This window comes from Lithobates pipiens, unplaced genomic scaffold (assembly GCF_037356315.1).
Source record: "Lithobates pipiens isolate NorthernLeopardFrog02 unplaced genomic scaffold, aLitPip1_a1.2 Scaffold_16, whole genome shotgun sequence".
Classification (NCBI taxonomy): domain Eukaryota; kingdom Metazoa; phylum Chordata; class Amphibia; order Anura; family Ranidae; genus Lithobates; species Lithobates pipiens.
The window spans coordinates 98,992,950-99,260,165 of record NW_027507748.1 but is presented as its reverse complement, the minus strand read 5'-3'; the positions used below and the strand labels follow the sequence as shown (position 1 = coordinate 99,260,165).

Here is a 267,216-nt window from a genome sequence, read left to right as displayed (position 1 = left end):
AGCTTGACGTGGACTGCAAAGAATCACACAAACAGCATGAGATATGACCACTGATTTTATGGCTGGAAGTAGTTTAATTTTTACATAACAATACATCTTTTACATTTTTATAGTCACATGTTTATAAACATTAACAATATATATAATACCGATTTTAACTAAAGTATTTTAAAACGTAGTTATAACAATGAACATTACTAAATTTAATAACATATATATCCCTGTTATTCAGTGTTATAGATAATTATCTTTATCTCTCTGGTACATTTTAAGTGTGCAATAATCATACTAGCAATGCATTGCTTTAATACAAATATTTTCATGGTAGTACTCTTTTTTAACCACTAGATGGTGCACATTGCATGTCTGTATGATGCAATACATAAGCTTTACATACAATAGGTTTTTTTCTATATTAAATAACAGAAAACATGTGCTTCTATAAATCTATGCAATTTTCAATAAATCAGGTTTAAATATACCTATTTAGAAAGGTTTAGTGTTTATCATAAACATTTGTTCTGACTAATGCAGTATTTTCATGTTCTTATGCACTTTTCACTTGTTTCTGACACATGCTGTTCTAAACTTCTAATTACAGCAAAACTATAGCATAAAATCTGCTGAGACCTTTTCTGCATCTGCTCAAGATGTTTAGGAATTTTTCTATCACAGGTTAATACAGATTAGGAACAATTTAGAGTACATACCTGCAAAGAATCACACAAACAGCATGAGATATGACCACTGACTTTATGGCTGGAAGTAGTTTAATTTCCAGTCACATGGTGTGTGGCCTTATATAGACTCTGTTTGTGTACCTTCTCTGCCATCTACTGGTTATTAATAGAATAGAAGGGAGATGTTTAGAAATATAAAAAAAAATGAATATGTACTTTGCTTTGGGGTGTCTGTTTTGTGACCATATAAACCCCAGTCCGTCACACAGACATCCTAAGACGCACTTTTCAAGAACCAAACCACCAGCCTGCACACATAAAAGATACAAACATTACTTTCTTTCCAACAACAACAAAAATAAATGTGGTGTAATGATAGCGATTAGTGCCACAATCTTATTTGTCCTTCAACATGTAGACACAGACGATGAAGGAAGATTCATAATTCTATCCTCCACCATTGATAATCATCTCGTGACAAAAATGTTTTTACAAAAAAACTCAAAACTAAATTGGAACCATATAGAAAACAGAGCACTAATCATCTGTGGTGATTTCAATGACACACCAGACCCCACGCTGGACTCCACCAACTTAGACAGAAGGAGGGCATCAGCTCTCTCTTAATTCATAGATAATGAAGACCTATACCAGTGATATGCAATAAGCGGACCTCCAGCTGTTGCCAAACTACAAGTCCCATGAGGCACAGTAAGACTCTGACAGACACAAGCATGACACCCAGAGGCAGAGGCATGATGGGACTTGTAGTTTTGCAACAGCTGGAGGTCCACTAATTGCATATCCCTGATCTATACGATCCCTGGAGGTGCTTGCATGATGTTGAGCGCGACTATACTTTCTATTGTCACTCTGGGTATTCTTACTCTCGGGTTGACCTTTTTCTCACTAACAAAAAAGCTTTACTAACCACCTCAGAATTGTATATAGGTCTCATCACATGGTCAAACCACGCCCCAATATCACTGAAAATATTCCCCCAATCTTGTCCACTCAATCACTCCCTATAGAGTCTGAACTCATCCCTCATAATCAACACAAGATCTAAAGGGGACATTAAATCTGAGATTGAGAGTTTCTTTAAGACTAATAGTGCGTCTATCAGCGATCAATCTATGGTATGGTTAGCCCACAAAGCTTTTCTGTGAGGTCTCCTCATCAAATTTGGTGCCCAAGAATGTAAAAGATGAAATAGATTCAATGCTGCAACAACTCATGCAACAACAAATAAAAACTCACCTAGTCAAGCATCATTTACAGCGATCAGGGACCACAGACACAAATTAATTGAACTCTTGCACCATAAATATGACTATTATGTCAAACTCTTAAAATTAAAATCCTACTCCTTTAGCAACAAATCTGGAGCCTTCCTGGCCAAGCAAGTCAAACGTCAGCAGATACACGCAAAAATTCCCTGTCCCAATCCACTGGACAGCCAATACTTTTGTGTCCTTCTACACCAAATTATACAACCTTTAAAAAGCATTGTACACACCACTAGAGATGGACGAACTTCCGACGGGACGCTTTGCGAACGCGAACCATGAATGCGGCCAAAAGTTTGCGAACCGCAAAGTTCACGGCGGGCCCCATTGACTTCAATGGCAGGCGAACCTCAAAAACCTACAGATCATATTTTCAGCCACAAAATACTTACTAGCTGTGCACACATAGTCCCACCACATGGCCACTTACATAACAAAAGTATGAAGTGAATCTGGGATTGACAACGACAAGCATTCTTTTTTTATCTGTGAAATTTTGACAATTCAGGACTCAGGAGCGCATGAAGGCAATGGAGGAGAGGAAAGGTCAGAGTAGGCTATGAAAAGGGTGCAGGAGATGATCACCAGCACCGTGATAGAGAGCACGGACATCAGCACCATGATAGAGAGCACTGACACCAGCACCGTGATAGAGAGCACTGACACCAACACCGAGATAGAGAGAGAGAGCACTGACACCAGCACCATGATAGAGAGCACTGACACCAGCACCGTGATAGAGAGCACTGACACCAGCACCGAGATAGAGAGAGAGAGCACTGACACCAGCACCGAGATAGAGAGCACTGACACCAACACTGTGATAGAGAGCACTGACACCAGCATCGTGATAGAGAGCACTGACACCAGCACCGAGATAGAGAGCACTGACACCACAGCAGCACCGAGATAGAGAGCACTGACACCACACCAGCACCGAGATTGAGAACACTGACACCAGCACCGAGATAGAGAGCACTGACACCACACCAGCACAGAGATAGAGAGCACTGACACCACACCAGTACCGAGATAGAGAGCACTGACACCACACCAGCACCGTGATAGAGAGCACTGACACCAGCACCGAGATAGAGAGAGAGCACTGACACCAGCAGCAGCACCGAGATAGAGAGAGAGCACTGACACCAGCACTGATATAGAGAGCCCTGACACCAGCACTCTGATAGAGAGCAATGACACCAGCACCGAGATAGAGAGAGAGCACTGACACCAGCACCAAGATAGAGAGCACTGACACCAGCACAGAGATAGAGAGCACTGACACCACACCAGCACCGAGATAGAGGGCACTGACACCACACCAGCACCGAGATAGAGAGCACTGACACCACACCAGCACTGAGATAGAGAGCACTGACACCACACTAGCACCATGATAGAGAGCACTGTCACCAGCACCAAGATAGAGAGAGAGCACTGACACCAGCACCGTGATAGAGAGCACTGACACCAGCACCGAGATAGAGAGCACTGACACCAGCACCGAGATAGAGAGCACTGACACCAGCACTGTGATAGAGAGCACTGACACCAGCACCGGGATAGAGAGAGAGCACTGACACCAACACCGAGATAGAGAGCACTGACACCAGCACCGAGATAGAGAGAGAGTACTGACACCAGCATCAAGATAGAGAGCACTGACACCAGCACTGTGATAGAGAGCACTGACACCAGCACCATGATAGAGAGCACTGACACCAGCACCGTGATAGAGAGCACTGACACCAGCACCGTGATAGAGAGCACTGACACCAGCACGGAGATTGAGAGCACTGACACCACACCAGCACCGAGATAGAGAGAGAGCACTGACACCAGCACCAAGATAGACAGCACTGACACCAGCACCGTGATAGAGAGCACTGACACCAGCACCATGATACAGAGCACTGACACCAGCACCGTGATAGAGAGCACTGACACCAGCACGGAGATAGAGAGCACTGACACCACACCAGCACCGAGATAGAGAGCACTGACACCACACCAGCACTGTGATAGAGAGCACTGACACCAGCATCAGCACCAAGATAGAGAGCACTGACACCAGCACCGAGATAGAGAGCACTGACACCAGCACTGTGATAGAGAGCACTGACACCAGCACCGAGATAGAGAGAGAGCACTGACACCAGCACCAAGATAGAGAGCACTGACACCAGCACCATGATAGAGAGCACTGACACCAGCACCAAGATAGAGAGAGAGCACTGACACCAGCCCCGACATAAAGAGCACTGACAGCAGCACTGATACCAGCAACTCGCTGCGGGACCCAAAAATATGACACCGCTCAACCTCTTCAAACAGGAGGGTACGGGCATTTAGTACGGTGTGCTTTTTTTGTACAAGGAAGTGAGCCAAAGGTAGAAAAAAGGTCTATGTGCTCGATTAAATAAATAGTTTATAGAGTTATGCATATACATGGTATACTGGTCACATGTGTTGGATTCCTCCTAGATCCAGGCCTCATTCCTTTTTAGAAATGTGAGGTAGTCAACACTGACGTGAGCGTTAAAAAAAGCCCACACTGCGGAGCCATGTGCCGGCGTCCTGGGAGCGCCAGATGTGACCATACATGGTTGATGCCTCGCTCCTGATACATTAGCAGTCTGCTTTGTCCCTCCTTTTCAATGTAAGTTCTTCCTGCTTCTCCTCCCTATCTGCTGGTCCATATCTCCCTTTGAACTCCCCTCCTCTTCCTCTCTTGTGGGCACCCATGTGGCATCACTAAACACGTCATCATCGATGTCACCTCCCCCTCCGCTATAATTAGAGATCTCGGAGTAGGCAGCAACACTGGGGACCAACCTCCTCCTTGGGCTGATCTGGGTACTGCTGAGTGGCGGTTGTTGCTACCTCCTCTTCCTGATCCAATGCCAAGAGTGGCTGCGCATTGGAAATGTCTTGATATAGACCGGAAAATAATTCCTGTGACTCAAGCGGAAGGTATATGATGGTGGTGGTGGTGTTGGTGGTAGTGTCTTTGGGGGTGCACACAGCAGAGAGTGAAGAACAGGGTGCAGATCGAGAGGATGAGGAGGGTGCAGAAGAGTAAGGCTGAGTGAGCCACTCAACCAAGTCTGGTGCATCCTTTGACGTAATCGCACGCACCTTCTGCAATTTGCCACTTTGGCTCAAGCCTGTTGCTCCTGCCCTACCCCTACCACCCCTGCGGAAGGGCCTGCCTCTTCCTCTGCCTGTCATTTTTTAAATGACCCTGTGACAAAAATCTCTAGAGAAGCACAGTATGTATGTGGAAGAAGGTATATAACACCCGGCTTCAATCTGTCATTTTTGGGGGCCACTGGTCTATCACACCAGTTATAATACTTTTTTTTATTGCGTTTGTCACTCTTTGTAGTATCGCTGCAGAACCGCTCAGGAGTCACAATGCTGCACAGTGGAAATGCACTATACCATGGGTCTTCAAACTATGGCCCTCCAGTTGTTCAGGAACTACAATTCCCATCATGCCTAGTCATGTCTGTGAATTTCAGAGTTTTACAATGCCTCATGGGATGTGTAGTTTCGCAACAGCTGGAGGGCCGTAGTTTGAGGATCCCTGCACTATACTATGCTTTCTATATGTGCAAGTATTTTATACGTGTATTACACACCTATATACTGCACACCAAATAGTACACCTATACCAGTCTTTAAAATGACCTTTGTGGACCTAGTAGCTAGTGATTTGCAGACTGTCCCTCAGTCCCTACACTGATAAAAGACTGCTGCAGAAACGAGCGGTAATCTGCAGCACAGCAGTGCACCACAACCCTATATATTGTACACCTATACCAGTCCTTAAAAGGACCTTTGTGGACCTAGTAGCTAGTGATTTGCAGACTGTCCCTCAGTCCCTACACTGATAAAAGACAGCTGCAGAAACTAGCAGTAATCTGCAGCACAGCAGTGCACCACAACCCTATATATTGTACACCTATACCAGTCCTTAAAAGGACCTTTGTGGACCTAGTAGCTAGTGATTTGCAGACTGTCCCTCAGTCCCTACACTGATAAAAGACAGCTGCAGAATCGGGCAGCAGTCAGCAGCAGTGCACCAGCACCCTACATACTGTACACCTATACCAGTCCTTAAAAGGACCTTTGTGGACCTAATAGTAATAGCTAGTGATTAAACTGACTGTCTCTGCTCCACACAGCATCCTGTCCCTACACTGACAAAAGACAGCTGCAAACACCAGCACAGCAGTGCACTGAGCCCTATATACTGTATTACACCTATACCTGTCCTTAAAAGGATTTTTGTGGACCTAATAGCTAGTGATTTGTGTCACTACAATCTCTCCCTGCTCCACACAGCGTCCTGTCCCTACACTGACATAAGACAGAATATAAAATGGCCGCCAGATCAGGTCTATTTATAAGGTAGGGGGAATGTCCAATTGTCCATGTGCTGAAATGTCTCAATTGGCTGTCCTGTACCCCATGATGGATGTGTCATCATGGGTCAAAGTTCTTTCACACTGTAAACACATATGTCCGCCGGGGCGAACAGCGCCAATAGTCCGCCGGTTTGGCGAATTGCCAACATGCAAAATTTGCCCGCGAACCGACCACCAGGCGAACCGCGAGGGCATCCCTACACACCACCTCACCAATCCCAGAAGACATAGAAGCCTTTCTCTCGACCATACAACTTCCCTCACTGACCCCCACACAAGTAGCCACACTTTCTGCCCCATTCATGACAGATGAAATTTGTAATGCCACCAAATCCCTCCCACTGCATAAGGCACCAGGACCAGATGGGTTCTCTAATGAATATTACAAACATTTCAACAACATATTATCACCCCATTTATGCACTACATTTAACCACTTTACTTCCACAGGAAAATTACCTAACAAATGTCTTGAAGCACTGATAGTGACCATTCCCAAACCAGGCAAACCAACAGATGCTCCAGAGAACTTTGGACCCATCTTCCTACTAAACACGGACACTAAACTGTATGCAAAACAACTTGCTCTCTGGCTCTCCACAGTCATGAACCAACTGATACATGTAGACCAAGTCGGCTTTATACAGGCAAACATCAGATGGGACCTGACGGTTCATATCGCTACCTGGAGGCAGTCCTACGTAAGTTTGGCATATCGGGCACACTCCTAAATGCCATACTCAGCCTATACACGCCTCCAAGCGCAAAAGTGTGGACCTCTGGCGTAACATCTGACCCTTTCAATATCACAAACAGCACAAGACAGGGCTGCCCATTGTCACCTTTATTCTTTGCTATGATTATGGAACCCCTAGCTCAACGGATTCACTTTCAAGTTAAAGCTCTCAAGTTAAAGGAATAGTCATTGGGGCCACTGAACACAAAATCGGGCTACACGCATTACCAACCCAAAACAATCCATAACCGAGATTCAACATATTTTTGACCAGTTCATTGCAGTATTCCTATAGAAGGTAAACCATAGCAAATCATTTATGCTAGCGATAGGTCTAGATAAACCAACCATACAACATATTTCTAGACACTCCTCATTTTTGTGGTCAAAAGATTCATCCCTCACCTATCTAGGAATCCGCTTGATCTCACCTAGTAAAAACATCTTGCGCACCAATTTGGCAGACCTTGTAGAAAAGCTTAAAAGAATGTCTAATGAACTGCACCACCCCTTTGTGTTGGTAGAATTGATTTAGTTAAAATGTTCCTACTTCCACACATTCTATATATGTTCCGCACAATTCTTTGACCATTTCTTTCAACACAACTATGGACTCTCCAATCCATTGTCAACTCCTTTATCTGGCAACAAAAACGCGCCAGGCTAAAAAAAGCACAACCTAACAACCCCAACACGAATAAGGGGATTGGGAGCCCCCAATATTACAAGGCAGTTACATTGGATCAACTTAAACACTGGTGGACCACACTTACTCCTTCTAACTGGACACAAATAGAGTCAATAGTACTGGCTAAAGACCCGAAATTGTACCTTTGTGCCTCACTTCTTGTCCCATTCCCAAACACTTCTTGGTGGACTCAATAACAGCCTCCCTAAGAGTTTGAATGTCTATCCCTCAAATGTGGAAAGGTGTACCCCACAGCATATTACAATATATACCGCTCCAAGCCATCTTTCTCATGCTCACAGACCTCCAATTAAACTCATGGATTGATGCAGGCATTCAAACCATTGGAAACCTCTTCCCTGAGTCCTGCCTGATATCATTTGAACACCTTCAAACCAAATTTGGTCTTTCACCAAGAACTTTCTATATATATATATATATATATATATATATATATATATATATATATATATATATATATATATCAGGATCAGGTCTCTACTCAACAAGGTAATCTGGATTAAACAAGACAAGATTCTATCTCCGGCGCTAAAATATCTCAATTCAAATAAAGATACTCCCAAGAGTTTCTCATATTTTTATGGTCTACTCTCTCAATCGGCAGAGAAATCCACTCAGATACAAATCTTGCAGTGGTCCAAGCACATCCCCTCTGCCCTGCCACCACCCCAATGGTACAGAGCACTATCATTGCCTTCAAAACTCTCTCACTGCTCCGCGCACTGGGAATCCCTACAAAAGCTTTTCAAACACTGGTACTACACCCCCAGCAGAATTAACAAAATTTACCCCAATGCATCTCACCTTTGTGGAGAAATTGTGGCCTGCCAGGAACTCTCCTCCACATCTGGTGGGAATGCCAAGCTCTCAAAGAATTTTGGAACCAAACACTAAAATTACTCCAATCAAGCGTTCCCGCAGCAAATAATCTATCTGGTGTTGATCTCCTTCTGGGTCTGATGATCCCCACGTGGCCCAGAAAATCCCAAACCAAGGCTACCCACATCCTTATTGCCGCAAGACTGGCACTAGCAAGAAAATGGAAAAATACTCTCCCTCCTGACATTCAAGAAGCAATCAAAATTTTAAACAGTATTTTCAAACTGGAACTAACCACTGAGAAATTTTACAGAAATTGGGAACTATGGGTCTAGAAGTATACAGCTGGACTGACCTCCCATTCATAAAGGACTCATAATACTCTAAGTCCCCATTTCACCCCTCAATAACAGACAGGCATCACATGTGCCTCTGCATTGTGCACTTAGTAGCAATAAGTATTAGGCCGCGTACACACGCGGGGACTGTTCGCCCAACTTTGTCCGCTGAACAGTGTTTCGGCGGACAGTCCGCCCGTGTGTGGGATTTCAGCGGACAGTTTCAGCGAACAGTCTGGTGAACAAAGTTTTTCGGAAATTCCGAAAAACTGTCCGCTGAAACTTGGTTTCAGCGAACAGTCCCCTCGTGTGTAGGCTTGTTCGTCAAACTAAGTTCCGCGCATGCTCAGAAAGGATTTACACGCCGAAAGTTGTAATGCAGTGTATGGGACGTCGTATTTTCCGTCCCGTCGTACGTGCCGTTCACGTCATCGCGCACGGTTTCAGCAAACTGTTCGTTCGTCGTGTGTGGGCAAGTCCGTCCATGCTAATTTTGAGCGGACTGTTCGCTGAAACTGTTTGACGGACAAAGTTGAGCGAACAGTCCCCGCGTGTGTACGCGGCCTTAGATTAAACAACATGTGTGATTGCCTACTGGTTCTACTACCTATAGATAATGTGGTTAAGTTTAAAGTTAAATCTAAATCTCATAAAGAATTTGTTACTACCTATTCAAGACAATGTACATGCATACTATAGCTTGGTTATAAGCACTCTTGTAAAAGGTATACCTGAATATCATAGATACACTCCAATGTGTACACTTTCAATATACTGAGAATGTCTCACTGTATTCTTTATGTTGCTTTTTGTACCTTTTGAAAAATGAATAAACTTTGAAGTAAAAAAAATAAAAATAAATTGCGTGTGATTGATGACAGTGGCAGCTGGTGCTCAAACATTTTGGGGGGTGCAAACAAACTGATAAATACCGAACCCCCCCATCAATTGCAACCTCACTGTGCTCATCAAATGCAGCCATTGTGCCCATCAAATGCAGCCACTGTGCCCATCAATTGCAGCCATTGTGACCATCAAACGCAGCCACTGTGCCCATCATATGCAGCCACGTGTGCCCATCATATGCAGCCATGTGTGCCCATCATGTGCAGCCACTTGTGACCATCAAATGCAGCCACTTGTGCCTATCATATGCAGCCACTGTGCCCACCGACCCCCCACTCGAGGGACTTGTGGCTCTGGCAGCACCCCCAACCCCCCCACGCGCAGCTCTGACAGACCCCCTGACACTTACCGTCAGGCAGCAGCTCCTCTCCAAGTGCACCAGAGCAGAGTCTCCTCCACTCCTCTTCCTAAAGCGCCTGGTGCTTTGGCCAATCAGGAAACAGGTCTGACGCCGTGCCTCCTGATTAGTGGGGAGGAAGGTTGGTGTGAAAATAGCAAAAATTAATTTGCTATCATCACACAATTGGGCAGGATCAGGGTGCACTCTCTGCGCCCCAAGCCCACCCTATTTTGAAGCCTATTAGAGCCTCTGGCTCTAATCAGGTGCTTCAAAATGCACCACCCCATCCCACCCCCGCCATAGGAATCCATGCATCCAGGCATCCTAAAAGGGGCCAGGCACATGGATGGGGGGGGGGCGGTGCCGTGCGCCCACAATGCACGGGCTGCCACTGATTAATGACCAAACCCTAAAACAAAGGGTCAGTCTGAAGGAGCCAGTGGTCAGCAGCCAGACGGATTTCCAGATCACTCCCCTACGCCCTCCTGCTAAAAGGGCCAAGAAGAGCAGGAATCTACAGGAGGCCACAGCTGCCGGCCTCGACCAGGCTGCTACTGCCATCCGGACAGACCCAGATGAGGCTGAGGGATTTGCTGTGGCAACAGCCAATAAATTAAGGGAGATGGACGGTGAGCAAAGGAGCAGGTGTGAGGAACTTATCCTGCAGCTACTCAACAAAGGGGCGAGGGGCCAAATTTCATAAAACACACACCTGTGTGATTTTGTGGCCCCACATCCACCACCTCCACAGTCACCCCACCCACCACAGCAGCATGGCGGTCAGTGGCAATACCAGCCACAAGACCCCAACAAGGCTGCTCGACTGGGGATTTTCCCCCCTTCACCAATTACTACTTTACTTTTTTTTGCTTTGGAATAATGATTTTATTTTCTATATTTTCGTATGCATAGATTGCACGTTTTGGTTAAGTACTTTGTTTTTGGGTGACAGATAGCATCTCTAATTTAATTTGCTGTATTTTTTTGATGCACAATAAAAAAATTGTGTAGAATAATACTTGGCACCACTGGCAACCCACTCCCACTGCCACTGTGATTATACACAGCGGTAAACCCAAAAGTGGGTACAGCAAAATCGATGTCCACCAGCACCCGCCGATTACACAGGGCACAGGCAGAACAACAATCTCCCTATGCAAACAAGGCAGATTGTCGTTCTGTCAGAAGGGAAGGCACAGATCATGAGTTTCTGCTAAGCAGGAACATGGATCTTTGCCTTCTACTAGTCAAAACACCTCCCCCACAGTGAGTAAGCACAACCTAGGTACACAGTTAATCCTTTGATCACCCCTGATGTTGACCCCTTCCCAGCCAGTATCATTAGTGACAGTGCATATTTTTTAGCATTGATCGCCGTATTGGTGTCACTGGTCCAGTAAAATGTCAAAAGTATCAGTTAGATGTCCAATTTGTCCAACACAATATCACAGTTCCTCTAAAAGTCACTGATCGCTGCCAATACTTGTAAAAAAAATAATAAAACTCCCATAGTTTGTAGACACTATACCTTTTGCACAAACCAATCAATATACACTTATTGGGATTTTTTACCAAAAATATTGAGCAAAATACACATTGGCCTAAATTGATGAAGAAATTATATTTCTTTACATTTTTTATTGGGTATGTTTTATAGCAGACAGTAAGAAATATTGTTTTGTTTTTTGTTTTTTTTCAAAATTGTCTGTGTTTTTTTGTTTATAGTGAAGAAGATAAAAATCAGTAGTGATCAAATATCACCAAAAGAAAGCTCTATTTGTGGAAAAAAAAGGACAAAAATGTTATCTGGGTACAGAGTCGCGCGATTGCGCAATTGTCAGTTAAAATAACGCAATGCCGTATTGCAAAAAATGGCCTGGTCATGAAGGAGGTAAAACCTTCCAGTGCTGAAGTGGTTAATGAAATACAAGGAATGTGACTGATTGCAATAGGCAGTACCCACAATTCTACCTCATTATGCTCCATCCTAGGATTTTCAAATTGTTGCAGTGTTCTTGCCTAAGAAATAAAATACGAATAATTAAATTGTATTTTTTTTTTACCTACTCCAAGCCAGGTGTTGCATACAAAAGGAGGTTCCCTGTTCAAAGTTATACGTTGGTAGGACAAATTGTCCCCTTAAGGTCAGGATAGAACTTAAAGTAAGAAGAGTACATTAGCAGATACCATTTACCAATACAATGCGGGACAATGTGAAGGGACATCAATAAATTGAATATATAAATTGATGTTGAAAGCAAGAAGGGGGGGCATAGAAAATAAATTTCTCCAGACAAAGGACCACTGCAGGATACAGTAGTGATGTAGGGGCCAGCCAGGAGGAACTACAGAATGCAATAGGGGATCAAGCATCCAACATACTTCCAAAAGTTTGTCGGATGCTTCAGTGAGTATAGCTCCTTAAAACAAATTTAGTATTCACCTCCCAAAAACTTAAGTAGTTTTATTTTTCCTTGAAACAGTAATGTTTAAAAAAAAACTGTTTGCATCTGTGCTTTGTATTAGTGGTTTAACTCATGATCACAGTGCAATAAAACACCATGAACAGATTTGTACCATCCCTTCTCGCTCACATTCCTTTGCATAAGAGTAAGCTGGTTGGCTATGATCCATTGGTCTTTACCACAAACCACAACTTGTAAATCTGTGGTATTAACATACTATGGGGCTGACAACAAGACTGTACACTTTGCAAGTGTAGTTGCTCCACAGCTTAGTAAATGAGAGAAAGCTGAGCTGGCTTCCATCATCCAATCATATGGAAGCAAAAATTCCTTTTTTTTTTTTCTTGCATGTGATTGGGTATTCTTTGTAAAGTGATGCTTTACCTCATTTACCAAGCTCTGGAGCAACAGCACTCACAGAGTGCAACTGCACAGTCTATTTGCCTTTAGTAAATCAACTCCTATGTGTACTGCATAAGGTAATTATTACAATTAAATCTCAAACTACACTTAAGTCAAAAGAAAGTCCGGAGGTCTGGTAATTTTCTTGCAGTTCTTCAATTGCAATTTAACGATGAATGATCCAATAAACCTCTGGACTGGTGAGACTGACCCAAAAAATGAAGGGTCGCTGTCCAGGAGATGCCAATGAATTTAGATTAGAACCCTCTGGTACATGCTCCTTCAACCTATCAAATTGGTAATTGCTGTGTCAAGGTTAAAATGATGTATGTGTCTCTAGAACTATACCTCTCCAGGAGCGACAAAATGTATTTTACAAGTATTTATTGAAAATGATTCACGGTAACATTGTTAATGATGTGGTTCATGTTAATCTGGATATATACAGATAGTCAGCGGCATACAAGTAGTAATGAGGCAGTAACAATAACTTGTAATACAGTTTAGAATATATTGAATAAGGGCTCCTTGTAAAGTTCACTAGTATAGTATTAAAAATATGCAGCTGCATGTGCAGCTCAATGTGCATTCTAAAGAAGACTGCAAGCAGGCAGGCAGGTTTATTGCAAGACTGCACACAGGCAGGCAGGCAGGCACGCAGGCAGGCAAAGCACACAGTTTTTATTTTGGAAACTTTCGTTTATTTTTAAGAATATATGCCTAAATAGATTTGTTTTAAACTAGAGTTTACTATCACTTAAAGTGCAGCTTTCCATCAGGTTTGGTATGCCTTTGTAAGCAGGGGTCAGTGCCCTTTTAGTGAGGTCCCTCCTTTTGGTGGGTATGGTGAGTGGGGCTAGTATGTCTTATGTATTTCAGACCAAAAGAGCACTTGGCAGAGGATGATGGGAAAAAAGCGTACCCCTTGCATACTGATATGGAACAAAATATATATATATAAAAATACTGATATGTAAGCTTTAAGAAGTGACCCCTTTGGGGTAGGCCCATGACAGCCTGGTTGGAGAACCCAGCTATGGTGGACCTACAGTGAGGACAGTGGAAGAGTTAGGCAGTTACCTTGTGTTTATGTTGGATATGTACTGTGTGAAAAGCTGGGTTGTAAAGAACTGCACATTATACTTCTACTACAGTAAAATTATTGAAAGGCCGAACATTTAGACATTCCTTATTTCCATAGGTGGGCTTCAAGCCTGAATAATGTAAGTAACCAAAGATGGTGGAGTTTCTCCTTTTTACAAATGGATGTGTTCCTGTTGCAGGAGGATGGTAGGAGGTGCCCTTAGCCAGCATGGCCATTGCTGGCAGTAAATCAGGGTCACTTTCACCCTAGCAATAATTTCTTTAGATGACACAACAGAAGCACAAATCAAAGAGATTATTTGTGGAGCATGTGGAACAGAGTGGCATTTATTTTCAAAGGGAGCAAGCACAAAAGTAGAAGTAATTGTGAAGGATGGAGAGTATAAAGTGACTAAGTTGGACATAGCAAAAGTAGTCCTGTAGTGAAATATTGTGCAATGTGCAGAGGTGCTGAAATGTAACTTCTGTTAGAGCGAGCAGGGAAAAAATATCATGAAATTGCAATCATGTTACCACCAGTACTGGGCAATCCTTGCCAGGGAGAAACAGAACAGTGAAGGAGTCTAAGCAAAAGGAAGTATTGAGAAATAAGGGCTCCAGAGTATACAACCACGTCCGAGAGCTGCAGTATGTGAGTTAGAATGGGGTTTAGAGGAATTAATGGGGATGGGAGGAGCCGTGGACACGTAGCGGCCGTCAGCTCGCATCCTTTCCCCCCGCCGCCTCCGCCCATGCCTCCTGATCCACCCGCCCCGCCCACCCGCCATCAGCTGTTCGCTTCCACGAGGCGAGCGGACACCCCGGATCAAGCCAGGAGAGAGAGCGAGCGGAGAATGCTTCCTGTGAAGCGGAGACACAGCGGTGGGAAGGTGGCTCTGTAGGAAGCCTTACGCCCCCCCCTCCTTTCAGCGGAGCAGGCTTGACGGCACGGACCTTCTCTACCCTCCATAGGTCGGTAAGGCAAGAATTAGAGGGTCATTGACAGAGTGGAGGAGCAGTGAGAGGTGAGCAACCGTATGGATGAGTGGAGGGGAGATGGCCCGCTGGAGATTTGGTCATCATTAGTGATCAGAAGTTATCATTCTAAAGACCTCTCTTTGAAAGCGGTAAGGTACATACATGTATAAGCTGGCTAACGATTGCTGCTAATGTGACACCTACTACCCGTCTATCAGTGTACTACCAATATCGCCTGATTAGCTGGACACGGACCTTTCCACCCCTGCACAGGCCGGCAAGGTTATGAATGAGATAATCAGCGACAGAGTGGAGGAGCAATGATAGCTGAGCAATCTGTGTGAATGAAAGGAGGGGTGATGGTCGGCTGCATATCTTGTCATCATCATTGACTAGAAGCTGTTATGGTAATAACTTCTCCTGGAAAGTGGTAAGGCGGATATATATATAAACACGCTAACAACTGCTCTTAATGTGACTCCTTCTCTGGGACTATCAGATTGTTACCAACACTGCTTGATTAGCTGGATATAAACCCTGCAGGGGGAGGAATGATGAGAGGTGAACAGATGGACATTTGAAGGATTAATAATCAGTAATGCTATGCAGAGTTTTTTTTCTTTTTCCTCTATTCACAATTTTAGATAGAGACATAAAATAGCGGTCGGGTTGGGGGCTCATTTCACAAATTGTCGGCCCTTCGCCCATTGTGCACCCAGCACTCCCTGACAGCAATCTTGTCTTGTAGTTGCCTGCAGGCATACAGGTACAAGGGAGTGAGGTATCCCGCCCCCAGAAAGTGACCTGAGCAACCCGGACCCCATAAGAGTTATAGGGAAAGGGACAGGGCCTGGATCTGGGTGTCAACCTGTAACAAAGGAGAATGCCGGGGAGGATGAATAAAAGGGGGGGTACGGGACCCGTTAGCCCGGGGGGGATACAACGATACTTAGTGGGGGAGATAAGTGTGTTGGAAAGCAGCCAGGAAACCCCTAGCCAGAAGACATCAAGAAAATCAGATGCAGGCACGAGTAAAACTATAGACACGGGAGAAGTGCGGGGAGCAGGAAAGCCTAAGGACGTAGGCCCAACTCGTACCAGGACGGGGGGGGTAAGCTCCCGAGATGAAGATAAAGGGAAAAAAAGGGAAGAACTGGGGAGAAAAGGAGAGGCTACCCCCCTACCCGAAATTCAACCTGAAATCCAACCCGAATTAGAAGGAGCCCTGGTGCTGGCAGACCCACAAGTGAGCCTGAGCATGCTGAGAGAGGTTTTTACAGAGGCATTGACCAAGGTTGAAACATCACTTAAATCTGATATAGCCGGGATTAAGACAGATATTGGCCGAGTGCTAGGAAGGGTGGAAGAGTTGGAGGAAAGAATGAATGGATACGAACAAAATATGAGGGATCTAAAAGAACAAGTGAAATTAGCCCAAAAAACAAACAGATCGATCCTATATAAAATCGAGGGCCAAGAAAATCGCGGAAGAAGGAAAAATTTAAGGATAAAAGGCCTAGAAGAAAAATTTAGGAATGAAGAGCTCCCCAGGGTGATGCAGGACTTGTTCAATCCCATTCTAGGTAGGGCGGAGACGGACAAATTAAAAATAGACAGAGTACATCGAGTCATGGGATACCGCGCCCAAGCCACAGAAAAACCAAGAGACGTAATAATTAGATTCCTTTTTTTTGAGGATAAAGCGTTAGTGTTGGAGAATATCCGAAGGTTGGACAAAATTTTGTTTCAGGAGGCGGAGATACAGATATTCTCGGACCTAGCAGGGGAAACATTGAGGAGAAGAAGGCTCCTTAAACCTCTGACAGATCTGATGAGGTCACTAAATGTCCCCTATCAATGGGGGTTCCCAGCATGCCTTAGGGGGAGGAGAGATGGCCGCTCCGCAGTACTAAGGTTCCCAGAGGACTTAACGGACTTTTGTAATAAGTTAGGAATCCCCCCACCAGCACTACCAGGATGGGAGGAGGTGTTGGGGAACGAAGGAATTAGTAGGGTGGTGCAATGGTCTCGGGTTCAGGACGGGGGGGGGAGGGAGGGGATATAATTACCATCATTGGTGGGTGAGGGGGGGAGTTGGGGGGGGAGGCGAGGGCACGTGTATAGGCCGTGAATGAGGCGGCCCTCCCCAAGAAGGCTAGGTGGGCAAAAGATGACCTGTGGGTCACCGGGACACCTAAGCGAGGAACAAATGTGGAAATTGTTCACTCCTCCGAATGGAGGAGGGGGAAGGGGGGAGGGGGGATGGGAGGGGGGTGGAGGGGGGGGTGGGTTAGGGGGTAATCTCTCTCTCAAACAGGGTTTAGGTGCTCTCTCTCCCGCTCTCTCGCCCCCCCCTTCTCTCTTCCCCCGCGTCGACCTCCGGTGGGGGGGGGATGTTTCCCTCCCGGAGGGGCGGGGGAGGAGAGGAGGGGGAGGGGATCAGTGAGACATGACAAGACTGAAATTGATAACATATAATGTAAGGGGTATAAGTACTCCCCAAAAAAAGTTCAGAGTTAATAGGGAGTTGGAATTGTATGGAGCGAATGTGGTCTGCTTGCAGGAAACACATTTATCACACGAGGCTACAGGGAGATTGACGTCCCGGGGGTTCCCAACATGGTTCTACGGTGACTCTACAACATGTAACGCCAGGGGGGTAGCAATAGGCTTTGAGAGAAGTGTTAGGTTTGAAGTCGAGAAACAGATGGCCGACCCGGAAGGGAGATTCTTGTTTATAAGAGGGAAACTATCGGATGGAATATACACCTTTGCGAATATATACTCCCCAAACAGGGACCCAGATAAATTTTTAAGGAAGGTTTTGGAACTATTAGCGGAGTTTAAAAAAGGTAAACTGATAGTAGCGGGAGATCTGAATATGAGCATCGACCCTCGAGTGGACTCCTCAGTAGTGATGGCCGAACGGTTCGCCCGGCGGTCGTTTCGCGGCGAATTTCCGACATTCGCGGTCCGCACGTTCGAACGCCTTTTTCCGTCGTTCGCCGCGGCGGACTTACGTGTTTAATGTATACAAGAACTTTAACCTTTGGTGACACGTTTATCATGTGATACAGGACAGCCAATTGAGACATGACAGCACATGGACACTTGTACATTCCCCCTAACCTATAAATACACCCGATCCGGTGGCCATTTTACATTCTTTCTTCTGTTAAGATAGGGACAGGTTCCTGTGTGGAGTAGGGAGAGATAAACCACTAGCTATTTGGTACACAAAAGTTCTTTTCAGGACTGGTATAGGTGTTAGGTGTTGATAGGTTTGCTGTGCTGCTGATTCTTGCAGCAGCCTGAGTGTCTTTTGTTAGTTTAGAGAAAGGGAAAGGACGGTGTATGCTACAGGGACAGCCAGATTAGTCTTTCATCATCATCATCATCATCATCATCATTAGCTGTTACTATCAAGGTCCACAAAAGAGCTGTTCCAGTAACCACTAATCGTTCTCTTTTTTTGCCAATTTGTATAGGGACAGGAAGGAAGCAGTGTTGTCAGGCAGTGAGGGTAATTTTAAAGACTTGCTGTTATTATTAGTTCCACAAAGGTTCTTTTCAGGACTGGTATCAGTGGTACAGTAATAGGCTTGTACATGTATAATATTCTTTCTTCCAAATATAGAAAGGATATTATACTTGACTGCTGCCCTTCTGCTGCAGTCTGCTAAACATTCACAACTCACTTGTTCCACAAAAGTTCTTATAAGGACTGGTAACTTGGTATAGGGTGCTACGGTACATAGGCTTGAGTGCGGTACAGTCTGCTGTTCTGTAAGGACCGCTATCGGTCCACAATAGATAGGGTTGACGTGCACCACTGCTGACCGCTGCCCTATACTGCAGCAGTCCTTCAGCGGTATAGGGACTGACGTACAGTCTGCTAAACACTAATACACAACCTGCTTGGTCCACAAAAGTTCTTATAAGGACTGGTAACTTGGTATAGGGTGCTACGGTACATAGGCTTGAGTGCGGTACAGTCTGCTGTTCTGTAAGGACCGCTATCGGTCCACAATAGATAGGGTTGACGTGCACCACTGCTGACCGCTGCCCTATACTGCAGCAGTCCTTCAGCGGTATAGGGACTGACGTACAGTCTGCTAAACACTAATACACAACCTGCTTGGTCCACAAAAGTTCTTATAAGGACTGGTAACTTGGTATAGGGTGCTACGGTACATAGGCTTGAGTGCGGTACAGTCTGCTGTTCTGTAAGGACCGCTATCGGTCCACAATAGATAGGGTTGACGTGCACCACTGCTGACCGCTCACCTATACTGCAGCAGTCCTTCAGCGGTATAGGGACTGACGTACAGTCTGCTAATCACTAACACACAACCTGCTTGTTCCACAAAAGTTCTTATAAGGACTGGTAACTTGGTATAGGGTGCTACGGTACATAGGCTTGAGTGCGGTACAGTCTGCTGTTCTGTAAGGACCGCTATCGGTCCACAATAGATAGGGTTGACGTGCACCACTGCTGACCGCTCACCTATACTGCAGCAGTCCTTCAGCGGTATAGGGACTGACGTACAGTCTGCTAAACACTAATACACAACCTGCTTGGTCCACAAAAGTTCTTATAAGGACTGGTAACTTGGTATAGGGTGCTACGGTACATAGGCTTGAGTGCGGTACAGTCTGCTGTTCTGTAAGGACCGCTATCGGTCCACAATAGATAGGGTTGACGTGCACCACTGCTGACCGCTGCCCTATACTGCAGCAGTCCTTCAGCGGTATAGGGACTGACGTACAGTCTGCTAAACACTAATACACAACCTGCTTGGTCCACAAAAGTTCTTATAAGGACTGGTAACTTGGTATAGGGTGCTACGGTACATAGGCTTGAGTGCGGTACAGTCTGCTGTTCTGTAAGGACCGCTATCGGTCCACAATAGATAGGGTTGACGTGCACCACTGCTGACCGCTCACCTATACTGCAGCAGTCCTTCAGCGGTATAGGGACTGACGTACAGTCTGCTAATCACTAACACACAACCTGCTTGTTCCACAAAAGTTCTTATAAGGACTGGTAACTTGGTATAGGGTGCTACGGTACATAGGCTTGAGTGCGGTACAGTCTGCTGTTCTGTAAGGACCGCTATCGGTCCACAATAGATAGGGTTGACGTGCACCACTGCTGACCGCTGCCCTATACTGCAGCAGTCCTTCAGCGGTATAGGGACTGACGTACAGTCTGCTAATCACTAACACACAACCTGCTTGTTCCACAAAAGTTCTTATAAGGACTGGTAACTTGGTATAGGGTGCTACGGTACATAGGCTTGAGTGCGGTACAGTCTGCTGTTCTGTAAGGACCGCTATCGGTCCACAATAGATAGGGTTGACGTGCACCACTGCTGACCGCTGCCCTATACTGCAGCAGTCCTTCAGCGGTATAGGGACTGACGTACAGTCTGCTAAACACTAATACACAACCTGCTTGGTCCACAAAAGTTCTTATAAGGACTGGTAACTTGGTATAGGGTGCTACGGTACATAGGCTTGAGTGCGGTACAGTCTGCTGTTCTGTAAGGACCGCTATCGGTCCACAATAGATAGGGTTGACGTGCACCACTGCTGACCGCTGCCCTATACTGCAGCAGTCCTTCAGCGGTATAGGGACTGACGTACAGTCTGCTAAACACTAATACACAACCTGCTTGGTCCACAAAAGTTCTTATAAGGACTGGTAACTTGGTATAGGGTGCTACGGTACATAGGCTTGAGTGCGGTACAGTCTGCTGTTCTGTAAGGACCGCTATCGGTCCACAATAGATAGGGTTGACGTGCACCACTGCTGACCGCTCACCTATACTGCAGCAGTCCTTCAGCGGTATAGGGACTGACGTACAGTCTGCTAATCACTAACACACAACCTGCTTGTTCCACAAAAGTTCTTATAAGGACTGGTAACTTGGTATAGGGTGCTACGGTACATAGGCTTGAGTGCGGTACAGTCTGCTGTTCTGTAAGGACCGCTATCGGTCCACAATAGATAGGGTTGACGTGCACCACTGCTGACCGCTCACCTATACTGCAGCAGTCCTTCAGCGGTATAGGGACTGACGTACAGTCTGCTAAACACTAATACACAACCTGCTTGGTCCACAAAAGTTCTTATAAGGACTGGTAACTTGGTATAGGGTGCTACGGTACATAGGCTTGAGTGCGGTACAGTCTGCTGTTCTGTAAGGACCGCTATCGGTCCACAATAGATAGGGTTGACGTGCACCACTGCTGACCGCTGCCCTATACTGCAGCAGTCCTTCAGCGGTATAGGGACTGACGTACAGTCTGCTAAACACTAATACACAACCTGCTTGGTCCACAAAAGTTCTTATAAGGACTGGTAACTTGGTATAGGGTGCTACGGTACATAGGCTTGAGTGCGGTACAGTCTGCTGTTCTGTAAGGACCGCTATCGGTCCACAATAGATAGGGTTGACGTGCACCACTGCTGACCGCTCACCTATACTGCAGCAGTCCTTCAGCGGTATAGGGACTGACGTACAGTCTGCTAATCACTAACACACAACCTGCTTGTTCCACAAAAGTTCTTATAAGGACTGGTAACTTGGTATAGGGTGCTACGGTACATAGGCTTGAGTGCGGTACAGTCTGCTGTTCTGTAAGGACCGCTATCGGTCCACAATAGATAGGGTTGACGTGCACCACTGCTGACCGCTGCCCTATACTGCAGCAGTCCTTCAGCGGTATAGGGACTGACGTACAGTCTGCTAATCACTAACACACAACCTGCTTGTTCCACAAAAGTTCTTATAAGGACTGGTAACTTGGTATAGGGTGCTACGGTACATAGGCTTGAGTGCGGTACAGTCTGCTGTTCTGTAAGGACCGCTATCGGTCCACAATAGATAGGGTTGACGTGCACCACTGCTGACCGCTGCCCTATACTGCAGCAGTCCTTCAGCGGTATAGGGACTGACGTACAGTCTGCTAAACACTAATACACAACCTGCTTGGTCCACAAAAGTTCTTATAAGGACTGGTAACTTGGTATAGGGTGCTACGGTACATAGGCTTGAGTGCGGTACAGTCTGCTGTTCTGTAAGGACCGCTATAGGTCCACAATAGATAGGGTTGACGTGCACCACTGCTGACCGCTCACCTATACTGCAGCAGTCCTTCAGCGGTATAGGGACTAAGAGTTTTGTCACAGGGTCATTTAAAAAATGACATGCAGAGGAAGAGGCAGGCCCTTCCGCAGGGGTGGTAGGGGTAGGGCAGGAGCAACAGGCTTGAGCCAAAGTGGGAAGTTGCAGAAGGTGCGTTCAATTACTTTAAAGGATGCACCAGACTTGGTTGAGTGGCTCGCTCAGCCTTACTCTTCTGCACCCTCCTCATCCTCTCGATCTGCACCCTCTTCTTCACTCTCTGCTATGTGCACCCCCAAAGACACTACCACCAACAACACGACCACCACCACCACCACCACATACCTTCCGCTTGAGTCACTGGAATTATTTTCCGATCCATATCAAGAGGACATTTCTGATGCGCAGCCACTCTTGGTATTGGATCAGGAAGAGGAGGTAGCAACAAGCGCTACTCAGCAGTCTGACGCCAGTACCCAGATCAGCCCAAGGAGGAGGTTGGTCCCCGGTGTTGCTGCCTACTCCGAGATCTCTACTTATAGCGGTGGGGAAGGTGACGTTGATGATGACGTGTCTAGTGATGTCACGTGGGTGCCCACAAGAGAGGAAGAGGAGGGGAGTTCAGAGGGAGATATGGACCAGCAGATAGGGAGGAGAAGCAGCAATGACTTACATTGCACAGCAGGGACAAAGCAGACTGCAAATGTATCAGGAGCGAGTCATCGACCATGTACGGTCACATCTGGCGCTCCCAGGACACCGGCACATGGCTCCGCAGTGTGGGCTTTTTTTAACGTGTCCGCTGCTGACAATAGCGTTGCCATCTGCAATCTTTGCAGTCAACGCGTTAGTCGCGGTAAGCCCAATACTCACCTAGGGACGACCGCCTTAAGAAGGCACATGAGCAGCCATCACCGAGCCCAGTGGGAGCAACGGAACACACAAAGCCACACTGCAGGCTCTCACCGTCCAGCCTCGTCTTCTACTTCTCCTTCTCCTCTCTCCTCACAATTGTCCTCCACTCCACCTTCCATCACGCCAAGCTCACATTTTTCTGCAAAAAGGCAGGCTTCCGTGGGCCTAATGTTTGAGCGTAAAAAAATGATGATGCCGGATAACCCTCTTGCCCAACGGTTGGCGGCTGGCTTGTCAGAACTCATAGCCCGCCAACTACTGCCATATAAACTGGTGGACTCGGAGGCCTTTCGCAAATTTGTGGCCATTGGAACACCACAATGGAAGGTCCCAGGAAGGAAGTATTTCTCAGAGAAGGGCATCCCAGAGCTATATGGCCATGTTCAGCGGCAAGTGAATGTATCTCTGGCACACAGTGTCGGTGCCAAGATACATCTGACCACAGACACGTGGTCTAGCAAACACGGGCAGGGAAGGTATATCAGTTTTACTGCCCACTGGGTGAACCTTCTGACGGCCGTCAAGCATGTAACCCGTGGCACCCGTGTAGATTTGGTTTTACCGCCACGGATTGCATGCAGGCCTGACTCTTCTTCTCCTCCTCCTACTCCATCCTCCTCCCTCTCCTCCTCAGCTGCCTCCTCCTTTTCCGCTGCTAGCGTCTCTTCCACTGCACCGCCCAAGCTCCCCAGAACCTATTCCACATGCCAGGTGAGACGTTGCCATGCCGTGCTGCGTCTGTTGTGCCTGGAAGCAAAGAGCCACACTGGCCCGGCACTCCTTTCAGCTTTGCGTTCACAGGCAGATGAGTGGCTAACACCGCTCAATTTGACAGTTGGTAAAGTGGTGTGTGACAACGGTGCCAATCTGCTTAGCGCATTGAAACAGGGCAAAATCACGCACGTGCCGTGCATGGCACACGTCTTAAACTTGGTCGTGCAGCGATTCCTTGTCAAATACCCTGGGGTCCAGGACATCTTGCGGCAGGCAAGGAAAATCTCGGCCCATTTCAGAAGATCTTACACGGCCATGGCTCGCCTTGCTGACATTCAGCGGCGACACCATCTGCCGGTCAGACGTCTTATTTGCGATTGCCCGACGCGATGGAACTCAACCTTCTATATGCTTGATAGGCTGCTCCAGCAGAAACGTGCAGTTAACGTCTACCTGTATGAACTCTGCGAAAGAAACGGTTCTGGGGAGCTGGGTTTTTTTTCACCGCGCCAGTGGCTGCTCATGCGCGACACATGCAGACTTCTGCGGCCATTTGAGGAGATCACCAAACTGGTCAGTCGCAGCCATGGCGCCATCAGTGACATGGTACCTTATGCCTTCTTTCTGGAGCGTGCATTGCGTCGTGTCATTGATCAGGCTGTGGAGGAGCAGGAGCGGGAAGATGAGGAAGTCGCAATGCTGGATGAATTCCCAGGGGGGGCTACTCTATCTGAGACAAGTCAACAACAGGAGTCTGATGAGGAGTCAGAGGAGGATGGTGCCGGGGCGGATGAGCAGGAGCAAGAAGAGCATGCTTTAAACCTTTCTGGGATCCCTGTTGTGCGAGGATGGGGAGAGGAGAATGAAGAGGACGACATTATCCTGGATGATGAGCAGGAGCCAGGCCACCACACCGCTTCCACTTTAGTGCAAATGGGGGCCTTCATGCTCCAGTGTTTTAATAGGGACCCCCGTATAAAAAGCATGAGGGTCAAGGACCAGTACTGGGTGGCAACGTACTTAGACCCCCGGTACAAACACAAAATGGCGGAAATGTTACCGCCGTCGCAGAGGGCTGTCAGAATGCAGCACTTCCAGGCCTTGCTTCGAGAAATGCTGCATTCTGCTTTTGCGTGCGCTGGCAGAGGAGCAATTCCCACTCCCAGAGAAGGATTTGCGGGTACCAATCCAACAGCGCCTGCAAGAAGAGGCCGGTTTGAAGATGTGTTGGTGACTTCGGATATGAGGTCATTCTTTCAGCCGACCCATCGACAGGTGTCATCCGGATCCAGCATCAGGGAACGCCTAGACCGTCAGGTGTCCGACTACATTGGGTTAACGGCCGATGTGGACGCTCTGAGGAGTGATGAACCCCTAGACTACTGGGTGGGCAGGCTTGACCTCTGGCCAGAGCTTGCCCAATTTGCAATCGAACTGTTGGCTTGCCCCTCATCCAGTGTCCTGTCCGAAAGGACGTTCAGCGCAGCAGGGGGGATTGTGACCGATAAGCGTACTCGCCTAGCTCACCACAGTGTTAACTACCTCACATTTCTAAAAATGAATGAGGCATGGATCTCGGAGGAATTCAACACATGTGACCAGTAGACCATGTATATGTCTATAAACTATTTTTTTAATCAAGCACACAGACCTTCTTAATTCATTTGGCTCACTTCCTTGACCCAAAAAAGCACACCGTACTATATGCCCCTACCCTCCTCTTTGAAGAGGTTGAGCGGTGTCATATTTCTACTGGGGCTGCTTATGATATCCCTGTGCTGTGCTGACTTCCTCCTGGGGGTTCTTATTATGAAGGGATCACACTATCCCTGTGCTGTGCTGACTTCCTCCTGGGGGTTCTTATTATGAGGGGATCACACCATCCCTGTGCTGTGCTGACTTCCTCCTGGGGCTGCTTACGGTGCTGCTGTCAATGCTGTATGTCACGGTGCTGCTGTCAGCGCTGTATGTCACGGTGCTGCTGTCAGCGCTGTATGTCACGGTGCTGCTGTCAGTGCTCTGTATTACGGTGCTGCTGTCAGATGCCTCTATCACGGTGCATGTGTCATTCCGGTATGTCACGCTGCTGGTGATCATCTCCTGCACCCTCTTCTTTGCCTACCCTGGTCCCTGACCTTCCCTCTCCTCCATTGCCTTCATTAGCTCCATAGTCCTGAATTGTTAGAACAATTTCCCAAATAAAATAAAAATGCTTGTAGTTATCGATCCCAAATTCACCTCATACATGTATTATGTCATTGTCCAGATGGTGGGACTACGTTTTACCCCCTAATAATTACCACGTGGCCGCAAATTCGACATGAAGGTTTGCAAAGTTCGCCTCCCATTGAAGTCAATGGGGCCCGCGGCGAACGGTCGGTTTCGCGAACGTTTGGGTCCGTTCGCATTTCGCGTTCGCGAAACGTCCCGTCGGAAGTTCGTCCATCACTACTCCTCAGCCGGGTCCCCGCGATGGCCGGAGCTTAGATATAAAAAAATAAAGGCCCTGCTCTTAGAATTTCAGTTGGTTGACGCTTGGAGGATCAAACATCCGAACAGCAGAGACTATACTTTCTACTCTTCGGTGCATGGCACATTCACCCGAATTGATTATGTTCTGATTGAACATCAAATGCTTCCAGCTCTCAAAGATACAGTAATAAAATCTATCTCCTTATCTGACCACGCTCCAGTCATGGTGCAGCTGGAGCTTGTAATGGATCAGGCTAAAAGAGAGACATGGAGATTAAATGAAGCTTTGATCCAGGACCCAGAAACTAGAAGCAGAATTGAAACAGAACTAGAAGAGTTTTTTATAAGAAATGATTCCCCTGGGGTCACGAGGAGTACGATATGGGAGACCCACAAAGCATATATACGAGGTATCCTAATAAGCATCGGGACAGGGAAAAAAAAGGAAATAGGGAAAAGGTTACAAGATCTAAATAAGGAGATTTGGGAACTGGAGCAACAAACTAGATCAAAGGGGATCCCAGAGAAAGTAGAGCTAAAAGAGAAGAAGCTACAACTAGAAGAACTTATGGAGGAGGAAAGGGTGCGAGTTAACCACTGGGTAGAGAGCATAAGATACCAGGAGGGGAATAAACCTGGGAAATGGTTAGCGAGAGTAGTGCGGGAGAGAAGGAATGCGTCTTTCATACCCAAAATTAAAAATGAAAAGGGGGAAATGAAGCACTCCACCCCTGAAATAGCGACGGTCTTCCATAAATATTATAGTCGGTTATATAAGGTAGGACAGGGAATGGAGAAAAACAGAGCTACTGAGTATTTAAAAGGGATAGATCTTCCTAAAGTCCCAGAGGAAGAGTTGGAAATGTTGGAGACCCCGGTCACGGTAGACGAGGTGGCGAGGGCAATAAGAGGGATGGCAATAGGGAAAAGTCCAGGTCCGGATGGGTTTCCAATTTTATATTATAAAAAGTTTGAAAAGATATTGGCCCCCAAATTATGCGAGTATATGAATGCAGTTGCAGAAGGGGAAGATCTGAGGGAAGAGGCATTGATGGCTTACATAACTTTGATATTAAAGGAGGGGAAGGAGCCAACAACCCCTGGGAGTTATAGACCAATCTCTCTTCTGAACACGGATGTGAAGATATTCTCAAAAGTGATAGCAGAGAGATTGAAACCGTTGCTCCCCCAATGGGTCCATAAGGACCAAACGGGGTTTGTTATGGGCAGGGAGGGGAGGGATAACTGTCTTAAAACCCTAATGTTGATTCATGGGGCGGAGAGCAGTGGACCCCCAGTCGCCCTGTTATCGGTGGATGCTGAAAAAGCATTCGACAGGGTAGACTGGGGCTTCATGTTTGAGACTTTAAGATATTTGGGGTTAAAAGAAAAAATATTACGATGGATAAAAGCATTTTATTCCCGCCCGTCGGCAAAAATTAAAATCAACGGTAACCTCTCCCCGGTAGTGAAGCTATACAATGGAACTAGACAGGGATGCCCCCTGTCTCCAATGCTGTTTGTACTCGCCTTGGAACCCTTGCTGGCTTCAATTAGGAAGAATGGAGACATAAGGGGGGTGAGAATGGGCGGAGAAGAGTATAAGATCTCTGCGTATGCGGATGACATATTATTTTATGTATCGGACCTCAGGGTGACTTTGCCAAATATAATCAGGGAGATCCATAGATATGGGAAGCTGACAAATTTCAAGATTAATATGTCAAAAACTGAGATTCTGAACATAACGGTACCAAAAAAAGAACAAGAGGAACTCCAGAGGTTCTTCCCCTTCATCTGGTGTAGGGAAGATTTGAGGTACCTGGGAGTAAAAATCACACCCACATTGTCATCCGCATACGCAGCTAATTACACAGATATATTGAATAGGGTGAAAGAATGTATTAAACGCATGAGATATAAGCCCCTGTCGCTAATAGGAAGAGTAAACGCGTTGAAAATGTTTATTTTACCAAAACTGATATATGTGTTTCAAATGATCCCAATAAAAGTTCCGCAGGAGTTCTTTAGGAAACTCCAAACCCTAATTTTAAAACATATATGGGGACGTAGGAATCCCAGAATCTCATATGCGACTCTGGAAAGGGGGAAAGTAGAAGGGGGATTAGCCGCCCCGAACTTTAGAAGATATTATCAGGCAGCAGTAATCTCACGGGTGGTGGATTGGGTGTATGACAAAGGCGATAAAGGGTGGGTAAATATAGAGAAAACACAAAGTGGAGTTAATTTAGGAAAAAGGATCTGGATACCTAGGGACTACCGTGACTTGGGGAGAAGCACTAACCCACTAACTATTAATTTGTTTAGAATATGGGATAAAGTGGGCGAATTAAATCACTGGCAGCACAATTCACCTTTAATTTCTTTATTAGACACAAGTTTTTTTAAACCAGGGAAGGAAGAATATGTTTATTTCACAAGATGGGCAAAAAGGGATGATATTTTTTTGAAAGATGTGATGAACGGGGACAGAGTTTGTACTTTAGGAGAAATAAGACAAAAATGGGGATGTAGGAAATTAGACAGTTGGAGATATGCACAAATTAAACATTTTGTTCAGGCGCTACCCCGACCACGCCGCGGGGAAGGAGATCTTAGACCTATGGAGAGAATACTTTCAGACCCGGGCTGTAAAAAAAAAAGTTTGTCCAAAATCTATAAAATTCTGGAGGAGGAAAAGGAACCAGGAGAACCACTGTTTTTAAAAAAATGGGAAGAAGAGTTGGGTACTCTGGGAGATAAGGAACGTAGAAAGAAGATTTTAAGAATAGCAGGTACAATATCTAAGGACAATATGTCAGCGGAAATGTCATTTAAATTAATGGCAAGATGGTATATTGTCCCACAAAGAGCGCATAAGAGAAGGCCGGACATATCAGCACTCTGCTGGAGGGGTTGTGATAAGGTGGGAACTTTTGCACATATCTGGTGGGAGTGTGGTAAGATTGGCCTTTATTGGGAGAAAATAATAGGAAACATCTTCCAGATAACAGGGGAACAGGTAAAGAAGGATCCTTGGACATGTCTATTCCATGACACTGATAAAACAATAGGAGAATATAAAAATTCATTGGTACCTCACTTATTGATTGCTGCAAAAAGCCTGATCCCAAAGAGATGGGGTTCTGTTGAACCCCCATCCATGAGGGAATGGTTAGCTAAAGTAGAGTGGTTAAGATCAATGGAGGAATCAATATTTAAAAGAGGAGATCAAGTGGAAATTTATCATAGCAAATGGGGAAAATGGTTGGAGTATAAGAAACAAGGGAATGTCCCAGAATGAGTGGTCCCGAGGGGAGGGGAGGGAGAGGGCGGGAGAGAGAGACGGAGAGAGAGAGGGGGGGGGTTGGGGAGGGAGATCTGAGGGGGAGGGGACGGGAAAATATAAGTTTATGGAATAGGAAGCATATTTTTGTAATATTCCTACTTTCCCGAATTTCTTTAAAATAAATAAAAATAAAATCGAGGAAGATGTTAAAAAAAAGGAAAAAAGGAAAAAGGATTGCATGTGATGTCAAAGCAGCACTGCCAATAGGCAAAATAGTGGCGATAAGAAGAAGGGCACCCAAAAATCACAAGGGCGTAAAACTTGCCACAAATTTGTTGACGAGAGATTATGGCGTGCTATAAACTGATGCAAAAAAGAAAACAAAAAAAAGAAAAAAAAAAAAAAAAAAAAAGAATGGGGTTTAGAGCTTTGTAATGCCACGTACACACGATCGGAATTCCGTCCAGAAAAAGACCAATTTTTCATTGGAAAATGCAACCGTGAGTATGCTCCATCGAAATTTAGCTGTCCAAATTCCTGGCAGCCAAAAATTGATAGCATGTTCTCAATTTTCCAGACGGAAAAACTTTCTATTGGAAATTCCGATCATGTGTTCTGACACGCCAAAATTCACGCATGCTCAGATTCAACTACGAGATGGAAGCTATTGGCTACTAGCTATTGAACTAACTTTTTCTAGTCCTGTCATGTGTTGTATGTCACCGCTTTCTAAACAATCGGAATTTGGTGTGACCATGTGTAGGCAAGACAGCTTGAGTGGAATTCCATCAGGAAAACCATCAGAGCTTTTTCCGATAAGAATTCCTATTGTGTGTACGCGGCATTACAGTTTCTCAGTAGAAGGCAGGGCAGAGAAGCTATAGCAAGCTATAAGCTATAGCAGTTGGGTAACAATTATGCCCCGTACACACAATCAGAAATTCCGTCAGATAAAACTTGGATGTTTTTTCCGACAGAATTACATACACACGGTCACACAAAGGTTCTCTGAACTTTCGACCGTCAAGAACGTGGTGACGTACAACACTACGACGAGCCAACAAAATGAAGTTCAATGCTTCTGAACATGCCTCAAATAGTTTCCGAGCATGTTGAGGAATTTTGCGCGCCCAAATTTGTACAGACGATTGGAATTTCCCATCTGAACTTTTTCCGACCGAAAAATAGAGAACCTGCTTTCTTTTGCTGGGGGGAATTTGCCCAGCAAAAGTCCGCTGGAGCATACACAAATTTTACAACCAAAAGCTCTCATCGGTCTTTTGCTGGCTGAATTTCCAATCGTGTGTGCAGGGCATTAGATTTAGGGAGGCCCAGAGGGTGAGATTATGAGTGGTGTGGGGTTGGGATAAAGGCACAAGGTTTGCTGCCAGGTACTATTGGTAAATATTGGGTACTGTTGGATAACCTCCAGTTAATTTTGGGGCAAACATAATGTTTATTGATTCTACTGGCTCTGTTGAGCTCTATATAATTTACAGGAGCCTGCATTGTTATATCTGAAAGATATGAGCAGGGATGGGGACCAGAAGAAAGCATACAAAGTGACAGTATTTTATGGCTATGATGTAGGCTGCAGTGTAAGCCCTCCATGACTAGAGATCATTATTGAAGTTTTCCAGAAGCTTCACACTAAATTGGGTTATTTGAGGAAATCTGTAAGACTAATCTGCCTATCCAAATAATTTATATTGTTTTTATAGGACATATGAGGCTTTTATTGGGTGCACTATTTAACCTCCCTAGTGGTAATCCCGAGTCTGGCTCGGGTTGGGAATTTACTAGCAGGAGCGGTAACCCTGAGCCAGACTCGGGATCGCATCGCTGGATGCAGGGAGGAGACAGTGAGAGTTACTTACCTTGTCCCCTGGATCCAGCGATGTCATCCGCGCTGTGTGATCGAGCTATCCTCCGCTCGATTCACAGTGCCGAATGCCGCCGAGCTCCGTTCCCTGCGACGTTACGGCGCACGGGAGCGGAGAACGGCGGCAAATTCAAAAAAGTAAAAAGACACAAAACACACACAGCACTGTAATCTTACAGATTACAGTACTGTATTAAAAATTACACACCCCCTTTGTCCCTAGTGGTCTGTGCAATGCCCTGCATGCACTTTTATATTATAAATACTGTTTTTTCTGCCTGGAATTTGGAGATTGTCCATAGCAACCAAAACGTGTCCCTTTTTCAGTGTTTTAGGATTTGATTACATTATTGAATAATTTTTATTATTCTTTATTATATTATAAACTTTATCATACCCGGGATGTCTGCTAGACTCTGGTTTGAAGAGATTTAAGAGCGTTATTCCTAAGAATTACAGGACTACAAAAAAAAATGCCAAATTTCCATGCAAAATAATTGTACCGCTTTCAGCACCTAAAACCAGACTGAATCATACCGCCAGGGAGGTTAAAAAAAAAATGGAACACGTCAAGAAATTGCGTGGCATCCTTGCACAGGGACCATGCTAAATTTCTCTGTATTATTTCAGTTGTAGTATATGTCCTGCTGAAGCGAGGACATTAACAAACACCCTGCTCATGTTTTTTGTTAAATTCTGACAAAATGATAAAAATGTAAAACATGCATTTATGGTTATTTTACACATAACAAGCTTGTTAGCTTTATTGCATAGGTTTACATGCTTTGGTGCTATCCAGCATTGTATTTCTTCTTCCTGCAGATGGCGTTTCTCTCTCTGTTTTCTCTATGTGAAGAGAAGCACAGTGCCATTTGTATACAAATTTCCATTCACTGTCAGGATGATCACATGATCATCCACATACAGGCAATCTGTTAAAGCAGAACGCTGTGCATTACAAGCAAATTATCCTTGCAGTGCCCCCCTTCCACTAGCACTGCAAGGGCGAATTGCTAATTAACTCTAGGGGTAGAGCAATGAGCTGTTATACTTGCTTTATTATTCCTCACTCCATCTGTGTGACTGATCCCCTTAACCTCCCTAGCAGTATGATTATTTCTGATTTTTGATGCTCAAAGTGGTACAATATTTTGGTTTGGTAGTTTGGAGTCTTCTACCCCTGTCCGGGTCTTCTCTGCTCTCTGCTAATGTCTTCTAGCGCTCTCCAGTTCTTCTCCCTCTGTCTTCTCCCTCACATAGGGTGGGGGGCTGAGACCTGGGGGACTCCTTGTTAAAGGGGGCTCACAGATTCCGATAAGCTCCCCACCCGCAAACCACGACAACCAATGGCCAGGATTTTAGGGAAGAGGCCCTTGTCCTCATCGACATGCTTGCTGCCACTGGGATTGTGTGTAATCTGACAAACAGACTTCTGGCTGAAAAGCAATCCAGTGCCTCTGGTGCACCACCATTTTAGGACTGCATGCAAATTTAAGGTTTGACATGTTGGGTATCTATCTACTTGGTTCAACCTCATCTTCTATATTTTACCACAAATTGGGTAATTTATTGCGATTGTGTGCCCTAAAATTAACTTTATTTACTGAAATTTTGCGTTTAGTAGACCTTTAATATCCCATGACATAAAAATGTGAAACTACCACTATTTTATTCTCTAGGGTGTCTGCTTTCAGAAAATATATACAGTAAAACTTTAGATTGCAAGTAACGCAGTTTATGAATGTTTCGCAATACGAGTTGTTTTTAAAAGAAAAATCCTGACTCGGTTTGCGAGCATTGTCTCGCAAGACGAGCAGGATTCAAGCCCCTGGGGTGTGCAATACCACATTTGGGCAGAGGTGCAGGGGCCCTGGTGCCACTCGGAGACACTCGGAGCTGCTTGGAGATACTTGGAGTCGATCGGAGATACTCTGTTCCTGAGTGTCTCCGAGTGTTTCCATGCGTCTCCAAGCAGTCCTCGAGCTTCTCTGAGTGTTTCCGAGTGTCTCCAGTGCCCCCCCCCCCCCACCGCTGGCCACATACGGTACTGCATAGGCACGTAGTGGCTATGCAACGGATTATCAGAGTTTCCATTGATTCATGTGGGGAAACTTGCTTTGATAGACGAGTGCTTTGGAATAAAAGCATTCTTCTGGAACGGATTATGCTCGTGATCCAAGGTACTACTTTAATATGGTAGGGAGTTTATTCAATCTTTAAGCCTAAAAATAGGATTTTTATATACAGCTTACCTGTAAAATCCTTTTCTTGAGAGTACATCACGGGACACAGGAGCTCATTACATAGTGGGTTATATAGGCACCTCTGGTGATTGGACACTGGTTAACCCCAATTAAGGAGAATTCCTCCCCTATATAACCCCTCCCATATGGGAGGCACCTCAGTTTTGTAGCAAAGCAATAGGAAACCACGTAAAACCCAAGAGGGGCGGGAGCTCTGTGTCCCGTGATGTACTCTCAAGAAAAGGATTTTACAGGTAAGCTGTATATAAAAATCCTATTTTCTTGATCATACATCACGGGACACAGGAGCTCATTACATAGTGGGATGTCCCAAAGCAATGCTCAGATTTAGGGGAGGGAGACACAGATCATAATTATAGACCGCAATGGGCCGGAGGACCTAAACTGCAGCCTGCAGTACACTGCACCCAAATGCGATATCCTCTTGCCCTCTGACATCCACCTGATAGAATCTGGTGAATGTGTGGACTGATGACCAAGTTGCAGCCTTACAGATCTGAGCCAGGGAGGCCTGGTGATGCACTGCCCAAGAAGCACTTACAGCCCTAGTAGAGTGCGCTTTCACTTGAAAAGGAGGGATTTTTCCTCTAACACTATAGGCCTGAGAAATAATCTGTCTGATCCATCTTGAGAGAGTGGATTTTGATGCCGCCTGGCCCTTCCTAGGGCCTTCCGGCAAAATAAATAAGCAATCAGTTTTCCTTATCTGAGCCGTTGCTTGAAGATAGATACTGATTGCCCTAACCACATCCAAAGTGTGCAAAGATTCTTCTTCTGCGGACTGTGGGTCCGGAAAAAAGGATGGTAGGATTACAACTTGATTCAAATGGAATCCTGAAACCACCTTAGGTAGAAAGGACCTGTTGGGGTGCATGACCACCCGGTCCTTATGAACAATTAGATATGGCTCTTTGCTGGAGAGAGCTGCTAGTTCTGACCTTCTTTTAGCCGCGGAAATGGCTACCAGGAAAACCAATTTTTTGGTCAAAAGAACTAATGAAGCCAGATGCAAAGGTTCAAAAGGTTGTCCCTGCAAAGCCGAGAGAACCAAATTTAGATCCCATGGGCATACCGGAGGTTTGACTGGTGGCCTTATCCCCCTGGATGAAAGCCCGCACCAGGGAATGTGATGCAAGTGGCTTCTGAAAAAATACTGACAAGGCCGAAATCTGAACCATTCTGGCATTGACCAGAGTAGAAAGGACTGGCCCCGAAAGCCCACGGTTTCTCAGAATGTGGGTCTCAGCAGCCAAACCGTCAAATTCAGACTGTGTAAAGCAGGATGGTAGATTGGACCCTGTGAGAGCAGATCTGGCCAGAGTGGGAGGATCCATGACCTGCCTACTGCCAACTTCATGATCTCTGCGTACCATGGTCGCCTGGGCCAAGCCGGGGCTACCAAAAGGACCGACTTTGTTTCCCTCTTGACTCTTCCCAGGAACCGCGACAGAAGCGGGCACAGGGGGAAGGCATAAATCAGATTGTACTGATCCCAGGGAACTGTCAGAGCATCTGACCCCTGAGAAAGTGTATCTCTTGTTCTTGACACAAATTTGTCCAGTTTTCTGTTGAACCTGGACGCAAACAGATCTACGTCTGGAGTACCCCACCTGCGACATATGTCCAAAAACACGTCGGGGTGCTGAGCCCATTTTCTTGGGCACAACTGCTGGCGGCTCAGAAAATCCGCCTGCCAATTTTCTACTCCTGGAATGAAGACTGCAGAAAGGCATGGAACATGCTTTTCTGCCCAGACAAGTATGCGATTCACCTCTTTTTGCGCTACCAGACTCCTGGTACCGCCCTGGTGATTGATATAGGCCACTGCTGTGGCATTGTCGGACTGAACCCGAACAGGGAGACCCCGTAGTCTGGAAGACCACCTTATGAGAGCCATATAAACTGCCCGGATCTCCAAGACATTTATGGGCAATAGCTTCTCGATCGCAGACCATTTCCCCCTGCGAGCACGTCTCCTCTAACACTGCTCCCCAGCCTGTCAGGCTGGCATCTGTCGTAATAATCTTCCATGGAAGAGGAAGAAAGGTTTTGCCTTTCAGCAAATTCTCGGTTTGTAACCACCAGACGAGACTCTTGCGTGTCCCTGGGGATAGACGCATAGGAAGATCCAAGGATTGGGGCTTCCTGTTCCAAGCCGCAAGGATGCATCTTTGCAGCGGCCTTGAGTGGAACTGGGCAAAAGGAACGGCCTTGAAGGAGGCGACCATTTTCCCTAACAGTCTCATGCACAACCGAATGGGGGAAGATCTCCTGCCCAGAATTACCAGATCCCGATGGCCAAGGCTTTTGGCCTTGGAAGAAACAGCTTGCCCTGAGCGGTGTCGATAAACATACCCAGGTATTCCAACCTGGTAGCAGGCTGTAGGGACGACTTTTCTAGGTTTATAATCCAACCTAGGCGTTCCAGGTGTTCTAGTGTTCTGGAAACACTGTGGTTCAGGAACGCTGCTGTTTTCTCCATGAGAAGCAAGTCGTCTAGATAAGCCATGACAGCTATACACTGAGCTCTTAGGTTTGCCAAGAGAGGGTCCAGAATCTTTGTGAAGACTCGAGGGGCCGTAGCGAGCCCGAATGGCAAGGCCACAAATTGAAAATGGCGCAGATCTACCGCGAACCTTAGATACCTTTGGTGTGCGGGAAAAATTGGCACATGGAGATATGCATCCTTGATGTCTATTGATGCCAATAACTCTCCCCCTTGCAGGGAGGAGACCACAGTGCGAATTGACTGCATTCGGAAGGACCGGATGCGTAAAAACCGGTTCAGATCCTTCAGATCCAGGATAGGTCTGACACTTCCATTTGGCTTCGGAACGGTGAAGAGATTCGAGTAAAACCCTGAACCCTGTTCTTTTGGGTCCACTGGGGGGCCTTGTCCTTAGAAAGCGAGGAGGTGGAATCTCCTGAAACTCTAGCTTGTAGCCCAGAGATACTGAAGAGATCACCCACTTGTCCCGAATCTCTTCCCGCCAGGCTTCCGCAAACTGCCGAAGCCTTCCCCCCACTCGGCCGAGCGGGGGCGCCCCTTCAAAAGGAAGCTTTTGGGCTCTGCTTGGCAGGCTTCCGAACCCAAGCCTTTTTCTGCCCTTGGGCCCGGCCCTGAGCCTTTTCTGTAGAGGAGGGTTGAGAAGGCCGTCGCCACTGCTTAGAGCTTGATGCTCCGGGAGAGAGAGAACGCCTAAATGACGGACAGATTGACGGACATTTGCTCTTTTTGACTGGAAGGAGAGTAGATTTACCCCCTGAAATTTTTTTGACAAATTTGTCTAATTCTTCTCCAAATGGACGTTCCCCTTTAAACGGGAACCCAATCAAATGCTTCTTGCACGATAGCTCAGCTACCCAATTCTTTAGCCATAGGGCCCTTCACATGTGTACCAACAGGAGAGATAAACGAGATGCTTGTTGGACAGAATCCAAAATCGCATCAATCATGAAACACAGAATTTGAGGTATTTCTGCATAATTCTCCACTTCCCCACTGGGAAGGAGGCCAAGCATCCGCTTAACCTGTTCCTTGAGGAACTGACACAACCCCACGGCTGCGACTGTAGGTTGCACTACAGCGCCAGTCATGGAAAAGGAGGCTTTTAATAATGTTTCCAACCTCTTATCAGTTGGATCTTTAAATACCTGAGCATTATCCAACGGACAGGTCAGGTTTTTATTCACACAAGAAACAGCCGCATCGACAGATTTCTTGGTGAAACTTTCCTCCAGAGGATAATGCATAGAAAACCTTTTAGGAGGAGTAAACAGTTTATCGGGATGTCCCCAATCCTCATACATCAATATATCCATTAAGGGATGAATTGGGAAGGAAAGAGCAGTCTGCGGGACTTTCCTGACTCCTTGGGAAGAAACAGAGGACGTAGCGACTTCAGCAGCAGGCATTCTGAATGTGGTACGCACCAATTCAGTATAATACTGCACCTGTTTTCTGAGCACCTGGGAGGAGGGGACTCTCTCCTCTCCTCTGATTCCTCCGACTGCTCAAGATCCCTGTCCCAAGATAGGGATCTCTCCTCATTGTCAGAAGAATCATCTGAAAGAGGAATCTCAGCAGAGGGAGGGGATCGAAGCAGAAATAAAATTCATGATTCTCCCTTCAAAACCCTCCAATATAGCCCTAAGGGAGTCCTCAGTGGCATATACCGGGGCTGGGACATTAGGAGAGGCTGCAAAACCTGACAGGGGCACTGACTCGTCCTGTGAGGCTGGCTCCAGTCTTGCAGGGGGGGATGGTAACTTACAGGCATTTTTAGAACCTCTGGACCTAGGCGGTGATTTACCAGTGCCCTTGTTACCTCCCCCTGGGACCCTCTTACGAGCTGACATAGTCCTAAGCTACAAGCAGAGGTACTAGTACAAAGTGCAATCACTGTTGTGCTAAAAGTCTCACAATAACATATATATGCTTAATACTGCACAACCTGATGCTGAGTAGGTGTCTAAGGTTTGCCTGGATCCAATCCCCTGGGATGCTTACTGCCCACAGCTCCTGTGTCTCTCACTTACAGTCCCCTGACGCTCTGGGCTTTTAAAACTGCCGCCTGGCGCCTGCGCAGTACAGCGCCATGCACACCAACGTGCACAGCTCACAACCACACTCCCCCCTCCTCCATTAGCCCGGGAGCGCGCTCGGCACGTGGGCATGCGCCTGCGCACGTGCACGAGGACCGCCGGAATCCAGGGGGGGGAAGGAGTCTCATCAGAGCTGCGTGGGACCCCCAGACTACGCGGGACCCCTGTATTACCTTATTGTGGCAGGGACTGCAGTGGAGACGTGAGACCTCTGGAGAACCCGGCTTCACTGAGCGTGTGTACTGAAAGGCATGTAAGTATGCATCAGGCTGCTCTTACTCCCTCTAGTGGTGGAAACCAGGTAAGACATACTACTACTAAATGAAGAAATCCATAATATAATTATATATAGGATTAACTTCCCTTACCTGTCTTCGCCGCAGGAATTGCTGAAACAGACAGATTCCAGCCTTCACCCATCACGGCGGGCAGAGTTAGCCAACCTTCAGGTTTATCTGGGGTTCTTTCTCAGAAGAACCTCCTACCTGGACCTTGTAAAAGACTCTGCCAGAAACTTTTGCGCGCTCTGTGTAAACAGTACACCAAGTCTGGTTTTCCCAGAGCCCAGTCTTCCAATAGGAGAGGACTTAAAGGCCAAACCTCGTTTCTTTGGATGATGAGGCCTGGGTACCATACCATCTTGGGAGTCAAATATCGGCCCGAGATATGGATCCGGTTTGTTGTAGCCCTTAGGCCCCCGCAGGGACCTGCACAGAGCTTTCTTCATAGCACATGTTTTACGTGACCAACCACCATAGACACTGGTGAAAAAACTGAGGTGCCTCCCATATGGGAGGGGTTATATAGGGGAGGAATTCTCCTTAATTGGGGTTAACCAGTGTCCAATCACCAGAGGTGCCTATATAACCCACTATGTAATGTAACTTGTCTCCTCTCGCTCTCTGTCTGGGGCTCAGAGATGCCAGCTGCTATGATGCCCTCCTCTTGACCAGTAGGCAGCACCAAATGTGACAGTGGTGTCCCTACAAACCGAAAGATGTCAGCGACTTTGCCTCTCAGTGTCCCAGATGCTGCAGCAAATCATCCCTTTAAGTATAACTAAAGGCAAATGTTTTTTTTTTTTTCTAGTTTTGGATACTGTAGAATGGAGAGGAATTAGAACACTTGTCAGTTTTTATTGCTATCTATGTCCCTGTTAAGGAGATTCACCCTCTCTTTTTGTTCTGTTTACCATTATCAATGAAAGTGAAAGTAAAAAAAAAAAATCTAAATTTTGGGTTGTCCTCAGAACAGTAATAAAGCGCAAATCTTCCACTGGGGACTGCATTTGATTTGCAATTTGATTTCCTCCCACTGTTTGGCTATGGGACGGGAAGTGAAGGGAAATCTCCCCAGGGGTTATAACCCTCCCTTACCCTATCCAAAATGAAAGAAAAAAGTTTTGCATATAGTTTTACTTTCAGCGGGTTGCCACAATATCCCTTTAATCCAGGACACACATTCATTACATATGTTCTGTGGCTGATTAAGGTGATAATTAAACTCACTTGGTGCCTTATCTCTATTAAATCAGCCTCAGAACCTGTGTTATTAATATGTGTCCTGGATTAAAGGGATGATGTGCAGCCTGCTGTATGGAGTGTGCTCTACAATTTCCTCCCAAAGACTGCCTTGAGCCCAAGAACAGTCTTTCCTTTTCCTTCTCTGCAGAGCTTTAGTAATGCTGGGATATATGTTTCCAAAACACTCCATAACACTAGTTACAGTCTCTCCGGGAACTACATCTTCCACAAGTCCTTGCTCCTCCTAGCATGCTTGGTCCTTTCCCAGGCTGCACAGCAACAACATTACTGCTTCCTTTGTGTTTCTGGGTGGTGGATGTTGCTTTCCTCTGCTCTCTCTGTGTCTGCACATAGTCTTGGAAATATTCAGTGTTCACAGGCAGGCAAGGAAAAGGAGAACAACTGCAGCACTGGCTGTATATGAGTGGTTGCAGCATGTGTGACACTGTCAGTGACAACCTGGTCTGTGCAGCTGTAGCTCAGAGTGTGCCTCTAACCCTTGGCTACATATGTGTTCTACCTGTTGGATCCCTGTAGAAGAAAGAAATCACTGTACTAAACACCGCTACTACAGTAATTGCCGCTAGCTTCCGGAGCCTGTGCAGAGCAGCTGCTAGTGAACACGGGAGGTGTCAAGGGAGCCATTCTGAGAGGCCCCACACCACCCACTGGCCGCTGTCGGGATTGACACAGACAATGACAGGCTCTCTGCAGGGAGAGCATGACTGTTAGTAGCTGCCGGGGAATTCCCCTCCTCCCTCTCCTTACTCAATACAGTGAGTGAGCAGCGCTTGCAAGGACTCAGCCGCCCGCTCTATTCCCTCCCTTCCTCCCTCATTGGCAGGGGGAGGGAACCATTGGAGAGACAAGCACTGCAGTAAAGCATCTTGGGACATGTAGTTCCCAGCTCAAGTGGCCCCATAATAATCCCTGGGGGCAGAACTACACAGCTCAGCATGCCCTGGAGGAAGAGAAGGACACCACAAGGTTGCTTGGGAGTGGGGCAGAGACCACCAGGCAAAAGAGAAGACCAGACCCAGTGGAGAGGTGTTGCCTTTTGGGGTCGGTGTGCCATTCCTCAATCCTCTCACAGATCCTTGGCCGGTCAGGGACACCCTGCCTGAGAGGGGGATCCTGGGGGCATTCTCCAGGCGCACCTGTATAGACGCAGAGAAGAATTCCAGTTGTGGGATAGACCCCCCTCCCCCCCCCCCCAAGGGCCTGCCTGTTCCAAAACACTTCCCTTGGGCCTTGGTCGCAGGATTGGTGAGTGGGCACTTGTCCATCATACAGAGACACTGTACAATAGGCACAATGTTGCCTATTTTCTCCCTACACCGGTAGAACACTGCGCTGCACTCATTCTCAACCAGACAGTAAGAGTGTTCTTTAGCCTTCAGGAGTTCCATAGCACACTTTTTATCACTCCTGCCGAACAGGACACCTAAGTGCACAAACCAAAGTAGCTAGGTGAAGATTCAGGGCCTTTTTTCTCTCCAGGGATTGAAGTTATTGTCCCCATACAGGCACATACATACACACAGGGCTCAGAATATATAGTAAATGAGCGGGGTAATCTGACTGGGAAGTTACATTATTGAACTGAACAAGGTACAGTGTTTGCTGTTCTTTGGGACTGTGGTGTCAGGGGGCAGAAGGGAGTGGTCTGACATAAGAAAGGGTCATTGCTCTGCACTCCTCCTGGCTGGACCCATACAGCTCAATTCATGTAGAGTTGGTGGACAGACTGTTAAAGTGGTTGAAAGGTTGAAAGTCCAATTTGTCCTTGCTATTTCGTGATCTGTCATTGTTAGAGTGTTTGCCTCTGCTATCAGAGTTGTTCGCCTTGAGGAGTCCCCTGAAAGCAGCCAGACAGTATCATTGAGTCCTATTGGTCTTTATTGTCAGTCATTATTACACAGATGATTTACTTGAGATATATTTGTCTACTATTCCATTATACTGTTACTGTTTGTTCCATTCTTAAGAAATTTCACAATAAAGATAATTTCTGTGTTTACTAAAATTTGTGTCCTTTTACTGGGTGTTCGCACTAACATTATTGACAGGTATGCCAGAGGGGCCGAGACTGCTCTTGGAGTTGAGAGGCAGAGTACAGAACCAAATATAGCATGGAAAAGAAGAAAGTTAACGGTGCTCTCTGCAGGGATAACTCAATCCATACACCAGGTCCACTCACAGGTGCCGAGGCTCAATGTGTCCCAATACACTCCAATGCAACAGTAGTAAGAAGAGCCGGCAACACTGTAATCCTTGAAGTATCCTTCATTGGTACATCAGAGTGACAATAAAACAATAAACTGGTGCTTTTCTGCAATAACCTTAGTCGTAGCTGGTTTGAACTCACATACACATATGCAAACTCCATTGTCCTATCAGGTTAGTGTCACAGAAAATTAACATATTTAATTGATACCACCAATTATTCAAGTGGTTGGTGACTACACCTGTTTTTAGCCAGCATAAGAAGGGAAAGAGGAAAGAAGGGCAACATAAAAAGTTATTTTATTGAGCCAAAAAGAAGTGTGTAGAAAAAATGCTACATGAAATATTAGGACCTTATTGCTCCAAGGGAGAAATGTATTCCTTAGAAGAAGGTGAAAATGCAGACTTATGTTCAAGTAAAATATTTAGTGGGAACAACACAAAGTAAAGTCAAAATAAATGGCAGAAAAAAAAGGGGGGGGGGAGGGTGTAATTTATGGCAGGATCAAAAAAGAGGGATTCGATTTATGGCAAAATCTAAATAAAAAAAGAGGCATTCAATTTATGCCAGGATCGAAAAAGAGGAATTTAGTTTATGGCAGGATCAAACCAGCTACGACTATTGCCAAAACACGTCAGCTTTACTGTTTTATTGTCACTCTGATGTACCAATAAACAACACTTCCAGGATTACAGTGTTGCCGGCTCTTCTTACTACAGAACCAAATATACTCAAGCGGCTCTTACGAGGGTAGCGCTGCATCCGTAACTGCAAAATGTTCTCTGGTTGTACAAAGGGGAAACTTTAAGGTCACTGCCCCTCCTCTCCACCTTATCCAGTCTAAGATTGTTTTACATTTGGAAGAAATAGAACGCTGGATAGCCGCACTTCAAAAAAATTCACCTTTATTAAAAAATGGATATCAAAGCATCACAGGGCAATACAGACTAACTGCACACCTGCTGACGCATTTCACACCAGATATGGTGTGAAATGCGTTCTATTTATTCCATTATCTCTGTTGCAAACAGAGTCAGCACTCTGCCTGATTGTGGAGACAGCTGTTCTTAGAAGAGGTGATTACTTTGGAGTGGTGCACTCCCATTGTTTTACATTTAGTGTAAAAACATAAAACGTTCCTTGAATGGCGCCAATGCCGAGCAGCCAACCTCCTGTGTTCAGTGAGCAGCAAGGAGCCACTTGACAAGACGTGGACTCTAGTGTAGATAACTGTAGTAGTGGTGTGTACTACAGTGATTTCCAGCTTGCACGGGGATCTCACAGGTATGGCCCATACATACATACATTGCTCCAAGCTGGACCAATGTAACTAGGTAAAAACTGCCATACCTGGAAATCAGTTGCATATGAAAAGTATAAATCGTGGCCAGAGGTGAAGTTCCAATTGATCTTTATACAAATATCAGAATACCAGTATTTTTCTCTATAGCGGTCCTTTAAATGAACTGGCCTGATTTAGTCCTTTTGTTCCAGATGAAAGTCCATTTTGTCACATAAGCAGTTTCTCTGTAAACAGTCGGCTGCGCGTTGGTGAGCAGGTTTAATGTAAATACCACGCTGTTTTGCAATGCCTCCCATCTGATAAAGCCTAATAATCCATGTGGATACCTGATCCCAGGGTCCTGTGTTTGTGTACTTGTCAGTGGACAGGGGAGGGATGTTTCCTGGAAGTGCCCTGGAATCATTGGGCCTCTCTCCAGTGTGTTTGCAGCTCCCCCCAGCCCAGCATACTGAACAAGAAGCTGAGCTGAGCTCACAAACCCAGCAGTGTGCAGGCCAGGCTGTACCAGCCTCTGCCTCCTCTCTATAACGGAACATGATGTTATTCAGCTCAGTCTGTCTGATCCTGCTGGCTTCCACTCTACTGATGACCACGCTGTCGGAAGGACGAACGTGTAAGTGATCTCTTTTGTTATATCTTTGATTTGAACTTGTTTGCATTTATTGGGGTTGATTTACTAAAACTTGAGAGTGCAAATCTGGTGCAGCTGTGCATGGTAGCCAATCAGCTTCTAACTTCAGCTTGTTCAATGAAGCTTTAACAATAAAAACTGGAAGCTAATTGGTTTCTACGCAGAGCTTCATCAGATTTGGCACTCTCCGGTCTTAGTAAATCAACCCCACAATGCTGCCCACTAGGACCAAAGCCGACCACACACATCATGAGGCTTCCTGGCAATCCAACCAATCTGTTGTAGCTGGAATACGGCAAAATATTCTTCCTTTATTAAAATAGCCAACAGGAACACGTCCTATTTGGACATGTTTTGCAGTAGGCTTAACGCTTTCTCAAAGAATCTTATAATAACTCATGTAGGGGTTAATATATAAGCTATTAACAACTCATGGGCATTGGAAGTGATTACAACTGTTCAGGGATTTTACAATGTAATTCCTTAGAAGAGGGAACAATCCTTTATTTGCAAATGCGCTTAAATGTGCTAATAGTGCGAGTGATGTAATATGTTCTATGTGTATGATTGTATGGCTTTTGGGACATTGATCAGCAGATCTATAAACACAATTAACTATATATGTGTCCATCCATGAGCACTTAAGGCCTCCCTCACATGACCAAATCGGCAAGTATCTTTCAGAAAACCATGGCCAGGAGCCTAGCTGTGTGTAGGCACAGCAGCCAGTTACCCTGTACAAAGCGATGACAGGTAGCAGTCCACTGGTGTTTGGAAGTAATCACACAGAGAGCTATTACCTTTGGTTAGGACAGATGATTGGCTCTGGATGGAAGCTACTCGCTGTGATCACCTTTCCCTAACCGCAGGTTATCCGCGCCCTGTGCCATCACTTCCAATCACCGGTGGACAGCTGAACTCGCTGTTGGTCATAGCTTTGTACAGACATCCCAGAAGTGGGTGTTTGCACACACCTGGGCACCCACCTTTAGTTTTTCTGCAAGATACTGGCTACCCCACAAACGATTTGGCCTTGTAAAAGAAGCCTAAGCCCCTGTACACACGGTCGGACTAAGTTGTCGAAAAATCCGATCTTTCAGAACGTGATGACGTAATTTCGTTATGATGGGACTACATTCAGGCTAGTAGCCAATAACTTTGATGTAGGAATTTGATCTGATCATGCGTGGCACTTGGTCCGATCAAAATTCGCTACACATGATCGGAGTATGTCCGATCAAACCAGTTGGTCGGAAAATATTTCCAACATGTTGGAAAATTGGGTCAGACGGATATTCGGTCGGAATCAGTCCAATGCATACCACACACAGTCGGATTATCCGGCGACACGGTCCGATAGGACACATTCCGACGGATTCTCCGACCGTGTGTACAAGGGCTAAGGCAGGTCATAGATTATGCCATTTTCTTTCCTGCAACCACAGGATTGCTAAATTCCTCCATCAATTCTCCCATCATTGCCATTGGCAATAACTGCATGTAAAAATCCGAAGTGCTGTTTGTACCCACGTCCATCGATGGATGAACCTTCTATGACTTGCATATTAGCACCCATAGACAGCTCAAATTTTGGCAGACTCCTGCTGAATTTGCTGGAAGTGGTCTTGAAAGCAACACCCGGGTTGACAAAACTCAATTTAAAAAATTGACTACGCGTGGGTGGAAAATGATCTGCCAAACAGTAACTGCATCCTATTGCATTGGCAATGCTATTTTATTACCTGAATAAAATAGCTGGCAGGGGAGTCCCTCTATTCATTTTGTTTAGCAAGGACTAATGCCGTGTACACACAATCGGAATTTCCCACGTTCTTGGCGGTCGAAAGTCCAGCAAATTTTTGTGTGACCGTGTATATGCAAGCCAAGCTTGAGCGGAATTCCGTCGGAAAAACCATCCAAGATTTTTCCAACAGAATTCCGCTCAAGTTTGGCTTGCATACACACGGTCACACAAACGTTCGCTGAACTTTCGACCGTTAAGAACATGGTGACGTACAACACTACGACGAGCCAAGAAAATTAAGTATAATGCTTCCAAGCATGCTTCGAACTATTTCCGATCATGCGTAGGAATTTTGCGTGTCGGAATTGGTACAGACGATCGGAATTTCCGATCTGAACTTTTTCCGACCGAAAAATTGAGAACATGCTCCCAATCTTTTGCTGTCGGAAATTCGGCCAGCAAACGTCCGATGGAGCATGCACACGGTCACATTTTTTCCGACAAAAAGCTCTCATCAGTCTTTTGCTGACCAAAATTCAGATTGTGTGTACGCTGCATAAGCCAATTTCCTTTGTTAAGAGAGAAAATTGAGCCATGCACAGTTAGCTTAAGGTTGGCTACATGTGGTACAATTTTTACCAGTGATGTGACCAATTTCGGAAATGCCAGCGATACTTTGGCCTGCTGCTGCATTTATAAAAATTAGATTTCAACCCTTGAAAATTTGTTAACAGTGATTTTAAATTTTGAAATTTTCCCTGAGAAAGGGCAATGATAAGCGTACACTTACCAACTGTTGGGGGAAACTTGAAAATGGAGTGATACCCATTTCACAGAAATCAGTTTGTGGAGTTGCCTGCAAGATTGTCCGGTCAGCAGCCAAAATTAAAAACATCATGACTTGATCCAGGGTAAATATTGTGAGCCGAAAAGAGTTTGAATTTACAGATATTCAGACAGGTCTTAGAATGTTTACAGAAATTCAGGAGCAGCCTCCCGGTGGATTATGGTGATGGAGTGATATATATAAGAGCATTACACTCATCTTACTGTCTAATCCTACATACGATTGTGTATCCAGAGATCTAAGTGGATATCCAGCTGAGAGCTTAGACTATGGCCTGTAAACACTGATCAAGAGTTCGTGCCATGAATCCAGTGTGTTCCCTTATTGTTCACTCACATCCTGTTGTTTGTCACAGCTGCTTCTCAGTCCAAAACATGTGTTTTACCGAGACAGCTTCATTTCCTTTGTATTGTCAATAGCTGGCTTCATAGGAGGCTTTTGTGCTTTCATTTGCTGTTTTACTTTTGCCTGCCATTCATTACTCGACTTTTTGCAAGCATTGCAACAGATCTGAGTGTTACGTGTCCCAGCTGGCTAGAGCATAGAACATTTACCAGTGACAGTGCGTACTGAGAGATGGAACGATAACAGATACAGAATGTATACAGCAGCGGTGTCCAACCTTTTGACCTTCCTGGGCCACATTGGAAGAAGAGAAATTGTCTTTTGCCACAAATAAATAACACTAACAACAGGGATAGATGATGAGCAGAAAAAGTCGGGCAGATCACAAGTTAAAGCTGTAGTAAACCACCATGCTTTTTTTTTTTTAAACCTATGAGGTAAAGTTATAATGTGCTAGTATGTGTCGCATACTAGCACATTATGTGAAATTTACCGTAATCACTTGCCGACCGCTGCACGCCGTTATACGTCAGCACAGTGGCAGAGGTGGGCAAATGGGCGTACCCGTACGTCCCCTTTAAATGGCGGGGTTAGCGGGAGTGCGCGGACTCGATGTCCGCCGGTCTCCTGGCAATTCTGTCATGGAGCCGCAGAACGGGGGAAGTGCCTATATAAACAAGGCATTTCCACATTATGACTTGTGTCATGACAGATATCACTGTTCCCTGTCATCGGGAGCGGTGATCGCTGTCATGTGAGTTGTAGCCCACCACCCCTCCCCCCACAGTTAGAATCACTCCCTAGGACACACTTAACCTCTTGATCGTCCCCTAGTGTTTAACCCCTTCCCTGCCAGTGTCATTTACACACTACACAGTGCATTTTTATAGCACTGATCTCTGTATAATGATCCCAAAATAGTGTCAAAAGTCTCCGATGTGTCCGCCATAATATCGCAGTCATGATAAAAATCACTGCCTCCATCGCCGCCATTACTAATACAAAAAAAAATTATAATAATAATGCCATAAAAATATCCCCTATTTTGTAGACGCTATACCTTTTGTGCAAACCAATCAATATATGCTTATTGCATTTTTTTTTACCAAAAATATGTAGAACAATACATATTGGCCTAAACTGAGGAAAAAAAAAAATTTTTTTATATATTTTTTTGGGGGATATTTATTATAGCAAAAAGTAAAAAATATTGTTTTTTTTCAAAATTGTTGCTCTTTTTTGTTTAAAGCACAAAAAATTAAAATCACAGAAGTAATTAAATACCACCAAAAGAAAGCTCTATTTGTGGCAAAAAAAGGACGTCAATTTTGTTTGAGTGCAACGTCGCACAACCGTGCAATTGTCAGTTAAAGGGATGCAGTGCCGAATCACAAAAAAGTGCTCTGGTCAGGAAGGGGGTAAAATCTTCCGTGGCTGAAGAGGTTAAAGGGGATGTAAACCCCATTCATGAAATCTGAGTGGGGCACATGTATCTGCAGTGTTGACTTATCTCTCTCCAAAGCTCTGAGTCCCATGTCTTTCTGCTGCTCCGTTCCTCTGTTATCAGTATGATAACTTCTGATAAGCTCTCCGACACAGGAGATAAAAGCAGCTAAAAATTTGTGTCAGGGAACAAACTAAGACCCCTTTCACACTGAGGCATTTTTCAGGCGCTAAAGGGCTAAAAATAGTGCCTCTAAAGCACCTGAAAAACGCCTCCCTTGCAGCCCCAGTGTGAAAGCCCAAGTTTTTTCACACTGGAGCGGTGCGCTTGCAGGATGTTAGAAAAAATCCTGCAAGCAGCATCTTTGGAGCGATTTAGGAGCAGTGTTTTCACCGCTCCCCCACTGCCCCTTCCCATTGAAATGAATCAGCAGCACTGCTGAAGCGACTGCAAAGTGCTTCGGCAACGGCGCTTTTCGGGAGCATTTAAAAGTGTACCGCTAACAGCTGAAAAGCGTCAGTAAAACGACAGTAAATCTAGCTGGCCCGCTGGCAGTGTGAAAGGGGTCTTAGCCTTTGCACACACGGTAGGAAATTCCGACAACAAAATCTGTCGGATTTTGTTCGGACGGATTTTGTCCGAAACTTGTGTTGCATACACACGGTCGGACAAAGTTGTCGGAAAATCCGATCGTAAGTAACGTGATGACGTTATTTCGTTACGATAGGACTACGTTCAGGCTAGTAGCCAATAGCTTTGGTCTAGGAATTTGATCTGAGCATGCGTGGCACTTTGTCCGATCGGAATTCTCTACACACAATTGGACAAAGTCCGATCGGATCATGTTGTCGGAAAGTTTTATAGCCCAGCTCTAAAACTTTGTCCGTTGGATATTCCGAGGGAAACAGTCCAATGGAGCCCACACACAGTTGGATTATTCGACAACACGGTCCGATCTGACATTTTCCGTCGGAATGTCCGACCGTGTGTAAAAGGGCTTAGAGATAGATAAGCAGAGAGCTTGTTTTTTCACAATACAGCTCTGCAAGTTTCTTCATTCCTCTGCCTATGTGAAGAGGGGGTGTGTGCCTTTCCTCCAATCAGATCTCACAAAGTGTATGCCCAGACTCCCCTCCCACTGCTGAATGAGGAAGAAAGATCTGTAACATAATATGCACATTCTAAAGAATGTAGAAAGGAAAAACTGCAGATAAACATAAAACATATGTAGGGAGATTTGTTTCATCTCTGTGTATCATCTGAGGCTGTTCACTCCACTGGTATAGGAGAGGGTTTACATCCACTTTACAACAAAGCACTCCAGCAACGCACTCTCACCACTGGCAGGGCTTCCATCTTCACTTGTCTTCCTTCCGGGATTGCATCCTGCGGCCATCTTATTGGCTGTACCACAATGCTGTCACTATCACATATGCGCTCGGGAGCCGCTGTTAACAGCACAGGACTCTGAAGGAGCAGCCCAGGTTACTGTTCCTTCAGTGAGTGTATAGTGTATAGGCTAACCTATAGGTAAATGTCAGCCACTGAAGTTTACTTCCACCTTAACGATCAATGATATGGATAACGTACAATTTTATTTTTATTGTAATATTTTTTTATTGTAAAAGAAGGCAACATACTGCCCACGGGTGTCACCCGTCTGGCAGGTGTCACTCGGGTGCGACCCGCACCCCCTTCTGCCCACTCCCCCCAGAAATGCCACTGTGTTAATCATAACCCCTCCTTAAGCTCCTCTTCTCAAGAGAGAATAAATTCAGTTCCTCTAATCTTTCCTCATAGCTGAGTTCCTCCATGCCTCTTATCAGTTTGGTTGCCCTTCTTTGCACTTTCTTCAGTTCCCTGATATCCTTTTTGAGAACTGGTGCCCAAAACTGAACTGCGTATTCCAGATGAGGTCTTACTAATGATTTGTACATGAGAAAAAATTATATCTCGCTCTCGTCTCTGGAGTCCATACCTCTCTTAATACAAGAAAGGATTTTGCTTGCAGCTTGGCATTACATGTTATTATTAAGCTTATGAGCTACCAAAACCCCAAGATCCTTCTCCACTATGGATTCCCCCAGTTGTACTCCCCCTAGTATGTATGATGCATGCATAGTCTTAGCCCCCAAGTGCACATCTTTACATTTATCAACATTAAACCTCATGTGCTACAATGTTGCCCAATGAAACAGTGCATTGAGGTCGGCTTGTAAATTGGAGACATCCTATAAGGACATTATTCCACTCCAAAGCTTGGTGTCACCTGCAAAGACTGAATGGTACTATTAACCCCAGACCCTATATCATTGATAAATATAAAAAAAAATAAGGGTCCCCCACTGAACCTTGGGGTACACCACTGATAAACTTGTAGGACCATTCAGAGTAAGAATCATTAACCACTACTTTCTGAGTACTCTTAAGCACTCTTTATGTACACTCTACCCTGGCTTCCCAGTACTCTCATGTACTCCTCATGTACACTGTCTACCCTATACTCTTATATTCCCCTCATATATTCTCTACCCAATACTCTTATGTACTCCTTATGTACTCTCTACACAATACTCGTCCAGAGATATAATATACCCCGTGCACTCTTCGTGTACACTCTGCACCCAGCACTATCAGCCTGGTACTCTTATGTACTTATGTACGCTTGCTACCCAGTACCTTGTGTACTCCTATATACTTTGCACCCAGTACTCTTATGTACTAATGTATAAATTGCCCCTGGTACTCTCATGTACTCCTCATATACACTCTTTACCCAGTATTCTTATGAACTCCTCATGTATAATTTGCACCCAGTACTCTTATGTACCCCTCATGTATACTCTACACCTGGTACTCATATATTCTCCTCATGTAAACTTTGTAACTGGTGATACTCTTATACACTCCTCCTGTACACTAAGCACTTGGTACTTTTATGTATAACCTCATGTACGCGTTCTACCTGGTACCCTATGTACTACTCCCGTATACTTTGCACCTAGTACACTTACGTACACATGTATACCTTGTTCCCGGTACCCTTATGTATATTCTGGCCTGATAATCTTGTGCACTCATGTACATGCAACTCTGTGGGGTTAATTTACTAAAGGCCAAAAGACTGTGCACTCTACATGTGCAGTTGCTCCAGAGGTTAGTAAATTAGCAGAAGCTCTGCTCACTTCCATCATCCAATCATGTGCAAGCAAAAATTTTGTTTTTATTTTCCTTGCATGTAATTGGGTATTCTTTGCAAAGTGAAACCTTACCTCATTTATTAAGCTCTGGAGCAACTGCATTTTGCAAAGTGCACAGTCTATTTGCCTTTAGTAAATCAACCCCTGTGTGTCTGATTTAGAAAGGACTAGGGATGAGCCCGGTGTTTGATTCAAACCCATGTTCGAATTGAACATTGGTCGTTCGTTCGTTCGTTGAAAACAGAACTTTGTGGGCCATTCGCATCAAATTTGTGTGATACGAACGGCCCACAATGCACTGCGCCAGTCTCAGTGCATTGCTGGCTGCTGATTGGCCAAGCATGCACTGTGACCCCGCATGCTTGGCCAATCACAGCGCCGGCAGCGAGGAGAGCCATAATTGGCCACAGGTTGGATGCCTGTGGCCAATTATAGCTCAGGGGGTTTAGTACACGCCCCACACTATATAAGGCCGCCAGCGCGGCGGCCTTGTGTAGTGTGTTGCGGCGTTCATAGAAAGAAGGATAGGCAAGGACAGTGTCAGCTTTGCTTTGCTTCTTTAGATACCACTGTTCCAGTGAGTGTAGTGTTCAGGGAGAGAGCAGGATAGGCAGGGACAGTGTCAGCTTTGCTTTGCTTCCTAACCTAGCGCTGTTACAGTGGGAGAAATGTGCCTCCTGCACAGCATACATCTGAATCTACCCCCCCCCCCCCTCATTGCTGGTGTTGTGTAGTTCATTTGTGCAATACAGGCATCTGCCTAATATTCAGTCAGTGTAGTGTGCCTCCTGCACAGCATGCACCTGAATCTACTCCCTCGTTGCTGGTGTTGTGTAGTTCATTTGTGCAATACAGGCATCTGCCTAACATTAACACAACATATTTTGGGTGCGGGGTTCCCCTTAATATCCATACAAGACCGAAAGGGGCTGGTAATGGGCTGGGGTAGGGGGTGATGGGGTAGACATGCCATTTTTCTCAAAGATTTTTCTCCATATTGCCAGGACAAGACATTAATGAATAATTACTTAATTAATGCTTTAATAGCCGCCAGCAGTTTTAAATGGCTTTTTTTCCTTTACAAATGTCATTTTGTGCAGGGACTGTTCTAAACATGGGAAACACATGCCACTTCACAGGCATACTTTAGACACCCCCCATGTATGATATTTAAAGTAATATTTCACTTTTTGTTTCACTTTATGCCTCATTAAAATGATTGCTCCAGAAAAAACGTCAGTTTTTGAAACTTCTTTTTGCATTGATACATGTCCCCTGGGGCAGGTCCCAGGTCCCCAAACCCTTTTTAGGACAATAACATGCATATTGGTCGTTATAATTAGCACTTTAGATTTCAAACGTTCGCGTCTATTGTAATTAATAGGGTTCTAACGTTCGTGCGAACTTTCGGTCCGTTCGCAGGTTCTGGTGGGAACCAAACCGGGGGGTGTTCGGTTCATCCCTAGTAAGGACCCATTCACACTATGATGCACATAAAATAGCATCTCCATTGACCTGCAGTCACATGCATTTGTGCTCATTTTTATGCTTGTTCTTTGTTATGTTGCATTTTAAGGCACATCTCTGGAATACATACAGTATTAGGGTGAATATGTCACATAGAAAACTATTGTTCTCCTTGTGTCATTGCAGTTCACTGCATTCATCCAGTATGGAAAAACTCAGGTAAAATGAGAACACTTTCACCTCAATGAAACTGCATTTACTTCAATCATCAAATCATGTGCAATAGAAATTATGTTTTTAAAATGTTTTTAAAATTTCTCTGATTGGGTGTTCAAACTGAAACCGTTTTACCTGGCTTTGTTACCCAGGTACTTGTTTTTAGTTTGCCTTATTCCACCATGACACTGAAAATCACGGTCTACTCATCTTTTATAAGTCAGGAGCCACTGTATCAGCTTCGGGTGGCTGGGTCAGCATGAACCCACAATATAATGATGGGAACCTATGACATGGTTTCTATCAGCCTTAAGCCTGGTGCACACTATGAGTTGGGTTGAATGAAAAAAACAAACTGCCGGCTCCAGTGGGAGCCACTGTACTAACTATGCAAACTTAGTACAACGATCTGCTGATCTATTGTGTTCTGACAGTGGGATGGCTCCCCTGCCAGAACCCTTCCAATCAGCGCTCTCCACCATTGGTGGAGAGCGCTGATGGGAGTCAGTTGGCTGTTGGTTTTCCAACATGCTGGTCCGTTTGGCCGGCTTCTGACTGACAGAGTGGCATACACACGGACCGAATGTCGGACATTTTTTTTTTTAACCGCCCAAAGTTCCTGGGCATTCAGCCTGTGTGTACCCAGCTTCAACAATGGCAGTATGGTAGCCAACTATAAAGTAATAGTGAGTACCTCCAAGTGTTATGCCCTGTACACACGGTCAGATATTCCGATCACAAAATCTGTCAGTTTTTTTCCAATGGATTTTGTCCGAAACTTGTGTTGCATACACACGGTCAGACAAAGTTGTCGGAAAATCAGATAGTTTGGAACGTGATGGCGTCCGTTCATTTACGACGGGACTATGTTGAGTCTAGTAGCAAATAGCTTTGGTCTCATACTTTGATCTGAGCATGCGTGGCACTTTGTCCGATCGGGATTCTCTACAAAGGATTGGAAAAAGTCAAATCAGATTTTTTTTTTTGGATTTTCCGCCAATATAATCTGATCGGACCTTTTCCGTCTGAATTTCCGACCGTGTACAGGGCATTAGGAATTTTTGTTATTTTATGCAGATTTTGTAAAGTCTCTCTTAATTGATACCATTTTCTCCACATAAGCTTTTACTACCCGCGAACTGCATATGAACAGCAGCCACATGGGTCACAGAGGTGTGGTGATTTGACAAAGGAAGGGTGTTGGATTTCTTATGGCTCATCTTTCTTGGTGAGACATCTGTCAGATCAGAAGCCATTTTTCCAAAACACTGCTATTAATATCCAACACCTTGCAAGAATGGATTGGAAGACCCTTCTTGCATTTTGTTATATAAAGAAAGCCAGTACATGTAAGTTCATTACACTGGACATAATGGAGTTATTAGTAAGTGGGGGAGGAAAGGGATGTATGTAGAAGTAGACAAGCACCAAGATGAATAGGGAGAAGCGTTAACATTCCAGGCTTAGCTAATAACCCCCCCCATGCTCCTGACACCTTCCTCTCCTACACAAGGTCCTTTAGGGTCAGGATCATGTGAGGTTAATGGAACCCTCCACTGTAAATCCTACAGCTATTACTATGTACGTGCAGAAAGTTTTCATGTCTTTTCCTGACGATTGCATATCAAGCTACTTTGTAGCAATGATGTGTGAATAGCTTCTGTTTTATAAAGACATATGTTATTTTTCCGTTTTTTTTTTTTTTTCATTCATTTATTGTAGCTCAACTAGGAAATACTTAATACAGTGTGAAACGATATATAGTACATATCTGTGATAATTTATATATAAACTTATTAAAAAGTGAAATTCCTAATAGTTTGTATATATACATAAATAGATAAAAATGCGTAACCTAAAAGCACATTGGTGATTTGTTTTAGCACACGTTGCTGATGGAGAAGAATATATATATATATATATATATATATATAACAAGATTATATATATATATAGTATCTCACATTTTTTCAAATATTTTTTATATCTTTTCATTGAAATGAAAGAAATGATACTTTGCTACAATGTAAAGTAGTGAGTGTACAGCTTGTATAACAGTGTAAATTTGCGTTGCCCTCAAAATAACTCAGCACACATCCATTAACCTCCCTGGTGGTATGATTATGTCGGATTTTAGGTGCTGAAAGCGGTACAATGTTTTGCATGGAAATTTGGCATTTTATATTGTAGGCTTGTAATTCTTTGTAGGCCTGTAACTCACTTAAATCTGTCCAAACCAGAGTGTAGTAGACATCCCGGGTATGATAAAATTTGAAAAAAATAATTATAAATGAAAATATAATAAATAACTATAAATAATTATACCAAATAATAATATAATAATAATAATAAAAAATATTCAATAATGTAATCAAATCAAAAACACTGAAATTTGCTCAGTTGCAGAATTGTCACTGTCGTTACTTTTCAGTATTTGATGACGGATCTCCCCACAAATCGCTATCCCTCAATTCTACGAGTGATTCTAATTTATTATCACTGTTTTCTAGCTGGTCTAAAACCACTTTTGATGTAAAGTGACAGTTTTGTTTGCTATGGACAATCTCCAGTTTCCAGGCAGAAAGAACAATATTTATAATATAAAACTACATTAAGGGCACTGGGCAGACCACTAGGGACAAAAGGGATGTGAAATAATTTCATAAAGTATAATGTAATCTGTAAGATTGCATTATACTGTATGTAATGTGTGTGTTGCAACGCTCCCAGGGAACGGAGCCCGGCTCCATGATAGATCGAGCAGAGGACGAGCCACTCGCACTGTGGGGGAGAAATCACTGGATCCAGGGGATAAGGTAAGCATACTCATCCTGGATTCTGTGATGCAATCCCGAGTCTGGTTTGGGGGGTTACCGCTAATGGTTATGAATTTTCACCCCCAGCCAGATTCGGGAATACCGCCAGGGAGTTAATGTCTAAACTGCTGGCAACAAAAGTGAGTACACCCCTAAGGGAAAATATCAAAAATTGGGCCCAATTAGCCATTTTCCCTCCCAGTGTCATGTAACTCGTTAGTGTTACAAGGTCTCAGGTGTGAATGGGGAGCAGGTGTGTTAAATTTGGTGTTATTGTTCTCACTGTCTCATACTGGTCACTAGAAGTTCAACATGGCAGCTCATGGCAAAGAACTCTCTGAGGAACTGAAAAAGAATTGTTACTCTACATAAAGATGGCCTAAGCTATAAGAAGATTGCCAAGACCCTAAAACTGAGCTCCAGCACTGTGGCCAAGACCATACAGCAGTTTAACAGGACAGGTTCCACTCAGAACAGGCCTCGCCATGGTCGACCAAAGAAGTTGAGTGCACGTGCTCAGCGTTATATCCAGAGGTTGTCTTTGGGAAGACGTATGAGTGCTGCCAGCATTGCTGCAGAGATTGAAGGGGTGGGGGGGGGGGGGTCAGCATGTCAGTGCTCAGACCATACGCTGCACAAGGCATCAATTTGGTCTGCATGGCTGTCGTCCCAGAAGGAAGCCTCTTTTAAAGAAGATGCACAAGAAAGCCTGCAAACAGTTTGCTGAAGACAAGCAGACTTATACACACGATCAAGCAATCTGGTGGAAAAGTCCGGCGGACTCAAGTCCGCTGGACAATCTGCCCGTGTGTAGGCTCCGGTGGACTTTTTTTTACCCAAAAGTCCGGCAGAATAAGAAAGTAGTTTTGCACACCAATCTGTCCACATTTCGGCGGACAGTACGGCCGTGTGTGTGCCAGTCTGTTGTACTTTTGAAATGAATGGACTTTTCCCGCCCGGAGAAAAGTCCGCTCATTTTGAGCGCGGCTCCAGGTAGCCGGGGCCAGCGAAGGAGGCGTCGCTGGTCCCGTCACCTGGTATGGACTTAAAGGGAAATCCCTATGCTGAAAAATCCAGAGGATGCTGGGACTGTGACATCATAATGGGCAGGGACATCATCCAGTGATGTCCCTATTTAAAGAGGAAGTAAACCCTTCCAAACAACTTGGACCTACAGGTAAGCCTAGATTAAGGCTTACCTGAAGGTCCAAGCAATATCTCCTAAACCTATATGGTTTAGGAGATATTTGCCCGAAAATGGGCACCGAATGGATTTGCCTAATTTGTCGACTCCCGTGCGCATGCGCGGGAGTGACGTCATCGCGGCTTCGCCGAGTGGCAGCGGCGGAGCTGCGAGACGCGACTCCCGTGCGCATGCGCGGGAGTGACGTCATCGCGGCTTCGCCGCTGTGATTCGTCGGAGCTGCGAGACGCCACCAGCAACATGGATGCGGTGGACTACAGGGTTCAGCGGCGACTTCGCTGGCTCCTGTGTCAGGTAAGTGACACATAATGAGCTACTATGCGATGCATAGTAGTCCATTATGCTTTACCTTTGCAGGGAAAAAAAGAGGAAGTAAACCCATCAGGGTTTACTTCCTCTTTAAGTCGCCGCACGCCGTGTGTCCTGTCATAGTGACCGGAGACAGCGACGAGGCAACATCTCCAGAAGAGAAGAACAGAAGACGGCGACAGCGGCAGCAGCGACAGAAGACCGGGCCACCGCTTGCAAAAGAGCTAGAAGAAGGCGCGGTGGCCCGGCAAGAAGAACCGAAGAGGGGGACAAAACCCCCAAAGTCGGAAGAAGAGGACAGCAGCGCAGAAGAAAGCCAGGCTTTTCCGCTAGTGAAAGAGCTAGCAAAAGAGCAGAAGATAGCGGAGGAGTCCGGCAAGAAGACCCACGAAGACGGAAGAAGACCCCCGGAGCTGTGCAATAAACTATTTTAACCCTTGTGTGTTGTGTTTTTTTTTTCTTCTTTTTTTCACAGGTGAATGGGTACATTGTACCCCATACTCATTCACATAGGGTGTGCTAAAAAAAACAACACAAGATACTAGCGCTTTAAAAGATACTGGTGTGTCCTTTTCAGTTCAGTCTGTATTGTTCATTAAAATAAATTCAAAACAGTTTTTATCAAAGCAAGATGTTTTTAAAAAAAGTTATCTGAGAAAACAGTACTTGGAATTTGCTGAAAATCCAGAAAGGTTGCTTGCTGTCCTTAGAGGATAAGGGATGTATGTGCACAATCACCTGCGGCAGCTGCTTCTTTAGAGTGAAGTCATCTCATGAATAGGATACCAATAAAGGAATATATAGAAGAGCGCCAAATCAGTAAAAAGTTCATTTATTTTATACAATTAATAAAAGTCTCACTTACATCCATAATTATTATTGTCCTCCGTTTGATAGTCAAATCACTGTTCCCTTTCGCTGGTGCTGTTACTGGATGAATCCTCCTCCACAGCGCGCTAGGGGAAGTTCTGCTGTGTTCTGTGATGCACAGAGACTCAGACTGGCTCGTAGACAGCGTGTGACGTCAGCCTGGGGGGTACCCAAAAGCACAACGCGTTTCTGAGCTTGCGCAAGCCTCGTTCGGGCATGCGCGCTCCTTTCTCAAGTGCAGGTATAGGCAATGCTGCAGTGGACTGCTCTTAAATAGGAGAGTGAATAGATAATGACAGACAAGATAGCAATTAACCCTATAATCGATGCAAGCTGGTTGAGAGGGTTATACTAATGATAATACTATGGCAAGTGAGTAAAATATATGGTAACGAAGGTGAACTTGAAAAAGGTGAAAAGTTTTAGAGAAGAGTTATATATATAGGGAACAAAGAATGTATGTATAAAAGAGTTGTGGAAAATGAACAGAAATGAAAAAAACAATGAAAATGAAAAAAATTTAAAATAAATAAAAATAAAATACATTTTTGCAAAAATACTAATAAAATTAATAATGATAATAATAATAATAATAACAAAAATAGTGATAATAATGGAAATAAAATAAAAGTAAAAATAAAAATGAAAATAAAGATGAAAATGAAAATGTAAATAATAATAATAATATTAATAATAATAATAGGAATAAAAATTATAATAATAAAAATAAAGATAAATATAAAAATAAAAAAATAAACATGAAAATAACTATAAATATAAAGATGGTAATAGTAAGTATATTTATAGGTGGTAGGTAATTTTGGATCTCAAAAGTATTGATAATAGGCCAAATTGAGGAATGCCTATAGAGACGTTGATAACAACTAAAGGCTTGAATAATGTGGACATGGTAATCATAATGATAACAACAACAATAGTAGTAATAGCAATAATGCTACCACCATTACTCTTACTACTAATCAATATTGACTGGTTGGAGGTATTATAAATGAAGAAATAACTTCATGTTAATAGCATATGATCATGAGCCCAGTTACAGATAAGTACGACTTAGTCGCATTTTTAAACGCACGACAATGATGTTGATGGTGGAGATACAAGATCAATATATCACAATTGTATGTGAAAACTCACGTCAAGATTGATAGAGGTGATGCGATTAAATTATGTTTAAAAGATATGTGTATAAAAAGGTATATGTATAAAGGAGGAAGGAAGGGTAATTGTTTACGAGCCTTCACAGTTAAAATATATACCCAAGTTCTGTGTGTACAGAAACGGAGAGATCAAACATAATTATATAAAAATCATATACATAAAAAGGAGAAATCACATACATAAAAACAAGGTATTCCATATGCATATATATACCAAGGAGAGGAGGGGAAGGGTATTGGCATTGGGATCGCAGTCCTTCCAGGAGAGAAACGAGGAGAGAAATGACAACAACAATAGTAGTAATAGTAATAATGCTACCACTACCACCACTACTACTACTAATAAATCTTGACTGGTTGGAGGTATTATAAATGAAGAATAAACTCATGATGATAACATATAATCATCAGCCCAATTACAGATAGATGGATGTAAGTGAGACTTTTATTAATTGTATAAAATAAATGCACTTTTTACTGATTTGGCGCTCTTCTATATATTCCTTCATTCACATAGGGTGGGGGGCTGGGATCCGGGGCCCCCTTATTAAAGGGGGCTCACGGATTCTGATAAGCCCCCTGCCCGCAGACCCGGACAACCAACGGCCAGGTTTATCGGGCAGAGGCCCTTGTCCTCATCAACATGGGGACGAGGTGCTTCCCCAAGGCACCCCGCATGTTGAGGGCACGTGGCCTGGTAAGGCTCAGGAGGGGGGGTGCTCGCTCGTCTCCACCCCCTTTCCTGGCCGGCCGGGTAGCGTGCTCGGATAAGGGTCTGATATGGACCTGGGGGACCCCCACACCGATTTTTCGGCGTAGGGATTCCCCTTTAATTCCATACCAGGTGACGGGACCAGCGACGCTTACTTCGCTGGTCCCGGCTACTTGGAGCCGTGCTCAAAATGAGCGGACTTTCCTCCATGTGTGGGCGAGTCCGTTCATTTCAAAAGTACGGCGCACGTAGTACGCCGTATTTAGTCCGCTGCAAAAGTACCGTGTGTGGGCAGGTAGCTCGTTTGGAAAATTCGGCGGGCAGTCCGGCGGACAGTCCGGCGGACAGTCCACCAGACTAAGTCCGCCGGATAGTCTGCTACATGTGTACGCGGCATAAGGATATGGATTACTGGAACCATGTCCTGTGGTCTAATGAGACCAAGGTAAACTTATTTGGTTCAGATTGTGTCAAGCGTGTGTGGCGGCAACCAGGTGAGGAGTACAAAGACAAGTGTATCTTGCCTACAGTCAAGCATGGTGGTGGAGTGTTGTGGTCTGGGGCTGCATGAGTTGAGCTGGGGAGCTACAGTTCATTGAGGGAATCATGAATGCCAACATGTAATGTGACATACTGAAGCAGAGCATAATCCCCTTCCTTCTGAGACTGGGCCACAGGGCAGTATTCCAACATGATAATGATCCCAAACACACCTCCAATACAACCACTGCCTTGCTAAAGAACCTGAGGGTAAAGGTGATGGACTGACAAAGCATGTCTCCAGACCTAAACCCTATTAAGTATCTATATAGCATCCTTAAACAAAAGGTGGAGGAGCACAAGATCTCTAACATCCACCAGCTCAGTGATCATCATCATGGAGGAGTGGAAGAGGACTATGGCAACCTATGAAGCTCTGGTGAACTCCATGCCCAAGAGGGTTAAGGCAGTGCTGGGAAGAAATGGTGGCCACACAAAATATTGACACTTTGGGCCTAATTTGGACATTTTCATTTAGGGGTGTACTCACTTTTGTTGCCAGCAGTTTAGACAATAATGACTGTGTGTTGAGTTATTTTGAGGGGACGGCAAATTTACACTGTTATACAAGCTGTAAACTCACTACTTAACAGTGTAGCAAAGTGTAATTTCTTCAGTGCTGCCACATGAAAAGATATGAAATATTTACAAAAATGTGAACTTTTGTGAGATACTGTATATATGTATACAGGCTACGTTCCCTGCGAGCGTCACGACGCACAGGTGAGGAGCCCGTCGACAAATTCAAAAATATTTAAAATCATAATATATACAGTACATTGTAAACTTACAGATTACATTACTGTATGAAATTATTTCACATCCCTTTTGTCCCCAGTGCTTTGTCCAGTGCCCTGCATGCAGTTTTATATGATATATACTGTTCTTTCTTCCTGGAAACTTAAGATTGTCCATAGCAACCAAAAAGTGTCCCTTTACGTCAAAAGTGGTTTTAGACCAGCTATAAAACAGCCATAGTAAATTAGAACACTTGCAGAATTGAGTAAATTTGAATAAATTAATCAATATACGCTTATTGCTATTTTTTTTTACCAAAAAATTGTAGAAGAATAAATATCGACCTAAACTGAGAAAGAAATTTGTTTGTTTTTTTATATATTTTTGGGGGGAATTTATTATAGCAAAAAGTAAAAAATATTGCTTTTCAAAATTGTCGCTCTTTTTTTGTTTATAGCGCAAAAAATAAAAACCCGCAGAGGTGATTAAATACCACCGAAAGAAAGCTCTATTTGTGGGAAAAAAAGGACATCAATTTTGTTTGGGTACAACATTGAATGACCGCGCAATTGTCAGCTAAAGCGACGCAGTGCCGATTCACAAAAAATGTTCTGGTCAGGAAGGGGGTAAAATCTTCTTGGGGCTGATTGGTTAACATGTTTTTCGCCCATTACAAATTGAACTGTTTATACTGCGCATAAGTGACCCAGAAGCACAAAATCGATGAGAAACTGACTAATATATGTCCTATGAATGATTTATCATTCAAAATTTGATCATTACATGATGGCAATACTATTTCCTCTCACGACCGTGTGTTCATTTTTCTATTTTTCAACTGGTGTATGGCAAGCATTAGTTGAACAGTTCTGATTGTGTCCCAGTACTATGCCAAATGCTCAGCTTGTTGTGGGCCTAGGATGGTTTTGCCTCAACACTAGGTTAAAAATTAGGAACCATCATCCTAAAAATTGCATAATGAAGGAGGGGAAGGGGATTGAACAAGGGCTACTCCAAATGTATATTGGCTCTTAATCACCCAGGGGGAGCACCCAGTTCAGGTTGTCTCAGCTATGCCGTCTGTTGCCCCCTCGGGTCCTTGTTGGTGAGTCGCACTGGTTCAACTTAATACTCTAATGCTATCATGTATTTGTTGTTTGAGTTTTTGATTCATTGTTACTATAATCTTGTATTGTATTGCTCTTAGATGTGTGGGTTGACGCCTCCTGAGGAAGCGGCACTGGCCGTGAAACTAGTCAAGGTTTGCGTCAATACCAACACCACTTGTACCTCCAACATATCTGTGGAGGCCTCTACCAATGAATATTTAATGTACTATATTTGTAACAATTATGTTGATGTTTGTGTTGTAATTTATGGATATTGTTGTACAATTTCAAATAAATATTATTTTTATTAATACCTTTCCTTACATCACTGGGTACCGCAATAGTCAAACGTTCTCTGGGTGATTAAGGGCCAGTATACATTTGGAGTAGCCCTTGTTCAATCTCCTTCCCCTCCTTCATTGTTGTGGGCCTAAATGATAAGAGCTAGTGTAGTAAGGTAAGGTATAACATTATAAATATGACTGTGCTCTTGATAAATCTTAATTTACTACTGTTGAGAATGTCTTTAGTGTTCAATCAAGTTTCACATTTCATTTTCTGGGCAAATGAAACATGAAATTAAATTGGCTTATATGGGCAGGGTCTCTGTTTTTGAGTAGAACTTTCTTATATTCAGTTTTTGTAAGTATAGTCAGTAGTGTTGGAAGTGTTACTGATAGCATAAAATGGATGGCAAATGGTTTTTCCCATGCAGACTATGGAAATTAGAGCCAAACTCTGATATGGACACAACACCACACAGTAATAACCCCATGAAAGAAATATGTGTGCTGCCATTTCTTTCCTTCTTCTGCAGGTTACCTTGCTGTTATGCTGTTATGCTGATGATATACAGTACTTTCTGAGCCCCTAACCTGGAACAAGATACGGTAGCAGATCAAGTGTTCTGATTTCACTCTGGATTTATTTGCTATCTAATCGATCCCTGTCAAAGACTCAAAAAACTTAGCCAAATGATTGTTATTTTAGCCAAGCATAAAATAGATTAAAGTATAACTTAAAGCAAATTTTGTTTGTTTGTTTTGGATACAGTGGAGAGGGTTCAGAACAGTCATTATTTATTGCTGACTGTGGCTCCGATAGGAAGATTTAACCTCTCAAATTGGTCCTGTTTACCGTTCTCATCAAAAGTGAAAGTAAAAGAAAATCCTAAATATTGGGTTGTCCCCAGAAAAGTAATAGAGGGTAATTTTTCCAATGGGGGGCAGCAGTTCTGGTGACCCCAAAGCAATTCCCTTAATTTGCAGGGATTTTATCCCACTTCCTGTTTTGGGTATGGGACAGGAAGTGAAGGGAATTCTCCACAATGGCTGGAAAAAATATGACAGGGGTTAACCCTCCCTTACTCTATTCAAAATCGAAAAACAGGTTTTTCTTTCAGTTCAAAGGAAATTAGTACTGGCAACCAATATATTGACCTATGGCTTGTTCTGCTTTCTTCCGTTAGCCAAAAGCATACTGCTTGGTTAGTCAGCTGCCTTAGACCTAGTGTGTGTAAAAAAAGACTGTGATAAAGCTCTTAGACTGTAAGCTCCTTTGGGGCAGGGAATGGGGTAACAAGTTTAAATTTCTCTAGGCCCCTCGCACAGGTGAAGCATCCAGTCCCACTGCAGGCAGCCTGTCAAGGTCTATGGCAGGCTGCAGTTAGATGGGACTAAACACTGTACCCAGTGGTACCGATATGTAGGGCCCTTTCCTTAATGTACTGTTATATTTAGTGGAACTATATTAGTGATTAAAGACATTATCTGGCTTTTTTGCCCTCTGGTATGCAGAAGTACATCCAGTTGGCAGATGACTTGAAGACTGAGACTACAACAGCTCAGTGCACCATGAAGCCCCTATGTGGTCTGGACTGTTATTATGAAACGCCTGCGGTTTTGAAGAACCAGCATCTGCCCTCTGCAGGCTCCTTTGCCTTCCGGCAATGACAGCTGTCTCCATAAAACTCATGTTGTTATTTATCTATTTCTGTATTATGCTTGGCCGTCAAAGCAATTATGTTACAGAGGTTTAAAATGATTAAATTGCTGGATAAACAAGAAGATAAGAGGCACTTGCAGGGGGCAGAAAGTTAAGTCAGCACCAAATCATTTAGCACTTTTTTTTAGTCAGATAAACAGACACCATCATGGTTCATGTATTATGACTAAACTATCAAGGTGACTGAAGCTGAAACAGATTCCTCCACCCACACTCTACAGATCAATGAATCCTCCTGCTTGGCTATCATATGCTGATTGGATGCAGCCGCTGTTTGAACAACAATTTTCCTCTCAGCTCCTTTGAATTTCGAAAGTGAATTTCAGACGGTTCACCAAGAACCGGATAAAATTGGAACAATATATGACAAGCTTAAGACAGGTTCTCTTGACAGGGCATTCCCCTACTATCAATACATACCTCTCCCCTACTCCATTGCCACTCTGTTCATTTGTCAGTCTTCACATATACTCTGTACTTCTGGGTATAAGGGAGAACGTGACCTCCTTTCCTTCTTGGCATGATGCAGTGCAGACCTGAGTGGCCAATCCTCATGCACCATTCCATAGCCGGTGTGCTCCTGCAGGAGAATAAGACCCTGAGAGAGCACAGGAATGGCATTAGTGGATAAGCAGGTGGACCTGTATTTTTACTGTTAATGGGCAAAAGCATTAGATTCCCTTTAGTCCACTCACATGGATGCCTGGCACTGTACAACATCAAAATTGGGTATATTTGCCTGCCAGGGAGCAAAGCCGCTCCCTACAGCTGCCCATAGAAATCAATTACAGGATGTGGCTTTATGTGGTTATACGTTGGTACTTGTGTAAGCCCATGTATGTTGTACAGATATACAGTGCATCTGGAAAGTATTCACAACGCTTCACTTTTTCCACATTTTGTTGTTACAGGCTTATTCAAAAATTGATTAAATTCATTATTTTCTTCAAAATTCTACAAACAATACCCCATAATGACAACGTGAAAGAAGTTTGTTTGAAATCTTTGCCAATTTAGTACAAAAAAAAAAAATCACATGTACATAAGTTTTCTTTGCCTTTGCCATGACACTCAAAATTAAGCTCAGGTGCATCCTGTTTCCACTGATCATCCTTGAGATGTTTCTACAACTTGATTGGAGTCCACCTGTGGTTAATTCAGTTGATTGGACATGATTTAGAAGGGCACCCACCTGTCTATATAACAGGTAACAATGCATGTCAGAGCACAAACCAAGCCATGAAGTCCAAGGGATTGTCTGTAGACCTCCAAGACAGGATTGTGTCAAGGCACAGTACTGGGGAAGGGTACAGAAAAATTTCTGCAGCATTGAAGATCCCAATGATCACAGTGGCCTCCGTCATCCGTAAATAGAAGAAGTTTGGAACCATCAGGACTCTTCTTAGAGCAGGCAGTCTGACCAAACTGAGCGATCGGGGGTGAGGAGCCTTAGTCACGGAGGTGACCAAGAACCCATTGGTTGCTCTGACAGAGCTCAAGTGTTTCTTTGTGGAGAGAACCTTCCAGAAGAACAACCATCTCTGCAGCACTCTAGCAAACAAGCCTGTATAGTAGTAGGCCACACGGAAGCCACTCCTTAGTAAAAGGCATACGGATATGACAGCCTGCCTGGAATTTGCCAAAATGCACCTGAAGAACTCTCAGACCATGAGAAACAAAATTCTCTGGTTTGATGAAACAAAGATTGAACTCATTGGCCTGAATGGCAAGCGACATGTCGGCAGGAAACCAGGCACCACGCATCACCTGTCTAATACCATCCCTACAGTGAAGCATGGTGGTGGCAGCAACAGACTGTGGGGTGTTTTTTAGCAGCAGGAACTGGGAGACTAGTCAGGATCAAGGTAAAGATGAATGCAGCAATATACAGTGGTGTCCTTGATGGACACCTGCGTCAGAGAGCTCTGGGCCTCAGACTGGGGGCTGGGGAGACCCTAAACACACAGCCAAGATAACAAAGGAGTGGCTATGGGACAACTCTGTTAATGTCCTTGAGTGGCTGAAAATGGCCGTGCATCATTCAACCTGATGGAGCTTGAGAGGTCCTGCAAAGAAGAATGGGAGAAACTAATAAGTGTGCTAAAATTGTAGCATCATACTCAAAATTGGTGCCAAAGGTGCTTCAACAAAGTATTGAGCAAAGGCGGCTGTGCATACTTATATACATGTGATTTTTTTTTTCATTTTTTGTTTTTAAATAAATTTGCATAGATTTTAATCCAAACTTCTATAACAATGTCATTATGGGGTATTTTTTGTAGAATTGTGAGGAAAAGAATGAATTGAATTAATTTTGGAATAAGGCTGTAACATAAAAAATGTGGAAAAAGTGAAGCGCTGTGAATACTTTCCGGATGTATTGTATGCCCTTGGACCCAGACATTTTTCCACAGTGTTTGCACCCTGGCTCTTCAGCTGGCTCAGAAGAGTGTATACTGTGGCCTGAAAATGAATCTAAAAAATGTATAGGGAGCTGTCAGAACCTCTAAATATCTCTGGCTATAGGCTGAATCTAATTTTTATGACTTGCTAAGATGAGGAGGTGTTGGGATGGAAGATGCTGGATAGTTCAATGTTCACTTACACTTCTTTTGCTCATTGGTAGTAGAAATTGTAAATATTCAATGCCAATCTTGTCTGAACCCTCTCTTTGAATAATCCAGCATGGGCACCCCCATTTCTGCCCAATTTGGAGCCCCTACTAGTATGCAGGGACTGATAAAAATGAATTTCAAATGACTTGTAATTGCACCTAGTATAGATATTCTGACTCCATTCATTGTAATAGTGTAATATCCCTTCCTGAGACCGCTATGCCTGGCCTGAATACCAAAGACATTCACTGCAGACAACCTTTGCTAAATAAACTTACCAAACACTTGGCGTCCACTAATATTTTTATTGCATGCAATACAATAAGCAAACATTAAGGCTACTTTCACACTCAGACCCCTCACACTCTAGTTGTAGCAGCACTTTACCGGCGATGTGTGGATGGGAGCGGGGCACTTTTAACCCCAGATAAGGGGTTAACAAGGGGTTAAAAGCGCACGCCAAACCGCTTTGCAGGCGCTTCAACAGCGCTGCCCACTGATTTCAATGGGCAGGGCGTAGCGGAAGGAGTGTATACGCTGCTCCCAGACCGCCCCAAATATGCTGCTTGTGGGACTTTACAGACCGACCCGCAAGCACACTGCTCCATTGTGAAAGCACTCTGGCTTTCACACTGGGGTGGCATGACAGGCACTTTACAGGCGCCGTTTCTATCGGTAAAACACCTATAAAGTGCCTCAGTGTGAAAGGGGTCTAAGATGTCGGTCAAAAGGAATATCAGCTTTTCCTAGTCTCCATATGTGCCTAGAGCACTTGTTCTCAACTTCAGTCCTCAGGACCCACTAACAGGCCAGGTTTGCAAGATAACTGAAATACATCACAGCTTATATAATTTGCTGCTCAGTGATTGCAGTATTCCAGTCTACATTTCCCTAAGGTAATACTTAAAATGTGGCCTGTTAGTGGATCCTGAGGACAGGAGTTGAGAACCACTGGCCCTGCGGAAAGTATACAGGGGTTCACACAAGATGAAGAGAAAATTACATTACAAAAAAGGGGCAAAACTACAGAAAAATACATGCAATAAAAAGCATGGGAATGCAGGCTGCATCTACCCTCCCAAAATACCACAAAGTCAAATACTTATTTAAAAAATGACAAAAAACTATTTGTTGGCAAAATGTTGGCCCCCTACAAATATGAAGGGTGACAGACCACATAACGTGCTTAGCGACTAGGGGAGGGAGGGTGGGGAGCTTGTTGCATTGATGCTGACTAGCTGAACACTGGAGGGAATACTCCTGGGAGAGGGTCCTATATATAATAAGCCCCCTTTCCAGAACATTTCCAGGGGTCGCATGACATTCTGGGAAATTCCCAAATGTTTCATAAGGAGAATCAAATTGTATGTCAAGTTCCCTAGCAAAGTTTGTCCACCTGTGCCATGTGGCTGAATATTCAGTCCACGTACTGTCCACAACAGAATGTCTTATTGAATTTGCAAGAATTTCTAAATTAGGCTGCATAGATGTTCTGGACACACGTGACCTTCCTTGTCCACATTGGGCAGAAGTTGATGGAATCTGCATACCTGAAATCGAGACAAATAGTCCGCAATTTGATTCTCCTTCCCTGTAACATGCCTGACTTTTAGCTAAATATTAAATTTAAGCCAAGGAAACAATTGTAAAAACAGGAAAAACAAGTATCTAAGCAATTCGACCACCTGTTTTGATGTAGCTGACAAGCAATTCACGGCATATATAACTCTTTTATAACTTTATTATCTGAATGAATAAAGATTCTTTTATTGGCTCACCCCATATTTCTAGAGCTACTACTAAAGCAAATAGTTCCTATACTACTATACTTTTGGTGGCATTCATTTTTTCACACCTATCTGGCCACTTACCACAGCACCAGTGAGTCTTCCAAATAGCCGAGAATCCACGTGAACCTGCAGCATCTGTATATAATTCAAGGTCAGATAAAGACACAAATTGCTCCTGAAAAAATGATCAAACAATATATATATAGCAAAGAATTTAAACCAAATTATCAGGTCCTCCTTGAGGTTGGCTGTCAATCTGATGTGTGAAAATGGAGATTTCATGCCTGACATGGCAGAATATTCTTGCGTCGCTTGTATTTAGCGAACAGTCATGAATCTTGTCGCAAAGGCCAATAGTCCTAATAATGATTGTAGTTCTTTTATTAAAACTTTTTTAAGCCTAACAAACACAGAAATCAAGGCTTTAATTTTGTTGATTTTTGACTCCGGTAACTGAAATTCAAGTGTCTCTGTGTCTATCTTGATATCTAAGAATTCTATGTATGAGGATGGAAAAACCACTAAAGTGCTGAGCGACTACACTAAACAGATGTATCATAAATTAACAAATAGGGGACTGCGCCAGGCCAATGAATAAGAAGTCGTCAAGATAGTGTAATATACCTTGATAACCAGCTTCGAAAGCAACTACCCGTTGGAGAAAGGATGCAAATTTTTCAAAATAGGCACAGGATATGGAACATCCCATAGGGCGACACATAGCAAAATAATATTTGCCTTCAAAATACATACCTAAGGAATTGAATGCCAATGGATCAATAGGTAGTAGTCTAAAAGCAGCCTTTATGTCCGCTTTTGCAAGCAGCACACCTTTACCAAATCTGATCCGCTGAATAGCACCCCCAAACGTGCAATAAGATATGGATGACATGCTAGCATCTATTTCATCATTTAAGGAGGTATCCTTAGGGAATGATAGGTGGTGTATTAGGCAATTAGGGAATTTGGCTCCTTCTTGGGCATGATGCCTAATGGAGATACTCTAAAATGTGCAAAAGGGGTGGGAGCTAAATGGACCTGCTATTCTACCCTCTTTGATTTCTTTAAATAACTTCTCTTTAACTATATGTGCATAAGTAGCCATCAACTTTAATTTTTTAACCAGTTCGCACCCTTCACCCTGAAATACCAGCAAAGGGAAACCTTTGGAGAAACCTTCAATTAAAAACTTGTCCGTCTCCTGGTCTAGATATATTTGCAAAAATTGCTGTACGCTTGTTAGTTTTACTGGTGTGTCCTGAACAGTGTGAACATTTGTGCTTGTATTTGCAAGAACCCCCCCCATTTACACTGGTTCTTGTTGTATGAGAAACAATATCCTCTTTTATAAGGGGACACTGTAGATTGTGGCTACTGCCTGGTGTAGCCTGTTTTCTGTGGTTAAGCTACAACCCAACGTCTTTATTCCCCCACTTTAGTTATGGATATATTGATAGCTTTTGTCTAAAAGTTTTATCATAGGAACTATACTAGTCCTCCAAAACTCTTAGCCCTTGTACACACGGTCGGACATTCCGACGGAAAAGGTCTGATCGAACCATGTTTTTGGATAATCCGACTGTGTGTGGGCTCCACCGGACTGTTTCCTTCGGAATATCCGACGGACAAAGTTTTAGAGCTGGGCTATAAAACTTTACGAGAACATGATCCAATCGGGCTTTGCCATGCATGCTCAGATCAAATTCCTAGACCAAAGCTATTGGCTACGAGCCTGAACGTAGTCCCATCATAACGAAATAACGTCATCACGTTACTTACGATCAGATTTTCCGACAACTTTGTCCGACCATGTGTATGCAACACAAGTTTTGGACAAAATCCGTCGGACAAAATCCGTCGGACAAAATCCGACGGATTTGGTTGTTGGAATGTCCGACTGTGTGTACAAGGGTTTATAGGCCTCTAGCACATGTTCCACATGTTGAAAAAGCCCACTGCAATATTTGGGGTGTTTTTCACCTAACATGCTAGCTTATATGGCAAATGACTAAAGCCAATTATTAAAAGACCTTGCCACTGGCCTTCTCCTATCATCCTTTTTTTGTCAGCTCTGTTGATATATTCCTTTGCAGATGGAAGTAAGGACAAAATGTCCAAAAATTTTATCTTTGGTCTGAGGAGAAATGTGATATCCTAACGGCGAGATCTCACATGGCAACGTTTCTTTAAAACATGCCTCAGGGACAAATGAGCTAGACATAATAATCTCAGCCAGTAACAACATATTGAGGATTAACATTAGCTGTTGCTGAAGGAAAACTATTACTATTGCCTATACTGACACAATTTCTTCCTTCATTAGACCTGACACTTACAGTGGGGAAAAAAAGTATTTAGTCAGCCACCAATTGTGCAAGTTCTCCCACTTAAAAAGTTGAGAGAGGCCTGTAATTGTCATCATAGGTATACCTGAACTACGAGAGAAAAAATGTGGAAACAAATCCAGACAATCACATTGTCTGATTTTTTTTCAAATATAGTCTTTATAATTTATTTGCAAATTATGGTGGAAAATAAGTATCTGGTCACCTACAAACAAGCAAGATTTCTGTATCTCACAGACCTGTATCTTCTTCTTTAAGAGGCTCCTCTGTCCTCCATTCATTACTTGTATTAATGACACCTGTCCACAACCTCAAACAGTCACACTCCAAACTCCACTATGGTGAAGACCAAAGAGCTGTCGAAGGACACAGAAACAAAACTGTAGACCGGCACCAAGCTAGGAAGACTGAATCTGCAATAGGCAGCAGCTTGGTGTAAAGAAATCAACTGTGGGAGCAATAATTAGAAAATGGAAGACACACAAGACCACTGATAATCTCCCTTGATCTGGGGTTCCACACAAGATCTCACCCCATGGGGTCAAAATGATTACAAGAACGGTGAGCAAAAATCCCAGAACCACACGGGGGGACCTAGTGAATGACTTGCAGAGAGCTGGGACCAACATAACAAAGGCTACCATCAGTAACACACTACGCCACCAGGGACACAGATCTGCAGTGCCAGACGTGTCCCCCTGCTTAAGCCAGTACATGTCCGGGGCCATCTGAGGTTTGCTAGAGAGCATTTGGATGATCCAGAAGAGGATTGGGAGAATGTCATATGGTCAGATGAAACCAAAGTAGAACTGTTTGGTAGAAACGCAACTCTTCGTGTTTGGAGGAGAGAGAATTCTGAGTTGCACCCAAGGAACACCATACCTTCTGTGAAGCCTGGGGGTGGCAACATCACTTTTGATATTGACCAAATACTTATTTTACACCATAATTTGAAAATCAATTCTTTCAAAAATCAGACAATGTGATTGTCTGGATTTGTTTCCACATTTTGTCTCATAGTTGAGGTATACCTATGATGACAATTACAGGCATCTCTCATCTTTTTAAGTGGGAGAACTTGCACAATTGGTGGATGACTAAATACTTTTTTGCTCCACTGTACATAATTACCTCTGTCATTTACTGGTGTATTAATACTGTCAGACAATCTATTTATAGATTCCATAATGTTAAGTGTATTTGCTAACTCACCTATCCCACCAGGTGGCGCTGGAGCAAGGGATAGAGCTGAATCAGCATTATGCTACTCTCTGTTGCCTCCAGCGGACAGCAGCAGGATGTCTGTAACACTTGCACAGCCTGGATGCTGTGCTAGTGAAGCGCTGGGCAGGGCTTGCAGCTCCGAACCTCCTACCTCTGACACCGCCTCTGTCCTTCTCCTTGATGCCACTCCACCCGCCCGTCCACCACATGTTAGTAGCTGTCTCTTACTGCTGTGCCATGTTACCTTCTTCTCTCTCCGGGGGAATGGGCAGCCGTGTTGGTGGGCCGTGTTGGCATGGCTGGTGCTGCAGCGGGCTTCTTGCTGGTCTGCCTCTGCCTCCCTGAGAATTACTGGGCACGCCCACGGCTCTCTGCACCAGCTGCTCCCTTTATTCTCCCTTTCACTCGTTATCCTCTTCATCTAAGGAGAGGAACCTTCTGAGCCAGTCTTCCCCACCGATGTTCCCTGCTCGCTCAAGCACTTGCCTCATTCGAGATTTCATAGTCAGGTCGGCTGCAACTTAAAAGTATTATAGCCCTTCTGAGGAGCTTGGTGCACCAACACTGACTAGCTGAACATGTGCGGGAATACTCCTGTGAGAGGGTCCCTTTCTAGAACATTCCCAGGGGTCATATGACATTTTGGGAAATTTCCAAATGTCATGTGACCCCATTTTCCCAATCCCATTTAACATTTTCTTAAATGGACCTTATCCCTAATACAGTAAAATGTACATATCCCTATTTATTTATTTGTTTAAAGAGGAGGGGCGACCGCATACCCATGCTGTCAGGCTTAAAGCCTTAAGCCTTCTTAATCCAATGGTCACAATTGGCAGCATAATCAAAAATGATAAACTAGAGAAATAACATAAGCTATCCAGTATACGAAGATGCAACTGTGTTCCCGTATACTGCTGGATGCCAGTGTTAATTTCATTGACAAAAATATTTTCGCTGACGAAATGAACACTGTTTTAGTATACTAAAATACAACTAAAACAATTCAAATGACTAAAATACAACTAAAACTAAAATGTAATTTTATTCAAAAGACTATGACTAAAACTAAATCGAAATTAGACGTCAAAATTAACATTGCTGGAGACCGCACTCAAGTTGTTGGGCATTTTTGTTTCATTGGCAGATAAAAAAAAAAAACAAGCAGCGTCCAATTAATTAAAGCTGTGGGAGGAAGGTGGCATGACTCCCTGTCCCTTTTATAAATGCTCAAAGTCTTTCTGCCTTACTACTTAGTGAATGTAACTTAGAACACATTTGTAGGGAATGAATTCAGGAATCTCTGCCTGCAAACTGGTTTACTAAACCCACAACAGTAAAATCTGTCTGTATATGCAGCATAGCATGCTTGTTATACTCACTGTGAAACTTAAGGGGTTAATCTTCTGCATTGTGTAAATAGGCTCTTTGACACTATTTGGACAGATCCTTCCCCCCTGCACTGTCTATCCTGGCAAGGCCATATAATACAGTGAGGGTAGCCGTCCTGCACGTGCTTAGTTTAGTCTCTATTGCTGGAGAGAACATTTCCTGTTTCAGTTAAACTGTTCAAGTCACATGATATTGACATCACACATCACATCACACATGTAGGCAAAACTCAGCACTGGACAAACTGTTTATTTTATCATGTAACCATGGTACACAGATCAGCAAAAAAGGTATATAGTGGCAATATTTGAATGTAAAAAGAAGATTTCTAAGCTGGGGGCACTAGGGGGGGGGGGGGGCAAGGAACTATTTTCATATTACTGGGTTTAGTAACACTTTAAGGACTCACCCAGAAAAAAAGCTGTAGTTTTACTCTTATAAGAATTCAGAATTTTCATGTGAACCTTTAAAGCTGTACTCCAAGAAACCTTAAACTACTGGCCCCACTGCAATAGTTAACCACTTTTTTACTTCTAGGGGACTTGGTATTGCACTTTTACTTACCCAAAGCTTCTCTCCCGCAGGCCCCTTAGCGTTGCTAGTGTATGATAAAGACAGCACTTGATCAGGAACTTGGAGTACAATTAAACTTTATTATAAACAAGGTTGAAGTAATTCCCAAAGGATATTTTTTATTTAAAACATAACATACTATTTTAAAATATGTCACACTCACCTGCTCTGGGCAATTATTTTGCACAGAGCAGCCCCATCCTCTTCTTCTCGGGTTCCCCCCCCCCCCCACCGGTGCTCTTGGCTTATCCACTTCGGTGAGTACCAACCATAGAAACACACTTCCTATGGGGGCACCTGTGCAGGCTCAATCCCGTGCCCCACTTCCTGCATCTATGAACACTTAAATCGACGCTTGTCCCCGACCCCGCTCCCCCATCATAGGATTTGATTGACAGCAGCCAATGACTCCTGTTACTATCAATCTGCCCTGTGAGGAGAGACAGAGCTGAGAGAGCCATTGCTGTCGTGCACAGCACTGGATTGTTATCAGACTCAGGTAAGTGAAGGGGGCAGGGTGGAGCTGCACAGAGGATTTTTTACCTTAATGCAGAGAATGCATTAGGGTAAAAACCTTTAGAACCACTTTATAATCCATGAATAACCCTGCTGATGTAGCCAAACATAGCTTTAATCATAGTTATGATCAAGGTCGTGTTTGATTGAAATGCATCAGCAGGGTTATTCATGGGTCTTGACATGGTTTATAGTAAAGTTTATTTCTATTGCAAGCTCCTGATCGCCTTTTCCGACTTTATCATACCCTTGGGCTTTCATGGCTTACAGTAGCCCTGGTCGCAGCACCAAGTCTGGTCACAGCCTGGATGGGCTGTGTGGGTGTAGTTCCACAACAGGGGAAGGTTGTTAGGTTTCCTAGAGTTGAGGACAAGATTATTGGTGATATCATCACAAAGAAAACTAACACACATAGAATTGAAAATTAACTTTTTTTTTTTCTGTACAGTTTTATCTTCGCAGTCTGCTTCTCAATTTCTTACAAGAAAACGGAGAGCAAATTCATTTTTTGAAGAAAGTAAAGGTGGTGACCTGGAAAGGGAATGTATTGAGGAACTTTGCAATAAGGAAGAAGCTCGGGAAATATTTGAGAACGCCCCTGAAACAGTAAGCAGAGACAATATATTTTGTGTTCAGCACCAACATTTGTTTGACCTTTGCTCGTATTTTACCAACTTTAATCGGAATTTGCATTTTCTTGATTTTAAAGTAGAACTAAAAGGTATTTTTTTATGTTGGATAGAATAAGGGAGGGTTATAACTCCTAACAGTATTTTTCCACCTCCCCCCCCCCCCCCCATTTGTATCTTATTGAGAAGATTTCTCTTCACTTCCTGTCCCATAGCCAAAAAGAGAATGTTAGATGAAATTTCTCCAAAGTGAGAGAATCTCTGTCGCCAGAACTAGATTACCAGTGGACAGATTTCTCCTCTATTCCTGTTCCAGAGGCAACACAAAATTTGGGATTTTTTTCCCTCATTTTAATGGTATGAAAAAATAGACAAATAGGGGTTGATTTACTAAAGCGAAAAATACATTTTTCAAAGTACAGTAGTAGTTGCTCTAGCACTTAGTAAATGAGCAAAAACTCTGCTGACTTCCATCATCCAATCATGTGCAACCAAAAATTCATTTTTATTTTTATTTTCCTTGCACGTGATTGTTTACTCTTTGCAAAGTGAAGCATTACCTCATTTACTATACTCTGGGAAACTGCACTTTGCAAAGTGCAGTATATTTGCCTTTAGTAAATCAACCCCAATGAGAGGGTGAATATGTCCTATCGGACCGTGTTGTCGGATAATCCGACTGTGTGTGGTATGCATCAGACTGATTCCGTCGGAATATCCGTCGGACCCAATTTTCCAACTTGTTGGAAATATTTTCCGACCAACTGGTTCGATCGGACATACTCCGATCATGTGTAGAGAATTTTGATCGGACCAAGTGCCACACATGCTCAGATCAAATTCCTACATCAAAGCTATTGGCTACTAGCCTGAACGTAGTCCCATCGTAACGAAATTACGTCATCACGTTCTGAATGATCGGATTTTTCGACAACTTAGTCCGACCGTGTGTATGCATCAGTTTCGGACAAGATCCGATGGGCAAAATCCTACGGACAAAATCCGACGGATTTGGTTGTCGAAATCTCCAACCGTGTGTACAGGGGCTTACAGAGACACAGAGAGCAATAAAAACCTGACAGATGTTCTAATCCTTTCCACTCTATCCAAATCTAAAAGAAAAAGGTTTCTCTTTAGTTACACTTTAGGTGTCACCAGATTATGCATAGTGAATCTCATTAACCACTTGCTTACTGGGCACTTAAACCCCCCTCAGTCCCAGACCAATTTTCAGCTTTCAGCGCTGATGCACTTTGAATGACAATTGCGCGGGCATACAACACTGTACCCAAATGAAATTTTTATCATTTTTTTCCCACAAATAGAGCTTTCTTTTGGTGGTATTTAGTTACAGCTCGGAGTTTTATTTTTTGCTAAACAAACAAAAAAAGATGCAAAAAAAAAAAAAAAAAAAATCATGTTTTAATAGTTTGTTATAAAATTTTGCAAACGGGTCATTTTTCTCCTTCATTGAAGTGCGCTGATTAGGCGGCACTGATAGGCTGCATTGGTGGGCACTGATGGGCTGCATTGGTGGGCACTGATGGGCTGCATTGGTGGGCACTGATAGGCTGCACCGGTGGGCACTGATAGGCATAGTTAAGGCGGCACTAATAGGCACAGATAAGGCGGCACCGATGGGCACAGATAAGGCGGCACTGATGGGCAAAGATGGGCACAGATAAGATGGCACGGATGGGTGGCACGGATAAGTGGCACGGATGGGTGGCACGGATGGGCACTGATAGGTACCACAGATAGATGGGACTGATGGGCACTGATAGGTGGCACTGATAGGTGGCTCTGATAGGTGGCACTGCTGGGCACTGATGGGCGGCACTGCTGGGCACAGATGGGCGGCACTGCTGGGCACTGATGGGCGGCACTGGGGTGCAGCACCTTTGAGGCAGATTGGGTGGCACTGTGGGTGGCACTGTGGGTGGCACTGTGGGGTGGCACTGTGGGTGGCACTGTGGGTGGCACTGTGGGTGGCACTGTGGGCACTGACGGGGGGCACTGACGGGGGGCACTTACTTTTGCTTTTATTTTACTTCAGGATGGCACTGCGGGAGGCAGGTGGGCACAGGCAGGTGGCAGGTGGTCCCTTGTATTGATGGCCGTGATCGGGACTGATGTCCCGATCACGGCCGCCGGTGAACGGCTTTTTTTTTCTCTCCTCGCGCTGTCAGCGCGAGGAGGAATAATAGCCGATTACCGGCTCCGTTCTATCACATGATCAGCTGTCATTGGCTGACGGATCGGTGATCAGGCGAGTCTCACGGACTCGTCGATCACAGAGCGCGCCGCGCGCGCCCCTCAGGGGGCGCGCAGGCCGCTCGTAACCGGGACGACGTCAATAGACGTCGTCCCGGAAATGTAGGTCCGCGCTAATGCCGTCATTTGGCAATAGCGCGGATCTGTAGTGGTTAAAGTAAATCTCTGACTTGTACTTACCACATATACCTACAGTGCTGTAAAGGTGAGTATAAGTGGATCAGATTTAGGACCCATACACACCAGCAGGTGGGGTTTATGCTTTGTATAATGCTGTGTAAATAGGTGTGCATTGCATAGGGGCAGTGGAATGCACTGTACAACATGTTGTACTGTTTCCTTTTTTCTTTTTTTAACTTTATTGAAATTGCACAAAATTAATTTCATTCAACGTTATAGACCGTTGTACGTTACAAAGCATAGTACACCTATTTTTTCAGCACACACTAATACAAAACATTGGTTTGAACTGAAGCAATAGGACTTAAGGCAAATTTCTATGTCTATGCATTGGGACTACAGGCATACTCCACTTTTAAGTATGCAATGGGGTTTATTTACTAAAGCTGGAAGGTGCAAAATCAGGCTCACTTCTGCATAGAAACCAATGAGCTTCCAGGTTTTATTACCAAAGCTTAATTGAACAAGCTGGGTTTAGAAGCTCATTGGTTTCTGTGCAGAAGGGAGCCTGATTTTGCACTTTCCTTTAGTAAATAAACCCCATTATGTACTTAAAAGTGGGGTATGCCTGTATGCAGTTCAGTGTATGGTGTGAATGGGCTCCTAAAGAAAAAAATCTTTCTGATTCCTGGCAGAAATCTCAATGTTAGCAGTTTTCCCAGATATCTCATGTGAACTAAAAAAACCTATCCTCACTATGTAATAGAGATGAGGGTGGGCTGTTGGTAGTCCAAATCAGGTGAGCAGCTTAGGGTGACAATACTGCTCCTCTATGATACAGTACAGTGAGTGAATGTTATCACTCTAGGACAGGAATTAAGTTACTGGCAGGATCACCAGGTGAAAATACAGGAGAAACTATTATGTCCTGCAGGGGCCGATGGATGGAACCACAGCACACATAGGGTACCAGTTTTCTGCCACTCTCAGTAGTGTTGGATATTGAAGATTCTTCAGCTAGCTAACTCTTAAAATGGTTTTAAAGGCAGAATGTTTTTTTACCCTAATATATTCTCTGCATTAAGGTAAACAACCTTCTTTGATCAGTAACCTCCCCCTAAATACTTACCTGAGCCTGTGCCCAAATGCATTGGCACTGTTCTCTCTCTCTCTCCTCAAAGGACATGGAGGCAGCAGCAGGAGCTATTAGCTCCTGTTGCTGTCAATCATATGCTGTGAGGTGGGAGAGGGGGACAAGGCCAAGCCAAGCTGTGTGTCTGTAGACGCAGAAAGCTCGGCTCAGGATGGAGCCCACACGGGTGCTCCCATAGCAAGTGGCTTCCTATGCAGGAACTCAGAAGAGAGGAGGAGCACCGGTGGGGGGCACCCCAGAAGAAGAGGTTCGGAACTACTCTATACAAAACCGTTGCTCAGCACAGGTAAGTATAACATTATCCTTATTTTAAACATTAATAATAATCAAACCTTTACAATCACTTTAGGAAGAGCCCTCTGCTGTGTAATAGTAATAACTTTCTCCCCACCACAATATATTTGACGTGTACATTCTGTATGCAATCCCCCAAAAAATGCTATATGCAGCCCCTCTAGTGACTTTCTAAGCTTTACTAGCTTGAATGACCATATTTACTATCTCTATAGAACTGGTGAGATTTAGGAAATTTATGATCACGGCAGACACTTTCATTTTCTAACACCAGCATAGTAAAAGTAATACAGACAATAGTTATTATTGCCAATCCAATATAAACTTAATTTAAAAATCTCTGTTCATGTTGTTAGGTTCTGCCTTTTTGCTGGACATCTCTTTCCACAACTTCCAAGACTCCCTGGTTGCGTTGCAGCTTCTCCTTTGTTGATTATTTTCAATTTTTAAGGACTACATATCCCATGTACCTTGCTGCCTGAAAGCAGTGATTCCTGTAGTGGCTCCACCTCCTGAAACTCCTCCTCTCATCATTTCTGTAGTTCAGAAGGCAGGCTCTGTAAAAAGTGTGACACAGCAATGCCTACTTACAGAGCATAGTGAGTACATGTCACGGAATCCAAGGAAGTACATGTGTGGAGAATGGCGATCTTCACAGGTTACAGTTTACAAAATATTACTGGAAATAATTGAAATACAATGTACAAATGAATGATTTTACATTTTGACCATAGATGTTGTTTAATCCTTATGAATAATTCCTTTTTTTTTCTATTTATCTAGGAATTCTTTTACCCAAGATATTTAGGTAAGTGGATATTTCCATATTTGTAGTCAGTTTGGAAATTATGTCTTTGTTATGATTGTTATGGAATATGTGCTCTTAAAGTGGAACTTCACCCAAAAGTGGATGTTTTGTTTTGAGGCCCCCCTCCTCTTTAAAAAATTGTACCCCCCCTCCACAGTCTTTTGGGACACCTCACGGGTCCAGAAGAATGCAGGACCAATCACAATGCCCACAGTTAAGATGTTGGCACCAGGGATCGAAGATGATCCCTGGCACCCCCTCGGGTAAGCACAATGCTGGATCGTGGGACAGGTGAGTGTCTGTTTATTAAAAGTCAGCAGCTACAGTTTTTGTAGCTGCTGACTTTTAATTGTCAGAAAAACGATTGGAGCTCCTCTTTAAGCTTGAAGATTCTAAAGTCTGTTGGGTGGGGCAAAACCTTCAATCCTTTACCAGATGCCTGCAGCGTGTGTAAGTACACAGTTGTGCAGGGTCCTTATGTATTCATTTCTAAAGATAGTTCAGATATCCCATATTGGATACAGAAGGTCTCACCCAGGGGTCATATGTACCCCAGCCTGCAGCCAGGAAACATGAGGTCTTGTTCCAGGATTTAAATGGGCTCCTATCAGGGTATCAGGAGAACCCCTATAACAAGGTCAGGAGTGGGTCATGCAGCAGAATGCTGTGACTAAGGCTAAGTGAGCCAAGTTAATCAGAAGAGCTGGACAATACATTTGTATGGACTGGTAAGGAGTGTAGCGGTGCTGCTGACAAGAGAACCAGGTAGCTCGCCAGTTTGCATTGTCTGTTCATCTTGATGTGGAAACCCCCTGCGTAGGCAACTGATGTTATGTGAACTTTCCGTTCTGTTTAATAAAAGTGGGCTGCAATGCCCTAAAATACAGTTTGTACTGCCAAAACTCATTGGTAAAGCACCTACCTCATGAGCATAATCACCCCAATGCAGTGTTTTAGACTTTTGACTAGGGATGAGCTTCGAGTTCGAGTCGAACATCAGTTTGACTCAAACTCGAAGCTCAGCCCTAGTCAAAAATATTGCCTGTTCGCCTGTTTGCCTGTTCACCAAACAGTGAACAATTTGGGTTGTTTGCGACAAATTCACGGAACACCCTGTACAAGTCTATGGGAGAAATCTAAAGTGCTAATTGTAAAGGCTTATATGCAAGTTGTTGTCATAAAAAGTGTTTGGGGACCTGGGTCCTGCCCCAAGGGACATGTATCAATCCAAAATTATTTTTTTTAAATGGCTGTTTTTTCGGGAGCAGTGATTTTAATAATGCTTGAAGTGAAACAATAAAAGTGTAATATTCCTTTAAATTTTGTACCTGGGGGGTGTCTATAGTATGCCTTTAAAGGGGCGCATGTTTCCCATGCTTAGAACTGTCTCTGCACAAAGTGTCATTTCTGCAGGAAAAAAAGTCATTTAAAATCTCTCACGGCTATAATGAATTGTCGTCTCCCTGTAATACAGATAACAGTCATTAAAAGTCATTGATAAAAAAAAAAAAGCTTGGGGTTCCCCCAAATTCAATTACCAGGCCCTTCAGGTCTGGTATGGATATTAAGGGGAACCCTGTGTCAAATAAAAAAAAAATGACATGGGTTCCCCCCAAATATCCATACCAGAAGGGTCTGCTATGGATTTTAAAGGGAATTCCACACCAATTTTTTTTTTTAAAATGGCATGGAGTTCCCCCCAAAAATCCATACCAGACCCTTTGTCCGAGCACGCAACTTGGCAGGCCACAGGAAAAGAGGGGGGACGAGAGAGCGCCCCCTCTCCTGAACTGTACCAGGCCACATGCCCTCAACATTAGGAGGATGCTTTGGAGTCGATGGCGAAGATATTGAATTTATTTTTCTCCTCAGTCTTCACAACGGAATCGGGGTGCTTCAGTAACCAAAACTGCAGTGTTTATCCTCATGACACATCTCAGGAAGCACCCTCATGGCTAACGGAGGACAAAATGGCTTGCACCCGAGGGTCCTTAGGAATCCAGTCAAATAATTGCCAGACCATTGTTCCTAATTTTTACTGACAGTCTACTGACTGGAATGGTACCAGCTGATTGGAGAAAAGCCAATGAAGCACCAATATTTAAAAAAAGGCCAAAAGACATCCCTGGGAATTAGAGACCAGTTAGCCTAACATCAGGATGCAAGCTCTTGGAGGGCATGACTATATACAAGACTTTAGTAATGAAAACGGTATCATTAGCAGTAATCAGCATGGATTCATTAAGAATCATTCTTGCCAAACCAATCTATTAACCTTCTATGAGGAGGTGAGCTGCCATCTAGATAAAAGAAGGCCCGTAGACGTGGTATATCAGTGTATCTGGATTTTGCAAAGCATTTGACACAGTTCCCCATAAATGTTTATTGTACAAAATAAGGTCCATTGGCATGAACCATAGGGTGAGTACATGGATTAAAAACCAGCTACAAGGGAGAGTTCAGAGGGTGATGATAAGTAGGGAGTACTCAAAAAGGTCAAGCGTGGAAAGGGGGGTCCCCCAGGGTTCTATGCTGGGACCAATCCTATTTAATTTGTTCATAAACGACCTGGAGGATGGGGTAAACAGTTCAAGCTCTGTATTTGCGGATGATACTAAGCTAAGCAGGGTAATAACTTATCTGTAGTATGTGGAAACCGTTCAAGAAGATCTGAACAAATTAATGGGGTGGGCAACTACATGGCAAATGAGGTTAAATGTGGAAAAATATAAAATAATGCATTTGGGTGGCAAAAATATGAATGCAATCTACTCACTGGGGGAAGAACCTCTGGGGGAATCTAGGATGGAAAAGGACCTGGTGGTCCTAGTAGATGATAGGCTCAGCAATGGCATGCAAGCTGCTTCTAACAAAGCAAACAGAATATTGGCATGCATTAAAAAAGGGGATTAACTCAAGAAATAAAGCGATAATTCTCCCACTCTACAAGACTCTGGTCTGGCCTCACCTGTATGCCCAACCAGTTCTGGGCACCAGTCCTCAGGAAGCATGTACTGGAAATGGAGTGAGTAGAAAGAAGGGCAACAAAGCTAATAAAGGGACTGGAGGATATTATTTATGAAGAAAGGTTACGAAAACTGAACTTATTTTCTCTGGAGAAGAGAGGCTTGAGAGGGGATATGATTTCAATTTACAAATACCATACTGGTGACTCACAGTAGGGATAAAACTTTTCCATAGAAGGGAGTTCAAAAAGACACGTGGCTAAATCATTAAAATTAGACAAAAAGAGTTTTAACCTGAAACTGCGTAGAGGGTTCTTTACTGTAAGAGCGGCAAGGATGTGGAATTCCCTTCCACAGGTGGTGGTTTCAGCAGGGGGGCATTGATAGTTTCTAGAAACTATTAGATAAGCACCTGAATGACTGCAACATACAGGGATATACAATGTAATACTGACATATAATCACACACATAGGTTAGACTTGATGGACTTGTGTCTTTTTTTCAACCTCACCTACAATGGAAAAGAGTGGAGTGGGAGCTCTCGTAAAAGTAAAAAAGGAGAAAACGAAGGAGAAACACAGCCCACTGTACAATAGCTGAATAAAGTCATTCAAAACGTGTCAGTCATTCTATATGAAAAAACTCAATGTCCACCATTCATGCCCAAATCCAATGACAGTAAATTGCTGAAGCAAAGGGGTATGAAGACACCATAAAAACTCATTCCTCAAGCAGCGACAATGTAATAAGAAGTGAAAATGGCATGCAGACATTATTGAAAATAATGCTATGTTAGCTCCCAGGTCCTGGCATGGTCAGGCATACAATCCAAAGCATACAAATCCCAAGCTGAGATAAGGTAGAATGGTACTTATCGTATGATGGAAGAAGGATAAGTCCTCAGTACCAGTTGAAGTGCCAATTCCAGGTGGGGCCTGCCAAGCATGAGCAAATGTTCATATTCTCCGATCACAGGGGCGAGGTGGACAAAGAGATTGATCCTGCGTACAAATTCCAGTCCTGGTCCCTAAAAGACCATATACAATCCAAAGCATCTATTGCTTGTAATGCCATTGCACATATTACCTGAATATATTACCAACATTAAATATTAAGAAAATATATAAGAAAAGCATACTTATCCTTATGCGGTAGTACAATACATGTTTAAACTTTAAAGTGCTATTATTACAGGCTCTGGGTGGAATTGTGTTGCCAATTTAGAAATGGCCAGCAGAGTAGTGTTAATTAGTTTCGTTTTAGTCATAGTGTTTTGACAAAAATTCCATTGTAGTTTTAGTCATCTTTTTGTCTTATGGCTAAAATGCCATTTTATTTTAATCATATTTTAGTCATCTGAATTGTTTTGGTTTTAGTCGTATTTTAGTAGACTAAAATTCATTTAGTCCACGAAAATATTTTAGTCGACAAAATGAACACTTCCCCAATGCCACAATGGATATAAACCACTGCTCTACACAGGAATTTAGAATTCATTTTATAAAGAAACGTTGCCATGTACCACCTTTATAACATATGGTCTTTTGCTTTGTCAAACTCCAAAACTTTGGTGTACCACACTCTGTAATACTTGAAGTTTTGTAATTGTCTTGTTGGCATTGTATTATCTTATTGCATCTGTGTAAATATTTTTTTTCACTAAACCACTTTTCATTAAAAAGGTGGCCTTTTCAGCTTCAATCTAGTTAAGACAACCAAAGACAGGCCATGTCTGATTACTGATGCTCAATAGTCAATGGCATCCTTTATAGATCCATGAACAAGTCTAATCATAAAACTTAAATCTTCATTTATAACACACAAAGTCATAATTTTAACCATAACTGCTAATATTAAATTGGGAAACATACCAAAACCTGGACATCACACTGTTGCTGAATAGGTATTTGTACCCAGCTAAGACATTAGACGATTTCTATAAATCAATCTATGAATTATACTTGTATTGCTTGGCTTAACATTAGCAACTGCTGTAAACATGTACAGAATAATAAAACCAAAGGATATAAAGCATTTCTTAATCTAAAGCCCCCCAAAAAATTTAGGCTCGGTTAACACCTCTGCGACCTGAAAGTCACACGACTTACAGTATGACTTCTTGGCAACTTGAGTACCACTTTGATAGAAATATAGAATAGAAGTTGTATACAAGTAGCCAAAGACCTCATACACACTATTAGATTTTCTGCAGATTTTTTTCTTCAGATTTACCAAAACCATATAGTGCAAGGGCCTGCCTGATTGCATACAAATTGAGACTCTAAGCCCTTGTACACATGGTCGGACATTCCGACGGAAAGTGTCCAATCGGACCGTGTTGTCGGATAATCCGACTGTGTGTGGGCTCCATCGGACTGTTTCCATCGGAATATCCGACGGACAAAGTTTTAGAGCTGGGCTATAAAACTTTCCAACAACATGATCCGATCGGACTTTGTCCGATTGTGTGTAGAGAATTCCGATCGGACAAAATGCCACGCATGCTCAGATCAAATTCCTAGACCAAAGCTATTGGCTACTAGCCTGAATGTAGTCCCTTCATAATGAAATAACGTCATCACATTCAGAACGATCGGATTTTCCGACAACTTTGTCCAACCGTGTATATGCAACACCGGTTTCGGCCAAAATCCGATGGATTTTGTTTTTCGGAATGTCCGACCGTATGTTCAAGGGCTTAAGGTTTGACACCATATTATGTGGTTTTGGTAAAGCTGAAGACAAAAATCTGCAGAAAATCTAATAGTGTGTATGGGGCTTTAATAGGGGTTTGCATTACAATTACATGAAGATGCTGCAGTTTACATTTTTGTATGTTATATATAATTCTAACAATAATAATAATAATAATACTGTAATAATAATAATAATAATACTAAACTTTTTTTTCTGTATTTTACAGCCTGCCTTGGCAGCCATCGCAATGGAGATGCAAATAAGCTTAGTTTTTTGGATTATGATGGCCCAGCAGACCTAAGATCATGTGTTACTGGTTTGTATATAAATACATATATTTTTTTTTTTTATACAGGCAAACTAGAATAATGTGAGCATTCAGTAATTCATAGAAACCATAAGGCATCATGCACACTGGGCATAAAAAATGCTGCTTATACAGGCATTTGGTGTTTTTTCTTTCAGCCCGTAGACGCGACTTTATGTTAGTCTATGTGTCCATTCACATTTGGGGGCACTTACAGGAATATTTTAGGAGAAGCCCTTACAGGCTGAAAAAAAAACATCACAAGAGGTGCGTTTGGGTAGAAAAACTGCTTGATGCACATAAACTTGTTTAGGCACATTCGGCATTTTAAATTTTAAATTGATTATAGTTGAAAATGAGCAGAGGGGAATGTTTTGGATAAAACTCTTATAAGCGCAAACGCACATAAGCATGCACATTTAAGTATGCAGGTATAGGGTAAAGCTGACCACATAAACCATCCCCCGCACCGCTGGTTCTCACCACTGTCAGTCTGCAATCTTGACCAAGAAGACTACCCTGCAGTAGAGCGATCTGAAAGCTTGACTTGAACAGCTCGTGGAGCGCAGCATGGAAGGGACGACGTGCTGAGGATGGTCTATGTGGATAGCTGTACCTCGGATGCCTGCATACTTGGATGTGCATGTTTTAATCATCAGTCATGTGATTTTCTAAATGCTGTAACTTCATTAAATGTAACCCTATTGCTACACTTGTGCCGCGTCCCCGTGATCGGACTTGCACACACACGAACGGAGTTTCTTGCCAGACTTTTTGCGGAGGTCCGACTGACTTTTTGAACGTGACTCCAGGTACGACGGCACTAGAGATGAAAGTCAATCTCGCCGATGAAAATGATTGACACCTTGCAAGCCCCGTCGCCTGGTATGGATTTTAAGGGTAACCCCTACCCCGTAAAAACACCGGGCGGGGGCTTATCGGAATCCGGGAGCCCCCTTTAATAAGAGGGCCCCCAGATCCCGGACCCCCAACCTATGTGAATGAGTATGGGGTACATCATACCCCTACCCATTTACCTGGGGGAAAAGTGTCTTCTTCTTCTTCTTCCTTCTTCTGTTCTTCTGATGTTGACACAACACTCTTTCCCACTGTAATGCTGTGGACACGGTGCACTGCGACTTATACAGGCATACGGGGTGGGGTCACTGGGTGATGTCACCTGGTGACCCCGCCCCTTATGACACCACGATCACAGCATGCCCCGCCATCTTCTTCTTTAAGAAGAAGACGGCGACGGTGACGACGAAGGAGAAAGCCGGGCCACTGCTAGCAAAAGAGCGGCAAAATAGCAGAAGATAGAGGAGGAGCCCTATGAGAAGAACTGGAGAGCGTGGAGAAGTCGGAAGAAGACCCCAGATGTACCCCATACTCATTCACATAGGGTGGAGGGCCAGGATCTGGGGGCCCCCTTATTAAAGGGGGCTCCCGGATTCCGATAAGCCCCTCACCCGCAGACCACGACAACCAACGGCCAGGGTTGTCGGGAAGAGGCCCTTGTCCTCATCAACATGGGGACAAGGTGCTTTGGAGTAGGGGGAGCCGCAGGGCGCCCCCCTTCCCCAAATCACCCACCCTCCCATGTTGAGGGCATGCTGCCTGGCATGCTGCCTGGTACAGTTCAGGGGGGGCCATCCCCTTTCCTGACCAGCCGGGCTGCGTGCTTGGATAAGGGTCTGGTATGGATTTTGGGGGGACCCCCACACCGTTTTTTCAGTGTAGGGGGTTCCTCTTAAAATCCATACCAGACCTAAGGGCCTGGTGTACAGTACCCTGTAGCCGAGAACCAGCGCGATGAAACATTCTCGCGGGCAGGTACTGTAGTTGCCGTTGCATCATAGTTGGTCCGTCGGACCAGCATACAGATGAGCGGACTTCCCGACAAGAACTGGGTCCGGCGGACTTTCGGCGGGTAGATTTAAAACATGTTTTATTTCTAGGTCCGCCGGACTTTGGGGAAGAAAAAGTCGGCTGGAGCCCACATACGGTAGAATTGTCCGACGATCTCTGGTCCGCCGGATCAAGTCTGCCGGAAAGTCTGATCGTGTGTACGCGGCATTAGAGGCACCTCTCTTCTCTTTTATACTCAGTTGTGACATGCCGCTACTTGTATATCACGACATCGTTTCTATATCAGGTGAAATATTATTATAAAACATTTTGATGTCTTGCAAAATGCTTTCAAACCAAGTTGCTCTCAAACCAAGGTTTACTGTAACACTCTGACAGGAAGACTCAATGAACTACCACTGTGCCCTGGTAGTTCATGGAAACCTACAAGCCGACAGCTGCAAAGGCTGCTGGGACTTGTAGCTTTCCATTCACAGGGGACTGTGAATGGGTGACGCGGCAGGACTGGCAATCCCTGCTAGCTGTCAGAGTGAGGAATCGGTGGGGAATTAGGGGCTGGTCCGTTGCAACAGACAGGATACAGAAGGTCAGTACTGCAAACTAGAGCAACAGGTGAGTATTGCAGGTAAGTACAGCAGGCTGGGTACAACAGGTAGACACCAAGGGGGAACACAGCAGACAGGGTAAAGCAGAAGGCATAGTCGGGGACAATTCCAGAGGTCAGTAAGCCAGTGGTCAGCAGATGGGAGATCAGAGTAGTGGTCAGGCAAGCCGGGGTCATACACAGGACAGGAGTCAATAGCATATCTGTGGAGAGAAACAAGAGGAATCCAAGAGCAAGCCGAGCCAGTAACGAGTAATTAGAGGCATTAGCAAAACAAGGGAACAGGAAACAAGAAGCTGAAGACCAGTCAGCAAAGTCCATGTGCCACAGTCACTCTTTTAAAGGCCAGAGGGCACGAGGATCTGTTGTATATTATGTGTGTCAGCATGCACATGTGCACCGTGGTGAATGTGCGCTCGCAATACGTGTGCATGCATTCCTGCGCAAACGTGGCATATTGGATATTGTCCACTGTGCCAGGCCTAAGGGCAACGCTCCTCCAGCTAGTCTCCAGGCATAGGGACTTGTAAGCTCTGATATATTACACCTTTGTTCTTGTGTTTAGATATATTTTAAGTTACCTGAACCAATACCTAATTTACCCTAGCTTATTTGCTTTTATGATTAATTAAAAATGACAAGCGTTCAAATTACTGTATATTGCACAATGCTCAGTAACCTATCAACAGCCAAACCAATTTCACAGTATTACAGCCAGATCAATATAAATTAAAGTGGTTGTAAACCCATGGGGGGTGGGGGGGGGGAGCAACCTGCAAGGCAAAGGCATAATGAGCTAGTATGCATAGCATACTATGAATAACTTACCTGAGAACGAAGCCCCTGAAGCGGTCCTCCGTCTTCATGGCTGCCGCTGCCATGGATCCCGGAGTGACTTCCGGGTTTCGCTGCTCTGGCACTGTGATTTGCCGGAGCAGCGATGACGTCACTCCCGCGGGAGCCGACACTCGCGGCATATCGCATGCACCGTAGACAGCGGTGGCTGTCTTTTTGGAAATATCTCCTAAACCGTATAGGTTTAGGAGATATTTCTTGGACCTACAAGTAAGCCTTAATCTAGGTTTACCTGTAGGTCAAAGTGGTTTGTAAGGGTTTACAACCACTTTAAAGTTTGATTGGTTGTTTATTTTGGTGAACTGAAATTAGGGAGGGGAATTAGGAAGATCTGAAAAGGTATGTTCACTTCGGCTCTGGATTACATGGGTGACTTTAAGCCTGTGCTGGGAGTATTTTGCCAGCAGGGGGTCCCACTGCACTGGAGAAAACAGTTTTGATTAGTGTATTCAACATTCACAGCATGAGGCATAGCCTTGTGTACTGAGCCATTTGCCATGTACTATACATGCATTGTAGTCCACTGGTTAGGGGGTATTTATCAGATGTAAAAAAATACACACCCAAGGCTTCTTCCATCTGTGTGAACATATATCCTTGGAGGGGAGCTGTCAGAGGATTACCTGAATAGGAAAGAGAAACCCTTGGGCCTCATTAACATAGGTGCTCAGTCTTGTATAGCGGGAATAGCCCTTTGTTTACTAGCACTGTGTTTCATGCAGGCACCCCATATTAGGGGATGGATAGGCATCAGCTATATGAGCCACAGAGATGGATGCACCAATCTTAATGCACAGGCTCTGCATCGAGATCCATGCAATTCTCCTTGCATGCTTCTCAAACTCAGTTATGCAGGTGAATTTATAGCCGATGAGTGTCCATTCATTAATATGGGCTGCCTGCACTCGGCTCAGTGCTAGTAAACAAAGAACTCTTCACGTTATATGGGGATGAGCACTGTTTGAATGAGCTTTTACATAGAGATTTGTTTTATTTCTTTTCTAGAAATGATTATTTAATTATTAATTAACACATCATTGTTTTCTGAACAGCACTTCCAGATCAGTGCAAGCCTATGCCCTGCCATAAAGAAGGATACAAGGAGTGTAAAGATGGGAAAGGAAACTATACCTGTGTGTGCAAACCTGGATGGCAGGGAGTGCGCTGCAATGAAGGTAAGTGACCAAATGTAGTTTATAAACAGAGCTGTGCTGAACCAGCTAATATTTATCCAACCAGCAGAAAACAAGAGCAGAGCAGCCATCATTTTGTCATCTTCTGGATTTTCTAGAAATGTGATTGCTGTCTCTTGAAGTTTTCCACTGTTTCAATTTATATTAGCTTGTAAAAAAATATTTGTGTCATGCCACAGTTTCTCCAGGCATGGCTATTTTAACTTTCTTTTTCACTTTTGTCCAATGTTAGCCAAAGTGGTGATATAAAGGTCAAAACTATGACTGAGCATGAGCCCGAGCTTCTAATCTACACCAGAGGCGTAACTAGAACCTTCAGGGCCCTTGTGCGAGAAACCATGATGGGCCCCCTGCCCTCCTCCTTCCATCCGAGCTCTGGGCTTCTAATTTTGGGAGGGTGTCCATGGACATCTTTCCAGAAACCCTGCCTCCCATGTGCCTCCTGGGACATGCATCCAGTGCAATCACAGCGGCCCTTTCTTGTGTGATCAGCTGATCACGTGTAAACTTACTTGCCGGTTATCTGCAGCCCTTTCCTCCCATGCTGTGTCTGCGTGAGGAAAGGACTGCTGTTAACCATCAAGAATGTCAAATTGTTTACACTGATATTCAGTGCCCCAATCATCAGTATCACCTACCAGTCCTCATCAATGCCACCTATTAGTTCCCATCAATGCTGCCTATTAGTGCTGCCTATCACTGCCCATCAATTCCGCCTACAAGTGTTACCTATCAGTGCTCGTCAATGCCACCTATTAGTGCCCATCAATTCTGCCTATCAGCACTACCTATTAGTGCTCATCAATGCTGATTAACAGCATCTATCAGTGTTCTTCAATGGTGCCCATCAGTGCCATCTATTATTCACATTTTGTCATGTTGCAACCAAAAACGTAAATGTATTTTATTGGGATTTTATGTGATAGACCAACACAAAGTGGAACATAATCGTGAAGTGGAAGGGAAATGATAAATGGTTTTCAAAAATGTTTACAAATAAATATCTGAAAAGTGTGGCGTGCATTTGTATTCAGCCCCCTCTACTCTGATGCCCCTAACTATATTCTAGTGGAACCAATTGCCTCCAGAAGTCACCTAATTAGTAAATAGTGTCCACCTGTGTGTAATTTAATCTCAGTATGAATAAAGCTGTTCTGCGAAGCCCTCTGAGGTCTGTTAGAGAGCCTTAGCGGACAAACAGCATCATGAAGGCCAATGAACACACCAGACAGGTCAGGGATAAAGCTGAGAAGTTTAAAGCAGAGTTAAGTTTTAAAAAGAAAATCCCAAGTGATGAACATCTCACGAGTGCTGTTCAATCCACTAACCCGAAAATGTAAAGAGTATGGCACAACTGCAAACCTACCAAGACATGACCATCCACCTAAACTGACAGGCCAGGCAAGGAGAGTGATAATCAGAGAAGCAACTGAGAGGCCCATGGTAACTTTGGAGGAGCTGCAGAGATCCACAGCTCAGGTGGGAGAATCTGTCCACAGGACAACTATTAGTCATACACTCCACAAATCTGGCCTTTATGGAAGAGTGGCAAGAAGAAAGCCATTGTTGAAGTCTCTTTTGCAGTTTGTGAGAAGCCATGCGGGGGACACAGCAAACATGTGGAAGAAGGTGCTCTGGTCAGATGAGACCAAAATGTAACTTTTTGGCCTAGAAGCAAATCGCTATGTGTGGTGGAAAACGAACACTGCACATCACCCTGAACACACCATCCCCACCCTGAAACATGATGGTGGCAGAATCATGTTGTAGGGATGCTTTCCTTCAGCAGGGACAGGGAAGCTGGTTAGAGTTGATGGGAAGATGGATAGAGCCTGTGTAGATGCAGTGTACACATGGTTGGACTTTCCGGCAGAAAAAGTCAGACGGAATCATTTCATCGGATATTCCGATCGTGTGTGGGCTTCAACTAACTTTTTTTTCCCGAAAATTCTGACAGATCTAGAAATAGAACATGTTTAAAATCTTTCCTACGGAATCAATTCCTATCGGGAAAAGCGCTCTTCTGTATGCTGTTCCAACGGACCAAAAATGAAGCAAGGGCAGCTATTGGCTACTGGCTATTGAACTTCTTTTTTCTAGTCCCGTCATACGTGTTGTACATCACCGCGTTCTAAACTATTGGACTTTGGTGTGATTGTGTGTAGGCAAGTACGTGTTAGCGGAACTCCATTGGAAAAACCGCCAGAGTTTATTCTGATGGAAAAAACTGTTGTGTGTACGTGGCATTAGAGTCTGCAAAAGACTTGAGACTGGGCCGGGGGATCACCTTGCAGCAGAACAACAACCCTAAACATACAGCCAGAGCTACAATAGAATGGTTTAGATCAAAGCATATTCATGTGTTAGAATGGTCCAGTCAAAGTCCAGACCTAAATCCAATTGAGAATCTTTAGCAAGACTTGAAAATTGTTGTTCACAGACGCTCTCCATCCAGTCTGACAGAGCTTGAGCTATTTTACAAAGAAGAATAGACAAAAATATCACTCTATAGATGTGCTAAGCTGGTAGACACATACCCAAAAAGACTTGGAGCTGTAATTGCAGTGAAAGGTGGTTCTACAAAATATTGACTTGGGCGCTGAATACAAATGCACTCCACACTTTTCACATATATTTGTAAAAGATTTTGAAAACCATTTATAAGTGTCCTTCTACTTCACAATTATGTGCAACTTTGTGTTGATCTATCACATAAAATCCCAACAAAATACATTTACATTTTTGGTTGTAACATGACAAAATGTGGAAAATCTCAAGGGGTATGAATACTTTTTCAAGGCACTGTATGGCCATACATGTAAAGAGTTCCATAGATCTCCATTGATTCCCTCACCCACACTGCCGGCTATTCTATTCTGACAGCCAGAACCTGAAACTGTTCGAACAACCAAACTTACACAATTGCTACACAATCACACACAGCACAAATCATTTTCTATTTTTTTTGCAGACATAAATGAATGTGAGGATCCGGAAAAGGAGAATGCAGGCTGTAGCCAAAGGTGTGTGAACTTTCCTGGTGGATACCGATGTGCGTGTGAAGATGGCTACTACCTGCTGGCAGACAAGCACACCTGTAACGGTAACTGTTCTGAGAAACGTAGTGTCAGCTCTCACAGTTCCAGACGTTCAGTGCCTAAGCCATTGTTTCTCTATTGCACTATAACTAGCTGTTATTGTACATAGATATATAGACTGACATTATACTAAAAGTGTATCAAAACCCAAAACCAAAAAGTAATATATTGCAGCATACTAGTCTTTGGGGTGGTGGCTGCATTCATTTTTATTTGTCAAGCTTCTTTTGCTTTATTTTCTCCTGGTAATCTTGTGTATAAGACACTTCCTGTCTTGGAATGGCTACATACCTTTGCCACTGTATCAACAGAGGAAGTCATGGTTGTCACCCTAGGCTGCTCTCCTGATATGGACTGCAAACATATCTGTATATGCTCATCTCAATTACTTGGAGCAATTGTTAGATTACAGAACATAGCTAGGAAGGAAAATATTCTGTGCAACTCACAGGAAGTGAAAGGGACATACATTTCTGACAGGATCAACAGGTAGTTTCTGTATTTACCATAAAAAAAAGAAAGCTAAAACTGCCAGCACATCTAAGGGCAGTAAGCCACAATATAGCACATTGTCATGAGTTTTTATTCTTTAACTGAATAATTCGGAGCTAGACAGTTGTATGTTTACATGTGGGTGGGTGCAGCATGGTGCTGCAGCAATAATACATACACACTTTTTTGTTTTTTAAAAGCCTGTGGCGTGTGAAACACACCCAAAAACTTCACCCAGTGCCAAAAAAAGTGCACACACAAAGAGTGTTACTTCCCTAGGAAGGACCTTACCCTGATCCCCCAGGCGTTAGGCTCCAGACGGGGACTGAGGTATTTCACTGGGTCCATCTGGTCAAAACCAGATGGACCGCCTTTCCCTGGAAGGTCTGCTGAAACAGACCCACCCAAGTCCTTGGTGGGGCTTCCCTGAAGGAAGACCCCATGAGAGAGTGTGAACCAAGCCAGAAGGCCATGTCCGCCCCCCTCCAAAAACTATAAGGGTAGGCCCGAGCACTCACACCCTACTAATCACACTGTGACAAATGTGTAACACCAAACAAAATGATACAAAAAAATTACAAACAAAAGGTAAATAAATAGAAAGTGGGGGAGAAGGAAGTGGGAGAAGTGAAAAGTGGGCTTTGTGCAATACAATGACCGGCCCTTCGGCCAGGAATAAAAAGTTCCTCTGGTCCTAGCCAAAAGGCTCAGCCCTAGAGGCAGGTGTGAAAAACATATGGTTAAGTGACCATGGTGCCATAAATCAATATTAAATATTAAACCCTTACTCACAGTGATTATACGGCACCTCTGAACTGCCACTTCAGGGGCACATTCACCACAGGCTTTTCGTCCCAACCCTGACCAACAGCCCAGTCAGCACAGCCCCCACCCCCCCAGCATGGCCCAGCCTAGAAGGCCTGAAGTTCTGAGAGCTTAGGGAAAGTCTTTAACCCCTAAGGCTCAACCATCGCTCCAGTCACTCCTACCTAATTACATTTGGGAAATACTAACCACCCCCCCCCCAGTGGGAAGGGGGGACAGTCTTCTCTCCCAAAAAACTGACTGGAGCTAGGACTACTCCAAACTAGGCCAGAAGGTCAGGGACCCGACCCTCTGACCAGACCCAATGCAGCACCCATCCTCACCAGTTTCAAAACATGGTGCATAACGTGAACAGCCTCACTGGGTAATGTGTTTCTACAACACATCCATCCATTTTTCATTTCCATGTGTGTGCTAAAATGTGGATATGTGAACAGGGCCTTATGATCCATCTAATATTTTGAAGAACTAATAAGAGATCTCTGCAAAGATGAGAATTAAGTAGGGGGAATCCTGTAAGTTTTAGTAGGAGGAAAAAGCCCACTTGCCAGGTTCCATAATGCCATATTATTCTCCTACTGGGTGTTCTATAAGACTCATATATACACTATAGCCAGAAGTTTTTGGACACCTTACCATCATCTATATGAGCTTGTTGAACATCTTATTTCAAAACCATAGGCATAAAAGGAGAACTTTGGGGTTCTAAATATAACAAATATCCATGCTGAAATCTATGCAGGAGCATCAGTGTGATGCTGCAGCTGTCCCAGAATGGCTCTAAGCCCAAGAACTGAGCGATCCCATGACCATTGATCACTTAATTATTGGTCTGATCAGAGCAGAGAACAGTGACTGTCAATCAATGCTCTCTTGTCTGGCGCTCACTGGAGCACCCGGCAGGGAAGGGAGCGGGTACAGCTGGCTCCAGGCCTCAGCCGGGCGCTGTGAGTTGGAGCCAGCAGTCAGTCAGCTGAGTGGATCCTGACAATTCAGTCAGGATCCCTTTAAAGTGGAATTGCTCTGTGACATCAACTGATAGCAGGCTTTGGCCCACTATCGACTAATTCTGGGTCAAAGGAGAGCAAAAGTAAATGCACTCCTGTGACTCACTAGAGAAGTATGGCCAAAAAAGCCTTGGCCATATAACTCTTTTGACATAGTGTTGCCACCCCTCACCCCCCTTTGTATAACTCCACTCTTCTATAAAGGCTTACATCAAGACTTTTGGGTGTCTTTATGGAAACTTGTACTTATTTAGCCAATGTAAGGTCAGGTACTAATGTTCGATGAGAATATCAAGTTCATGGTCTGTATACCAATTTATCCCAAAGGTGTTTTATAGGGTTGAGATTAGGGCACTTTGCAAGCCACTCAAGTTCCCCCACATTTAACTCATCAAACCACATCTTTATGGATTTGACTTTGTGTATAGGGAACATGAAACACAAAAGGACATTGCCCAAGCTGTCATCACAAGGTTGGAAATGCACACTTGTCTAAAATGATTTGGCATGCTATTATTTGCCAGTGGAAATTGCATGGCTATGCACTTGATTTTCTGTAGTTGGTTTTGGAGTGGGATGTTTAATAACCTTGTATTGATGTGATTGTCAGATGAAGACAATCTTTCGGCCATATTGTGTACCTACTAATCCCATCTGACACTATATTGTCACTCATTGTCAGATAAGAGTAGGTGATTGTTACACTTTCTTGAAACCATCTTAAATTTAGTCACTATATCGAAGATTTTCCCACAAATGTTACTAACCATTCATTGTCATCCCACGTCCATCTCCTGAGAAACTCCATGTTCCCTAATTTTGGCAGACACCCACATTATTTAAGATAACTTGAATGTATTTCATCTCCCCTTCTACAACTCTGCGTTCAATATAAAGTAATGATACATTTATCTCTACTGGCTCTGGTGAAGCCATCCGTCAGTGCCAGCAAAGACCTCATAAAACAATCTCTAGTAACTAAAAAGCTAATTCTGTTCAATAGAGAGAACCGGTCCTTTGTGATTAAGAGCCCAATTCTTCTCTCCAAATCTCCCAAGTCTTCCAGAGCAGCCAAGAAAGACACATTTAGTTGTAAATCACTGTAATCAATTGACGTTCATTGCAGAGAATTCGAGGGAGGACACAGCATACAGGCCTTATATAAATCTTGTATCTTTTATTCTCATCCCAGGACACTAAGCAGTGATCATCCAGTATATCAGAATACATTTGTGTTCCTCTATTTGTTATCTGCCTGTCTGCCCTCACATTATTATTTATTTTCTTCTTACCCTATTTTCTCTTGCTTTGCCTTTTTAAAGGAACACTCTAACAAAACATGACAGTTTATTAATTAATAGTCATACAAGGACTACTTGCATAGTGCCCCTGATATTCATCATGGCATTCTGTGCACTAGGCTACCCTCACTGCCAATTCCTATGATTTTTGATTACCCGGTCTGTTATTGCAATTTGATTACAGGGAAATTAGTAATTTAAATGAATAGAATATATACGCTGCACTATAAATGTGATGAACGCCTCATCGGTGTAAAATCTGAAGTGCATACATCAGATATAAAAAAACATAAAAGTTAATTGATCAATGTGTAATGTGACAGCTAAAGATAAAAAAGATAAAATATAAATAATTATGCTGTGCTAGATAATATGTAACACACTCCCAATCAATCTGGATACCAAAATGCATACATAACTAGCATAAACACGATATGGGTGATCAATATGTGATGTGGCAGGTTAAAAATCAAGGGAGTGAAAAACTTCAAATGCACAATTCAATACAAAATGCTCATGTGCACAAGACCATAAAATTCATAAAATGTATGAATTTTATGAAATGTATGGTCTTTTGCACATGAGCACTTTGTATTGAATTGTGCATTTGAAGTTTTTCACTCCCTTTATTTTTAACCTGCCACATCACATATTGATCACCAATATCGTGTTTATGCTAGTTATGTATGCATTTTGGTATCCAGATTGATTGGGTGTGTATTACATATTATCTAGCACAGAATAATTATTTATATTTTTAATTTTTTATCTTTAGCTGTCACATTACACATTGATCAATTAACTTTTGTTTTTTGATATCTGATGTATGCACTTCAGATTTTACACTGATGAGGTGCTCATCACATTTATAGCGCAGCGTATATATACTATTAATTTATACTTGCACGATTTGTGAGACGTGTTTAACCACTTCGCGCCTGCCCTATAGCCGAAAGACGGCTACAGAGCGGACGCTAACTGCCGGGAGGCCGTCCCTGCACGTCCTCCTGTTTACTTCCCCTCTGCGCGCCGCTGCGGGCGCGCATCGGGGAAGTTCCGGGGGACACGGCCAGTCACAGATCGCTGTAAACGGCCAATCACAGCGGCCATTTACAGCGCGATTGGCGTGCCCAATAAGAGATGATCTCATATGTAAACATATGAGATCATCTCTCACCGCCACTCTCCCTCCTCACACAGACAGCGTGTGAGGAGGGAGAGATAAAACTGCTGTGAGATCTCACAGCGGTTAGTGTAAATAAATAAATAAATAAAAAAGGAAAATAAAGTGCCCATCTGTCCCCACTGCCACCTGTCTCCACTGCCCCCACTGTCATCTGCCCCCACTGCCACCTGTCAGTGCCATCTGCCCCCACTGCCACCTGTCATCAGTGCCAACTGTCATCAGTGCCACCTGTCCCCAGTGCCACCTATCATCAGTGCCATCTGTCCCCAGTGCCACCTGTCCCCAGTGCCATCTGTCCCCAGTGCCACGTATAAGTGCCATCTGTCATCAATGCCATCTGTCACTGCCACATGTCATCAGTGCCACTTGTCATCAGTGCCACAGTGTCATCAGTGCCACATAGTGCCATCTGTCATCAGTGCCACGTGTCATCAGTGCCACATAGTGCCATCTGTCATCAGTGCCATATCAGTGTCACGTGTCATCAGTGCCACATATTAGTGCCATCTGTCATCAGTGCCACATGTCAGTGTCACGTGCCATCTGTTATCAGTGTCACGTGTCATCAATGCCAGGTATCAGTGCCATCTGTCATCAGTGTCACGTGTCATCGGTGCCACGTATTAGTGCCATCTGTCATCAGTGCCACGTATTAGTGCCACGTGTCATCAGTGCCACGTGTCAGTGCCACTTATAAGTGCCATCTGTCATCAGTGCCACATATTAGTGCCATCTGTCAGTGTCACGTTTCATCAGTGCCACGTATCAGTGCCATCTGTCATCAGTGCCACGTCTGTGTCACGTGTCATTTTCCTGGTGCTCCAGGGCCTTCGAAAGTGTAATAGGTAGTCAAGTTAGATGTGTAATTTATGCTCCTAGAACACTTGACGGTGCTCCCTGAATGTTGGGCCTCTCTATGCGGTCAGGCTGTGGAAAAGTCCCACACATGTGGTATTGTAATACTCAGGAGGAGTAGCAGAATTTATTTTGGGGCATTATTTGTGGTATACATATGCCACGTGAGAGAAATAACCTATTACAATGACAATTTTGTGGAAAAAATTTAAATAAAATAAAAAATCTTCATTTTGCAAAGAATTGTGGGAAAAAATGACAACATCAAAAAGCTCACCATGCCTCTTACTAAATACTTTGGAATGTCTACTTTCAAAAAAGGGGTCATTTGGGGGGTAATTTTACTTTTCTGGCTTGTTCGGGTCACAAGAAATCAGATGTGATCAATTTTGTGCGATTCGCACCACAGCTTGTAGACTAATATTCACAAAGACCAAATAATATCCACTCATTTGGGTTATTTTTACCAAAGATATGTAGCAGTATAAATTGTGGCCAAAATTTATGAAGAAAAATTAATAATTAGAAATTTTTTATCACAGAAACAAAGAAAATGCGCTTTTTTTCAAAATGTTCGGTCTTTTTTCATTTATAGCGCAAAAAATAAAAAACACAGAGGTGATCAGATACCACCAAAAGAAAGCTCTATTTGTGGGAAAAAAAGGAAAAAAAATTCATTTGGGTACAGTGTTGCATGACTGAGTAATTGTCATTCAAAATGTGAGAGCACCGAAAGCTGAAAATTGGTCTGGGCAGGAGGGGTGTTTAAGTGCCCAGTAGGAAAGTGGTTAACGCTAGCAGCTTCCCTTTCTATAAATTTACTGGGCATCTGGTCAGTAGAGGCTCGCAGGACCCTTTTTGTTTTTTGGGTAAATGCTTTGATTGAAGAAAATCTGACTTGACTTTCTGACTTCAAGCCATATGCAATCCCTTGGATCGATTTCGATTTTTAGGCCTTATTCACATGGATGTACCTATCTGTACACCTGTGTGAAGGGCCATCTTTGCCCACACAGGATTCACAGGTGTTTCTGTGCTCCCAGTGGCGACACAGACAACAATAAAAATCAGAATTTAGCTTTAAATACACGAATGCCCTGTACAAATGGTCGGACATTCCGACCACAAAATCCGTCGGTTTTTTTCCGAAGGATTTTTGGCCGAAACTTGTGTTGCATACACAAGGTCGCACAAAGTTGTCAGAAAATCCGATCGTTTTGAACGAGGTGACTATAAACGGGCCAGTAGCCAATAGCTTTCGACTCTAATGCCCCGTACACACGAGAGGGATTAAGTCTGACAGACCTCCAAAGGAGTTCCGCCGGAGTTTCGACGGAGTTCTGGCGGACTTTTCGACCGAACGGACTTGACCACACACCATCACACCAAACTCCGACGGAGTCGAACGTGATGACGTACGACTGGATTCGACGTAGGAAGTTCATAGACAGTAGCCAATAGCTGCCCTAGCGTCGGTTTTAGTCCGTCGGAGTAGCACACACACGAGCGAATTTTTCGAAGGGGACCGGGTCCGGCGGAGTTCCGTCGGGAAAATTTGAAGCATGCTTCATTTCTAAAGTCCGTCAGACTTTTGCAAAGCTAAAGTCCGTTGCAGCCCACACACGATCGGATAGTCTGACGGACTCAGTCCGTCGGAGTTTGGATGTCGAAAAGTCCGCTCGTGTGTACGGGGCATTCGTTTATTCTATTTATTTAGTCGGAATTGTCTACACACGATCAAAATTTTATGGGATCGGATTTTGTTGTCGGAAAATTTTGGCTCCTGCTCGCAAACTTTGGAAAATCAGATGGAAAAAGTCCGATGGAGCCCACACACGGTCGGATTTTCTGACAACATGATCCGATCGCACATTTTCCATCCAACTGTGTGTACAGGGCATCAGGCCTCATTCACACGGATGTACGTATATCCATAGACCCCTGCCAAGTGCCATCTTTGTCTGCACAGGAGTGCATCCACATGCAGGCAGTCACATTCATGTCTATTGGGATGCAGTGGCTGTGCGCACAATGCCACTGGTCCCAATTTGACAGATGTGTGGGTGTATGTCCCCTAACACACTCTGTATGTGTTCAGGGAAGTACACCCACACCTGCACCTCTGACAGATAGGGATCAGCTGTGCCTGTGGTGCCTCCCAACAGACATGAGTGCGTGAGGCTGGGATGACACTAACGCAATGCCAGACATCGCATGCAATGTCTGTGTGATGCAAATTCAGCCATACTCTTTTTTTTATGTCTGAAATTGCATTGCATTCGCATCAAAATGGTGCAGGACCCTTTTTTTGGTCTATGGGAGGGTTAAAACAGCTGTCAGATTTTTATTGCTGTCTGTGTCCCCACTGGGGAGATTCACCCTTTCTTTAAGTCTGTGTGGTCATTTTCACTGGGACAGAATGAAAGGAGAAATCACATGTTTTACAGTTTTCAAAGAAACAGAAGGTTAGAGAAAACCACCACTCTGGTGACATCTGTATAAGAGAGGATTTCTATTGCTTTGGAGAGAGTTCATCTCTATTCCTGTTGTGCCTCTGGGTCAGAAAGTGCTAAGATAACCCCAATAGTACACAGACCACAAAAAACATCATTTTTTTCACCCTCCCTTACGCTATCCAATACAAAAAATAAACTTCTGGCTTCGGATATACTTTTACTTAGAGTATAAAATATATATAAAATAAAATATAAAGCATAACATATATTTAAGCCCTCACGCTACAAAACAAACTATTCAGTTTAAAAAATAAATGAAAGGCAAAACAATTGTGTACACATATGACAAAAAAAAAAACACACAAATACCCTTTTTCTCCTTTTTTATAAGTGAGCACATTCCCTCTGTTCTCAGCTGCATAAGGATCTTAGAGAGCTGGGGGGGGGGGGGGGGGGGAATCAGCAGCACACTGATCTTCTCAGTGATTGGCTGTGTATGGGGAAGGGGGCTTCATGTCCGCACCAGTTTGATCAGTGGAAGAGGGCAGGCTGAGTTCTCAGCACAGATACTGAACTGACCACACTGTACTCCCAAGAAGAGGGCCTGGCAGCAACACCAGGGATTTTACACAAAGGAAACAATACAAAGAGAACAGGATACTTTTTCATACAAGCACATGGTACAGAAGCCACATATCAGGTATATGAAATTCTGGGTTGACATATTCCTTAAGTTACTGGTTAGTTGTCAGGTTGATCCATTGGTACATGGGACTTACATACAGTATCTCACAAAAGTGAGTACACTCCTCACATTTTTATAAATATTTTATTATATCTGTGTACAGCTTGTATAACAGTGTAAATTTGCTGTCCCCTTAAAATAACTCAACACACAGCCATTAATGTCTAAACCGCTGGCATCAAAAGTGAGTACACATCTAAGTGAAAATGTCCAAATTGGGCCCAATTAGCCATTTTCCCTCCCCAGTGTCATGTGACTTATTAGTGTTACATTAGTGTTACAAGGTCTCAGGTCTCAGGTGTGAATGGGGAGCAGGTGTGTTAAATTTGGTGCTATCGCTCTCACTCTCTCATACTGGTCACTGGAATTTCAACATGGCACCTCATGGCATAGAACTCTCTGATGATTTGAAAAAAATGAATTGTTGCTCCAAATAAAGATGGCCTAGGCTATAAGGAGATTGTCAAGACCTTGAAACTGAGCTGCAGCACGGTGGCCAAGACCAAACAGCGGTTTAACAGGACAGGTTCCACTCAGAACAGGCCTCGCCATGGTCGACCAAAGAAGTTGAGTGCACGTGCTCAGCATCATATCCAGAGGTTGTCTTTGGGAAATAGATGTATGAGTGCTGCCAGCATTGCTGCAGAGGTTGAAGGGGTGGGGGGTCAGTGCTGTCAGTGCTGTCTTCCCAGAAGGAAGCCTCTTCTAAAGATGATGAAGATGAAAGTCCGCAAACAGTTTGCTGAAGACAAGCAGACTAAGGGCATGGATTACTTGAACTATGTCCTGTGGTCTGATAAGACCAAGATAAACTTATTTGGTTCAAATGGTGTCAAGCCTGTGTCGCGGCAACCAGGTGGGGAGTACAAAGACAAGCGTGTCTTGCCAGTCAAGCATGGTGGTGGGAATGTCATGGTCTGGGGCTGCATGATTACTGCCGGCACTGGGGAGCTAAAGTTCTTTGAGGGAACCATGAATGCCAACATGTACTGTGACATACTGAAGCAGAGCATGTTCCCCTCCCTTCAGAGACTGGGCCGCAGGGCAGTATTCCAACATGATAACAACCCCAAACACACCTCCAAGTTGACCACTGCCTTGCAAAAGAAGCTGAAGGCAAAGGTGATGGACTGGCCAAGCATGCCTCCAGACCTAAACCCTATTGAGAATCTGTGCGGCATCCTCAAATGGAAGGTGGAGGAGTGCAAGGTCTCTAACATCCACCAGGTCCATGATGTCATCATGGAGGAGTGGAAAAGGACTCCAGTGGCAACCTGTGAAGCTCTGGTGAACTACATGCCCAAGAGGGTTAAGGCAGTGCTGGAAAATAATGGTGGCCACACAAAATATTGACACTTTAGGCCCAATTTGAACATTTTGACTTAGGGGTGTACTCACTTTTGTTGCCAGCGGTTTCGACATTAATGGCTGTGTGTTGAGTTATTTTGAGGGGACAGAAAATGTACACTGTTATACAAGCTGTACACTCACTACTTTACATTGTAGCAAAGTGTAATTTCTTCAGTGTTGTCACATGAAAAGATATAATAAAAAATTTACCAAAATGTGAGGGGTGTACTCACTTTTGTGAGATACTGTATGTCTCCTGAGTTTATGTGTACTACAGGTAATGTGTGTTTCTCTTCAACAGATAGAAATGAATGTGAACTAAGCCCAGTTATCTGTGGAGGGGCGAAATGCCGTAATACACCAGGGAAATATGAATGTGACTGCAACTCTGGATATCGATTCAACACTTCCTCCAAGACATGTGAAGGTAAATCTGATCTTGTGGCCAGTTTAATTTAAAACTAGAAAATGCATAAAACAGTTTGTTGCATGATACAATTTCATAACTCCCAACTGTCCCTGATTTGGAAAAAAGTCCCTCTGTCCCTCTTACCTCCTCATTTGTCCCTCATTTTGGTCTGATCTTTATAGGTGTATATAAAATGCACTATTTCTCTTTTAAAAAGTGTTTCCCGGTGCTAAACCTTTCATCCATTTTCTAAGTTGTTGCATTTGTAAATTTTAAAAGCCAGTATACAGTAAAGGAATAGTAGTGGTAAAAAAACACTTGTGGGTTTAACTAATCATTTTTTGTAGAACTGTCCTTTAAGGGGGTGTGGCGGGGGGGTACGATCGGATTTCCATGCATCATTAAAGTTTATGTAATGCCAATCTTTTTTTTTTTTTTTCTTATTTGCATAGAGTATTGAATGGTTAAGAACTTGACAGGTTTATTTTTGCTATCTGTGTCATATCAGGGAGATTTCCCTTCACTTCCTGTCCAGAAAACATAACAGGAAGTAGAATGAGGCCTCTCAATAGCAAGGGAGCCCTCCCACCCATTCCTCCATCCTTAAGTCTAATACGCATGATGAGAAAATCGGATGAACAATAACGCCTTCGAAGGGGTCATACCATAATCTGATCATTGATACACAGCTTTTGAGAGCTGAACTGGACAGTTCACGCTAAATTATCTGAAGAGACAAACACAAAAATATTCTTATACAATACTAGAATGGGTGCTTTTTGTTTAATCTGTACAGTATTCCTCCAAAAAAAACAACACAAATACGTGCACATACATGTAATGCCATGTACACACGGTCGGAAATTCTGATGGAAAAAGTCAGATCGGATTATGTTGTCGGAAAATCCGATTGTGTGGGCTCTATCGGACTTTTGCTATCAGAATTTCCAACGGAAAAAGTCTGAGAGCTGGATCTAAAATTTTTCAACAACAAAATCCGATCTGACTTTTTCTGATCGTGTGTAGAGAATTTCGACGGACAAAGTGCCACACATGCTCAGAATAAATTACGAGACGAAAGCTATTGGCTACTGGCCTCTTTATAGTCCCGTCGTACATGATTTACGTCACCTTTTTCCGAACGATCGGATTTTCCGACAACTTTGTCCGACCGTGTGTATGCAACACAAGTTTCGGCCAAAATCCGTCGGAAAAAATTCAACGGATTTTGTGGTTGGAATGTCCGACCACATGTACAAGGCATAACACAAACGCCTCAAATGACATCCAGGAATGCTGATGCTCAAACATCACTATCCTGTGCAAGAGGAATAATGCCGCGTACACACGACTGAACTTTCCTGCAGAAAAGGTAATTTCATCGGGTATTCCATTTGTGTGTGGGCTTCATCTGACTTTTTTTTTCAAAAATTCTGATGGATCTAGAAATAGAACATGTTTTAAATCTTTCTGACGGAATCAATTCCTATCGGGAAAACCGTTCATCTGTATGCTATTCCAAAAACGTAAGGGCAGCTATTGGCTAATGGCTAAGTTCACTTCCTTTTGTAGTCCCATTGTACGTCATCGCATTCTAAACGATTGGACTTTGGTGTGATCGTGTGTAGGCAAGTCCGTTTCAGCAGAACTCTGTCGGAAAGACCGTCAGAGATTATTGTGACGGAAAGTCCGGTCGTGTGTACGCGGCATTAATCAAAACTATCGTGGACCTTATATATCACAATAAATTCATAAAGGTAGCGCTACACACCAGAGGTCCAGATTCTCTCAAGGCAGCTGCAATTTCCCAGGGTAAGCGTACATATTTACCAGCACACCATGGATCGACAAATTTTTGTCCAAAAGGTTTAATGAAGAGCATCACATCACAAAGGAAAAGTGCAACATTTCGGAGCCGCGCATGATCACATGCCTGACGAAGGGGTCCTGCGCGGCTCCGAAACGTTGCACTTTTCCTTTGTGATGTGATTGTCTTCATTAAACCTTTTGGACGAAAATGTTTCGATCCATGGTGTGGTGGCGAATATGTACGCTTGTTTGATGGTTCCAGGACTCAACTGGTAATCGCTGCAGCACCCGCTACTTTATGAGCCATTGATACCAGGAACGTGTGTGATAGGAATATCGATTTGACTGTTTCCCAGGGTAAGTCTGCACCCAATTCAAAAAGTGGCTTGAGTCAATTTATAACCAAATGGTAGAACAGATTAATTTATTCTTTTGTGCTGACTAGATGAACTGAGCTCTCTGGAATTTTAATATTTTTCATTGTATTGTCCTATCCACGTGCATCTCCATTTTGCTTGTTATAAATGAATCCAGATGGCTGTCATTTCTTTAGATTTTCACATTTCATTTAGGATGCTCAGAAATATGAATGTGCGAAAGCAGCTTTTTGCCTACTGTATCAAACATCTGTCTGTGAAAACAGATTTGTCTGTTTAGTGCAGGAAGTGTACTAGTCATTACTGAGAGCATGATCAAAGGCCAAAGTGGACATTATTGAGTTTAGCACTCTGCATCAAAAGGCATAGATCCATCTAAAATAAATAAGATACCTTTCTATCCACTGTATTTATCAGTATACATTCTCGTATGTACTATCTCAATCAACATTAACTATTTGAAATCCTTATGCTGCTAGCATTAATAAATACATATGTAGCACTCTCCCCGTAGGGCTTGCTGAATGTTGACCTCACAGGCCTCTCTCTGGTTACCTGCAGCTGGTTGTCAATGGTTCCCGCTTAGTTGCTGAGGATCCCCACTTAGGTTCAGAGGGCACCCACTTAGTTGCTGAGGATTTCCCACTTCTGTTGCTAAGGGTTCCTGCTTGGTTGCTAGGAGTTCCTGCTTGACCCACCCCTACTCCCGCTTGCTCGTTACTCAATGACCTGTCCAGGGTATTTGGGGTTTTGTAAATTATTTGGAACTTGGATGGGAGAAGGGATGAGTGGAATACTCCAACTGGAACTATTCACAATAGATAAGGACAACTCTCACTTGACCTCACCAGATTATCTGTTGAAGCGGACACATTGATTTAACCATACAGCCACATGTATGGAGTAATTAAAGAGGAACTGCAGCCTGCTCACATCATTTGTAATAAAAACATCTTTGCCATTCTGAAGCTTCCCCCCAACCACTTTGCATATTATTTTATATATACTGTGATTCTGTACTTGCCAAATATGCTGCAGAAATCTCCCTCCACTGAGTCTGGCTGCAGCCATTTTAACTGTGGGCAGCTGAAGCTGCTGCCTGTTCACTTCCTGGATTTACACAGACACACACCTCCAGTTCTGCAGCTCTCATTGGCCCTCTTATGACTGATCCTTACTTCCTTCCTGGCAAACTCTCACAGAATTGAGAGAGAAAGCTGTGCATGATGTCATAAGCCTAGGCTTTTTACCAGACAAGAAACAGGAAGTGGGCTGTATAAGGTGTTTACTGGCAGAAAAAAATAATGTACTATTTAAAGTTAAAACAACAAGGGTAGAAGATTTAATAGATGGAAAGATGAAAAAATTACTGAAGGTCCGCTTTAAGTCTTCTTGCTCTCACTAGCAGCAGACCTGATAAATTACTTTATCTACAGGACACTCTCTAGCATCTCTTTCACTGCACCTGTCCACTAAGGTTGAGCCGAACACCCCCTGGTTTGGTTCGCACCAGAGCTTGCGAACAGGCAAAAAATTTGGACGAACACCATTAAAGTCTAAGGGAAACGAACATGAAAAATCAAATGTGCTCATATTAAAGGCTGTATATGCAAGCTATTGCCATAAAAAGTGTTTGGGGGGCCCGGGTCCTGCCCCAGGGGACATGTATCAACTCAAAAAAATAAGTTTTAAAAACTGCGTTATTTTGGGAGCAGTGATTTTAGTAATGCTTAAAGTGAAACAATAAAAATTAAGTATTCTTTTAACCACTTGCCTACCAGGCACTAACACCCCCTTCCTGTCCAAGCCATTTTTCATCTTTCAGTACTGTCGCACTTTGAATGACAATTGCACGGTCATGTTACACTGTACCCAAACAAATTTTTTATAATTTTCTTCACACAAATAGAGTTTTCTTTTGGTGGTATTTAATCACTGCTGTTTTTTTTTTATTTTTTAGAAAAAAAAAAGACCAAACATTTTGGGAAAACATTTTTTTTAACTTTTTTTTGTCAGTAAATTTTGTAACAAAGTAATTTTTCACCTTCACTGATGTGCAATGATGAGCCGGCACCGATAGACACCCCCCAGGTATGATATTTAACTGCTTGCCGCCCACGCACTGTCAAATGACGGCAGGGCAGTGCAGCTCTTGTTCAGGGATGCTGTCATATATCGGCGAGACCCCGATCTGTGTAAAGAGCCACATCCGCGGCTCTTTAACCATGTGATCGGCTGTGTCCAATAACAGGTGGTCATATGTAAACACGGAGATCTTGCCCCCCTATGTGAATTGGTAATGGGTACATTATACCCCTACCATTTCACCCAAAAAAGTGTCAAAAATAGTAAAAATGACAAGAGACACTTTGGGACAAGTCCTTTATTACAAAATAAAAAAATAAAAATGTACCACAATGTAAATCCATCTCAGGCCCCCCCCCTCTGATGCCACGTGACGTCACAGGAAGGTGGGATCACCCGTTTACATCACCGAGTGGCCCTGCCCTCAGCTATATAACAGCTGTCATCGAGAAGAAGCGTTACTCGGCAGGAGCCTCCCATGGAAGCGGAGCTGTTGCAGGCTTTTTTTTTTCTTCAGTCCGTCAGGTGGTATGAGATGGATTTACATTGCGGGACATTTTTTTTTTTTTTTAATAAAGGACTTGTCACAAAGTATCTCTTGTTATTTTTACTATTTTTGACACTTTTTTGTCAAGTTACCAATTCACATGGGGGGCCAGGATCTGGGGGTCCCCATGTTGAAGGAGGCTTCCAGATTCCGATTAAGCACCTGCCCACAGACCCCCACAACCACTGAGCAAGAGTTGTGGGGATGAGGCCCTTATCCCCGGGATGTGTGTGGTTCTGGCAGGGGAGAGGAGACAGATCGTGTGTTCCTAGTATATAGGAACAATGATTGGTCTTCTCCCCCAGGCAGTCCCATCCCCCTACAGTTAGAACACATTGAGCGAACACATTTAACCCCTTGATTACCCCCTAGTGTTAACCCCTTCCCTACCAGTGCCATTTATACAGTAATCAGTGGCTATTTTTAGAGCTGATCGCTGTATAAATGTCAGTGGTCCCAAAAGAGTGTCAAAAGTGTTTGATCTGTCCTCTGCAATGTCGCAGTTTCGATAAAAATCACTGATCGCCGCCATTACTAGTAAAAAATAAATAAATAAAAATGCCATAAATCTATCCTCCATTTTGTATAACTTTTGCACAAATCAATATACGCTTATTGCAATTTTTTTAACAAAAATATGTAGAAGAATATATGTTTATTCTTAAATTTGGGATATTTATTATAGCAAAAAGTAAAAAATATTGTGTTTTTCTTTCAAAATTGAGCAAAAAATAAAAACCGCAGAGGTGATCAAATACCACCAAAGGAAAGCTCTATTTGTGGGAAAAAAAAGGTATAAATTTTGTTTGGGTACAGTGTCGCACGACCGCGCAATTGTTAGTTAAAGCAATGCAGTGGCCCGGTCAGGAAGAGGGTGAATTCTTCCGGGGCTGAAGTGGTTAAACAATATGGTAAGCTTAAAGTCTGTCTGTGTCTATTTTTTTCCTTGATAAACAGGCATGTTCAACACAGGTTGGTATGTCAAATGTCTTCAAAGAAATGTAATTTACCCTTTGTTAATGGTAAAGGCATATCAGTGTAACTGAGCAGTGTTTTACATAATTTCCCCCGAGCTCCTGCAGATTTGCTGTCAACCAAAAGGGTCTATTTCTTAGTAGCTACAGCATCAGGGTGACAACACTGTAATGATTGCACTGCACAAGGTAATATGTTGTTACCCTAAGGAAGTGCTTATTAATAATCAGGGCTTTTTTTCTCAAAGAATAGGTGCAGGAACTCCCCTCTCCCAAGTCACCCCTTGTCTCCGCCCTATAACCACCTCCAAGCACCATCCCCTGGTTTCACCCCATACCCACCTCCCAGTACCACCCCTTTTAGAGAAAACAGATACATATCATTTTGTGGTGCTTAGTAATCTGTATGGAATTTGGTAATTATAATAGGAACAGCAGTAAAATGTATCCCATGCAGCCAGAAACAATAGCCCCCCCCCCCCCCCACACCAAGTAAAAAAATTTTTTATTCAGTGAAGTGTATTTTTCCCCCAAAAAATTATGTTTGAAAGACCACTGCGCAAATACAGGTTGACATAAAATATTGCAACAATTGCTATTTTATTCCCTAGGATCTCTGCTAAAAAAAAAAAATATATATATATATATATATATATATATATATATATATATATATATATATATATATATACAGTGCCTTGCGAAAGTATTCGGCCCCCTTGAACTTTTCAACCTTTTGCCACATTTCAGGCTTCAAACAAAGATAAAAAATTTAAATTTTTTGTGAAGAATCACCAACAAGTGGGACACAATTGTGAAGTGGAACGAAATCTATTGGATATTTTAAACTTTTTTAGCAAATAAAAAACTGAAAAGTGGTGCGTGCAAAATTATTCGGCCCCCTTTACTTTCAGTGCAGCAAACTCACTCCAGAAGTTCAGCGAGGATCTCTGAATGATCCAATGTTGTCCTAAATGACTGATGGTGATAAATAGAATCCACCTGTGTGTAATCAAGTCTCTGTATAAATGCACCTGCTCTTTGATAGTCTCAGGGTTCTGTTGAAAGCACAGAGAGCATCATGAAGACCAAGGAACACACCAGGCAGGTCCGTTAAAGCCGGATTTGGGTACAAAAAGATTTCCCAAGCTTTAAACATCCCAAGGAGCACTGTGCAAGCGATCATTTTGAAATGGAAGAAGTATCAGACCACTGCAAATCTACCAAGACCTGGCCGTCCCTCTAAACTTTCAGCTCAGACAAGGAGAAGACTGATCAGAGATGCAGCCAAGAGGCCCATGATCACTCTGGATGAACTGCAGAGAACTACAGCTGAGGTGGGAGAGTCTGTCCATAGGACAACAATCAGTTGTACACTGCACAAATCTGCTCTTTATGGAAGAGTGGCAAGAAGAAAGCCATTTCTCAAAGATATCCATAAAAAGTCTCGTCTAAAGTTTGCCACAAGCCACCTGGGAGACACACCAAACATGTGGAAGAAGGTGCTCTGGTCAGATGAAACCAAAATCCAACTTTTTGCCCACAATGCAAAACGATATGTTTGGGGTAAAAGCAACACAGCTCATCACCCTCAACACACCATCCCCACTGTCAAACATGGTGGTGGCAGCATCATGGTTTGGGCCTGCTTTTCTTCAGCAGGGACAGGGAAGATGGTTAAAATTGAGGGGAAGATGGATGCAGCCAAATGCAGGACCATTCTGGATGAAAACCTGTTGGAGTCTGCAAAAGACCTGAAACTGGGACGGAGATTTATCTTCCAACAAGACAATGATCCCAAACATACAGCAAAATCTACAAAGGAATGGTTCACAAATAAACGTATCCAGGTGTTAGAATGGCCAAGTCAAAGTCCAGACCTGAATCCAATCGAGAATCTGTGGAAAGAGCTGAAAACTGCTGTTCACAAACGCTCTCCATCCAACCTCACTGAGCTCCAGCTGTTTTGCAAGGAAGAATGGGCAAGAATTTCAGTCTCTCGATGTGCAAAACTGATAGAGACACCCCAAGCGACTTGCAGCTGTAATCGCAGCAAAAGGTGGCTCTACAAAGTATTAACGCAAGGGGGCTGAATACTTTTGCACACCCCACTTTTCATTTTTTTATTAGTTAAAAAAGTTTCAAAAATCCAATAAATTTCGTTCCACTTCACAATTGTGTGATTCTTCACAAAAAATAAAAATGTTATATCTTTATGTTTGAAGCCTGAAATGTGGCAAAAGGTTGAAGAGTTCAAGGGGGCCGAATACTTTCGCAAGGCACTGTATATATATATAAAATGTTTGTTGGGGGTTCCAAGTAATTTTCCAGAAAAAAATACAGAAACAAGAAACAAGTCTCAGAAAAAGGTTTCATTTTTAAATGATTAAACTGCCCTCGTCTACACACAGAAGTTCATTCCTTTGATCTAAGAACAAAAAGTTACTAGCGTGACAATGTTGAGAAAATCTTGTCAGGCTGCACGTTTTTTTTCTTTTGACGGCTAAGTGAGCAGAGAACTCTATACACCTGTTACATGAATGAATCGGAAAATTCTGCATAGAGATCATGAGGGGAGGTTGAATTGAGATCACAATATTTGAACGATTAATCCTGCAGCTCTAGCAACAATAGATCCCCCAGCAACTGGCCGCGTTGGACTGCTCAGCACACCCCAGTACCCCTTGCCATTGCATACATTCAGTGCTGAAGGTGCCAGGAACTGCGTTCCCACTGAATAAAAGCCCTGCAAATAATAATGTAGAAAAAAAATGTAAAATAGATCAGTTTGATGTAAGTAATCGTATCAATTTGTGTTCATGATTTTAAAACCTTATTTATATTTGTAGTTTGTAATCATATGTTTTCAAGGGGGTGTCAACATTTGCCCAGTACATATGCAGGCTACTGTGCAGAACCTGCTATGGGGTTCTACGCCTTAGTTATGACGTACTAAGGGGTTAATTTGCTAAAAGAATATAAAGTGTTTACTTAGCCTTGTAAAAAGTCTGAATCTGTGTATACCTTGAATACACAACTGTGCATAGGAAATGAAAAGCACTGGCTTTTTACTTGCACATAATTGAGTGATTAAAATTAACACAGCTTCATATTATTCAGTAAGCTAATTGGGAATGCATTTTGCTAAATGAGTAATCTCTATTCCTTTAGTAAATCAATCCCTATGTAGCACTAACCCCCGAAGGAGCTGCTGGTTTGACCATTACCTTCTTTTCCTCAATTCACCTCTAGGGGTGTCCCGTGGTAGATGGCCCAGTAACTTGAGAGACTGACGATATATCCACATAAAGGGATTTTATTTGCAAAAAACATAAACAATGAACAGTCTCTTAAATCGGGATCAGAGGGTTAGAAAGAAAGTTCAGGTACTCTTAGTGTCAAAGTCCATAATGAAGAACTCGCTTACTTTGGCTGAATCCAGAGAATAGCCATTCACAACTGGATGTTCACTCAGGTTGGATAGTCCTTCTCTCACAAGGTCTAGCAGCCAACAAGGTGCTTAACTTCAGGAACAAGTCTCTGCCACAGACATTGTTGTAGAACATACAAGAATAAGTCTCTGCCACAGACGTTGTTGTAGAATACATAGGAAAACTAAACTTGTAGAACACTCGTGTGATACCTGGATCTTTCAGCCAGCTTGGCGATATCCAAGAGACCGGATTCACTTTGGTACTTCAGCTCTTCCAGGCTCTTGCTAAGAAACCAACCCGTACATGGTCTTCTTCTGAATAGTCTTCCCCTGGAATGCTATGAAGCTAATGGGTCTCTCCCAAACTGGAGACGGCACCCAAATACCTCAGAATCCTCCTTTAGTTTCCTTGCCTCTGGCTAGCTGGCCCCGAGACAACAAGTCGGGTGGATCCGCACCCCAGGCCATAGCCTTCCTGGGGGCTGGTTAGGAGGACCAGGACCATGAAGTCAGCACATCCTTCTGGCCCAGAACCCCGAACCACGTGACATCCACATCTTAAGTACCCTCTCCCAGAAAGCACAGCTAGAGCGCCACCCCCCACTGGGCAGGCTCTGAGAGAGAATAATCTTAAACCACCCAACCAGACTGTAGGTTCCATGCCTGCCAGAAGAGACAATGCCCCCTTGTGGCCAGGCTGAACATCCCATAGTCCAGTCAGACTCATGCTGAGGTCCAAATGAAGACAATTTCACCCAAACCAAACTGCAGTTCAGGTGTAACCTTAAATTTATAAAAACATAGCACGTGCCCTTCAGGAGCCGGCGCTACACCTATAATTCTCTATTTGAGGGAAGGGAATGTTCACTGGCTCCTCCTAAATTAGACTGAATGGCTCCTGAATTCTGCTATAACCTGTTCACTCCTACATAACTCACAAATATTTTTTTTGCACTTTATTTTGCAGATGTAGATGAATGTTCAGAGGACGTCTGCAGTCAAATGTGTGTTAACATGCCTGGAAGTTACAAATGTTACTGTGAAGGAAGAAAGAGGTTTAAGCTTGCGGGGGACAAGAAATCTTGTGATGTGAGTAAACTGTAATGATTCCTTTATTTTTTTCAGCTAAAACCAATAGGTTTTCCACTAAAGTAGAGATTCCAAAAATCAAATGCAGATGCAGATACAGGCATACCCCACTTTTAAAGAGGAAGTAAACCCTGATGAGTTTACTTCCTCTTTCATTCCCTGCAAAGGTAAAGTATAATGGACTACTATGCATCGCATAGTAGTCCATTATGTGTCACTTACCTGACACAGGAGCCAGCGAAGTCACCACTGTCCCCTGTAGTCCGGCGCATCCATCTTCTCGGTGGGTCACTCCCACGCATGTGCACAGTAGCCGCCACGCGCGGCACATCGCCGTTGACGGGTGCCGCGCTCAGTGCGCGGTGCCTGTCTTTCGGCAAATATCTCTTAAACCGTGTAGGTTTAGGAGATATTTCTTGGACCTACAGGTAAGCCTTAATCTAGGCTTACCTGTAGGTCAAAGTGTGTTGTAAGGATTTACAACCACTTTAAGTACACAATGGGGTTTATTTACTAAAGCTGAAAAGTGCAAAATCAGGCTCACTTCTGCATAGAAACCAATGAGCTTCCAGATTTTATTACCAAAGCGTAATTAAACAAGCTGGGGTTAGAAGCTTATTGGTTTCTATGCAGAAGTGAGGCTGATTTTACACTTTTCATCTTTAGTAAATAAACCCCATTGTGTACTTAAAAGTGGGGTATGCCTGTACTGAAGATTGTCTAGGTTTAGGTCCAAATCTCATCAATTATTATAAACATATTTTTATTGCCAGTTTTATTGTAACTATCACATCTAGAGACAGTGGGGTTGATTTGTTAAAAGCAAATAAGCTGTTTACTTTTCAATGGAATTTGCATTTTGCAAGAGATTTATTACTACTCAAATGCGGGTCAAATTCTGTTTTTTCTCTCAGCATAGGTTTTCTTTGCAGAATAACCAGGCTTGTTTAAAGTCCAAGTACAGAAAGAAACAGAACTCTTGAGATAGTAGGGTGTGGAAAAGCAGTTTTTGTGCTCACAAACAAAACATTTATATTTTACATCATTGAGTGTCATGTAGTTGAGCCCTGACGCGTTTCGACCAGCAAGTAAGTCCCTCGGGGTGGGCTTTCTTCCTTCCTGGGTGGACGGGGGCAAACATCAGAGACCTCTCGGATTCCCTAAGCGGCTCTTAGAATCCTGGGTGATAGGAATACCCATTCCACTCTTGAGTGGTAAATATACCATCATTGGCTCACCTAATGTTATCTACATTGACATGTTTTCTAACTCTGAATTCATGTAAATTCTTCCAGATCCACCTGTCCCCCTGAAGAGACCATATGCTGGTCGAAACGCGTCGGGGCTCAACTATTATATAATACTATAACAATGTGTAATTATACATGTTTGTTTTATTGGATTGTGGAATATGTAATGTGTATTCTCTGAACCAGATGATATAATGTACACATTGTATTGAACTATACTATGACATTGGACATTTTTTTATATACAACCATGACAAAGGTACTTGACTTTGCTATTCCGCTGCCAAAAAGCCCCATTGGGGAAATCCTTTCTTTTTTTGTACAATTTGTATTTAGGGGTGTGCAGCACTCTCCACTTTTCCTCTACGTGTCTTTTCTTTTCTGTTTTTGAGATCTCAGAATTAGACCACAAAGGTAGGCCTAATATAGTACAGTAGACTTCCCGGTTTCTCTCTCCTGGCCTTGTCCTTTATTATTGTTGCTGGCAAACCAGCTGCTGACAAGATCTATGCTTATAATCACTTTGGAAGAAATACCAACAAAGGACCAGTTTGTTTAAAATGGGGAGAATATCTGCACCAAAATGTGCAAAGTGCAGGCAAAAGGGAACAGATTTCCTCCATCTAATGTTGTATTGTAATAGCATAACAGGATGTTGGCAACAAGTTATTAGCAAATTGGTAAAAATTATAAATAGACCAGTCCCAGATAAACGATGGAAGTGTGCCTTTTGGGACGAGAGATGGCCTAGATACACCAAGATATTTTTGCAAGAAAGTGAGGGATGGAGACCAGTGCCCTACCGGTCCCAAAGGACAAAAAAATTGACTATCTCGGTACCAACTGGACAAAATACACATAAAATAAAATAAAGTTTTTTTATTAGGCATACAAGTTAAAGCAGGATATCCAAATACAAATAGCAACAAGATTTGTAATGTTCATATAGAGACGCTATTAAAATACAAACTTTCATTACATGAGAGTCACTAATCCTTAATCTCCTCCAATAAGCAGACAAAAGGCATAGTGGGTCCTCACAGGACGTGTACTCCTCTACATGTTTTGTGGAATTCTACCACTTCATCGGGAGGATACTATCTGAAATGAAGTAGCAAAATGTGCATAATCATAGTTAAAAAAAAGAATATAAACATAAAAAAATTACAAACAATAAATGGAGAAAATGGAAGCACTGATGCTTACCCATAGACCAACATATAGAGCCAAGGACAGGGCACCGCCAACGTTCCCCAGGGGCAGATATGGGGGTAATATACAGATGAGTGGATGAATCCTAAATGAGAAAGGAGAAACAAAAGTGGGGGGGGGGAGGAAAAAGGGGAGGATGAAGGAGAAAGAGAGGGAAAAGAGGAGGGGGTTGTGGGGAGAGGTGAGGTGGAGGGAAGGGGGGGAGAAAGGAAGAGAGAGCAAAGGAGGAGGGTAAAGGGGAAACAAGGAGGAACCAGAGAAGAGAAGAAGAAAAGGTGAAGGAACCAGGAAATGGATAAAGACAGGACAAAAAGGGGAAGAAAAAGGTAAGGGGAAAAAGAAAGGGGGAAAGGGGGAAAAAAGGGGGGGGGAGCAGAGAAGAGAAAGAGAAAAGGTAAAGGAACCAGGAAATGGATAAAAGACAGGAAAAAAGGGGAAGACAAAGGTAAGGGGAAAAAAGAAAGGGGGAAAGGGGGAGAGGAAGAAAGAAATAAGGAGGAGAGAAACAGGGGAATGGGGGGAGATTACCGATAAGGAAGAGAGAAAAACAACAAGTATCAATAGATATCCACTAGAAAACTAACCTTGGCTCCCCAGATCATATAGAACCGGGGGGGGGGGGGGGAGAGGTCATGCAGAGACAGTGCTGGTCCCCTATACATGGACCAGAAGCAAAGCAAGTAAAGCTCACCAGGCTTGAGGTGGGACTACAAGAGGTTGTATATGAATCTAAAAAATATGTAAAAACGGATTCACAATCAAATGAAAGGAAAGAAGCAGGGTCTAAAATATAATTCCGCTCGATAAACCCATACTGGGTAGTGACCGGAACTGTATGTGGCCTTAGCTTTTCTAGAGATCCAGTAAAAACAACGTCTACCCGAGACAGACATCTGCTGTAATGATAAGCAGGCAGCAGCCTGCTTATATAGTCCCCAACCATGCCCAACACCATCCGTCGACAGAGCATGACGTCATCAGGTCACCGAGTCTGACCCACCCGAATTGCACATGTGTGAAAAGTTGTGCATGCACACCCAGTTTGCGATAAAAGGGCATGATGGCCCAAACCGCGGCTTATGAGGTGAGGGGGTGGGCTAAAAGGGCCTAGAGTACTGTACCCCCACCAGGGAGATCACATATCCACCAAAAGGAGAGAAAGGGAGGTGCATCCCGTGCCGCAGCCCATGTGTGGCAGGTCTTAAAGTTGTGGTGCTCCAACTGTACCAAAAATAAAAGGTATCCTGCAGGTATAACAAAGCTGAATACATTCAGATAACAGAGTATAACCAAATGGGTATTGCTATACATAATATAAGAATAGAAAAATAGAAGAGCCCTCTATTCACCTGAAATGGATATATGTGCAGCATCGGGTAGGGCAAAATTGTTTGGAAAAATTGAACAAATCAACACCCCCACACTTAGTTAATGGGTAAAAGCCGTAAACCAGGTACTACCATATGAGAGAATAGTGTATGAACATAGGGGAAATGTGCAAAAATATTATAAAATCCGGGGGGCATGGATGGGTCGGATAACTGTTATCAAACTGTCCATTCTCCCATAGATTCTTTACCTCTTCAGAGTACTTCATATAACAGTTCCCTCATTCTTCTTACACATCCTCCAATGCAAAACCGTCCAATATATCTAGCATAAACTTAGACCACGCCCACCTAAACAAACTCTATATGCTCCCAAAATAAAAGGAGGACTTGGGGTACCAGATTTTACGAAATATTATTATGCAGCACATTTAGTTCAATTGACAAAATACCATGCCACTAAAGAAATACCTTTATGGGTAGCATTAGAATCAGTGGACTGTAATCCCCTTTCCACAGCAAATCTCCTCTGGCTTACCCTCACTCAACAGAAATCTATCACTAATCCCTACACCAAACATAGTCTCTCCATATGGGACAGGTTAAAAACTCAATTTGGTTTCCAATCTAAACAAAACCTTCTACTCTCTTCCCATCATAACCCTTCCTTCTATCCTGCCTGGTCCTCTCCAAATCTTTTTCAGCATGGACTAAAGCACGTCTGCTATCCACCAATTCTTTCAATCCTCAAATATAATACCGTTCCCAACTTTATGTGAGCAACATAATATACCACAAACAGAAACCTTCAGATACCTTAAAATTAAGAATTTTCTGACCCCATACAAACCAACAGTCACTACACCTCATAAATTTTCTATTTTTGAACAAAGCTGTATATCAGACCCACACAGAAGAGAACTGATTTCAGATTTATATGCCCAATTAATTTCATATACAACTTCCTCCCCTCCATCCTACACAGAAAAATGGGAGAATGATTTCCACCTCCATTTAGAGGAACAAGATTGGGCTCAAATCTGGCAAGAAACCAAATCAGCTACTCCTAATATTGTAGCCCTCGAGACTAATTAAAAAAGTCCTTTCTAGATGGTATTTAGTTCCAGCACGATAGCCAAATTCAGCCATCAATACCCTGCCAACTGCTTCAGAGGATGTACAACACTGGGCACACACACACACATTTGGTGGGAGTGCCCCATAGCCAACTCATTCTGGAAGAAAGTATTCAAAATTCTTTCAACAATATTTAATATTTCTTTAATGCCTGATCCAGCTGTAGCACTATTAAACTTTAAACCCCAAAACTTGAACCTTTGCCAATTTAAACTATTACTATTTATAACAACAGCAGCTAAACAATCCTTAGCTATACCACAAAATATTACTCTCTGGAAGGCTTTTTCTTTCTCCCCTTTCCTATTACTAACCTTCCCTTTTCCCTACCACTTTTTATAGTACAGATAGGGGTAGAAAATATGTTCACTTACTTTTTCAGGGAATACTAAGCCATATAGATGGACCTTGGCCCTGATTGTAGTTTATAAACCATTATTGTTTCATAATACATTATATTATTATTTGATCATTACCCCCTTCTAGCATTTAGTGTCCATAATTATACCTGACTATTGATATTATAATTGTAATTACATTTATATTTTGTATATTTTATTATTATTATTTTTTATGAATATTCTAACACAATACATTATTATATAATCTCTCATTATATAATATAATTTATCGTTATTTTACTAGCTCTTATTTACACAAGAAGTTGTATTGTATGCTTTGACTTTATCTTGTGAAACTTGTTTTTTACAATGCGGACTTATTGTAGTTTATTATAATCTATAAAGTAAAATTATTCAACAAGAAAAATCTGGGGGAAGTGGAATAAAAGCCCATTTAACTATTGATATAAATGAATGGTAAAATGATAAATATATGAGAATGGTATGTGAAAGTATTGTATAGAGTAGGTATTAGTTGGAAGAAATATTGTATGAACGTGAGAGATTGGATTGAGTTTTAATTATGGTGGAAGTGGAAGTTGAAACAAGGAAAGTAAATGTAAGAGGATATATGTAAATCATAAAGAATGCTAGATGGGATGTAACTTAACCACTTGAGACCCGCGCTATAGCCGAATGACGGCTACAGCGCGGATCTCCTTTTCCAGGACTACGTCTATTGACGTAGTCCCGTGCGCGCGCGGCGCGCTCTGTGATCGGTGAGTCTATGAGACTCGCGTGATCACCGATCCGTGCAAGGGGTTGATCCGACCCCTTATCACGTGATCAGCTGTCAGCCAATGACAGCTGATCATGTGATATAATGGAGCCGGTAATCGGCTATTATTCCTCCTCGCGCTGTCAGCGCGAGGAGAAAAAAAAAAGCCGATCACCAGCGGCCGTGATCGGGACATCAGTCCCGATTACGGCCAGCCCTGCTAGTGCCCACCTGCCCCCTGCCAGTGCCCACCTGCCAACTGCCAGTGTCACATTAATAAAAAGTAAGTGCCCCCCGTCAGTGCCACCCAGCAGTGCCCATAGTGCCACCCAGCAGTGCCCACAGTGCCACCCAGCAGTGCCCACAGTGCCACCCAGCAGTGCCACCCAGCAGTGCCCACAGTGCCACCCAGCAGTGCCCACAATCTGCTCAACAAAGGTGCTGCACCCCAGTGCCACATATCAGTGCCCATCAGTGCCGCCCATCAGTGCCCAGCAGTGCCGCCCATCAGTGCCCAGCAGTGCCACCTTTCAGAGCCACCTATCAGTGCCACCTATCAGTGCCCATCAGTCCCATCTATCAGTGGTACCTATCAGTGCCCATCCGTGCCACCCATCCATGCCACCCATCTGTGCCCCCCATCCGTGCCATCTTATCTGTGCCCATCTTTGCCCATCAGTGCCGCCTTATCTGTGCCCATTGGTGCCGCCTTATCTGTGCCTATTAGTGCCGCCTTAACTATGCCTATCAGTGCCCACCAGTGCAGCCTATCAGTGCCCACCAATGCAGCCTATCAGTGCCCACCAATGCAGCCCATCAGTGCCCACCAGTGCAGCCTATCAGTGCCGCCTCATCAGCGCACTTCAATGAAGGAGAAAAATGACCCGTTTGCAAAATTTTATAACAAACTATTAAACATGATTTTTTTTTTTGCATCTTTTTTTGTTTGTTTAGCAAAAAATAAAACTCCCAGCTGTAATTAAATACCACCAAAAGAAAGCTCTATTTGTGGGAAAAAAATGATAAAAATTTCATTTGGGTACAGTGTTGTATGCCCGCGCAATTGTCATTCATAGTGCATCAGCACTGAAAGCTGAAAATTGGTCTGGGACTGAGGGGGGTTTAAGTGCCCAGTAAGCAAGTGGTTAACATGTAAGAAAAAGTTGTAATTAACGTGTCAAAAGGGGAAAAAGTACAATTCACTTATATTCCATATACTGCATATTGCTTGCAATCTCAAGCCCTTATGAAGAGGGCAGTTATTGGACCCCCAAAACGTGTGGGATACTCTTTTGATTATCCACCTGACCTTTATTGGAATAAAGTTTTATCTGGAACTTTTAGCAGTAGTATGGTGATTCCATTTAGATTTTTGTTACATTTCCTTTATTCAGTTTGGTTTTTTGTTATATTTCCTTTATTATAACAGTCCAGAGAGTGATAATAATGTGCAAAGTGCAATGTGTGCAAAACGCAATGACGAGTTCAGAATCAGATGTCACCTTTCATCACTTTACAGCAGCAAGTATGATAACATTGGTAGCTGATATGGTTTAATGTCTTTGCTTTATGAAATCAACATGATAGGTAGATGAATAAAAAGGTGCGTCTGGAATGTTGATATGACAGAATGGCTTACACACTGCACTTATCGGTTCAATGCAATACAATCTACTGTGTATCACCCTTTCTGAAGTACAGAGGACAGGTGGACGGAATGGGCTAATAAGCTCCCTACTTCCTCTTCTCACACAACCTTCAGTAAAGTGTCATTGCAATGTGTCACCATGTATCAAATGTTCTCCCTGCCACAGCCAGTTAACATTTCCACCCAGCCATCCATTCCCTTATTTCTTGGACTAGAAAGCAAATTAGTAACATCATTTCCCAAGTAATGACCCAAACTACCAGGGGTCATTGACCACACTGCAAAGAAACACATAGCTGCAGGCCTTTGTCAATTATTGAGGTCTTCATGAGATGCTGAAGCTATTCATCTAAATAGAAGTCACAGCTACAGGTGTTATTTGGAGTGAGAAATGTAACAACAGGTTACTGAGGTGATATCTCAATTTGCTAGAGGTTCTAACCAAGTGATTGGTGGAGTGCAGACCGCATTGCCCGAGGTTGTTCAGTATTGCCAGCTGCTCAAACAAAGAGGTATGTTCATGAATCATTACGTGCTCCCTTAGTACCCTTATCTTTTGATTATAGTGCTTCTCATAGTGGAACTTAAACTAGGAATTTTTATTTATTTCAGACAGAATGGAGAAAGGTTTAAATCAGGGGTAGGTATCCTTAAAGATGTGGAGATCTAAAGATGTGGGTACCTTACTTACAGAATTAGGACCCGACAGAGGGGCTGCCTGTGCTCCCAGGTCTGTGGCTGTGTCCATAGCTTCTACCCCTTCAGCGTCTGCAATCTGAGCTCTGGACGCCATCTTGGCTTCCTCCATGGCTGATAGGCTGAATCCGGGCTGTCTGATAGGCTGATGGACATAGGGGAGTTCCCGGGCTTCTCCGGAGTCATTTGAGCCCTGGGAGAGGTGAGGGCGATCTGGCTGCTAGCTGCTATGGGGTTGGAAAGGCCGGAATGGGACAGAGCTCCAAGTCTAGGCATCCATCTCAGAAGCCCCGCGCATGCACCCTCCCACCTGATTTAAACATCGAATTGTCGCACTGACATGTTTCAATCACGTGAATTGCACGGCAATGATGGGTTTAAATCAGGTGGTGAGGCAACATATCGCTTCCTCACCACCTGTCATCTGCTGTGGGGTCCAAGGGGTTAAAGCCGGTGGTGAGAAAGCAACACAACACTGCCTGCTTTAACTCCTTGTTTGCTTTACTGCACAAGGTTGCAGGACACTTGCAGAGCGGCCTCATTCACTTGACTTAGTCATGCTTGACGGGGATGATAAAAACACTTTTTAACTATGGGGTTTTACCACCCCCAAACTGCAAATGTAAATGAACCTTTAATGTTCTAAGGCAGCTTTCACACTGATGTGCGGTGTTTACCTGCACCTAGGGTACAGGGCAGTGCATCTGCAACTTTTATGGGTTAACTGAGCTTTTCCATAGACTTCTATTATATCCTGAAGATGTATTGCAATTTCTTTAAGCACACCAAAACTCTTGCATTCAGAAAGTGCACCAAACCCGCAGGATATAATAGAAATCTATAGCTAAGCGCAGCAAACCCGCAGGAAATCTGCATGTACATTGAACTGCACCCGTGGTGCAGGTAAACTGCAGCACATCAGTGTGAAAGCAGCTCTATATTAATATGCCCAGTGTATTGCTTCATACTGACCTGAAGATACCTTCTTTTCTGCTGCTGGCACCACTCTGCAGACCACTAGCTGGGATAAAAGGTGGCATGCAGTTGGTATCCCTCTGCTTGGGACAGGAGCTAACACTACGGAGAAGACATCGGCTTATGTGACTCTTTCTTCCTACTACAGCTCCAAGTTTACAAGTAGTCCCCCTGCATTGCACTCTGTTGGATGCTCTGGAATGGTAGGTCAGCAAGCCCAGACCAAGTTCTACCAGTCACCTGTCCACGATCTACTTGCTGACCCCCGGTTTAAATCTTTGTAAGTCCCTCACAGGCTCACTTCCTGTCCAGGTGACAAATCGGGGTAAAGGGCAATTCCCTTAACATAACACAAATAACAACCCACCAAAGATTCTGCAAATTTAATACGACAAATATAATATACAAGCTGCCCAGTGCATACTGAGTTATAAGATATATGCATAATAAGCAGCTGGAAAACAAAATAGTATTGGTTTGTACTATGCTACCCTATAATATTTTAAAACAATAAGGGAAATTAAGACCTTTACTAAATAACTGTAATGGGAACATATCTTTGTAATGTTCCCATCAGGGATGTTCTAAGGGTCTAATTAACATCCAAATTACCCTGCAGATTCCCTGCTTCCATAACACCTTATATTGTGTTTTCCTAAAATAAGCCATTATAAAATAATGGTTTTGGTAACTGGTATTACATTTAGTTTTGGATGGGATCTTGGTCTCAAATCAATATAAAAATTTTTTTCAATGACAAAATAGATTTATTTTAACCTCTTCAGCTCTCACACCTGTAAACCCCTTATGACCAAAGCTATTTTTATGTTTCTGATATGAGTTTTTTTATTGAATGAAAACGTTGTCATTACTTAAAGTGGTTCTAAAGGGAGAAGGTTTTTTCTTTATCTTAATGCATTCTATACATTAAGATAAAAAAAAAAACTTCTGTGTGCAGCAGCCCCCATCAGCCCCCCCTAATACTTACCTGAGCTCCCTCTCGATTCAGTGATGTTGCACACGAGCCACAAAGTCAGGGGACTCTCCCTCCTGATTGGCTGAGACACAGCAGAGGAGCACCAATGGCTGCCACTGCTGTCAAAGTCAGTGAGCCAATGAGGAGAGAGAGGGGGCAGGGCCAAGACAAGGCTCCATGTCTGAATGGACACACATAGCAGCAGCTTGGCTCAGGTGCCCACGTAGCAAGCTTGCTGTGAGGACACTCAGCAGAGGGAAGGTCTAGGAGCACCCGCAATGGGACCCAAGAAAAGGAGGATCCAGGCTACTCTGTGTAAAACCACTGCACAGAGCAGGTAAGTATCACATGTTTGTTATTTTTAAACCAAAAAAATAAGACTTGATATCACTTTAAGATACACAGCCAGTATATTTATTTTGATGCATTTGCATTTCTTGCAAACATTTTTTAACTTTCTATGCAATTTATAGACAAAAAGTGTCAAAACTCACCTTTTTTTCTAAATTGATTAGTGTTAGAGCAAAAAAAAAACAAAAACTTCACACACAAGGCAAAAATTAATCCTCATGTTGCAGTATTATATATAACCACTGAATGCAAACCCATTAACATTAATAGGGCTGTGCTGCAACTGCATGTAATGGTTCAAAAACAGGCTGTGAGGAGGCGACATATTGCTTCCCAGCCACCTGTCAATCTCCCTCTGAAAAGGAAGATTGACAGGGCTGCTGCATATGCGAATGGGCTGAAAGGGTTAAAAAGGTGTTAAACAGGAACACATTTTCTGCAGAAAACGTTTTTCTACTTATAAGGCTGCTCTAGCTGACATCATATGGAGATCAAAGGTCACACCTTTTCTGCAGTAGCTCCAATCCCTGCTGTAAAAAGTACTAGGGTTGATTTTCTAAAACTGCAAAATCTGGAGCAGCAGTGCATCATAGACAATCAGGTTTTACCTTCAGGTTGTTCAATTAATCTTTCACAAAAAACAAACAAACTGGAGGCTGGTTTCTATGTAGAGCTGCACTGCATTTTGCACCTTCCAGTTTTAGTAAATCAACACCTCTAAGTCCCAGCTGTCAATTTGACAGCCAGGAATTGCCATGAAATACAGCAGGGATATAAGCAACAGGGGGAGAGGGGCAGGGCATGATACATAGAGCCAGTGTAGTTCTATGAACTTTTTTGGGGCATACGTAACACATCCAAAGAATAATTCCATTACATTTTTCAATTTAGAAGATAAGCAGAGGTATCTGGGGGTCATGTTACTAACTTAATGGCAGTGCCTCTGTCACTAGACCCACCTGAAAACTGCAGCAAAAGATATATATATATAAAGGGATTTTTATTAAAGGAGTAAGGCAGATGGGGACTACACAATTAAATTTTTTTTTCTTTCTGGCTATAGTGTAGACCAGGAATATGCAATTAATGGACCTCCAGCTGTTGCAGAACTACAAATCCCACAAGGCATAACAAGACTCTGACAGTAATGACACCTAGAAGCAGAAGCATGATGGGACTTGTAGTTTTGTAACAGCTGGAGGTCCGCTAATTGCAGATCCTTGGTGTAGACCAATGCACTAAAAAATGAAGACCTGTGATGGAAACCTGATCCCTATATACATTTCATGACTCTGTTTTCCTTTAATGTCTTGCTTTTTAATTAGATTGGCCATCTTTAAATGCAATATAATGACAGATTATGCAAAAACGAATACCCTGAGAGGGGATCTCAGTTTTTGAGAAGGGAGGTATTATAGCTGTGCTCTTTCTTTTTTTATCACCAGAGTTTTTCACAAGACGTTCTCCCCAGGCTCTGCTCTTTTTATTTCTGTTAAGAATGCTTCAAATGCTTGGCACATTTTAAGAGGGACTTGGCAGACAATACTCACCCAGCAGGCTACAGTATTGTATAATTCCTTCTAAGCTCTGGCATCGAGGCTGGCACGTGCCAGTATCTTGGATCCTGATTAAGCCCCTGAAAGCTCCTGGGGTATAGCTTGCAGAAAATAAGTATTCAAGCAACCCAGATTAAGCTTCCATGAATAACAATTTTGTAGTGCACAGTGAGAAACATTTTCTGAATATAGAAAGCGTGCTTAGGTGATGCTGCTTGTTTTTATTTTCACACCCGCTATGAGTGTTCTCTGGAATATACTCAAGTATCTAACAAGAAAGTGTTTGCTTTGCCTGTGGAAACCATGACTAGTGTAGTCTGAATGTTCCCCTTATACTATTCCTTATCTATTAGAAACGAGACCACACCATAGGTTGGAGTCAACTGGCCACAACAGCCTTTATTAAACATAACTCAAAATTACTCCAATAACTTGTAAATATGAAAATATATAAATATATATAAATATATAAATATAAATAACTTTATTAACATTAAACCACATTTTAATTAACATTAACTGCCCATTCTGGTGATCTCTGACGGTGACCACACTTAAACCAATACCCAATCACTGCGGTACACCTGACCAACTTCCCAAAGGCCTCCACCTGTGACCGGTCGGAGACAACTTCCGCCAGTGAACATAACCGTATTCCCTCCAACGTTCAGGAATACCCAGAGGGGCCGATCGTTAGATGAGCCCCCCACACCCTCAGATCCCTTCTGAGTACCTGTCTACCGTCAGAAACCACCAGAAAACACACCGCCAACACGAAAAACTTTCAGCTGCCGTGACAACCGATGAACCTGCAAAAGAAGAAAAAGACCAGCAACAAAACACCACAAGACAAACACATAACAATAGGGCGGGAGGGTGGGAAAAACTGCCTCCTCTGTGTCACACTGGGCTCCGAATGATTCCTTAAAGCCACACCTCTCCCTTTTATGTGACCCCTCCCCTACACTGAACTTGTTTCCTGCAAACCTTTTCCTGAACTCCACCCATAAAGCTTAACCCTCTGTGTCCCTCATCCACACTGTCATGTCCAGCACTCCTTATATCATTGCATTCTTAATCCGTGCTTCTCTATCATATTGTACCTCTTATGTTTTCAGTGAAGGAGAATGGCACAGCATAATGACTAGATGGAGGTTGTAGGTGTTAAGGTCTGGATTTCTGCATAGCTAACATAGGCCATGGCCTACGGCTGCAGAACTGCCCGGGGGACCAAACAGCCACCCTGGCATCATTTTGCTGCCAGTCAGTGCCACATTCCGGAGTTAAAAGGTTCCAGACTGAAATTCTTCCTGCCAGTGCAATCTGGCTGGGTCCTAATTGTTTCTGCACAGTTTGCGCATTTTTGTTGGATGAATTGTTGTTGGGGAAATTGTGTTCTATATACTTACACTTCATCTACTCCAGTTTTATATACCTAGAGCCAGTAGCTTTTCAAAGAAAAATCTAGAGACACCCTTAGGGCTTTATCCTAATTAGCAGCTTACAAGTTTATAAAAGAGTTAAACTCTCTGCTAAAGAACATTTTGCAAGCTTTCCCAAGATGCCTTATAACATTGTAAGCTGTTAATAAAGGGAAAAGCCTAAGTGCCCCTGGATTCTTCTTTCTGAATCCACTTACAAATTATTTGAAAAGGAGAGTAATGAGCTCTGGCAGCAATAAATGATGGCTGGCAAATGATCTCTAGTGGCACCTGGATAGGATAACCACCCTCCAGAAAACTGTTAGCGCCCCACACTTAAAATCTGTCAACTGTTTACCTGCTCTGCTAGTTACTGGTTTTAGATGTGTCTGATGCAGAGTGAGCAGATTGTTTATTTCGGGTTCTCTGCACCTTGCCTTGGTATGCCATGTCTAGATATGATGCCCAATATTGCCAATGTGATACTAAGGCTAGCCATTCAACAAAGGGAATAAGGGGGCAGCAAAAGACAGTTGGCTTGGGGTACAGGAAGTATAAATCTAGCCCTGATCCTTTCCCTTTATTTTCAAGGTTTTCCTTCCTTGACCCCAAAATGTACAAGGTGCATGGTATAGATTTTTTATTTATTTTTGATTTGGGGGTTCCCCTTAATATTCATACCAGACCCAAATGGCCTAGTAATGGACTGGGGTGGGGGGTCCCATGCTCTTTTTTTCAATGAGTTTTATCCATATTGCCGAGACCCGACAATTCATTACAGCCACGATCAGTTTTGAATGAAAATGATTCCTTTAGAAATTTCATATTGCTGTGGTACTGTTCTAAACATGGGAAAAATGCGCCACTTTACAGGCATACTGTAGACACCCCCAGGCATGATATTTAAAGGAATATTTCACTTTTATTGTTTCACTTTAAACATAAAAAAATCACTGCTCCTGAAAAAATGTCAGTTTTTAAAAACAATTTTTGCATTGATACATGTCCCCTGGGGTAGGACCTGGGTCCCAAAACACTTTTTATAGTCCTGTCTGAAAATCTGCAAAACAATGTTTTAGGTATTTTTGAATTTGAGTCTGATGATATGTCCCAGATTCAACCTAGTAGTACAAGGGTTCTTCAAAAAAACTTCTGGTAGACCCCTTATATCTGTTGTTCTCAGAGTTGATTCGATATTTTGTTCTCTAACCATATAACTGGTTATTCATATTTGCCACTGCATGTAGATATTCAAAAAGAAATATCAACTAAATTATATACCACCAACTTTTTTTTTAGGTTTTTATTCAATTAACCGATTATTCAAAACAATAATCGGCCAACTAATCGATTATGAAAATAATCGTTAGTTGCAGCTCTAATATATATACAGTATATATATATATATATATATATATATATATATATATATATATCTATATCTATCTATATATATGTATATATCTATATATATATATATATATATACTGTATATATCTATCTATCTATCTATCTATCTATCTATCTATCTATATATATATATATATATATATATATATATATATATATATATATATATATATATATATATATGTAGCACTGACCCCCGAAGGAGCTGCTGGTTTTTATCGGGCTTACCGTTACCTCACCTGCTCACTGTGTCCGTCTTATGGGGTCCCATTGTAAAGTGAATTAAAGAATGTCAGCTCTTAGTCCTTTTTCCAAAGATTTATTTGAAAGAACATAAAGATTTTCAATTGAGGGATAGAGGGTTAAGGAGAGTTCAGGTACCTTGTAATTGCGGGTTAGAGGTATTTCCTTGATCCAGAGAACAAACAGCTTCCACAGGCTGGATCTAGCAACCACCTGATAGGCCTCTCTACCACAGACTTGTCAATTCAAATGAAATCATTGTGCAATCCTCTACCACAGGAAAGCACAACCAGAAACTTGTTGAGAAATTAAAGAGTTGTCACACAGTACCAGTTTCCTTCAGCCGATCCGACGATACTGTGTGGTAGGTGACCCGGGATGCATCCTCCAACTGAGTCTCCAGGCTCTTCCAGAGATACCAGCCTTGTTGTTCGGTACCCTAAAAAGTTCTCCCCTGGATCCTCCAGTCGCTTGGCTTCTCCCCGCAGGCAAGACAGCACAGGACCACCCCTGGAGCGGTAGGCCCCAAGACTTTTGGGCCCACCCTTTCAGTTACAAAGCCTCGGGCCAGCCAGTCCCTAGACATAGAGACAGGCAGCACACACTTCAGGCCAGAAGGGCCACAAGGTCAGGACAACGAACCCTGGAAAAAAGACATCTCAAAATAGCGTCAGTACCTTAAGTACCCTTACCCAGAATGCACAGCAGGTGAACCACTCCCACTGGGCTAATTCTGAGCAAAAGGGGTACCCAATGCATTCAGCCTGTTGCATTTCCAACATTTACCGGTGGCGACAGCGACACCCACGGCCAAGTGGAGACAACCCACTAGCACAACCCAGCTGAACTGGTACAGAAACCAGAACTTTGACATAATTAGCCTGAACGAAACTGCAGCTTCAGACAACTTAAATTTATAAAAACAATAGTGTCTGGTCATTAGGAGCATGGCGCTACATATATATATATATATATATATATATATATATATATATATATATATATATATATATATATATCTAAATATATATAAATTAGGGCTGTTGCTGATTAACATTTTCGTGTTTGATTAATCGTTCTTTTTTTAATCGATTAATCGACTAATTTCGATTAATTATAATGCACATACAGATCCAACTACTTTTAGCTGATCTCCTTGCATTGCAACTCTGCATTAGTTAGTGATAAATGTGTTATACACTATATACAATCACCCGACACTAGTTAGTTTCCACAATTCATGATTTAACTTCACAGTTCACACAAATACATTTTAAATTCGAACTGTAGCACTGACGTAAGTCATTTTCTTTTACACAGTAGTGTGACAATCCCTCCACCTCCTTTATAACTAATCACTCTCACCTTATGGCATGGACCCCTGTGGGTATCAAAAGGGTTAACACAGACTATAAACTCTCTCACGTCTCCTTAGATCTCAGCAAGGATGCCAGGTCATGGGTAGAAAGAAAAGATCTAAGTGCTCACTCCTTAAGTATAAGAGGTCATTTTTGTGTTTAAACATAAACTACTCACATAAAGATGATAAAAACACAGCATGTAAAGCCGACAATCGTGTTAGTTCTGTAGGGCAGCAGTGGGTGACGTCATGGGTAGCTCCTCCCCCGTATGCATTACATTCAATCAGAACTTCAATGTTACCAAACTCCTCTCCCCTTCCCTTCATTAGCAGACAGAGGCACTTGGGGAAGGGGGGAGGAGTCCGGTGACGTCGATGTCCGTGATGTCACTGGATGTCTGACGGAATTCCGTGAAGGCCTGGAAGCTGGCGGAGAGGTGATTTTTTTGATCGATAAATTTTTTTTACGATTAATCAAGGAATTAATCTTTAATTTCCACAGCCCTAAAATAAATAAACACAGTTCTATGGGTGAGATGCACTGAAAGGTCACTTGGAAAAGTGTGCCAGCAATCTAGTCCTTCCCAAGGACTAAAATATAAAAAAGAAAACAGGGATTGCTGCACAGCCAATAAAGGTTTATTCGTAAAAAATTACATCACATCAGATATATTCAAGTAACGTTTCGGGCTAACAACGATATCGCCCTTCCTCATGACCACATACCTACAACTAATGGTATAACAAAATCTATATATAAAGAAATAGCTAACAAGTGCTACTAATCAATCAATTCAAATAAGCTGGAATCATTAAGTATGACAAACACATCATATCTCATTACTTCCACATTTAATCTATACACATTTGGAATGACTGCTGAAAACAGGTAGACTGAATCCTTCACTAAATGAGAGTATACTTGATGGTATAGTTCATCTATAAATAAAAATACATATAAAACATAATCAGTAATAGTCAAACTCATGTCTTATATCAACTTTAAAAGGAGGAAAAATCCTACAATGTAGTGTCAAATCGGCCGATTTGCAGCCGGCAGACTCACATATTAACCACTTAAGCCCCGGACCAATTTGCAGCCAAAGGACCAGGCCCCTTTTTGCGATTCGGCACTGCGTTGTTTTAACTGACAATTGCGCGGTGGTGCGATGTGGCTCCCAAACAAAATTGGCATCCTTTTTTTCCCAGAAATAGAGCTTTCTTTTGGTGGTATTTGATCACCTCTGCAGTTTTTATTTTGTGTGCTATAAACAAAAATAGAGCGTAAATTTTGAAAAAAATGCAAGATTTTTTACTTTTTGCTATAAAAAATATCCCCAAAAATATATAAAATTTTTTTTTTTCCTCAGTTTAGGCCATTACGTATTCTTCTACATATTTTAGGTAGAAAAAAATCGCAACTAGCGATTATTGATTGGTTTGCGCAAAAGTTATAGTGTTTACAAAATAGGGGATAGTTTAATAGTATTTTTATTAATATTTTTTTACTAGTAATGGCAGCGATCAGCGATTTTTATTGTGACTGCGACATTATGGCACATTTGTTGTCGCAGTCATTTTTGATACATGTTTGGGACCATTGTCATTTATACAGCAATCAGTGCTATTTAAATGCACTGATTCCTGTGTAAATGACACTGGCAGTTAAGGAGTTAACCACTAGGGGGCAGTGTAGGTGTTATGTATGACGTTATGTGTTTTTTTTATTGTAGGGGCATGGCCTGGCATGTGACGTCACTGATTGTCCTTCCCTATAAAAGGAAATGGACGATTGGTGACAGCCACACTAGGAAGCACCGGGAGAGGTTTGTTTACACAGACCTCTCCTCGTTCTTCAGCTCTGTGACCTGATCGCGGGACACCAGCGGCGATCGTGTCCGCTGGTCCCGCGGCCACGATCAATGAGCTCAGGACCGGGTCGGGAACGCATCGCCAGTGGCGCGCTCCCGACCCACTGCTGGGCACTTAAAGAATCACGTACAGGTACATGATTGTGCCCAGCCTTGCCATTCTGCCAACGTATATCGGCGTGAGGCGGTCCTTAAGCAGTTAAAGACCTAAACACAGAACAATTACAAGAATAAATAAAGATCAAAATCCATGTTTAACCCTTTGGGTTGCAAAGTATCTAAACGATTTATCTAGTATACCTCTCTTTTCCTCAATTCGAATTCTCTATTACCTCCTCGCCTGTTGTTTGGAATACCATCAATCACCATGAATCTCAATTGTGAAACCGTATGGTTCATTTCTAAAAAATGCCTAAATAATGGTAATTTATCAATTTTGTCCCGAATGGAATATTTATGCCTGGCAATCCTCTTTAACTTTTTGTGTAGTTTCTCATACTTAACCCTTTCATGACTAAGCCTATTTTTGTCATTTGGTGTTTACAAGTTAAAATCCATATTTTTTGCTAGAAAATTACTTGGAACCCCCAAACATTATATATATATTTTTAGCAGAGACTCTAGGGAATAAAACAGCGATTGTTGCAATATTTTATGTCATACGGTATTTGCGCAGCAGTGTTTTAAACGCACTTTTTGGGAAAAGGGACACTTTCATGAATAACAAAAAAACGAAACAGTAAAATTAGCGCAATTTTTTTGCATAGTGTGAAAGATAATGTTACGCCGAGTAAATAGATACCAAACATGTCACACTTTATAATTGCACGCACTCGTGGATTGATGACAAAGTACGGTACCTAAAAATCTCAATAGGCGACGCTTTAAATTTTTTTTATGGTTACCAGGTTAGCGTTAAAGAGGAGGTCTAGTACTAGAATTATTGCTCTCGCTCTGACGATCACGGCGATACCTCACATGTGTGATTTGAACACTGTTTACATATGCGGGCGCGACTTCCGTATGCGTTTTCTTTGCTTCGCGAGTATATATATATATATATATACAGTGCCTTGCGAAAGTATTAAGCCCCTTTGAACTTTTCAACCTTTTGCCACATTTCAGGCTTCAAACATAAAGATATAAAATTTGTATTTTTTGTGAAGTTTTACCAACAAGTGGGACACAATTGTGAAGTGGAACGAAATCTATTGGATATTTTAAACTTTTTTAGCAAATAAATTGTGTCCCAGTTGTTGGTGATTCTTCACAAAAAATAAAAATTTTATATCTTTAAGCTTGAAGCCTGAAATGTGGCAAAAGGTTGAAAAGTTCAAGGGGGCCGAATACTTTCGCAAGGCACTGTATATACACACACACACACATATATATATATATATATATATATATATACACACCATAAAGACAAGGAAGAAATATTGTATACCACATTCAAACTTAAGTCCTCTGTCGGTTCCTGGTCCTGGTAGCAATCGCTCTGATGTTCACGGCGCCTTCAGCGCTTCTTGCCTCCTCGACTCTTGCCTTTGACTTTGGGGGGCCATGTTCCAAAAAAGTACCCCTGGGTGCATTAGTTGAAGATCCGGTAGAGGTAATGGAGGAATTAGATGTTGATATCTGTTGATTTTGTATGGTGTTTTTAAATCTTGTACGGAAACGATTTGGTTCAGTCCAATTAGACACTCAATTATTAATATGATCATCTCGATCTCTATCCATTTTTGTATGCTTCCTGATTTCAATAGACTTTCCATGCAAAGCCAATTTATCCTCCATTTCCTTTTTAAATTTAACAAAGTCCTGCTGTCCCGAGGATAGTTGTTTTTCCAAATCTGTAATCTGTTGAGAAATAGTAGCACGTTCTTGTTGAAGAAATTCCACTGTCAGCGTGATGAGGTCAAATGAGCATTTGTTACTGATTTGTGTAAACCGCTTCTTATATTCCTCATTTTGTGCAAAAAGAGTCAGTATTATACGTACTCTGAGACTCTGTGGAATTAACTGAGATTTGTACTATTCAGCCAGTGTCACTTCATGTAATTCCATCGATGTGGACTTCTGTAGTACTTTTTCCAATTTCCATGATAACTGTAAAGATGAACTTTCAACAAGAAAATCTCTAGATCCTGTAGTGCCCATATAAATTTGGGCTGCATCCTCATCTGTATAGGAATAAGATCCACCCGTTGCCATCGTTCCTTCGGATTTCAGCAATACCAGACTGGTGCTCTCTCACATGGGAATATATAACACAGTTCTATGGGTGAAATGCACTGAACGCTCACTTGGAAAAGTGTGCCAGCAATCTAGTCCTTCGTAAGGACTAAAATATAAAAAAGAAAACAGGGATTACTGCACAACCAATAAAGGTTTATTTGTAAAAAATGACATCACATCAGGTATATTCAGGTAACATTTTGGGCTAACACTAATATATCGCCCTTCCTCATGACCACATACCTACAACTAATGGTATAACAAAATCTATATATAAAGAAATAGCCAACAAGTGCTACTAATCAATCAATTCAAATCAGCTGGAATCATTACGTATGACAAACACATTGTATCTCATTAATTCCACATTCAATCTATACACATTTGGAACGACTGCTGTATATATATAATATATATATATATATATATATATATATATATATATATATATCATCTATATATCATCTTCATCAATGTTTTTAAATCCTCTTTATATAAACCTATTTATGAATCAATACAACTGGTAGTCCTTTTAATAATGATTTGCAGAAGCATTATGCGTATTATTAAATAAAGGCCATAATGTCTCACTTCAGGAAATGAGACCTTGTGACCAGTATGTCTGTTATTTTCAGCATTTAATATTATTATATATTTAGTCATCAGACTCACCCAAAGTTTACTGACAAAATGAAAATATGAATATTAATGCTAAGTAACCTTGTCTTTCAGGAAGATTTTTTAATGACAGTATCTAGAAAAAGATCTGGTCACTTTAATATGTACTTGTTTGGTGATACAGTATCTTCAGACAAGGTTTAGGCATGATATCAATGTTCTAATTAGTATATGAAAATAATACATCAAGTAAGGTTTTAATTTCCTGTTGATATAATAAAGTGTACATATAAACTGTTTGATAACAGAAATGTGTAAAAGCCCAACAGCGCCATCTTGTGGATCATATTTAGTTCACATATAATACATTTTATAAGTGTGCAAAAAAACAAACAAAAAAGCAATTGATGCATGCACATTTTCATTAAACTGGATACAGCATAAGAAAACAAAAAACAAAAAAGCATGATGTCATAGGGAAGGCAGAACTGTTTTTAAGTTTAACATACAGTTCCTCCGTAAATGTATTTTATATATTTCCTCCATGAACAGAGTTTTTTAAAGAGCTTCTAGTGCCGTATGCAGGTAGAAGATGACATTTCTGAATTTACTGATACACCAAAGAAACATGCGCTATTACATGAATAATTCCCTATATAATCCCATATCCCTTAGATGCCTTTGTGCCCAAAAAAAAAAAAAAGTCACGAGGCAAAAAGTTTAAGGCAGGCATGTCCAAAGTCCGGCCCGCGGGCCAATCGCGGCCCGCAGTCCGGTTTTGAACGGCCCGCCTGGTGTGCTGCGGGATCAGGGCTGTCAAATGAGCCGATCCCCGGCACTGTGTGAAGCTCCGTCGGCTTCAAAAGTGAAAGTAAAGTGCAGAGGAGTGTGCTGTGCTCTCTGCTTCCCCCTACAGTGCAGTACCCGGCTGAATGAGGAAATGGAATGGAAAGGTACTGTACTACAAGCTAGATTAGTTTTAAAAAGGCTTTATTTATGTGTATGTGTGTGTGTGTGTGCATGTGTGTCTGTATGTATGTATGTGTGTACATGTGTGTCTGTATGTGTGCATGTGTGTCTGTATGTATATGTGTGCATGTCTGTCTGTATGTATGTGCATGTGTGTCTGTATGTGTGTGTGTGTGCATGTCTGTCTGTATGTGTGTGTGTGTGCATGTCTGTCTGTATGTGTGTGTGTGTGCATGTCTGTATGTGTGTGTGTGTGTGCATGTCTGTATGTATGTATGTGTGTGCATGTCTGTATGTATGTATGTGTGTGCATGTCTGTCTGTATGCATGTGTGTGCATGTGTGTCTGTATGTATGTATGTATGTATGTATGTGCATGTGTGTCTGTATGTATGTGTGTCTGTATGTATGTGTGTCTGTGCATGTGTGTGCATGTCTGTATGTATGTGTGTGCATGTGTGTCTATATGTGTGTGTGTGTGCATGTCTGTCTGTATGTATGTATGTATGTGTGTGTGTGTGTATGTGTGTCTGTATGTGCATGTGTGTGTGTGTCTGTGCATGTATGATTGCATGTGTGTGTGTGTCCATGTATGTCTGTATGTATGCGTATGTGCATGTGTGTCTGTATGTATGTGCGTGTATGTCTGTCTGTATGTGTGTGCATGTATGTGTGTTTGTATGTGTGTGCAGCATGTGTGTCTGTATGTATCTGTGTGCATGTATGTGTGTGTGTGTGTGTGTGTGTGTGTGTATGTATGTCTGTATGTGCGTGTATGTCTGTATGTATGTATGTGTGTGCATGTGTCTGTATGTGTGTGTGTGTGCATGTGTCTGTATGTATGTAAGTATATGCATGTGTCTGTATGTGTATGCATGTGTCTGTATGTGTGTATGTCTGTGTGTATGTGTATGCATGTGTGTTACTTTTAATCCAGACCCCCCCCCCCCCCCCCCCATTCTTGTACCATCAGAACTGCTTTTGTGGTGCTTGTGTGTGTGATAGCAGCCAGGATTGCTGCTCCTCTGAAAAGCAATCCATATACAGATCGCTTTTCAGAGGCATTTGAAAGGTGGTAAAGAGGCATTATGTTGCCTCCTCACCACCTGTTTTAAGCCCGTAAATGTAGCATCACTATACCGCAACTGTGCAGTCTACACAGTTGCGGGGTAGTTGCAGTGCAGGCCCATTCACCCTGAGCATACCTCCAGCTGCAGCCACAGCATGTGTACACCCCCAGCTGCTCCCTCTGCAGCTAAAGGGGGAGAAGTTGGGGGTGGTAAAAACAGCTTAACCATGTAGTTTTACTGCCCCTCCAATAAGCCCTTGGTTCACATCTGCATGGCTGCATGCTGTGTGTAGGGCAGCCCATGCATTTCAATGGGCTTCCATACCCACAAAAATGCAGGGAAAGAAGTCCCAGAGCTTTTTTTTTTTTTTTATTGCGCTGCACCAAAAGCACCCCATGTTTCCAATGTGTGGGGTACCATTAAGACTTAACGGTACCCCCAAAGAACAGAGCATTCGTCTGTGTGTCAGGCAAACGAGCGCGACAAAGGCACGAGAATTTTTGTTGGGCCAGGTATGAGTGCTCGAATGACCGAATTTTAATGGTTCAAAGAATGTCAGGCAAAATGGTCGGCCCTCACACATGTTCACTTCATCGAATCTGGCCCTCTTTGAAAAAAGTTTGGACACCCCTGGTTTAAGGCAAAACCTAAAGTTTAAAAAATAGAAAAATAGGGAGAGAGATAGTGCACTAATCAAATGCAGTATATCATTTAATTTTTTTATTGCAATTGATTAGTGTGGTCCCTCTCTACCGCCCCAAGGAATGTTGCATGACTTCCAACCTTAATTTTAAAATGTCGCAGATTTTGATCTTGTTATGGGTGGTCATCTCCTAACAGGAGGCATGTCAATCAGAGTGTCTTTCTTGCTGTAATAGCTTTCTCCATCCACACTAGCAGCTCAGCTGGATGAATCTCCCTCTGGGGGTTATTGTATTTTGACAGCTGGCCACTGTGTAGTGCCTGCATCTGATTGGATGCAAGAGTTGTTAGGCTGATAATTTTCCACCTTTACACCTGGCTCCTTCAACAAAAGGCCATTGAAAAGTTTTGTCTATCAGGGGATTTTAACAGGGCCATGCACTGAATTTTGGGCAATTTGGCATGAATCAGACAAAATGCGATATATGTAAGGGCAGCTTTAGACAAGTCTCCTCTGTTTGTCCCATTGAATCTGGTTAAGTTTGTTACTAAGGGCTAAACTTTCTAACCTGGGGGATACGGCTGCCTGGCTAATCCCAATACCTTGTGATCCCTCTGTTCCAATCAGATCACTTCAGTGACCTCTAATGTGGCTTTGATTGGACAAAAGGTTTGGATAGTAATGCTTAAGGGGATGTGGTTGGGAAAGTTGAGCTCCTGGAAGCAAAGTAGGATCAGAGGAGAAATTATTAGTTCTTGGGGAATTATTTTGGAGCTAATCAATAATTCACACTCTCACCTGTTCCTATATTTCTATGTATTCTAGAATATTCACAACAAACCCCTCCTTTTCTGGAAAAAAAAAAAACTTGGTTGGATATCACAAGTATTTTAGTGTGAGCAGCACTGTGGCACAAATTAACTCCTTCCTCCTTCTCTCCCTTTAAATGTTTGTTATTTCGCCACTCATGCATATAACTCATATTCAGTGCTTCACTTTGTTTTGTTTGTTTTTGTAGAGTAACATTAAAATGATAACACAAAATTTGTCATCAGTTCCCCCTCACATCACAGTGCTGCCCCCTTTACACATCGCTGTGCCCCGTTTACACATCACAGCCCTGTTTACACATCACAATGACCCCTTTAGACATCACAATGCCCCCTTCATACATCACAATGCCCCCTTCACACATCATGATGCCCTCTTTACACATCACAATGCCCCTTCACACATCACAGTGTCCCCTTTACACATCACAGTGCCTCCTTTACATATTGCTGTGCCCCATTTACACATCACAATGCCCCCTTTACACACCACCGTGCCCCCTTTACACATCACAGTGTGCCCTTTACACATCACAGTGCCTCCTTTACACATCAAAATGTCCCTTTACATATCATGTGCCCCCTTTACATATCACAGCACCCTCTTTACACATCACCACGCCCCCTTACATATCACAATGTCCCATTTACACATCACCGTGCCCCTTTGCGCATTACAATGCCCCCTTACACATTACCATGCCATTTTTTTTACGCATCACAATGCCTCTTTACACATCACCATGCCCCCTTTACATATCACAATGGCCCTTTAAATATCACAATGCCCCTTTACACATCACTATGGCCCTTTACATATCACGTGCCCCATTTACACATCACTGTGCCCCTTAGCGCATCACAATGCCCCCTTATACATTACTGTGTCTCCTTTACGCATCACAATGTTCCCTTTACACACCACTGTACCCCTTTACACATCATAATGCCCCTTTTACACATCACCGTGCCCTCTTTACATATCACATCGCCCGCTTTACATATCACATCGCCCGCTTTACATATCACAGTGCCCTCTTTACATGACACAATGCCCCTTTACAAATCACAATGTCCCTTTACATATCACAGTGCCCTCTTTACATATCACAATGCCCCAATTACACATCACCATGCTCCTTAGCGCATCACAATGCCCCCTTACACATTACTGTGCCCCCTTTACGCATCACGATGCTCTCTTTACACATCACAATGCCCCCTTCACACATCACAGTGTCCCCTTTACACATCACAGTGCCTCCTTTACATATTGCTGTGCCCCATTTACACATCACAATGCCCCCTTTACACACCACCGTGCCCCCTTTACACATCACAGTGTCCCCTTTACACATCACAGTGCCTCCTTTACACATCAAAATGTCCCTTTACATATCATGTGCCCTCTTTACATATCACAGCACCCTCTTTACACATCACCATGCCCCCTTACATATCACAATGTCCCATTTACACATCACCATGCCCCTTTGCGCATTACAATGCCCCCTTACACATTACCATGCCATTTTTTTTACGCATCACAATGCCTCTTTACACATCAACATGCCCCCTTTACATATCACAATGGCCCTTTAAATATCACAATGCCCCTTTACATATCACTATGGCCCTTTACATATCACGTGCCCCATTTACACATCACTGTGCCCCTTAGTGCATCACAATGCCCCCTTATACATTACTGTGTCTCCTTTACGCATCACAATGTTTCCTTTACACACCACTGTACCCCTTTACACATCATAATGGCCCTTTTACACATCACCGTGCCCTCTTTACATATCACATCGCCCGCTTTACATATCACAGTGCCCTCTTTACATGTCACAATGCCCCTTTACAAATCACAATGTCCCTTTACATATCACAGTGCCCTCTTTACATATCACAATGCCCCATTTACACATCACCATGCTCCTTAGCGCATCACAATGCCCCCTTACACATTACTGCGCCCCCTTTACGCATCACAATGCCCCCTTTACACATCACAATGCCCGTTTACACATTGCCGTGCCTCCTTTTCACATCATAGTGCTCCCTTTACACATGAAAGTGTCCCCTTTGCACATCACAATGTCATTTACATGTGACAATTTCCTCTTTACACATGACAATGCTCCCTTTACATAACACAGTGCCCCCTTTACACATCGCCATGCCCCCTTTTCATATCCTCGTGCCCCTTCACATCACACTGCCCCTTTCAGCCACCCTCTCCTCCTTTACATCACAGTCAGCCTTTCATTTACAACTTCCCCCTTCCTCTTTGTTTATGGAGCACCAGCAGGGGACTGGTCTCCATTCCCACATTACATCCAACGATTGGTAAGCTGCAAGATATTAAATTTTTTGTTTTGGGTTTAACCGATTGCCGACCAGGTTAGCTCGGCTGTGCAAATCGCCATAGCTGTGCGCCGGTCCCTTTACCAGCTACTGCAGGCAGGCGTCGCCGGAGCCCATGTGCGTGGCTGGTGGCCTTGATGTCCGCCGGCCACCCACAATCGCTTCACAGACAGCCAGAACGGAGATGTATACAAACAGATCCCGTTCTGACAGGGGAGACAGTGATCTCTGTTTATTCCCTGTCAGTACACTCCCCCCATAGTTAGAAACACCTTCCTAGGGAACACTTAACCCCATGATCGCCCCCTAGTGTTATATCATTCCCTACCAGTGTCATTTATACAGTGTTCAGTGGCTATTTTTAGCTCTAATCATTGTAATAATGTCACTGGTCCCAAAAAAGTGTCCGATCTATCCGCCGCAATGTTGCAGTCCCACTAAAAATTTCTGATCACCGCTAATTACTAGTACTTACTTTTGCAAACCAATAAATATACGCTTATTGTGATTTTTTTTACCAAAAATGTATAGAATACATATTGTCCTAAACTGATGTAGCACTGACTCCCGAAGGAGCGGCTGGTTTTATGGGCTTACTGTTACCTTCTTCACCTCGATTTGCATCTAGGGGTTTCCCGTGGTAGATGGCCCAAGAACTATAGAGACTGATGACAGATCCGCTTAAAGGGATTTTTATTTGCAAAAACTTAGTTAACAAACAGTCTCTCAGTATAGGATCAGAGGGTTTAGGTGAAAAGTTCAAGTACTCTTAATGTCAAAGACAGTATAGGAGAACTCTCTTACTTTTAATAAATACAGAGAATAGCCATTCACAGCTGGATCTTCACCCTAACTGGATAGTCCTTCTCTCACCAGGCCTAGCAGCCAACAGGGTGCTTGAATCAGGAACAAGTCTCTGCCACAGACTTTATGATAGAACACGTGTAAGGAAACTTGAAACTTGTAGAACGCTCATGTGGTACCAGTATCTTGCAGCCGGTCCAGCGATACCGCACGAGATTAAATTCACGTAGGTCCTTCAGATTTACCAGGCTTTTGTTGCGTGCCCTTCTCCCAAAGAGTCATCCCCTGTATAACTTCGAAGTTGCTGGGCCTCTCCACAACTCGAGACGGCAACGGACCACCTCTGAATCCTTCCTTTGGTTTCCTCTCCTCGGGCTAGCCAGCCCTGAGACGTAAAATTGGGTGGATCCACACCCCAGGCCATAGGCATCCTGGGGGCTGGTCAGGAGGACCAGGACCATGCAGTCAGAACATACTTCTGGACCGGAACATGTGACATCCGCATCTTAAGTACCCTCTCCCAGAAGGCACAGCAAGAGTGACACTCCCACTGGGCTGACACCAAGAGAAAGTAACCTTAATACACCCAACTAGACTGTGTTACCATGCCTGCCAGAAGTGACAGTGCCCCCTATGGCCAGGCAGAACACCTTGTAGTCTAGTCAGACTGATGCTGAGGTCAAAATTTGGAGTAATTAAACCCAAACCAAGCTGCGGTTCAGATTAAACATTACATTTCAAAAACACACAGCGCGTGCTCTTCAGGAGGCAGCGCTACACTGATGAAGAATATATTTTTTTTAATTTTTGGGCGGTATTTATTATACCAAAAAGTAAAAAATATTGTTTTTTTTTCAAAATTGTCGGGTTTTTTTTTGTGTATAGTGCAAAAAAATAAAACAGCAGAGGATCAAATACCACCAAAAGAAAACTCTATTTGTGGGAAAAAAATGACATCAACTTTGTGTACAGCGTCGCACGACCGCGCAATTGACAATTAAAGCGACATAGTGCCGTATAGCTAAAAATGGCCTGGTCATTAAGGGGGTAAATCCTTCTGGGGCTCAAGTGGCAATACCGCTTTATTTAGGAGTAAGTCTAAAATATAAACATTTCTCCATTAGGGGAATACTGATGATATGATGTGTGAGCTGGAGTAGTTAAAGTGGGGTACCCCCTAAAAAAAAAAAATTAAAAGTCAGCAGCTACAAATACTGCAGCTGCTGGCTTTTAATAATCGGGCACTTACCTGCCCCAGGGTCCAGCGATGCGGGGGAACGAAGCCCCCCCCCTCGCTCCCCGCTCCGCTCGCGGCGCCGTCATGCATACTGTGGGCACCCGGCTGTGGCTTCACCCACTGCGCATGCGCGAGCGGCGCAGGGCGCCGTGATACGCCGTACAGTCACCTGGGACACATGACAGGTCCCAGGTGAATGTGCGGCGCGAGGGGAAGTGATGTCACCAGCCCGGGCAATGAGGAAGGCAGATTACGAGGGACCCCCTAGCAACCGGTATTTAGAGGTGAGTAAAAATTTTTTTTTTTGCCAATTATTTTTTTTACATTTTTTTTACGAATTTTAAGCAGTTTTAATTTTTTGGTGGCAACACCACTTTAATCCAGTGAAGCAACTGTAAATTAATGAATGAGGTGCAAAAATACTTTTGTCCTGATTTATTTTTCTCAAGTTGTATATGTTTCTGCCTCCCCCTTTGTCAGCTGTTATATTATACAGAACGGCCTCACAGAGTTTATAATTATATTATTATTATTATTAATAATAATAATGATCATAATGATATTACATGTGTTATTGTTACACGTCGCCCTATACAGTATGTTGTTACTCTTCTAAGTCACCCTATTTATTTTTACTCTCCGAAGATGTTATTAATTTACTGTAAAGAAAAATCAGTCCAATATTTGCACAAATGCCATCCCAGGCAACCTTCCTGATCAATGAAAATCCCAGTAGAAGCGGAGGTGACAGCAGTATTTGGCAGTTCTCACCTAGTCTCATCTCTGCAGCGATAACACGTAGTAATGAGTAATAACCACAATGTGAAGAGTCACTTCGCTGATAAATAAGTTCACACTCCGTCAGGGTTTCTCACTTTTTGATTACTGCCATTGTTTGTTTTTTCTCTTCCTGTCATATGTGTGATAAGAAGCTCAGGGCACCGGTTTGGGTGTAAATCCCACGCCTGGCACCGACACATTGCCTGCTGCTTACAGTATAACTTTTCTTATACTCACCAAAACGTGTGTCTATTAACCTCATAATGTCCACCGATAGTAGATCTGGTGAGGGGAGCCTTACAGTATACCTAAAACTAAGCTGTTACTTTTCCACCACAGAGGAAGGACAAATTCTGTCATGTTTTTGATTGTTGTCTGTTTTCCTGAGATCTGCTCTTTATACAGTATTTATCCTGACCATTGTCACCTGGACAGAAAGTGTTGGGAAATTAAAAATTTTACAGTTGTCGGAGATTCCAACAGAAAAAGTCTGATAGAGCCAACACACGATCAGATTTTCCGACAACATATTCCGATCTGACTTTTTCCGTCTGAATTTGCGACCGTGTGTATGGGACATAAGAGTGTTTCCCCTGACTTTAGACAGATTTCCTACTATTTCCTGTTATGTCCCTGAGACAGGAAATTAAATGTACCCAATAGAACACAGACAGAAAAAAAGAGTGCTTAGCATTCTCTATCCAAGACAAAAAAGATTTTGGTTTTAGATATATTTTAAAGAGTAAGTGCTGTCTTGGCAAAAGAGAACCATCCACAGCCCTTTCCTTTTCATTAAATTTGGCTACACTGTGCTGGCAAAGTATAGTTTTCATGACAAGCTTAATTTTAAAAAAATGTTCATTTTTCTCATACGCTTGGTTCATAAGCACAGGGTGGATATTATTCTTTGTACAAAGTCTCAATGGACACTAAAGCATAAACACATAGTACTTTGCAAGTGCAATTGTTTCAAATCTCAGTAAATGAGCTGAAGTTTCACAATTACATGCAAGGAAAAAATAAAATAAACATTTTTGCTTGCACATAATTGGATAATGGACCACATACAACAGAACTTCTTAATGGACAACAGCCAACAGAACTTCTCATTTATTAAGCTCTGGAGCAATGGCACTTGCAGAGTGCACAGTCTATTTAACATTAGTAAATCAACCCCTATGCCTACCCTAGACAAGCCAGGTATTGAAAAATTCCCTCACCTGAAGCCTGTACTCATATATCCCAATCTGATGAGGAGGGGCGATACAAATTTATATAAGTCATCCTTGCACTAGGACAGGGATGTCCAAACTTTTTTCAAAGAGGGCCAGATTTGATGAACTGAACATGCGCGAGGGCCGACCATTTTGCCTGACATTCTTTGAACCATTAAAATTCGGTCTAAGTGTGTCCATCCGAGCACTAATACACTTCCCCACAAGAATTCTCTTGATTTGTGGCTGTGTGTGGTGAATAGATGAGCTCAAGTGTATTATTTGGATACACCATATTTATTGTCGTATAACACGCACCTTCACTTTAAGAAAACTTCAGGAAAAAAAAACTTAAAATTTTAAATAAAGAACTGTGAAGCAAAACAAGGATCAGTGTCTATCTGCAGACCCACAATTGCTAGGAATGCAGCGCTCACCATTGCTAGGAATGCAGCGGCCACCATTGCCAGGGATGCACCCACCATTGCCAGGGAATTCACCCACCATTGCCGGGAATTCACTCACCATTGCCGGGAATTCACTCACCATTGCAGGGAATGCTGCCACCATTGCCAGGAATGCAGCCACCATTGCCAGGGATTCACCCGCCATTGCCAGGGATTCACTCACCATTGCCGGGAATGCAGCCACCATTGCCGGGAATGCAGCCACCATTGCCAGGAATGCAGCCACCATTGCCAGGAATGCAGCCACCATTGCCAGAGAATTCACTCACCATTGCCGGGAATGCAGCCACCATTGCCGGGAATGCAGCCACCATTGCCGGGAATGCAGCCACCATTGCCAGGGATTCACCCGCTATTGCCAGGGATTCACTCACCATTGCCGGGAATGCAGGCACCATTGCCAGGAATGCACCCACCATTGATAGGAATGCACCCACCATTGCCAGGAATGCACCCACCATTGCCAGGGATTCACCCGCCAATGCCAGGAATTCACTCACCATTGCCGGGAATGCTGCCACCATTGCCGGGAATGCTGCCACCATTGCCGGGAATGCTGCCACCATTGCCAGGAATGCATCCACCAATGCCAGAAATGCAGCCACCATTGCTAGGAATGCAGCCACCATTGCCAGGAATTTCACCCACCATTGCCAGGAATTGCACCCACCATTGCCAGGAATGCAGCCACCATTGCCAGGAATTTCACCCACCATTGCCAGGAATTTCACCCACCATTGCCAGGAATGCAGCCACCATTGCTAGTAATTCACTCACCATTGCCAGGAATGCAGCTCTACAATTGCAATTGCCAGGAATGCAGCCACCATTACCATCAGTGCAGCCATGGAGGGCAGGACGAGCGCCAAAGACATCTTACAGGAGAATCTCCTGTTTTACACAACGGCCTCTTTAAGAGAAAGTCCCGCCTCCTTTGATGGACAGCACAGTCGTCCAATGGCAGAGACGGGACTTCCTATTACAGCTGCCGTGTAAACAGGAAGTTCTCCTCCTGTGTGCACGGCACTCGTCCCGCCTCCTTCCTCCGAGGCAGCTGGACTATACATCTTTTGTGGCCCCGGCGCTGGGAGATCGCCGGGGGCCACAAAAGATTTATATGTTTAAACAACCAGGCGGGCCGTTCAAAACCGGACCGCGGGCCGCAATTGGCCCGCGGGCCGGACTTTGGACATGCCTGCACTAGGACATGGACCTATTTTTCACCTTCTATACTACATGGGCTCAAACATAAGCAATACCAAATCTGTAGGCCTGGTGTACTCAGTATATCTCACCATGTTGATGTGTATACTGTATGTGGTCAACTTGTAGATTCGACTTTGTAATTCAGACTTTGTTTCAGATTTGATCAAACTAAGTTGGTCAGCCAGTGCAGAAAATTACCAATCACATGATCACTTTGCACCAGTCAGCAGCACTAGTATATTCTTGTCATAATCTGATTAATCAGAATACATTAATATTTATGAGATTACATGTGGAAATAAAGACACCATTACATTTTTTCAACCCTAACTTACGATCGTATCTTAAATATCAGCCACTTCCCTGTATGTGGCATGTCAATCAAAAAGGTTGTCAACTATAGATTGATTATTAGGGCTTTGAAAATTGTGCATTGGAAAATAATGCTAAAAAGTAGACAGATTATTGAAAGAAAACATTCTGGCAAAATGTGAAGAACATTAAAACAAAACTACGAAGCCCTTATTTAATTTCTTTATGTATTTATTATCCACAATAGCATAAAACTTCACAGAGTACACTCCAGCATTCCTATCAGTCTCATAAAGGAGCTCACCAACATCTCCACCCATTTCATATACATTGTAAGGGACAGTTTTCCGGGGCACGAATTAACCTACCAGTAAGTTTTTTTGAATGATGGAAATAAACTGAGGCACTTGGAGGAAATATGTTATATTTTATATATTTTCTAACATATTCAAATAAAAAACAATATATCCAAATTTCAAGCAAATATTGTCACTGGTAGGATTCAGATGGAAAAAAAAATCAAATCACTTGATTATCTTGCAAAAATAAGTGAAGAAATCTAAATTTTACATTTTAAATACATAGGCAATTATTTATTGACTTTATTGCAACACACCTTAATAACAGTTGTTGCTGGCTGTGTTGAGTATATGGTATTAATGTTTTATGATCTCTGTTATAGCGTATCCCAACGTGTGTTCCTCTAAATCTGGAGACAAATTATGAGTTGCTGTACCTGGCAGAACAATTCACAGGAATTCCTGTTGTCTATCTAAGATTCAAACTGCCAGATGTTACAAGGTAAGGAAGGCTAGATGGCTAGATTTGCCATATTTAAGTCAATATCTAATTATTTTCAGTAAAAGACAAGATATTTGTCCCTATTTGTTTAAATCAAACTAATTATGGTTGCTAGTAGGACTGATATAAAATTGAACCTATCTTTGCCCTGCATGGCAGAGCTCAAGATTAAGTTACTTGGACACGAGGGAGCATATTTAGAAAGTAATTCAATTGGTGGCTATGGAGGTTATTTACTAAAGGAAATTCCACTTTGCACTGAAAGTAAAGTCGCTGTAGATCCAAGGGGCACATGCAAGGAAAATAAAAAACAGCATTTTAGCTTGCATATGATTGGATGATAAAATCAGCAGAGCTTCCACTCATTTCAGATTTACCCCTTAGATTGAGAGTGACTGCACTTTCAGTGCAAAGTGGATTTGCCTTTCGTAAATAACCCCCTATGTCTGTACTTAGAGATGCAGGTAGCTAACAACAAGATGAATATACAAACCCTTAAAATAAATCATATAACAATGATGGTGCAGAGCCTCATACACATGAATATAAGTGAATAAAAATGCTGATAAAATATAATGCAATAACAGTGACTGCAATTCCTCATTTTATTCCATAAATCAATAAAAAAAAACATATTCCAGTCCACAATCTTTTCTTGCCTTTAATATCTTCCTCCTTAATACAGTGTATATACTTCTATAAATTTCACCAAATGAGTGCCAGTGCCACATGCAGATGCAATCCTTGGTGTCACTATTCCACCATCACTCACCAGCACTCACCAGAGAGACAGCTGCATTTAAATTCAACAAAACAGCATGTAGTATGTATCAACTCCAAATCTCCTTATGACAACTACCAGTGATTTGGACTTTTCCCCACCAGGGGTTGGCCTTCCGGGTAGGGTGCTGTATAAAAAATGCTCACAACACGGAGCCACAGAATGCTATATATAGAGTAGTATTTAGGCCTCAGAAGTGAATCCAGCATTAGGTAAACAAACGTAAAACCAGACAAACTTTCTAAGATGGCCACTGCCCTCAGGATCAGAAGTGGTGACATGATGTCAGCACATATGTTCTACCCAACACATTTCGCGCAAAGACACATCTTCAGGGGATTCACCTATACCGACATCACCTTAGAACATCCTCAATTAACCCGTTGTACAATAAACCTGGAAAGGAAACTAGCAGCCACAGTGATAATGAAGACCAATGTGGTGATGGTGTTGAAATAGTGGCACCAAGGATTGTATCTGCATGTGGCACTGGCACTCAATTGGTGGAATTTATGAAAGTATAAACAGTGTAGGAGGAAGATATTAAAGTCAAGGCAATAGATTGTGGACTGAAATATAGATTTTTTTTATCAATTTGTTGTATACAGTGAGGAATTGCAGTCACTGTTATCACAATTTATTTTATTAGGATTTTTATCCAGTTACGATCCTTGTTACTTTGAATGACACACAAATCGCTGTCTTTTGGGTGACAGGCGTCCTGCGATTCTATTTGCATGATTTTACTTCAATTTGCCAGGTGACAATCATGGTAAAATTGCACTGCAATTTGGGTGCCATGGGGATCGCAAGGGTGTCCCACGATTTGTGGTGTTTCCGAATCGCGTGCAGAATCGCTGTGATTCAGCCTGCAAAACGAAATGTCATAGTGTGAATGGAGTCTTAAGGAAGTGAGAAGTACTGTAGATATCACATTAATTATCTGGAGAATGTGTGCAGATTAAAAAGGTTGCCCATACAATTTACACAGAAATATTATTTTCAACCTTTTCTTCCAATCATTGCCCAGTGTATGTGCTGTTGCCAGCTTTCAAACTGGCAGTTATTGAATTCTGAATGACCTGCATGGAAAATGCCAAACATCTTTTTCTATCAGAATTGTTCATCAACATTGGCCTTCTGCAATCAACAAGGAGAAGAAATGGTTGGCCTGCTAGGCTCATGAGGAGCTTAAAATTGAACTTTTGGCACAGCACTGTTGGCGCTATTACATGCAAATGTGTGGCTGCTCAGCGCCAAGGTCCGTCTGCCAAGAGGCCTCATATTTGCGTGCGCTCTGCGCCAAGAGGTTGAAATCCAGTAATACACTGCCTCACCCTGTTCTATGCATGCTCAGTTGCTTTGAATTTTTTGGCACTGTTTTGAAAATCAGAGCCACTAGAGGTTAATCTGTTGACAGCCTAAAGATTTACTGCTGCTCAGCGACTCTGGGCTTCAGCAAAATGGCAGCCTCCAGCAAGAAGAAATAGGAGCAATGCTTGAGGTAATTTACAGCAAACACTAATTTTGGCAGTATAATTATGAATGTGGAATGTATCTTCCTTGCCAAAGAACATTATTTTTTTATCAAGTTGTTATGAGTAAAGTTCCACCTTAAATTAACATTATGGCATTTATTTCCCACAAAGGTTTTCAGCAGAATTTGATTTCCGAACCTATGATGGAGAAGGAGTGATTCTCTATGCAGAGTCAGCTGACGCCACATCATGGTTTCTACTCGCTCTACGTGATGGAAAAATTGAAATTCAGTTCAAGAATGACCTATGGACAAAAGTTACAACTGGTGGCAAGTCAATCAATAACGGAGACTGGCATATAGTGAGTGTCATGTTTTTAAAAAAATTTCCGATTTTTAAAATTGCACTATTTACTTTTCCAAAGGATTACAGTTTTATAGGTAAAAATTCTACATTCCTTATTTTTATCTTACAATATTTCTTTTGGAAGCTCTTCTTTAGTTGAAATAATTTATCTATCTATCTATCTATCTATCTATCTATCTATCTATCTATCTATCTATCTATCTATCTATCTATTTTGATTTGTGTGGCATGGGGTCACATAAACCCACAGAACCCAAGGATCGTCTTCATTATGGCCTCCTACATATTGGTTTGTGTTTCAATGCACGACACATCTATATCATAGTCCTGTGTTTGTCATGCTGGTAACAGTGGGAGGGGTGAACTGTCAAAACTTACAGCTAGCCTTAAGCTGGCCATAAATGGATTGAACTCTATGGTCATTCCCACTTGACAAAAGTCGGTATAATGTTTAGCTTCTCTTGAATGGGAATGATGGCAGATTTTCCTTCAATCAATGGCTGCAGCTAATCATTCAGCTGTAGCATTGATCGGGTATTCTGCCAGCGGAGGAGTCCCCACTGCCAGAATACAATAGCACAGTTGGGAGAATTCCTCCATCCACCTTGCTTGTGTAGATGGAGGAATCCTTCTCTTTGTTTTCTTTCAGTCAGCCAGCGGACCCAGCTATGCCTTATGCTGCGTACACACGACCGGACTTTCCGGCAGCAAAGGTCTGACGGAATCATTTCATTGGATATTCCGATTGTGTGTGGGCTTAAGCTGACTTTTTCAAAAAGTCTGACAGACCTAGAAATAGAACATTTTTTGTTTTAAATCTTTTTGACTAAATCAATTTCTATTGGGAAAACCGTTCGTCTGTATGCTGGTCCGATGGACCAAATACGACGCAAGGGCAGCTATTGGCTACTGGCTATTGAACTTCATTTTCTAGTCCCGTTGTATGTCATCACATTCGATATGAACGGACTTTGGTGTGATCGTGTGTAGGCAAGTCCGTTCAGTCAGAACTCCATCGGAAACTCCGTCAGAAATACCGTCCAGAGTTTATTCTCATGGAAAGTATGGTCGTGTGTACGCAGCATTAGACAGTACATAGGAAGATGGAGCAAAGTACTATGTGTACTTTGTGCCCCAGAAAATATAACAAAATAATAAAAATAGAAGTGAGGTTTCTTTTTTAAACTTGCCATCTGATAATATCAGTGGTACACGAAGCTCCCTGATTGGATTGCTTCCATGGGTGTGTGCCAGCACTGCCTTCCCAGTTGTGTTATTACTTGCCCAGCGCTTATATTTCATAACTGTAAAATAAGCAAGGCTGATCTGTAATTACAAATCAAAAGGTATATTGGGCTAGTTAATGCTGAATAGCAAAGTAAAGTGAAAGTGGTAGTAAACCCTCCTATCCTTTACAGACAAGGAAACTTCTATCTTAGTCCCCATTTGATCTGACGTTTCTCTGGTGGTGCACATGTGATCAGTTAGGAACCAGCCATTTGATGACTTAAAGCAGACCTTTTTTCATTTTTTCAACTTTCCAGCTATTAAATCTTCTGCCCTTGTTGTTTTAACGTTGGATAGTAACACTTTTTTTTTTTGCCAGTAAATGCCTTATACAGCCCCCCTTCCTGTTTCTTGTCTGGTCATTAGCCTAGGCTTATGACATCATGCACAGATCTCTCTCACTCTCGTGAGAGTTTGCCAGGAAGGGAGGGGGGAGGAGTCATAAGAGGGTCAATGAGAGCTGCAGGGCTGGAGGTGTGCCTCTTTGTGTCTGTGTAAATCCAGGAAGTGAACAGGCAGCAACTTCAGCTGCTCACAGTTAAAATAGATGTAGACAGACTCAATGCAGGGAGATTTTTGCAGCATATTTGGCAAGTACAGAATCACAGTATATATAAAATAATATGCAAACTGGTTGGAAGAAAGCTTCAGAATGGTAAAGATGTTTTTATTACAAATTATGTGAGCAGACTGCAGTTCCTCTTTAACACTTCATTTGAGAACGTAAACCCTTGACAGTTATCATCTGCCATGACAACATGCCATGAATGTATCAGTTTTGGGAAACCATTAAATCAGTCGGTTTAGTTCACAGTCTGGGTTTTTGAATGATTTTGCAAGCGGTAATGGGGAAGCGCACATGGCTGGATGGGGTCAGCAGTGAGTCTGGAAATACAGGGGGAGCCTATAAGTGATTTAATTCTTTATCACAGGAAAGAAAACTGATAAGGTCAGGCTGCATGGGTAGGCAAAACTGTCTAAAAGAAAGTTGTTGTGCCTGAAGTTGAACTAAAGTAGTATTAAAGCCCTAGCTTTTTAAACTTAAAGCGGAGTTCTGCTTAAAAAAATAAATAAATAAAAGTCAGCAGCATACAAATACAGCAGCTACGGACTTTTAATAATTGGACACTTACCTGTCCCAGGGTCCAGCGATGCAGGGGAATGAAGCCCTGCTCGTCTCCCCCTCCTCACTGCGGCGCCGGCATTGTAACTGTGGGAATCCACTGTGCATGCACCACGCCGCGCCCTGTGACTGGCGGGCAATCATCTGGGACCTGTGATGTGTCCCAAATGATTGCAGAGAGGAAGGGGGGAGGAAGTGGGAGCTGGGACCCTCTAAAAAGAGGGTATCTGCTCCCCCCCCCCCCCCCAAAAATGACATGCCAAATGTGGCATGTCAGGTGGTCACCTCCTTTAAAGCGGAAATTTCCATTTTTGGGTGGAACTCTGCTTTAACACATTGGGAAAATTAGTAAACTATTTGTTATCTTATCACAGAACTTGCAGTTTATAATTTCTATGCTGTTGGCTCCGGGGGGTGGGGGCGGGGGCGCTGCTTCCTTTAAATTCTAGTCTGGTCACAGTAAAGTATTAACAGTAGACAGTCTGGTTCAGTCTGTTAGGGAAGGAGGAGGGAAACGCAGGGGAGTCCCTTGCCACCCTAAGCTATGGGGTTGTGTGTTCCTTTTTATGCACACAGTGTAGGGAGACACAATTTTAGTCCCTGCGTGCAAGGGTGACTGCATAGAATTCTGTAAGAAAAAGAAGGCACCCTAAAAAAAAAGGAAACCTGGGGCAGCAGTCATGACACCTGCTTAAATTGGAATATAGGGAAAGATTAATAGATAAATAAGCTGCATACTCAGTAAGTGATTAAATCAGCTGCTGAAAGTGCTTGAAGGAGAAATATGGGTATCAAAAGCTGGTATACATTATAAAGAGAACTATATAGTATAAGGGCCTGCCTGATTGCATACAGATTGAAAGTGCTAGGTTTGACCTCATATTATATGTTTTTTGGTAAATCTAAAGGAAAATTGTACAAGAATATTGTATAATGTATGGCTAGCCTTTAAAAACAGACAACTTTACAGGCATACCCCACTTTTAAGTACACAATGGGGTTTATTTACTAAACCTGGAAAGTGCAAAATCAGGCTCACTTCTCCATAGAAACCAATGAGCTTCTAACCCCAGCTTGTTCAGTTAAGTTTTGGTAATAAAACCTGGAAGATCATTGGTTTCTATGCAGAGGTGAGCCTGATTTTGCACTTTCCAGCTTTAGTAAATAAACCCCATTGTGTACTTAAAAGTGGGGTATGTCTGTACTCATCTCTCTTCTGCAGCATCGGTCTGATGCTGCAGCTGTTCCCTGTCAACTCTAAGCCTTAGACCGATCACATGACCTGTCAGTTCTTAGTCAGCTGAGCAGAGAGCGGTGACTGACAGTCACCACTCCCTGCTCTGTCCTTCCAGAGTTCACTGGAGCTCCAAGCTGGAGAAGGGGTGGGAGCAGGTGGCTCAGTCTCTCAGCCAGTTGCTGATCAGGCATCTGGGTGGGTCCCTGGGGGCAGGTCTGTGATGTCCGCTATCCACTATCAACTGATTCTGGATCACAGGAGCTAAGTGCACTCCAGTGACCTATAAGAAAAGTATGTCCGAAAAAGCTTTGACCATACTTCTCTTTTAAAAAAAACGGAGGGTTTAATATAAATTTAATTGCTGTTTGACAAATGACAGATAATTCCTAATTGTTCAGTATGGGCGTCTGAACATTGTGGCTATGGCATGTAAACTAGACAATGAGTTAAATTCTATGTAAACCACAGTTCATTTTTAGAGTATGTAGAGTACATTTGCAAGCACCATGCTTATTATAATTTATCTCTGCCTCCTTCCTTCATAGATCACCTCTTGTTCAAACATTGTAAAAATAAACAGCTACACAGTAAACAAAAATGTGTGTTCATTCATCTTGTAGGTGTCAGTGGAAGAGCTGGAAAACAGTATAAGTGTGAAGATTGCAAAAGAAGCTGTTATGAACATCAATAATCCCAAATATCTGTTTAAACCTGTGAATGGTATTTTGGAAACCAAAGTCTACATAGCGGGATTGCCACGGAAAATAGAAAATCTCATTAAACCGGTGATTTCATGGAATGTTTATTCACAGTGCAATCATTGTGATACATTTAATTTCCTTTATTGAGGAAAGAACAAAAGTAAACAGCAGAGGAGATGCAGAAACCCATAATTAGGTGCCTAGTCACCCATATCAGTGCCAGTGGCAGCTTTTTATGTTTGTTTTAGCTCTGATCATTCTACTTTGCTCTCTATGTACATATTACTTTCTCTCAAAATATTAACACCCAATTGAGCCCTCATTTGTTATTAGACAAACGTGTTCAGGCTGGATAAAAAAAAAAGCAACGGGTGTAGGTCTTTTTAAATTATTTTAATTTTATTTTTCTTGTCCTTTAGCTGTAGCCCTATTCCAAGCTGCCTTGTACCAGCAGCATGCAGGAGAGTCAGACCACCGCTCTCACATAGAGTGCAGAATTCTGGATCTCCAGCAGTCGTCGCCCCCACCCGTGTAGTGCTCCAATCAACAGTGCTACTTGCCAGATCTTGAACTTTGCTGATTGGAGCACTGCGCAGGGAGAATATCAAGAGATGTGGGCTGCTGCACTCCATGCAACGTCTATATATACACATACAATGAGTGCACATCCACACAAATAAAAGTCCACAACTAAGTGAAAAACATCAGTGATGTGCAAATCTTCCAAAAAACAGTAAAGTCCAGGAATGAGTGAAAACATTCAACTATTCACCGACTCCATGAATGTATCTTGAAGAGATGACCAAGACACTCATGCCCTTCACTGCAAAGAAGGTTGGCCTCTTACCAAATATGAAAGATCCCCACCACAGAGATCAGCCAGGCATGTCATTAACAGACCTTCAGACATTCATCAATTGCAAAAGCAGGACACCAACTTCTGGTTCCAGTGTTATTTCTAGGATCAGCTCGTCAGATCAGGCCACATCCACACTCATGGAAGGGAGCAAAGCCCAAACATAGTGTAAAACTGCCAAAACTTGACAATGACCAAACGGTGAAAACACTGATGTCACAAGTTAAGCCCCTCCCAACATGCCTCACCCTCAAACAGTGTCATTACGGGAACAAGAGCAAACATCAATGAAATTTAATGCAGATTATATAGGCTCCTGCACTGCTGCCGTTGTACACCCAAAAAGGGATGTAAAGGTGTATGAAGGGCAGCGTCTGGATCTTCCAAGTGCTACTTCAACACAGTAGCTTGATATAGGGCTACTTCAATAGTACAAATAATACTAATAAACAACTCAGAAAATAATGAAAAATAACCCAAGCAGAAGTTATCTGCATGTCAAAATGATTTGTAGAGCTAGAGATACAGGGGAAGGGGACATTATATACAAATTTCATTTTTTCCTGTAAAAGTCACCAATAGGAAGGGAGAAAGAAAGGTCAAGTTTGACTTTTACAGGAACAATTGAGATATGCGACATATCAAACTTCAACAGCTCTGGATCTACTGATTATTTTGACATAAGATTTACACCTATGTTTACAAAAGAGCATAGCAATGAAAAAAATTAATACTATGTCTTTCCTTTGTTGACATATTGCTACATTACCCATAATCATATAAGTAAGAAAAATATAACAACCACCCTACCATCTAAAACTACATTACTGCTAAAGCTGTCCAAAGGAATGAAATGACAGAATGGGATAAAAGTCACCTGATTCCAGTTGAAATAGATGATTGCCTCATGTGTGTGGGGTAAGCAAGATGACCCCAACCAAGCCTTGTTAGGAGGACTCGGATTGGGCAGATTAGAAAGTCTAGACTGACCACTACTTTCTTCCTTAGATAAGAGACATGCTTATCCTAAATGGAAACCCTTGGGATAGGAACCCCCTCCCTTCTCTTTCACACAGAGAGCCCAGCCCACATTGCATTAGGGTTGGGCTCAGGGGAATGTCTGCCCTATGACAAATTGGAGGCCACTTCACTTTTTTTTTTCCCCGTTAGTAGGTTAAAGCCCAACTCCAGCCATTTTTTTCTATTGTTTTAGATAATGAAAAGCTTAGATCCTTTTCTCAGAATTGTATTGCTCTTGACAGAAGTGATGGACGATCTCCCCATAGACAAAGAAAAAATAAACACATTTTCAGTGAAGTGGGAAAGGGTTAGAACAAAGGGTTTGAGTTATGCTCTCAATCAGAAAAAAATGGACTGAATTTAAATTATGGAACGTAATTTAAACCCTCCTCCTCCTCCCATGTTTATAAAAAAAAATCTCACTGTAGATTAACCCCCGACTGGATGGTTGTATCCGTGGATGGAACCTGATGAATCAAGGAGCGCTGGGTGTAAAGGAATTTATTCAAGGAAAGCAGAGTAAGCATTGCCTGGTGGATGTGGAGGAGGGCTCCTACTACCCCGGAGGAGGACTGGCACACTTCAAACTCAACTACAGTAAGTCATTGTGCATAATGCATTTGTTTATAAAATTATATTGTGGCTTTGCCTCATTAAAGATATAATTTGTCATTGTTCCTTATAGCTGACAGCACATCAATTGAAGAAGATTGGATAGTGAATATTACTCTGGAGATTCGCTCATCTACTGGCACTGGTGTAATGTTTGCGCTAGTTAAAGAAGACACTGTGCCGTTGGCAGTAGCTATTGAAGATCAGTCATCTGACATTGTGCAAGTATGTCTACAGATTTTTTAAATAGTTATTATAATTATTACTGCTGTTGCAATTCAATAGATTAAATAGGTTTTTGCTTTCACCTTTGGACATATCCAGTCACCTCTTGTGGTCTTGATATTTAGGAAGAAACTATAATTCTTTTTTAGCCAAACTAGTTCTAAAATTATCAGTGATGGTGATCAGTGATGGATCAGTGATGGAGAGGGTGATGAGTCTTTTTCTGGACCATCACTCTCTCCATCCTGCAGATGGCAGGACGGACTGAACGTGGGATACGTGGCCCTGGAATCTCACAACTCAGCAATTGGCGTAGTTCCCTACCAACGCACGTACAATACACACTTTTTCAGTGTTGCAGAGCGCTGAGCTGCAAAAGAGACAGACTGTGCATGCCTGGGTAAAGAACAAAGATGAATGTATTTAGCTTATTTACACTGAAACTTCAATTGAGCTTCAAGTGTACATAAACTTAATAGTGCAGTCCCTTATCCATACAAACTCTTTTTTGACTTTACAAACTTTAAAGTGTGATCAATGACAATGCACTTAACAATGCATTAAAATGTGCATGAAAAGGTGTGAATCCAACTTTAGAATTTTCAGCAACTTGACATTTGACATTGACGGTCAAAAAGAGTCCGAACTGTAACTACTGTATATACTGTAGTTATTAATTCCTTTTGTAGGAATACCCACACATAACCAAGAAAAGATGCAAAAAACTTGGCCATAGACGAATAGAATTTCAAACCAATGTTCACAGGAAGATTTTTTGTGAGCATTTGTATGAAGATTCTCAGTACATTCGATTACTTGACTTGAATGTCATTCAAAATTACTTCAAAATGTAATGAGCTTTTATCATTTGATTTTGAAATGAATGGACTTTTCCAAACAAATATCATATACACTGTTAGAAATGTGTTTGTTATAGAAATATTTTCCATCCTGATCCTTTGAATATTTTTTTTGTCACTGCGGTCAAAAGTGAGTGTCATTTTGACCCCACTAATGATTAGAAAATGAAATAAGCAATCTTAAAGCATGTTAATCAAACTTCTACTATTGTTTGGCCTGCTTTACACAGAAATCAGTGAGTGTATTTTGGGGAACTATTATTCCTATAGAGTGTTGTTCATTTTCCCACAAATAAATCTGGAGCAAGGTTTTATTCATATTTGATTATAAGGATTTTAATAACAGGTTGTGCTAGTACAAAACACATATCATGTAGAGAGAATTGGTCAAGTTTAATGTACACCCTATTTTTCACAGTAAATCAAACTTTTGTACTTTACCCTAGAAGTTTTCTAGTTCACTGCTATAGAAACATGAAAAAGCATGCTGTGTATTTGCATTTTCTACATGTAGGATTATCAATGCTACTGACTGCTCCACGCCCTAAACACTGGATAGAATGATAATGAATGAGTTAAATGTAAGCCTTAATAGACTTTGTTTAACGCTTTTTTTTTAAGGACATCATTGTCAGTATTAAAGGCATCACAGTGGCACGACTGTCAACAAAAAGGATATGTACAGACAAAAACCTCTTCGTAGGACTAACAGCTACAAAGTCAACTCTGGATATCACATCTGATTCCTACACTGAAATCCACTATGCGAACAAAGAAGAAATGAAAACGCAGTTGTCAGTTTTGGATCAGGCAATGAAAGGACACGTGGATACATATTTAGGAGGAATTCCAGGTACTTATTTTTCTTGACACCATGTCTTGAGTAAAAGGAAAATGTCTGAGCAGAAGAAAATGAAAAAGTGTTTAAAAATCTATCCCTCCCTCTGTTGCCTTTGGCTGGACCTGAAGTAGTGCAGATTAACCTCCCTAGCAGTAATCCCGAGTCTGGCTCGGGTTGGGAATTTTCTAGCAGGAACGGTAACCCCGAGCCAGACTCGGGATCGCATCACTGGATGCAGGGTAGGACGCAGGGAGACTTACTTACCTTGTCCCCTGGATCCAGCGATGTCCCCCGCGCTGTGTGATCGAGCTGTCCTCTGCTCGATTCACAGTGCCCGAATGCCGCTGAGCTCCGTTCCCTGCGACGTTACGGCACACGGGAGTGGAGAACGGCGGCAAATTCAAAAAAGTAAAAAGACACAAAACACACACAGCACTGTAATCTTACAGATTACAGTACTGTATTACAAAATACACACCCCCTTTGTCCCTAGTGGTCTGTGCAGTGCCCTGCATGCACTTTTATATTATAAATACTGTTTTTTCTGCCTGGAATTTGGAGATTGTCCATAGCAACCAAAAAGTGTCCCTTTTTCAGTGTTTTAGGATTTGATTACATTATTGAATAATTTTTATTATTCTTTATCATATTATAAACTTTATCATACCCGGGATGTCTGCTAGACTCTGGTTTGAAGAGATTTAAGAGTGTTATTCCGAAGAATTACAGGACTACAAAATAAAAGCCAGATTTCCATGCAAAATAATTGTACCGCTTTCAGCACCTAATTCCAGACTGAATCATACCGCCAGGGAGGTTAAAAGTGGCGGTAAAGTCTAGATTTTTTTTAAATTAAAATAACAAACTTGTCATACTTACCTACTCTGTGCAATGGTTTTGCACAGAGTAGCCCTGATCCTCCTCTTCTGGGGTCTTCCACTGGCGCTCCTGGCTCCTCCTCCTCTCTGTGTGCCTTAATAACATGCTTGCTATGGGGTCACACAGTGCATGCTTGCTCCCGAGTTGTGTCTGTCTATGGAGTCACGCTTCGTAGACAAACACACCAGGGCTTGGCCCCACCCCTCACTTCCTCCTCACAGCATTTGATTGACAGAAGAAGGAGCCAAACGCTTCTGCAGCTGCCCGAGTCCCTTTGAGAAGAGGAAGAGAGGGCAGGGTAGAGCATTGCAGTTAAATGAGCATCCTGGAATTTTCTGGCATGTACCAGCAATATGATATCAATAGCCACCAAAGGTATTTTGCTTAGCAAAATGAGTGGTTATACTTGGGAAAATGAGTGGTTAGTGCCATGGCTTCACAGAGCTGGGGTCCTGAGCTTAGTTGCCAGTCTCACAAGAACACTGTCTGCATAGGATTTCTATTTTACACTTATATTTCAGTGGTTTCCTTTGGGTATTTTGTTAGGTAAATCTAAAATTGCCCTGTGTGTTTGAATGAGTTACAACTTTAAATATATAACAATATGTCATAAAAGGTAAACAGAAAGTTCAGTTCATAGCAGAGCCCTGGCTGTCAAGTTAAAATGGGGTAATGCTTAGCAATTCCCTGCCATTAAACTGTCAGGGAATAAACTCTACCTTACAGTCTAACCTAATCCCTCCAAAATTAAAAAAGAAGCACTTAAGATGACTATTTCATGGGATTGCTTGAACCTAATTTGCTAAAACATTTTGCCTGTATCTGTATTGTTGCATAGCAGCAAACTGAATTCAAGCCTTTATTTGCCAACTGTCATTTGCTGTCACAGGTTTAGGTCTACTTGATTGTCGTGATGCAACACTTTTACAAATCATTCAATTAAGCAAATGTAAGCAGCAGTGTTTTGAGGTCCTTCAATGTATTTGTGGGATCCTCTCAGTTCCTATGCATAGGGTCTAAAGCAGAGGTCCTCTACGTTTGTAAAGTGCAAATTTCCCTTTGAGTTTAAAAGTACCATTAAAGTCTTGGAAAATACAGGAACCTACCTGTTAGAGCCTGTGTCAATGAGCTTTGGACTTTTGTTGAGTCACTGCTGAGATCATTCAAAATTAATTGACAGATGCATTTGATCTGCAGTTGATCTCTTTCAGACCTGCATTTGATCTGCGGTAAGAAGGTTTGAATTCTCATAGACTTGTATAGAAATGCAATACCTTTCGGAAGCAAACAAAAGCCCATCTTTACAGGCTCACCATGTGACCCCCATGGCAGCATGCAGAGGTTCTTCTCCCTATCACTGTTGGCGGTAGCTGTGGAGAACCAGCAGCTGTGCAGGCAGAGTTCTGTGAATGAATAAACTGTCTTCCACAGCTGCAGATGTATTCGTAGTTCTCGATGAGGTTATAAATAGTCCACGGACACTTCCTCTAGTTCAGCAACTGAAAGTCAATACCTTGATGTAGACATAGAGCTGGATAAAGAGTCTGCAGGAGCTTGGCATTGCACCATGATCCAGTGATCATGGCTGCAATGGTTTGTGGGCTGACTTGCAAAAAATAAAAAATAATTGTGCATTTAATGTCTTGCAAATATATGTGCATTTATTATTTTTTTAAAAGGCAGACTGATCCTTGAGAGCCCATTCACACAGGGGCAACTCCTGATCCGACTTCAGGTCGCCCCAAGTCGCCTCAGGTCGCCTCAGGTCGGACAACATTTAAAAAGCAATGTAAGTGAATGAGAGCCGTCTTAATGCACACTACTGAAGTCGCTCCGACTTCAGAAAAGGTTCCTGTACTACTTCTATCCGACTTGTAGGCGACCGGTACCCATTGATTTCAATGGAGATCGCCTCCAAGTCGGATCTCCGTCTATACGGAGGCGACTTTGACAGAATTATTAGCTCTGAAGGGGGAACTCCACGGCAAATTTCTGAAAAAAAAATTGGCGTGGGTTCCCCCTCCGAGAGCATACCAGGCCCTTAGGTCTGGTATGGATTCCAAGGGGAACCCCCTACGCCGAAAAAACGGCGTGGGGGTCCCCCCCAGATCCACACCAGACCCTTATCCGAGCACGCTACCCGGCCAGGAAAGGGGGTGGGGACGAGCGGGCGGCCCCCCCCCTCCTGAGCCGTACCAGGCCGCGTGCCCTCAACATGGGGGGGGTGCCTTGGGGGAGGGGGGGCGTGCGGCCCCCCCACCCCAAAGCACCTTGTCCCCATGTCGATGAGGACAAGGGCCTCTTCCCGACAACCCTGGCCGTTGGTTGTCGGGGTCTGCGGGCGGGGGGCTTATCGGAATCCGGGAGCCCCCTTTAATAAGGGGGCCCCCGGATACCGGCCCCCCCACCCTATGTGAATGAGTATGGGGTACAATGTACCCCTACCCATTCACCTGTGGAAAAAAAGTACAAAAAAAAAACACAACACAGGGAAAAAATATTTTATTGCACAGCTCCGGGGGTCTTCCGTCTTCGGGGGTCTTCTCGCCGGACTCCTCCGCTATCTTCTTGTAGCTCTTTTGCTAGCGGAGGAGTCCGGCTTTCTTCCTCCCCGCCGCCGGCCTCTTCTCCCGACTTCGGGGGTCTTGTCCCCCTCTTCGGTTCTTCTGCCGGGCCACCGCGCCTTCTTATAGCTCTTTTGCAGGCGGTGGCCCGGTCTTCTGTCGCCGCCGCTTTCCGTTCTTCTTCTTCTTCTTCTTCTTCTTCTTCTTCTTCTCCAGGAGATGTTGACACAACGCTCTCTCCGGCCACAATGCCAGGGACGCGCTCCGCTGCCACTTATATAGGGACAATGGGGCGGTGTCACATGGGTTGATGTCACATGGGTTGGTCACATGGGTTGATGTCACATGGTGACCCCGCCCCCTTACCATGTGACATCAACCCATGTGACCAACCCATGTGACATCAACCCATGTGACACCGCCCCATTGTCCCTATATAAGTGGCAGCGGAGCGCGTCCCTGGCATTGTGGCCGGAGAGAGCGTCGTGTCAACATCTCCTGGAGAAGAAGAAGAAGAAGAACGGAAGGCGGCGGCGGCGACAGAAGACCGGGCCACCGCCTGCAAAAGAGCTATAAGAAGGCGCGGTGGCCCGGCAGAAGAACCGAAGAGGGGGACAAGACCCCCGAAGTCGGGAGAAGAGGCCGGCGGCGGGGAGGAAGAAAGCCGGACTCCTCCGCTAGCAAAAGAGCTACAAGAAGATAGCGGAGGAGTCCGGCGAGAAGACCCCCGAAGACGGAAGACCCCCGGAGCTGTGCAATAAAATATTTTTTCCCTGTGTTGTGTTTTTTTTTTGTACTTTTTTTCCACAGGTGAATGGGTAGGGGTACATTGTACCCCATACTCATTCACATAGGGTGGGGGGCCGGTATCCGGGGGCCCCCTTATTAAAGGGGGCTCCCGGATTCCGATAAGCCCCCCGCCCGCAGACCCCGACAACCAACGGCCAGGGTTGTCGGGAAGAGGCCCTTGTCCTCATCGACATGGGGACAAGGTGCTTTGGGGTGGGGGGGCTGCACGCCCCCCTCCCCCAAGGCACCCCCCCCATGTTGAGGGCACGCGGCCTGGTACGGCTCAGGAGGGGGGGGGCGCCCGCTCGTCCCCACCCCCTTTCCTGGCCGGCCGGGTAGCGTGCTCGGATAAGGGTCTGGTGTGGATCTGGGGGGGACCCCCACGCCGTTTTTTCGGCGTAGGGGGTTCCCCTTGGAGTCCATACCAGACCTAAGGGCCTGGTATGCTCTCGGAGGGGGAACCCACGCCAAATTTTTTTCAGAAATTTGCCGTGGAGTTCCCCCTTGAGCTCATTCTCTGCTTGGCCTCGGCAAAAGTCGCCTGGCCTGGGGCGACTTGTAAGTCGTCCCAAGTCGGGCTTGAAGTCATCACAAGTCGTTTTGAAGTCGTCCCAAGTCGCGCTGTGATCTTAACTCAAGTCGTGTCCAAGTTGCCTGACTCAAGTCGCCTACAAGTCGTGTTGCCCCTGTGTGAATGGGCTCTTAACTGCATATTTACATGTGCTTAGAGCTCAAGTTTAAAGCAGAGCTAAAGTCTACAGGGGTTTTGGCATACTGTGAACACACACAGCACACTTACCTATGACAGTGTCTTTGTCCAAGCTCACAGTCAATACTCTGTCCCCTGTTGTCATCTTACCCACCACATCTTTTGTCTATTGGGTAGCTGCTTATGATCTAACTCCCACACATGTAAATAGGATTTACATTGTACCGGGAAAACAGTTCCATTCCTTGCATCTGAGGCCGCGTACACACGGGCGGACTGTTCGCCCAACCTTGTTCGTCAAACAGTTTGACAAACAGTCCGCTCAAAATTAGCATGAGCGGACTTGACCACACACGATGAACGAACAGTCCGCTGAAACCGTGCGCGATGACATGAACGGCACTTACGACGGGACTAGAAAAACGACGTCCTATACACTGCAATGCAATCTTCGGCCATGTAAATCCTTTCTGAGCATGCGCGGAACTTAGTTTGACGAACAAGCCTACACACGGGCGGACTGTCCGCTCAAACCAAGTTTCAGCGGACAAAACCAAGTTTCAGCGGACTGTCTTACGGAAATTCCGAAAAACTTTGTTCGTCAGACTGTCCGCTGAAACTGTCCGCTGAAGCCCACACACGAGCGGACTGTCCGCTGAAACACTGTTCAGCGGACAAAGTTGGGCGAACAGTCCGCCCGTGTGTATGCGGCCTGACAGTTGCCAGAAATGAGACGGGCATGTATACTGCACTGTGCATGCAAAGTACAGAGTACACACAGAAGAAAAGCTTTCTAGCAGAAAACTTGGCATGACTTTTCTACCCAAAACTCTACCTAATAGCAATTTTTCATTTTGGGAGTTTAGTCCGGAATTACAACCACATTCTACTAAATTTCATTAAATCCAGGTGCAAATGTGCAAATGTAGGGTTTGATTATATTTAACTTCATTACCTACTAGGAGGTTAATAATACTATTTTTGCTCTTATCATCAGATATCCCGCTTACCGCTACACCTGTCTCCGCCTTCTACATTGGTTGTATGGACGTGGCCATCAATGGAAATCTGATAGACCTGGATGAAGCTGTGTCCAAACAAAATGATATCCGGTCACATTCCTGTCCTTTAATTTCATAGTGTTGAGGAATTTTTTATTTTTTTTGTTTAATTTCATGTATTTTTTTTTTTTTTGTTTTTTTTTTTTAGCGCCTACTACTGAATTACCAAACGTATTTGATAACAGATGTGCCAGAATTAAATATTCTTTACAATTGTACTTTTACTATGCTGTGAGGTACCGAGTGCTGAAAAAAATCCTATGTGTTTTTCCAGCAAGGGAAAAAGTATTGTAACATTCCATTTAAAACAATATTAACTTTATAGAAAATACCATGTTTTTCATTTTTTATAATTTTGAGTTTTTTGAGTTAAATAAGAAATCTGCTAATGCCTATGCCCTTTAATCTTTCTGCAATAATATAATCCATCAGCCTTATGTATGACATCTGACTGAAGTGCAATTTCTATTTTGTAATTTCATCCTAGCAACCAACTAGCCTTTCTCTTGCTTGCTACTAAAATAGGCTAGAACAGTGATGGTGAACCTTGGCACTCCAGATGTTTTGGAACTATATTTCCCATGATGCTCAACTACACTGCAGAGTGCATGAGCATCATGGGAAATGTAGTTTCAAAACATCTGGGGTGCCAAGGTTCGTCATCACTGGGCTAGAATATGTGAAGCATACACTCATTGGCTGTTTAGACAGAAAGACTGGGGTTGATTTACTAAAATTTGAGAGTGTAAAATCTGGTGCAGCTCTTCATAGAAACCAATCAGCTTCCTTTTTTTTGTCAAAGCTTTATTAAACAAGCTGAAGTTAGAAGCTGATTAACTACCATGCATAGGATTTTGCACTCTCCGGTTTTACTAAATCAACCCCACTGTTCTTCAGTTGGACATTATTACTAAGGCCAGTAATGTGATTTCAGAAGAACAATTATGGTATGGCCTTACAGTGGTCATGTCATGGCAAAACAATAAAAAAAAAAAAAAAATGTACATTTATAAAGAAAGCAGAGCACAATTATTTTTGTAGGTGGTGGTTAGCCTGGTCATATATGACCACATATCACTTATGAAATTTGAAAATCCTCTTTTTCAATCAAAATTTCTCTTTTAATTGTTAAAGAGAAACTGCAGCCTGCTCACATAATTTGTAATAACAAAACATCTTTGCCATTCTGAAGCTTCCCTCCAACCACATTATTTTAGTGTGATTCTGCACTTGCCTAATATGCTGCAGAAATCTCCCTCCACTGAGTCTGGCTGCATCAATTTTATCCATTTTAACTGTGGGCAGCTGAAGCTACTGCCTGTTCACTTCCTGGATTTACACAGACACACAGGCACACCTCCAGCTCTGCAGCTCTCATTGGCCCTTTTATGACACATCCCCCCTCCCTTCCTGGCAAACTCTCACAAGAGTGAGAGAGGGAGCTGTGCATGATGTCATAAGCCTAGGCTTTTTTTCCAGACACAGGAAGTGGGTTATATAATGTATTTACTGGCAGAAAAAATATATATTTTACTATCCAAAGTTAAAACAAAAAAGGCAGAAGATTTAATGGATGGAAACAAGAAAAAAATGACTGAAGGTCCACTTTAAGGATCTAACACAGTCAGGCACATGTGACTGGATTAAAGAACTGGGACCCATCTTCAGTCTTTTCTACTCAGCATGTCTTAGCTGGATAGGTCAGAAACAGAAAAAAAGTAATCTAAAAAATAAACACATTTTTGCGAGCTACCATGAGAGGATCCAATAAGAGTAGTAAGAAAGCTGTTAGCATTGATCACGTCCCGTATGTTCGTGCTATATAAGGGTCGCTTCACACTGAGGCAGCGCGACTGCCTCAGGCGACCTGCATCCGACTTCAGAGGCGGCTTGCAAAATGACTTCTGTATAGGAGTCAATGCAAGTCGCCTGAAGTCGCCCCAAAAGTAATACAGGAACCTTTTTCTAAGTCGGATCGACTTTTGTCGCTTCTATTGGAACGGTTCCATTGTACAGAATGGGACGTAACTTGTCAGGCGGCTAAGTTGCCTGACAAGTCGCCCCTGTGTGAACCAGCTCTTAGTGTATAGAAAAAAAAGTAAAACGTAAATAAAATTCTAAAACAATAAACATGTTGTACTTATCCACTTACCTGCTCTGTGCAACACAATACAACCTTCTCCTCTGGGGTCCCCGGCTACACTCTTGGCTCTACTTCTTCTGTTTGGGCCTCCATAGCTATGGGGGGGGGGCACGTGTGGGCTCACGCCTGAGCCAGGCTGTGTGTGTGTGTGTCTATAAACACACACAGCATGTCTTGGTCCCACCGCCACGCCTCCTCAAAGGATTTAATTGACAGCAGTGGGAGCCAATGGCTGTGAGGAGAGAGAAAGAGACCTTTGCTGCTGCAGACAGACACAGAGCTAGTTTGAGAAGGTACTCAGGTAAGTATAAGGAGGGTGAGGGGGTGTTACATACAGAAATATACAGGATATGTATTAAGGAAAAAAATATCATACCTTACCTACAACCACTTTAACTTTTCTCTTTGGGTACTTATTCATCTTCCTCTGAATAAGGACTGCCTGCACTGTGCAACAGCAACCACATTTTCCAGCTCTCATTTTTCAGTATTTATAATGATTGTTCCCTATCCACGCAGTAGGAAAGTGTTTATAAAAAAAACACAGGTGGAGCACAAATGACGTCCACACATCCACTTGCTTGTCTTTTAAACCTTACTGCATGTTTTACGACTTTTGGAGCCATTTTTATTGAATAAATCCTTCTTTTTTCACGATATACTTCACCATGGGAGATTGTTCCTTATTGTTATGTCCAACCTGGATGTGTGTAACCATCTCTATTTTGAATGCTTGATTGGAGACATCATCGGACCTGCTGAGACAGATTTCCAGATCCATTCTTATATTTCAAACAAAAGGTTCTTATAATCTCTGTAATAGGGATCATCTCCATCTGGTGAGTAGGCTGTTTGCTTGGTGTGGTGGAGGATTTTTACAGTCACCTAAACATTGGATTAGGCACCTTCTTACCTGAAATTTTGGATGACTTTTTTTGCGACTTGAATTCATTTCACTTTGGGCACTAATGATTTGTGATTTACTGAGTTCATGACATACGTATGACCACCGTTTTTGCAAATTTCTCACCAATGTATTGAGTATTTACCAATGGAGTGAATCCGGCGGCTGCACATTTTTGATTGTACTGTTTTATTTGCACTGTTTAGTATTTCAATTAAGGTATTTACCTACAATAAGCGCGGTTCATCACACATATTCTCACATTTTTCAGTGCTAACCTAACTTTCATTGCTTGCTGTAAGATAACACAGATGGGTGTTTTTCAGATATTTTGACAAATGAGGAACAAACATATCTTTGTTGAATGCAATTGTCAATAAATGTTTTTCTCTATCATCTATTGAAGGACATAGGAATTCTTGAACATCTAAATTATACTCTTGCCTAAAGGTGGATGGGACACAAATAGAACAGCTCTGAGTATAACCCCTTCTATAAACCTCCATGTTTACAATCCCCCAGTCCTAAGAGCAGGTTCACACTATTACAGTTTCCCTGCAGCCATGATTGCATGGCCACAGCAGCCCATTTATTTGAATGGACTGCTGTACAGTGTGTTGAAAAAGTATTCACACCCCTTGGATTTTTCCACATTTTGTCATGTTACAACCAAAAATGTAAATCCATTTTATTGGGATTTTATGTGATATACCAGCACAAAGTGGCACATAATTGTAAAGTGGAAGGAAAATGTTAAATGGTTTTAATTTTTTTTACAAATAAATATCTGAAAAGTTTGATGTGCATTTGTATTCAGCCCTCCCAATACTTTGTAGAATCACCTTTCGCTGCAATTACAACTGTAAGTCTTTTTGGGTATGTTTCTACCAGCTTTGCACATATAGAGAGTAAAATTTTTGCCCATTCTTCTTTTTAAAATAGCTCAAGTTCTGTCAGATTGGATGGAGAGTGTCTGTGAACAGCTATTTTCAAGTCTTGGACTTTGACTGGGCTATTCTAACACATGAATATGCATTGATTTAAAATATTCCATTGTAGCTCTGGCTATATGTTTAGGGTCATTGTCCTGCTGGAGCGTGAACCTCTGCTCCAGTCCCAAGTCTTTTGCAGGTTCTAACTGGTTTTCTTCTAAGCCCTTGTACACATGGTCGGACATTCCGATGGACAGTGTCCGATAGGACAGCGTTGTCGGATAATCCGACAGTGTGTGGGCTCCATCGGACTGTTTCCGTCGGAGTATCCGACGGACCAAGTTTTCCAGCTGGGCTATAACATTTTCCAACAACATGATCCGATCGGACTTTGTCCAATCATGTGTAGAGAATTCCAAATGGACAAAGTGTCACGCATGCTCAGATCAAATTCCTAGACCAAAGCTATTGGCTACTAGCCTGAACGTAGTCCCGTCCTAACGAAATAACGTCATCACGTTAAGTACGATCAGATTTTCTGACAACTTTGTCCGACTGTGTGTATGCAACAGTTTCGGACAAAATCTGTCGGACGAAATCTGACGGATTTGGTTGCCGGAATGTCCGACTGTGTGTACAAGGGCTTAGATTACCCTGTATTTGACTATGATGTGTTCAGGGTAATGCAGTGTTAGTTTTCTGCCACACACGTTTTGCTTTTAGGCCAAAAAGTTAAATTTTGGTCTCATCTGACAAGAGCACCTTCTTCCACATGTTTGCTGTGTCCCCCTCATGGCTTCTCGCAAACTGCAAATGGGGTTTCTTATGGCTTTCTTTCAACAATGGCTTTCTCCTTGCCACTCTTCAATAAAGGCCAGATTTGTGGAATGCAGGACTAATAGATGGTCTCCCACCTGATCTTTACAGCTCCTCCAGAGTTACCATGGGCATCTTGGCTGCTTCTCTGATTAATGCTCTCCTTGCCCGGCCTGTCAGTTTAGGTGGACGGCCATGTCTTGGTAGGTTTGCTGTTGTGCCATACTCTTTCCATTTTTGAATGATGGATTGAATAGTGCTTCGTGAGATGTTCAAAGCTTGGGATTTTTTTTAATAACCTAACCCTGCTTTAACCACTTCTGGAACCACCGCACACCGATATACGTCCTATTTTTGAAGAGGGATATCTTTGTTATGGCAGCAGCAAGCTGCTATAACCCTGATATCCTCTTCTTCAGCAGGTGGTCTGGAGTGGATTCACCCCGTGATCACTTTTATTGGTGGTGGGAGAGGGCCCCTCCCCGCCGCTTACCGGAGCCGTTGGCAGCAGCAGAGGTGATTGGAGCCTTCTCCTTCCTGGGTATAGAGACAAGTGAGGGGAAGATACCATTGCAGGGCGGAAGCTACATCAAAAAGTCACCTCCGCCCATAGCTCTTAAAGGGACATTTTTTATTTTTCAAATGAAAAAAATCTTTTATTTTATTTTATTTTAATTGCATTTTAGTGTAAATATGAGATCTGAGGTCTTTTTGACCCCAGATCTCATCCTGTCATGCTTTTTTTCTATTATTACATTCCTTGTAATAGGAATAAAACTATATTTACTAATTAGGTGACTTCTGAAGGCAATTGGTTCCACTAGATTTTAGTTAGGGGTATCAGAGTAAAGGGGGCGGAATACAAAGGCATGACACACTTTTCAGTTATTTATTTGTAAAAAACTTTGAAAACCATTTATCATTTTCCTTCCACTTCACAATTATGTGAAAAAATTCAAGAGGTATAAATACTTTTTCAAGGCACTGTACCAGCGGGAAATGCAAGAAAATGGTCCCTGAACCTTTTTCTGAAATCACAGCCACACTGCATAGTGCTATGCATTTCCGCATTTGGGAAAACGCACTGCAGTTTCCAACGTAAGGAAATACGCAATAATGACACCCCCACAAGTCTGCTTTTTTATGGCGGGTGTGGGAAACACTTTGTTTATATAGAGAACTGCCACTGTGCCTACACCTCTCAAACCCATTGGCTAATTCATGAAAAAGTTCATAGAAGTGACAGTGACTCCTTTGAGCTTATGAAGAAAGCCTCATCCTTGATAAGAGGCTATCCAAGCGCAACCATATTTATGCTGGCCATATACACAGAATTATGTAGTTCACTTTGACTCTCAACAAGCTTAGGATCAATGCAATGACCAAATACCACCAACACCATCAAATGATCTATTGTATTGGTAATAGTCTACCTCTATTCAAGTTGAAAATATCTGTGTGTGGCAAACATGTTCTGATAAACCCATCTGTAGTGCCTGCTCCCACATTTTGTTGTGCTGGAGATTCTCCTTTAGCTCTTTCAAGGGCCATTACTTGTTGCTGAGCAGATGTGTAAGCTGTCAACAGGTCTAAGAACATGCAGCTGGTTGGAGTTTACTCTCTACACTTAAGTTTAATGTTAAGGTGTGCAGGTTATTTCATATCTTATTATATTTACCATGCTTAGGCTATAGGCATAAAGGTATCATACCTTGTGGCAACAGTTTGGGGAAGGCAGTTGGCTGCTCCAGAATATCTATCCCCCTGTGCATACCATCAGCACCATCCCTATGGGGGAATTATCTTGTGCCCGGAGGAATTGCTCTTCAGACACTGCCTTTAAAAAAGAATGTGATAACATCACTGCCAGGCTCGTATGGAAAGAATATTCAGGTACAATGAGAGATAAGCAGAGTGAAGTATCTCAAGACAATACTTTTCATTGGACACCAGGCATTAGGAAGTAAAAACAGAGAAAAAACATATGGGAGAAGGGAGAACTGACAATAATGGTAAAGCCACCTTTGTTACTAATTTCTCTAAGGAGTACAAACAGATGGTGGACATAATCAAAAGGAAATTGCCCATTCTCTATTCGGATACAGGTCTTCATAAAATACTGGGGATAGGCTGTCGTTTCTCCAGTCGGAGGGCCCCCACTTTGGGCTCCCTTCCGTCCCCAAGCCTATTTATGTCACAGAAATGCCAACCTGCCTGGTTGTCCTACCCTGTCAGTTTCCCATGTAATTTAAAAATATGTAGGTATTGTCATCTGAATGCCCCTGTTAGGACATTTAGCTCCTTTAGCTCAGAAGAAAGCTTTAAAATTAAACAGTACATTAATTGTGGGACTCGTTTTGTTGTGTATATTATATTTTGGGTCACACTAGAATAGGGGAGCATTATTGTGACACTTCGAATCCCAATGCTAAACACATTTCAAATGCTTTGCGACATTCCAGAGAATGACATGCTGGGGATTTGTCTTCTTTCAGGTTCACTTGCATCAAGAGATTGACTCCAATGCCTGGGGGAGATAGGGGTAGGCAACTTTTGAATAGAGAACCGTGGTGGTTGTGAACAAGGCCGAGTGGCTGAAATGAGTCTACCTCTGCTGTACTTTTATCTTTATGGAGATACAATAAATTTGGACTGATTTAAAGAGCATGTATGGAGTTGTGGATTGTCATGTATCCATTCCCCTGTCCTCAACCCTATTTAAAACTTTTAGGTTGCATCATAATGCAGATTGAAATCAAGGGTCCAGCATCAATACCTGACCTCACAACCTCTAGCTGAACGGGCACAAATTCCACAGATACTCTCCAAAATTGTTTGTAAGGCAAATCGTAGATTATGAAATTTTCTTTCCTTATTCCACTGGTTAAAGGAAAGAAAATCGCTTGATTCTTTTATCGACACACTCAGTATTGATGGAGAAATTGCTTTCTGACAGGGAGAGATTTCCCCGCCATCAGAATACAATGAGCACTTCTGGTGGCATGAGAAAACCCCAACAGGCTGGTTGTACTAAAGTCAATTGATAGATCGACTTCTGTACAACCAGCCTGCTCATAGATGGATTGAACTTTGTCTGGATCCTGGTGAACCACGCTGAATTTTGATCAGTGTGTAGACAGGGGCCGTCTGTACTCCCCACTGCAGGTTGCACTGGACAAAAGGAGCATTGCAGAAGGAGAAGGTAGTTGTGAGGAACTTGGTTCCTCTATGATTTCCTGTGGTCACAAGGAGAGAGCTGTCCAATTGGACTCTGGCACCCCATGTGACTCCAGCTGCTATCTTTGGTCAGGCAGAGTCCATTTAAGACTCTGTCTCTATGGTTTCAATGCAGTCTTCCCAATACACATGTTCCTGTGAAAGTAGCTGTATGTCTAAGTGGGTGCTGAAGTGACCACCGGCTGGAACCGTGAGCAATCAGAAGGAGGCATGTCACTAGCACACCATGGGTCTCCATGGTTTGGTGTGCTTTATGCAAGTGGCTAGTTTAGGTACAGGTTCCCTGTCTGATGGGGACAGTGCTTAGAGGTAGGGAAAGGTTCCAGAGGAGTAGGCACAGGGCACTCTGCTTAGCCCTAAATCCCGATACAAATCCAAGGAAGAATGAAAATTCACAGTCCAAGGACCACGGCTATGGAACGCTCTACCCACTGACATCCGCATGGAAGAAAACCATCGGGCCTTCAGGAAAAAACTCAAGACCCACCTCTTCTAACAAGCAGAAAGCACAGGATGGATCTAAGCACCTTGAGGCGATTCAGTTCGCAGTTGCAGCGCTATACAAGTCTTTCACTCATTCATTCATTCATTCATGGACTATGTCTATCATGTTCCAAGAAGCCTCACGTTTAGGTGTGAACTGGCCAGGCCCCATTCTGCTCCCTGTGACAGACTGCTGTTACAGTTTGTAAGTAGCTCTGGTCAGTTGTGCCTTACCATCGCGCCTAGTTGTGTTGTGTTGGACCTTTCGACGATATAGTGCCTTTGCCTAACAAGGACTATGTGTGTTTACTGTGCGCCACATCACACTGCACCTTGCTAACATGTCTATGGCTGACCAAAGCCTTTTGAGAAGAATGAAGGCCGACATAGCCAAAAGGGAAAGGGGGTGGGATGACACTTCATTAAACGACCATAGTTCTAGAATGGGATATTCAACAAGCTCATATAAGTGTGAAAGATTTGGCCATTTAGTGTATATTAGTGAAATTTTCTATGATTCCTTTGACATACTGTATCTTTTGAAATATATTAGGTTTTATAACCTATGACACTTTTCAGTACAAGTGCTCCTATTAACACGTTCTCGTCCTCCACAGATGAGGAGCAATTAAGTAAAAAGAAAAAAATGTATTTGAAGTGAAAGCAGAAAAGTAAAAAAAAATCTCTTCTCAATCCTCTGCATCTTTTTCAATAAAGACTAATTAGGAAATTATTCATCTGTCAATTCCCATAATGTCTTCCAGATAATGTTTCAATTACAGTTCCCATATGAATACTTTCTTATAATAGAATAATCCCCTTAAAACAAATGCCTGTCATACATGAATAAACTACACATTTTATGTGGAAGAGGTACAAACTGTGCTCTGGGCTGTTTTATGACATAACTAGAACCAAGATGAAGAGCACCTAAGTAGGTACCACCACCTTATAAAACATTATTAATCTTCTCAATTCAAGCAAATTGCATATAAAGGCTAGTTTACTGAAAAAAAGTTTCAAATTAAATTTCTCCTGCCATCAAAAAAAAATTCCCACAGTTCTGCTATATAGAAACTATAGTGCCAGAGGTGATATTTAAGGGCCTGCATGAATAGAATGACCTGATATCTAATGCGGTCCACAGGTGATCTGAATGCCATCTAAGGTCATGAATATATTCAAAACAGTGCCAATGTCTTTAATATAGTGACTCAAGGCTGAAGATGCTGATCCACCCACTCTCCCAACCGTTCCAAGAGTGAGCCACTACCAGCTACTATTGGGCTCCCCCAAATCGGGTTGTCAACCCAAAATTTGGGATTTTCTTTTACTTTCGATGATAACGTTAAACAGGACTAACAGAGAGGGTTAATCTCCCTAATGGGAGCACAGACAGCAATAAAAATCGGACAACTGTTTTAATCCATCTTCACTCTATTCAAAACTACAAAAATAAAGTTTTGCCTTTAGTTATACTTTAACCATTTGACTCTTGGCATTCACTGGATCAAAATATCTGTCACCTTTACCCCGTTCACATCGATGCGGCTTAGAAATTTCAATACTTCAGCGTGATTTGAAAGCTGCACATCAGTGTGATTTGCACTTCCAATTGCACTGTGGCTTGCAACTTAATTTAATGGAAGTCAAACAGAAGTCACAGTCGGAAGAAAGCACTGCAGGAACTTTTTAAAGTCGCTGTGACACACGTTGTGGCTATTTGAACAGTTCCACATGAGGTGCAAATTGTCATGCAATTTGTAACTGTCAGTACACATGACAGTGTATTGTCAAAAATACCATAAGGCTTGGAGAGGTTTAAAGCCTCTCCAAGCCTGACCTCCAAAGTAGATCTACAAAGAAAAAAATACCCGGACTTAGGCAGAGTCATCAAGGAAACCAGAGGTAGAATCCTCCACTAAAGTGGCATCAGAAAAATGCTTTCTCAACATAATATGTTACAAAAATCAATTTAAATCCAATAATGTTAAAACAAATATTAACCGATTCCCATCCAGAGCACGACGATATACGTAAGAAAAACCTTCTCTGTGTAGCAGCATCTCTAATGCTTTCTGGAGCCCGATTTTCCTCCAGCGGTGTGCACAAGAGCCTCGGCTCTCTGGGGACTCTGGGTTATGACTAAGGCCTTATAGGCTGAAACGCATCAACCTTTCTTATTTGCGTTTAGTCACTGTGGCTTGTTAATAAATACTGCGGATCATCTTTTCCTCATTTCTCTACTCAGCCAATGACTGTGGATTGAGTACCTGGGAGCTCTGCTTTCTATGTGATGTATGGGTAGTAGCATTGACTTTTTTGTTTATATCTCTGGGGACTCTCCCTCTTCATTGGACATTTGCTCCTGCTGCTGTCAATCACAACCAGTGAGCCAATGAGGAGAGGGAGGGTGGGGCCAAACCATGGCTCAGGTCCCCCCATTGCAAGCTGATTGCTCTGGGGGCACTTGGCAGGAGGAAGGGGCCAGGAACACCGATGGGGGACCAGAGAAGAAGAGGATCTTTGAAAAAACACCGTACACTGAAAATATTTATAACTGACTATTCACATAATGACCCTTGTCAACATAAAGTTTGTATGTTTTTCCTGTCTGTGGATTGCCTCCATGTGAATTACTTTGCTTTGTCAATGGTTCTTCTCTGTGTGTGTGTACATGTGTTTGACTGTGATTGAGGCCAGGTGGCTAAATCTGAGATTTTTTTGTATCTTGTATGCTTTTGATTTGCCTGAAGTTGTACCAATTTGTCCAATTGGCAGAAATGTATACAATTCATAAATCCAGGCAATCACTAGTCTAGAATTGCACAACACTCAACAGACCACACTAATGTTCACGTACTTATCGGGTGAATAAAAAATATGTGATTTGCCAAAAAAAAAAAAATTCGAATGAATTCCGTAATCTCCTGCACGCACGTGAGATTGTGAACTTCATTCCAAGGCAGACACTGGGCTCTACCTTAGGCAATGCAGTAAATGTCAACACTATAGAAATGAGAAATAATAAAATAAGTATATAGTGTACAGACTTCCAAGAAACGAAATAACATGGAAAAGTATAGAAAGCTGGACAGGTTAGTGTTTATGTCAATGGCAGTTTCACACAGTATATGCACAGCAAAGGCTAAAAGCAAGTATTGATCCATCAAGGGAAAAGAAAGTTGTATGCTTTAGCAGCATCCTTGTGTACAAGAGTAACATAATAATCCTAAAATTAAATTAATGCCATTCCTTTAAAATAAATTTGTATTGATTTGCTAGTACAGAGAAAGGATGGAGGAGGAATACTCTTGTCATTGCAAGAGACAGTCTATACAATCTAGTAATATTTGTATTTCTTTCTGCTTTTCTTGTACTGTCCTGTGCTTAGGTACTTTTACATTTTCTTTCCACTGGGTGGTGCTGGTGGGTTTTCACAGATATTTATTTTTACATTTTTTTGTTAAGTGGGGATTTTACTTAACCTAAACCTAAAGAGTTTGAGAATCATTTTAATTAACTAACCTCTTCGTAATGCAGTTCTTGTAAGCTTTTTCTGGATTAGGGATTTTTTTTTTCTTTTTAAGAACCCATTTGTGTTGCGATAATGGATGCTAAAATGTGTGTTTTATTGTTTGTTATTGCAACGCATGGTAGTGCTTAAAACGACATACATTGTGGCATCATTCATATTAAAAAGCACCTAAACGCACAATAATACAGATGCATCCTGGTGCATTATAATGAAAAAAATAGTGCATGTCCATTAAAATATGCATCACATTTAAAAATAAATGGCCTGTATTAACACCACACAAGTTAATACATGAATTGCTGCACATTAACATGCATTTGGTAACTCACTGCAAAACATAAGATCAGTCTGAATAAGCCCAAATGTTTCTAGGCTTGTCTGTCTCTCTGCTCACATGTAAGTGTCAAGAGTTTGCCTTTCGTAAATTAGAATTAAAAAAAAGGAGAATCTGATTGCTCAATAAAGGGAACACATGTATTTCAGAAGCTTTTGTATATGTGGCCCAGTGAAGTGTTTTTTCCCCTTTTCTTTAGGAACATTTTTTATCAATAAGCAATATTTAGGAACTTCATTGTTGAAACTTAAATCACACAATGACATGAAAGAAAACATATGATCAGCTGCTATTGGTAACTGCTTGATGAAGAAACCCTATTTAATACAAGTGTTATTAACATTTTCATTAGTAAAATTCTTGCTTTTGTCTAGGTGATGGCCCTTAATACAGCAGTGGCAGCTACTCATTTAAGTGGAGTTCCAGTCCCCCAATTATTTTTTTTTAAAATGCTCTACCTTAATGGTCTCCAATTCAAATGTAACATTTAGATAATGATATTGATGTTGTCCTTTAAGTTAAAGTAGATGTAAACCCGAAAACATTTTTTTAAATTAAGGCTTGCACCTTGTACAGTATAGGATTTCATGTCATCTGTGCCCAGTCTTGCCACGAAGAGCTAATCCGGCTCTGAGCAATCCTCTTATCTTTTTTAAGTGAGATAAAAACAGACAGACAGAGAAATAGGAGTCCTTTTCTCTCCCTTGCTGTGAGTGACAGGTGATCGTCTCTCTCAGGCTCTTGCATGAGATATGTAATTCTGTGTACTTCAGATCCCCTTCTCCTTTCTTATCCAGCTCTCCCAGGATTGGCTGCTCCACACCTCAGCATGATTGGGCATGCTGAAGTCATGTGGTGATCTTTCTGGGTTTTGACTGGATGTTAGTGATCATAGCAGAAGTTCAATGTAAGAAATACACAGGAGAAAATGCATATTGGCGAGGGGAGTGTAGAGGTGGGCGGAAAATAGTCTACTGACATCACAACTCCACCCACCGAGCTCCAGACAACAGACAGAGGGGACATAACAGACAGAGGGGAGGCCTTTGACAGGTAAGGATACATGCAGGAGGCATGCATATCATTAAATATAACCACTATGGCAGTAGTTTAGAAAGGATGAGAGTGGGTTTACATCCACTTTAATGTTACAATTGTTTAAACCTAACTTGATCTCAGAAGCAGGCAGGGTCCATCTCTGCTGTGGGCATCTGAAGCCCTCTTGTATATATTCCCGGGATTTGGTGAAGCTGGCTATCCAACATACACCTCCCGATCTCACGCCTGTGCAGTAATGCCACTGCGCGGCGCTCTTTCGTCCTGACACTTTGCTAAAGCAGTAGATGAGTGTACATGGGCCTCGCTGTTTCTCACCATTTATGACAAGCATAAGTCCACCCAGTTCAACCAAAAAAAAAAAGAAAATCTCCATTTACACTATTCTATACCCACAGTCAGTGGCGGCTGGTGCTAGCAAACTAGCCAAACACCCACCCCCCACCAACCCTGCATGTAAGCCCCACACACCAGCCCTGCTCGCCAGCCCCACTCGCCCACAAGCCCCTCACTTACCCCATCCGGGGCCCGGGCAGCTTCCCCGGCTTCTCCTCCTGGCCAATCAGGTCACTTCTTCTCCTGGCCAGTCCTGTCTCAGAACCCTTTCCTATTTACCAGTAAGGAGAAGCAGGAAGACAATAGCAAATGTCCATTTTCTATTGTCAAAATTGGTCGGGCTCAGGGAGCAGTGCTATGCGCCCGTGCCCACCCTATTTGAAGCCAATTATAGCCTCCAGCTCTAATCACGTGCTTCACAAAAAAAACCCCATAGAATTGCATCTTGCATGGAGATTAGGGGTCGCCACTGCCCAAAAAAAAACCACTATAAAGTATGATCCAATTTGCTCCAACATGGGAAAAAAAATTCTTCCTGATCCCCCAAGAGGCAGTCAACTTTACCTATTAGTATCCAGTTATATTTTTATGCATTTAGGGAAGAATCCAGTCCTTTTTTAAAACAATATACTGAGCTGGCTTGAACCAGCTATTAAGGGAGTCTATTCCACATTTTCACAATTCTTACTCTGAAGAAGCCTTTCTGTATTTGGAGATTAAATCTCTTTTCCTCCAGATGTAAAGTGTGACCCCTTGTCCTCTGTGAAGACCTTAAATCAGTGTTGCCAACCCCCACAGTGAAATTAACTGGCAGGACACCAAAATTTACAAAAACCACCAATTTATTACTGGCAAAAATCATGAAATTTACTGACAGAGCCACATTTTTTACTGGCACTGAAAAAAGTACAAACATGTACCTAGTGCTATTAGCAATGTGTTTAGGTTAAACAAAAGTCAAAAAACATATTTCTCCATTTACAGGGGGTCAGAGGCTGTATGGACATGGTGTTACAGGGGTCAGAGGCATGTGTGGACATTGTACAGGGGTCAGAGGTATGTGAGCACATGGTACAGGGGTCAGAGACATGTGCAGACATGGTACAGGGGTCAGAGACATGTGCGCACATGGTACAGGAGTCAGAGACATGTGCAGACATGGTACAGGTGTCAGAGACATGTGCGGACATGGTAGAGAGGTCAGAGGCATGTGCGAACATGGTACAGGGGTCAGAATGCATGTGCAGACATGGTACAGGAGTCAGAGGCTGTGCGGACATGGTACAGGGGTCAGAGGTATGTGTGGACATGGTACAGGGGTCAGAGGTGTGTGCGGACATGGTACAGGGATCAGAGGCATTTGCGGACATGGTACAGGGGTCACAGGTATGTGTGGACATGGTACAGGGGTCAGGGGCATGTGCAGATACGGTAAAGGGGTCAGAGACATGGTACAGGGGTCAGAGGCTCTGCGGACATTGTACAGGGGTCAGAGGCATGTGCAAATATGGTACAGGGGTCAGAGACATGGTACAGGGGTCAGAGGCTGTGTGGACATTGTACAGGGGTCGGAGGCATGTGAGGACATGGTACAGGGGTCAGAGCCATGTGTGGACATGGTACAGGTGTCAGATGCATGTGCAGACATGGTACAGGAGAGAGTCTGTCTCTGGGGATGGACCTGCTCATGCTCTGTCATTCTGTCCTCCCTCCTCCCTTCAGTATAGGTCGGCACAATACATGTCTGAGGTCTGACTGACCTGGATGGATGGTCAGTCAGTGTTCCATTCCAGAATCCAGGCACAGGCAAAGATTGACCTCCCTGGACCCCTGCTGTGGCGAGGCGCCACGGAGAACGAGCGCCGGTCATTCAAAAAGGGTGCCAGGCCTTCACATCGGGCACCATGGGCAGGCGCTATCACATCACTGCGCATGCGCCTGCCCATGGTGCCCGACCGAGTGTGTGCGAGTTCTCCCGAGTCATGCAGGCTTCGGAAGGGTGAATAACTCAACACCAAGTTCACGATATGGACCACTTATGTATTATACTTAGAAAAAGTTTGGGACTTTAAATGAGGCCCACATAGACATAGGCCTCCATTCCCTGTTAATTTGCAAAAAGGAGAGTGTTTGGGACTTTAAATGAGGCGTCTACACCGTTGATCGGTGTAGTGAACACAATCTTGGTATGAATACATAAACAAGATAATTGCACATAAAAGCAAACTTTATTAAATTGGCAGTGTTTAGAACCATGTTGTAACATGATGTAACAATTACTCAATAAAATTCCACAGCAATGATGCAGCAAAAAATACACAAAAAAATCATTTAAAGTCCCAAACCCTCTCCTTTATGTATTATACTGTACATGATGATCAAATCCGCCCTTAATCTCCTATTCTCGAGAGAATAAATTCAGTTTCTGTAATCCTTCCTCATAGCTGAGCTCCTCCATGCCTCTTATCAGTTTGGTTGGCCTTCTCTAAACTTTCTCCATTTCCCCCATATGCTTTTTGTGAACTGGTGCCCAAAACTGAACTGCATATTCCAGATGAGGTCTTACTAATGTACAGGGGCAAAATGTTGTCTTTCTCTCTGAAGTCCATACCTCTTAATACAAAATAGCATGAACAGCACACCTTGAAACCCTAATCTGCTTTGAAATCTTGGAAGAGACCTTGCTAATGCAGTATAACTACCTTGTGTCTTGTTGCTGTGCTCAGTCTTGCCATGGTGTATGACCCGTGACGTGAAACTGTCACTGTAGTGGTAGAGTTTGGCTGTTCCTTATCCAGTTTTAACCCTTCTACACAGCTATTTCAGTTAACGACCTACATATAAAATTGATGGCCATTAGCACGTGCTTGGTATAATTGGTTAATCATACACCCGACTCTAATCCTACAAAATCCTTGACTTTGTGCCAAAGGGTAGTCACACCAAAGGTTGATTTGATTTAGATTTTTCTTCTATTTGCTCACTTTGCATTTTGTAAATTGATAAAAATAAAACATTTAAATATTTTAGAAAGCATTCTAATTTACAGCATTTCTTCACACCTGCCTAGAACTTTGCATAATATATATATATATATATATATATATATATATATATATATATATATATATATATATATATATATATATATATATATATATATATATATACTGCATATTGTACATGTATTTAATGAGAAGGACTAACCCTAAGATAGTAAAACTGGAAATCTTGAAAATAAGTTTTCCTTTTGCATTCTTTTAATGTCAAATTCAGTCCAGTTTTTACATGATTTTATGTCCCTGACTTCTCTTTTCTGAAGTGGGCGATTGAGTGTAATTTCAGATATTTTTATTATGCAGTTGCAGTGAATCATGTCAACGGCTCAGTATACAACATTGCACGGGGGAGATAAGATGAATGGCCAATGGTTATATTTAGTTTTAATGTAATTTCTGAAAAGGTTATGGATGTTGGACCTTTGCTCTACACTCCATTCAATGCTCCCGCTATCCAGAAGCCATTTGTCTCTTGTCAGGAAAAAAGCGTCTTCAGGGGACTCTGCAGAGTCTTTAACAGCAAGGGAGGTAGAGATGTGATTCTCTGAATTAAAAAAAAAACACAATAGCCTTAAAATATATTCTGTAAATCAGTTGTAAACAAAGGCCTAAACGGTAGCTCATAACTACTATACTGTAAATAGTATTGTTAATTTAATAGTAAACAGAGAAGAGAAGTCAATCAGTGGGTATTAAGGATGAACTCCGTCCATATTAATAACATTAAACTCATAATACAATATGTGCATTTGCAGAGCTCTTGACTGTCCCTGATTTTTTGTTGGAATGTCCCTGATTTGGAAAAAAGTCCCTCTGTCCCTCTTTTCTCCTCATTGTCCCTCATTTTGGTCTGATCTATATAGTTGTGTATGAAATGCATTTTTTATCACTCAAAAAGTATTTTACAGTATTTTACAGTGCCAAATCTCTCCGCTCACAGTCACGCCCTGTCCTGCCCTATGATGGACATAACACAGGGACTGGGTGTGACTGTGAGTCAAGCCGAGTACACTCGGCTACTCTCGGCTCCACTCAGAACTGCAAGAGGACCCGAGAGCCGCCAAGAGGACCCGAGAGCCGCTGAAAGGACCCGAGAGCCGCTGAGAGGACACGAGAGCTGCCGAGAGGACCCAAGAGCCACCGAGAGGACCCGAGAGCCGACAAGAGCCTCTGAGAGGACCCAAGAGCCGCCGAGAGGACCCGAGAGCCGCTGAGAGCACCCGAGAGCCGCTGAGAGGACACGAGAGCTGCCGAGAGGACCCAAGAGCCACCGAGAGGACCCGAGAGCCGACAAGAGCCTCTGAGAGGACCCAAGAGCCGCTTAGAGGACCCGAGAGCCACTGAGAGCCGCCGAGAGGAGACAAGGCTACACTGACAAGGCTGCAATGACACTGGACAAGGCTGCAGATGGATGGGCCAGGCTGCAGATGGACACTTATAAGGCTGCATTGATGGGTATTTAAATGTAAGTTTTTTCCTTCCCTCCTAAAAGTTTTTTTCCTTAAAATTCCTTCCTAAACTTGCGGTGCATGTTATACGCCAGCCCGTGTTATATACTGTACCAATAAATACGGTAATGTACAGAAGGTAGGGCCCGAAAGTGACTCAAGCCCAGGGGCCCCATCACCTTAAGTCCTGCCCTGGCTGCACCCCTGTCATTGTACCTTATCGTTGCATACTTTGTCCTACCCCCTGTCCCTAGGGGATGGCTCACATTTTTGTAAACTTTGTTCCTTTCCTCAATAAAATATTTGAACCAGAAATTGATAAATCAGAACACCAAATATAAATGTGATTCCATGAATAAATCATATGTAAATTCATAAATTAAAATAGGATGTGGCAATAATAAGATAAATCACATGTCTTAAATCCATTCAGCACAGTTAATAAAGTGCAAAGTGTCCTGTCAATTAAAATACATATTTGCAGAGTGAATATGCCTGTGTTCCTGTTTAAGACTTGCTTGGCTGACATTCCTTCTGGCTCCAGATCCTGCTTGCTGTTCTACTACACTCATCTCTGGCTCCCTGAAGTTTTAGCCTGTCTGACTATCCGTTCTGGTACCTGAACTCTGGCTATGTTTTGACTATGTTTACTCTGTTTACCTTTTTTTATTATTATTAAACATGTGTAATTTATCTGTACTTCTGTCTCAGTCTGATTCATAGTTTCTGGCAGTGGGGTGTTTTGGAGCTTACTTGAAGATTTCAGGTTTTGGAGACTGTTAAGTGGCATGCGGGAAAGAATTCCAGAGAAGAGGAGCAGCTTATGTAAAGTTCTAGATAATAAAGGGTGAGCAAATGAGTATAGTGGAAAAAAGTGAACGTCTAAAGTGAAGATTGTGATGGAAATGGTATGTGATATTGCGAGTTAATAAAATGAGGAGAAGGTATTTAGATGTTCACTTGGTTTAGAACAAATTTCTGCATATTCAGTAGACAGAAATGAAAAGTGACCTTTTTGTAGGTTCAGTAAATTGGAACCTTGGACTTCAGGGTTAGGGCCAATGAAGACAGGATTTTGTACCTGTCAAAACTTCCCTCTACCCATACAAGTCAATAGAAATGCAGAAGCAGTGTAAGCATGTTGATGCAATTTAGAAGGTGGCCATAGGCATAGGTGGCCATAGGCATCATTGTTGATGCAATTTAGAAGGTGGTCATATGCAAGTCAGTGGAACTGGAAGTCAAATAAACCTGCTAATACATTCTAAATGGTCACAAAAGTGTCTCAAACTCACTTCAAATGCAAGAGAAATGCAACTAAGTTGAATTTGCACATTGACACTGACACCTGACATTGAACTGCATATTGCATATGAACTGCTTATATAACAAAATCTAACTTTACAGAGAAAGAAAGACTTTTCAGGTAGAAAGCACTGATTACAGTTGAATCAGTAGATCCCTCTGTCCCACATGTTTCTTATGCTTACTCCACTGACTTTGCCAAAATCTATTTCATGTAGTCAACATATGTCTGCTATATACAGAGACAGATGAGTGGTAAGAATTGACAACATACCATATTAAAGTGATCCTAAAAGCAAAGATTTTTATTTTCATTGAAATAAAAAAAAGTTTATACCTACCTTCTCTGTGCAGGGACATTGCACAGTGCGGTCCCTTACCTCCTCTTCTGGAGTCCCCGTGCAGGCACTGTCGGTCCTTTCTTCCTGTAGGTGTACTGTAGGTGCTATGGGGGCACCTGTGCGGGAGCGTTACTAAGCCAGGCTGTGTGCGTTCACAGACACACAGAGCATGGCTCAGCCATATCCCGTTTTCCTTCTGACAGGATTTGACTAATAGCAGCAGAAGCCTATGGCTCCTGTTGCTATCTGTGAGACCTGGAAGTCAGTTGAGTGGTGCTGCAGATGGAGACAGTGCTGGATTGTGAGAGCAGCCAGGTTAATGTTTAGGGTCAGGGTGGGGGAGAAGAACTAGTAAAACATTTTTTCCCCTTAATGCAGGGAATTCATTTATACAAGTGTGCACTTGCCTCAATCCCATACACAGAGAATGATTTTGGTCTATAGTCTGGTTCCTCTGCTATCTGCATATGCAATTTCTGACTGGTTGTGCCCACTCCAAGGGATCGAGAGGGACAGGGGAGGGGACCTCCAGGACACAGCCTGAGATTGACAGCCTCAGGTATGTATGTTTCCCTATGAGAATGTGTATATGGAGTGTAACCCTTCCCTCCGCTCAAATCTCAGATTGCACTCAGCTCTCCTTTCTGAGCTGTGCAGTGTGTAGTATCAGATCCCGCTCCCTGCCTCTGGAAGCTCAGCTGTGTGAATTCTTTAAATGGATGTAGAGAAAAGATAGCTGCAGAAAAACAGGTACACCTTATATAGGAGGGTTATGTTAATCTCCATGTAAGGCTAGCCACTTTATTGGGTATATGATTTACAACCACTTTAAATGTTGACCCACACCACAAGTAACTCTGAAAGGTAAACTCGAAATATTTATTTCATAACTTACGGATTTTTCTATGATTTGTAAAAGATATTGAATATGATATGATATATATTAAATACTGTATATTGAATATATCAAATATAGTGGACCCCCTAAGGAGCCACAGGTAGATTGTGATCCCCCACCCTGCACAGCCAGGCACACTGAATTTGTTTTTTTTTTGTTTTTACTGAGGGATATAACTTGGATAGGAATGGGAGGTTATAGGGTGCCCATTTGACTTCAAACAAACTTCAGGGACAACTCTTCCTACATACAGTCCTATATACAACACCTCTTCTTCCTCCAGCACACTCTTGCTTGAAGAACCCATCTATGTTGCCCTGTAGTCATTTTGTAGCAAAGGCCCATTACAGGCAGTAACTCGCAGCCCCCATACTTGAGACTAGAGCAGATAGGGTGACACAGCTCACACTTTCCCAGCACTTCCTCTCTGTGGTCACTGATCCCATCACCACCTATTCAAGCACTGCCAGCCTGCCTGACTGCAGCTGCCCCTTTCACTAGCCCTCCAGGCTAACTTCTCTCCACAGTCCTCCAGACTGACATTCTCTCCACAGTCCTCCAGACTGACACTCACCAGCCCAATCTGGTGACTCTTGTGAACATGCCGACCTGCTCCCGCTGTCCTCTCACTTGCTCCCATGCCTCCAGGAAATGTTTCCTCCATGTATTGTAGGGGGAATCTTCCAGCACCCAAGCCCCAGGCCTGAGGTCACCCCTCCCCCCAGACTAGGGGGCTCCCTCAAGAGCCACCGACTGCCTCCTCAGCACTCCATCTCCATCTTCCCCTCGACTCCCCTGCTGACATGACTCATACCTATTTATGAGGTGAGCTGCCCTCTTCCAGACCCTTTTTACTGAAGATCAGCCAGGGTCCTCATAAATATGCATGGCAGCCCCTCTTCACTCCCACACTCCAGTTCTAGAAGTTTCTACCAACTTCCAGACCAGGGGGAAGTGCTAGAGAGATCTGCCAGAGGAGTCATCTAGCCTACCTGAGTCACCCATATTCACAACCCAGGCCTGGCTCTCAGCCAAGCCAATTTAACTACACTGCCAGCTAAGCCTGTTTACATTCTGGCACACTAGAGGGTGCTACACAAATATAATCAAGGGGAAATATTTGTGTTACTAAAACAGCCATCCAAGTTTTACAGTTTTTCAGACTTACAGCTTTTCTTATCTATGGTTTATAAACATTGCATCCTCCACTGTGGAAATGCAACCTGTTGCTCCACTGTGTACAGGTTATGTTGCAGCAGATTTAGAGGATGAGGACAATAGCCGAGCTATTGAAAATTCACACCTATAATTGTGTGATCTCAGTTAAAGGCCATCTGGAAGACACTGTAATTTTAAAGAATTATCTAATAAGATACTGTAGCTTGGTATAGCGGATCTGTACCAGGATGGGATTCAGCACCATTCTCAGGAAAACTGTGCCTACCTTACCCCTCCCTGATTCTCTGGCTCACATTTTACTGGTGTACCTTTAATGCAACCTATTGTACAGAATCACAACTTTGAGGACATGATAGATAGAATGGGTACCTGACTCCATCTATCCTGCCTGTCAGTAGTCTTTTCTGTGAATTACTTAGCCACATAATCTTTTTCCAGCAAATAAAGGCCAATCATTATTGCATTATGACACAGGGATATCCATCAAACGTATTTGCCATACGTCCACCTTTACACCGAATCAACAAACAGAGCTAACAAATGTGATTTGTATGGCATAGTAATGGACTGACATCACACATGATTAATTGCTCTTTATGTTTAGTTTACTTAGTTATATTCATGAAAAGGGATAATTCCTTGCTATAAAAATGACATAGATACATAAATGTAATCCTTTCTTGATGTCAACAGACATTATTAAAAAGATTACAGTACAATAAGATGCATATTTCTTCTCACACATATTGTGTATCAGATAGGCATTCGAAGCACATTTGCTCTTGTCTAGTATTGCATGTTGTACAGCATTCTTGTATGCTACCCAGTGATATCAAAGCTGAACTCTGGATGTATGCACTCTCATTTAAATATATTCCTCAATAGCCACAAATTATGCAAATCCACTACATGTGCACCAAATGCTTTTGCTAACCCAAATAGTATTGTGTAAAAGTAAAGTGGCATCATCAATATGCTGCACATAGCCTGCGCAGAGAGCAGATTAGTTGCAGTGGTGGCTGGTGCTCAAATTTTTTTGTGGGCGCAAACAAAATGAAAAATTCAGAAAAATACTGAAAAAAAAACCCATCAATTGCAGCCTCACTGTGCCTATCAAATTCAGCCACTTTGCCCATCAAATGCAGCCACTGTGCCTATCATATGCAGCCACTAAGCCCATTGAATACAGCCACTGTGCCCATCATATGCAGCTACTTTGGCCATCATATGCAGCCACTGTGCCCATCAAATACAGCTACTGTTCCCAGCAAATGCAGCCACTGTGCCATCAAATGTAGCCACTGTGCCCATCATATGCAGCCACTGTGCCCATCAAATACAGCCACTGTGCCCATCAAATGCAGCCACTGTGCCCATCAAATGCAGCCACTGTGCCCATCATATGCAGCCACTGTGCCCATCAAATACAGTCACTGTGCCCATCATATTCAGCCACTGTGCCCATCAAATGCAGCCAGTGTGCCCATCATATGTAGCCACTGTGTCCACCAAATACAGTCACCGTGCCCATCATATGCAGCCACTGTGCCCACCAAATACAGTCACTGTGCCCCCCCCCCCACGTGCACAGCCCTGACAGACCACCTGGCACTTATAGCCAGGCAGCAGCTCCTCTCCAAGTGCACCAGAGTGGTGGCGATATCCGCTCCAACCTGTGTCTCCTCAGCTCTTCATCCGAAGCGTCAGGCATCACAATAGGGTGGCCTGGCGCTTTGGCCAATCAGGAAACAGGTCTGACGAGAGCAGATCAGTTGCAGTGGTGGCTGGTGCTCCAAATTTTTTGTGGGCGCAGATAAAATGAAAAATTCTGAAAAATACTTTAAAGGGGTTGTAAAGGTAAATGTTTTTTCACCTTAATGCATTCTATGCATTAAGGTGAAAAAACATCTGACAGTCCCAGCGCCCCCAGCCCCCCCATTTTACTTACCTCACCCCTCGAAAGTCCCGCGCTCGTCACCCGACGTCCTTTCCACCGTTCAGCCTGGCCGCTGATTGGCTGGAGTGGATGGATGGAAAGCAGCGCAGCCATTGGCTTGCGCTGCTGTCAATCACATCCACTGACGCAGAGCGCCGGGGACGGGGCCGTGTGATACAGCAAGCGGCTATAGCCGCCGGCTGTATAACGGGAGCGAGCCTGCAGATGCTTCTCACCATGCGAGCTCCCTCGCATTAACGTGAGAAGCACCTGCAGGAGGAAGCCGAGACAGCCACCGAGGGACCCCAGAAGAGCAGGTTCGGGGCCACTCTGAGCAAAACGAGCTGCACAGTGGAGGCAAGTATAACATGTTTGTTATTTTATTTTATTTTTTAATTCACTTTACAATCCCTTTAAAAAAAAACATCAATTGCAGCCTCATTGTGCCTATCAAATTCAGCCACTTTGCCCATCAAATGCAGCCACTGTGCCATCAATTGCAGCCACTGTGCCCAGCAAATGCAGCCATTGTGCCATCAAATGCAGCCACTGTGCCCATCATATGCAGCCACTGTGCCCATTGAATACAGCCACTGTGCCCATCATATGCAGCTTCTTTGGCCATCAAATGCAGCCACTGTGCCCATGAAATGCAGCCACTGTGCCCATCAAATACAGCCACTGTTTCCAGCAAATGCAGCCACTGTGCCATCAATTGCAGCCACTGTGCCCAGCAAATACAGCCATTGTGCCATCAAATGCAGCCACTGTGCCCATTGAATACAGCAACTGTGCCCATCATATGCAGCTTCTTTGACCATCATATGCAGCCACTGTGCCCATGAAATGCAGCCACTGTGCCCATAAAATACAGCCACTGTTCCCAGCAAATGCAACCACTGTGCCATCAAATGTAGCCACTGTGCCCATCATATGCAGCCACTGTGCCCATCAAATACAGCCACTGTGCCCATCAAATGCAGCCACCAAAAATATATTCGCTATCATCACACAATTGGGTGGGATCAGGGCGCACTCTCTGCTCCCCGAGCTGACCCTATTTTAACCACTTGCTTACTGGGCACTTAAACCCCCCTCAGTCCCAGACCAATTTTCAGCTTTCAGTGCTCTCACATTTTGAATGACAATTACTCAGTCATGTAACACTGTAACCAAATGATTTTTTTGTCCTTTTCTTCATACCAATAGAGCTTTCTTTTGGTGGCATTTGATCACCTCTCTGCGCTATAAATGAAAAAAGACCGAAAATTTTGAAAAAAATGAATTTTTCTTCGTTTCTGTGACAAAATGTAGCAAATTTCCCCGGGAGCGCGCGGGGAGCCCTTAAAGGGGACGACGTCAATAGACGTCGTCCCGGAATTCGGGATCCGCGCTGTAGCCGTCATTTGACTATAGCGCGGATCTCAAGTGGTTAAAGCCTATTAGAGCCTCTGGCTCTAGTCAGGTGCTTCAAAAAGTACCACCCCCTCCCACCCCCGCCATAGGAATCCATGCCTCTGACGTCCTGAAAGGGACCAGATGCATGGATGGGGGGGCGATGCCCGTGCGCCCACAATGCACCGGCCGCCTCTGATCAGTTGGCTGGGCAAAGCAGGCACACCAACTACAGGCTGCCTGCGTAAAACGACAGGAGGGGACAGTTACAAGACCAATCACCCTGCACAAGGTGAGTAAGTAGGAGTGATCAGTCTTTATTACAGGAAGCTCCTGCAAATCTCACACTGGATTACTGCACAGATTTGGATAAAATACACACACCAAGAACAGAACACCAAGATTCAAGTAAGAATACAAACGCTTGTGGGCAGGGCTTACTGTGCTCAAGTGCGCGACCCAGATCAAGCTCTGTCGATTGGCCCCAGAGGTGCACTGAGGCCAACTTTCACACTGATATAGAGTTAAGGTGGCACTCCATCTTAAAAACAAGGCTCCTCCAATAAACACAGTTAACTCTTTGTAATTTGTGGGCAACTTCTGTAACATCTGACATTGCTCCTACAGACACAGTTCCTCACTATACTTCTGAACACTTCTCTCACTTCACTCTGCAGCATTTCGGAGATGGCACTGCAGAGCATGTACCAGACTCCACCAACCCAGTAACTTGTTACCTTATACCCAGTGACATTGATATGTATGTTTCACTTGGATATTAGGAAGCTCACTTGTACATATCCTGTGCTGCTCTCCTCCCAAGGCCTCACTATATCTTCCTCAGTGACTTCCAGGCTAGATCCCTAGGGTTCCCCATGCCGCGAGGTCAGTCCTAGTATGTGGGAAACTGGTCACTAGAGCTTCTGTGGTTGCTGGACATTTGTACAACATCTTCACTATCTTCTCAAAATCCTTTGCTAAACCCTGTTCTTTGGACACACCATGTATGCACCCCTTTAGTGACTGCAGACCATGCAATTTAAATAACAACAAAGTTATTTTTCTGAAGTAGTTAAATTAAACAAATATTGTTTTTGCATTCCTGTACAAAGTCCTCTAAGTGCCCTTTTAGTGTACCCCTGGTGCTGCTACCTTAAATAGGTGAGAAAGTATTCTAGTCCATTAGTCCATTCAGCAGCATAAGTCCATACCCTTGGAACCCCCGTCTTAGCTCCCGCAAGGAGTGGTAAGGTGACAAAGTGGCAGTGGCATCTTCAACAGCACTCTCCTTCCCTTTCCTTGCAGAGAACAAACAAGGACCCTTTTACCTAGATACAGCTCCCCTTGTTATATGTTTTGTCCGGCAGAGGGTGGTACTTCTCAGAAAAGCTCAGAAAAACCTGGCCAGCAATATTAACCCTTACCTCCCAGGCAGCACCACTTCTGCTGTAGGAAGCATTAATTAAATATCGTAATTAACACAGCAGGAAAAGCACTTAACCCAGAAAGATAATTAACACAGGGAACACAATACATTACTAAGCGTCTGCTTACATACTTCTTGGATTTCAACAACAGTTGCTTATCCTGAAGTTCAGCCCTAACTAAAAATATTAGGGCTGTGAAAATTAAAGATTAATTCCTCGATTAATCGTTAATTTTTTTGATCGATCAATTTTTTTTTGATCGATCAAAATTCTTTTGACCGGGACTCATCTCTCCGCCGACTTCCCGGGTCTTCAGGGAGTTCTGCCGTAGATCCGGTGACATCACCGGACTCCTCCCCCTTCCCCAAGTGCCTCCGTCTGCTAACGAAGGGAAGGGGGGGAGGAGTCCGGTGACATTGAAGTTTCTGATTGAACGTAATGTGTACGGGGGAGGAGCTACGCATGACGCCCCCCACTGCTGCCATACGGAACTAACACGATTGTCGGCTTTACATGCTGTGTTTTTATCATCTTTATGTGTGTAGTTTGTGTTTGAACACAAAAATTAAATCTTATACTTAAGCGGTGAGCACTTTGATCTTTTCTTTCTACCCGTGACCTGAGATTGTGAGAGAAGTTTATGGTCCGTGTTAACCCTTTTGATACCCGCATGCATGACCACCTGTTTGCACAGGGGTCCATGCCATAAGGTGAGAGTGATTCGTTAGACCGGAGGTGGAGGGATTGTCACGCTACTGTGGGAAAAAAAAATTACTTACGTCAGTGCTATAGTTTGAATTTAAAACGTTTGTGTGAACTATGAAGTTAAGTCATGGATTGTGAAAACTAAGTAGTGTCAGGTGATTGTATATAGCGTATACCACATTTACCACTGACTTATGCAGAGTTGCAATGCAAGGAGATCAGCTAAAAGTAGTTGGATCTGTATGTGCGTAATAATTAATCGAAATTAGTCGATTAATCGATTAAAAAAAATATCGATTAATCGAACACAAAAATTTTGATCAGTAACAGCCCTAAAAAATATGGAATCTCGTGTTCAGTGCTGCTGATATTTGGCTTTCATACATATAGAGTTCATTGACATGTATACAAATTTCAGTTCAAGCCCATATTTTATTTTTTTTGCTTTAGATAAAGATGATAAGAGTTAGATCAGGTTTTGTAGCTGTTTTTATCCCCAATGGCAAAATTTCCCATAACTTCTTGTACCTCTGACAAATTAATGGCACATCTTTCCAGTGGGGACACTTTTTATGTGTGGGTGATGAGGAATGCTATGAGTGAAAAGTCACACACAGTGACTTGGTTTTACGAAAGATAAGTCAAAAGTTTACAGCCAACATGGTTTGAAGAGTTATGGGGCCCTAGGTGGTAATATTGGGGGTTTGCCAGATTGTAAACACAAGAAAAGAACCCTGAATCCTGTACAGGACTGTCACAAACCCCTTTCTTGCAATGGGGAGCTTTACTCCAACTGGAACAGAGACATCAACAAAATCACTTGTTTATTAGAGTGGGGAAAGAGTGTAACCACTGAGGATTTCATTGATGCCTGTGTCTTTCTTTACATTTTACCTCATTCTCCTAATTTCTTCTCCAAGTGTCAAAAAGATCAACAAATAGTCAGGTAAACATGAAATATATATATATACTGTATACTGTACCTATAATATGTTTTTTTATATTAGATTTCTTCATAAAGAGTGATTTTGATTTGAACCCAAGGATAAGGGATGTCCCATTCTCTCAGGACTTAAAGCCTAATGCTGCGTACACACGATCGGACAAATGTTCAATGGGAGCTTGTTGACAGAAATTCCGACCATGTGTAGGCTCCATCGGAACATTTTTTGTTGGAATTTCCAACAACAAAAATTTGAGAAATTCCGAGCTTGTGTACACAGTTCCGATGCACAAAATTCCACGCATGCTCTGAATCAAGAATGAGATGGAAGTGTTCGGTCTGGTAAAATTAGCGTTCACAATGGAGATAGCACATTCGTCACGCTGCAAATTTTGAAATCTTTCAATGCAGCACATTCTCTTCTTCTTTATAATGCTAGAATTATGCAATTATTTTGCAGCTGATATTCACACATAGTTCTGAAAAACGGATTTGTTTATTATTTCTTGTGATGTCACAAATATTTTTTTTTCCAGATCTCCAGAATAATGTTTTCAATTTTTGTTTATAGTAATCTCTCTTTTTTTTTTTTTAATCAAGATCTCCTGTTTTTTATTTGTTTTCTATTGATCTCCATAAAATTTTTTTCGTTTTGTGTGTCAAGTTACCACAACACCATTATTATCTTGTATTTTTTAACCTCAGGAAGATTGATTGGTGTTGGTGTCCCTTGTTAATTAGTAATCGCTCATAGTAAACATCGTTTGTTCGCTCAATAATACAATGTTCATGCCTATTTGGATTAAAAGAAGTTTATGGCATTGTTGTCTAGATGGGTTTGTAATTAGAATGAAATGCAAACTTGATTCAGTGTAAGGAGACGACACTCAGCAGCTGTTTACACATCTGGACACAGGAAGACTAGTGTGGGACACTAGAACAAACTTTTTAGGGTGTCCCACACAGGTGCTCCAGTGGATACTAGTGGTGGCTCCATGTGTGAAACTTTACCCAAAAATGTAAGTATTCCAGCTTGAAGAAAGGGAAAAAATCATGTCTTCAGCTTGAAACTCTGCCAAAACAGACAATTGTACAACACTTCCAAGCAATATTTTATATTCCTATTTCTTGCCTCAAACATCTGTGTGCTAAGTATACCTATTTTTTATTCACATAAGGGAGAAAAGAATCGGAAAGTCAGAGGACACCAGGGACTCCCAACCTCCTAAAGAAGGGGGAAGTCACCACACCACAACCTCAGGATGTGGTTGAAGGAGAGGTTTATGAAGTGGGAAAAATAGTGACCACAACAGGTGAGTGTCTGAGACCACAGGTTCAGGTAATAGATGTATGCCTGTATATTTATAATACATGGTGTGTTTTTTTTATTTTAGGTGATGTGAATGTTGTGGAAGAAGAATCTCACTTCACAAGTGCAAGCGCTCAAGTCCTCATTGGGGAGACCATGGTGTGCAATCGGGATATCATGGTACGTGTTTTGTGGGTGCAAACCCTTCCTCGCAACTCAAATAGCTGAGAGGAAGGGGTTGTACCCCGGAAACACGTCCATTGATCCCCATGATGGGAGCTAGCACATGTTGACCTTAGGCATGGGATCAGGAGTGAAATCACCATTTTGACTCACAATTTGTGTGCATCTTCTAAATTTGGCTTTTACAGGGGTGACATCACCCCATCTGATCAAGGCAATATCAACAGTCTGGGCATACTTATGTCTGATATTGGCTTCAATTTATCAAAGTTGAACTTTGTAAGTTCCTGTATTCTTTTATGTTTTGAAAAATATGCCTGTTTACCACAAAAAAAAGGATATTTCTACTGTCACCCTAGAGAATAAAATGGCGGTTGTTGCAATACTTTCTGTCACACCGTATTTGCACAGCGGTCTTACAAGCACACTTTTTTTTTGGGAAAAAATACACTTTTTGAAATAAAAAAATAAGATATCGGTAATGTTAACCCAATTTTTTTTACATTTATTTTACTTTTTGTTTTTTATTTTTACGTTTTTTTTTAAACTGTGTCACCTTTATTCCTATTACAAGGCATGTAAACATCCCTTGTAATAGAAAAAGGCATCACAGGACCTCTTAAATATGAGATCTGGGGTCAAAAAGACCTTTAGATCTCATATTTACACTAAAATGTAAAAAAAAAAAAAAAAAAAAAAAAAAAAGTTGTTTGAATTATTTTTTTTTTAAATGTCACTTTAAGACCTATGAGCGAAAGTGACATTTTGGCGTTGTTTCCGCCTTGCAATTGTATGGAGCCAAGCGGGTGTCATCTTCCCCTCACTCAGCCCCATGCTAAGTAGGGGAAAGGATGCGATCGCCTCCGCCGCTGCTGGCGGCTTCAGTAAGTGGCGGAAGGCACCGGAGAGTGGCGGGAGGGGGGCCTCTCCCGCCACCGCTAAAAGTGATCTCACGACGAATCTGCCGCTGAGACCACTTTTATCTGAAAGTGGACTGCCCGTTGAAGAAGTGGATACCGGGGTTATGGCAGCTAGCTACTGCCATAACAACGGTATTCCACTTCAAATTGCCCCCATATAATGACGGCGGGCGGTCCGTAAGTGGTTAAACACTTGCCAACTGCCTAACTGGGAATGTAAGTCATCATTTTGACATTAAATATCATTGTCATGGCAGCAGCTAGCTGCCTTAGGCGGCCGGCTTTTATATAAAATTAGTTCCACTGGCGGATTCACCATAAGATCACTTTTATAGGTGGCAGTGGGAGAGGTGCCCCCCCTCCCACTGCACCCGGTCATTTCTGAGGTTACTGGAGCCATTGGTAAGCCTGGAACCGATCCGATACGGCTGATGGCAGAATGTCAAGTGAGGGCAAGATAGGCCCCCCATTCGGCTCTATGCCCTTGGAGGATCAGAGTGACCTCCGACATTACCTCCAGTTGTCAGGCAGATAGAAAGGATTTTTTTTAAAGTCAAAATGATGTATAAATATATAAATAAATAAATATATATATTTATTTTTGCTTTTAAAGGTAAATGAGAGATCTGGGGTCTTTTTGACCCTAAATCTCTCAATGAAGAGGTCCTGTCATGCCTATTTATATTACAAGGGATGTTTACATTCCTTGTAATTGGAATAAAAGTGATAAAAAATAAAAATAAAACCAAGGGATAGTGTAAAAATATTTTTTTTTTACATAAAATAAATAGGATTTTTTCTTTTAAAACACCCTATCGTTACGTGCTAGCAGAAGCAAACGCATACGTAAGAAGCGCCCGCATATGTAAACAGTGCTCAAACCACACATGTGAGGTATCACCAAGATCGTTAGACCAAGAGCAATAATGCACTAGACATCCTCTGTAACTCTAAAAAGGTAACCTGTAAAAAAATGTAAGCTTCTTCTATGGAGATTTTTAAGTGCTGTAGCTTGTCGCCATTGCACGAGCGTGCACAATTTTAAAGCATGACATGTTAGTATCTATTTTAAAATTATACAAAAAAATCGGGCTAATCTTTTTGTTTTATTTTTAATTTTTTAATTTAATTTATTACATTTTTTTATTTTAATTGACCGCTGCGCAAATACAGTGTGACATGAACTATTGCAATGACCGCCATTTTATTCTCTGGGTTCTCTGCTAAAAAAAAAACACAAATATAATGTTTGGGATTTCGAAGTAATTTTCTAGCAAAAAATACAGATTTTTACTTGTACACAACAAATGTCAGAAAAAGGCCTTGTCTTAAAATGGTAAATGTAATTTTGTTGCTATTTCTGTCCCCATCAGAAAGATATTCCATCACTTCCACAAAACAAATCAAAAAACATTTTGGCAGGAATTTGGTTTAACGGTATTCTGTATACTGTATATAGTTTGAAAACATTTTTGTGATAGACACTGAGATTGAGATAGAAAAAATATATATATTTGCTGTTACTCTTCAGTGGCGGTCTCAGTGTCCAGAAGAGTGCCATTATCTATCATGTCATTTTATAGGGCCACCAGAGGTCAAACTCTTGCAAAAAAAAAAGAACAGCAAGCAGGTTTACCACCAATTGGCAATTCTTTTTAGCAGAGTAACACTAAGGAACAATAGTATGCACTTAAATATCATGCAAAACATATATTGCCTAGCCAAATTGCTCTTTGCAAATGGAGAACAATTGATGTTCCTTCTGAGCTCAGTGATGCCAAACATTTTACATAAAAAGCTATTTCTTTTCCCTCACTAGGTAATAGGATAAGCTTAGGGAGATTTGTATCCTTTCCCAAATGGTGATGATATGCTAAAAACAGCTAAATGGTATGCTGAAAAGTTGTAGCCCTTAGATGGGAATGCTCATTATCATATGTTCACTACTTTGAAACTTTTCTTGGTGCTAGTCTCTTACCTAGTGAGGCATTCTTGATAGTAATTCATTCTCATGCTACAATACAAAGCCTCAGACAAGGTAAATCAAACTTTATGTAGGTGGTGCTTAGGCTCCACATTTTAGCTGTTTGGAGACCAATAGAACAAGAAAATTATTAAAAAGGTTATTTCATGTACAAGGTCTACTGGTAATATGTTTCCTGGTTTCATTTAAAAGGTATATTCATTTCCAGCCCACTGCACTGTGTCAGACCCGGTTTACTGTAAAGTAGACCCTATATGAGTGATTTTATTTGTTAAAGCATGGTGTATCGAAAACAATTGCCATTATTATATTTTTTTTATTCATTAAGTGATACTATTGTCATTTTTTTCACATAAAACAATAGGCATCACAAAACATCATTCCAAGACTTTGCGGGATATCTTTCCCTATTGCAATATTTTTATTAGTTTTTTCTTTTTTTTTTGAAAGAGGATGACAAGACTACAAAGAGGCTACAGTGATTCGTCAATAGTTGGTGGGAGAGCCAGGCAAGGAGGGCACTCCATGACACATCAGAAGTCCAAAAATGGATGATCAAGTTTTCCACACCAGGGTGCCCTTCTCTGAGGCTGGAAAGAAATATGGACTTTATGATGAAAATAGAGACTAAGGGCGAAAGAAAATCAGGAAAGGGTAACATGGGGGGAACCAGGGGAAGATAGTTGAAAACAGGGAAAAGGGATAGGAGGGGGTAGGGACAGGGGCGTAAGAAGGAGCAGGGGGCAATTCCCCCTGGGGTTCAAAACTAAGCATTAAAAACGGGTGCTCATAAGTAGCTAGGTGGATCCAGGGTTGAGAGCACATATGGAAGTCAAGATTCCCAAATTTTAAGAAGTCTCGGTTGAGAGTTGTATAGGATGTTAGAAAGTATTTTTTTTTAAATTAAAAAGCAACATGTTCATGTACATTTTAACTTCTGCTAGGTCAACTCTGGGCTTCTTCCGTGCTTTAGCAATTGACTGACCACAATTAAAAGAAAAGTAGTACACATTTTGTTGATCAACTGTAAGTCCCTGAAGTGGGCGGTGCTGGTCCTGAATTGTATGTGACTTTGTAAAGCTGCAACCAGACAGGCAATGAAACAAAGAAGCTTTAGAGGACCAGTTGCAAGTAGAGTAGGAAGTCTGTAGGGGGGGCACCAAGGTGAGTATTTGCTCCCTGGGTAGATTTAATAACAGCCTGAAGTGGGGCATTAATGATGAAGAAGGCTTGAAAGCAACAGATGACAGTTTTTTTTTTTTTTTAATATGGCAACTAGACAGAGCATATGTTTAAAAATCCTGCTCCTCACAATATCACGTTTATGCCGCGTACACACAATCAGACTATCCGGTGGACTTAGTCCGGCGGACAACCCTACGGACTTTGCAGCGGAGGTCCGTCTGACTTTCTGAAAGAGCGGACCTGCCCACACACGACCGGACAATCCTCTGGACTATGGCAGTCCGCCGGACTTTTCAAATGAACGGACTTGCCCACACATGGAGTAAAGAGCGGGGACAACATGGGGACAAGGCGCTTTGGCGTAGGGGTTCCCCTTTAAATCCATACCAGGTGACGGGGCTCGTGAGGTGTCAATCTCGCCGATGGAGGCAGCGACATTGACTCCCTTCGCTAGCTCTGTCTACCTGGAGCCACGTTCAAAATGAACAGACTTTACTCCGTGTGTGGGCAAGTCGGTTCATTTCAAAAGTCCAGCGGACTAGCACACACACGAGCGGACAATTTAGAGTCAAGACTTCTTTCTAAATCCGTCTGACTTTTGGGAACAAAAAGTCCGCCGGAGCCCACACACGGGCGGATTGTGTGTATGCGGCATTAGGCTTCATTCGCATGGCCGATTAGAGATGTACACCACCAAGAATACATGTATTTCTACACCTGGAATCACAAGTGTATGATCATCCATGGCCAGGAAATCTGTACAAATCAATGACAGGCTGACATTCTGTTGGCATGTAACTGCACATAAAGCGGTTGTGGACAGCTAATGGCACTAGACACAAACTCATCTGATACTAATGGTGTGTAAGCACTTGATATGGGGCCTAACACAAAAACCTGGAATCCCTATTGCAAAACTACACTGACTTGCACGGCCTTAAAAAGCCACGTGGACGAGGCCTTATTCTAGAGCTGCACTCACAGAAAAAAAAGCTAAATATATATCTGAAGTATATATTTGAGCTGTAATAAAGATTTGTAATTCCAATCAGTTCTAAGATCCTGACACCCCATCCAGAGAGAAGAGCCAGGACAGTCAACTCCACTACAGTTGAATGTAAACTATAATGCTTTTGGGTCAGCTATATTACCTTTTTTCTGCAAAGTTTATTTTTTTTTCAACTGGTAATTTATAACTTTTTTTTGTAGAGATATAAAGTACTGTTCAAAAGTTTTAGGCAGGTGTGAAACATGCTGTAAATGAACAATGCTTCCAGAAATAGAAGTGTCACTAGTTTGTTTTTATCAATTAACAAAATGGTAAATGAACAGAAGAGAAATCCAAATCAAATCAATAGTTGGTGTGACCACCCTTTGCCTTCAAAACAGCATCAATTCTTCTTGGTAGACTCGCAGACAGTTTTTGAAGGAACTTGGGGAGTCGGTTGTTACAAATATTAGGAAGAACTAACCAGAGATCTTCTGTGGATATAGCATGCCTCAAATCCTTCATCTTCATGTAATCCCAGACAGGCTCTGTGGGAGCCAAACCATCACTTCCAGGACTCCTTGTTCTTTACACTGAAGTTAATGGCAAAGGCTATATGTTTGGGGGTTGTTGTCCTGCTGTAGAATACATTTTGGGCCAATCAGATGCCTTCCTGATGGTATGGTATGGCATCATGGATAAGTATCTGCCTGTATTTCTCAGCATTGAGGACACCATTGATCCTGACCAAATCTCCAACACCATTTGCAGAAATGCAGCCCCAAACTTGCAAGGAACCCCCACCATGCTTTATTGTTACCTGCAGACATTTATTATTGTATCGCTCTCCAGCCCTTCATGAACAAACTGCCTCCTGCTACAGCCAAATATTTCACATTTTGACTCATCAGTGCAGAGCACCTACTGCCATTTTTCTGCACCCCTATTATTCCATGTGTTGTTTGTCTGCAGTTTTCTAATTTTCAATAAAAAAGAATCTGGTTTAAAAATGCTTTAAATGTTCACATTTAACTGAAACAAATAAGGAAATAAATAATATATACAACTATATACAACTATACAACTATATACAGTATTTCCTCCATCCAACACAACTTGGCCTTAAACCCACCCTCAACTTCTAGGCTGGTGTTAGAGATTTTGAGTTTATTACTATGTTAAGTGATAACAGTTTCTGAAAATATATATATGAAACACATGAATGTTATAATGTAATTGTAATGTAATGCCACGTACACACGACCAGACTTTTCAACATCAAAAGTCAGACGGAACAATTCTGGCAGACTATTCGATCGTGTGTGGGCTGCAGCGGACTTTTGATTTGCAAAAGTCTGACAGACTTTAGAAATGGAACATGTTTCAAATTTTTCCGCCAGAACTCCGCTGGACCCAGTTCCTACCGAGAAATCCGCTCGTGTGTATGCTAGTCCGACGGACAAAAACCGACGCGAGGGCAGCTATTGGCTACTGGCTATGAACTTCCTTATTCTTGTCCAGTCGTACGTCATCACGTTCAAATGCATCGGACTTTGGTGTGATTGTGTGTGGCCAAGTCCGTTCATTCGGAAAGTCCGTCAGAACTCTGTCAGAACTCCGTCAGAACTCCGTCGAAAGTCTGTCGGACCTAAGTCCGGTCGTGTGTACGCGGCATTAGTTTCTGAAGGTTACAGGACAGAGGACAGAGAGAAGTGGTTTTGCTGTGTAGGTACTTCTATTCTGAGTAACTATGTCAGGACAACGGGTGGAGTTATGTAACCTTATTATAGCCTGAACCCATAAAAGCATATATGCAAGAATGGGTGTTATTCTAGTGAAATGCTGGCATATCATTATGAAACAGTATAAGAACCCAAGATGGTTGAATGGCTAGTGAGGAAGAGAGGGAAGGAAGTGAGGGAAAGACCCCTACACTATGGAGAATCCAACATCTGATAGCTCTTTCTCCTTCTGAAGCTATCACCATACCATATTTTACCAGATGTCATTGTCTTTGCTTATCTTTCTGAAGAATAAACAACTTTTCTTGAAGTATTGTACGAACAAAGGATTCTACAATTTCTATTATGAAACGAATTCCTAACATTTTGGTGGTGAAATGCGGCCTTGGATAAAGACAGACACACTTCTCCTTCACACACCCATTAGGAGAGATGAGTTGAGAGGAATCTTAACATAGCGTGGTCTTACGCCAAAGAGGTAAGACACAGACATATTTACACAAAGACTTTGACAAGTTGGAATGCGATTCATCCAGAAACGCCCTTGAGATAGAAGAATATGAGATATACTAGAATATTAGATATTAATAATATTCTTCAGCTGGATAGTGGAACATCATCATCAAGCTGCTGAGGTCACCAATCTGCTCACTTTTCTTTCTCCTGTTTTCAGCAAAATCTTAGTGTAACCTGACAGCACAATGTAAAGCAGAAGAACCTGGTTGACCCAAACTGCTATCCCTGCTTCTCCTAGCTCTGTTGTGCAGAGAAGTAGAAGACGCTAATAAAGGAAAAAAATAAATAAATAAGATCCTGGTACGCATACAAGCTGTATTTAAAATGAATTTCATCTTTTTTTAACTAATGCATTACCAGCTTAAAGTGGTTGTAAACCCTTACAACACACTTTGACCTACAGGTAAGCCTAGATTAAGGCTTACCTGTAGGTCCAAGAAATATCTCCTAAACCTACACGGTTTAGGAGATATTTGCCGAAAGACAGGCACTGCTGTCTACGGTGCATGCGCCATAGACAGCAGCGCGCAGGCGCACTGAGCGCGGCATCGTCAACGACTAAGATGCCACGCGCGTCGGCTCCCGTGCGCATGCGCGGGAGTGAGGTCATCGCGGCTTCGCCGAATGACAGCGGCGGAGCAGCGAGACCCCACCGAGAAGATGGATGCGCCGGACTACAGGGGACAGCGGTGACATCACTGGCTCCTGTGTCAGGTAAGTGACACATAATGGACTACTATGCGATGCATAGTAGTCCATTATGCTTTGCCTTTGCAGGGAATGAAAGAGGAAGTAAACTCATCAGGGTTTACTTCCTCTTTAAATAGTGCGTTATTTATATGTAATTTGAGTTTGGATTTAAATATATTCATTATTAAAAAATCTCCTGAAACTTGCACATAATTACCTGTGTTTGCTGTGAAAAAAACGTTAATGCCACGTATTGAAATGTATGTTTAGTGGCTTTTATAATGCCGAGTAAATAAAGAAACTGACTCTAATGGATGCCTTGTAAATGGTATTCTCCAAAGTAACAAGATCGGTAATGAGGAAACTCATTTGCATACATTTCTAAGTGGTAAAACTAATTTTCAGAGCATGTATGAGTAGTTCTACTGTATCCATTGCTGTTAATCCGCTTTGAGTCCTCTTAACCTCCCCCAGCTAAATGAAAGTACAAATGAAGGTATGTAAATGGAGTTGATGACAGGTTGTAGCAGTGTGAATCCTTCCTGTAGCTTGCTGGTCTCACCTGGAGTTGGCAGCAGACTACTCTCTAAATCAAGCCGTTCGACAGATGTGAACTTTTATCATGCAAAGTTTCTCATCACCGTCAGTAGGCAGCCTGGGAGTTTCTATCCACTGTGATACAATCACTGGTAATGAGGCTGCACATCACACAATGCACCGCTTTGTCAGTAAATAAATACAGCTGATGAATCAGAATCAGTATATTATCAATGTGCGAAATATATCAATGGATATATGCATTATCTTCAGCAAGCAAGGCACAGAATTTAGTAATACATACGTAAAATAAATGCCTATTTTTTTTTTGTCTGTTTTGAATTTTTGGATAGGCTGTCTGGAAAAAAAAAATAACGATCTGTAAAATGTTGTTCTTGTAGCATGTAATCATGCTTTCATGATGCAGCTCCTGTGGGATCATGCTGGTAACCAGAAGGAGCGCAGATCCAAAGGAAAGGGGCGTCTGTATTGTAGAGAATTTAAATGCTGGTAACTTTTTTGATCTGAGCACCATTAACAAAGAGTCCCTGCCTGGGCTTTCCTGCTGACGCGTTTAATCCACAAGACTGGGCTTAAAAGCAGAATTAACTACTTGAAGTGCAGGCCTATTCTGACACGTTTTGTTCACATGTAAAAATCTGTATTTTTTTTTGCTAGAAAGTTACTTAGAACCCCAAAGCATTATATGTATATATTTTTAAAGCAGATGCTCTTGAGAATAAAATGGTGGTTGTTGCAATTTTTTTTTTATGTCACACGGTATTTGCGCAGTGGTTTTTCAAATGAGATTTTTGGGGAAAAAATACACTTTAATTAATTTGAATGCAAAAAAAACCCCACAATACATAGCCCAAATTTTTAGGTGATGATACCTAACATGTCACGCTTGAAATGCGTGTGCGCTCATGGAATAGCGACAATCTATGATACTTAAGTTTCCATAGGCGATGCTTTAAATTTTTTTTACAGATTTCCAGTTTCGATTTACAAAGGAGCTCTAGTGCTAGAGTTATTGCTCTCACTATAATGTTTGTAGTGATACCTAACATGTGTTTACATATGCGTACTTGAACCTTTGGGGGGATGGGGCGCTTTAAAAAAAATACATTTATGTTTTATTTTTACACTGTTTCTTTAATTTTTTTAAGTCACTGTTATTGCTGTCACAAGGAATGTAAACATCCCCTGTGACAGCAATAGGCAGTGACAGGTACCCTTTATGGAGCGATCTGGGGTCTGTTAGGTAAGAGGCTATCCCTATCTCCCACCTGCAAAAGCAATCCAGTGGCAAAATAACCACTAGGATTCCTTTGCTTTTTTTTTTATTCTTTATTGCTAGGATTGCTTTACTTTGTAGAGCTGCACCGGCTCTAAAAAAAAAAAACAATACAGGGGTTATGGCTGCAGCCATAACCCTGGTAAAACCACGTGCATGTATGTGATTTGGCGGCAAGTGGTTAAATCCAAAAACAAAAATGTAATACAGTATATTGCAATTTACGAATCCATAACCACTTCACTTTCACCCCATCCTGCCCAGACCAATTTTCAGCTTTCAGAGCTGTACCCATAGGAATTTTTTAATATTTTTTTGGAGACAGAGCTTTCTTTTGGTAGTATTTAGTCACCACTGAGTTTTTTATGTATGAACAAACCTCACCAGTGCCACTGATGGGCACTGGTGAGGTGGCATTGATAAGCTGCATTGATGAGGAGGCACTGACGAGGCTGCACGGATGAGGCGACACTACTGGACACTGATAGCGAGTACTGATAAGCACTGATAGGCAGCATTAATGAGCATTGATAACCTGCACTGATAGACACTAATTGGCACTGATGAGTCTGCACTGATAACCAGGGCACTGATGATCACTGGCAAGTTTGTTTACATGTGATCAGCTGTGATTGGACACAGCTGATCACATGGTAAAGGGCCACTGTGATTGGCCATTCACCTTGATCTGTGATCACCTGTGACCAAAGGAACGCGATAACTAGCTGTAGATGTCTTTCGGCTATGATGTGGTATTGAATTTGTTAAAGGAAATCTATGGTTACAGCATAAACTTTTATTTGATATCAAATAGAAGCAGTAGTTTTTTTTTTTTTGACAATCTAATAGAAGCTAACTTGAAAATCTCCTTTCATGTTGTGAGTTCTGGCCATCTCTTTCTGCAACTTCCTGTATTCCCTGCATGCTTTGCAGCTTCTCCTCCGGTTATGCTCAATTTCCAAAGACTACATATCCCATGGTACCTTGCTGCCCACAAGCAGTAATTCCTGTACTGGCTCTACCTCTTGAAACTGCTCATATCATCACCTTGTTAGTTCAGAAGGCAGACTCTATGAAATATCTGACACAGCAGTGTCTACTCACAGGCGGAATTTACGGAATTAAATGTGTGGGGGTCTTCACAAAGTTAAATTTACAAACTTCAAGATCCTTGCTCAATACTATACCTTCCAATTTTACTTGACAGCTTGGTCTGTTAGGAAGTTGAAAAATAACAGATTTACTGACAGGATCACAAGGTGCATATAAAGGGGGAAAAAAAGATTAAAATTAGGTAAGCTGTGACATAAAAAACTTTTGTTTTTGGCTTGTAATGCCACTTTAACCGGTTCCGGACTGGAGTCCGATATACATCGGCAGAATGGCACGGCTGGGCAAATGGGAATACCTGTACATTCCTTTAAATCACGCTGGCGGTGGCCAGGACCTCTGTAAGTTGGGTCGCGGGTCCCGTGGACTCGATCGCCACAGGGATATCCACGATCGTCTCACAGGGAGGAAGAATGGGGAGATGCTAATGTAAACAAGCATCTCCCCATTCTGCCTTGTGACAGTGCCACTGATCTCTGCTCCCTGTGACCGGGAGCAGAGATCAGTGACGTGTCACACGGAGCCACGCCCCCTCCCCACAGTTAGAAGCATGCCCCAGGACACACTTAACCCTTACCCTGCCCCCTAGTGGTTAACCCCTTCACTGCCAGTGTCATTTACACAGGAATCAGTGCATTTGTATAGCATTGATTGCTCTATAAATGACAATGATCCCAAAAATGTGTCAAAAATGTCCGATGTGTTCCGCCATAATGTCGCAGTCACGATAAAAATCGCTGATCATCGCCATCACTAGTAAAAAAAAAAAAATATTATTTGAAATGCCATAAAACTATCCCTTTTTTGTAAACAGTATAACTTTTGCACAAACCAATCAATAAACGCTTATTGTGTTTTTTTTTACCAAAAATATGTAGAATACGTATTGGCCTAAACTGAGGAATTTTTTATATATGTAGAGGCGATAACCCATTGCAGGGCAGCCTTGAATTAATGGGCTTACTGGTTACCTTCTCTTGGCTTGCTCTTCCGCGCCTAGGGGTTCCCAGGGTTGATACCCAACGACTTGTACACTGACACAGATAAAGTCCTTTCAAAAGGTTTTATTTTGCAGTGGAACTTTCACAAAACACAGTCTCTTTGGGAACAGAGGGCATGGGTGAAGAATTCAGGTACCTTGAACTGCAGGTTTTAACAAAGTCTCTATTTCCACCCAGAGAGTAGCCACTCGCAGCTGGGTACTTCAAGGCTGAACAGACCTCTAGCCAGAGGTCATGGCAGTCAGCACGTTGACTCAAACTTGAACAATCAACTGAAGATGAACAGGAACCTTTTTCCACTGTACCTGGAACATTTCCCGCTTCCTTTGAGGTACTGGAATAGTGTGGACTCGTCAATGTCCTTCCCAACTCAGTAACCAGGCACTTCTCAGGATGCCACTTGTCGGCCTTCCTCCGAAGAGTCCTCCCCTGGTCACCTGCACGAGCTGTGGTGTCCCTCCAAGCCGAGAGCATTCTGAATCCTCCTTCAGTTACAGCACCTCAGACCAGCAGGTTCCGAGAATCGGGAACAGACGGATCCCTACCCCAGACCAAGCGGGTCTATCAGGGGCCACTGACAGGAACATGCTGTGGGATGTCGAACACCCTGTGACCGGGACCCCTCACGGGGCTACCCCGGTCCTGGAACCAGAACAGACCACATGGGTCTCTCGAACAACTCTGGAACCCCTAACACGTGACCCACACCTGCTTAAGTACCCCCTCCCAGACTCCTCAGCAGGCCCGGCACTCCCGCTGATTGGCTCCGAGAGGGCCATACCCAAACATCCAACCAGACCTGGTTCTAGCCTGTCATGTGCACCTCACCGTTCACATGACCAGGCAGAACATTAATCATGGCCTGGCCAGACTGGTGTTAAGGCCCACCTACACAATTACCCTCAGTACTGTAAGGTCCTTAGGCAACTAAATTTACAATGTGTGTGACATTTGATCCCAAATGTTATCTGCTACATATATTTTTGGGGGATATTTATTATAGCAAAACATTTTCAAAAAGAAAGCTCTAATTGTGGGAAAAAAGAACGTCAATATTGTTTGGGAGCCACATCGCATGACTGCTCAATTGTCAGTTAAAGCGACGCAGTGCCGAATCGCAAAAAGTGCTCTGGTCAGGAAGGGGGTAAAATCTTCCCAGGGCTGCAGCAGTTAATTATAGAGATGAATCCCTCTACCATACCTAATTTTAAAAAAAAGTGATCTAGTAGAAAACAAACTCTCAGCTGCAAGAACTTTTCTGTTTAGGTATTGCTACAAAGCATATCAAACAAAAAGGAATAATTTCAGTGGTAATTTTATTTGCACTTAAATAGGCCACTTGGTGCCAGTGTCAATGGCTAATGTGTGCACACATGCAAAGTTCACCTTTATAAAAAAAACTGTCTATGCATGTAGTCCACCACCTAGAGAGCTGGTAGCGTGGGCCTTTCCTCTCTTTACCATACACACATCCAGACATACAGCATTTTCAGCAGTCTCTCTCTGGCTCAAGAAGCCGTCTATGGGTTTCATCTTTTTTTTTTTTAAATTAGGGAACAATCAACTTGGATAGGGTTAGGGAGCATGGGATACCCTGGAACTATAGAACTTGTAGATTGAGGGCTACTAACTTTCTGCAGGAGCTTGGCTTTCAAAAACAAGCTTGTATTACTGCAGCTGCACCTGTATAACACCCAATGGTATTGCACCCCTGCTTGGCTGTACTGGCTTCAGGCTGTACTTCTCTCAGCAAAAGTTCCACAGGATCTCTATGCTGCCTGTGATCTGTCTTCTTCCCAAAGACTAAAGCACTACACAATCACTCTTGCAGCGCTGGAATCTTGTACTCACCCCACAGGATCAGAGTTGCCTCCTGCCGATATCCACCAGGCTCTTTCCCTGTGAATGAGATGAACACTCACTTAGCCTCTTGGACAACTTGGGCTCTCTCTCACAGGTTCCTTCCTTGCTCTCCTCCCATGAGCTCTCTTCTGACCCCAAGATCCCTGGTATGCTCTTTGCTTAGGTCCCCCAGCTAAGCCTAGCTCTGACCTCGGTGTCTTCCTCTGGCTCATTCCCAGGTTTCTGCAATGGAGGGCAAGGCCTCCCCCTGGCTGGACCCTGGGATGCTTCCTTCCTCCAGCATATTGCTATCCCCCTTGCTGCCCAGACTCCAACTATTTATGGGCTCTTTCCCCACCTTCTGGGTACACCTCCCCAGGGATTGGTGGGCGTCCTATAAATATTCAGACTGCAGCCTCCCCAGCTCCATGTCAACTATGTTCTGGAAATCTCCAGAATACGGGGGGAAGTAGCAGAGCAGCAGCCAGTAAAAACCTGAGCAGCCCTTACCAATCAACACATGCTCCACTGATTACCGTGGACCCAAAATAAATGTACCTATCGACCTTAACTAATCCAGGAGAGTGCTACATGCAGATAAATGGGCATCTGTAGATAAAAACGGAGAAGCTTTGACAAAAGTTGAATAATGCCCTTGCTATACGGTGGGTGTAGGGCATTTACATACCCCAGGAAGCCTGACTGAGAAACTTCTAGGATTTTGCTAAGGACATTGTTAAGAGAAGCCTAGTGATACTGCTCACCTTCATCATCACAGCTCTCTGTTTTTGAGAGCTCACTCCTGTGATAGTGAAAGTGAGCAGTAACAATGGGCTTCTCTTAGCAACATCCTTAGTAATTTCTGGAAGTGTTCCATTCCAGCCAGGCTTCATGAGATAGATAAAGGGCCTACATCTATAGCAAGGGCATTATTCAACTTAGGTTAAATCTGGATATTTTGTTTGTATCTACAGATGCCCCTTTTCTTCATAGGTTGTTTGTTGGTTGAACTAACCATTTAAGAGTTGTGTGCTGCTGAAGTGAAATCCCTGTCTGTGGCTACAGAAATTTTTTGGAACTGTTGGCTAGGAGGCTGTTAGATGGTCTATTTGATGTACTCCGGTATCAGTATTTTATATTTTCTGCCTGAGAAATAAAACATGGTTAGATTTAGACTTATCTATCTGCTACTCTTTTTATTCATTAAAAAAAATATTGCCTACTTAACTAAATGTATTATTAAATTTTAACTACTTTACTAAAATTTAATCACTTTTTTCACAAAATTACATCTAGCCGGATATTCTTGTAAGGATCATTTTTGTATCTCATTGGTCAATGACTTTGCTTTGAAATCCAGATGGTAGTTGTCATAGGTGTGAGCATGGCTCCTCTCTTTTTAAATCGCACCACATCTGCAGTTTTATAGACTAATAACGCCAACAAGGTTGATTTAAAGTTCCACTTAAAAAAGGCAAGGTGCAGCCATGAAGTTAAGCCTTTACAAATGCAGCAGATGTTCTGCCATGCCACTGGTATATGCTGGACATGGTGCAGCCATGAGAGGAGAGACCAAAGAGGGGAGAGCGCATGCACTGAGTGGTGTCAGTAGCAAGTCAGATGCTGCATATTGTGTAGGTGTTTAGATTGACTTGAAGATTCCCCTTTAATGTGAAATTATTGGATTGCAAAGCTGCGAAATTTCATTGACAAAGTTGTGTGATTGGATTCCTCCACAGTGGTGCCAACAACATAGGAATTCAGACTTTCTTCATATTAGGTGCTGAGGTATTCACAGAACATATTTCTTGTTGTCATTTCCATGAAATTACACTTCTAAAATTGAAAAGATCTACTCTGTTTGTCCCATGTCTGTGAGGCATTCCTCTGCTAAAAGGGGGCACCATTTACGAGTTCTTAGGTTAGCGGCCGACATGTTCAGAAACACAGCCTCTATAAAAACTGCCCATTACAATTATAGAACCATTTCTTTCCACCCACATGCAGCTGCTTCAGACTTCTCGAAAATGGCAAAATATGGGAAGCGTAGCTTCTTTAGGAGCAGCAAGGCAAGATACTCTAACTCAGTGATTCTCAACTAGGGTTCTTCCAGAGGGTGCTAGGGGTTCCTTCAGCATTGGGCCATTTCTGCCTCTCGGATAAGTTCCCACTGACACCATTGATCTTTTTAGCTATCTGTAAGGAGGTAATTCTTCCCAATGGCCACAAGTGTAAGGACCAGTCTTCTCATTGATGATCACACTAATGTATCATGAGTTGTAGACTTCAAATTTTTAGCAGGGGTTCCCCAAAACTGGAGAACTATTTCAAGGGTTCCTCTGTGTTTAAAAGGTTGAGAAAAACTGCTCTAACTAGTCAAATAGTGGTGAAGGGACCAAAGTTCTGTCTTGTAAAAAACAGAACATATTTGAATGTGATTTCTTCCTTCATACATCAAAAAAAACAAGAGTTTATTCCCTATTTATGGACAGTGGGTTAGGCCGTGAAATAATTTCTTTATGCAGAAATTATCTTCCTGACATCTTTATTAAAACTATGCAGTTCGCAGAGACAACTTATAATTATTGCTTTGACAAAATTTCAGTTATCACAGTTTGCATCCCTAGCTAGCTGTAATTACATCCCAAAATCATAACTTGCACCATCTGAAAGTTCTCTGTGGGGAATGACTGAATATGCATTACTACACCTGACTGAAATTTCAGGATCCTTCTCATTTGCATAAGCAGATTCAGCCCAGCAAACCTGTTTTTAAATAAATGATTACATTAATTAAATATCTACATTTCAATTATCTTCAAGACTATCTTTATAACTTTTGATAAAATTGGTGATGAGATATTTATTTATTTGCCTTACGTTTATCTGAAGATAAAGAACAAGACAAGAACTCATTTAAAGAAGCTAAAGGAAAAGTATGCTGCTCATCTTAGCAACCAAGGGTACACCTTCTTTATCCTTTCAAATTCAGTTTAGCATAATTAGCAGACCTTCATATACTAGAGCTAATGAATTCTGAAAATTGTAGCAAACCCCTTCCTCCTGGGTGCCAACATTTGGAAAATCCCAACCAGTTGTGTCATATGTAAATGATACAATGGTGTTTTGTATGGGCACCAATACATTTAACAAAGTGGTAAACTAAATTAATGTAACACACCAGAAAAATAACAACTAAGTAAGCTATACTATCCAAAATATAACTCCTCAACCAAAACCTAAAATTAACTACTGAAAGTAACCTTAACCTAGCCATTAAAATAACCCTATGTGGTAGTTTATTCTCAAAAGGATAGGTGCACAAAGGCCAGGCCACTCACCAGAAATAAATTCAAGGCTTAGTCAATTTTTATTCATTCTCAGTAATTGCAGTAATTGACCAGGAAACCTACCCCCACTCTCCCTGGCCAGGCTCTAGTGCCTAAAAACAACAAAAATGTCAAACACTATCTACCTTAACAGCCTAAAAATCTATCACAGCCTTGGTGGCAGACAAATTTTACCATATGGATCTGTTTGTCACACCTAATAAAAAGCGTACCTGTATTGAGAGCATACACCACCACATACTTACTGTTACCTGTTATTTTATGCTAATACCTTTTATTTAGCTAAGAACGACTTTCCTGTACTCCCCATGGTTTTAGTTTACCCTTAGTGGGTTTTAGTGGGGTGGCTGACACTTTTTTGTACAGTTGGTTGAATTAGGTGCGGAAACGCACTAGATGCCTTTACTGCCATTGTGCTTTTGCTGAATGTCACGTGCATCCCTGTGCTTTTAAGGAGGGGTGGGCTCCCTCCAGGCACACCTGCCCTTAATCTATTCACTGCTATACTGTATATGCTTTTATTTAGGAGACTCTGAAAATTGTAGAGTTAGGGACATAGTACTGCATATAGACTTGACAGCGGCACTGCAGTTTACGCATATATTTGCAAATATGTGCAAACAAATCCTTATGTTTTTAGCGTAAATTGTTGGGCAGGGTCAGTATGGATGTTTTGCAGACTGGCTGGTAAGTGTGCTAGGAAATCTTTGTTTGTTTGAGATTAGTTTACCTTTATAACTACAAGCATGGATTTTTCTGGCAATGTCAGTCTCATTGGACACTGCAATTGCAGTTACTAGCAGAATATGTAAAAGTTACAGAATATTTATTGAATCACAGACTATTATAATTAATGTATGATGTTGTATTCTGTTTAAACTCTAATACAGTAAAACCTTGATTTGAGAGCAATTTGGTTTGAGCGTTTTACAAGGCAAGCAACATTTTTTAATACATTTTGACTTGATATACAAGCGATGTCTTAATATACAAATAGCATCATGTCACAACTGAGTATAAAAGAGAAGAGAGGCGCCTCTAAGTGTAGCATTATGGTTACATTTAATGAAGGTACAACATTTAGCAAGTCACATGGTTGAAGATTAAAACAGGCACATCTAAGTATGCAGGCATCTGGGGTAAAGCTGTCCACATAGACTATCCTCCTTACCACCATCATCACTTCCATGCTGCGCTCCACAAGTGGTTCAAGCCTCGCTTTCAGATCTCTCTACTGCAGGGTAGTCTTCCCGGTCACGATTGCAGACTGACAGTGGTGAGAGCCGGTGGTGCATGGGATGGTCTATGTGGACAGCTTTACCTCGGATGCCTGTGCCATGTGCCTCTTTTAATCATCAACCATGTAAGTTGCTAAATGTTGTACCTTCATTATATGTAACTATATTGCTACACTTAGAGGCGCCTCTCTTCTATTTTATACTCTGTAGCTTCTGCTGTATTTTGCTTCTATTATCTTGCGAAGGCTTCCATTTCTGAATGGACATTTTCTGGTTACACGCATTTCTATAATCTATTTATATGGACTATAAACCGAAGGACTTATATAAATGGATGTGGAATAAATCACTTGAGATTCCATTATAATTTGCTTTGATATACAAGTGCTTTGGATTACAAGCATCTTTCTGGAACAAATTGTCCTCACAATCCAAGGTTTTACTGTATGTCTTAATTTGATAAATAATTCAGTTTAGTAAACATGATTCTTAACTGCCCAATTGGTTTAACTGGAGAGATGTATGCTCAATAATCACTGGTGGACAAATATTTAAAGAGTAACTCCACTTTTGTTGAGAAAAAAAAAACATTTCCCTCTGGGTGATCTATGTACATTGCAAGGATTTTAACAAACTTTGTTGCAGATCCCTAGCCTTTGTTATTCTGCAGAAATCCCTGTGCGGTTGTTTGTGTCAATGTGGGAGAGTGAGTCTAATGGGAGTGGTTTCATAATTATGAGCTGCAGCACCTGCAGGACACTAATGAGGAAAGCTGCTGGGCCTGCATCTCTTACATTATTTTCTACTGGGAGTATCTCACCAAGAATGACATTGGGATGCCTAAATTATGACTTATATCTTAGTGTAGACTTTGGGGGAAATCTATGAGCCAATCACACAAGCAGGAAATTATGTTTCTGGGCAGCGTTCTGCAGATTGAAAGTGAAAGGTAATTTTTAATTACAGTCAATTACAATATAACTTGTGTCACAATTGTATAAACTAAACGAGAAAATTGTACAATTGTATACACTATATTTATTTTTCTTTATTTGCTATTTTCTTTTTCCCCCACAAAAGTGGAGATACCCTTTAAGCAAGTCCCTGTGTAGGCTTCTTTTGATGCTCCCCAATGTTTTTGGTAAAAACCATGGTATAACAGAGGCCCAGGACATTGACAAATTCTGAAGAGGTTGGGGTGATTACTTTTCAATGATGTGACATTCGGTTATGCAGGAGGTAGGAGATGTATGGCTCCGTTCACATCTCCGTGTTCCGAATCATGAGCAGAATCGTGTCGATTCTGCCCGAGATTTGAAATAACAGCAAACCGCGAATGCCCGTGCATTCCCTGTCACTTTCAAAAGCACCCCAAACGTGGCACGATTTTCCCATGATTCTTCGGGGCGACAATCACTGTAAAATCTGCACAAACAGAATGGCAGGATGTCTGTCGCCCAAAAGAAGTACAAGAACTTCTTTTGGGTGGCAAGCTTCCCGTGATCCCGTTTGCGCGATTTTACCACGATTGTCGCCCGATAGAAGATGTGAACCAAGCCTAAGTATTTACATTTTGACTTGAACTTGCCACACAAAACAATTTACAAAAGCAAAATGAACATGTAATTTTGCTCCAGCTTTGTATTGCTTTACTTGACACAGATCGCAAAAGTTTGATCAAAACCTGTAGCACGTGCAGCTGTTTTTGCATTGTCTGCTTTGCATTTGCAAAATATTGCCGATGGTGCCCTTGGCTGTTATAAAGTGATGTGTGTAATGAAAATGGAGATTATAAGACCCAGCTTTTTCCCATTGCTGCTCTAGTGTGTACTCATTAAATACTGTACAGACAGACCATCCTTTAGACTAGGTTCACATATGCATGCAGCTCACAGCAAGGGTGCGGTGCATCCCGATTCACCATTCCAAGTCCAATTTCAGCCCAAATTTTGGGCTAAATTTGAACCTGAAATGGACCATTGCATCGGACTCCCTGTGGAGATATGTGAACCGGCTCCATAGAGAGCCAGTCAAAATCTCCTGCTATTGCGAATTAGAAGCAGTGAATCTTCATCCAATTCGCAATGATGTGAACCCAGCCTTAAGCCCACCTGTGATAGACACTGTAGAAAATGGCTTTAGTAAACTTATTGGCCTTTAAATGTGTTTGGGCAACGGTTATAGCATTTTAAGTCAATCCTCTATGGTAGCTTGCCAGCCTATCCAAGTTCAAGACAATTTAACTACAAGCTTATCATTACTGTAAATCCGTCTGTTCTATCTATCTATCTCTATAAATCTGTCTAAAATAAATACTGATAGGAAATAATCTGCCATATCAAGCCTGCCAAATTCTGCAGACTATACAGTATATATTTATGTATATATATTTATAGAAAAAGTTAATCGTTAATATAAAACTTAATGGCTTCTTTATTGCTGCCTTTTGCATATACAGTAAGTCCTCGGCATGCTCATAAATGGTAAAATGATAGTTCTGAAGATTAGATTTTGCCATCTGTTATTCACCATGAATTTATATTCAGTTGCTGCACTGATTATAATTTTATTTTAACTCCAGCCTCTAAACAAGTCAATTTCTCTCTGTGGATAGTAAAGTCCACTTCATTTCTCACTGTGACGCTGTCCAAATATGGCTAGGTTTGGGAATTTTGTATATTGTTTAACTGACTGTAATTCAGCCCCTTTCAGTCATGTATTTTCCATCACTCTATTACTTTGGAAAATGCTTAGATATTCCGTCTAATAACAATGGGGGATGAATGGCAGAAAATTTACATTTTCTCTGCATGTATTGCTCTCCAAACACTATAATGTCAAAGCAGTGCATTGAATATCCAGCAGCAGCTCCATTTAGGAGTGTTTGATTGAGTACCATCTGATAAAATGGCTGCTCTTTGGATTTCTGTATTATCTGCATTTTATATTATCTTTCATCCTGGTGAGATTTAACTCCTTATTCTACAATGTGCGAGAAGCAGAAATGCACTTTTGGAAAGCTTAATAAAATTTGCTGTTTTTATTTTGTTTTATATAATAGCACAAATGAACAAATATGGTCTTAAAATCCATAGCTGCTAAAATTGCTAAATATATTGATTAACACATTTATTTATTATTGATGCAGTGGGAGAACAACGTTTCCACAAAAATGTGTCCACTATGGATTCACCCTACTCATTAACAGTAATGCTTTTGAAGGAGGACAGCCAAAGTTTGTTTGGCTGTACTTCTCCAGTGCTTCACAGAAGCGAAGTTCCTTCTGCAGTCCTGTGACCTGTTTTCAGCAGACAGCGGGCTGAAGCCTGCTGTCGGCTGACGTCACAGAGCTGGTCAAGGCTCAGGCAAGATAGCAACAATGAAGACGGGAACCACCCACATGCCTGGAGGATTAAAAAATTCTAATAAATTTCTAAGAACAACTTATAATAAAAAGGATAAACAGGTAGTCGAGTTAAGCACATACTAACTCTGGACAACTGGGTGACCTCTGTTTCTACTGCTACTGTATAAGATAGGCTCCCTTCTGTCAATGGTTGTTCTTTCGGCTGGCGTAGTTCATTATGAATGATGTGGATCTGCATTGCTGGAGGACATGACTGATGACGGATGTATACATCATGGGATATGTTTGTGGGCTTTTTTTTTTTAATAAAGGACTCGTCGAAAGTGTCATTATTTACTGTTTACATTTTTTTTTTAGAAATGAGTAGGGGTACTATGTACCCTTTACTCATTCATATGGGAGGGTAGTATTTGAGGGGCCCTAATATTTTCAGATTCCAATTAGCCTTCTGTCTGCTGACCCCAACAACCCTATCCCAGTGGGGACAAGGTGCATTGTTGGGGGTGGGTTTGGGGTACTTCCTCCATGTATGATCTGATATGGTTTAGAAGGAAGGGGGCATACACTTGTCTACCAATTTCCTGGCAAGCAAGGTTGCGTGCTCGGATAAAGGTATGGTATGGATTTAGGGGGAGAACCTAACACTTTTTTGTTTTTGTGTTGGGTCCCCTATTAACATCAATAGTTAAAGGGAATCCCTCAGCCGCTTTGTTTATATGCAGCACAGAAGCATCTAGCCGAATCAGCAGGTGAAACTGATTATACACATTTGGTCACATTAGGGTAATCTGTGGCAGTGCGTAAGTGTTTAGGATTAGCTTGTTCAAAGCAGTCATTTACCAGCAATTTAAACATTATTTTTCCTTTGTTAATATCAGTTTTATTGCTCTAGGTTATATACATCATACGGATGTACCACTTTGCAGGCAGATTAAAGAAACCCTCCAGGCACATTATTGAAAGGTGTTTTGCATTGTTAATGTTCGACTTTAAAGTGGTTGTAAACCCAAGCCTATACCCAGTGAAGTGAATCGCCTCAGATGATACACAGAGAGGAAACAAATCTCCCTACATAAGTTTTACAAGTATATGTGCAGTTTTTCTCTATCTACATTCTTTAGAAAGTGCACATCATGTTACAAATCTTTCTTTCTCATTCAGCAGTGGGAAGGGTGTCTGGGCATACACTGTGTGTGAGCTGATTGGAGGAAAGGCGCTCACACACCCCCTCCACATAAGCAGAGAAACAAAGAAACTTGCAGAGCTGCAGTCTGAATAGACAAGATCTCTGCTTATCTATCTCTAAGTTTCCTCCCCAACACAAATTTCCAGCAAATTATCATGCTGATAACAGAGGAACGGAGCAGCAGAAAGACACGGGACTTAGAGCTTTGGAGAGAGATAAGTAAACACTACAGATATACAGTATGTGATTTTTTTTATTTCTTTGCTTTGGTATATGTCATTCATGGTAGTTATCCCCTTCCCCAACCCTCCTATGCCCTCAGTTTGACAATTCCTTGCCTATTAGCATAGAAAATAAATATTTCTAATATTTAACATTCAGCTTCAATAGACTTCAGTGGTGTTTGGATTCAGCACCCAAACTTAAGTAAAATTCGTTGAACCTGCCACCAACCAAGTCCGGAAACACTCAGCTCATTCCTAGCTGTGAAAGGAGTAAGCCCAGGCAATTGATAACATTTTATTGCGCTATGCACAACACAGCATCCAACTGCACATTCAGCTGTCAATTACTTCTATATGAACGTTTGTTCTAACATTCAGTATAAATTTTTGTAAGCATTATAGATGATGACTATTATGTAGCTTCATATATATGAATGGAACCATTAAATAAAATGGTAATGTTCTCATATGAGTTTTTTTATTGTATACATACCACTAGGGATGAGCTTGATGTTGGAGTCGAATGCAAGTTCGACTTGAACTTTGGGTGTTCACCTGTTCACCGAAAAGGGGATATTATGGGGCATTCGCAGCAAATTTGAGCGCCACCGAATGCCTCATAATGCACTGCGAGATCTCAGTGCATTGATGTTTGATGATTGGCCAAAGCATGCAGGTCATTTACAGTGTGCTCTTCTGTGAGAGCCATAATTGGCCAAAGGCAAGTCCACGCCCCACACTATTAAAAGGCTGCTTACATAGCGGCCGTGTATAGTGTGTGACTGTGGATGGAGATAGATTAAGCTAGATTAGGCAGGCAGGTTAGTCAGTGGCAGTGTATTTAATATATATACTGTATATATATATACTCTGCATTTAGTGTAGACTAGATATTCAGTGTAAACTCTATATTCAGACAGTGCAGGCAGTGTAGTATATATAACACAGTGTATTGAAGTGGTTAAGGGGAACCCCATGCCAAAATTACAAAAAAATGGTGCGAGGGTCCCCCCAAAATCCATACCTTGCCCTTCAGGTCTGGTATGGATTTTAAGGGGAACTCCTCGCCAGAATAAAAAAAATGCCATGGAGGTCCCCCCAAAATCCATACCAGACCCTTATTTGAGCAAGCAGCCATGGCAGGCCAGAAAAGGGGGTGGACGAGCGAGCCCCCCCTCCTGAACCATAGCAGGCCGCTTGCCCCCAACATGGGGAGAGTGCTTTGGGGTCCCTCAAAGCACATTGTCCCCATGTTGATGGGGACAAGGGCCTCATCCCCACAACCCTTGCCTGGTGGTTGTGGGGGTCTGAGGGCAGGAGGCTCATTGGAATCTGGAAATCCCCTTTAAAAGGGGGGCCCCCACATTGTACCACTACCCATTCACCAAAAAAATTGTCAAAAAAGTAAAAACAACAGGAGACAGTTTTTGCTAAGTCCATGCCCCACATTATACCCCATACCCATTCACATAGGGGGGTGAGATCTGAGGGCCCCCTTGTTAAAGGTTGTTTCCTGATTCCTATAAGCCTTCCGCCCACAGATCCCCACAACCACCGGGCAAGGGTTGTGGGGATGCACTCTCCGAATGTTGAGGGCATGCAGCCTGGTATGGTTCATAAGGGGGTGGATGCTCACTTGCCCCTCCCCTTTCCCGGCCTGCCATGGCTACTTGCTCGGATAAGGGTCTGATATAAATTTTGGGTGGAATGGGAAAGACATATAAATGAGAGAAAAGGCTGCACACCCCAACTGAATTGTAAATGGGAAAGGTTTTTTAGCAGCAAAATGTCACAAATTATTTAATGTATAAAAGTATTTTATTAAATGAGTAAAGGTCACATATTGAACATTAAAATGTGAGCTCTGGTCATGTGGTATTGTACATATACCAGGATACAGCATTGCAAACACAAATTTACACAGCATTAAAGATAATAATTGCTATATTAAAAAATACTGACACGTTTCGACCTGTTCAGTCATGGTCTTCATCTGGGGGATCATTTCCTCTAAAACAAATCCATCAAATTTAAATTTTCAAAAAACATCTTTCAATACATGTACACATGTACATAACATTGCTATACATGTACATAAACATTGCTATATTTATCACTGAAAGCTGTAATGAATAGCCTCAGAGCCAAAAGTCTAAAATCAGTTGAATGATCCGGCGGGCCACACCCGCATCTGTACCTCCCCAAGAGAAGAACCCAGCCCAGAAGGCTTACAAGAAGCCACGTACTGTACCTCCCCAGAAGGGAGGGGGTATGGCACAGCAACAATTCTCCCAGCTGTTGATAATATGAGGAGGAGTGTAAATTAGTATATTACATTGAAATTCCTAGTGTGTTCTATATATCTTATTATTAAAAGTAAATAAAGGGGATACAGGCCAGCAGCGGAAGAAAAGGGACGTGTTAGAGAGGAGCTCCGCTGGCGCCTCTCGCAATCCGTGTCCATCCTCTCTCAGGACACAGTTTGGGAGCCCGCTGGACCACCCATCTCCCTTGCGGGACACCTCTGCTTCGGGCTGGGGCGGTATTTCGCCGGTCTCGGCATCGTGAACCGGCCCGCGGCCGCGAGCTACACAACAGGCTGGGCGCCACCATCTTGCGGCCTACTCAGCCCCCGCGACCGCCGGACGGCGGAATCCGGGCCGCCCTTCGGCCATCTCGGCACCACACAGCACCGCTCGACCCTCGGGGCCCCCCCGCTGGAGGACGGGAGCCGAGCTAAAGGACACCGGAGCGGCAATCGGTTCGGAGGTTAGTAAGGTGTATTCCGGCGGCCATCTTGCTACACCCAGGATCTCCTGTCTGGCTCCACTACAGCACCAATACTACTGTCCCCAGGGGAAAGGACATATTACCCCGCCACAGCGGGGACTGGGCACCCCAGGAAGGTCTCCTACCCGCCCCATGGTCACCTCCACACTTTGGGACTGAGGCCTTGGCCTAGCCGGCGGCCATCTTGGACCACCCAAACCCTTCATCTACACTCAAAGGCCTTCATTCGCCCTTCTACCAACCTGATTTATGCCTTAAACATCTTTACTAGGTCGCAAGCGCGGCTCTCCAAGATGGCGGATGTTTAATCCGTGAGTTCCGGTCCCGTCCCGCGATCCGCGGCCCCTGTAACGCTAACGCTAGCACAGATTGATCCAGGGGCAAGCCTCCGACCCTCCTCATCCCTCCCAGGCACTTCATGGGAAAAATCGGGGATCAGCGATCAGAGTATCGTCCCCCGCAGCCCTCCTCCAATATGGATCGCTTTCTAACTAGGCCCTCATCCCCGGCCCCGATTACACAGGGGGATCCGAAGGACTATGTCAGTGCGCTTATGGTGGAGGATTCCTCGCAGCGGTCACCCCGACAGCCCCCGCCTTCCCCCCTCCGCAGGCCCTCACACCGGAGTTGATGGATCTCAAGCTCCAGGCCCTGGCGCAGCAAGTTACCAGGGACATAGCCCAGGAGATGGGAAGGATCTCCAGAGAACTTAGGGGGGAAATAGATGCCCTAGGGGAACGCACGGCGACCCTGGAAACAAAATTTGACGAGACTCTGCATTATGTGCAGGCCCTTGAAGAGGAAAAAGCTACTCTTAAAAATTCTGTCTCTCAACTCCAACTCCAACAGGAGGATCTCGAGAACAGAGAACGACGCCAAAACCTCAGGATCCGCAGTGTCTCTGAGAAGATAGCTGACAATAACATCAGGCCGTATCTTCTAGGCCTCTTCAACACCCTGGCCCCGGACATAGTGGACATAGACTGGCGCCTGGACAGGGCCCACAGATCCCTGGCTCCTAAACCCCCTGCGGGGGCCAGGCCCCGGGATATAGTGGTGCGTTTCCACTTCTATGAAAGCAAGGAGGCCCTGACCAAGGCTACGCGCAACAGGTCCAGCATCGAGTACAAGGGGGATAAGATTCAACTGTTTAGTGACCTTTCTCCCATCACATTGGCCAAGCGTCGCTCTCTGAGACCCATCACATCCCACCTTCAGGAGCTCAAGGTCCCTTATTATTGGGGCTTTCCCTTCCGTTTGAGTGTCACCATGGAGGGGGCCCAGCACACCCTGCGGGACCCCCAGGAGGGGGAGGCTTTCCTCAAGAAGCTGGGCCTTCCCCCGCTCCCTGCAGAGTTTGACCAAGCTCCTCCGACTACCCCAAGACACAGCTCTCTTCCTCCCAGGATCTGGACCCCGGTGAGAGGAAGAGGATCAAGGGCCTACTCCACACCCCAACGCTCTCAACGCTCCAGACCCCCCACCTGAAGACCTGTCGGGGTCCCCTCGGGATTTGCCCCTTTTTTTTGTTGCCTCACACTGGGGGTTGCGACCTTCTTGATGGTTCCCCCCCCCCCTGTGGAGTGAGGTATGCCCCTACAGTTGGTTTTCGGCCCTGCGCGGTTCCACCACTGGTTCAGAGATCCCAGTTGGGCTGTTTTTTCTATGGTTCTGTTTTATACTTCAGTTTTTGTTTGCTTCCCTCGGCTACTGACTTTGTTACGGAGGACATGGGGAGCCCTTACAACGCCATCGACCTCTCTGGATCGTCGGGGCGGGACGTCACGGACCCCCTTCCATGTTGGGAACTGCCATGCTCCCCACCAAGTCCTTGGGCTGCGGCCAAGGACCCCTGAGGGGTTTGACTCTCTCATGTTTTTTTTTTGCTGACCTTTTTTGTTTTTTTTAGGCCGTCCTGGCCTTGTGGTTGCTCCGCATCACTATATTCAGTGGCCCCCTTTTTGTGCCTGCACGCATGCCCCCTTTTTTGGGGACTGATATGGGTCTTCTCTTTTTCATATTATTGCTCTGATGTCTTCTTGGTGTTTCGGTTTTTATTTTTTATTTTTAATTTTTAATTTTTTGTTTTTTATTTTCTTTTCATTAATTTTTTTGATTTTATTGCTTTTATTGGGGTTTTTCCTCTAATGCATTTGCCGATAACTGTTATGTGCATTTTATGTCTATATGTGTCCTTGGGTGTTTCTTTCCATGTTGCAACTAACTCTATTGTTAGCAATATCTGTTTTAATTATAATGTGCTGATAGGCAGGTTGGGGCCCCTCCCTGGCCCCCTATTGAGCCGTGTTGTGTCTGGGCCTCCGCCCTTTGACCTGCATGTTCACTGGCCTGACTGCCCCGACGTGACATGGCTTTGAAACTGGTCTCCTATAACGTAAAGGGCCTGAACTCCGTCAGGAAGAGATGGCTGGCCTTGAGGGAGTTTAGGGCCTCTGCGCGGATGTGATATTAGTCCAAGAGACGCACTTCCGGGCTGGAGGCTCCTTTAGATTCGCATCTAAACATTTTCCGTTGTCTTATGTGGCATCGGACCCCTCGGGGAAGGCTGGAGTAGCAATTTTAATAAAAAACTCATGTCCTCTCCAGGTTAGGTCCTCTCAAGTGGATCCTCATGGTCGTTATATTATTTTGCAGGGATCCTATCTCTCTAACCCTATGACGATCATGAACGTCTACGCCCCCAATTCAGGCCAGGTGAAATTTCTCACAGATGCCTTGGCACGTCTGCATAAGCTTTCTACCCCCTTTACAGTTCTAGGGGGGGACTTTAATGCTGTGCTCTCTCCCGCCCGGGACAGACGATCTCTATTTAATCTCACTCCCCCCCGGCCTCTCACACCCTGGCTACCTCCTTTAGGAAACTTATTCGTACACACCACTTGTTCGACGCTTGGCGGCTGAAACATCCCTCGGGTAGGCAATACTCATTTTACTCCCCTCCTCACAAGATGTTCTCTCGATTGGATTATTTTTTTATTACGGCCCCCTTGATATCTCACGCAGTGTCATCTGACCTGGGTGCGATAACCTGGTCGGACCATGCCCCCCTGACTCTAGATTTATGCCTCTCTGCTGCTTTCCCCAAGAAATGTCACTGGAGACTCAACGAGTCCCTGCTCAAGCACCCTGAAACCAATGCTAAACTCGAGGCGGCCCTGACCGAATATTTTCTCCTGAACAAGGGCTCCGTGCCCAGCCCATCCACCCTCTGGGAGGCCCACAAGGCCTTCTTCCGGGGGCAATGTATTGCTCTCGGTTCTCGAAGGAAAAAAGATGCGGCTCTCTTGAAAACTTCTTTGCTCCTAGAACTTCACAGAGCAGAAAGGGCTCTGCTGCGCTCCCCCACGGTGGATCGGCTGCGCACGGTCACGGGCCTGCGGAACCGTATAAAATCCCTAGACATGTCTCACATAGACAAATCAATCCTGTGGGCTAAACAAAAGTTCTATGAGTACTCGAATAAGCCCCACAGGATGCTGGTTTCTAGACTTAACCCTAGGCCTTATCACGCCTTCCCGGACCACATCAAACTCCCTGACGGGTCCCCCACTTTCTGCCCCCAGACAATGACCCAGGTGTTTGGCGACTTCTATAACAAACTCTATAACTGCCTAACCCCCGCACAACATCCAACTTTTGATTTGGCTGCTTTTGAGGAGTTCATGTCGGGCCTGAAGCTCCCCCAGTTGTCAGATTCGGATCTGCATATACTAAACGCACACGTTACAGAGGATGAGGTGGACAACACTGTTAAGGCTCTCCCCTCCCACAAAGCCCCAGGTCCGGATGGCCTCCCATACTCCTATTACAAACATTTCCTCCCCATCCTGTCGCCTCATCTAGTGACCCTGTATAACTCGCTGCTTCTAGGTAAGTCCCCTCACCAACATTTTCTTCACTCCTTCATCACGGTCATTCCTAAACAGGACAAGGACCCGACCCTACCAGACAACTACAGACCTATAGCCCTTTTAAATTCAGACTACAAACTATTTACAAAAATCCTTGCAAACCGTCTGTCCCAATTCCTGACGAAGCTCATAGACAGAGACCAGGTGGGCTTCGTTCCAACCAGGCATGCGGGTGATAACACCCGGCGAACTATAGACCTAATTGACATGCTGAACAGGGTTCGTCGCCCCGCCCTGATTCTCAGTCTGGACGCCCAAAAGGCGTTTGACAGGTTAAGCTGGCCCTACATGTTCGCGACCCTCACTAGATTTGGCCTACGGGGACCCTTTCTCTCCGCACTACAATCCCTATACTCCAACCCCTCTTCTCAGGTCCGATTACTGTCCTTCACCTCCCAATCATTCCCTATGACAAACGGGACGAGACAGGGTTGCCCTCTCTCCCCGCTCCTCTTTATACTCTGCCTAGAGCCCCTGGTAGAGGCTATTAGATCTCACCCTGATATCAAGGGGGTTCCCATGCGGCAAAGGGAGTATAAATTATCCTTATTTGCGGATGACATCCTCCTTACTCTGACCAGTCCCCACATTTCCCTCCCTTCCCTGCATGCCCTACTCACTCAATTTAGCTCCCTATCAGGCTATAAGGTCAACACAGCGAAGACGGAGGCCCTCCCCCTCCATGTTCCCCCGGAGGAACTTCTGTGTCTGCAAAATACATTCCCCTACCGATGGTGCGCATCGTCCCTCAAATATCTTGGGGTTCAGCTAACGACTTCCTACGCCGCCCTTTATCCGATCAATTACATCCCTTTGTTTAAGTCTATCAACAGTATGTTATCTCGATGGACCTCCCTTCCTCTGTCCTGGATAGGCCGAATTAATGTGCTAAAAATGTCCATCATGCCCAAACTGTTATATTACTTTGAAGCCTTGCCTGTCCCCATCCCGATGTCACAGATTAAGTTGCTTAAGCGCTGGTTCTTGAAATTTATTTGGAATGGCAGGGCCCATAGTGTGGCCAGGTCGGTGGTTTTTGCCCCCAAGGATCAGGGGGGCATGGGTGCCCCGGACGTCTACAAATACTATCTGGCATCTCATTTGCGCCCGATAGTGTCTTGGTCGTGCCTGAGACCTCCGAATCGCTGGACGGAGATTGAGATGGGTTCCCTATATCCGACCCATCCTTGCTCCTTGGTGTGGTCGCCGGGGACAATGGGGGACCCCGGGCTGCTGGATCTCTGCCTGGGTCCCATGTTGTTCAGGCTTAGACTGTGGCGTTCCTGCTCTTCCAAATTTACATTGTCATCACCCTGTCCCCCCCTCTCTAATGTGCTGTTTAACCCTTTAGTTCCTGACAGTCTATCGCATGTTCGTATGTTCCCCTGGGCTAAAGAGGGATTGTTCCAACTCCGCCACTTCGTTCACCCTGTCACGCGTAAACTTAAGCCCTTTTCGGTCCTCCAAACTGACAGTCAACTCCCAAACCACATGCGGTATTCGTACCTCCAGATAACTCACTACTTTTCCACTCTTTCCACCTCTCTCTCCCTCGCCACACCGACGCCTTTTGAGCTGCTCTGCTCCCAGGGCCCCTACCAAGCAAAGCTTATCTCTAGTATTTACCATATACTCCAGCAGAGGTCCTCTCTCACTGCCCTATCCCACTCCTACATGGATAAATGGACGCAGCTCCTTAATCACCAAATCACCCTCCCGCAATGGTCCAGAATTTGGTCCTCCACCTCTAAAATTTCCAGATGCGTGGCACAGAGAGAGACAGCATAAAAAGTCCTACTGTTCTGGTATAGGACCCCCGAGGTTATTCATCGGTATGACCCTTCTCTTTCTCCCATGTGCTGGAGGTGTGGGAGGACCAAGGGAACGCATTATCATATCTTTTGGCAATGTGCTCTAATTACTCCTTTCTGGGCCATGGTATCTCACATGCTCCAGCAGATCTTTGACACCCCCATTCCATTAGATCCTGTCCACCTTCTCCTAGGCCTTCCCTTCCCAGAGTTGGGAAAGGCAGCTAATAAATTAGCCTCCTATGTGCTGCTTGCTGCTAAAAGAGCTATCCCCTCTAATTGGTTGTCTACTCAGCCCCCAACGCAGACTCAGCTGATACAAACCATCAAGGACATACGCAGGATGGAACATTTGACGGCTATGGTGGAGGATGGGATTGACCGGTTTGGCGTGATTTGGGCCCCATGGGATGCCTCGACCTTTGGACTCCCACAGGTGCCCTTGGTACCCCTAGCCACCCGGTCGGTGTCCATCTCCTAGTGTTCCCTGACCTTCTCACTCCCCAATGTTTTGTATCTTGTCGGTACTTTAAGTCTTTTTATGCTGGCCCATCGGCCACCCGAAGCTTACCTTATCTCTTGAGGAAATTTATAGTGGTATGTAACCCTCTTTTGTCAGATGTTAGTCATGCTATTGAAGCTCCAGTTCAAGACCCCAACCCCTGCATTACGACATATATGATGTCTCTCAGTCTTTCTTTTTATTTTTATATTGTTTTACGTAATACTTTTCTGTTGTTTATTTCCTTTATGCGTTCTGTTTTGCTTTGTTTTCTTTTAGTTATTTATTTTTATCCTTGGGCTGCTATTGTATATCTGTAGCCACCATGCGGTTATATCAGTCTCTCCAATATGGTATGCTCCAGACTTTCTTTGTCTATTGTCAGTTCTGTATCTTTTCATTTTCTGTAAAAAAATTCTCTCAATAAAAAATACAATTAAAAAAAAAAAAAAGTAAATAAAGATTACTTCTGGCTCCAGATCCTGCTTGCTGTTCTACTACGCTGTGCTCTGGCTCCCTGACATTTTGGTTTGTCTGACTATCCGTTATGGTTCTCGAACTCTGGCTATGTCTTGACTACGTTTTCTCTGTTTACCTTTTTTATTATTATTAATTTATTGGCCTGGGCAAATCCTCTATGGGAAACGCAAAAACCTGTTGTCTTGAGTTACCCTGAGTTTGTGCCTACTTTTCCAAGAAATTGTCACTTGCAAGTAAGAGATTGATGACAGAGAGCTGTAAGCAATCACTTTAGCCCTGAAAGAATGGAGACATCTCCTCGAAAGTACCACTGTGCCAGTTTTCATTCTTACTGAACATAAGAATCTCATATTCTTGTCTGAGGATAAACGCCTCTCTCCCAGAATGGGCTGACACTTTGTCACGACAATTTTCCTCCACTTCCAAGATGGAGTCGGTTTCGGTTCCTGTGATTTCTCCTGATCATATTCTGGCTAAGGTTTGCACGTTTCACTTCTCCTTTGGTCGACAAAATTCTTGCTGCTCAGGTCCATGCTCCTCCTGAGAAACCTTGTGACCGCTGCTGTGTCTCCTTAATGCCGTGCTCCAGACTTACCATTCTCCCAAGGCTGCTGGCCACCCTGGGAAGAATCAACAATTTTGGGCCATTTCCCAACAATTCTGGTGGCCTAGTCTATGTGCTGATGTAACCACCTTCGTAGTCGCCTGTTCCGTGTATGCTCAGAGTAAGACTCCCCGACACCTTCCAGTCGGCTTCCTACAACCCATGCCCAATGGAGAGATGGCGGCGCCTGCACCAAATCTGATGGACAGATCAGCCTTGGGAGGCCGACATTGCAGGCACCCAGCAGCACAGTGTTTGTAGCTGCTGAATTAACAAAAAAAGTTTTTCAGGGTGGAACTCCACTTTAACAATGATGAGTCATCATCTGTCAATGGGTTTCCCCGTTGACAGCTGAACAAGAATAAAAAAAAGTGGCAGTAAAAAATAAAATAAAGAAAAAAACGGCGTTGGGTCATAGGTCTATACCCGATCCTTTGGGTCACACGGTTGCACCGCCCCTTCTGACCTAACGGACTGGTGCATGCTGGGCCTGTAATATCAGAAGGACCCTTACATATATAAGAAATGTCAAAGCACAGAGCAGGCATTTGGTGGGAGGCCTACCAGGAGGTAGGAGTGTTTTTTAACTTTTTTTTATTTTTTGGGTCCAGGAGGTAGCGTGATTGACGAGGGACTATTTTTTTTAAATAAAGGTTTTTTAATAAATGTCAGAAACGATCTCTTTTGACACTTTTTTGATGAATGGGTAGGGTTACTAAGTACCTAATACCCATTCACATGGGCGGGTGGGATCTGGGGGCCCCCTTGGTAAAGCCCCCCACCTGCAGACCCCCACAACCACAGCCCAGAGTTGTGGGGAAGAGACCCTTGTTCCCAACAACATGAGGGCAAGGTGCTTTGGGGTGGGGGGCCAAGCCCAGTGTAATAGTCCCAAAGGGTCTATTATGGACTAGGGGGGCACCCCACACAATTATTACCTTTTTTTTGCAAATGCAACCGCAAGGCATTTTAAATGGCATCTGACTCGTTTTTTTTTTTTTTTTTGTCATTTTTGCTGCAGCATGTTTTGTGCCACTTTACAGGCACATTAACGGGAACCCCCAGGCACTATATCTAAAGGAAATTTTATTTTTTATTGTTGCACTTTAAGCCTAATTAAAATCACTGCTCCTGAAAAAAGGATTATTTAAAAAAATGTTTTATTATTGATACATATCCCCCAGGGCAGTACCCAGATCCCCATACAGCATTTATGGCCAATTACTTGCATATAAGCTTTCAAAATGGGCACTTTTGATTTTTCCTGTTGGGCTCCCATAGACTTCAATGGGGTTTGCTGTTCGTGTTAGAACATTTCCCCTGTTCAGAGTTCTGCGAACTGAACAGGGGGATGTTCGGGCCATGTCTAGTAGCAATAATGGGGACAGATACAATAAACTCTTTAAAGCATATAAGAGGACTTTAATCAAAGCCGTAAGATTCAATAAAAGAAGCTGTGTTCAACAGGCGCTAACAATCAGTCAACTACTAGGAATGGGCAAATGGTTCATCAAACAACCAAATTATCAGGAGTCAGGACATTTTACCTTTTGTCCGGCCTGCTGAATGGCCACAATGCACTGCACCACCGCACAGTGCATTGAAAGCCCTGATTGGCTGAAGCAATGAATGCTTTGCCCAATGAGGGCACAGAGCACTGTCAGAGCCATGATTGGACGCTGTCATGATGACTTTATTCAATCATGGCTCATTGCTTTTAGCCCCGCCCCAAACTATGAAAGTATTCTTTCAATAGTGGCCCTTTTTCAGTGTGATATCAGCATGGAGAGAGATAGAACAGGGCTCTGTTCAGTGCTATTAGACAGTTAGTGTGCTACAGTGTGCTATTCTTATTCTATTGTCAGTGTAAAATATCAATTTATTGTGAATCTAGGGATAGTTCAGTGTCAGTGTAGTGCGACCATTGATCATTCCATTAGTGTGAATGTATCCCTCACACCCCTTCAGCCAGTGTGAGTGTAGCGCGGCCATCATTTATCCTTACATTTGTGTGAATGTAGGGATAGTTCAGTCAGTGTAAGTGTAGTGACCGCTTAACACAGTATATTTCATTGCTTTACTGCAAGTACGATGCCGTATATTTCAGAACATTATTTGCTATTTAAGGCAGTACATTTCTGTGTGTTACTGCGCGCTTAATGCAGTATATTTCAGTGTGTTACTGCAAATTTAGCACCGTACAGTTCAGTGCATTACTGTATGTTTAACGCTGTATATTTTAGTGCGTTATGTGACGTTTAACGCAGTACATTTCTGTGCGTTAGTGCACGCTTAACGCGGTATATTTCAGCGTGTTATTGCAAGTTTAATGCTGTACAATTCAGTTTGTTACTGCAAGTTTAGCGCCGTATATTTCAGTGCGTTATCTTCCATTTAACGCTGTATATTTCAGTGTGTTACATGCCGTTTAACATAGTACATTTCTGTGCGTTAGTACACACTTAATGCAGTATAGTTCAGTTCACTACTGCAAGTTTAATGCCGTATATTGCAGTGCATTACCTTCCGTTTAACGCAGTACATTTGTGTGCATTAGTGCATGTTTGACACAGTATATTGCAGTGTGTCAGTGCAGTTTTACTGCAGTATAATAGTGTATTATAATATATAATAGAGTGTATCAGTGGAGTGTGTCTGTGTAATACTGATTACTCAAGTTAAATTGCACCAAACACCACTTTGCATTGATTAAAGTGCATGCACATACAGATTTCCACATCTTTATTACATTTTGGGGGCCAGCAGCGTATATGTCCACAAGCAAAGGGGGGCCAGGCAGGGCATCATTTCCTCTGTTTAGTGATGTTGTCCAAGCTATCCAGACACAGCATGCAGAGGAGGTGGTGGACTGGCTTAAAGTTGAAGTAAACCCTCCTATTGCTTTCAGCCAAGGAAGCTGCCATCTTGGCCTTTTGTTTAATCTTCAACTGTCATGATGCTGCACATGTGATCAGTTATGACACCAGCCATTGGATGGTTAGGAAGTTTGGTTGAGAGCACAACTGAGGGGTTTACTTCCGCTTTAATAAACCATCCTCACCCTCCGTCGCCCAGGCAGAGACTAGTGCACAGTCCACTGCAGCTGCCGGAGTGGCTGAACCTGCCTCCTTGTCCACAGCTATTCCTGCCATAGCCCCAGCATCAGGCATGGAGGAGTCAGCTGCATTATTTGAACACAGCGTCAGCCAAGCCATTACTTGATTCATATGTTGGTTCTGAGGTTGAGGTTTAGGAAGGCAGAAACATGAGCCTTCAGAGAGGGGAGAACACTGGTACACAAATTGGCAGTCATGTTCCTCCAGTCGCGGCGTATTGCCAAGTTGTCTCCAGTGGTAATGAGGATGGAGGAGATGATGATAGAGCAAAGGAGGAAAGTGAGGGTGAGTCACAACCACAATGAGGAAGCCATCATGGAAGAAAAGAGAGCAGCCACCCTATTCCATCACCTTGTGGGGCTGTTATCTCCCAGGCCACTTCCCACAGCTCAGCTGTCTGGGCCTTTTTAAGCACATGTGCAGCTGATCTCACTGTTGCAATTTGAAAACTTTGTCTCAACCACATCAAGCGTGGCAAAAACAACATCCATTTGGGTACCACATGCTTGACAAGGCATTTAACCTCCCACCACTCAGCCCGTTGGCAAGAGCACCTGAAAGCGACACGAAAGGGGAGCAAATATGTTGCTTCTCCTTACTCACCTCAGTCTGCCCCCTGCTATACCTCATGACCTTTCAGCAGCCTCCACCGACAGGGATGATGGTATAGCACAGGGTGTCCCAGATGCAGCACATCTGGCAGCAGCACACCACCGGCTGTAGACTATAGCCTGGAAATTTCTCTGCCCCATCTGCTGCAGTGTAAATAAAAATACAGTCATTGCCACCCACATGCCCAGCATCTAAATGCAAGATTGTCAAAGTTGCTGACTCTACAACTTCTGCCTTTCACAGCACACTGGGTAACTCTGCTTGCAACTCGGAAGGATGCAGGACAGGGCTCAGTGCTGCAGCTTGCTGTGTCCCCTTGTCTCCATACAGCTAGTGGTGATGATGCCAGATTTGTCAGCTCTACTCCCTCCTCCTCTGCCTCCATGCCCTCCTCTGCCGAATTGTCCTATGAACCACAAGTACCCCCTAAGCGTTCAAGGGGCTATTCAATGAGACAGGCTAAAAGGTGCCACGCAGTGCTTCAGCTGGTGTGTCTAGGGGACAGGAACCACACCGGAGCAGAGATTCTTGCAGCTCTGCAGGGACAGGCCCAGAGGTGGTTCACGCCACACCAGCTGGAGCCAGGAATGGTGGTGTGTGATAATAGCACAAACCTCCTGTCCACCATTAGACAGGGAAATTTGACACATGTGCCATGCCTGGCACATGTCCTCAATTTGGTGGTGCAACGTTTCCTAAATAAGTACCCAGGCTTGGAAGATCTGTTAAATTCAGCGGGAATTCCATCTGCCCGTAAACCGCCTGGTTTGTGACATGCCCACCAGGTGGAACTTGACTTTGGCAATGCTGCAGCAGCTGCACATGCAGCAGAGGGCCGTCAACAAGTACCTGTGTGATTATAGCACAACGACAGGCTCAGGCCGGCTCTGCTTTTCTTCCCCATGCCAATGGCTGCTCATAAAGGATGCATGCACTGTACTGTTACCATTTGAGGAGGCCAAAAGGATGGTGAGCCATGACAATGCATGCATCAGTGACATAATCCCTGTTGTGTTCCTGCTGGAGCAGATTCTGTGTGGCATTATGGGCGCTTGAGGCAGAGCAGTGGGAGGAAGAGGAGGACTTTCCTCTCAAGGTCCACTTTATGCAGACACCATTGTTCCTATGCCATAGAACACACAAGAAGAGAGAGAGGAGGAGGATTCTGGCAGTTTTGGAAGCAGTAAGTGATAGTTTTTCATCCACAGGACCCTTGGGAGTACTAGGTGGCTGGGAGGAGGCAGTTCCAGATATTATAATCCTCAGTGACCCTGAGGAGTCTGCCTCTCATGCCTCCACAAATTTGTGGTGCATGGGCTCTCTCATGCTTCAAAGCCTGCGAAAGGACCCAATAATACATGCTGTAAAGGAGGAGGATCACTATTGGTTGGCAACCCTCCTTGACCACTGTTACAAGGGCAAAGTCTCAGAACTCATCCCATCCCCACAGAGAGTGCATAAGATGAAATCTCTTGAAGACACCTTAAAGAGGACTTTATCTAATGCTTTTCTTGACTCTGGTAGGTTACAGTGCCACAGAAAACAACGTTTTGAGGCTTCTGTTGGCCAAGAGAAGAGCAGTAGAGAAGGCGCTTGCCTAAGTGATGCATTTTACAATTTTTTTAGTCCTCTCCGCCCAGGGCTGTCAGCTTCCACATCCCATCCTCAGCATCTGCAAAACAGAGGTGGGAAGCTTTCCAGTCAGCGATGCACTGGCATACTGGGTCATGAGAATGGACCACTGGCCAGAACTTGCCCAGTATTCAATTGAGCTGCTGGTCTGCCCTGCATCCAGCGTGCTTTCCGAACCGCATTTAGTGCTGCTGGAAGTTTTGTTATTGATAATAGAACGCGTCTGTCCACAGACTCGGTGGACCATCTGAAATTTATCAAAATGAATCAGTCATGGATTACCAACAGCTCTGAAGCCCCTGATGCCGATGTCACTGATTAAGTGTTTTTGAGATGTGGAATCTCTGCAAGAATTTCTAGGCTGCCTAGTGTTGTTGGTGTTGTTTTTCTCCTGGAAGAATTTTTTTAGTGTAGGTTTCATGGGCACAATTAACACCCAAAGAAACACAATTTTTTCCGAATTAGTTTGACAGGTGTATATCATTAAAATTTTTGACAGCAAGGCCAATGCTTGCTTTCATCAAGAGCACCTCTATAGGGTTACGGTGTGAAGGTGACAACGACACCCAAAGACCAATTTTTCCACACCTGTTTGACAAGTGCATATCATTGCAATTTTTGACAGCAAGGCTAATTCTTGCTTTTATCACAAGTACCCCAATAGGGTTATTGTGTGAAGGCACCACCAAAACCCAAAGTCCAATTTTTCCGTACCTGTTTGACAAGTGCATATCATTGCAATTTTTGACAGCAAGGCCAATTCTTTCTTTCATCAAGAGTACCTCTATAAGGTTATGGCATGAAGGCAGCACCGACACTTAAAACCAATTTTTCTGCACTATCCAATGTTTGTGGAAGAGACACCAGAATTTATCTAAAAAATCTCTAATCTTGTTTCCAGTGCACTACATTGTGGCTCCATCATACAGATTGGCTCTGCAAGCCATATTTTTTGGGGGTTTTTATCAATGCAATTATGTCTGCAGCGGCTTCTATACACAGTACAGATGTGCCACTTTACAGGTAGACTAAGGGGACACCCCATGCACAATATTGGTAGGAATTTTTCATTTTTATGCTTTTACTTTAAGCATCAATAAATCACTGCTCATTTAAAAATAAAGTTTTTTTACAAACTTTATTTTCATTGACACTTGTCCTCCAGGGCAGTACCTGGTCCCCCATAACCATTGTATGCCCAATTACTTGCATATACGCCTTCAAAATGGGCACTTGGATTTTTCACGTTTCGGGTTCCCATAGACTTCAATGGGGTTCGTTATCGGTTCTGAACTTTCGCAATGTTTGAAAGTTCTGGGGCGAACCGAACTAGGAGTCATTCATCCCATCCCTTTCAACTACCATGAAGGACCCAAGACTAACCCAAACAAATGTATAAACTAATAAACACAGGGAAACCTTACACTACTAAATATGGAGAGTTCATAAGATGGGGGAAGAATCAGTAGGGAAGAAGTAAAAAAAAGGGGGGAGGGGATAGGATCACACTGTACATTATCTCTAGTGAGATTCCTGAACCTATAGAAACACATCCGCCCCATGAGTTGTTGACCTAGATAAGTGCAATAGGCGTGGGAGAATGAGAAGTCATTCCAGTAAAACCATGTTTTCCGTTGCTGTCCCTCTTTCCTCTTAACAGTCAGCCATTGGTGAGTTTCTCCATCCTCTGAGTCTCCTAAATAACAGAGAATCAGTGTCCCATTGAGGGGGGCTACTAAAAGCGATTTTTTAAAGTGGCGTTTAGGTAATGGGGTAAGGTGTAACAAGAAAGACATTACTGGAGCTAAGAAGGAATGTATTCAGCAGAGGGGCATACATGCAGGGCTTTTTTTCTCAGAGAATAGGTGCAGGAACTCCCCCCTTCTGAGATACCCTTTGTTTCTGCTCCCTACCCATCTCTGAGCATTGTCCCTTGGTTCCACCAACTACCCACCTGTCAGTACCAACCCTTTTAGAGAATACAGAACCAAGTATCATCTTGTGCTACTAAGTAATATGCATGGAATTTGTTAATGATAACAAGAAAATCAGTGAAATAGAGAGCAGTAAGCAACAATAGACCCCACCCCAACAACAGTAGACCCCCCAGCAACGATAGACCTCACCCCAGCAACAATAGATCGCTCCCACACAACAATAGACTTCCCCCCAGCAACAAGGGACCCCCTGAAACAAAATACAACCCCAGCAACAATAGACCCCCAGCAGCCGATGTTAATAGACCCTCCAAGTGCCAGCAACAATAGACCTCTCCCGCAACAGTAGATTCCTTTCCAGCAACAATAGACCTCTCCCTCAACAGTAGATACCTCCCAGCAACAATTGACCCCCCCAGCAACATAACACTCCCCATTGGCAACAATAAACCTACCCAACAATAGACCTCCATACAAAAACAGATTCCCCAGCAGCCAGCATCAATAGACCCTCCAGCACACCCCAGCACTCCTTACTATTACATACATTCATTGTTGCATTCCCCTTGAAAAAAAGCCCTGCATACATGACAGGATGGAAGGGGAAGCAGGCAGAAGGGTTTAACTAATTCAAAGTTGTGTGGCTAGTACAGACTCTTACCTTATTGGCCCAGGAGATGGGGTGAAGGGAAGGAGCTGGAAAATACAGTTTTCAGTTGCAGAGCAGAAATTGGCAGATGAACAACTACATATAGCCATCTGCTGCATTTCCTCACCCTGTGGAAGACATGATATGAGTGAGCTAGAACACTTACTGGTTCAGCTTAGGGCTGCAACTGATTCCCATGGCTCGGAATGAGTTCAGAGCCAGGTTTCAGCCACACTTCAAGGGGTCCAGCAGAGTCCCTCTCAACCAGGTCCAGGCCTCCAGAGCGCTTTACTCCGGTATGGACCACTCAGGCTTAGTGCCGCATTGGGACCCCCCAAGTACCTGCAGGCTTTTGCAGGCAGTGGCTCTGGGAGGATTTCCCAGCTCTGGCAGGGCCCTTGGGAGGTGGATACTCACCGGTATGGAGCCACGGTCCCATCCTCCATCATCAGGATTTCGGGGCGGGTGGCTGTTGCTGCTGGCGATGCTCTGGCCAGCGCGACAGCCCGGTAGGGGAGAGTGTGCACTGTGGGTGCTGGCCTGTCTACGTGTGCACTCATCCAGGTCGGGGGGAGCGGCATTATGTGTCGGGCACGTCTGCCCATGGAGCACAAAGGCCAGCAGCGAATACTTCTGAGTCCAGGGAGAACAGAGGATGTCAGGGCAAACGATGATGACGTCATAGAAAAGAGGAGATTGTGTACAACCCAGAGAATACGACAGCACAGAGGCCTGTCGGATCAGCAGGGACGCCTGTTCCAGCTAGAGGGAGGGGAAGGTCTGCTGTCTGGAGAAAATAGGTCTCCACTTCTGCAGAGATCCGGTCAGAAGGGGAGATCAGCAGCTATGAGGGTGGGAGCTGGAGGAGGACATCTATGCTGCAGCAAGGGAGCCTGGATCTGCGACAGGGGGCCCTGGCCCTGCACAGCGTGGTGGGTGTGCTGTCAATCTGTTACCTTTTCTGTCTCCTTCTGTCCTAGCTGGGTCTGGAGTCAGAGGTCAGAGGTCATGGGGTCATAGGGTTTGAGTATGTCAACTGGTCTGTACAATAGTGCTGTTTTGTCAAGTTTGAGGGAGCTGCTGTAAAGTTTGGAGGGTGGTTCAGCAAACGGCATTGTACCAGCAATGATGGTGGAGACCTGAGGAGTCAGCGCATGGAGTCTCCGCCCCCATGGTGCAGATCATATTGGTGAACTCACCTTAAACCAGAGGTACATGACAAGATTTGAAAGTGGAGTATGTGAACATTTTTTTACTACTTCTGCTAGAGAAATTTAATCTGGACAGGGTAAACCCTGACAAGAGTCATAAGGAGGAGGAAAGGAGGAGATACCGCCATATCCCACGTACATTTGCCAATTGGTTGCGAGATTTAGCAATTTTGGCTAGTCTAATTGGAGAAAAAGCACCTGAAAATGGTTTAGTGCTTTTTTGTTACCTAGACATGATTGGGGAGGCAAATAGAGTTTATGATGGGATGGCGTGGTTCCGTTATGATAAGTAATTCCATCAGAGAAAAGCTATTAGTCCTTTCATTCCCTGGGATCACAAAGATATTGGCCTCTGGATGAGATTGATGACTTCTGTCAGGGCTGGGAATCACTTTTTTAAAGGGGAGGATGGTGGCACCTCTACCTCAGGTCAGTTGGCCTCTAGGAAGAAGGGGTTGTGTTGGCAGTTAAACGAGAGTTCCTGGAGCTTTGGCAGTACCTGTCGTTTTAAACAGGAATGTTCGGTATACGGCGGCAGCCATTCGCTTGCCCGCTATTTTAAACAAGGAAAAGGATGCACAGGGGACACAGCTGGAAAAAGAGAGGACTCCGGAGAGAGTGGAAAAGATGGTCCCATTTCTAAATAGGTGCCCGGATTGGGAGTCTGCTAGACTTCTCAAGATGGGAATTAGGGAAGATTTTCATATCCCGTGGATGTTGACTGACATTCCACATTTATCAAACAATTTTCACTCTGCGTTCCCTCACCCAGAAGTTGTGAGGGGCCCCTTTTCCTCTCCTCCATTTTCGGGCCTGGTTGGGGTGGTCCCGAAGAAGGAGCCTGGTAAATTCTGTTTGATACATCATCTTTATTATCCTAAAATTGGCTCTGTCAACAATGGTATTGACCCACAGTCCTTTGTGGTTACCTATACATTATTTGATGCAGCGGTCTCCTGGTTACGCAAGTATGGCCGTAGTTCACTGCTGGCCAAGACTGATGTGGAGGCAGCTTTTCGACTGCCCTAGTGACCTCCACCATGGGTATTGAGATATCAACCACGATAACTCTGTGACATGCTACCAATGTACATACCCCACACCAGTATTATTTTTGTTTAAGAGTCTGAGAACTCAATATGTGTCCATTCAGAGGCTCACTGGATATGAGGTTATTCTCCTCTCCACTGCAGCTCTGACCATCATTTTTGTTTCGCCCACCTAGAGACCGGCTCTTGTTCTGAGTACCATGTTTGGTTTGAAGGGTGAGGTGGAGGAGGTGGTAGAACAACATGATTGTATAGAAGTTATACATTCTGTGACCTCACTGAGGTCTGATCTAATGCAATGTTTTTGTGGGTGGTTAATGTTGCAAGCTCTATGACAGCATGCATTATGTAAATTAAATATGCTAATAGAGCTGTCCATGATCACGGATGGATCTAGAGACAGAGAGACTTTGTAGCAGCAGATGGCAAATCAGTTGCCCATTCTGCTCTTATAAAAGGTCTCTTAAAAGCCACACAGTTCCCCTCACAGCTGGCCAATATTATATAAAGGGCACAGGGAAGATCTATAGATTTTTTATATTGATCTTCACAAGGATTGGAAATGACTCCAGAAGGGGTCATTCCCAAAAAGAGGGAGGTAGGTACACCTCGAAGCATTATGGAATGGGACAGAGGGGAGATAAGCAGCGACTGTTTTAAATGTAGACATTTTTGTAGATATTTTTGTATATAGAGAAGATGGGCTGTCCATTGTGGATCAAGACAGATCTGCCGGGCTGATGGACTGTCCATTGTGGATCAAGACAAATGGGCCAGCTTTCATTTCAAAGGACAAGATTAGAGAAGCTACTGGGTGCACATTTGCCAGGTGGGAAATTGTTCTGCCAACAATGCTAGCAAGTTTAAAAATGACATCTGCTGAATGAAATATTTAAGCTATCACCACTTGAAGTGATTGTGGGGAGATCATTTCCAATACCCTGGGCAAAAGGCCCACCTGTTTCCATGATTTGAAATTGATTCAAAAAGAGTATTGTAGAAAATTGGTTTAGGCCTCTTTCACACGGCCGATCCATTCAGGTCCACCTGTCAGTTTTTCAGGGGGACCTGAACAGATGCTCCATAGACCTCTATGGAGCGTTGGATGTCAGCGGTGACATGTCCGCTGACATCCGACCCACTCCGATCCAAAAAAGTGTGATGGAGGAAAAACCTACTTTTCCATCCGTCTGCGGATCGCATCGGGTGACGACGGACTCTGCGGTCCATTGTCATCCGATCTCCCATGGGGGAGAGCGGCGCTCTGACAGATCCGTCCCTGCGCAGTGTGCAGAGAAGGACCTGTCGTCTGCCTGCTCAGCGGAGATCGACGGAGAGATCCCCGCTGAGCAAGCAGGGGCAGATCATCACTAATTCGCCCCATGTGAAAGAGCCCTTAGACTTGTATCTGTCTCTTCACAGGACTCAACACCCCCTTTCCAATCATAAGATGTGGTCATGATAAAAGCAACTGAATAAAGTCAAAGGATCTGGATTCCCATTCGTATTATGGACAACGGTGACTGCATTGACCAGAACAGCAATCCTGATGGAACAGCATCCCCAGTAGATGCAAGTGACCAGTGTAAAGAGAGTAACAAAGAGGGGTGAAGCAGGTGATACAAGACATGGGAAGTGAGACTACAGACAAGCCGAAAGAAGACAGAGAAGATGTTCTGGCTACTGTCTCCCCAAACTTCTGGGAAAACACTTTGTGGACTTAGCCTTCTGATTCTGGTGGTATTTTGCGCACATGGATCATAACAAACTGTGTGTATCATCCGGAGGACTTGGGCCTATTTAGACCTATGTGTTTTTCAGCGTGGATCGCTCCGCCGATCCCCTCTGAACAGGTATAGGACAGGTCCGTCTCTGCACACTGTGCAGGGACGTACCTGTCAGACCGTCTCTCTCCCCTATGGGAGATCGGATGAGGACGGATCGAAGAGTCCATTGTCACCCGATCCAATCCGATGACGGATGGAAAAGTAGGTTTTTCCTCCGTCACACTTTTTCGGATTGGAGCGGGTCGGATGTCAGCAGACATGTCACAGCGGACATCTGATGCTCCATAGACCTCTATGGAGCATCCGTTCAGGTCCACCTCAAAAACTGACAGGCGGACCTGAACGGATCAGCCATGTGAAAGAGGCCTAAGGGTCTTGCAAATTGGACCATGTGTGCTGTAAGGTTGAATCAATGTTTTTGGATAAGTTAACAGAGTGATATGTTGGAAAACAGACTTGTATCTCCAGGTTCCAGACAGCTGAGGTCTCTTTTCAAGATTCCAGCGGGTCATTGGGTGATATCTTTTCCTCAGGACACAGTGTGTCACACCAAGATATTTAGTATTATGTCTAGTTTTTATTGTATGACATTATAAGGTATTCTTCCCTAAAGATTATGGGATCACTATGTGTAAATTCTTTACACTCCCTATCCCTATGCCAGATGTAATCACTGATACTGTCGCATGGTGGTAACCAAAGTATGATGGATCTTATATAGCTGTAGGTTCAAATTACACTTATAGTTTGGATGACTGACAAAAGGATGATAAGGGTCAAATTTGTACACATAGGTCTCCTGTGTTTGAACCTTGTCTGTTGTCTAGGCCAGATGTTAACATGTACCTGGACTTTGTATCAATAGGGTTATAATGCGATTATAGAAATAGTCCCACAGTGGGTATGCTTGGAAACGGACATAGGAGTAAACATCATTGAAGTGGATACTCATTTACTCTTTTCAGGCTGCATACAGAATATTAAATTTTTGTATTGGCATGGAAAAAAATTAGGAGTCAGAAGGAGTCACAGAACATTTTCACAGTATTTACTGGAGACCAGATGCACTCCCAGTGGGTGATTTCTCATTGCCCATAGGCCCAATTGTAGAAATATTCAAACAACAGAAGAAATCTTTACAACATCTTAAAACATATAATTTGACAGTACATCAGCCAGTTGTAAAGGCTACCATTATGAGAGAAAAAACTTGAAGCAGCCACTACTCAGCTGTCACAGGACAACCATCACTCGTGGTACAATGCATTTACAGGGGAGTGAGGTAGTGAAAGCTTTCTTCTACTCGCTCGCCGTCTGTGCCATTATTTTAGTTATGCTTATCATGTACAATTGCTATTTGGTTTGTACTATAAGGAGGACATTTAACAGAATAATCAATGAGGCTGATGTTAAGACCTGGGCAAGCTTATTACCAAAGTAATGTGGAGAAAATTATTCATGATAGGGGATTGAAGGGTTAATGATGTGTCCAATGTCTGTTCTGTAAGTTTACATGTCACTTCTGTAATATTTCTATTATCTGAGACTGACTTTAGAATGTGTGTTCTTGCTGAAATATGTTTAGACTACTGAGATAAGAATGGCGATAAGCAGCTATTGTTTTGGAATACTTGGGAACTATGAAATTGCATATTGTGTGAAGAAAGACAAGTATTAATAGAGATTGGTATTTTGCCCTATAGTAATCAAACTTTGAATGTATTGTAAACCACCCCATTTTCATATCTTATAAAACAACGGCCAATGGACCGTATTAAACTAGTATATTTTGATCTCATCTTGTGTGTGAGTCAATCTGTACTTCCGGAATTCCATCAAGCGGTCTGACACAGTACCTTACAGTGACCAGGTAGTATTAAGAACCCTGGGTGTCTGAAGTCAGTTGGGTTAGGCCCAGAGTCAGTGTTTTGTGGCTGGGGTCACAGCTTAGCTATCTGGTGCCACAGACACAAATGTTTGTGATATATGATACCATCAAGGACCTTGAATCAATGTTATCTGGATTAATACATTTATTGTGTTTGTTATTTAAACAAAGGTTATGTGTAATAATAGGCAGATTTAACTCCACTTAAGTGTTGTGTGGTTTTACTAAGACATAGGAGAAGGTGGTGGGGGGGGGGGGGGGGGGGTAAATGGTCAGGTTTCGTTAGTGAGCTCTGATCTACCCTAGTCATGCTTCAGGGTGATTTTCTAACTGTCTGTAAGCTCAAATACCTCCTTCTGCTCCTTTTCCCAAATCGGGCATGGTAACGGGCACTGCCAAAGATGTGAAAGAGTTCCACATTCACACACACACATCCAGCACAGCAGCGATAGAGAGGGGAACATTTACAAGGGTGGGCACCCTGCCCCACCTTGTTATGATGGGGTGACATCTTTAAAGTGAATGTACAGTATCTCACAAAAGTGAGTAAACCCCTCACCCCTCATATGATGCTGAGCACATGCACTCAACTTCTTTAGTCGACCATGGCGAGGCTTGTTCTGAGTGGCACCTGTCCTGTTAATCCTCTGTATGGTCTTGGTCACCGTGCTGCAGCTCAGTTTCAAGGTCTTGGCAATCTTCTTATAGCCTAGGCCATCTTTATGTAGAATTAAAATATACAAATGGTGCAGCGCAAATGAAAGTCCACCAATCATTGGTCACATATCACTGTATGACAGCCTGAAAAAAGTAAATGGGGAAGACGCCACGTAGTGAAATAGCTCTTCTTATTTATGTGATCACTACTTCCACCAGTAGAAATAAATTCTTACCAGCTGTGCTGGACCTCTGAAATTCTCAGATGGTCAGATATGCAGATTCACACTCATAGTGTGCAGAAGCCTTACTGGTTGATTTCCCACATGTATATGGAAAAGACTTCAGATCCTGTTCGATGGCAGTTAGAGGTAACCGGCTTCCAATTTATGCCCAACGATTTAACTCCAGGTATATATGGACAAATGTATGTAGGCAGAAGAACGCCCGGAAAAAACCTCAGACAAAATTCAATGTACAAAAAGAATAAAAAACGATCTAAGTGTAGCTTAAAAGGGATTGTTTTATTTAATATCCAAAAATAAAGATTTTTTTTTTAATAAAATGGAAAAAAGAAAAAAATGATAATAATAAAAAATAGCAGCCAGAAATTCCACTGTAATATTCCACAGTTCAATAATTCAATAGACTCACTGATCATAATATTGCTGTGTCAATACTAATAGACACCACAAGGTGCCAGAGTGGTAGCCTATAGTTGCCAAAGAGCAGAGTACACAGCAAAGAAAGAAACAGTTCCAATGTGTTCAGCAGTAATACAGTTCCAATGTTAATACTGCAAGCCGCCACTAGATGCCAGTGTGGCAGCCTGTATCATAAGCAAAAACGGAGCACACAGCGAAGGAAAAAAAAAAATGATAAAAGGAAAAATAAAACAGACATGAACTGGACCGCGGGTGACGTCCACAAGCAAGCTCCTCCCCCCGTACGTAGGTTACATCCTATCAGGACTTCGTCAGCGGTGGGTGGACGAAGTCCTGATAGGACGTATGACACACCACAGTAACAATGGCAATCAAGGCAGACGCATTTGCCATGAATAAGCACATGATTCTGTGTGAAATTCCTAGTAGGAATGCCAAAAAGTGTAGTCTCACAAAGAATAGGACTACCACCCATGTGATCACAGATGATAGCTGGGAGTGAGTGAGCTGCTGTCACGTTTAGGAGTCTTGTTCTGACTGAGGTCTGGATGGGGTGGTCCGTCCAGTACCTGAGACTCTGTTATATATACTGCGAATGTGGAGCACAGAAGATCAAACACTGAGTGCTGGCGGACCACACGTTGGATGTTGGGTACCAGGGCTTGTGTCGCACGCAGGGGCTCAGACGCAGCAGTTTGTTATTTATCGCAAGCAGAAGAAACTTTCTTTCTTAAATTCATTTTGTTTTTTGGTGAAGCTGACGTAATTCAGATAAAGTGTGGATTTTAATGACAGCTTCATTGAAACCCCATAAATAAGTGATGTATAAGTTTAAATAAATAAACAACATGCTTTTGTAGGTCATGGGCATAAAATAACTATTTCAATCATTCAATGTGAATTTTTAAGTCTGTCAGGAAGGATGAAGTTGTGTAAACAAGGTAAGAAGATTTTCCTCTATAGGTGAAATGTTGCTTAGCTGTCTAAATGCACGTGAGATGGTACATGCTTCCTCTGAAAGGCAATCTCTCTGTAGATGTCTGTGTCAACATAAATGAATAAATCAGGTAATTACTCAAATCTCTGCTGACTGGCATATGTGGTGAAGTGCGTCAAGCCAATCATGGTCTCATGTTTTCACTGTTTCCTGTGGAGGGCTCTTGCTATCTATACAATCATCTCTGCAAATCAAAACAATCTTATTTTTCTGATTGACTGCACTAGCATGCAGAGGATCCCAAGTGGAGGGTGTGAATGCTGAAATTCCCGGGCAGTCCAATCAGGATTAATGTCAATTGCTCTAATTAGGTTTTAATTAGCGTTTATTTGTTTCTGAATAAATGTACGAGTGCACAGAAATATGTAACAAAACAAGATACAGAACAAAAACATGCCATTGGTTCCTGAAAGAAAACTTTCAGGTTTTGTAACTCAGAGATGCTTGCTGGGGAGATTGGGATACAGCGTATCAGTATGGGCTCATTCACACCACCACAACACATCCCTTAACACATGTGTGTTGAATTGTGGTGCTTTTCTAATATGTTGTAATGTGTTAGCGTGCATTTTACATGTGTTGCGTTTTTTTTTGCCTTGATTTGCCATCCATTTTTTTGGTTGCCATGTTTTAGGAATGTGCTCACAAGTGCACCCCAGCACTAGTAAATATATTCTATATGTATGTTATAGTATGAGTATATAGTGTATAGTATGAGTATTTGCAGGGCTTTTTTTCTCAGAGAATAGGTGCAGCTACTCGCACAGTCATGGCCAACTTGACACCAGTTACCCTCCCCTCAACCATCTACAGAGCTTTCCTCCTAAGCTCTTCCAGTATAAAGCTCTCCTCCTAACCCCTTCCAATACAGAGCCCCCCACCCCCCGCACCCGCCTACCCCATTAATACAGAGCCCCTCCACAGTGCAGAGCCCTCCCCACAGTACTGCCCCCCTCCACAGTACAGATCCCACCATAGTACAGATCTCCACAGTACAGAGCCCCCCCACATAACAGATTCACCCACTATACAGGGCCCCTTTCCCCATAGTTCAGAGCTCCCCAACATAGTTCAGAGCTCCCATACAGTACAAAGTTCCATGGTACCGAGCCCCTGCATTCCACAGTACAGAGCCCCTCCATCCCACACAGTACAGAGCTTTCACACCACTCACCTGAGAGTGCCAGATAGAAGTCCCAAGCAATGCAGATGCAGGAGGAACAGTGAGGCTAGAGTGTCTCAGTTGGAAGAGGCACGCTATCACTTGTAAACACAGAAGCCAGTAGAGGATGTGAGTAGTGCAGAAAACTTGCTATACTGGTTTAATGACAACTGAGGGCAGTGTGAATTTCCTCTTGGTAGCCAAGGAAGGGTTGGGGGTTTTGGGTAACGTTGCGGTAAATTAAATAGGAATTGTATATGGTCAATTGAAAAAATGTATTGCTACTTTGGCAAGGTATGGTTTGAGCATTTGGTCGTTGAAGTCAACTCCCCCATAAACAAATTGTATTCATGGATGCATGTTGGTTTTTGGATGAGGCCATTCCTTCTGGGGATTTTCACGTAGGTGTTATTGTGGATCGAAGACATCCCTTCTGTCCCTCCACTTCACTGCCAGAATTTCCTTGTTTTGCAGACTTGCCGTCTCGCCTCTTCTCAACTTCATATTGACAAGTCTTTGAGGAAAGCCCTTCTGGTTCTTTCTTATTGTGCCAAATGCTGGCGTCTTCTTCAGGTAAAGAATGTTGAACAGGGGCAGACTTGTGTAGAAGTTGTCTACGTACAAGTGGTATCCCTTTTGGAGTAGGGAGTATATGAGGTCCCAAAGAACTTTCCTGCTGGATCCCAAGTAGTCCGGGCAATTAAGGGGCTGCAGGTCCTTCCCTTCGTACAATATGTAGGTATATGTGTACCCTGTGGTTCGGTTCCTTTTGCTGGGGATAAATTGCTTAATTCTAAGCCTGCCGCTAACTTTAACAAGGGACTTATTCACACACGTGTTGGTCTGGGTAAACAACTGGGGGATTATGTCTGAAAAATAATTTTTGAATTTTGTAAAGCCTGTCATAATTTGGGTCATTTTGGGGAGGGCACTGGGTATTATCACTGAAATGTAGGAACCTCATGATCATCAGGTATCTGGTTCTGGGCATTACCGCAGAGAAGATCGGCATGTGGTGGATGGGGTGGGTTGACCAATAGGAACACAATTAATTTTTTTTTGGTGAGTCCCATACAAAATGTGAGGCCCAAAAAAAACCTTCAACTCCTCCACTGTTAGGTCTCTCCACTCGTAGAGATGGGCATAATAGAATGTTGGATTTTCAAAATAAATTGCTGTGCATACAGGTTGCACTGGGCCACAATTAACACTAACATGTCCCCCATAAAAATTTTATTAAAAAAATTGATTGGGGAAAAATTCTCTGTGTCCACCTGGACTCCTGGCTGGGCAGTGAAAGGTGGAAGGTTAGCTTCTCCTGAAATAGAAGGAAGCCACAAGGGATTTTGAAGGGCATAGGGAAGGCTGCGGTGCTGATGGATGCCACTGTCTCCTCACCAGAACGCCTTCGTTTGGCAGACAGAATATCTTCCTCTTCTAAGTCTGTCAGTGTTCCATTACTGAAGACTGGCTCATAATTTATGGCAGACTCAGAATCTGAAAGGAAATCCAAAAAACAGAGCTCCTCGTTGCTCTTGTCGGCAGTGGAAATTATTTGGTATGCCTCCTCGGTGGAAAAGCATCTTTTGGACATGGTTGCTGGTGGTGATGAGACTGCACAGGTGTGTGCTAAGCCTGCACTGATGGGCACTGAGGAGGTGGCACTGATGAGCACAAATGTGCACTGATTGATGGCACAGATGTGCACTGATGAGGCGGCACAGATGTGCACTCATGAGGTGGCACAGGTGTGCACTGATTGGTTGCACAGATGTGCACTAATGAGACGGCACAGATGGGCACTGATGATGTGGCACAGATATGCACTGATGATGTGGCACAGATGGGCACTGATGAGGTGGCCCAAATGAGCACTGATGAGGCGGCACAGATGGGCACTGATGAAGCAGCACAGATGTGCACTGATTGATTGCAGAGATGTGCACTAATGAGGTGGCATAGATGAGCACAGATATACACTGATGAGGTGGCACTGAGGTGTCACAGATGGGCACTAATGTGGTGGCACAGATTAGCACTGATGAATCGGCACAGATGTGCACTGATGAGTCAGCACAGATGTGCACTGTTGAGGTGGCATTAGATGTGCACTGTTGAGGTGGCACAGGTGGGCACTGTTGAGGCGGCACAGATGGGCACTGATTGGCACATATGGTAACTGATTGGCACTGATGAGGTGGCACAGATAGGCACTGATGAGGTGGCACAGATGTGCACTGATTGCACAGATGTGCACTGATGAGGCGGCACAGATGGGCACTGATTGGCACAGATGGGCACTGATTGCACAGATGCGCACTGAGGCAGCACAGATGGGCACAGGTGGGCACAGATGGGTACAGGTGGGCACAGGTGGCACAGATGGGCACTAGCTATAGATGCTAATTGTCACTATGGTACTGATTGGGCACTGTTTGGGCACACTGTTTGGGCACACTGTGCTTTTTTTGTGTAAAATTACTCACAACTGTAAACGGCCGCTGTGATTGGCCATTTACAGTGATCTGTGATTGGCTGTGTCCAAGGGACATTTGGCTATAGCGCGGATCTGAAGCAGACATGGCTTTTATCTTATTTCTGTAGTCTTGAGTTGAGCAGACCCACAAAATAAAAGTGTGGCCCCTCTTCTATCCCCCCTTTCCCCTACAGGTAAGGAATGACTGCAAAGAAATACACAGTATACAGAAGATTGCTGGGGCATGGGGGGGAAGAGGAGGAGAAGGGGAAAGCAAAGGGAAGAAGTAAACCTATGTACCTTTGGCCCTGTCATATGGAAGAGAGGGGGAAGGGAAATTAGATAAAGAAAAATGCTCCAGACACCAGGCCCCAATGGGTCTGCGGACGTGCTGCAGAGTTTGCGTGACCCCATAGATTGGGGGATGGCCCCCCCCTGCAGCTGGCCTGTATACACATATGGATTCTTTATGAAAACAAATATTAAAATTGGTCGATCAGGCAGAGTAGGTTACTGCTGCAATGTCGTTAGACGAGGTACCAGGGTTGCTCATGTTTTTATATATATTGGTGAGTCTGGGTATGCCCAATAGGCTCTGTTTTGCATTATAATCTTTATAAATAAATAAAGATGAAATTAAAAAAGACGTGGTCATATGGCAAGCCAAGGTCAGCATGGATGGACATTAAGGACATAGGGGGGCGCGAGGCTCAGCTATCGATGGTTAGCTGTGTCCACAGGATCACAATGATGGGGGCTCTTTACCACGTGATTGGCTGTGTCCAATCACAGCCAATCACGATGTAAACACACTTGTTGGTTATTGGCATTCCTTTCCTCATGCTGTGGAGAGAGACAGTAACAGGTTAGTGTGAAAGGGGACATCTGCCCTGATAATTAGGGCACTGATCATCAGTGTCCTGATGATCAGTGCAGCCCCAATAGCACCCATCAGTGGTGCCTATCAGTACCATACTGTGCTCATCAGATCTGCAAATCAGTGCACATTATTGCTGTCAATCTGTGCCAATCAATGCTGCCAATCAGTGCCCATCTGTGCTACCAATCAGTGCTGCCTATCAGTGCCCACCAGTGCCACCTCACCTGTGCCCAACAGTGCTGCCCAACAGTGCCACCTCATCAGTGCCCACCAGTGCTGCCTATCAGTGCCCATCAGAGCCACCTATCAGTGCTGTCTATCAGTTCCCATCAATGTTGCCCATCAGTGCCACCTATCAGTGCCCATTATTACTGCATATCAGTGCAGCTTCATCAGTGCCCCTTTATCAGTGCCCACCAGTGCCACCTCATCTGTGCCCAACAGTGCTGCCCATCAGTGCCACCTCATCAGTGCCCATGAGTGCAGCCTATTAGAACCCATCAGTGTAGCCTCATCAGCGCACACCAGGAAAGGAGAAAAATTATCGGTTTGCAAAATTTTATAACTGAAACTAAGAAAACTTTTTTTTTTTTTTAAATTTGTGTTCTTTGTTTGTTTAGCAAAAAATTAAAAAAACAGTAGTGATTAAATACCACCAAAAGAAAGATCTATTTGTGTGAAAAAAAGAATAAAACATTTCATATGAGTACAGTGCTGCATGACAGCACAATTGTTTTTCAAAGTGTGACAGCGCTGAAAGCTGAAACTTTGCCTGGGCAAGAAAAGGGCGAAAGTGCCCAGTAGGCAAGTGGTTAAATAGGCAGCTTAGCACTATTCTGCCCAGATGTCAGTGCACACTGGTTAATGGCCAAAGTCCATGTGTGTGCTGGCACACGCGGATGCGCACACGCATGAATAAAAGCATTAGTATTAGGATTAGCTGCATGAGTATTGGTCCCTGACAGTTCATTTTTAAGTTAGTGCTAGGGTTACTGTTAGCATTAGCATTTGTGGTTTGTATCACAAGAATAGGTCCCAGATGATTCCTAGGAACCTCTCTAAGCCAGAAGCACCATATAAAGCCCATTCTCAATGCATTTCGCTTTTGCCAAAATGTCTTGATTTTGTGGAAGTAAAAACTCCTGTTTTAGGTTATCCCCATGTGTGGTTATTTACACACAGCTCATCTCTTTTTTCATATACCCAAAATATTGATATAGCTGCACATTTCCTTTAATAAACAATATATACACTAAAGAAGGTGAAACTCTTTCTCTCTCTCTCTCTCTCCCCCCCTCTTCTCTCTCTCTCCCTCTCCCCCTTCTCTCTCTCTCTCCCCCTTCTCTCTCTCCCCCCCTTCTCTCTCCCCCCCCTTCTCTCTCTTTCTGTGTATATATATATATATATATATATATATATATATATATATATATATATATATATAATTTTATATATATAAAATAAAAAATATCATAAACACTACGTATTACTGATCCTAGCACTCAAAGGAATAAAAAAGTTGATGCACTATAGCGGCTATTTATGAGAATAAAATCAATTGATAAAAATGCAACAATAAAATATGAACAAAATTACCACCTAAAAAAATATCTTAAAGGGATTGTAAAGGTAATTTTTTTTTTTTTATAACAAGCATGTTATACTTACCTCCACTGTGCAGCTCGTTTTTCACAGAGTGGCCCTGAACCTGGTCTTCTGGTGTCCCTGTTTCAGCTCATCCCCGCAAGAAATAACCACTTTCATGCAAACTCTCCCGCATAGTGGTTAGTTCTTGCGGGCACGCTCCCGTGATACAGCCGGCGGCTATAGCCGCTCACTGTATCACTTGGCCCCGCCCTCCGGTGCGCAGCATCATTGGATGTGATTGACAGCAGCGCGAGCCAATGGCTGCGCTGCTTTCAATTCATCCACTCTAGCCAATCAATGGCGAGGCTGAGCGGCGAAGAGGACATGGGGGGCGAGCGCAGCAGGTAAACAGGCTCAGGTAAGTAAAATGGGGGAGCTGGGGGGCCGGTATTGTCGGATGTTTTTTCACCTTAATGCATAAGATGCATTAAGATGAAAAAATGCGCACCTTTACAAGCCCTTTAAGCCCCATACACACTATCAGATTTTCTGCTGAGTTTTTCCTTCAGATTTACCAAAACCATGTAGTGCAAAGGCCCGCCTGATTGCATAGACATTGAAACGCCTAAGGTTTGACCTCATATTATATGGTTTTGGTAAATCTGATAGTGTGTATGGGGCTTAAGAGTATTTAGTGCAATTGAATATAAAGCACACACAGATAATAATTCATGTGAGACAGAGTCCCAACAGAAGTCTGTAGGGTAGATATAGTGCTCCGTGACCCCTCAGAATCGTAGGAAAGCCTCAAAGACTGTATACCGTCACCAGAAAGAAACCTCAAGCTCAAAGTGGTCCCCGTTGCACTTACCACAAACGGGCTAAAAAACTGCCTTTTTATTTCCAGGCACAACTGGGTGAACTGCTATTCTGTTGATAAAATCCTTCATAAGTCTACAATAGATTAAACCTGGTCTCTCCTTATGGTGTGGAAAAGGATCTCCATCTAGATGGACATGACGAGGTCCCTCTTTAACAAAGAGGAGGCGGTGCTTGTTTGCCGGACTCCATTTATTCTATCTTTCCAAGATTTTGGACCCTTAAGGTCTTCTCCGATACTTCTGAAAAATTTCCGTGAAATATATACAAGCAGGATCGTTTTTCACACCATAAGGAGAGACCAGGTTTAATCTATTGCTTTCTTATGAAGGACTTTATCATCAGAATAGCAGTTCACCCAGTTGTGCCTGGAGATAATAAGGCTGTTGTTTAGCCCGTTTGTGGTATGTGCAACAGGGACCACTTTGAGCTTGAGGTTTCTTTCTGGTGATGGTATATACTCATTGAGGCTTCCCTACAATTCTGAGGGGTCACGGAGCACTACATCTACCCTATGGACTTCTGTTGGGACTCTGTCACACATAAATTATTATCTCTGTATGCTTTATATTCAATTGCACTAAATACTTATATATTTTTTTCTAGCGCTGTTAATGCTGTGATAATTTCGTTCATATTTTATCGTTGCATCTTTATTATATATATATATATATATATATATATATATATATATATATATATATATATATATATATTGTATTGTGTAAATATTTAATAATAGATAATACAATAGATTCTCCAATAATAATACTTTATGAATGATAATACAGTATAATATATAACACATTGTTCATTTCTATGATCATCAAGGTAAATAACTGTAGAAGACAAATCTATACAATATAATATTTTCCTCTGCTTTTTATGGTTTCCCCAGCTGTTGATCATTTTTTAAAGACCCAAACTAAGCCCTTCAAATGAGAACCTAGAAATCAGCAAAGACAACTGATGTTTTTTAATTCTTTTATTTACTTTGGCATTGGCCCAAATTCCATTTTAGGATTTATGGTGATCAAAATGAATTCAATTAAAATATCTTAATCTCTTCATGCTGTCTTTTTGTTCTCTGATTATTACAAACCATTGCACTTTTCTTGCTATGTTTATTTCATCCCTGCTTGGCGGTCACATGGTACTCTTCTTTATTTAGGTTAAAAGCATACAAGGCTTAACTAATGCATGTACCATACTGGCCATAGGTTGCCCCATCTGTCCATGTCCTTCACTCTGATTACATGTTTTAAAATGTTTTGTTTACTGTTGTAGTATTTGAAAAGTTGCAGATATTAAGCCAAGAAACTGCAGATAGTTAAATAAAATGAATATTCACATGAGAAAATTCTGTATAAGTGTGCTGCATTCATTCAAAGCAAGCAGGAAAAGCTGGCAAACATTATAAGCTACTTTTTCTAAGCATGTTTCAGTGGGTATTATGTACCGTGTTTGGACAGTTATAACTCGTAGCTATTATTTATTGATGCAGCTATAAATTATTCGCTCCAAAATGAGGCACAGTCACGTAAAGTCTGAATTTTAGAATATGAAAGACTGCAAGGCTGCTGCCGAATGGCTTCTATCAAGTCTTAATAGAAATTACATTGAGAAAACAAACTCTTTCAGCAGTCTGCTAGAGATTACTGCTTCTATTGCAGTAGTTAAAGAAGAACTCTAATATTGTTCATTGGATGGGAATTAAACATACACTTTAGCATTTGATCCTCTTTCAGAGGACATGACCTACTTGCTGAATGTTTGAATTTTATCTTGGCAACCTGCACCTGGCTGGCCACTAGTGAAATCCATTACAGTTGCCAGTCGGATCATTGGCTTTCAGTGCAAAGATCCTGGCAATGTTAGGTCAAGTTGCAGCTTATGCCTCTGATGCCTCGTAAAGTAAGTGTACTTCTCTGGGATTTAATCCACTGTTATAGATTTGATTATGGTTTATATTAGGGGCTATGGTTGGTTACAGTTAGGGTCATGGGTCAAAACGTTTGGGCTGAAGTGAAACTGTGGCTGGCGAGTTTCTAGGAGCAGCCTAATTGTACAATATGGCAAAATTCTTGTTCTCTTTCTTCTGCATTTGAAAGATATATTTCAGCGCACTCCAAAAGAATACTCCAATCCTTCTAAAGTATGTTTGTTGATAACAGAAGTTCCCATGGCGTTTTACAATTTATAGTATATGTGAAGCATCACCAACACTCAACAATTCAAACTAAATTACAAAAAACACTTTCAATCCGTAACTTGAGATAAAAAAGGCAACATGATGATAGAAAACATACCTATTGACAATCACTTGTGTTAGTAAAAGCCATATATCCCAGGAATAGGATGCTGTATGCAATGTATAGATATAACAACAAAGTAGTACATCCACCATGTGCTTGAATATAAACATTGGAGATAATCTACTAAGTAACAATTGTGTCTATATAACATAATGAATTCTTCCTATCAAATGTATCAAGATAAACAATGTGGAATTACGTCCCACAACAGGGACTGCGTACTGAAGACTGAAGTATTGCTCTTGGTCAGTGGTCACACCACTTAGGTCTTGAAGGCACAGCGTCACTAGTAAATCCGTTCCATCTCAACTGGGACCATACAAAAGATTCCTCCCATTATCTGGATACAATTGTTATTTAAACTGGCCATAGACATGTAGAATTTCAAATGAAAATACTTAGGAGAAGAATGTTCTAAGAAAATTTGTCATTTTCAAATCATTAATGAGGTCAAATTAATGTTCGTTTTTGACCGCAGTGATGAGAAAATTAAAAGAAGCAGGGTGGACAATTTTTCTTAAATGAGGTAATTTCTCACAGTGTTTGTTTGGTAAAATCCATTGATTCCAAAATCAAATGTCAAAATCAAAACATTCGAATGTTCTGAGTATTTTCGTACAAATTTTCTTACTTTTCTTAGGAATTTTCGTTCAAAATTCTATCCACCTATTTCCAGCTTTAAGTGGACCCTTTCAACTGTTTATATTTAAGCACATTGTGAATGTACTACATTATTATTATACCTTTGAAAGGAATACAGCATCCTATCCCTGGATATCAGTTTAAAAAAAAAAAAATGAAGTAATATCACTAAACATGTAAGTTTGCTATCATTAAGAAGAAGCCCTCTTCCAGCACTGACAGCTTCATGATCCCAGTCACCCCTCCATCGCCACCATGTTCTCTATTACTTTTTCCATGCTCAATGTCTTCCCTCTTATGGCCCGTACACGCGATCAGAAAATCAGATGAAAAATACCTCTTTCGAAGCGGTTGTACAATAATTTGATTGTTAGTACACAGCTTTCGAGAGTTGATGACAGTTCATCTGATATTATCTGATAGGACAAGGATGCCTTTTTTGATGGTCCGATTTTTGTTTGATCCGTACATTTGTCGTTTGAAAATACAATACAAATACAGAACAACATATTACATCACTTCTGAATTTTTATTCTGTCGTACTAGATTTTTCGGAACCTTAGTAAACTCTTCGTTTTTGAGATTAGCATGCAAATAAAAAATCATTCGTCCCATAATCTCATTGGGTGTACCAGACATACGGCTAGATAGGTGATTTAGTGCCCTAGAATTAACGAACAGCTTTTTTTTTTTTAAATACTTTTTATTGCAAAATTAAACCAAATACAGTAAAGTAAAGCATTCTGTGTAACCCGGTTACAAACCAGAATGTGTACAAACTTATAAAATAGGAGAACAGATCAATACACAGAAAACAAAAGAAGACAAACATTTACGGTCTCATTCAGGACATGAACAGATTATGCAAGAAGGTAACTTGTTAAATTACTCATATTGAATATAATCAATCGTTTGGGTCAAAGCACGTTAAGACCACACACTTATTAGTCATTAACAATTGTGAGATCTGAGGAGCACCAAAAATTAACAAGCAGCTTTTAAGTCACACAATGGCCGCCTCTATCTAAAATGTACGTGACACCGCTACTCTCCAAATATTAGGAAGGACACCATTTGTATCCAAATCTAAGGATGTCTTATTTGGGAAATATTTCTTTGTACTTATTGTATTTATATGTACATGTCCAGATACCGAACATATGACTGCACAGGACTTGCCAGTAATGACATACTTGCCAATGATATGCAATGCAGCTGTCATACACCAAGATAGTTTGCCAAATGTTCAACAACATAGCCTGTACATCTGCACACAAAGCCGTCTGCATGGCCACTTCTATGTGCTTGTGTGCAATAACTGACTCATGATTCTAATAAAATAACAAACAGAACCAATGACAGAAATCCCTTTGCTTTCAGCACCTCCAGTGCTGTGCAAACCAGACATTCATAAAAACATGATAGCTAACAAAAAGCAATGACCTTAAAAGAAACTATTGCAATAAAAACTATTCCTGAGAATGTTTTCCTTTAATTCTTGGATGTTCAGGTTTCTCTGGATTAATCCATAGCAGCTGGCAAATTATTATTTTTATTATTATTATTTTTAAATTTGGTACTACTCCCATCAAGCTACCCAATGCATATTGATTTTGCCAAACACCTAAATCGTATACGTAGAGCCATCTGGATATAAAAAAGAAATTGGATTTAGTCTGATAGAATGTGGTTTGAATATAGTGAAGAAATGCAGCACTAATTTGTTTCTAATATTCTTGAAACCTCCGTCTTTACTGTAAATACACTCCAGATGTCTTTTTTTACTTCTGAAAATAGATTTTTAGTGGGGACAAATCAGACAATGTTTTCAGCCCAGGGAAGTCGGCAAAATATTATAATTCATTTTACTGATGCAATTCAATCTACAGCAGAAGCAAAAACTAGAATAGAAATTTGGTGAAGCACACTGAGAAGTAATCACTTCAGACTTGTGAATATAATACCGCTATTGTGCAGTACAAAGATATTAGGAGCAATGCAAACACAGCAACGATGATGTGCAAGTTGTAGTAAATATATAATAATAACAATAATTAAAAAAAAACTAAAAATAATATATATATATATATATATATATATATATATATATATATATATATATATATATATATATATATATATATATATATATTAGCGCTAATATTCACATCTAAATGAATAAAACTAAAACAATCACCCTGTGAAACAAGTGATCAATAATTATTGATCACTTGTTTCACAGGGTGATTGTTTTCGTTTTATTCATTTAGTTGTGAATATTAGCGCTACTATTTTATTCACTTGAAGTCACGTATATATACTGTATATATATATATATATATATATATTATTTATAAGTAGCAGCTGGAGATTTACTTTACACTTATTTTCTTTGTGCGCAGTGGTGGTGTAAGAAAGAAAAGGGGCCCTATTTAAAATTTTTCACTATTATTGTTTGATATATATATATATATATATATATATATATATATATATATATATATATACACATGTGTCATGTGTATTGCATATACTGTACACATTCAGAAAGATTTGGGAATAAATGTACAAGTGTTAGAAGATTCCAGTAATTAGATAATAATTTATAAACAGATTTTGCTGTGCGAATGTGTCAGCTTTTGCACAAAAGTCATGAATAATATCCATGAAAATATTTTTGATATGTGTGAAATGTTATTTTATGATATTTAAGTTGCCTTTTGCAGGACGAAAGTAACATTCATTTGGCAATTCCTATTTGTTCCAATGTTGTCAAACTGAATTTAATTAGAATGTGTTAACGATTTCCATATGGATTTCTGCAGTGAATATAAGCAGTACTGGATGTGACATATTCCAATTTCAAGAGAAACTACTCTAAGAGAATTTGCAGAAACATGCAACAACAACCATTGGTCAGGTATATTTCTTAGTATATATGTTTTTTGAACTATCGATAATCAAAGAGCAACTGATGAATAATAATGGCCTCTTAGGATTTGCCGTTCAAATCTGGCCAAATTCCATGAACACTTTACCACCAAACATTTGACCAACATTCGAATAAACACTAAATGCTGTAGCGAATTTACCTAAAAAACAATTTTTTCATTCAAGGATGAGCCAACATTCACATTATAATTTATTTTTTTACCATTCACCCAACAACGATGTTTTCAAGAAACCAAAAATAATTAGATTTTGTCCTATTTGAGCAATAGCCAACCTTTCTACATTGTGTGAAAAATCCCTAAAACAAATTTGCAAATGCTGATTTATTTCATAGAGAATGAATATATGGGCAAGTCAGTTGGATGAATAGGCATACACTTTTTTTTTTTTTTTGCTTGACCCCTAAGACAACATGAGAGAGGTTTTGTGGTAAGCAACGGATACCATAAAGAAACATATCATTTATTGAACCTGAAATAAGAGTTAGAAATAGGAGATATTGCTAATGGTTGATACAGTTCACTTTAGGGAAAATTTTAATTTAGCTTGAGCTGTACAACAGCCATTGGGTTGGATTTACTAAAGATGTGGTGCACACAGAATCTGGGGGAGTTGTGCACAGTACCAATCAGCTTTTACGCTTTTTGTCAAAGTTTAATTGAACAAACTGAAGTTAGAAGCTCATTTGTTACTATACACAGCTGCAGCAAATTGTGTGTGCTCCAGTCATAGTAAATCCACCCCATTGCTTCAGCTTTATGAGGTTTGTATGCGTAGTGAAAAGTCCCAAACACTGCACTGTAAACGCATTTCACCCTGCCCACGGGGCTTAATCATGACCTCCATGATTAATCCCCGTGAGCGGGGTGAAACATGTTGGGGGTGTGGCTTTGGATGAAGCTGGCTGAGGCTGCTTTCACCTGATTACTAATGGTTTGCGGAAAGGTTCGGTGTTTGGGACCTTTTCTCTATGCATATATACAGTATGTGATGAGTTAGACAGGCTCCTTCCCAGCCAGCACCCACACCAGATAGGAGCTTGAGTGGAGACCTTAAGTTTTATGTTGTTTGTATTTAGTTACCAGTGAAACAATTATAATCATTGTTCAATCATTTTAAAGTAGAATTAAACCTAAAACCAAAAAATGTATTATCTTTCAGCTTACCAATCATTAGGTGCGGTGGCTGCATTCGTTTTCATCTTTAGGCTTTTTCCCCTATGTTTGCACCTGGTGATCTGGCCAGTAACACACCTCCTGTAATAAGGTGCCTCCAATCTGGATAAATGCACAGGGGGCACCATTGGACAGCAGCATTGAAAGTCTGTTGGATGTATTAGCAGATGTAAATACACTAACATCTTGAAGCCAAACCCCTGCAAATACTTTATAAGAAGTTGTAGCAAACAGTTTCTTTTTTTCCTTTTGGAAGAAAGGTTTTACATAAATAAGTGAAAGCTGATCATTGTAAGCTCTCCTGTCAGTGATACATTGTTTGTCCCATCTCTGTAACTGATACATTTTGGTGGAGAGCTTGTTCTTTTGAAATACAACAGACTTATTGGCTGGATCGCCAGATGAAAATAGAAGAAAGAAATCTTGGAAAAGAAAATGAATGCAGTCATTGCATCTAAGAATTGATAAGCTGTAATATAACAACTTTTGCTTATGGTTTTAATGCCACTTTTTGGGGACTAGTGACACCAATACAGTGATCAGTGCTAAAAAAAAAAAGCACTGACACTTTATAAATGACACTGGCTGGGAAGGGGTTAACATCAGGGGCGATCAAGGGGTTAAATGTGTTCCCTCAATGTGCTTACTAACTGTGCGGAGGATGAACTCACTGCAGGAACAGAGAGATCTGTGTTCCAGATTAGCAGAAAGCACAGATTTCTCTGTTCCTGTCTGACAGAAGGACGGGTTGCTTTGTTTACATCAGGAGACTGCCATTCTGTCATTCCCCGGAGCGATCGCAGGAGGCTGGCGGCCATCACAGCCTCCAGGCCCACTGGTTGGCTCCTGCTGTGTCCAATCACAGGAGTCAGTGGCATCGTGCACGTGCCCCAGACCAAGTCGCAGGGTTAACATACAGGTACAGTATATGTGCAGTGAGCGGTCCGAAACTGGTTAAAGGAGTTGTAAAGTCTCATGGTTTTTCACCTTAATGTATTCTATGCATTAAGGTGAAAAACCTTGTGTGCTGCAGCTGCTCTCCAGAGCCCCCCTTTTTCTTACCTGAACGTTGTCTTGGGTCCTCATTGGATAGATTTATAGCAGCAAGAGCCATTGGCTCCCACTGCTGTCAATCAAATCCAGTTACACGGGAGTCGGGGTTGGGCCAAGTCCTGCTGTCTGTGTCAATGGATGCAGCAGCAGTACTCGGGAGCACACCTTCACAGGTGCCTCCATGGAAAGCGGCTCTCCGTGGGGGCACCCAAATGAAGAGGAGGAGCCAGGACCCATGGACCCCAGAAAAGGAGGATCCCAATTCTTTATTCCCCCAGAAAAGGGGGATCGGGGGCCGCTCTGTGCAAAACCCTTGCACAGAGCAGGTAATTATAACATGTATATTATTTTAAAAAAAGAAAGAAAAACAATTGACCTTTACAATCACTTTAACAGGTATTTTTGGGGGATTTTCTCAGGAACTGAGGGACAATGGTATGTGCTTATAATTAACTGCTGCAGTACACATCAGCGCTTGTGAACAGGCCCTAAAGCAATTGGTTGACATACCTCCCAACTTTTTTAGATGGGAATGAGGGACACCTATCAGCAAAAGTATGCAGGCACAGGACATACCCCTTGTCACGCCCCTATAAAGGAGAATTGTACTACTACTACTACTACTACTACTACTACTATTCTTTTATATTGGGTTTTGGAATTTACAAATGCAGCAATTTAGAAATTAGATGATTTAGCGCTGGAAAACACGTTTTAATAGATAAAAAGTGCATTTTATGTACATCTATATAGATCAGACCAAAATGAGGGACAGATGAGGAGGAAGGAGGGACAGAGGGACATTGTTCCAAATCAGGGACAGTCCCTCAAAATCAGGGACAGTTGGGAGCTGTGGATTGAGTATACAGTTGTGTAACATTGTTGCTAAGTGTACCGACCACAAGGTATTTTGTAACTGCATATTAAAAACCAACACACAATTAAGTATTTATGATTGTACATGTGCTTGTTGCGATAGGGATTTTAACAAGCAGAGGTAAGTTACCTTATGCAAGTGAACATAAAAAAAATTAAATAAATAATAAAAAAAAGATTGGATTATCCCACACACGATCAGAATATCCGACGGAATGATTCCTTTTCTTCCGGAAAGTCCAGTCGTGTGTACGCGGCATTAGGGCCTCTTCACACCAGATGCAGGCCAATGATTTTTTTATTCTGCATCAAAATGCATGGACAGTGTTTAATATGGCTTCTGATGTCCCTAGTTAACACCAGCGCAGTATGTTCCAGTGCAGTCAACAAAAGTAGCACTGGCATGCACATGTCATCAATTGCCTGCAATTGAAATGAAGAAAAAAAGAGGGGAAAAATGCACAGGAGTGCACCAAAAACGCATAAAAAAACACTCGGGACGCATCAAAAATGCATCTGGAAGGGTGTGAACTAATGGTAAGAGAAGGTGAGGTGTGAGTGGTGTGAGGTGTGAGACTGACCTGGCAGCCATCAGGAAAAGTCACAGAAGGCCCTTTTGGCAGAAGCTACAGGACCAGGAATGATGGATAAGAGTGCTACTTTGGGAGAGTGAAGGACAGTCATATCCATTATAGATATCAAAAATAGTATACCAGAATGATGCACATGTTTTTAATGGGGGGGGCGCATTATTCTACTTTACATTTAAGGGGACAAATGCACCTTTTTATTATTTTATTCATTTTATTGGACAAACTTAAGGCCAGTTCACACCATTGCATTACTTTTTTTCCCTGCATCAAGAAAACATTCACTTCTGATTTTTGATGTGTTTTACCGCATTCTTGTACAGTTCTGTGCAGGAAAAAAGCATGGTGCACTTTTTTTTCTGGAACTGGAAAGCCCTGAAACTGACTGAACTGGTGTGAACTATGCTATTGGAACCCTTATAACCTACTTTCCATGAGTTTTTGATGCAGAAAAAAAGCACTGCACTGCATGTGGTGTAAACGGACTCTAGGGGCCTGTTCACACCACCTGCGCTCCAGTGCATTTTTTTCAAAAATGCATGGAAAGTTGGTTTTATGTTTTCCAATGGCATAGTTCACACCAGTGCGGTCAGTTCCAGGGCTTTTCAGTTTCAGAAAGAAAAATAGAACATGCTGCATTTTGCCTGCACTGGACTATACTGGAATGCTGTAAAATGCATAAAAAAAACACCGGAATGCACTGGAACGCATCAAAAACACATAACAAATTTACCTTAATGTGCCAACAACATGTTAAAATTACGCATGCAGAAACGCATCCAGAACAGATCTGGAGTACATTTTTGTGGTGTGACAGCCCTTATCCCTCGTTCACGCTGAGTGTGGCTTTGAAATCGTGTGACTTCATCTGAACTCACACGATTTCAAAGCTGCATTTTAGTCGGACTTCGGGGGAGTCTTGAAAGACATCTGTGCGGGTTCATGCACAAATGCCTATTGAATTCGCCCCCCGAAGTCGTTGGTGCGGAGTGTACAGTGGGCGTTGCACCGATTGGGACGGCAACAGGCTGCGATTTAACAGGCAAATTAACCTATGAAATCACATGTGAAATCGCACCGATATGAACAGGGGCTCAGTCTTTTAATACAAACTGTCTGTAAATTTCTGGACAATTGTCATACCAATTCTCCATGCCAGGTGTATATTATAGAGAACTACCGCTTCCCCAAATAATAGTATATTATGCATACAATAATGAAAAGCAGTGGACAGCTTAGCTCCTTTATCCTCTCTTTAGCCCAATTTCCATATATTGCCACCCTGAGGATGAGCTTTTTAAAGAGTCATCAACCCATTGCAAGGAGCACAGCCATAGCTATGGTGTCATTTTTGTAATTTTCCGCATTACAGGACCTGAACTACTAAAGTGTGACGTGGGGTGATCGTAGAAAAAACTGTTATTATATTTTAAGAGCTATCCACAAACACCACTAGTTCTACATGAAGCAATTTACTCTTTGCCTATATTTCTGTAATCTTAGAAACATTCAAATAAAAATGTATAACTGGACTAATGGGGCTTTAGGCTAAAAATGAATTTGAACAGCATCCACATAAGAAGCCTGTTGTGAAATCGATGTGTGTTTGGTCTGGCATTAAGCGTAGCTCAATAATGAAACCATTTGTATGTCTAACAAACAAGCAGTTGGTGGGAAGTTAATAATGAAAGTATATCAAGTCATAAGAAGAGAAAATGAAGCTGTTGATGTCAAAGATGTCCACTAGGTGGCAGAAGGTGGACATACATTGATATATGGAAGTAATAAAGTTCAGTGCACAGGGCTGTACTGTACAGGGCTTCACTATAAGAAAGAGAACAAATCTATATAGATAAAAAAGAATTTGCTAACATTTCTTGCTTATGAGTCACAATCAAAATAAGCTAAATGTATACTCTTTTAAGGACTCTTGCGCATGGGATGCCTAAAAACACCATGCTTAGACATTCAGGCATTTTTTTTTTTTTTTTTACTAAATACAGCCCATTGTGTTTAATGGACCCGTATACACAGATACATAAAATATAGATCAGTAAAAAAAAATCTGCATTGCTGGTCAGCAGTGGCAGCCCGTCCTTAAAGCGGGAGTCCGCTGGGACTCCGCGTTTTTATTTATTTTTTTAAAAGCCAGCAGCTACAAATACTGCAGCTGCTGACTTTTAAAATAGTGACACTTACCTGTCCAGCGCGCCCGCGATGTCGGCACCCGAAGCCGATTTCTAGATCGTCTCTCGGGTGCTGCCGCCGCCAACTTGGGTATGGGAATCAGGAAATGGAGCCTTTCGGCTTCATTTCCCGGTTCCCTACTGCGCATGCGCGAGTCGCGCTGCGCAAAAAGGACGGTCCCCGCTGCCTCTGGGATCTGTGTGTTTCCCAGCAGGCAGCGGGGCACTTGCGGAAAGGGGCGTAATCTACGCCCCTTTTCGCAGAGAGCTATCCCGCAAGTGGGTGCAGATACCTGTACTGTACAGGTATCTGCACCCCCCTCCCCCCTGAAAGTGGCCAATTGTGGCGCCGGAGGGGGGGAGGGTTCCGATGAGTGGAAGGTCCACTTTAGGGTGGACCTCCGCTTTAAGGGACGCACGGGTGGCGCCCCCATATCCTTGCGTCCGGCCCCGAATCTACATGCAGGGTGTCGGATGCATGGATTCCAATGTAGGCGAGGGTTGAAGCAGGTGATTAGAGCCAGGGGCTCTAATAGGCTTCAAAACAGGGTGGGCTCAGGGTGCAGAGCACTGCGCTCCAAGCCCACCCAGTTGTGCGACACTAGCGAATTAATATTCACTATTGTCACACTAATTCTCCTCCCGGACAATCAGGAAGCAGATCTGAGACCCGTTTCCTGATTGGCTAAAAGAAGAAATGCTGGCTGCCAAGAAGAGGAGGAATAGATGCAAAGAGAGGAGATGCACAGGAAGCTAGCAGGCCGCCAGTCCATTGCCTGGAGGGAAGATCAAGGAGAAGCTACACTGGCCGCCGGGAGGAGGAGGGAGGAGATGCGAGGAGAGTAAACACCAGGGAAGCCCGGAGTAAGTGTTGCGGCCAGGCAACCGACCGACTGGGAGGGGGTGGGGAGGTGTGGGTGACCCGACCAGGGGGGTCATTTTTAGTCTGTCGGACTTGAGTCCGTCGGCTAGATTTGAAACATGTTCTATTTCTAGGTCCGTCTGATTTTTTTTTTATAAAACGGTCGGACTAGCCCACACACGATCAGATTGTCCGACGGACTGATCCCAGTCTGCCGTAAAGTCCGGTCGTGTGTACGCGGCATTAGAGATACTTCTGCTTCTTAAAGCGATAGTAAAACAATGCATTTAAAAAAGAAAAAAAAAGTCCCCTGCAAGGCAATGGCATAATGTACTAGTATGCATCACATACTAGCACATTAAAAAGACGTACCATAGAATGAAGCCCTCCAGCGGTGTGCTGCCACCGCTGACAGGGCTTCTATCTTCCCCAGTCTTTCTTCTGGGTTTTTTGAGCCTTGGCTAGGTGTGTGGCCTGTGCATGAGCATGAGAGTCCTTGGCTCAGGCACAGAGGTCTAAAGATCCGGCACGGTATGCCAGACCTTCAGAGTGCATGGGCTCTGCAAGTTTAGGAGATATTCACTGTACCTACAAGTAAGTCATAGGCATATCTGTTGGTACAATTTAGAAAAAAGAGTTTACTACCACATTAAAGAGTACCTACAGTACAATAAGTGACATATTGGGGCTGCCATTATTGACCTTGCTAGGTGCCCTCTGGCTTCAAAGTATTTTGAGTCATTGAAGCGTTAATAAATACAAGACCAAATTTTCCCTCTGTTTTCAATTGGTGATCTGGCCAATAGCACACCTCCTGTATTACAGCGCCCCCACTCTGGATGAAGGAGTACAAGGAGCACCTATGGGCAGCAGCATTGTCAGTCTGCTGGGGAGGGGAGTGGTAGATGAACTTGCAGATTTAGATACAATAACTAATTGAAGTTGAACTCCAGCTAACGCTTTATAAGCAGTTACATCAATTTTTGTAAAACAAATGAATAAGAGCTGATCATTGTAAGTGGTAAATGTTTTGTCTCGTCTCCCTAACTGCTACATCTACAGGAGAGCTTGTTCTTGCATCAGTTGAAAATAAAAAACAAAACTAATGACCACCATATCTAAGAAGTAGTAAGCTACAATATAAAAAAGTTTTCCTTCTGGATTTAATATCACTTTGCTTGGAATAGGTTAACAGACAAACAAATCAGAACCTCTGATCAATCAAATTGTTCCAGGTCATTGTTTTTTTAAACTCCAGACAAAAATAGTAATTAACCACTTCAATACCGGGCACTTAAACACCTTCCTGCCCAGACCAATTTTGAGCTTTCAGCGATGTCGCACTTTGAATGACAATTGCGCGGTCATGCTACACTGTACCCAAATGAAATTTTTATCATTTTTTTCCCACAAATAGAGCTTTCTATTTGATCACCTCTGCGGTTTTTATTTTTTGCGCTACAAATAAATAAATACCGAAAATTTTGAAAAAAAATATGTTTTTTTTGTTTCCGTTTCAAAACTTTGTAA

The 267,216-nt window shown here is 42.9% G+C and overlaps 1 protein-coding gene and 1 non-coding gene across 2 annotated transcripts; one reads left to right on the top strand and one right to left on the bottom strand.

The window, feature by feature from the left end:
- Positions 1–32,139: 32,139 nt before the first annotated feature.
- On the bottom strand, positions 32,140–32,246 carry LOC143986245 (U6 spliceosomal RNA). The gene has a single exon (XR_013276458.1). It is a non-coding gene; the product is annotated as a U6 spliceosomal RNA (small nuclear RNA).
- An 11,620-nt stretch (positions 32,247–43,866) lies between these two features.
- On the top strand, positions 43,867–169,448 carry PROS1 (protein S). Its single transcript, XM_077480168.1, has 15 exons — positions 43,867–44,121; positions 75,786–75,943; positions 80,591–80,615; positions 86,506–86,595; positions 90,967–91,089; positions 94,079–94,210; positions 104,724–104,849; positions 115,024–115,145; positions 149,141–149,259; positions 151,690–151,879; positions 156,152–156,316; positions 158,537–158,705; positions 158,794–158,945; positions 160,427–160,658; positions 166,585–169,448. The coding sequence occupies exons 1-15, from the start codon at positions 44,043–44,045 to the stop codon at positions 166,725–166,727; spliced, it is 2,025 nt and encodes a 674-aa protein (XP_077336294.1). The 5' UTR covers positions 43,867–44,042; the 3' UTR covers positions 166,728–169,448.
- Positions 169,449–267,216: the final 97,768 nt, after the last annotated feature.

What these genes read in the sequence shown, in the direction of transcription:
- PROS1 (XM_077480168.1), top strand. Translation starts at nt 44,043, where the DNA reads ATGATGTTATTCAGCTCAGTCTGTCTGATCCTGCTGGCTTCCACTCTA. An exon ending in GGGAGTGCGCTGCAATGAAG is followed by an intron (nt 91,090 to 94,078) that starts GTAAGTGACCAA and finishes TTTTTTTTGCAG; the next exon opens with ACATAAATGAATGTGAGGAT. An exon ending in TAGAAAATCTCATTAAACCG is followed by an intron (nt 156,317 to 158,536) that starts GTGATTTCATGG and finishes ATCTCACTGTAG; the next exon opens with ATTAACCCCCGACTGGATGG.